Genomic DNA, 253,414 nt, shown 5'->3' on the forward strand with positions numbered 1-253,414 from the left:
TTATAGGGGGGGATTTTAATGCCCGAAATACTATCTGGGGTTATTCCTCCTCGAACCGCCGGGGCCGGCTCTTAGAGCAAACCCTCGAATTCGGGCACTTGCAACTCCGCAATGAACATGGAGTCCCCACCCGTATTGGCCTCCACCATTCCCAGGGCGATACAGCACCCGACTTGACCATCACCACCCCCGGAGCAGTGAAGACATGGCGCACATTGGACAGTACCTGGGGAAGTGATCACTACCCGATACTGCTTCAAATTAACGGCAAGAAATTAACGGCTACTGAAACAACCACCAGTACCGCTGAAGTTGACCGCCTGGATACGCACATGTTTCAACTTCTTCGCAAGGCTGAACGCCTTACGAAGCGTTATAGAACACAGGGCAAACGTCACCACCATTTGATGCAGTTGAAACATCATTACCGTGTTATTCGGGAATATCAAATTACGCTTCAAAGTGAGAATTGGCACAATTTCTGTCAAGAACTTGGCCACGAGACCGGACTCGCTCACCTATGGCGAATTTTTCGCGGTATGAGTGGTCGTGCGAAGACCCGCCTCCCCATACTGGACGAGATGTGTCTTCAAATGGACTACCGTCAAGTAGAAGACACCCTTATCCACACATTTTTTCCGCATGCTGTGGATGATCCTTCTACTCTCCTGGCTCTTCCTGTCATCGACATCGACCACTCACTTCAAGAACTTGATTCCCCTTTTACCATGGGAGAATTACAGATCGCCATTTCGCAGGGAAGACCAAAGTCGGCGCCGGGCCATGATTTTGTCAAGTGGCAAGACCTCCGCAATCTCCCCCCGCAAGGCCTAGAAGTTCTACTGCAATTGGTGAACAAGCTATGGGACTCAGGGGAGGTCCCTGACTCCCTCCGGGTCACCATCATCCACCCTATTCCCAAACCCGGCAAGGATTCTCGCAATCCCCAAAACCTCCGTCCTATTTCACTAACGCCCGTCATCTGTAAGGTTATTGAACGACTTATCAATAATAGGATTGTTTATCATCTCGAGCGTACAGGCTGGTTTCATCCTGCACTCACAGGTTTTCGTCCTCACATTGGCACTCATGATTACTTGTGGCTGCTCAGACGTGTCATTAATAGGACATCCCGCAAGGAATTGCCTGACTATGTCCTTGCACTAGATATCCATAAAGCCTTTGACAACGTTAGTCAACCAGGCATTCTACAAGAACTCGCACTTGCCTTTCCGAGTCAGAAGGCTCAAGCCTGGGTTCGGAACTTCCTGCAGCACCGCCCGATTCGTCTCAACCCCCAGAAACATCAGCCTACCACTTACTATCTTGATAGGGGTGTCCCTCAGGGATCAATCTTGGGGCCCCTACTTTTTAATCTTGCGATGAATCGCGTGGCTCGTACTCTGGAGCAAGACACTGCCGCCCGGTTTGCTTTCTACGCGGACGATGTCGTGATATGGACCGAGGCCAGCGATTTCCCTTCCAAAGAGCCCATGCAGAGTGAACTGCAAGCTGCAATCTTCAGCCTGGAGAACAGCTTGTCCCGCTTCCAGCTCCAGTTATCCACTGCCAAAACGCAACTGCTCAGTGTCGACGGTAAACGTGCAACGAATAAGGACCAGACCATCTCTCTTCAAGTAGGAGACACTCTAATAGAGTCTCACAATGGCACTATTCGTCTGCTGGGTCTTCCCGTTAGCAGTTGCAACAGCCCGAAACAATGGGTAGCCCAACTTAGGAAGACCTGGCGCCCTACTTTACACCTGGTCACCCGGTTGTCCGGTAAATATGGTGGGGCACACCAACACGCTTGTACTATGCTCGCTCGCGCAGTGGCACTTGGACGATTATGCTACGGCTTCCCAGTGTATGATCTACGTCCGTCCCATGTTAATGACCTTCACAAGCTAAATCGCCATCTTCTCCGTGCGGTTAGTGGCCTTCCTAACTTCACGCGAGTCGACATTCTGCATCAAGTGGTCCCCCTTCCACCCCTCCATACCCTTATAGAGGAAACAAAGCTGCGATTTCAGAATCATGTGGAGCATTCTCCTCAGGGACGAGTGCTTACTGAATGGGATCAACTAAAAAGTAATTTTAACCAAATGAACTTTCCACCGCCTATTCCTCCGTGGGAGCGACCTTCGATTGGCATCCCGCGTCGCAGACCAATTAGGAGAACTCATCAAACTGCCCGAGAGCAGTATGTTCGAACCCTCGTCAACGACAAGGCCGACGATGAGGCAGACATTTACACGGACGCTGCGGTTGACGGAAGAACGGCGGCCATAGCCTGGACCTCTACAGATATCCCCCAAATAAATGGATCCCGTCACGTCTCCAATACATACGGGCTTGTGGAAGAAGTGGAACTCCTGGGAATTTTGGGAGCAATCCGGCACATTGACGAACATTCTTCCACCCTCTCCATTAAGAAGTTCAGAATAATCACGGACTCCCACGTCGCACTTCGGGAGCTGAACCGTGCGTTCGCGCCTAATAGCACGGCGACCCGAATTCTGACTTCGGTACGCGACCTACAACAAGAAGGCTTCACGATTCGCATCGCCTGGACACCGGGACACACCATGAGTGCACATGGCAACTTTTCGGCACACGCTGCTGCCAGGGAGCGACTTCAAGCACCTCCCGCGGTTCCCAACGCACCAACTCCCCCCCTTTAGTCGGATTGGCAACTTCGGCTTCGGTATCTAAAGAAACTAAGCAGACAACGCTTGCAAGATGCGACACCGGACGGAGTCCTCGCCCTTCTAAAGCCTCTTTCACGCTCGGGGGAAATATTCGCAAACAAAGTCTACGCCAATGCGGCCTACACCCCTCACGTCATTTACAAATGGACAGCCCCTGCAGGGTCCGAGCTCCACCACTGCCCACACTGTGGTTGTGATGGCACACCAAATTTATTTCATTTAATCTGGCTATGTCCCGCCTTCGACAGAGGCCGTGAGCAGCTTTTAGCCATTGGCCCGGTACCTACATCCGAATCCGAACACATACGCCGGGTGCGGGAAGATCCACCAACCCTTGAATTGATTACTGAATGCGCTCTTGAGAATGGTCTCTTTAAAATGGTGTAGCAGCTTGTCCGACTCCCCTGGAGTGCACCAAGCACGCTCCATCTGCCCGGTATCTGTGCGAAAACTGAGAAGAAAACAAGCTAGTGAACTGTGAACCACATATGAACAGCGAACATGCGCATTAATATGCAGAGAAAGAGAACTGTGTGAACAGGGAGCACCGCTGAACTGCTCTTTCCCCTACCTTTTGACCTCTCTCCCCCCAGGGCATCTGGCCTCCTTACCTCAATAAAGCCATTCTCTCTCTCTCTCTCTTTCAAGCTGTTACGTAACATTTCGCCACTTTTACGCAGGCTTAAGTTGCCAGTGTATGACGTGATCGTTCCCGCCAACTGTTTAAATTACGTCACGCCTTTTCAGCCAATCACAGAGAGGGCGAGTATTACAAGCAGTATTGTTGTTGAATAGCAAAGACAGGCCTGCGTTGTCATGTCCGGTTCATTTAGTGTAGTTTTTCATTATCGGCCAAGAATTATGCACTTTCAGTAAAGAGAAACAAGGCTAACTATAGAACGGGTGTCCGTAAACGTCATAAAACGTCAAAATGGCGAAGGCACAGACAACCGCTTTGTCAACCGGAAGCACGTGACCAAAATTGAAAGCCAATCAGAAAAGACGTCCGGCAAATTCCCAGATTTCCCGGGAACTTGTGCAGTAGAGAATAGGGCCCCAAATATTAAGTGGGAGTGGATCCATCTAGAACTTGCACCCATCTTCAAGTGGCATTTCCAGGAGATCTGCACCTGTAATGACCCGAAGGGTTATTTGGGTTAAAATGCAATAGCCTTTACAGCTGGGCAGTTGGTATACATTCATAATGAAAGAACATCGCAAACTTGACAAGACGAAGAAAAGAACACAACACAAACACTCACTAACAACTGGAGCCTTATTAAAGAGCTCTTTTTCTTGTTGCCTTGGCAAAACTACCCATCTTATGAAATAGCTAGAGTTGCTCAAAACTACAAAGCTCCATGCTGAGGACATCGTTATGTAAATTCATAATCTACATGCAGTAACAAACTGTTGGAAAGAGTCACTAAACATCAGACAAAATAAGATATGAAATATAACCATATTAACCATAGCACTTGAAGAAAGGCCTCGCATTTTTACAAGGGAATCATACTTTTGTCTGTGCAGGCGTGGTTGCCGTCTTTACAAAGAATATTTTAATGAATGTGTTTTAGTTATTGTATTTTCATACGGTTGTTCCCACTGAAAGCAGACTTCATTTAACTGGTGTCATACGCAGGGGAGTCCTGGTTGTCAGCTCAATGTACACTGCCTAAAAGAAAAACAGTAGTGCTGATAAGTCATAGCATATAGGTAGCCAGATGGAACCACACTTTTCGAACAGCCAGGAACCGATGAGGGTGCAGCACCCATTTTTACACCTGCCCCTGTCTCTGCGTAACTTGGCCAGCCCATCCTGTAACCAAATTCGTCACAATTTCTGTATCATCACAAAAACAACAATCAAACAGCCTGCATACTGGCTCCTACATACCACCATTCTGTAAAGTCGCTTTACTGCACTTCACTAGGATCACGCGAAACTACAATTTGCCCTGCAATGCCACGCGAATAAATAAACGACTGATTTGTGCAAATGAGAATAATGAGCCCACTTAACATGGTGAAAATGGCCCACTGTCTCAAAATTACTACCACCAAATCTACCCACTTAAGGAAAAAAATTACAAAATGAAGAGTCTTGTACGTAGGAAAACTTTTCATTATGCCGTAGGGCAATCTCTCGCAAAAAAAGAGGCTTTTGCTGGAAAAAACTGAGTTTTGAAATTTAAGACAGCATTTAGTGGACTACTTTTCTGCAGCACACACCTTGTGTATAACAGGATATATTCCTACAAGAGCAATATTCTAAACACCATTCCGAAGATATGCAGCGAGAAAAATGAGCATTTCCCGATGGCTGAAACAAAATGATAGTACCCAATGCTCAATGTCGACCAATGTATGCTCAATGTCGACCTAATAGACAGCATATCAGCCATTGTCTTGTTTAGGCGTTAAGTTAGTCCGTTCGACTGAGGCTGATACGCCGTAGTCTTCACGCGATCCGTGTTGCTGTCGCATAGGACCCTTGCATGAGCTCCGCAGTGAATGCTGTTCCGCGGTCCGCCATTAGTACTTCAGGGGCTCCATGTCGCAGCATAACTTGATGGATAAAGAACTTAGGGACTTCTTGCGCAGTCCCCCTCGGAAGAGTGGCGGTCTCTGTGTCGCGGGTCATGGAGTCGGTCGCAACGACAATCCACTTGTGCTCGGATCGTGAGGTAGGGAACGGGCCCAGAAGTTCCATTCTGATGTGCTAGAAGCGCCTCGATGGGACTGCGATGGGTTTCAGAAGTCCGGCGGGTCTCATCGGCGGCATTTTTCGTCGCCGGCAGTCGCGGCAGCTCCGCACGTAGTGGGAGACATGGGATCTAAGGTGGATCGAATAGTACTTCGCTTTGATTTTTCCAATAGTGTGTGCTCTGCCGAGATATCCGGAAGATGGGTCGTCGTGACACGCTTCCATAATTTCGCCCCGAAGGTCTGCGGGGATGGCAAGAAGATAAGTTGTTCTCGTTCCTGCATTGAAATTATTCTTCGAAAGGAAGGAGGTTTTGAGGTTGGAAGCAGGTTAGCTACGTTTGAAGGCCCTTGGCACGCTGCCGTCACGTCCTTCGAGGTAGTCGATTAACTCAGTGTCGGCACGCTGCTGTGCAGCTGGGTCGCTCTTCGCCACGACTCCGAAGAGTGCGCCGTCTTCATCAAAGTCTTGCGGTGGTGGGTGGTTGGTGGGTCGTCGCGATACAGGCAGTTTCCGTCGGAGTGTTTCTTACCGGATTAATAGATTATTGTAACGCCGAATTCTTGGAGCTGCAAGCTCCATCTACCTAAACGACCAGAGGGGTTCTTCAAATTGGCGAGTCAACAGAAGGCATGGTGGTCTGTCACAACCTTGAACGGTGTGCTGTACACGTGTGGCCGTAATTTTGAAAGCACCCATATAATGGCAACACACTTTCTCAGAGGCTGGGTAGTTTTTCTCTACCTTCTACAGACCACGGATAACATAAGTGATTACTTTTTTGCAGCTGGTTTGCCTTTGGGCGAGGACGGAACTCAAGCCTATATTACCGGCGTCCGCGTCTTTCTGTTTCGGCGTTTTCATCGAAATGGGCGAGCGCAAGCAGGCTCTGCAGGCGTCGTTGCAGCTCGCAGATTTCTTCCTCTTCGAAAAGGGTGTGGTTGGGCTAGTTGGTTCATCATATTTATACTTAAAACTGCGCATACGGACGGGACAAGGAAGACAAGAGACAGGACGGGCGCAGACTTCCTCTCGGGCGTTTCCTCAGTGTATAGGGTGCTATACTTTTTTCAAGAACGTCAATGCCTCTGCAATGCGTGTGAAGTTTGCAACGAAGCGCCGGTACGCGCCACAGTACAAGGAACCTTCGCACGCCCTTCTTGTTTTCGGTCTTGGGAAGTTCGCTATATGGCTGAAGATTTTGCCGGATCAGACAGGAATACCGTGGCGTTGACGACCTTGCCGAAGAATTAAGTTCCTACTACTCGAAGCGGCACTTTTCAGCCTTCAGAGTTAACCCCGACGTACGAAGGGCCTCGAGTACAGACTCCAACCTTGCAAGGTGTTCGTCAAAAGTCCGAGCGAATACCACTATGTCGTTGAAATGTACGAGGCAGGTGTGACATTTCAGGGCAACTATAGCCCTCTGAAACGTTGCTGGTGCCGTGTACAGCCCAAACGGCATCACGTTTAACTCGTATAGGCCGTCCAGGTTATGGATGCAGGCTTCTCTCGGTCTCTCTCGTCCACTTCAATTTGCTAGTACCCTGTCTTAAGATCCATAGAAGAGACGTCCTTCGGGCGGCAGAGGTTGGGAAGGGCGTCGCCAATTTATGGCAGGCGGTACACGTCCTTTTTGGGGATTTTGTTCAGTCACCGGTACTCAACGCAGAACCTTAATGTGTCGTCTTTTTTCTTCACGAGTACGACTGGAGAAGCCTGCGGGCTTGTCGATGGCTGTATAATGTCGTCGCTTAGCATGTCTTCGACTTGTGTCCGGATGGCTTCCCGCTCGCGTGAAGACACGCGGTACGGTGACTGTCGGGTAGGACGGGCTTCATCTTCAGTTATAATTCGGTGCTTCGCTAGGGGTGTCTGACGTAATTTTGAGTTCGACGAAAAACACTCGCTGTAGCGATGCAGCAAATCCAATAATTTGTCCCGGTTTTCTTGCGACAGCGCCGAGCTCACGTCAAAAGGATGCGGCAGCTTGAAAGCATCTGCGCGTGCGCGTTCAAATATGGTGACCGCGATCACTTGACTTGTTTCTTGCGTTTCTTCGAGGAACGCAATTGCAGCGCGCTTGTTTAGATGCCGGTATTCCTCGGTGAAGTTAGTGACCAAAACGTGGGATTTGCATTGCTTAAAGCGCGCGATGCCTCTTGCGATGGAGACACCACGGTCGAGAAGCAAAATTTGGTCACTCTCTACAATTGCGTCGATGTCAGAAGCAGAATCCTCACTGTAGACGGTGCGGCGAATCGGCCAGCGCCACCGTACTTTCCCGCACCACTCCTCGGCTGTGCGGCGAAGCCACTGCGTGCGCCTTTCAGCAGTCAGGCGCCACTGATGTCGGAGACTCATCATTCAAGTTTCGACAAGCCGGGCCAGACGCCTCGCGTCAACGCGCTTCAAACTCCGGCGGTTGCCAGCGGCGCGCCGAGATTTGTTCAAGGACACAGAGGCCCCGCGATCTCAGCGGAGTCCTCCTCTCTCCCCTCTCTCGGACTCAACGTGCGCCGAGGCTATCGACTGCTTACGAACTCTGGAAAGAGCGTTGTGTGTGTCTGTGATTCTCGTGGCGTGCGCAAAATGTAGAGGGAAGGCTGTTTGGACCGTTATCGCTTTTGGGTATAAATAGAGCTGCTCAAGCGGCGAGCGCTATAATTTATTCCTGTTTGAGCAGCGAATCAATGCTGTCACTCTGCTCGAGCTCTGTATTGTAACCTCGCCCTTCGGGGCATTGTTCTTTGGCTTCGGCTCACCTCTCGCTATGAAGTAAACAGTTACCCTACGGCTTCTGGACTTCTTCACGGCTGCAACAGCGGCTGGCCGCTCGCATCATACACGCTACCTCTCGTATGTTGGAGGCCACGGAGCTCGGATCGGGTGCCCCCACTCGGTCGCAACAACGGTGATCATCAAGCTTGTGCGGGGTGGCAGGGTGACGTGATCGTCGGCGATCCTTACAGCAGCATTGTGTTCGGGGTTCGGCTGCGGCGTCGTGGAGTGATCGGAGCAAAAAGTTATCAACTTGGTCTGCAGATAAATTATTGCGCCGTTGTCCGTCAAAAAGTCCATTCCGAGAATTACGTCACGGGAGCAGTCAGGCAAAATGACGAACGCAGCCGGGTACGTGGCACCGTCTATAGTGACGCGCGATGTGCACGTTCCACTTGGCGTTACGAGATCGCCTCCGGCTGTGCGTATGTGCGGACCGTCCCATGTTGTCGGAACTTTCTCCAGCTGAGGCGCGAATGACCCGCTCATTACCGTGTAGTCGGCTCCCGTGTCAATGAGGGCGACTGCGTCAAAGTCGTCGATTGGCATCTGGGCGTCGGAGGACGCTTTCTTCGAGTTTCGGGTTCGTCGGGGTGTCGTATTGGCGTGTTGGCGGGCACTACGCGTCGTCATTGTTGTCGTCTTCTCAGCCGAAGGCTCTGTCATTTCGGGTACGTGTCGCGTCGTGTCGGTGTCGTCGTGTTCGGGAGTCACGTCAGGTTTGGATCTGGTCGTCCGGCTGAGGGCGTGTCGTGAATCACGGTCTTGGGTTAATCGTTGCGTAGTTGGCGGGTTTTCGTTTTTCCGACGTTGTGCAACTTCAACTCAAGAAATTGCCGCTTTTAGTTTCCCCTGCGTGGGCTGGGGGATCTCCTACGCGTGAAGGCTGCGTTTGTCCGACGAATGGGGGATCGGTGTGGGAAGCTGACGACGAACGGTTGAAGCGCGCTGGACTTCGGTTGGTGTTGGACAGGTATTCTTCGATTTTATTAAGGCTCTGGCCGGGTTTTCAAAAGAAAGCAAAGCATACACATCTCTTGAAACGCTGATAACACAGCCGGGTGCCAACGGATAGTAAAAACAAAACAGAAGTATACAAACAGAATGCATGGTACCGGGCAATATGGGTGAAACATGTTCAAACTAATCAGTATGGTAGTTGTACTGGGAAACAAGAAAACATTGGAAATATTTGAGGCAAAAAATATATATGTAACGAATATTAAAAGTTTTTTATATGAACGTGGATGCGGCTGTGAATTTTGCATTAGCAAAGAAAAACGCTGTAAACTTCAGGGCGCCGGCGGCGCCGGCTCGTGCGCGATGAAAAGCAAGCACAAAAAGAACGGAGCTCCCGCTGGCGCAGTTTCAGGCAAGCGGCGCGCAAGCACTGCGAAGACGGGAAATATGAAATGCGTTGGGCAAATTTTAGTTCAGTTGATCAGGAGAGGAGTGAGGCAGGGCGAAGAAGACCGTAATGGGTGGCAGCAGTCAGTGGATAACGGTGCCACAGACCATTATGGCGAATCACTGCTCTGCACTTCCGACAGCTTTCACGTTGAGTGGAACGGCTTTCATTTTTCTAGAGTGATAGGTTGGTTGCTTACAAAGGTAGCGAGGGGGGAGATGACTCAAGTATCTTTGGCGAGAGAACAAAGACGCACTAGAAGCCATATTCTGCTGCTGCTCCTGCCGCACATTGGTGAAGAAGAAGCAGCCGATGGTGACGAATTTATTCTGCCCTGTTTCCAGTTAGTGAAGACGCACTCCTCCTCAACTTGGAGGGAAAATAGTAGCAATGATGGATGTCACAATAGCAATGGTGGCTATTACGATTCGACGTTTTGAAATTCCGAAGAACAATCCAGCGATGACAACCGTAAAAATGATTCTCCTGGACTTCACCATACTTGGAAATACCGGCGCAAGAACGCCACCAAGGCAACCGTTTGCCCGAAATGACTGCAAACGGACCATGCAGAAAACGACAACGCTGGTGGAAGTATAAGCGCAAAGACGAGTGCAACGTCGATCCCCTAGGCGCCCACCGTCTTTTCTTTCGCCTCGTGGGGAGGTTGCTGAAACTTTATTCACTGGAGGAAAAAGAAGTAAAGTGCAAATGTGAGTAGAACAGGACGATGAGGAACGAGGTACGACGATCTGAGGTGTTCTGTGTTTATTCTAATGTAAATACAGTTCTTTTCCCCTTACCGAAGGCGTTGTAGTCGCGACTCGTTAATTTCAAAGCTGGAACGTGAACGATTTATTTTTCAGTTCTCAAAATATTTAGACTTCCGGAATTGCGAAGGTATCTTTCCTTTCAGGCATCTGCGAATCCGATTTTTTTTTTTTAATTGGCTGCGTATTTGCTCACTTCCCTGCAAATGTAGCCAACAGACAGTAGCCTTCCGTCTCATCGGCCTCGAAAATTCGTTCTTCTCCCCCCACCATACTGAAATTTTTTCCAACTTTTGTGTTTTTCCTTCCGCAAAAACCACGGGCGATTTTTTCCCATTACAATTCAATTTTTGCGCCTTGTATTCCTCGAGCGTCATCTATTGAAGCATTTCGCTGCAGTTGAACTTTGAACGCCGCCACAAGGTCCAGGCTCGCCGCATTCTTTCTTGGTATTTTTTGGCTGAAGTATTGTTTTCAGCGTGTACTTTTTTCGCTACCGTAAATGCTAAGCAAATATTTATTTTTAATATGAAGAACCATGCGAACACCACTTGTTCATTGATGTTTTGCCTCAAGTATGCTTAATGTTTTCTTTTCGGTGAACAGCGTTGACAACTCTTAAATGTGTTTCCAGATTTAAGGGTTTGGAAAAGTTTTGCCCGCATAAACCTCTCGTTTAAAGGAGCCATGAAGACAAAATACAAGTTGGGTTTATTAGAAAGACTGCTTAGTCCCGATAACAATGATACCAATATCATCGCAATCTTCGAACAAATAACGGAGATATGAAAGAAAACGTGTGAAGCAGTCGCGACCCCCTAGCCAATTTCCCGCAACTTTTCTATGACGTCACGGAACCTTGTTTGTGCGATTGGCGGCCGCCTAACTGACCTGTCGCGATGACACATGACTGGACGTCTGTAATGGGGCCTCTAGTTCCATTTGACCGCATCCCTTGAATGCTAACGTAAAGTTAACGCACTGAAAATTATGTTTTATTGTTGGCCCGTGTGACGTCATTCTTGCTCATAACACGTCACTGTGGCGCAAAATTTGAAAGTTTTTAAATACTTCTTGCTTTTTTTCGTTAAAAAAATCTTTTGGGGCTGTAATGGAGCGGAGTGAGATACTGAATCCTAGTTCTTTCAAATTACACAAAGTTGTCTTTTCTCTTCATGGCCCCTTTAAGCGCGTTTGTCCGGAGGGCTAAGGAATTCAGGGGCGCAATGCCCGAACTGGACGGCAGAAGAAGAGGCATATTAGAACGGGAAATAACACGTGATGGAGTGCAAAGTGCAACAAAGAGCTTGAATCCGGTCAAATTCCCTGGCCCCAATGGGAAGCGCTGCTTTTGTAAGACGTTTGTTAGCCTGCTAGCACCTAGTAGCCGCTCTGTTTAATGAAGCCTTCGAACTCAAAGCTTTCCCGCCTTCATACAGCTACGCTGAGGTCATGGTAATCCTGAAAACAGAAAACACAGAAAAACTCAAACAAGTCACATCATATCGCCCGATATCCTTGACAAAAGTTGATTACAAGATATTCATGAACGTTTTAGCACATAGAGGAATTGATAGGCTCACAGGATAATTGGCAATAGAGAAGTACCTGCACGTCCACGTGAATACCTTGAGAAACAACCGAACTACCGGCCGGCCGCCGACTGACACCCAAAGGAACGAGAGAGAAAAGTGGAAAAGGCGGTTAGGCTGGCTAGGTTACTGCTCATTGAGCTACAGCTTTGTGTTGGCGCTGGCAATTGCCACTCAAAATGCTGACGATGATAGCTACTATACATGGCGGAACACACACAGCAAAGGGGGTTTCTCTTTCACGCGAGAGTTGTGACGCTGTTACTTTACCCGCATTCGTAACGCTGATGTTCCTCTTTTATAAATGTGTAAATAAATTAAGTACGTTATTCTGAAATATGCGCTATACTGAAATTCGTAGTTCTGAAATATTTTTGCATTGAAGATATAAGCAATATGGCGGGGATTTGGAAAATGTTCGTAAATTTGAGAAATTCGTATAATGCGCTGTTTGTAGTAACAAGATTTGGCTCTATCAAAGGGGCTCCCCAACACAATTTTTACACTTACCGTTAGCTACTGCTGTTTGCAGATGGTATATCCAATGGGAAAGTTTTAATGACTGACTTGCTTCGCCGTGTACGCAAGTACTTACAATAAACCTCTTTTAGAGCGATGTCACCGGGAAAAGAAACTGGCTTTTGTTATAAGCGGTACTACGTCCAAGCCGATATACTTTTTTCTCCCTGCTTTATTTACCGTTGCTGACAAGTTGGCTCTGAAGCTTTATCCTTGTCCTTGGACGAGTTCGGCCCTTTAAGCCGTGTTCTTGTTAATTGAACGAATATATATATCCGAAGACGTACTAAGACTAGAATGGGGAAATAGATGAAATACTTGAGCACCTGTGAAGCTCTCTTCCCCACATCCCAACATCCAAGTTCTCCCAGCTTCGCTTACACAGCCTCCTATCCACAAAACGTTTCATACCTCATTTACGCTGTGTGCCTACTCGAGGTGGCGTGTGTCCGCATTGCACAATAGCCGTGGTTTATCGCGTTTTTCGTTCGTTTAACTATTTATTCACTGCCGTGTTTTATGTATTTCAGCATTTGTTTAATTTGAGTATTTGCTGCCAGTAGCTAGTCATTTTAAAGTGGAGGGTTGGACTGTTTTTAACTTTACCCGGAATGCGTAAAAGCGTCCCACCTACCTCGTGCCCCGCCCGAGCTGTAGAAGAAGAAGAGGAAGCGGCTACATCATTGAATTTGGGCGACCATGGAACCGGAAAAGCTTGAGACTACTCTAACGCGTGAAATCCGTACAACGCGGAGCTCCATAGCGCATCCGAAAGATAAAGGACCCTCGGTGAGTGATGTGAGAGCCGTTGTGCTAGTTGAGTATTGAGTTAGTGATAAGCCGGTTTCTTGAAATGGCCCTGTGTCAACACAGCGAATAAGAGGAGGGACTGACAGACTGGAGGAATAATAATTTTGAGTTATTGAATGGGGCTAACTCGCTCAATTTTGCTTGAGGGTCGCTGTCACTGGGCTTCGTTGGCCTGGTGCGGTACGAGCACGGACAAGCCGCTCGACGTCCGCCGAGGACCGGGTGAGGTGGCACAGGGTCGAAGAGAGGTCTAGACGTTTACCATGCTGAGGCGGCGAAGGCGCGAGCTCAAACGAAGGTGTCGGCGTTCAACGTGGTCAATGTACAGTGGCAGAGGGAGGCTCAATCAAAGGGCTGGACGTTTTCGGCGGCGTCGCTGCGGATTCTCGGGACAAACAAAACAAGGGGCCGGACGTTGGCTGGGCGTGCAGGGGCGGTTGGCGGACGCAACATTTCCGCGATTCCTACACTACGGGCTTCCAAATCCTGAGCCTCCTGATTCCCTCTTTGAGAACTTTTCGTCCGCTGGCCCCCGATTGCTCTCCCCTTTCCTCCCGTCGGCCTCCTTTTAAATGCCGAGCATTTCAGTAACTCACGATGTCACCCGCGTTGACGTCCGTAGTCCGCACCGCACCCCTCCCAACTATATAAAAAAAAATACTTACCGGCGCCAGGTTTCGATCCCTCGACCCTGCGGGCGGAACGCAATGTATAAGGTGCTCTACTGACTGCGCCACAAAGCCGACACAGAATGGGACGTTACGAACGCGCCTTATATCGTTGACTCATTCAAATTACTGCTCACGGGCACTCTCTCGTCAGCAGTTGCCACAAGTGCAACAACATTAACGTAACGCAAACTACTTAACGTCGTGCGCCCACGGAAATGCACTGCATTTGATCATGCCCCTCGCGAGGGGGATGTTTCACTGCGTCTTCTCTCGGTTGCGGGACCCGTGGCGCCATCTTCTGGAGGCGCGGGACAACTCGTAGCACTTTCTTTGAAAAAGCGCCTCCAAAGCGCGGCAAAAATGAAATAGGGATGACGCGCTTTTTTAACACTTTCCCCTCTATGTGCTGCGGCCCGTCCCTCGCCTCAGCCGGTGACCGGTGTGTCTCGTCTCTGGCGCCACTGGCATCAGCTATTCGTATCCTCCTCATACGCTACGACGGCCAGCATCTTGTATCCTGTGAAATTTGATCGGCTCTCATCGAGCGGACCACTCAGGCACTGCAGGATGTGAGTCGGCGACTTTTCGACGCTGGCATCTTTTCGCGGCGGCACTATATGGGCATCGCTAGGCCCCGTGTCACGATGCCAGTATTGCGCAGTGAGCAGTTCCCGATGTCAGCCACCGACAGGAACCCCGCGCACCACCATGTGCCAGGAGAATCTGGAACTGCAGAAAAAGCAAATCAGGTGGAATTTTGTAACGGCACTTGTAGAAAACGGGCTGTATTACGAAAACATTTTACTCAACAGGTCTGCTGTGGTAATACATGGGCATAGAACCGCGTCAATTGGAACTATAGTTTCTTTTTTACAACTCAAGCTCATCAGGATTACGCGAATCTCAATACGACCGTAAATATTTGCTTCGGACAATCGTTGATTCATCTCCAAAAATGGTAGCGTTTGTATTTGCTTTATGGCTATAACCTTCATCGAAATTTCTCTGAGTCAACGAAAAGGTACTTACCTCAGCTGATTTTTGGTAATCCCAATTAAAGTTTATACGATATACAGACATCTGCTTTTCGTTGTCTATAGCGGCTTCAAGCTTCCGAAGCTTTAATGTGAGGTAAACTCATAAGCCGGAGATTAGCATTGGTCTGCCTGGGAGGTTCTGGACATTACTTTGTAGTTAATTGCAAAGAAATGTCTGTCCCATGCAAGCTTACCAACATATTGCCCTTTAGAGGATCAAAAATTGTCCATGTTTTTTTTGGGGGGGTTGGCCGAATAAAATTGGGCATTACGCATGGAAAGAAGGAAAAACGCTAGATTGCCTTTTTTATTTAGTAGCATGTATGAATTATACACCCATCATTGCTGGCATCTTTGCAGTCAATATAACTGTTCGGCTATATATTGACAAATGCGGAATTGTACATGAATACGCATGTGTTTAGGTGTACATTTGTTACACGCGCGGTATCGGGCCCCATAAATGGCTTAGCGGATCTTGATATCTTTTTGGTTTTAATGCATGCCGCTGCAAAAGCCAGTTTAAAACTTGGATGACTTCTCGGTGACTGTTAAAGGAGTAGGGACACGAAATTTCAAAGCTGGGGTAACTATGTAAAGTGCTTCCTTTTTATCAGGAGATATCTCCCAGCAAGTTCCAACAGTAGCCGTTAAGTACAACATACTTTAAATCCATTTTAATCTCTTCCCGCACGACAAAGGCTAGAGCGGGCCAGCATGACATCTGCTACTTGCCCCAAACTGCCGACGTTGGGGCTCTCGTGACGTAGCCGACGCGCTGCTGTAATTGGCGTGCGCTGCTACACCGTGTGTACACGCCATCGTTTTGGGGCTGATTTAACCGGGCGCGCGGATATGAAGACCGCGGCCATTCTGTGCGAGCGCGAGCACTCGCTTGCGCGCGCGTCCAGACTCCAGACCGGCAGCGGTCCTTCAAGAATGGTGACGTCAGGTGCTACCTTCTGTCATGGCGGCCGCTCGGCGTTGGTTTTGTCGAAACCGAAACTGACACAAATAAACGACGTCGTAAATGATTGTTTACGCTGAAATCGACCGTCTAATGTGCCATTCTATAATTAGTGGGCTAATAGGCACCCATAGCAGCGAAAAAAACGTAACACGAAAATTTCGTGTCAGTACTGTTACGAAGAGAGTAAAAATTAATTTTACGCCTGCCGCATCCTGTGCTAAGGATTCACGTGATAGCCTAGCCAATACCAGTTATGCTTGCTGTTACGCCGCCCAACTTTTGGAGCAAACGTATCGCTCCCTATACGCTGATTTTAGAGTTCTTGGAAAAACTCTAAGCAGGTGCCGGTTGTATCGTGAAAAAAGATCACATCAGTCTTTACAAAAACACTTGGTTGAAAGACACAAATTTTACTCTTTGGTAATGGCTGTATGCTTTCTCTTTCGAAATACAAAGAACTAAATTGTGCTCGAGAAATGTCACTGGAAAACTGTCCACAGACTGCATCGAAGCGCACCGGAGAAACTCGGTATTTGTGGCACATATTAGATTGCCATAACCGCGGTTAGATGATTCAGTTTTCTTACTGACGATTGTTGCATTTAACTGCATGAAATTTTAACAATCAGAAAAGCAAAATCTCCCAGATTGCAAAGATCACCAAATAGTTTAAAGGCATTCAAATTGATCGGTGGTACTATTTATTCTGAGGGGCATAAGGAAAGTGAGTGAATAAAAATGACTTTACGCACGTGTAATTATGCTCGCGCCTTCTTAAAGTGTTCTGGCCAAAGAAAAACCATGACACGTTTTTAGGTCCTTTTAGATGCCTGCCAGATTGTTTCATTTTCTCTCACAATGACTTCACTTTGTCGTCCCCAGTAAGTAGGTCTTTCGGGGGAAATAGATCAAATAGTTAAATGTTGCTTTTATATCACGCGAATCACACGACGGCAAAAAAGGCCATCGTTGTGAGTGCTACGGCGTACATTAAGTTTTAATAATTTGCGCTAACACCATTCATTGCGTTATGAATTATTCCGGGGCTCTTTAACTAACCACATTGTTACAGGGTTGTTTAATATTGTGGACAGCTTTAGCGTTTCGGTGTAAAGATAATGAATTTTAATTGCACTTCTTTTCTATATCTCGGAAATTGCGATTGCACTTTTTTGAACCACCGCTGAAAGTTCGGTTTCCAGCTTCAGGTTTGACCACGAATCCATGTATCAGTTAGGAAGCAAGTATTATGCATGGCATTTTACGTTTCATAACAAAAACAATTACCTGGATCACTACTGGTCACTCACAGGCAAGTGAGCATCTCAAGTTGTAAGCAGTATTACTTGGAAATCGTGGTGTGTTTCAAGTATTTTCACTATAATGAGGTGTTGAATTAGCGGAGACAGCCACTAGCGTGCACTTGGTACGCCGTTCCAGTCATACGTCATCTTCGACTTCAGTGCTAGGCACTTACGACTACCTTGTGGCAACCACGTGGCAACTCAGTATCTTTGCTGTCTGCGAATACGGTCGACTCTGATCGCGACACAGTCTGCTCGGCACAAGGCCCTGTGCTTTCTTTTTGCCAGTACCGCAAAGGCCACTGCTAGGTCTTCGAACGCGTGCTGGGAACGTTTATCAGCTACCTATCCCGGAAGTGGCGAGGTTGGAGCCGGGTTAATATTGTGGTTTACAACCATAAACTGCTGGGTAATTTTTTGACGCACGGTGCAGCGAAGCCTAACACTTACACATAGGACCTCACGCCGAGGTGTCAACAAAAGGGCAAAAACCCCAGACTTGCAGGAACCCGTACGGGGACCATTGTGGTAGCGGTTCTTCTGGTATTTTTGTGACCCTGAGAATGAAACGCGAGCAGCTTAGCATGCTGGGCCCGGAAATGGTGTCGCTAACGTAAACGGAAGACCGGGGTGGCAATACCCAGTAGTGGGGTGTCCATGGGGAAGATGGGTTACCGGCCGTATGGGTAGGATGAGGGATATGCGGCAAACACGACACATGGAGAGAAAGCACCTGGTGCTCAGAAACTGCTCCTGGGGCCTGAATCACGAAAAGCAGACTACGTTTAGAAAATGTGTATCCCGATTGAGCTTTCGTTGCACGTGGAGAATAAAAGTTTCTATTAGCTCCAGCTATGCTACGCACGGCTAGGATAATCAATGGCGGAGCCTCTCCCGGCCGCGTATTCCCAAAGCATATCCGGTAAGAGACCACACCGACCACGCCCCTCCAAACAGCGACGTCACAATGTGACGTCACTTCCTCTTCCTGCGCGACTTCATGCAACGTATTTTTTTTTTTTTTTCTCGTTTCGGCTGGCGGCCGGTGGTTTCGCTCCGTGCGCGAGGCTGGGCCTGCGGCTCTGGGGAGCTGACGCGCATGTGGTAGAAATTAAAGGCCCAAACACATGCAGCGTACTTTCGGCGTTTTCTCGCGTGGCAACGCGAGCTGAAGCGCGAGCAACGCCGTTGTCTACGCTCGCCAGATATCAGCGTCGACGATGCGCGAGAAAGCAGCGGAAAGCGGGCAGCAGTGGTCGGGTTTCACGCCCTTCTCGTGCTTTGGGGTCATTCCTTTCAGCAGAAGATCATCAATTTCTTTTTAACTTGCGGTTATTGGCTGCCTTGAGACAAAGTGCGAGCTATTTCTGTTCGAAAGCGCTCATTCATTTGTGGCTTGTTTGGCTTTCATCGGGGAGATCGGGTATTTGCGATATCTTTTTTTTTACTTTAATAAGGGAGCTCTGGCTACGTCGCTTGTGGTATTATAATGATGGGTCTTGGCTGCAAGATTGGTGCGTGATGACCAAGCCTTATCAACACCAGAATACCAGCGGCGCATGCCATTCCATTCGTTGCTACCGTGGCTTGCGTAGAGGAGGCCGAGGTATTGCGATAGCTCTTCTTGACCCAAATAAGGAGGCTGTGGTTACATCGCTTGTAGTAATAGCATAACTGTCCTTGCGGCCGGCGTCTGTGTAACTACGCGCGGCCGTAGGTATATGTAAGAATCTAAATATTACCGCACGCTTACCTGGGTCAAGTTATTTGACACAATTTGTGGCGTTAGTTGAAGCTGTCACCTTCTGTGCCATTACTGAGCGGGGACGAGAGTATCGCCGCTTTCGTTCGATCGCGCTTGGAAGCCTCGATCGCGCTTGAGAAACCAGGATTGAGTTTGTTCGAGCGGGATACGGCTCGATCGCGATTGAAACTGCCCTCTAGCAGCGTACGATCCAAATTGAGCTCGATCCGGATCGACTCAATCGCGATTGAAAGTGCCCGTGTGACAGGGGTATAACCGCATGAGACCGGCGAAGTCACGCGCCAGCCGCCACGTCGGTGCGCTGATAGACACGTTTGTATTAAACATGCCATTTATGAGCAGTTATTGTCGATTGCTGTACTGCAGTTATCAAGACCCTAGCCTTATAAAAAAATATTTGAGGACAAATGTTGACATCCTGCGAAATGTATTTCAAGTCATTACCCTCAAATCTGAACCAAATAAGATGGGATGATGAACGAAGACGCGCTTAGCACAACTTTGCTTGCTACTTGATTTAACCTTGATGTTATATACGGACTGCACCTTTATAAATTCAAAGTGTGAGCAAAGCAAATTTCGGGGCTTCCTTGATACTGAGGTTACCGTCGAACGTCACTTGCAGGTTAAACGGCAAGGTACTCTGGCCCCCTTTGTTTGCCTTGAAAAAAAAAACCGTTGAAACCCACACTGCAAAAAAAAAAAAACTGGTTTTGCCAAGATGCGAACCATGAACTTTAAAAACAAAACTCCAGCACCCAAAGGCCCAACCGCTCGACCACGCCAGAAGACGAGAAGGGACCAAAGAATTTGGTACCCTAACAGAGGCTGCCAACGAATATTGTTGAGGGATTTGCTTTTGTTGTATTCGAGAGATTTGAGTCGTGTTAACGCTTGTTTCTTACGCACCCATCTTGGATCCGAGGACAGTTATGCTATTACTACAAGCGATGTAACCACTGCCTCCTTATTTGAGTCAAGAAAAGCTATCGCAAAACCTCGGTCTCCCTATCCGCAAGCCACGGCAGCAACGAATGGAATGGCATGCGCCGCTAGCATTCTGGCATTGATAAGGCTGGGTCGTTACGCACCAATCTTGCAACCAAGCCCCATCATGCTAATACTACAAGCGACGTAGCCAGAGCTCCCTTATGTAACTCAAAAAAAGTTATCGCAAATAACTGATCTCCCCGATGAAAGCCAAACAAGTCACAAATGAATGAGCGCTTTAGAATAGAAATAGCTTGCAATTTGTCTCAATGCAGCCAATAACCGCAAATTAAAAAGAAATTTATTATCTTCTGCTGAAAGGAATGACCCCAAAGTAGGAGATGGACGTGAAAACTCTCAATGCAGCCAATAACCGCAAATTAAAAAGAAATTTATTATTTTCTGCTGAAAGGAATGACCCCGAAGTAGATGGACGTGAAACCCGACCGCTGCTGCCCGCTTTCCGCTGCTTTCTCGCGCTGCTTCGACGCCGATATCTGGCTAGCGTAGACATCGGCGTTGCTCGCGCGTCAGCTCACGTCGCCACGCGAGAAAACGTCGGAAGTACGCTGCATGTGGTTGGGCCTTTAACTTCTACCAAATGTGCGTCAGCTCCCCAGAGCCGCAGGCCCAGCCAGCTTCGCGCACGGAGCGAAACCATCGGCCGCCGCCCGAAACGAGGAAAAAGAAAAAGAAAAAAAAAAACACGTCGCATGAAGGCGCGCACGAAAAGGAAGTGACGTCACGCTGTGACGTCGCTGTTTGGAAGGGGGCGGGAGGCGTGATCGGTGTGGCCCCTTACGGGATATGCTTTGGAATACACCTCCCGGCCGCACCAGCAACGAAGAGGTAGTGCCGACAAGCTTGGCTACGGAAACAGCCAAAGCACTGCTCGCTTATTTGGTGAGGACTTAGTGAAGTTTGTTGTGAGTGTCCACCTATAAAAAAACGCCTCATTTTCACATTGGCTCCCAGTGACTGGAATCTACGTCACAGCGTAGAGAAGAAAACAACTTATGGCATGTTTGGAAAATATTCAGCGTTGGCAAACATGATACACGAAGGCAGTTTTGTATGCTTGAATGCCGCATCGGCTATTTCCGTCTACGTCTAGCGAAGCTGTCTATGTCTCACTTTTGGCAGTGTCCAAAAAAAAAAAAAAAAATACGAACGGCAGCAAAGCCAACTTTACGCAAAGGGTTCCCACAAAGGGACATGATGATGATGAAGACAATGAAGCGCGAAGCTTTCCCTATAAAACGCACGAAAGAAAAGCCAAGTATACACAAAACGCACTCCAGGGAAGGTAGCATTACACAGTGGGTTTCCACAACGGGCACTAATAAACGTGATAATAATATAAAATAACAAAAGGCGAGGCTCTTCCCTATGCAAAATCAAAATCCTAACTTTCATCAGCGAAAGTCCAAACTAACAACAACGCTCATTGTTGTCAACAACACAAGAGCTGTTGCCAAGTCAGTACATTCAGATCACCCAACCTCAAACTAATACTAAATGACAACATCGGATTCGGTTAGCTCAGTGTTGTTGTAGATTTGAACTTCATCTGATTGGAACTTTGCATTTGCATCGGAGAAAGCGGCTCGTTCCTACATCGTTATTTCAAAAAGCGGAACACTGATGAAAACACGGGACACTGGAGTTAGCGCAAACTCACACTATGGCTTGTAGAAAGGACAATTTAACATGGACGAGAAGCGTCTGACTTTCTCGTACAAGTTAAATTTTCCTTTATACAAGCCGTAGTGTGAGTTTGCGTTGACTCGAGTGGTCCGTGTTTTCGTCAGTGTCTTCGCGAGCACCCCACATTTAATTCCGAAGTAATTACACCACCCGTTCCGCGGGTGCTTATAGAACATAGGCTTTCCCTCGCTGCTTGAAAACTCGACTACTTTGTTTTTGTATCCTATAGCTGCACTTGAGGGGCCTTCATCCTGTGGTAGACACAACGAAGATGACGATGATGATGATGATGGTGATAATGACAGTTGCGCTGCTTGGAAGCTCTGCTACCATTTTATTTCGCCTAAAGTGGTTCTCAGTTCAAGAGTTTCAGCATGGAACCAGAATTTAATACGGCGCATTCTATGCGCATGCTTTTTTTTTATGGTAGCAGCAAGGTTGTGACAACTGGGTTACCTTTTCTGCGTCTTTCCCTCCTCAGGGCCCCGGAGAACAGAAGTCTCACGTGTCACGCTCACGGGGGAAAAAGAAAGCCAAGTCACACGGGTCCACAAAAGAACCAGAAGTAGGCAGCACTTCTTATTACTTTAAATATTTTGATTTCGTATAAAAAAACTGATCCTTGCTTGTCTGTCCCATGGACATAGGAGTTGGTGTGGTATTAGGGTCATTTTAAACTATGGTTTTTGCGGATAGAGCCTACATCAATGCGGACCTTCTATGTAAGGGAAGTGCTACCGAGAGACAGAAACTGAGGGAAAAGATAGGATCGGTGAAACGGAGACCTAACCTATTCTGGACAGATATGGACAAGGAAAGGTCACAATAGAAGTGTCAGAATTCTAAGTCAGGTATTTGTGCTGCGGTATACGCGTGTGCATTGTTGCTTTTAAAATGGAGAGCACGTGACTTATCCACGTGATACTCCAGCTACAGAGTCTAGAATTCAAGACACCGTACTCCCGTCCTGTATTTCAAGAAATCCCGATTGACAAGCGCCCACCCCTGCGTATCTGATAAGTCACTAAGGTCTAATTACCAGCCACCTGTTACCCCTCGGACACTTATTCGCTATTGAGCAGGCTTGCCACAAACATTAATTTCTAGTTGGGTCAGAGACGGACAGAATAAATTCTCACTTTTGAGTAGTCCAAGAATTCCATCGTCTTAAGAACCACCCGGAACTATGGGGGGAGCGTTCTTTTACTTTTGCATAATTCCAGGAAGCACAACCTATCGAAGACAGAATAATGACTTCACTGGCTCAGCCTCTATTGTGTACGAGTCAGAGCTGTTGCCAACGGCACACAAGGGGATTACTGCTGTGCGCCTAACTAAAGGAACGAAGGAAGGGAAGGGAGGAAGGCGGAAATGAAGAAAAGAAAGAGAGAAAGAAAGAAAGGAAGGCAGAAAGAAAGAAATAGAGGAAGGAAGGAAGGAAGGAAGGAAGGAAGGAAGGAAGGAAGGAAGGAAGGAAGGAAGGCAGGCATACCTGCAGGGTATGAGGCGCGCCTTAGTGGTGGGCTCCGGATTAATTTTGACCACCTAGGGACCTTTAACGTGCGCCGAAATCTCGTACTCACGGGAGTTTGTGCTTTTCGCCTCCGTCAGAATAAATGGCCGCCGCGGCCGGGAATAGAACCGGCGTCATCGTGCTCAGCACCGTACTGAGCCACCGCGGTGGGTAAAGGGACGAATAAAGAAAGGTTGGAAAGCAAGAAAAAAGGAAGAAACGAAGGAAGAAAGGGGGAAAAGGAGCGGTGAACTAGTGGGAGGAATAGAGTGGAAAAAATATTGAAAGGACGAAAAGACGAAAGACAGAGACCAAGATGAAATATTTCTAGAACTTACGTTTGCAATCTCACACTTTTTTTCCCTTACTTTTTCAGGGACCTAGCGAGTCACACGTCCCACCAAGTGCACCAACTATGCAAGTCCAAGACGTAAAGCACCGCATTGACTTGTATTCGCCGTACTCAATGGCCAAGGTAAGGACAGAATTGAAGTGGGTGTATATGAAAACAGCCTCGGCACGCCCTTAATTTGTGTTCATGCCGAAAAATCTTCAAGAGTCCTTTGATTTGCTACCATCTTCCTTTGATATTTTCAGTCAAAGTCTATGCCCGTAACGGAGCTTTCTCAGCATCCACAACCTGTACAAACGGCGGAAGTGAGTTCGGACAAAGACACCGCTATGCCACCAATAATGCAGAAGGTAAGAAGCACCAATTTTGATACCTTTCATTCAAACCTTAAGACGCACATAGGCATCTTAATTCCGTACTGGAAACATTTTATGCAAAGGAAAGATGACAGAAAAAACTGCTGGTTTCGTCGTCTTCTTGTGTGTCCCTATGCTTCCTTTCAGAAGAGAAGATCTTATAGTAGTTGTGAGCGGTTTTCTATCAAGCAGACCTCATACGTTAGTGTCATTTGCCGTACATTTTGCTGTTAATGGACCGGTACCAAATTACTTTCAAGCTTGTGTCCCTCAGGCTAGAGAAACACTGTGATAATAACATGTAAACGCGACCAGGAGTACAATTGTCTCTTGCCACCAGGAGTACGATTTCTCCAACGTGCAAATTAGAGGTGTTCACCATGTACAGACAATTTGAATGGAACATATGTCCTTGAATAGAACCCTCAAACTAGGTGCCCGCAGGTGCAACGTGTACCCTATGACGTGTACTTTGTCGAACAGGTGGCGTGATTCTTTTTTCCCACAGTAACAGCCGAGTACGTAAAGCGTTTTACCCTCGAGTGCTAACTAACGGTCATAGCCGACTCACATGTAGCCCGAAGCGTATTGGAGTACTGTTATGCCGACTTTCTGACGGTAGCCATGGTACAAATAGACCTGGCGAAATCTTCGGTCGTGTATATCATGTAATACTGTTTGAAATACTGCAGCTTGTTAACTTAGGGTCGTTAATTAAAGAACAGGTAAAATACGCGTTTAGTTCTCAGTTAGGCAAGGGTGTCCACTGAGCCCGTTACTCTTTGCCCTTGATATAGAACGTTTGTGGGCAAAGATAATTGCAAGTACTAGTAGCATGCGTGGTTTTTGCCTACATGCATGGGAAGTAAAGGTGTTTGCCTACGCGGACGACGTGGTCTTTTTCTGTTCAGAGCAAGAAAGTGCGAGTAAGACGCTATGCATGACTCAACGCTTTTGTGATGTAACGGGCAGGCAATTAGACGTCAACAAAACTGACGGGCTGTGGCACTGTGAATCGGCCGAGGCACCTGCTGTTTACGAAAATGCCCAGTGGTTCACAACGCCGTCAAAGTATTTGTGGGTACCGTTGGATCGGTATCGCGAAGGTACGGCGTCCGTGGGTGATAGGGGCCATGCAATGCGTGCGCAGACAAAACAAATGGGGCGGTAAGTAACTGTATTTTTACGCGTGCCACTGTACGCAACCTGTGACTAGTGGCCAGGGTTTGGCATATAATGCAGGTTTTATCGTGTTCCCGGATGAATATGCAAAAGTTGCATCGCCTGTTTGAAGTTTTCGTTTGCCAATCGGCTTTCGAGCGAACAAGCCGCAGCAATTTGTTCTGCAGGCTGGTGAATGGTGGTATCGCGTTGCCACACCTTTTTGGGAAACAGCTTGTATCAAGGTTTTTCTTTTTAGGGGACCGGACAGACCCTTTCGTTTGGACCTGTTTGCAAATGTCACTAGCGACGGCTATGCCAATTTTTGTTGTTTTATCTGTTTACGAAGCAAGGCACAGTGACAACGGTTTTCTGAGGGAAGTAGTCGCGTCACTCCGTTTCCTCACGGAACGGTGTTCAATGGAATACCTGTCCAATGTTTCCCGTAAGCGTCTTTCTAGAGATCTAATTGAATCACTGTTTCCCGAGCCAATATACCGATCCAGATACCGGAAGAGCACCTGCCGCGTCGTTTCAAAGAGGGTTAAAAAAATGACAGTGCGAGGGGCTGCAAAAAAAGTTTTTCTCCACACTGACTGACATGGGAAGTTTTTCTCTTCCGGTACTGGCATGGGAAGAGCGAAGGGGGCTGTTTTTGCCGTAGGGATCAGACTGCTTTGTTGCGGGAAAAAAAGCGAAAGTGTGGAGCACGTTTCCCTGGATTGCTGGGACGCTGTCTTTTTCTGCGACGTCCTTCAAAGAACTATCAAAAAGGATTAACCATTAACAGCCGAAGTTAGCTTTCGGTGAACACGGACGCTATTCCATACGACCTGCTCTTTCTTTTAGGTTTGCACGCAATATGGCATAGCAGATGGACGGTCGTCACAATTCTGTTTACGCGCGGTCTGTAAATAGTTATTTTATTGAATACGTCTATTGTCTTCCAGAAGTGGTGAATAATGATGACTGTGATCACGAAGTTTTGTGGTTAAATGAGCTTAGTGTAATGGAAGTGCGCCAAAATGTCAGTGCCAGCTCAAAGTGTAGAGGAGATTTATTGACTTCAACCTCACAGATCGATCTTGTAATGTGCGTTGTTGCCAAAAAATGCAATAAAAACGGTCGTAGCCGATTAGGTAAGACGACTGACTCTAACTCCGTTGAGCTACCGGGCACAGGTCAGAATCCAGCCGGTGCCCGTCATTGCTTTTCTTAATATTGTTATACTTAGTTTTATGAAACGCCTGAATCAACGAATTGTTGAGAAGCTTCGCTGTTTCAAGAGTAAGTGAAATAGGACAAAGCAATGGCTCGATGAAACAAAAAAAGTTAAGGAATGCCGACAAAGAACTCGACTTGTAAATTTACTTTTGAAGTGGACGAAAATCTTTAGGAGAAGTGGGCAATCAGCAATAGCACACATAGTATTTCGAATGATGATTGATTGCTGGTAAATGACTCACATGAACCCAGTGGAAAACGTGGTCCAACCGTGTGCAATGGGTGGCCCTCCGTTGGAACTCTGATCAGCCGAAAAAATCGATCACTGGTCCACGAACTGCCACTCGAAGAGCAGTACACTAGTAAGCAGGCGTACACTAGTACACTAGTGAGCAGGCGTACGCCTAATGGCCGTGTAGGGGACAGCTATTTCTGGCGAATACAAGAAAGCCATTTGTATTTACATTAGTTATGTTCTAGAGGGGAAATATGTAACTTCCGCTGCTTCACTGAAAGCGCGACCAACAGTGTTTAAAGAGTGGTGGTGACGTCATTGGCTCCTCCCCGCGGGCAACGCAATAAAGGTTGGGCCAACCTCCGACGAAGTATAGACGGTTCGACCTAAAACAAAATAGAATATACATGGAAGTAACGCAGCAGTAAGAGAAAAAAAAAAGAAAGGAGAGGAAAAGAGAACGAAAACGAAAGCAGCAAGTGAACCGGAGGGAAAATCAAAGAAAAGACGGCGCATTTTTCATTGCTTATGACAACTTCACAATTCTTTGCTGTCTGCTTTCATAGCCTTCTAATGAGGTGGAAGCTATGCTCGCAACACGTGCCGTACCGAAAGAAGGCGCGAAGCCAGGCGAATACTTCCCTTCGACGTCCTCGTCCAGCACGGTAAGGGCAACAATGTATTTCTAAATATACCCCTCCAGACATCTTTATTTGCAGTCCTCTTATAGAATAATGGTCACAATACAGTCGATGTGCCACCAGCTCTTCCTATTCACGATTCCAGTTGCCGTCTAGCACCGCACCGACACTTGTTTTGCCAGTAGCAGCCGTAGAAATTGCGGCCGAGAAGCCGATCAAAGACACCTGTATGACGAAAACCATACAAAGGGTAAGTAGCACGAACCTCTGTGCATTATGCTCGATTGATTAGAATTCATCTTGGTATACAAGTTCTGTAAAAAATGTTAACATGCGAAAGAAACTTGATAGGGACGGACGTTCTGCTTTGAAGATGTGTGTGCCACCAATCTTCTTTTTTCTGCGAGAAAACTTGTAACTAAGTCGCCAAGGGAAGTCACCTGTTTTTCATCTCGTGGACATTTTATATTTTGTATATTTTTTGACAGATCCATCAGAAGTACAGTCTGGTTTATTATGAGCAGTGGATTCACGTTTCTAGATAACATAACAGGAGCCTCTGGACATACTTAATCACTCCCGCTCTTGGTGCAATGTTCTTGAAGGCAGAAGATTTGCCGCCATTCGTTTTAATTAGTATTCGAAGTCACCGTTTCAGTTCGGAGCGGCGTTCTAGTCGCCCTTTCTGGATCGGCAAACTGCGGACGGGAAGTCGGACAAATACACTACCTTGCCCACCAAATTCAACGCAGGAAAAAGCCGAAGTTTTCGTAGAATACTTCCAAATTCTGAATGCGCAAAAGTGTGCTCTTTGATCAAAATATTTTGATGCAAGAGTTTGATGGCAAAGGAAAATCTACAACCGGTGTCGTGTTTTACAGAGCACATATTCCTCTCTCGCTCAAAACAGATATTGTAAAAATTCTGCTGAAAGACCACTGCTGCTGGACGCAGGTTTCTTATCAAGCGAAGATCAATGTGTTGTGCCTACTTAGTTCGGCTGAGCTACCCAAAGTTCATTCCATTTGTATTGTCCTTATCTGATGTGCGTTCGAAGAAGCTTATTATGTGGAATCGAAAACGCCCTCTAACTGAGGTGTAAACGAGATTTGCTGTGACATTCCCGTACTGTGTGTTTGATTGATTGATTGATTGATTGATTGATTGATTGACTGATTTATTTATTTATTTATTTATTTATTTACTTATTTACTGATTGATTGATTGATTGATTGATTGATTGATTGATTGATTGATTGATTGATTGATTGATTGATTGATTGATTGATTGATTGTGGGGTGTAACGCGCCCACGCTACACAGACGATTAGGCGCGCAGTAGCACAGAGCTCCGGATTAATTTTGACCACCTGAGAATCTTTAACATACGCCAAAATCTCGAGCACACGGGCGTTTTCGCTTTTCGCCTCCATCAGAAAAGCGGTCGCACTGGCAGGGAATCGAACCCGCGTCCTTGCGCTCAAAAACACAATGCCATAGCTTCCCGTACTGTGGACACAAATATCTGAAACGTGTAATTCACGTCTGTAAATCAATTACAACTTGTGTTTTAAACGCACTCTAACCGTGTATCCTAGAGTTATCTTTATTCTGCAATCAGCTACTAACTCAACGCTTACATTGCACACAACCCTCTCAGCCATGTGCGTATACACGTCTTTACCGTTTGCCCAACAATCGTCACAGGTTGGGAGCTGCCGCCATATTCTTTTAATGCGTAACATTCTTTGCCGAGTACCCCCACAGCCAGGACCGTGTAACGCCCTGCATTTCCACAAAAATGCAGATATCGCGTAAGTTTCACCGGTAATCGCTGTAATAGCGTGAACGGAGATAATTGGTCAGACGAAATTTTCAAAAACTAAAAAAATAATAAAAATATCAAATAATTAGGGAAAATGGCGAACCGTGTAACTCCCTGCATTTCCGCAATAATAAATATTTCGCTAATGTTCCAAATGTAATCGTTAAAACAACGTATATGAAGATAATTGGCCAGACGAAATTCTGAAAAACTAAAAAACAAAAGTAATATAAGAAAATGCGCAAAATGGCGAAACGCGTAACGCCCTGCATCTTCACAATAATGCAGATTTCGCGAAAGTTCCAAATGTGATTGTTGTAGTAGCGTAAATTGAGATAATTGGTCAGGCGAAATTTTGAAAATTCAAAAATAAAAATGAAAAAAAAACGATGGAAAATGGCAAAACGTATAACGCATGACATTTCCACAATATTGAACATATCGCGAAAGTTTCACCTGTGGTCGTTACAATAACGTAAATGCAGATAACTGTTCGATCAAAATTTTGAAGAACTAGAAAAATAAGAAAAAAATAAAATATCTACAGGCAATGGTCATCGTGTAACACGCTGCATTTCCACAATATAGCAAATTTTGCGAAATTTCTAAATGTAATTGTTGTAATAACGTAACTGGAGAGAACTGGTCGAACGAAATTTTGAAAAACTAAAATATAAAAAAATGACAAAAATACCGAAATTGGCAGAACGTATAACGCACGGAATTTACAAACTAATTCAGATTTCGCGAAAGTTCTACCTGTTATCGTTATAATAGCGTATATGGAGATAATTGGTAGTACAATATACTAAAAAACTAAAAAACACATGGAATATTATCACAAAAAATGAGGAACCATGTACGGCCTGCATTTCCACAATAATGCAGATTTCCCGAAACTTCCAAATGTGATCGCTATAATAACGTAAATGGAGATAATTGCTGGTAAGAGATTATGAAAAACTAAAAAATCAGAAAAATATTAAAACATACACGAAATTGCGAAATATATAATGCATGGTATTTCCACAATAATGCACATTTCGCGAAAGTTTCACATGTAATCGTTGTCATAACGTAAACGGAGATAATTGGTCGGAAAAAATTTCGAATAACTAAAAAATGAGAAAAATATTAAAAAATTGCGGAAAATAAGGAAACGTATGGCTCATGGCATTTCCACAATAACGCAAATTTCGCAAAAGTTTCACCTGTAATCGTTATAATAACCCAAATGAAGATAATTGGTAGAACCAAATTAAAAAAAAACTAAAAATATAAAAGAATATTAAAAAGTTACGGAAAATGGCAAAACGTATAACGCATAGCATTTCCACAATGCAGATTTCGCAAAAGTTCCATCTGTAGTCGTTATATTAGCGTAAATGGCGTTGATTGTTCGAAAGAAATTTCTAAAAAATAACTTTCCGATTTCCAAAACAGTAATATTTCTCGTTTCCAAAACAATCAAAATCAGAAAGATATGAAATCATAACGGAAAATGGCGAACCGTGTAATGCCCTGCATTTCAACAATAATGGAGATTTCTGCAAGGTTTCACATGTAGCCGTTATAATAGCGTAAATGAAAATAATTCGTCGAAAGAAATTTTGAGAAACTAAAAATTAGGAAAAATATTAAGCAGTTACGGAAAATGGCAAACCGCATAACGCCCTGCATTTCCACAACAATGATTATTTCGTGAATGGTCCCCTTCTAATCGTTATAACTCAAATGGAAATAACTGGTCGGACAGGATTTAGAAAAAGTAAAAAAAATTGGGTGTAAAAAAAACTTAACTCAAGACAAGCGGCATAAGAATGCTGCGCATTAGTAGATATGTAATTGTCTGAATTTATGCCGATTTTCGGAGGCGGTGTGTTCTGAAATTGCTGCACTCCATGGTTGCTTTCGTAACTTACTCGGAACTTTTTAAAAGTCCCGGGTGGTTAAATTGCCACAGGGCCCTGCTCCGCTAGGCGGTACTCATTAAGCGCAAGTTCGAGGGTATCTGTGACGTTGTATCACGTGACTGTCAGTTTTATTCTCGCGCTGTTTATTCAGCTGGTTGACAGCTTTAATTTCTACCCTCGGTTTCCATGAGACGCCTTTTGCTGTAGCCATTGTCAGAGTGAGGCCCGTTTTAGTAAGGACTTGTCTTGGAAAGAGATTAAACGGTTCAATGACAGGAAAACTTATTACATTGCGTTATAGGATCGGGGAAATAGCACTGAGAACGTCCGTCGCGTTGCGCGGCAGTGGGGCCACTCCCTGCGCACGAAGTTCACCCTCATAAGCGAGAGTCCGAAATCCGAGCCACACGCACACAACACGTATAAACGCTGGCGCCGGCTCGGGGCCGCGTTATGGTACGTATAAACACTGGCGGCGTCTCGGGGAGGCGGTTGGCGCAATTTAAGGTCTCACCACGAGGCGCCGTGTTCTTGCAAACGTTTCTGCGCTTGCTCCTGGCGTAAGTTGTGGCGGTGTCGTATACGCTGCAGGGTATACGCTTTCCGCTCGTGCTTCTTTTCTTTTCGTTCGTCGGCCCCCAGCGAACTCTTCGTAGCCCCTGACAGCATTATGCCCTAACTCTCAGCTTCAATCGGTCGCTTTTTTTCTTTTACTTCCCAAGCGACTACAGGACTCAACTACAAAATTTACCAAGGGTCTTAACGTTACCACGTTACTGAAATTTCTTGTCAGAGGACTTTATGAAATATTTTTGAGCTGTATTAAACGCCAAAATATGCCTGAGGGGGAAGCTCAAAGTCAATCTACAATTTACACCAAACATCGTCTACAAGATAGACATACTCGCTTCCGTATAAAGTGTACAGTTAACAAACACTTTGTGACAGCAAGACGTTTATGAAGAACGCTGACATACCAATCTACTTTTTTGGGGAACTATTTTTGCAGAGGGCATCGACACACAAGAGCAGCGAAGCGGTATTACTGGCTTCTCGTGCGAGCATGCTGCGGTCCAAGAGCCTGAAGGAGGTAAGACAAACTTTCGCAGGAGTTTGCACGTAAAGTCGCACTGCATAACTTGTTGCTGCGTCCAGCTCAAGCGTGTTATGTCGCAAGAGTCACTATAGTACACTTTGACAATATAAAATAAAAGTACTTAAATAACTAGAAGTGTCTTGTCAGGAAAAACGAATTTTCTTTGGTCGTTTCTCGGTCATATGCAGGAAGCAACAAAAATACCCGAACTAAGTTTAAAGAAATTTATTGGTCAGCTTTTGCGAATATCGCGTTCGAATAGCGGCTTTTAAATGCAGAGCATTTCAGTAACTCACGATGTCACCCGCGTTGGCGTCCGTAGTCCGCATCGCTCCCCCTATATAAAAAAATAATACTTACCGGCTCCAGGTTTCGAACCAACGACTCTGCGGGCGGAACACAAGGCCACAGGTCGGCCACAAGCCGTCGGCCACAGGTGCGCCCTCTCCCCCGCGTCCTCCTCGCCTTCTCTCCGGTCGCAACGCCCTCTCTCGCCGCGTTCGGTTCGGGCGCACAACAGGTGGGGACGTGCGCAACACCCTCTCTCGCCGCGTTGGGTTCGCGCTGATCAACAGTCGGTTCACGCGCAAGAACAGGTGGGGGCGCTTGCATCGCGCTCTCTCGCCGCGGTCGGTTCGCGCTTAAACCACATATGTCGTTCGCGCGTGCTCCGGTTGCTAACATCTGTGGCGTGATCGTGACGTCAACATCACGCGTTCGTGTGGTGGCGCGATTTTGGCGCTATAACACTCTCTCGCGGGGGGCATTGGATTTGATTCGATTGGATTGGCTTGGATTGGATTGGATTGGATTGGTTTGGATTTGGATTGGATTTGATTAAAGTGGATTGTGTTGGATTGTGTTGCGTCATAGCCGCGCCACGTTGTGTCATAGCTGCTCCACGCTGCGTCATAGCCGCGGCAGGGGGTTCACGGCACGTTTCACGTTTCACCAGCGACTTCATCGACAATGTCTACGCTGGAAGACAACAATTACAACAACAACCAATACGTAATCCATACGACTTGCAGGCGCGCCGCCCGCGGAAATGCTCTGCATTTGATCGTGCCCCTCGCGAGGGGGATGTTTTTGTAACTTCAATCCACCAAGCGGTTAGGATAGACACAGAAAAATATTTCGCAAGTTCAGATGGGACCTGTAGCTGGGCTAAAATGTCCTCAGAGTCCCCATTCCCAAAATATAGTTCTTATATATAGTGGTACCTCACATTAGCTGTCACAGTTAGTATTAAGGTTACCTTAGTAGTGCCAGTGCTGACATTAAATTATATCCACTCCGCTATCTTCCTGTCCCTTAATGTTACACCCGTCTTCTAGCGTTCTATTTTAAAATAAAAAACTGCTTTTAGCTAAAATAAAACAAAATGGTACATTTTTAGAGTGCATCGTGCATACCATTTCCCCCTCCCCCCTTACTTCTCGGAAAACTCCTACGCGACCCCGTGTTTATCAACTACTAGAAAAGTACACCGTAACGATATTTTAAAATACGTACTTTCCAGAAGTCTGGTAACACTAATAACAAAGTAAATATAACAGTTTAAAATAACACGTAACATTCAGAAAATCCATATCTACTCCGCTTAACTGGAATCATGTTCGCTAACCCGGCTAGTGTGTGCGAAATTGTTAAGGAAAGTGTTTTACGGGATTACGGGATTAACACATTTAAAACATGAGCGAGATTGCTACACACGTCTCGGTTCAATAGAAGCTGAGGAAACAATGCTCAACGGGAGATTTTTCTGTACACCATTCTGAATAAAAACTTTACAACCCTTCCTAAAGAAGGTTGAAAGAAGCACGAAGGCTTTCCAACATAAAAACTGCGTCAAAATTGCGTGAAACCTTCGAGAAAAGTGCTTCCAATCGACCGTCAAGCCTTCAAAGACGCGAATCGCCAACAAAGAACAAACCAAGAACAAACAAAGAACAAATTGTTCCATGCCACAATGCTTCGCGTAAAAAGTAAGCGCATCTGCGAACGATTGAAAGTCATACCGATACGTGATTTATGAAATTCAGATGTACTGTTGCCCTCCTTCTTCATTATTGATGGGTTTATATTAATGTCTAAAATTGTTCCTTTTTGCGATTTTTATGGAACCGTTTTCACGCACACCGCCGTGTGTCAAGATATCTTATCAAAGCTTTTCGGGTGACCGACCGGTATATGGGGAAATGCATTAGTTTATTTGCACGACGCGATATTGGCCCACTAAGAAGGCTTTCTATTTAAAAAAGATTCTGGCACATCTGGAGCATTCTTCGACTGATATCCAGTAAGAGTTCCCTAGCCCATCGTTCTGGTTATAACAAACATGTTCCTTTTATAAAGAAACGTTGTACTGGGCGGGCAACTTGCTGCAAAACATGTTTTTTCTGTTAGCTGTTCGTATTATCAAGGACATTTTCTAGGCCAGCCGAGTCTTTGATCTGAACATCAGCGGTATATTGCATTCCGACATGTGATAGGACACCCGCGCGTGATGCATGACATTGTGCCCACTAGTGGATAGTGCATAATACAGCGGTTATGGAATCACTGTTCTAAGCGGTTACCCATGGGGAAGAGATGTGCAAAAGCAAACACAGTATCAACAATTCAAAGACAATACATATCAGAAGTATCGGACTGGTCGATGAGTACATTGTACGTAGAGCTGTGGGGCTGATTACTTTAGGGATACGTAGTTTTAAAATGACATACGAAGAAATTCTCTTATAAGCAACGTGTACGAGACTGAATTTCAATGCTGCGAATCGAAGGAAGTCGTATAAAAATTGAACTAGCTCCAGCATGAAAGTTGTAATGAAAACGCAGATGCGCAACATGTATAAAATACCTAAAGAACGTTCATCAAGGGGCGTACAGATTGGCAACCACGAGCATTTATGGAGCGATGAGCTCAAGATGCTTCTTGTGAAACAAATCAGAGCAGAACATACAAACTTCAATTCCTTCTCTATCCTCAAATGTTATATACAGATACATGGTCGCAAAAGAAGAGCCCCCAAGATAACCTAACATGAAAAAAGTAACTGGCAGGACGGTTCACCAAATCAAGAAGCCGATCAATAAAAATGATCTGAAAAAACGGGTCGAAGAAAAGAAATGTAATCAGAATGTTTGTTGGTGCAAGAATTAATATTTATGCACTAAATACCGAAAACACCATCTGTCAATATTCATATGAATATAAAAGATGTACAGCATGTACATACTCTGCTTATTATACGAAATTTTGCTCTTAGTAAACAAGTAACTGAAGCAAAATGGTTTGCTGTATAGGGCCAGTTGGTACGCTTTACTACGAAGAAAAACAGCGCAAAAGACAGGACAAAGTAAAGAACCGCGAACCACATGCGCTGACGAACATCTGAGCGCTTTATTGCAGCAGGAACATAGGTATAGGATAAGATATAGGAAAGGAAAAAGAACAAAAACAGATATCCCAATGAAATACGATAGCCCGTGACAGAAAACGTAATCCTTCACGTGGATTTACGGCGTTAGATGTTCACGAGATGTACACTATTTCTTTCTCCAGAAGTGTAACCTACGGCTCACTTACAGACGCGGTTCCTTTCTTTTTAATTTCAAAGGCTTCAAAGATTTCCTTCTCCCTCTGTCCAGGATACCGTGCGAGGATCGCGCAGTCATAGAAGAGTAGAGAGCAGCCACAGAAAATGAAATGGGTCGCAAAGGGGCTACTTGCCGACGACCTTACATTGTACGCATGCTCCCTCAGGCGATCATTAAGGCAGCCGCTTGTCTGCCTGATGTACAGCCATGAACAAAAGTTTACGGACCACGAAAGTGGTATTTTTAGGCTATTTCTCTTCCGGTACCAGCCAGACTAACTACCGCGTGCATGCGAGATGTCGTACAGGTAAGCGGTAACCACACGCACGGGCTTGCGCGCTCGATTCCACGCGCTCAGGCGCCCGTGCGCCGTCTCGCGACGGCCAAAGACCGGGAGCGAGGCGAAGCGCGTCGCGTTCCCGAAGGTCTGGCCATCGCCTCCTCTATTTTTACAATGCCAAACGCATCGCGCGCTTCCCAATGGGAGTGACTGGTACGCCTGCAGTGCCTAGATTTCGCAAGGTGGGGCACCGAGCTGAACCGGGATCACGCAACCGTAACTAATTTCGAGAGTGGCTTGTGCCTGGTTGCCAAGGCAACCTATGTTTGAGATCACCGGAGGGGGCGCCCCCGCCAGCATCATGATGATGAATAAATCTTTATTTGCCAAGCTGGTGCAGATGTTAGGGCACCCGCCCGGTGGGGGGCTTCCCTATTCCGGGATACCCTGAGCTCGGCTGGCGGTCGAGGCCCTCTTCACCAGTTCACGCTGGATCCCAAGGTCCTGGCTCGTCAGGCGGTTCACCCACTGCTTGTAGGAGGGGGAGGTTATTGGAGCAAGGCCTGGGGTCTTCTGGCACTCACAAATCTGGTGGTACAGTGTACCGGGCGTTGGGCAGAAATTGCAGGTAGACGGGTATTGGGTGGGGTAAATCGCATAGAGTAGGGTTCTGTGGTGGTACGTATTCGTCTGTAGTCTTCGAAAGGTGGTGGCTTCTGCTCTTGTTAACTGGGAATGCGGAGTCGGGAAGGTTCTTCGGCCTTGACGGTAGTAAGTGGGAATGTCAGCATACCTGACAAGCGGTTCTGTTTTGGGGGCCGCAAGCGGTGTTTGTCCCTCTATGGTAATGGCCCGGTGTATAAGCGCGCGGGTAGCGGCGTGAGCCGCCTCATTACCTTCGAGAGATTCGTGTCCAGGTATCCAGATGAGCCGCGTTTCAGGTATGCTTGCAGCGGAGCACGTTTCGCCAACGCTGCCACTTTCCACCACGCGTCGTGCCGGGATGAACCGGTCACGTGACTAAAGCACTGGGAAGGCTACAGATTGGGGGAGAGTGGCCGGAGTAGACGGAGAGGACTTGGTGGGCCGGTCCGGGCTGATGTGTGGCATTGTAAAAATACAGGAGGCTATGGAATACAGGAGGCGATGGTCCGGCATGGCCAGATATTTGGCGCGCTCCCCTGCGCGCCTACCGGCCGGGACCAATCAGAGCCGCCGCTGGACGTGCTTCCATTTCCCGAGCCGGGCTTGCGGCGGCAGTGGCGGCGGTGGGTGAATCCGCCGGTGGCCTTAGCCAACATCGACGTTGCCGCTGCCCGTCCCCTCGTGATGAATCGGCGTAGTTGCTTCGTTAGCCGCAAAGGTTTTTTGGGTGCTTGCGCTTCCTTCGTGTCACGCCAGCAAAATACGCTATCGGTGAATAATAACGCACACACTCAAACTTCGTCTGCCCGTAAGCCGGAGGCAAACATGGATCTCCGCCGTCGTGTGTGCCCAGCGAAGCGGCGATGCAGCTGTGTTTTTGTTCTAATCTGGCAGTAAAGGTAATGTTTCTCTGCTGTAAGATGAAAATCCGACCTTTATGTGTGTTGCGATGACAGTGTAACAGTGTTGCGCGCTGTACGGTTGGGCCATGTCGACAAAGCGGCCCCGTAAGCGCAGGTCAGCGCACGCTCGCGCGCCTTCGTCGCCTCCGTGTGGGTGCTTGCCCTAACCGTCTTCACACGGTTGGGCGCGTCGACACGAGAAGGCGTGTGGAACCGAGTGCGCGGGCGCCTGGGTGTGGTTACCGCTTTACTGAAGTAATGAAAAATACCGCGCATAGTACCTCGGGCTGCCGTGCGGCAGAGAAATAACCCGAAATTGCTGCTTTCATGGTCCGTAAGCTTTTGCTCTTGGGTGTACGTATGGCCACACGGCGACAATGGAATTTTGTAAACGACTTTTTCTACACAGTCGACATAGCGTGTTGTATGCTTTCTTAGGCGTGCGCTCACCTTCAGAGCTTCAGCGTTCACACGCTTGCACAATCGGCTCAGCTTTTTAGATGCAGAGAACACGAGCCGTACGCCCACCTAAATGAAAATCTTCTTGGGGGCATGGCAGCACCGTGGACGTAGGGAATGACCGCTGTTTTCTGCTCTCCTGCTGAGGGATTTTTTCCGGAGGTCTTGAGGAAAGTTCACGCATAAACCTCGACGTCAAAGCGCGCATGAGGTCGTTCGCGTACGCGGCAGACTTCAGGCGGTGGACCTGGGAATTTAAACTATGTTGCACTAGATGGGTACACGACCTGTTCAGAGCACTACTGGGAACTCCCATGGTAACTCACCTCTTGACGGGCTCGCTGTGCGTGAACTGAAGGGTAAAAGGCCCTTTTGGGACCTCGGCGCGTATTCCCTGCACGTGTGGTCATTCCTCAAAAAACAACACAGGGTCCAGGAACCTTAGCTGGCCATCGGAGGGTGATTCCGTGTTCAATGCGAAAGCATCAACGAGTGACTCGGACGTTAAGAAAATTTCCTCAGCTCCTTCGTTGATCGTCTTGTTGTCGGCCTCGAACAACACCAGGAAGTCGTCAATGAATCGAAAAGTCTTGACGACGCCATGCTCGACAACGTAGGAGCTGAGGAAATTTTCGCAACGTTCGAGTCGCACTTCTATGCTTTCGTATTCATGCGCGATGCAATTACCCTCCATAGGCCAGCTAAGGTTCCTGGACCTTGCGTTGTTTTTGAGGAATGACCACTCCTGCTGAAAATGTGTGCCTAGGTACCAAAAGGGACTTTTACACTTCAGTTCTGCGCACAGCAACCTCGTCAAGAGGGGAGTGGCCGTGGGAGTTTTTAGGAGTGCTCTCAACAGGTCCTGGCCCCTTCGTGTGCAACATACTTTTAATGCCCAGGTCCACCGCCTGAAGTCTGCCACCTTTCGAGCGACCTCACGTACTCTTTCGCGTCGATGTGATGCATGAACTTTCTTGACGACCCCCGGAAAAGTTACCTCAGCAGGAGAGACAAAATACAGGGGTCATTCCCTACGTACACGGTGTTAGCCATGCCCTCAAGAAGATTGTCAATAACGCGGGTGTACGGCTTGTATTCTTTGCCCCTGAAAAACTGCGCTGATTGTTCAAGCGTGTCAAAGCTGAAGCTCAGAAGGTTTGCGTACAGCTAAGAAAGCATAGGACACGCTATTCTCACCTGAACGTATACCCTTGGACGTGGCTAGGTTGCGTGCAGTCGGGTAGGTGCTTCCCGGATTTTGGCAGTTTTAAGTTACGTCTAATGTTCCCCCGAAACACCTTAACACACATATATTTTCAGATACTTGTGTTGCTTTTCGTCCACAGAGTTTGTGTTTCTTCGGCATTGAGACCACGTTGCAGCAAAGGGAAATATGGTGTTCCTAGCCGTAGGACGAGGATTCGTTCTTAAGGATTTCTCGAGGAGGTCAACGTGGTAGTCGTGCTCACAAAGAGCACATCACGTGAGTTCGGGTGCATCTTGGTCAGTGCGTCGTTCTCCTCCAGACCACCGAGTCCGGCTGTACAAGTGACGTCGTTAACTTTACGCTTTATGGATGGAAATATGGTACCGAAGCGCGTAGGTATTTTGCCTGCAAAAAAACAGTATAATGTTCTTTGACAGTCTCTAATGATATTACACTTCTCTTAAATAATTCCGCAATTCTGATTTCCAGAAGTATGGCTCCAACTTCCACTTCTTGGTTCCTGTATGTTGGGGGGTTATGCAGTCACAAAGATTGCCAAAGTAGTCAACTACGGCAACTTGGGCGTCGTGTTTTTTTTCTTCCCGTCGTCGGTGTATAGTGTAGTCTCATGATATTGGAACTTTACCCGAATGAACTTAATCCTTCCATATCGCCTGTTCTTATGTAGAATTGGATTCATATTGCTCGCAGGGGAGAGTTTTACGCTTGATTGCTGGATCGGTGCCATGCCTATCATGGCGTGCATTAGTTTCTTTTCAAAATGGGGGGGGGGGGGGGGGCTGCCTGTCTTCTGTATGATGGCCCCTCCCCATTTTTAGATGCGACGCATCTCTTGCTCTGAGGCATGTCCCTCCTGCGTCGTCGTCGCGCCGTCCGTCCGCATCCCTCCTTTATTCTTCTCTCCCACAGCTGTGTGCAACACTCTCACTCCGGCTCATTATCATACCACAGCTGGCGCGCTTGTTTGGACGCGCTTCGCTGCGTAACGCTGCATTAACAACTGCTCTGGCGCGCGCAAGTGCGCGCATGCGCGACTCTCCTCCATTGTCTCCTCTCCTTCAAGCGCTGTGAAAATAAAGCGGGTATCGCGCTGCGGCGGTTCAGTCAAGCGCTCGCTCTCGCACTTGACGTGACCTTTCTTGACTACTTCGTGCTTGACTTGATTCTTCCAATGAAGACGTGATGGAAGCGACGGTCCTTCAGTGAGTGGTGTTGCACAACAATTACGCCTATCGTCCCGCGTATAGGTACACCCGCATTTGATGGAAATGCATCATATGCGTTCGCAACACGTTTCACGCGATTTAGAGAATTAACCGAACGGAAACACCAATTGAACCCCCCGATGCGTCGCATCACACCAGGGTTCCCTCGCGGGAAGATGGGCGTAATTTTTTTCCCAGCTGCATTCATGGTGCTACGAGAGGGGTTCTTCCGACTTCTTGAAATGCATTAGGAATAAACGAGTTAAGGCCATATTACTAGTCATTAAAACCAACACCACTTTTAGGACGACTGCAGGGTAAAGGCCTCTCCAATTGATCTTCACCCGCCCTTGTCCCGCGCTTCCCGAGTCTATCGTTTCTCCGAATATTGTTATTTCATCCCTGCATCGAGTTATTGGCCTTCCCTTTCTTTTAGACCAGTCTGTGCATGTCTGTTCTCTTACCCTGCCGGTCCACTCGTTGTGTGTCTCACGGTGAGATTGCGACGTTGAGTACTCCTCATATGCTGTTCTGATGATGATTGTCTTTCAAAGCAAAACATTCTAGATCTACCAGCCAACGGTTCTTTCGTGGCGTGCGGGACAACAAACTCCCAAAGCGGCGGAGGCGGTGGTAGGTGGAGGGGCTGGGGGGGGGGGGGGGGAGGGTTTCACTTTTGGGGCACAGTGCAGACGCGCGGCGAAATTTACCCAGCGTTCCCCGCGCGGAAGTGCCTGCTCGGCGGCGTCGGCGTCGGCAGCACAGCTTTCTCGTATCCTTTAGCAACGGTTGTTTTGGGCCTGTTTTGGCGCAGCTTTGCGTCCATTGCGCGCTGCCTTCGCATGGCTTGATTAACGTATGCGACCGCACCTCCAAGGTAACCCGCACCCGATGGAATTAAGTGGTCGCACGGTTAACATACGGTAAGGATTGGTTTGCAGGGCGGGAAAATCTTTGTGCTTGCTGCCTCAGTCGGAGCTTCTGGGTAGCAGCGGTGGCGTATTTCCGTGGACGCCTGATGAGCACGGCTGATTGCGGGCGGCTAGGAGCCACGGCGGAATCGAAAATGAGCCTAATAATCTATCGCACTAAGAGTAGTTTACGAAATCCCATTGTCGCCATGTGGCCGTACGTACATGGGGCAGACAGGGCGCTGCCTTAATGATCGCCTGAGGGAGCATGCCCACAATGAAAGGTCGTCGGCAAGTAGCACCTTGGCAACACACTGCGTTTCGTGAGGCTGCGCTATACTCTTCCACGACTGCGCGATCCTCGCACGGTATCCTAGGCAGAGAGAGCAGTAAATCTTTGAAGCCTTTGAAATTAAATTGAAAGGAAACGCGTGTGTAAATGAGCCGTAGGTTGCACTTTTGGAGAAGGAAATAGTGTACTTCCCGTGAACATCTAACGCCGCAAATCCACGTGGAGGATTACGTTTTTGTCACGGGCTAACGTATTTCATTGAGATATCTGTTCTTGTTTTTTTTGTTTGTTTTATTGTTATATCTTATCATATATATGTTCCTGATGCAATAAAGAGCTCAGTTGTTCGTCAGAGCATGTGGTTGTGGGTCTTTACTGTGTCCTGTCTTTTGCGCTGTTTTTCTTCGTAGAAGTGAAGCAAGAATAGAATGCACTTTTTATACGAAATAAAGACAGGCTTCATTGTGAGAGATGCCACTGGAAAAGTAAGTTTTTGTTGGCTGTCCTTTATCCCGAAGTTTCTTAGAAGTTTGAAAGGTACTACTACAATCTACATTGTAATTAAAGAGTCTGCAAATTACAACTTTACTAAGATAACCTGTTACTAACCAAGAGGAGTGATTCCGGCAATAGAACAAAAATATACTGAACGCTTTCGGCTGAATAATGCACTTTTTTCCAACAAACAAGTCAAGAAAGAACCACGTTCTCTCACAGCAACTGCACCCGCACAATAAAACTAAGCTTTTTTGTTCTTTTCTCCCGCAAGAAAACCATAAAGTAATGCCCCCAACAAGAATTTTTTGAAAAGCTCTTCAGCCGCTGTGCGCAAAAGCACCGTTCTTCTTGTTGTATTTGTCCAAGTAAAAAAGACACCGCCATTGTAAAGAGTGAGTTAAGGAAATAAACAGGGGGGATACAATTGGATTTAAATTTTTCTACATAGTAGTGGCCCAGTGCTCTCAAAGTCAGCCATTTCCACCCTTGGAGCAAAAGTTGTTGCAGTTGTCCATTTCTTTATGGCTATGGTGTGTGCAGATTTTTACGAGCGGAAGAACTTATTTTTAGATCCCCGGTTATTTCCCTCAACGAATACCGCGGGTAGGTGATCTCGACTGCACAAGCAATTAGTGCGCAGCACTTAAGCACCCTCTCCTGTGGTTTCACGGCGCCGTCGTCACCTTGGTCTAACCCAGTGAACGAAGGGGACACCGAAGACAAACGAATAAAATAAGCAGGAAGTGGAAGAGCAACGTGTGGTGAAAGTGTGAGGGGAGGATGGGGCTCCGAGACGGCGCCAGACATTCTCTCTGGCGGCGCCACGCTGCGAGATAGCCGAGAGAACGATGAGGCCATCTCGACGAGCAGTAATGCAGAAGATGAAAGCATGACGAAAGGCACGAGACATGGTTACCCGCGGCGACGCGCTACAAGCCAACCCCAGAATATAGCGCGCGCCTTGCGTTCGCCAATGCGGAGATCACTTCGTAAGAAGCAGCAGCTATTGGCGCTGAGCGCGACCTTGGGTGGCGCTGCGGAGCGCGTCTCCGTGAAGTCGGCTTTGGGATTCTCGCATTTGTGGTCTGCTTCACTCCGGCTCGCTCTGCCTGCTGTTTCTTTACGCTCGGTTGGCTTTTGATGCTTGTCCACACTAGATTTGGCATGATTGTTACGTTTCACCATAATAAAGTACTTAAAATCGCATGCACTAGCTCAATGTGTGATTTAAAGTATTGTTTTTGAGAAACATTGGCGGCGTCGCCCCATTTCTTGCGACGCCGGTCCTGTGCGGAGTGTGAAGAGTCGGAGCTAGGCGTCAGCTTCGGTTTTCAGCGATCTTTCGAACAAAGGGAACAGCCAGCTGCTAATAACGGGCGACAGCAAAAATGAAAGATCAATACAAATTCCGGTCCTTCGGGGATATGGGCTCCAGTGGAAGGCATTGCACTTTCCGGTAATCGTATGTAACGTAAACTATATTTTTCCACCTTCTCGAACGCTCGAAAGTACTGTATCAGATCACTTTACGTTGTCATGCATTGAAAGTATGCCGACATGCAATATGGGCCTTAAAAATTGTAGGTTGGGTTTCATATAACATCTGTGTGTTTGGGCACATGCTGGTTTTATACCAGCTTCTAACCAGTATTAAGCCGTATTCAACAAAAATAGTCACGTGTACGGTAAAAATAAAGTAACACTATGTTCAGATACGGAGGGATATTCTGGTACTTTACCCACAACCATATCTTCCAATAATCAGATATTCGTTATGGTCAAACTGTACTCAAGGGGAAGATGAGCGCAAGGAGGAGGAAACTTTATATAAAACTAAAACCGAGTAGGCCAGGATTTCTTCTTTACGTCTGGAACGGTTGGAAAACAATAAAAAGCTGCGTTGACATATTCATCGGCTTCGATTCTTGTTATAGTGGGAACCGATTACTATGACTTGCGTTCGTAAGCGAGTATGTCGAGTGTTAAACACCGTAATCATGTCATAACTGTTCAGGTTGAGAGTCAGTTCGTTATGATAACGATGGTTACGATAAAAATTCGGAGCACAAAAGCCACCTTCGGGTACTCTGGACAACGTTGTCTGCGCCGTTTCGCGGTGGCGTAGTACAAACCTTGTCATTGCATTTGCATGTGAATAAACAACGCACGCTGCGGATATGCCCCTTCTTGAAAGCAGCCATAACGAAAGCCAATTTGTGAAGACGGTAATTAATCATTTACAGCCTGAACAAAGTATCACAACGACCTGTGTGCGCCTTCCAAACATCCCCAAACCTCCTAATTAGGTTTTTGTGACAGTGCACAAAACTTAATGCTTTGGGCACAGAAAAAAAAGCATTCAGCTGGTGCAAGTCAATAGCAAGAAAAGAAATAGACGACAGCTGCTCTATCTCCTGCTGGCGATGCGTGTGTAGGGGCCCGCTACCTGGTGTGTCGCATGAGACTGTTGATTCTTCATCAGAGCACCTTAAATCTATTTCAGGGAAGCCTACTCATTTTGAATACTCATCGAGGAGCTCGGAGCACAGGACATTGCAAATGAGCTAGAAAGGACGAGTTACAGACGATCATCTGACTGATCCTCTGAAGAAAGGTGTACCCTCTCTCCTCGTATGTTGCAAAGTTCTGGGATACCGCTTAAAATTATTCAGAAGGGTCAGAAGCAGGCAAGAATTACTGAAAAACTGGAAATACGCTTTTTAATGTATTAAAGCATCAAAGCGTGCGATTGCTAGCACAGGCACTGCTTTCCCTCACAAGCGGAGTGCAGCAGACGACAGCGGCGCGAGTCCCGATGCTGACCCTGTCGATACCCTGTCCAAAGTATTATAGCTGCATATATATATATATATATATATATAGGGACAGAATGTGAGACCGTTTGATAGCAGTTTAAGTTCCGGTTCTAGGTGCGGTACGTCCGATAGGTTGACAACGTTGGATCCTGGATGCGCCGAACTTTCAGATCTGGTTTGACTCACAGGACGAGGCAAGATTGCATAAGTTCATTTCGGATTTCAATGTGGTCCATCCTTCCATATCTTCCATATCTCAAGGACATCGGTAAACTTTCTCGACGTCACCATTCAGGTAGAGGGCACGACCACGATCACAGCACTATATAGAAAACCCACAGATCGGCAGCAGTACCTACACTTTGAAAGTGACTATCCACGTCATTGTAAGGTGAGCATTCTCTATTCCCAGGCCCACAGATACCGCAGAATTTGCTCTAACATCGCCGATTTTGACCACAACTCCCATCAACTCAAAGATTCCCTCATTCGTCAAAAGTACCCAGCAGCAGTGGTCGATGACTTCATCAACAGAGCTCGTAACGTAAATCGCGAGGATGGACAGAATCCCAGGAATGAAGGAAGCCAGACAGATCTTGTCCTCACCCACTCATCTGCGTTGCCTAACCTTGATAATATGCTTTCGAGACATTTTAATGTACTGCAACAAAGTATCTGGCTGTCTTCAATATTCCAAAAGCCCCTCCCTCCCCCCTCCCCCCTCCCCCGGAGTGGTTTATCGCCGCGGAAAAACCCTGAAGGATATGTTAGTCAGAGCCAAGACGAGTACCATTGAGAGCACTGAACGGGGATGCCAGCCATGCAAGAAAACGCGTTGTAAGGTCTGTTCACACATGACAACCACCGCTACTGCTGAAGCCAGCGCCTCAGATTACGCATTCCAAATAAATGCGCGTCTAAACTGTGACAGCCATAATTTCGTCTACATGCTTCACTGTGACATCTGTGGCATGCAGTACATCGGACAAACAGAAACCGCCTTCCGTAAACGCTTTAACAACCACCGTTCTCATGCTAAAACACAGCCGAACTTGCCCATTTCAAGACATATCAGCCTCCCAGGACATTTATTCGACCAAATTAAAGCCACTTTGCAAGAGACTGGTTTTCACACTAAACGGGACCGCGAACAAAAAGAATGGTATCTCATTTATAAGTTCAAAACGCTGACTCACGGTATCAACGAGAGCGCTGGCAGCATGTCGTGCCTCCGGAGGACCACGGACGTTGATTGACAACAGGACGTGGATGCACATTGTTTCACCCCCCTTCCCCCATCATGTAAAGTTTGTTGTTTTTTTTTTTCTCTTGTTTTAGGAAAACCCACCGTTAGTTCAGACAACGGGCGCATACCGAACGGGAGCGCCGCCCAAAAAAGCCGCCTAAGCCTCGCACTGGACGTGCTGCGCGAAAAATGCTGTCCACGTTGGGACAATTTAGAAGAGAGGGAGGTGACGTTGAATGGCAGTACTAGTCTGGCTGTACCTTGAGATTGTCGCGTTCTGTTAAGTCATAGCGGTGGCGTAATTCAGTGGTTTTCTGTCTCGGCCCTCCATTCAACTTCACGCATGCCGCGCCGTATGTGTGCCGTTACATTGCTCTACGCTCCGCCGAGGACGGACGGGGCACTCGTTGCCTTCTCCGAACTCACCGCGCTCCCGTGTAACATGATCCCTGTCTTTCGCGCGGTCTGACCGCTCTGCGGCTCGCCGCTGGCTGCCGCTAGTGTCTTTGTCGCCGTGTCGCGGACGTTCAAAGGGCAAACGAAGTAGAATGATCACCGGTTTCTTGGTAAAAGCAATGCCTCACGAAACAAGTGCCGGGCCGAGACCGCGTCCTTAGTTACTACACCACCTGCCCGCTCTTCCCATCTGTGTACATGCGTTGTCTGTATTTTGTTTGTCAGTTTCCTTGTCATCACAGCCGCAGCGGTTCGACACAAAACTTTGCTCACGCTCCCGCGCCCCCCCCCCCCCCCCCCCCCCGTACCGTTTTCTCCCTAAAACCACCGCCTTTCCTGTTTTTTATATTTTTTCCCCTAGTTTTTACCCTCTCCTTCTCAGCACCAAGCCCCGCAAGTGTCGTGTTGTTACCGGATTTGTTACTTTTTCTGGCGTATTCCCCTCCTTGACGAGAAAGAGGAAGCGAGCAATCCCTTGCGTGCAGTGTGCATAAGGGTTCTGTGTGCAGATTGTCCCCGAAGAAGGAAGTTCCACTTCCGAAACTGTTGGACTAATTTATAATAAACACGTTAACCGCAAAGTTCCTGATATCTTTTATAGTAAAAAGTGGACACGCGGTAATAAAAAAACAAAAAACGTTTGCTTACGTATCAGCGAAGAGACTTGCGCAGATCAGAGTAAGGTTTCCCTCACAATACTACACACAAAGATGCATATAGTGGAGTATAAAAACGTCATTTGATGAAGTATGTGGCAAAATTCGAAAATTCTAGGCAAATATTGCAACGCTGAGATTGTAACTCGCGCTTGCTATGAGCAGACACACGCATCTTAACCCCTGAACCGGGCCGGAAGACCCTTTCGCCACAATAGTCAAGTATGCGCACCACTTTGCCCCCGGTACAATCGCGGGAACATCGGGGAGAATATTTTCCGAGAAACAAGACCAGGAGTAAGAGAACACTGGCAATTCAGTACAAATGTGTTGATGAAATTGATAACGGACTGATACCACAGGAGTACAGTAGTTGCAATTTTTTGTGAGGCTACGTCGGGCTGCAGTTGACAAAATGGTCTGCTTCTTTTGCTATTAATGATCTTAATGGCTACGGTAATGGTTTGTAGAAATTTTGATAAAATACCTGAAAAGCATTTCGTAGCCTGCAAAGGGACAGAATTCGGGTTCGCAGCTGTACTGTCGGGCAACTGATGACCTTAGCGACTGTGCACGGAGGCCATTGCACAGCGTCTGCGAAGTGTTGCCGGCGGCCCCTTCCAAAAAGTGAAGTGTACTTTGTCATCCTTATCAATGAAAAGAAGGGACTGGGACACAAGCCGGGAAGCTTGACGACGTCCTATCTGTGTCCCTACTGCCTTTTCTTTCAGCAGGAAACACAGTAGGGCCATAAATATTTCTTTATATTTTGCATGGACGGTTGTCGGAAACGTGTATAGCACCTTGATGCTTATCCGGAATAGTTAGTACTAAAATTTATTTCAGACTCCAATTGACTGCGAGAGCCTGGGCATGCTGCTGACAACGCGACCTACACAACTACGCTCAGAGTCCATGACAGTGCGGATTGCAGACGTTCCCAAGCGCGTGCTAACGCTGGCGGGAATCGGATGCGCATCGCTGATCCTGCTGGTCGCGGTCCTGGTGTTCGTGGTCGTCAGCGGGCCTGGGTACCTTGTGTGCGTAACCGCCGCCTGCAAGTTATACAGCAGTCTCCTAGCCAAAGCATTGGCTCCATCAGGAAACCCCTGCAACGACTTCCACCATTATGTTTGCGCAACCTGGGAAGCTAACAACAAAATGTCGCTTCACAAATATGTTTTAAGCGGGTAAGTGCCAGTTTCCAGCCATTAATGGAGCTCATGCTCTAGGTCGAAATCCTTTGCAAACATTGTACAGTTGATGTCTATTGTAATAGGATGCAGAAAATGAGGTAAGAAAAGAACACCCATTTGTCGCCTCGTTTCGCGGCGCTTTCTTGTTCTTGCACCGTTGATTTTGCATGCTGATAGAGCGTTCCTAAGGTTTCCTAAGCTTAGGCAAGTTTAGATTTAAGCTCGACCTAAGGGTAGGTAATCTTTGGCCTAAACCTAATCTTGCCCAAGCCTCAATGCACGTGAGGGGAGCATGTATACTTCCTTCACTCGAAGTGTAAGTACCCCGGATAGGGAGTAAACGGCTTGTCCTGTATCGCGCTCCGTATACGGAGTATTATTTACTCCACCACGATGGAGTATTTTGTAACCTCCCCTAGGCGAGAGTTTTTTCAGACATTTGGCGGGGTATTTTTTGTTCTCCATTGCGCCCATCAGGAGGAGAGTTCTTGGGTCCTTTAAGAGAATTTCGTGCTGTCCATTACACCGCTGAAGAGAGGAGTTTTTTCTGGCATTTAGCAGAGTATTTCATGTCATTCAGAACCCCCCTGAAGAAGTACGTGTTTATGCATCTGGCGGAGCATTTCACGTTACCTAAAGCTCCGCCACGAATAAGAGTGCTTTCGAGTATCTTGTGAAGAATTCTGTTTTTAAGAACCTAGCAGAGCAGTGCCTTACCGAGACTTGCAAAGAACAAGACACACATTTATTTCATTGTCTCTAGGGGCCCGTCAACCTGACTGCAAAACAAAGTTTTTGCGTTCTAAAATACATCACCTGATACTCAACATAGATGCAACACAAAGCAATGCGATAATAGAGTCTAAGTCACATTGAGAAATGGATCGCATCAAACTGAAATCGAACACCAATCAGTTGAACACACATGAAACATGGTAGAAAATACATGCGGCTACCAGCCACGCGGTGGCCCAGTGTGGTTGTAGTACTGAGCCCGAGCCTGCTGGTTCGATCCCGGCCACAGCGGGCGTCCTTCTGATGAACGCGGAATACAGGACTTCTCGTGTGTCCATGTTTTAGACCAGTAAAAGAACCCCCGACGATCAAAACTTCTCCATTATGGCGCACCTCGTAGTCACGGTAGCGTGGGCTCATGAAACCCCCGATATATTTTATACAGTTAAACCTATATGTAACGAACCACTAAGTAGGAATTTTTTGGATTTAACGGAGTTTTTCTATTCCACACTGCAACCCCATTAAAGCCCATGTGTTTGCGACCTCCGTCTAACAAAGGCGTTCCAGCGGATAACCTTGATGTAACGAACCTGCTAAGCTGATCAGTCATCGTATTTTCCACTTATGCTGAAAAATTGGCCGGAGAAATGCGCTAGTTTACCGAATACTAGCACTACTTAAAGAAGCCGGCAGTGACGAAAACGTACAGGTTTGCCAAGAACAAAATTCGCCATCGTGATGGTGAACGGAATGGCTAGCGCCATCCCACGTCTAACGTAGCAACCAGTTGATGTATTGCTTGTACAACGTGACACCAGGTGGCAAGAGTAAGGAGTGGGAATGTCCGATATGAAACTCCGAAGGTAACATTTTGTTCTCACGGACAACCAGATTTTTTTTCTTCTTTATCTAGCTCTATGGGGAGCGCAAGTGAGCTGAAACTGTAATTAAGGCTCTGGACTGATTGGTGTTCCTTGATCATGGATTTAACGCAGTCAAAGCCTAACGCTTCTGTTTAAATTCTTATATCGTCGGCATAAATTGCAAGCCGGCCCGCTGTGTCCTCTCGCGATCACGCTACTCCTATAATGCCGGAATTAAATAAAATCGGCCGGGGGATAGACCCCCGGAGCACGCTCTTAAAGTAATCGGTTCTTTGAGTCCATCCCGGTGGGGCTAAAACCTATATTCATAACTAACAACCCTTAAAAGTATCCTGTAGGTGCAGGGGTTTCAACAGGAATCGAATCAAGGGAGGGTGTCTCAATGACTTGGGAGAGGGGGCGGGGGCGGCAAGGCAGGCGGGAGGCTAGATCAACTGCACAAACTGCTTCTTTTATACAAATAGTTATATAATAGACGTCTACTAACCAAATGCTCATCCCCGTGACGTACGTTTTTTTTTTTTTTTAAATTGCCTTTGGTTGTATCACTTGTTTTGCACTTGCGGTGATTAGCGTTGTTTGCATTAAAAAAAATTCTCCATTTATATTTTAGCGCCTCGAACGACATCCCTTCCTTTTTTCTTTTCACATGGTGTCCACTGCATCTAAACCTTCCTGTGAGGCTTCATATTATGGGCGCAGCCCCTTCGGGGATGGGGCTGTTGGCGTCTCCTGTCGTCATCGTAATCGTCGTCTCGTGTAGTCCCGGTACTAAAACACCGGGAAACTCGTTTCCGCCTCGCGCTATAAAGGAACGCGTAATAAGAAAACACGGGGCACTCGTTTACGCCTCGCGCTGGAGCGCTTCATAACGCGTACTAAAAAAATACCGGGATACTCGTTTACGCCTTGCGTTAGAGTGCTTCGTGCTTCAAAGACAAGAGACGTTTACAGCAAAGCGGTATATCTCTACCCCCAAACGGTTTCACCTCCGTTAGCAAAAACGCCAAGACGCCAAGAACACGCTTACACGCTGCATGCTTGTCCCTTCACAGGTTTCACGTTAGTGGAGATGGCCCGGGATTTTTTTCGGAGAAATTTGGTCCCTGGTTCGAAGTAAAGCCCCTTAGATTAAAGTAGGCAGGTGCAATTTTCTCGTTCTGTCTTGCTTTAGATGGTAACGCGGTGTTTCACTCCTCCTCTTATTTGGGCTTGATCAAACTTCCCACACGTTTAATACAAGAATTGACATTTGAAAAATTTAGAGATTCAAGGGGGGGTGTCCAGGAAGACTAGGGGGAGGGGGAACTACACACCCCCAGGAGGTGTGTAGGGAAATCACTGTTTAGGTGCATGTTTCAATACGCTAATTTGTCCCTTGGCCTCTCCGTGAGCTCCCCGCGTACATCTAGAGACGATAACTCAGAATAAGGTCCCTGAAATTACTAAGGTAGCGCCATCTTTAGATCTCGCCGCCTTTCGCCCTCGCTCCTTTCCTCCTTCGTTTTTTGCCATTTTCTTTTTCGCCGGAGAACGCCGCGCGCCATTGGCCAACGGCCAGTGACGTAGTACCTCGTCCCCGCGTTGTTTGTTTTTAGATGCAGAGCATCTCATTCACTCGCCTTGTCCCTCCGTCGTCGTCGTCGTAGTCGTCGGCGGCGTTGTCCGCCCCTCCCCCATTCTCCTCGCCGCGCCAGCTGCGCTCTCCGCCGCTCACCCCCTCTCCTCTCCGATAGCGAACACTCTCTCGCGAGGGGTATTGGATTGAATTCGATTGGATTGGCTTGGCTTGGCTTGGCTTGGCTTCGCTTGGCTTGGCTTGGCCTGGCTTGGCTTGGATTGGATTTCGATTGGATTGGATTGGATTAAAGTGGATTGTGTTGGATTGTGTTGCGTCATAGCCGCGGCAGACGCGCTGGGGCCGGTGCATGTCCAGTACTCTCTCTTCGCGGTTTCCTCTCCTTCGGGCGCGCTGCGCATATAACCGGTGTGCCGTTCTCCGGCGAAGCAACATCAACGCTTGGCTCAAACACCTAGAGTCCACGCCGCTTTACAAGTACGCCAACGTCGTCATCGACTGGGACCGGCTTACGCAGTCCCCTCAACGTTACGCGCGCTATTCGCCGCGAGCTCGACATGTAGGTGGCGACAGCGTCGAGCTGCTAGTGTGGATGCTCCGCTGAGCGGCCCCGTAAGAATGCACACTGTGGGCGCGCTTCGTGCTTTTTCTCGCCGTATGTGCGCACGAAAAGTGCAAACAAGAGTGGTATGCTGTAGTTCGGTTCCTCAACGTTCAATGTATAGCATGGAAGCGGCCGTCAGTCTTCATTACTACGCCAAAAAAAGCGACGACTCATCGGGAATCTCAGAATGGCCGTAATTCTGACAATGAACTTGTACGCTGTGGCTGGTAGCAAGCTTGATCTTTCCAGACTATGGCTTTGAGCCTTCAATAAAAGCATAAATAGAAACAAATCAAGAAGCCTCGATCTCTGATATTCAGTTAACAACGGCAATCTCAATCGCTTTCACTCGTAGCATGACGCATTCTTGCATTTGTGGGATGCCCTGAAATGGTAACACTACTTAACTGCCCCGAAATTCTTTCTAAGAGCTTACGATATTTTTTGTGTGTTCAAAAGGCAACATAAAATTACTGAATTTTGATCAGCGCAGAGATATAACGGGTCCTTTAAATGAAATTTTAGCGAATCTGAAGGAAGGTTTGATGAATAACGGTTTCAGATCACTTATTTACGGCTTTCGTCGCAAGTGACCTTGCGAATTGAATTGTCAACGCACGCAGTACAATCAACATCTCATGTTTAGCTAGGTTTTCGCAAAGTGACACGCAGGTTTACAGAGAGCAAACCAAGCTCCCGGGGCCTCACAGTGAGCACACATTTTCTGTTACGGCTGCTCTGCTCTGATGACGATTTGCGTTCCTTTTAAAACCTAACAGGTGCCTGCAACAGCGAGATGTGTTTGCAATCTTGCGTTTAAGGTAGCTTACGAACCCTAAGATGGCAATAAATGAAGTTGCGCTGCTGCAGATGTAGTAAAACATTTCCTTTTTATTTCCCGTTGCGAATCAGCGCAACGGGTTCCCGGGAACTACTGTGTTATGTTGTAAACTGAATATCGCCTTTGTCTTGGCATTTAATTCTTGAGGATTGGTTAAAAAAGAAATTCTGTGCATTTCTTGTTTTTTGCGGGAAGAGGGGGGGGAGTCCCGCCATCGTTGCAAGAGCAGCGAGAAGAGAACGGATGCAACGCGAAAAGCCAAACTATGGTTATCAGTATTACTTACAATCGAAACTACACTAGGCGTCGTGTTCTGTAGCGGTCACAAAGCAGTACTTTTAAACGTATTTTCAAAACTGACTAACCGCCCTTTGGTCCGAGATTGTCCAGGAATTGTGGCTCGCCTTTTTCAAAATTGTATTGAAAGCAAGCATTGTGGGAAAAAATTAAAAAAAAAACAGCGAGTCATGGCACACACCCCTCACACCTGTGGGCAACAACGTGCATTATACTACGCGTTTTCTTCTCTTTCTTTAAACTTAGGTCCATCTTAAGAGGTTAAGACGTGACCACATTAGGCATTTGGTTATGCTGAGTGAGACAAATTTCTGGACAAGGTGATTCATGTCGGATTTGAAAATGATATATATGAAAATGACACACGAAATGCCACATGATAGACGCAAACCCAGAACTGCTTAATTTTACCGAAAAATCCCCCCTAAATACTCTTGCGTATCCATAGAAACGTATTTTAAATAATACGTAAAATTAGCAACTCGATACAGTTGAATAAATGTTTATTCCTCCTCCTCTGTATAAAAACGACTGTCCAAAATGGTATTTATTTTAGAAACGGTACGGGAAGGACACGATCACACAGGCACTTGCGGGTGTAAAATACGTGTCCGGTAACGTATGGGCGATAGCGCACGGGTCGTGTGCAGTGTAAATATTTTTGTTTGTTTCTTCTTTCTATAAGGACACAGCGCAATTTTACAAGGGTGTGGAATTTGCACGCGTATGCACAGGTCTTGTCGCTTCTTATTCGTTTCGTGTACTAAAATTTCATCCTTTAAATAATCACCACGCCACCTTCAAACAGCACCCTTCGACGTTCCCGAAACGGCAGACTACTGCACTCAACAATACGAAAAGTGCAATGTGTGGAAGCAATGTGTATAACACGTTTCACACTCAAGCGGTGACCACGGCGAAGACGTTTCGTGGAATTAAACCAGCGCATTAACCCTCAACGGCCGCTGATTATTGCGTTTCTAGAGGAAATGCGCAAGCAGAGGTAACTATGTCATTGCTTACTGCCAAACAAGTGCACATATCCGTTATTTGTCGTGTGCAGCACGCGTCTTGCGCCGCACGCAACGTGAAAAAGCAGACGACGCGAGAGCGCCATCCACACTAGGAGCGGTTCGTCCCGCCGCCGCCAGGGGCTGACTGTGTTCGCGCTCGGGGCGAATAAAACGCGGTCCCTTCGCCGCTCCGCCTATGCGTCGCATCTACACAGGGGTTCCCGCGAGGGGAGGTGGGAGTTTTTTTGCTTCTTTCGCCGCCCCTGTCCATTTAAATTCGCCATTTTAGGCTTAGCTGTCTCGTAGCAGGCCTTATCTCCATTCGATTCAGAAGGGGTGCACGGCAACGTTGCAGAGGAAGTTCTGTGGTGCCGGTGCATGTGCAGCAGCGTGGTTCCGCGGTGCCGTGCATCACGGTTGCACCGTCAGTAGCGCCCCTGCGTGTTTACAATCGAGCGAGCTGCAGGCATAGCCGTCTGCTAATCATCCTCGCCTGTCGTCCTCTACGACTGGATGTTTACGGCCATCTGGGTTGCGCCGTACGCATCAGCGGCGACGCAAAGTTTGTCCCACGCATCTTCGAGCTCAACGGACATTTTCACGCGGTCGCCGCAACTGCCGGTAGCCGCCTACCAACCCGCAACGCCCGAACGCTCACGGCACCGAATCGCTGCACCTCCTCCGTAGCAGGTGCAGCGGTTCTCTGTACCGCGGTGGCACCCCTGCAGCACCATAAGCAATCGAGCGACGCGGTGCACGGCACCATTCCTGCAGCGGCGAATCGAGCGCTTTGGTGCAGCGCACCGTGCAACGGCGCAGGCGTTGCAGGGAATCGCGTCTGAATCGAATGGAGCTCTTATCGAAGCCGCCAGCGTATAACAACCGATAACAACCGAAGAGTCAGCTGCTCGTTTCAAACAAGTGTTGCGTCGGCGTCACTTTATGTAGCTTCGCGATGCCGAGTTGTTGTGCCTTCGGCTGCTCGAACAAGGTCAGTGCAGTCACGGCCAGCTCGGCTGTAGAAAGCTGTAATTTATTCAAGCCCACACATGAATCAAAGTTAGCTGTACAGCATGAAAAGGCTTCAAAATTGCGCTTGTTAGCGCGCTTCTGGCCTTGGAATACGGTAGTTATTATAGAATTGGGCGCTACAGCTAATTTTAAGCTGAGCGCATTCTTTAACTGCGCGTTCTTTGTTCCAGCCTTTTCCACATATGCCCGACAGGGCCTTACTCGAAGTAATTGTGAACGCCAATCGCACGAACATTGCTATGCCACGGACGCACTGCCAAAAAAAGTACGGCCGTCATGGGCGAGGCCAACGAGAAGACGCGAGAACTTTGACCCTAATAGAAGCCTATAACGACGTGAAAGTGACATATATTTTGCAACAGCGTCAAAGCACCGTAAAGTGCACGGAATAAAGGTGACATGAATGTCAGCAGCTAACGCGGGGCGCATACTGAGCGCTGCCTAATGATCTACAACTAACGCAAAAAACGCGAACGCAACAAAGCCAGCGCAGCGCTCGAACTGTGGCGAACCAAGGTCACCGCGAACCATGCGCAAGCCCTCTGTGCAGCGCTTGCACGACCACAACTTAATCACGCAAATGCAAGAACGGAATTACTGTAACAGAGCAATTTGAAACATCCACGTTCGATCCTTTCGCTTTCACGAACTATCATGAGCATGCCGCACCCGTAAACAAACACCGCGCTGTCCGTATGCGCCAGCGGCATCCATTACGCAAATATCCCCTTCCACACAAAAATATACAACAAAACAGCCTCACTTAGGGCGTGTTGGTAATATGGGCCTCTAGAAATACTATGTAACAGAGCAGTTTTAAACGTCCACGTTCGATCCTTTTGCGTTCACGAACTATCCTGAGCATGCCGCACACGTAAACAAACACCGCGCTGTCCGTATGCGCCCGCGGCATCCACCCCGCAAATATCCCCTTCTATACAAAAATATACAACATAACAATCTCACTTAATGCGTGTTGGTAAAACGGGGCTCTAGAAATACTATTAATGCTACCCAAGAGCGATTGCTGCGCGAAAACAATAGCAAACTGGACGAAAAACTGCAGCGAGCGGCCCGAAGCATTGCGAGGGCGTCTGCTCTGAGGAGGCCAACAAAAATGGCGGCCCCGCCGCGGAGTTAAAGGGACCGCGGCGCCGCGGGTGAGGGGAGAGAAAAAAGAGGAGGGCAGCGGAGAAGGAGGGAGCAGTTGGCGCTACCTTAGTTATTTTAGGGATCTTAACTCAGAAAAGATTGGAGCGCCCTCTTCCCCTCCAGTTTTAAACCATTAATCCCTGCCCCTACCAAGCCACTTTTCGCGATATAGAATACAGAAACGTATGACTACAATGCCGTAACACATACAAAAAAACTCCCACCTCCCCTCGCGGGAACCCCTGTGTAGATGCGACGCATAGGCGGAGCGGCGAAGGGATCGCGTTTTATTCGCCCCGAGCGCGAACACAGTCGGCCCCTGGCGGCGGCGGGACGAACCGCTCCTAGTGTGGATGGCGCTCTCGCGTCGTCTGCTTTTTCACGTTGCGTGCGGTGTAAGACGCGTGCTGCACACGACACATAACGGATATGTGCACTTGTTTGGCAGTAAGCAATGACATAGTTACCTCTGCTTGCGCACTTCCTCTAGACACGCAATAATCAGCGGCCGTTGAGGATTAATGCGCTGGTTTAATTCCACGAAACGTCTTCGCCGTGGTCACCGCTTGAGTGTGAAACGTGTTATAAACATTGCTTCCACACATTGCACTTTTCGTATTGTTGAGTGCAGTAGTCTGCCGTTTCGGGAACGTCGAAGGGTGCTTTTTGAAGGTGGCGGGGTGATTATTTAAAGGATAAAATTTTAGTAGCGAAACGGGTAAGAAGCGACAAGACCTGTGCATACGCGTGCAAATTCCACACCCTTGTAAAATTGCGCTGTGCCCTTATAGAAAGAAGAAACAAACAAAAATGTTTACACTGCACACGACCCGTGCGCTATCGCCCATACATTACCGGACACGTATTTTACACCCGCAAGTGCCTGTGTGATCGTGCCCTTCCGGTACCTTTTCTTAAATAAATACTATTTTGGACAGTCGTTGTTTATACTGAGGAGGAGGAATAAACATTTATTCAACTGTATCGAGTTGCTAATTTTACGTATTATTTAAAATACGTTTCTATGGATACGCAAGAGTATTTAGGGAGGATTTTTCGGTAAAATTAAGCAGTTGTGGGTTTGCGTCTGTCATGTGGCATTTCATGTGTCATTTTCCTATATATCATTTTCAAATCTGACATGAATCACCTTGTCCAGAAACGTGTCTCACTCAGCATAACCAAATGCCTAATGTGGTCACGTCTTAACCTCTTAAGATGGACCTAAGTTTAAAGAAAGAGAAGAAAACGCGTAGTATAATGCACGTTGTTGCCCACAGGTGTGAGGGGTGTGTGCCATGACTCGCTGTTTTTTTTAATTTTTTTCCCATAATGCTTGCTTTCAATACAATTCTGAAAAAGGCGAGCCACAATGCCTGGACAATCTCGGAGTTTTGAAAATACGTTTAAAGTACTGCTTTTTGACCGCTACAGAACACGACGCCTAGTGTAGTTTCGATTGTAAGTAATACTGATAACCATAGTTTGGCTTTTCGCGTTGCATCCGTTCTCTTCTCGCTGCTCTTGCAACGATGGCAGGATTCTCCCCCCCCCCCCCCTCTTCCCGAAAAAAAAAAAAGAAATGCACAGAATTTCTTTTTAAACCAATCCTCAAGAATTAAATGCCAAGACAAAGGCGATATTCAGTTTACAACATAACACAGTAGTTCCCGGGAACCCGTTGCGCTGATTCGCAACGGGAAATAAAAAGGAAATGTTTTACTACATCTCCAACAGCGCAACTTCATTTATTGCCATCTTTAGGGTTCGTAAGTGACCTTAAACGCAAGAATGCAAACACATCTCGCTGTTGCAGGCACCTGTTAGGTGTTAAAAGGAACGCAAATCGTCAACAGAGCAGAGCAGCCGTAAAAGAAAATTTGTGCTCATTGTGAGGTCCCGGGAGCTTGGTTTGCTCTCTGTAAACCTGCTTGTCACTTTGCGAAAACCTAGCTAAACATGAGATGTTGATTGTACTGCGTGGGTTGACAATTCAATTCGCAAGTTCACTTGCGACGAAAGCCGTAAATAAGTGATCTGAAACCGTTATTCATCAAACCTTCCTTCAGATTCGCTAAAATTTCATTTAAAGGACCCGTTAGAGCGATTACATTTATATCTCTGCGCTGATCAAAATTCAGTAATTTTATGTTGCCTTTTGAACACACAAAAAATATCGTAAGCTCTTAGAAAGAATTTCGGGGCAGTTAAGTAGTGTTACCATTTCAGGGCATCCCACAAATGCAAGAATGCGTCATGCTACGAGTGAAAGCGATTGAGATTGCCGTTGTTAACTGAATATCAGAGATCGAGGCTTCTTGATTTGTTTCTATTTATGCTTTTATTGAAGGCTCAAAGCCATAGTCTGGAAAGATCAAGCTTGCTACCAGCCACAGCGTACAAGTTCATTGTCACAATTACGGCCATTCTGAGATTCCCGATGAGTCGTCGCTTTTTTTGGCGTAGTAATGAAGACTGACTGCCGCTTCCATGCTATACATTGAACGTTGAGGAACCGAACTACAGCATACCACTCTTGTTTGCACTTTTCGTGCGCACATACGGCGAGAAAAAAGCACCAAGCGCGCCCACAGTGTGCATTCTTACGGGCCGCTCAGCGGAGCATCCACACCAGCAGCGCGACGCTGTCGCCACCTACATGTCGAGCTCGCGGCGAATACGTAACGTTGAGGGGACTGCGTAAGCCGGTCCCAGTCGATGACGACGTTGGCGTACTTGTAAAGCGGCGTGGACTCTAGGTGTTTGAGCCAAGCGTGGATGTTGCTTCGCCGGAGAACGGCACACCGGTTATATGCGCAGCGCGCCCGAAGGAGAGGAAACCGCAGAAGAGATAGTACTGCACATGCGCCGGCCCCAGCGCGTCTGCCGTGGCTATGACGCAACGTGCCGCGGCTATGACGCAACACAATACAACACAATCCACTTTAATCCAATTCAATCCAATCCAAATCGAAGCCAAGCCAAGCCAAACCAATCTAATCCAAGCCAATACAATCGAATTCAATGCAATGCCCCTCGCGAGAGAGTGTTCGCTATCGGAGAGGAGAGGGGGTGAGCGGCGGAGAGCGCAGCTGGCGCGGCGAGGAGAATGGGGGAGGGGCGGACAACGCCGACGACGACGACGACGACGACGACGCCGGAGGGACAAGGCGAGTGAATGAGATGCTCTGCATCTAAAATTGAAATCCACCTAAGAGTGCGGACGCGAAACTTTGAGAGTTCGGAAGCGAACCCATGCCTGGGTATCGGAGAAATAGCACGCCGTGAGGAAAATGACGACGCTGCGTACCGCACCGGATAGGGCGAGCGTTTATCGTCATGTGGGCGTGTAGGGTTAATGGGCATAAACAGCAAACGAAGGCACCTCAAAAGCAACACCTAAAGGAATGGAAGTACCTTTTCCCTGAGCCCAAAAATCGTCATACGCCGATCTAGCTCTCCCTAAATCGGAAATTGCACCCGTGTGAACGCTGCTATGGTGCACCTGGAATAACTCGTAGCTTAATTGCTTTAGAGCGCGGGACTTCGTTTGGCGCAAATACGCGAGTAACGTGTGATTGAGGTTCCATGAAAATATGTCTGCCTCTTCGAAAGGTATAGATACGGAAACTGCCGAAAAAAGTTAGCAAAAAAGAAAATCTGTGCTCAGTGCAAACCTAATATCACTGGTTATATGGTGTGGTTTTTAATAATAATGAATACGAATGTAACCAATTATAACAATAATGTTTTAAAGCATCTGATCTGAATTTTCACTGAGCTAGTTGTAGCATATTGCGCTTCATGGGATTTTGTTGTTCTTCGCTATCAGATTAAGTATGTTGCTGCAAGAAAAAAGACATAACTGTTTGTGTTTTGTTGTTTTCCTCGATCGCAGATTTCTCCATAAAGTGTCCAGTATGGCTTCGAACCCCGTATTTTATAAAGACCGACAAAGCGCCGTGCAAAAAGCCGCAGTGTTTTACCAGTCTTGTTTCGCTGTGCTAAAGGACGACCTCAACCATCTTCGAGTGGTAAAGAATTCGCTTTTGGAGTTCGGCGTTTTCTGGCCGGAGCTCAACAACCAGTCGAACGCATTGGAAATATTGTTTTCTGTTGCCTCAGCTTGGAACTGGGGAAGTCCCGTGCACTTCTTTCTGAATAGGCCTGGAGTTCTCGAAGCTAAGCCCGCAGTACTTTTTGGTGTTACAATGAAGAAGACTGAAGCCATGCTCCAGGAGGCATCGGAGAATAAGACTTACTACCAGAGGTTCTTCGAGAAACTCGCCGAGGATTTTTCAAGACCAGGAGCTAAGGTAGGAAATTGCAAATTCTGGTGAAAACGAAAGTATCCAGAAAAAGCAGAAAAAGTGGGAACACAGGTATCCCTACTTTTAACAGAAAACTAGAGATATATTAGCGGTCGTACCTTATTCAAAATATTTGCGGCGGTATGAAATTTGAGTACACGTGTTTAGGGCATCTTCCACACGCAGACACACACACCCTCAGGAATCTTTATTCCGTACGACCGTAGCTACTGAGCAAATGACAGGGAGTCACCCCTTTTGTGGGAATGGACTTCTCATACACGACACAAGAACGCGGCAACTACTGTTTATTGCACCCTTTTCTTCTAAATAGAAACTAGATCGTCATCGACCTCAATATTTTGCTACTACCCTTAATAAGTACCCCTTTGCTGTCGCAATACCGACGGGATGTTGAGTCTCCAACCCAGGATTAATTCGCACTCGCGAGTGTCGTACGCTACTATTAGGTTCGTCATGATAAGATGTAGTAGATGGCACCGCGTAAGAAAGGCCGTATTTAGCTCAATTTTGTTTTCGCGAGCGCAGTCAGTTGATTACAGTTTCCGCCGACAACATCTAATATCAGGAAGGCTGAAGGTTATCCTGAGGAATAACCCCAAAAGGAGCACAAACATCTTCGTACTTTTTAACCGCCAAAGGAAGCTGCAAAAAGTTTAAACATAAAAGACAGAATGTATGTTTAGGAAAAAACCACCAGAAGGCGTAATGATAAGGTAATATAATTAGCTTCACATAAAAACAATCACTTGCAATTTTTCAGCGCCAGGAATTTCTAGTACGCCGTATATTCTTTTCGTAGCAAAGATATTTTGTACGAGAGGGATTTTTAATATACACTAACTATGATGAAATACTGCAAATTTGACGGCACGAGCGAGGCCCTCGTGGTGTGCTCTTATCTCGTTCTGTTTATTTTGCGCTATTCCATCCTAATTTCGTACGAGTTCTGAAGGCGACGTAATCGCAGTTATTTTCTAACCGACCATACAGTAAAAGCTCGCGGCGAAAATCGGGTGCACACGGTATCGTCGTTTTTATAAAATTAGTTTGCAAGGAAATGGCGCGTCATTTGTTCGTTCTACCACGAAAAGTTTATTTTCCCAGCATTTCCCAAATCCACACTTTAGTTTGACAGTAACCAATTTTCTTTGCCATTTTACTGATATGGCTTACGAGCACAGGGATGATTTTACATACATAAATTATTAGCTTAATATGTATATACGCTCGTATATGGAAATCGTTTAAACATCAGCCAACAGTCTAACACTTTGTGCCCATTTCTGAAGGATTGCTACCCAAAGACAGAAAAGCTGAAAACAACAAAACATTTATTTAAAAGGAAGCCATTCCCAATGGTCGATCAACTCACTATTTCTCTTTAATATTGTTTGTTGTGGCCTAAATAACTCCCTAACCCTGCCTATTTAAATACTTGTCTTAATCCTTTTTTTTTCATTTCACAGGCCACATCTTACCAAGAGCACCGAAATATTGAGTCTAGGGTGCTGCAACGTTTAGAAAAGATATATTGGATGAAGAATTTTACTACAGCGACAAACACCAGCGTTGAAGAAGTCATAACACTGTCGAACTACTCGATAAGAAGGAGCGATTGGGACAAGAAGCTGAGTGCACACTTTAACGTCACGCCTGGAGGCTTCGATGCATACTCCTTCACGATATACAACACCGAGTTTTTTGGTGCTTTTTTTCAGATGCTATCGAGCGATGAAGAGACTGCTATAGCCTACTACGTCGGATGGTGTATTGTCCAGGTAGTGTCTCAACTAGCAACTAAAGAACTGATTCAGTACTCGTACACTAATCATTACGAAGCGATTATCGGCCACGAAGACCTCTGTTCTACAATGACCTTGAACTACTTTGGCCTTCCTTTCTACGCAGGCTACATGAGCGGTTATATACGCCCTCTAACCATTAGCCGCGCTCATAAGATATTCAAAAACGCCAAGGCCACATTTGGCACAGCCCTCGAAAGGTCGGATTTCAAGAAGTTTTTCGCACCACTCTCAGGGCTGAGCATAGGCAGCGAAACGAGTATAGTGGAGTTAGTAAGAAAACGTAACGAATATGTGCTTAACAGCATGTACATGAGGTTTCCCGACATGAAACAAAGCATCTGGAGCAACATCCCCGAAGCGACGCATGCAAGACGAATAACTGAGTTAAACGAAACATTGCTAGATTACATCGACGTGGACCTCCAGGCCGTCTACAGACTAAGGAAGCAGCACGTTCAGCTTCTGCCTATTGCGTTCGAGGCACCTTTTTACGATGACGACACCATTGCCGCAGCAAACTACGGCGCCCTTGGCAGCGAGATGGCGTCTGGTTTGGCCACGCTCATCATCACAATTATGAATATGTCTGCGAATGACACGTTCGCGAAGCTGGGAAGCAATTCATCGTGCTTCGCGACTTCACAGCTAACTTCAACGGCCGCAAGCCATCCTTTGTCTGAAAAGAACAATTTGGAACTGCTTGTGCGCTCTACTGCTTTGCGGATGACATACTATGCCTATTTTGCTGGGGATAGAGATTGGAGAGATTACCGGTTGAGCGGCTACACTCAGCTGACGGATAAGAAACTGCTGTTTATTTTCTGGTGTATTCTGCAGTGCGGAAAGCCGGATGCTAAGTTCAAGTGCAATGGTCCAGTAGAAGCCTTCAAGAGCTTTGGAACCGCGTTTGGTTGTTCCCCTGGAGATCCAATGCACAGTGGACGTGATTGTGTCGCGCTTATTTAAGAAGAAACTTTTATCAGCGCAATCTTCGCTATTAAACGGAATATTACTTTATTAGCTAAAAGCTCCTAAATAGACATGGGCATTTCCAAAGCGACATGAAATTTCAAAAAATGCCATTTTTGTACACGGAGAAAACTTTTGAAAGTGCGAAAAATATTTTGTGGGCAGTTCGTGATTTGGGCATGTTGATTTGGTATTTCAGGGAGTTACGTTACTTGTGGTTAGCTAGTCTGCATTTTTTAGTCGCCTTGTTACATATCCATTGCAAGTATTACTGCTGACATAAAATATCTTTTTATAGATAACACACGTGCAAAGTTATTGGCCACTAAGACATGTGCGAAGTTTGGCTTGTCATCTTAGTCCCAGAATGGGTTGGCACTGCTTGTTACGCCATCGCCCATAATGCATGCTCTCCACGACAAATACCGACGTAAAACGCGTTCACTCAAATCGCCTACACTAAGTATCAACAAAAACCCGCCGCGGTGGCTCAGCGGCTAAGACGTTGTGCTGCTGAACAGGAGGTCGCGGATTCGATTCCCTGCCGCAGTGGCCGCTTTTCTGATGGAGACGAAAAGTTGAAAGGCCCGTGTGTTCGAGATTTCGGCGCATATTAAAGATCCTCAGGTGGCCAAAATTAATCCGGAGACCTCCACTACGGCGCGCCTCATCCCCTGTGTTGCGTCGGCGCATTAAAGCCTACAATCAATCAAGGATCAACAAAAATCCTCACAAAGGTACTGAACTTTTCCATGATGTATTGCGTGGGTACCAGGTTTACTGAACACAGTCCTAACCGCATGGCGTATCACGCATGACAGCAAACTTTAAATAAACCAACATAAAGATCACCGCAGTACGCAGTGAAATAACATTATTGGAGCACGGCCAGGTCCCGAAGAAAGGTTCGATGTCCCGAAAGCAGGAACACCGAACAAATATTTCAAGAACACCTCTTTTGCCTTACCTTTCAACCAAATTGTCCGTTCTGTTCCTTGCTGCACTCACCATTAGAGTCTACTAGACGGTTTCTTACATTGTGCTTGCTTGTTACTTGTCAGTTGAGGTCCCCCAGATGCTGAGTACGCTGCAAGAACTTCAGCCTGTGTGCCCGCGGCAATTAACTGACTTTTGCTGTGCCATACATAAGATATACCGTGCGGTAAGGTATCAAAGAGTGCGTGTGGAAGATGTTGGCATAAGCGATTACGTCAATTGATTGAGCACATTCTTGTATGAGTCAAAGGTTCAAAGAACAATTTACACTCTCACCCCTCTCCCCAGATATCTTTTCTGTTTATTGCAGCCCTTCGATTAATTAATGATGTCGTCCTAGGATTTTCTCATCATATAAAAATACCAATGGTCTCAGCCACTCAAGGGAGGACCAAGCAACACAACGGCACAAACGGCACAACACGGTCGTTGTCTTCTGTAGAAATAATTTGTGGGATGGCCTTTAGAAGAAGTTGGAAGGGCTTCTCTACATGCTAGACCTAAACCTGAGGACACAGAACTGAAGTTTTTGTCCGACATCCTGCATGAGACACGAAAAAACTCCGTGCCGCGAAATTGTACAAAAATATCAAACGGCATATTTTTGAAAAACCGTTGACGTCAACATTATCGCCTGCATGTGAACTCGTTTCGCACTCTCTACAAACAATAAAGCCGAAAGTGACATTACACATGAAATAGACAAATCGACAATAGAAGACAAAATAATTGCGCTTTATTTTGCGGAAATTGGTGCCACAGTGGTAGTGTTTAATGTTAAGTTTCGAAAACACTGAAGGAAAGTTGTCTCGGCGTTTGCGTTATTTGTGAACGACAGCAGTATCGTTTACACTTTCCATTATAATGTTGAGGAGCAGCATCACGAGATGTATGTTTTCGAAACGTCGTGCGTTACGCTGAACGGGAAGTGATGACTGAACGGGAATCAAGAGAGTCGGTCTAATTGTTTTGACTCAAGCTATGTCAACTTGACTAGAAGTGCGTATTGAACTTGCGGAACAAACATAGGAAAACGGGAAATAAAAGAATACTGTGCCATAGAAAGAAGACTTTTCTCAGCTTTTGAAGACCCGTTCTTGAATTTTTTAACCTAGGACAGTGTGCATGCAAATGTGCTGACAGTTTGGAATAAAAAGCTAATATTTTGCCTCTCGGCAGCCCCACAGGAAGTGAGGGTGCGTTGTTGTATGTAGCTAGCGAGGGCATCGGTCAAGTGCTTTTAGATGCGAAGCATCTCTTGCTCGGGGGGACGTCCCGCGTCCGTGCCCCGTCCGCAGCGCCTCTGATGATGATTGTGGCAGGATGCCCCTAGGGATTGGTCATCCAAAGAATACATCACGAGATAGCTTCGCGTTCAACCACCATCGTCATCTTCCCGTAGGGGAACCGCTGAAGAAGAAGAAGGAGAAGAAGACAAAGCTGAGAAGAGGAGGGCGTGTACGTTGCTCTCAGCCGGTGCACGAACGCCAACAACCTTTACCTCACCAATGCTGACGGAGACTACCGATTCTACCACAGAGACGACAACATCGTTAAGAACACGATGGACGAGTTTCGGCGCCTCGAGAACCACCGCCTACTCACTGTCACACAACAGTACTTGCGTGCTTTGCCACCGGTGTGGACCCGGACGCGGAATTCCCTCTGGCACTACTAAACACCAGATCACTCAACATAACGGCAACACAATGAAACCACACGGAACCCCCATGATGCTTTGCATCCTCATGAGGGTTCCCCACGGGAAGATGATGTAATTTTTTTGGTGAGAGTAAGGCGAAGCGTGAGGAGGAGGAAGATGAGCGGACCAGGCTTCGATCCTGGAACCCACCCCAGCGTCATCGGGGCCTTCCGACACATTAGGCTTTTCGATACAAGTTCCAGGCTGTGATCCTGGTGGGGGACCCCGCGGCAACGCACCGTCGACGGCTCCGCACACGAGTTTCAGCTGGGCTGCCAGGCTTCAACGCTGCGGCTGCGCACCCGTGGCACCTGCCGACGTCACCAGGGGCTACGCACCCTGGGCTCTTGGCAGCTCAGGTTGGGCTCACTATGACGGTTTAAGTCAGGACTCACCGGACCAACTACACGCGAAACGCACTGCTATTTCGTGAGACATGGGCGGGAGTAGGGGGTCATAAATATCATCTGTGCTGATTAAATCTTTTCTGTGCGCCCTACCCCTTGGGTGGATTGATGTGACAATATCGCACAATGTATGCATTAATGCAGGCGTGAGTACGCTTAATAAATGTTCGTCTGGAATACGAAAAAAAAATCGCCTGGAATACGAAGCGCGAAAAGCACCGTCAAAGACTGGCGATGGACTAATGGCGCCACCTTCCATTTGCCGTGGGAGACACACGATCGTACTACCCAAATCCACTGCCAGGTAGCGCCAGTGGTTCCACAGCGGTGAGGTCAGTGTTGCGTTTTTTTTCCACGGGCAGTGGCCGAAGTGTTTCATTTATTATCGCAAAAATCATGCATCCGTGTACTTTTAAAGACGATAGCCTTTCTTGGGCTACTTAAACCCAGAAATTTTGGTCTGTCTGTATGTCTGTATGTCTGTTTGTATGTCTGTATGTCTGTCTGTCTGTCTGTGACTCGATTCAGCCATCCGGCCAAAGCAAAACAATACCAGTGCAATAGTATTATATAGTCACAGCTAAATCTACCCGTATATGTCCGGTGTAATGTTCATACTTGTCAACATTGTTGAATAAGAACAAGACGTTACGCAAATATGAGACAACAAATGAATACAGAAGTGATATTTGCAGTGTTTCTTTATAAAAAAAAAGGGCCCATCTCCCCGCGAGGGGGACTCGAGTAAATGCGCCGCATAGGGGGTGGGTGTATTGCGTTAACGTTTAGTGTTTGGGGAGTTGGTGGTAGTGAATGCGTTGTATCAGCAGCTTCTTGACGTAGTTTGAATGAGTCAAGGATATAAGGCGCGTTCGTAGCCTTCCATTCTGTGTCGGCTTTGTGGCGCAGTGGGTAGAGCACCTTGTACCTTGCGTTCCGCCCGCAGAGTCGTGGGATCGAAACCAGGCGCCGGTAAGTATTATTTTTTTATATAGTGTAGGGGGAGGGGTGCGGACCTGTTGTTGAGAGCGAGGAGGGTAGCGTGATGCGGGAGAGGAGGAGTGGGGGAGAGGGCGCACCTGGAACGGCTGTTGCGGACGCCGAGGCACGCCAACGCCGACAACGCCGGGTGACATCGCGAGTTAAAGAAATGCTCTGCATTTAAAAATCAAACATGCTTGACTTTTGCGAAGTTAAATACTTCATCAACTGCAGAAAAAGAATTTACTCCACCGTCGCCTGCTGTCGCCCGCGCCACTATAGCTTCTGGCGCCATTTTAAGAAATCAACCGGCAACAGTAACGCAAGGTTCCACTAGATAGGTTCCAAGTTCTGCTTGCAACGCACGTGGAGTAGGGAAACGCGGTTCTACAAACGTTGAAGTAGGGCGCCTCGATTAACGCGCGTCTTCGCCGTACGGCAGCGTTCGCATCGAGACACCTGGTTTGGAGCAGTGGAACGCGGGAAATTTAAAATGATTTAAGCAAACCTTTGGCGTCTTTACCTTGGGAGGAGCGCGACGCAAGAGGAACAACATGAGAGGTGAGCGGGAAAGCAAAGGGAGGCATTTACTTCGCAAAAGCCGATAAAGACTATCGTCTTTTGACGGCATTTTCAAGGAAAGGAGCAGATACGCGGCCAATTTTTTTTATAAAGGAACATTCCAAATGTCACTTATGTATTGATGTTTTGCTTCAGATATGCGTAATGGCTCGTTTTCGCTCGACAATGTCGAACAATATGAACATTGAAACATGGATTTAAGTTTAGAAATGACTGCGGCTACATAAATGCGTTCAATACCTGCATTAATTTTGGCCGGGTGGCTGACAGAGGCAACGCCGCCTGTATTAACATTGCCTGACGCGTCGCGCGCTTTTCAATAGGAGGGGTAGGAACGCTGAGTTCAGGCACTGATCCGCTATGTGGCACGTGCCGGCGGACATCTCGCTTACGTCACTGCTCGCGAGTCGCGAACGCTGCACCCACTTCTACGACGTGTGTCTGTCAGATTGCCTGTTGGGCTTCAAGGGTCGTTTCGCTTATATCTTAGCCACGACGGGGCGCTAGTTCTGTGGCGCACTGGGGATCTCGTTCAACGTGTCGCTCGCTTCATATTTGCTGCATTTTTCCAAAGATAAAGACGGAGGCGGACTGAAATAGTGTAAGAACATACTGATTGTCGGGTAGACATATAGCTAACAGAAAAAGGATATTTTCAGATGGGGCAGCCATTATTTTACTGATATTTTTCTTTCTGGAGTATTTAGATAAGAAAAAATTGCGTGCACGTTTTTTGTTCAGGGGCTCACTTCTACGATTACTTTCCAATAATGTCACGTGCTTGTAAACTTCAGAAAATTATAGGAAACAAAAGGATAAGCAGCTGGGATCCCGCCACGCTGTCCTGGCGCTTCTACAGTACGTCCTCAATTTTAGAAGTGCGTACCGATGCGGAGTGCGAACAGCGGGGTCAAAACAATACCTAAATGCGGAGGGGATAGAGGTGGGATGCCCCACTCAGAAAATTTCAGGGCCTGTGATCCGAGTAGACAAGCGCGCAAAGCCGGCATCAGCCTGCGGCAGCGCAAGGTATTTTCCTTCGTGACAAAGGAAGTTTTATCAGTGACAGACCAAGACAGATAGGCATGGTGAAAAACAAGAAGGCGTAGGAGCGCCGCCTCGGGAACGCTAAACAAACTTTCCACTATTTTGCATAGTTTCCGAGAAGCGGCGCTGGCTGGCGGACACGAAAGCACGCTGGAAGGCTACGGAGCGGGGAAGGGTAGGAGAGAGCAACAGGAGAGTGGCTGTTTGGCCATTTTTCGCTCACGCGTTAGGCATTGTTTATACAGGCGGCGTTGACAGAGGGACAGAAAGGCAGCCCAAGAAAGACTGCTGTGTTTAAAAGACTCAGATTTGGAAGTGGTGCTGATACTATTGGCCGCGAGGCCCACCACTGAAGAGGCCGGCGCTGCGGTCGTTTTGACGTCACTTGTGGGATCACCGTTCCTATCTTGCTGCATAGTTGGCTTGAAGCGCGTGACACTTCGCTTAGGAAGCGCGTTCTAAAAGTATTTTCGTGTTAATTTCCTTCGTTTGAAGTTAATTCGCAGTGCGTCAAGCGCAGTTCGACCTAACCGTGACTGTATAACCGTATCAACTGTGCTAGATTATCCGCAAACACCATGAGCGTGGTGGTGTATTACGCATTCGACCGAAGCATAAGCAGTGGTTTGTTTCCCCGATCAACAATGTGAACTACGACGATCGCCGAGTGAAGTTTCTAGATTTCCCTTGTTAGAAATGTATAAAGCAGGAAATCGTGAAGCGTTAACTGCTCGCAGAAGCACACGCACCCGGCGTGCCTGCTCGCACAGCCGACGGTGCGGCTCGAACCGACGCAGGTCGCGGCAGCAACAACTTGTCGCCGCTTTTTAAAATCGCACAAGTCGTTGAAAAGAAGTTCCAGATTGGTGAAAGTGGATGTTAGTGTGATGAAAAATTCTGATAGGTAGTGTCATCAGCTGTGGTTTTCAAAGCGATGCTCAAATATCTGCCGCGATTTACGCCGACCGGCCACGGAGGTCGGTCCCGGCAGCGCCGGCCCGTTCACGCACGGTGCGGCGAGCGGCCGAATTGATGGCTATGCTTGCGCACACGAATCGGCCGAGGCCGTGCAGGTATCTTTATCGTCGATCGCTTCAACGGAAATCACCGCGCTTACAGAGTTCCCAGCGTGGTGAAACGTTCTGTTAGGGACTGTCACTCGCAACTCTAACGGCGATGAAATATCTGCTGCGACGCCAAGCCTAAAGTTCCCAACATCCGATTACGTGCATCCGAAGCCGGCTGCGAGCTGTTGGCGAAGGCCCTCCCGTCGCGCACGCGCGTGTCGCGTTTGGCTTCCTCTAACTTCTTGGGGACCCCCAACGCTCGGTTCTCCTATTCTAAATATCCCCATTACCCGAAATCATTAACGACGTGTTTCTCCTCGTACCCAGCCTCGCCTTCTGTGAGCAGTCGTGAGTTTCGAAATTGATGCTTGAGAAATGCCGGCTTACTGTAAACATACAAAACACGGTGCAATTATAAATTGCCACGACGAACACCTAATGAAAACTAAATACAGCCTTGTCCGAACCCGCTCGAAGGCGTTAAAAACTCGCGTTCATACCGTTCATACATTGCGGACAAGTCGCGAAAAGTAAACATCAGCCGTGCAGAGTACAGGCTACGGCAGTGATCGTTAATCAAATCCGGGCATGACTATAAAAACATCTCAGGGAAATAGGCACTGATGAAGCCAAACTGCAGACAATAACAATACTTTTAAGCATGTGCGGCGAAGCAATCTGATCAGCGTTCTCGAGTCATTCATTTACCAGGCAATACGAGCAGTTCGCGCGGTGAGATAATAAGTGAGCGACGCGTTTCCGTCGCTGTTACAAGGTGTTTGCTTGCACACACATGTCCCGTCGCAAGTATTTCATAATGAATTTAATTGCAGCGTACTTTTCTCGGCATCAGTTGCATCGTCCTTGGCGTTAGCTGGCTGCGTATGTAAAAGCTGTGGGTCGCGATGGTAGCAACTACCTAAACCCGGTGGTGTCGCCGGGAACAAGCGAGTCGCTGATTGCTTGCCCGAATTATTTGGTTTACAGACAACTTCTTGGTAATTTGCATCACATCCACAAGGAGCGGGCGAGACGGTGGCCACAAGAAAAAAACACGCTTCCGCATACGCACGGGAAATCTGTTGTAGCAGACGACAACACGATTCGGCGTCCCACAAGTGACGTCACTCGTAGGTGGCGCCACGGTATGTCCTCGAGGTCAATAACAAGGCAAAACGCGCACCAGCAACGTGCGACCTGTTCCGGCGACAACAGGAGCTCTTCCGCAATGCTGGAAGCTTCTCCGCAATCCTCACAATCCTCTCAGGAACATAGGGGAACCAACATATTTGAGCCATTTTTTACGTACGGATGGCGTTCATTCCTAAGATGGCGGATAAAAAAAAACACATCGGAGAACATTTCGTATTTTTCTCTAATCAACCGGAAAAGAGCGCTGCTCATCGAATTACGCTCGTCCCTAGCCCCTGGTGGCCGATTGCTGAAGTATGCGTAAGCCGGAAAGCTTGGGTTGAAACATACCCTTAACAGCAAAGTACAGAAAGGGCTCGCGCGAGCCTAGAACACGCAGTTGGAGACACAAGCCCAACTGTAACGAAAGGTCCCAACAGATGACGCGCTGGCAGTGTAAACGAGGGAAAATTGAATTAAATACAGCAAGGTTCATTGCGTTTATTATAGGAGGACCGAGATAGGATGGGAACAGCGTGAGAGGCGGGCGGGTACCTTGGGGATGCACCTACGTCGCAGGGGCGGCAGAAGATTCAGTCGGCGATATGTGCGGTTCAGAGTGACCAGACACGCGGCCAATCTTTTTAATGTAAAATTTGGGTATGCCAAAATTTACACCGAAGATAAACGGTGATGCCCACTATTGTTTTGAATGTGAACATCTTCGACAGAACTCTGTCTGGTTGGGTTAAACTTAAGAGGCAAATACACCAACCAAGGGCGTTTATTCAAAGCGGTCCCAACGTTTCGGAACCAACTCGGCTCTTTGATCAGGAGTGACTATGGGGGCAGACGGCGGAGACAAGACAGGGGTTGTTGACCGGCGGCGTCAGTACAGAGGAATTTCCTTGGTTGCAGCCCGGCTGAGGGTGACAGCGTTTGACGCGTCGTATGAAGTTGCTCGTGTATCCATTTTTCTTCAGGTCAGCGATTACGGCTTTTTCTTCTTTCTTCCGGTCCTCTTCTGTTGAGCATATAGTTCTGGCTCTAAGTAAGAGAGCTGAGACCACAGATGATTTGTGGGAATTTGGGTGGCAGGAATCGAATTGCAGGTAGCGGCCGGTGTGGGTGGGTTTCCTGTATACTGTGAAATTTAGTCCGTCTGGCTGTCTTTTTATCAAAACGTCGAGGAATGGTAAGGTGCTGTTCGTTTATTCAAATACACTATTGTTTTGTACTGCCGCAACGATGGGATGGGTTAGGCTATTCTACGCCACACACAAAAAAACTAATAAAATAGTTCACGTTTTATCAAAATCTCCAAGAATTCATTATTGCTAACTTGTACATTAGGGACTATGCGCCATTCGTAGTGCCGTGGCGATAGCTGTCCATGATCTCTATCATTTTGTCGTACACTTGGCTCCTGGCAGTAGTTCCGACAGAGAAATCCAGGTGGGAGAAGAGTGGGTCCGGCACCTGCAAGCGTACGCATTTGTATTAACGGGGGTGAGAGATGAAAAGGAATATTTTTTAAGGAACCACAATGGGTTAAGCTGAAAATATCGGTCGGTGCATCGTCCAGGCCTCTAGACTTGTTAACTCCTCTTCTGGGCCTACCGGTCAGGTTTCTATAGGCACATTGCAATGCAGTTTGAGGAGCAGGTGGCGCCTTCTGGCGGCTGAATTTACTAGCTTGAAGGCGTTCGCTCGCGCATGCCCGCGTTCGCTGCTGCTGCGTGAGCGTGGACTATGTGGGAATTTGATCCGGGTTTTTTATTTCGCCGTGAAGTTTCTGCAGCTGGCGGTTCGATGGCGTCATCGCAATCATGCTGCGACCCCACAGACGCAAAGAAAAAATCTGGGCTCTGATATTGTTGCCTCAAATGCCACAGTCGGGAGGGCACGCCAGGCCCGAAGTTTTTTACAGCTTCCCGTCGCAGCCGTGGGAGAAAACCTAAAGACAAGTGGATTGTCGCAGTGCGGCGACTAAAGTAAGTGAACTCTGTTAGTTGGGGAAATCGCGGCACGTTACGAAAGCCATTAAGGAAGCGTCAGTCTGCATTTAGTACAAGGCGGTCGCCTTGACGTCGTAGCTTACCGTTTGTTTAATGTCTGGTGGTTTGTAGTTTAATACCTTCTAATCTAATTGACAAATTTCATACTTTGCATTCTTTTCGACTTTGTGTGCTTGTACTTGTGGCTTGTATATTTATTCGAGAACAATGACCCAACCACTCGTGACGTGCTTAGCAAATGTGCTTGTTCGTCGGGAGCCATCCTCTGTTTCTACATTGTGCACGGTTGGGTGTCTGCAGTCGAGATATGGACAGGGCCCGGCGCTGTCGCTCGCCTTTTCTTATTCGTGACCAACTTCGCTGTTCATTCATGCTGATTGAAAATAATTGAAATATTAGTGAATAGCGCGTGGTACATCATAAAAAATGACGAAAACATCTGCAACGTTCAAGCAAAGAATAAAAATGTATACGCGCAGTGTGTTTCGTTTTTAGCCCCATTTATTGTATGACACAGCTTGATATTACTGCACTTTGACGTCATTCCTTATTCTTCAATTGTTTCAGTTTGCAGGATTCTTCAACCTAGCAGCCCGGTCGGGGATCAAGTGTGTACTCCAGTCATCTTGCAAATGTCATTCAAATAAAACGCATGCAACTGCGGCTAAGCGCTTGCTATGCTCTATCGACTCACGCTGCCGTATCAACAAGTGCACTTGCGGGAAGTTCAATTTTTTGGGGCCTCACCGTCAGCTGCGAAATGAATTCTAGCGAAAAGATAGCTGAGGCACACGCTCCCCTCCCGAAATGTCAGCCGTTGGGTGCGGCGACTTCGCAGAGATTCTCCCCAAGCGAGCAGGCCCCTTTAGCCGAGCGCCAGGCCGGGGTGCCGCTTGCACCCATTAACCGGTGGGTGCCCCGCGGTAGTGGCGTGGGCCGCATACCACCACCTCCCGTGCCGTAGGCGGACGCTCTAGCCACTGGGCCACGGTGAAACGAAATAAAAAAGCGCGTGAAGTTTATACAAACGTTTAACGCCAGCAATACGCTGGTAATGTTTTTCTCGAGCTTTGAACTGCAAGCTGGGAACTCATGTTTTTTTGGTTGCTTATTTTCAGACCAATGTAGTACACGCGTGTGCTCTGCTGGGAACGACATGTTTCGGTGGCTTCAGTTTCTTACACTTCCCAGATCCCGTAAACATGCTTGCTTTCGAACAAGCGGTGTTCTTCCTACTGTATTTATCCCTTACTTAAACCGGCAAGGCAAGCCTCGCGACATAGCGGCTCGCAGTTTTTCACCGTATGCTGCTTGGCTATGACGGTAAATCCAGGTGTAACGTTTGCTGCACACGTAGCAGAAAGATGTCGCGGCAAAATCTATCACCGCGCGCCGTTAAAAACGCTAAAATCACGGATCCCCGCATCGGAGAGCCTGCGTGTTTGGCGCCACGCCGTTGGCGGCGCGAATGTCACCTCGATGGAGGCGCCGCCCGACGATTGCAGGGTGCCTATAGGCCCCTCCGTCGGTACTGACTATAGCTGCCGCCCATGGCACAAACTGATTGACGGTGTTGTCTGCTGAGGGCCACATGCGGTGGCCACCCCTGCTGGGGTGGTAAAGGCTAGAGGGCCTTCCACACTTATTGCAGTTTTCATAGTATCGTTGTGCACACATTATAGCTGCCGGTTTCTTGCTAGGGAATATTGCTTGAATGTTCGGGCTTAGAAACCCGATTAGCTTTTGTCCGGGCTGGGGTAGTTTATTCGTAGATCTTGCGGAGTTATCAACCGTTCTCTGAAACCATATGGGAGGGGTTGAAAGAAGCCAGAATATCTTGCTGTGTGGTTGGTGAGATCGTGTGCAAATATTGGTCCGCCATCTTGTTAGCCTCCAGTCCTCCCTGTCCTGGGCTTCAGGAGATAAGATGGGGTTGACTGGCGTGCGTCGGCTCGATATCTTTAAGCCGCTTGTGGAAGCGCCTATTCATGATGTTCTAGGTGCCTTTGTTAAATTCGGTGAATATTCAGTAAAAGATCGTTAATTCAAACTCGGTTAATTAGAGCTTCCCGTTGATTCGAGCTCACGCCCCCGTCCCGGAACAGCCCTGTATATTTCAATGGGGGAAAACTCCCGATAATTCAAACGCGTCTATGATCCTCTGGTTTCCACCACTCCTGGAAGAAGAAGAAGTCGGCCCGGCCCAGAGTGATGACAGTGTGTTGCATATCAAACCAAACCAAATTTTCTAGAGGTTCAAAACAGAGAAACAGAAAAGAACAGCGTGGCGCGCGCGCTGCGCTCCTGCAACAGCTTATTTCGCGTCTACAGAGCGCCGCCGCACCGGCGCATGCCATGATTATTTACGAAACATTATTTACGAAACCGCCTGCCACACACGTCTAGTAGTGCATAATTCGCGATAATGAGTCCAGAGGTGGCTTCTTTGCGTTCTACCCGCGCAATGGGGCGTGATTTCCATTCAGTCTAGCGCCCGCATGTTAATTTGAACTCCGCTTAATTCGAAAAATTTCATGGTCCCCTACGAGTTCGAATTAACGAGCTTTTGCTGTATAATGGCTTTGTTTGCAGTATTCGCCCCATCTTATGGCTAGGTCAGGGCGTCAGTATCTGCCTCTTCTGGTCTAGTATTTTTGAGCGCGAGAATGCCTTGAGGCTCGCGACAAGTGCCTCGCCGAAAACTAAAATAGATGCGGTGTTGTTGTCGTAGAAGACGGCGTCCGTGTAGACCATGTTAGCGTCCTTCGCCACTCATTATTTCAGCGGGGGGAAGGTGGTGGTGCTGAAGCAGCGTGAGAGTACACTGGGAAGCGCGTGCTGTTAAGTTGGCGAATTTAGAAGTTGGAAAGAACTCGACACCGCGTTGTATGCACGGTGAATTTTCACAAGCCGCTCTAGAGTGCGAAATAGCCTAATCTAATCTCATGAAGTCCCAACAAACAATTTATTTTGCTCCTCATTGAGTGCGACTTGCGGGTATGACCAAAGCGTTTAACACGATAGAAGACGTCACCTGGTAATCGAGTGCGACATTGGGAAGTCTTCGGACAAGCGTCTTGATATCGTCAGGGTGGGCCAACCAGTCGTTCAGGCTCCAGAAAACAGCCACCGGAGCCATCACGCGTGACAAATTGTATTCGGGGGGCTTGTCCTGTTCAGAAGTTTGACAAAAAAATATCTGTTCAGACGTCCTTTTATTGCAGCACGCGTTAGAACACAAAGTTTTGAGCTGTGTCATAGACGTGCCCGAACATTCTGAAATTACCTCGATACAACACAAGGTATACATCTTCCTTAACTAATTGCGTTGCCTTTCCGACGTAGTAGGTGTGCTGGTTCTCAATTATTATTGTTTGAGAAAATGTCTCCGGCAGGAGAAAAAATTACGACTGGAAGGCACACGGGTAAGGATGGCGGCGATATTTAAACGGTAAATGTCACGGAAGAGATTCGATCTAGCCCGCAACATACGTTTTTCTTCAATTTGATTTGACATAGTTTTTTTCGTGTCATCTTTGATCTCACACATGCGTTCAGTTTCAGGGTACATGTCAACTAACAACGCAGGGCATGGTGTGCTTAATCAAAGTGTATTCGCTGGGTCTTAATGGTAGATTTTACCAAACATACCTGTCCATAAAGAAGCCTGTTTTTTGATGGTCCATTGTCAAACTTCTGGAACCGTTGCTGCAGGATTATCTGATAGAAAAACAAGGAGAATGAAGGCTGTTACGACTTCCTCTTCCTCACCCCTTGCAGCAGGCGACGCTGATCATCATCACTTCATTCTGTTATTTACGATCTGTCGCATGCACTCGTGGATGCGCCGGCTGGCCCACTTGTTTACAGATGCAGATTTTGTTTGCAGATGCAAAGCATAGGGCGTTTGTCCCCTGTCCACGATATTTTTACTCCTGTTGCCACGGTGTTGTTTTCTGGGAATTTTTATTTCAGTTTTCGTTTTTTGGAAGAGATGTACGTGATGCATACTTTTGATTTCGTAATTTCACTTTCAAAACTTCAACACTTCCACACTTCATGATGCTACGTCTCATGTTTGGACATTTTTTTTCTCTTTATGTTTCCCCCTAAACACCTATTTTAATTTCGTTCTTTAAATGTGTTCTTTAATTACTTTATAATTTCTCTCCGTGAGCGCCCCGTTTCTGGCCAATCCCCGTGAGTGGGTATGAGCTACACCTTCTTGCACCACCACTACCACCACTTTGATAAAATCTTTATTTTTTCCAATTTTGTATTTTTTGGTTGCGCAAAATTTCGTACAACTAGCTATCTCTGTTTACCCTAGAGTAACAAATTAATGTGTTACTTTGGCCAATCAACCACGTGTGGGCCAATTCTGGGCGTTACAGGCTCCCGGTTCTGGGAGTACTCGGCAAAGAATGCTAGATATTAAGACTTCTCGTGGGCTGAAATAATCTGTAGACTGCCTTGCGCAATATCCAAGGAAAATATGCGGCCCGTACTATTTCAATTTCTTGTTGCTTGTGCGGTTTACACATCGCACGCATATATGGTGTGTTTTACCCCTAGGCGCCATCTTGCCACGCGACATGCGGGAAGCCCCAGTTATGTTTCCTCATACTGGTTATATTATTTCGTGCTCATTTAGAATACTGCACCAGTTTTCTTTCCGTCAAGTAAACCGATATTAAGAGAGTAGTATAGGTCACTGAAAAGTTTTGAAATTTGTGTTTAATGGTTGTTACGGGCTGTTAAACACTTCAACTGTAAAATACACTGTTTCTCTGTTAAAATTAAGTGTGTTCTGTTACATACGTAATTCAACAAATGACGTTTTACTGAAGTATACGAGAAGCTCTAAGGTATCTATAATTTCTTAAAAACAATCTAAAATCTCTATTTTTTAACGTTCTATTGGTACGGACAGACAACCTTTGCAGCCGTTAGCAAGCAAATCATAAAGCATCTAAAATAAGGTGTTGCTCCGTGAGCTTGCTGTGTTTTGAAGAGATAGAAACATTCCTTCCATTATGCCAACATAAATTGTACACTTTTCTCGAATTGTGCTGTGTTCTCTCTACGGTTTCTATTCAAAAGCTGTCGGGGGTGTGTAACAAGGACATGAATAGCTGAAGTGGATGAAGTCAGAGCCTCCTTTTTATTTATTGTGGGAAGAGTGAACGCCGTGTTTCGGTGCAGTCTCACGTGGCAATGACCCCACCGAAGGACTCTGTCTGCAGTGTCGCGTGCCTGCAACGACCGCACATTTGGTCTGGCACTGTCACTGTTACACCCTACTCCGTGATCGCACGCTCCATACGCTCCCCGAGGCCATTCTCCCGACGTCTTACTTCGACTGGGTGCTGCCTTTAACGCGGGACATCACCACGCTCCCTTTGTTATGGACCTCTCTCGCCACGTTTGTTTATGCCGACGAGGGTCCAAGGGGCGTGTTGGGTAACTTCCGCTGACTTCCGCCGACTCACTTTAATTATGTGTTTTCAATATTTCGCGGTAGGTATATATCTAGAATAGGAGGTAGTATCCGGGAAAGAACAAATACCTATCCATACAATTTTCCTGGATTCAAAGATAATTCGATTGAGAACATTGTAAAAGAATTGCTGAAAGAGTGACAGCTGAATGCCAAGAACCCTCCTCCAACGTGACAAGCACCAACACCAAAAAGCAATGTGACAAGATCGTATTTAACTTTGCAACAAATAATAGCGCTAACGAAAAGACGCGTTGCAACAAACCTGAGCAAAATGAACCAGGTTTTTCATTGAAGTTCCCGCAGGCAAATGGCTCAGAAGCACTGGAAGTCGGGTCTGAAAAATACATTCTTCGTTAGATTCCTTACAAGCCTCACGAGCTTCGTGACGGTGTCATTCATTTCATCTTAAAATAAATTAAGCGCAACTTGCTGCCAGGCAGTACTCGAAACCATATGTGGCTGAAATCGCCGGTACCTTCCCGTTTGCTTGTGACGCCATTCCAGCGGCTACTCATATTCTTCCCAAGTCCATCCAAGCAAACTACGTGCTCTTCACTCAGCCTGCAGCGCGTCCTAACAACCGCAGCATGCACAGCAACGCACGACGCACGAACATCGCGTAGCAAATGATGGTGTCGACAGCAGAGCCACGCTTCTGTAATCTAAATAATTCAAAATTTCGCGGTAATTTCCTCACGTATAATACTTCCTAGAAACTGCGGCGTCCTCATAAACACTTGACGTGCTACTGTCACCTCAAATTCTGTGCATACACAAAAAATCTCCATTCTATTGAACAGTGCGTAACACGCTCGCTTGACGATGAAGGGGCCCATAGTTTTAAACCCTCCTCGGAAGCAGGTATTTAACAGCTGTCAGCCACCTGGAACGAGACCACGTACGTACGTGCCGACAAAAATGTGGCGCCAGCATACCCCAAGAAATTTCAAGGGTAAAATATGATGCATACATTCCACAAGAAGCACTTTCTTTTTTATTGCTGCCGTGGACCTGTTTTACCAATAATGTAAATCAGAGTCGCATTCCGGCATAACGCTCTCGCCGCAAAGCGCTCGACGCAGAGGAATTAGGTGAACTCCAGTATTATCAATACTCGTAACTAATAATGCCTGAGTACTGCCCGAGGAACGATAGCTGTATCGTTGGGGTCTAGAGGCTATGCCGCACTAAGAACTGTTACATCTAGCTCCATTCGAAATTTCAAGGTCAAGAAATCATCAAAACTCCTCGATCACACTTCTTTGCACCGCAAGTGACGAGGTACGCCCTGTGCTGCCTTGGTCAAGGTGAGGTCATTTAAACGCCGGTAGTACCGAGTCCGTAGGGTAATAATTTGCTTACATTAACGGACGCACAAGTTGACACAGATATAGAAACGAGGTGAGGGGACTTTGTGTTAACAGGCATCTGAGTTTCAGGAGGGGCCTTGGTATAAGATACTCGCTTCATCCACCACAAGTGAAACTGGCATGGCGGCCTAGATGTACGGATCTATGGAAGATGACAACAGCCATTTTTCCCTAATAGAAAGCTAGCGTTGCAACTTTTCTTATGAAATTTGTGACAAAAAACTGGAGGAAGTTCACACTAACGAGTAGGACTTTAAAGTAGCGAAGCTGCACGCAGCGTTCACGACCATCACGACGGTTGAAGTCGAGGATTGCAGCCGATTTGCTACGTCTTCGCGCGCCCAACTACCTTTGATGCTATAACAGCGAAGAAGAAGCAATACGAACGAACGGAATGCGTACACGTAAACTAGTTGCCCGCAGGTGCAATGTGTGCCTTTCACGTGCTCTGTGTCGAGCAGATGGCATGATTCGTCTCCTCACAGTCCCAGCCGAGTGAGTAGGCAGTTTAACTCTCGGCAACTAATAAAACAGCAAATTTGAGGGGGGGGGGAGGGGGAGGGTACAAAAATGGGGAAAGTCACGATATTCTCAAATGAAGCATTTCAGTTGCAACGAAAAAATTGCACTTCAAGTCTCTATGCATGTGAAGCGTACTGCTCTTGTAAGCAGGTGACTAAGGACGTACAGCTACTGAAGCTTCGAAAGTCCAGGACGGTTGAGAAACATAGAGTCGCCGCTCTGGAGACTTGATAAGGTGACTCGAAGGACGCGTTTAATGACGACGCAACCTCGCCGAGAGGCCGTTGCGAAAAGCGATGGTCAAGAAGGCGCGAGGATGAAAGATGAAGAAGATGGTGTGGTGCTCGCGTGCGCCACACTGATGATGAGTTGCTAGGTGGGATTGGCAAGTCGACTAACAGTTACGAGAGAACGATGAGGTCACTTGCACGCTCCACAAAATGCCCAGAATGTATTGTCACAGTATCAGCTGCTCCGGAGCACTTGACACGTTTGTCTGTCCTCCTCAGTAGCCTTACCTGATTGAACGTGCGCCCGCTCATCCCGGCAATCGTAAAAATGGTGCCTTCGCAGAAAACCCTGGTTAGTTTTGCGTTGCATATGGTCCTGGCCAACGACTTCAGGAGGTCGTTGCTTGACATAAAGTCGTAGAGTCCAAAGATGGCGAAAAGTTGCTGCAAGAAGTACAGCATGTTCGTTACAACGCCCACAAAAGGGGTTTTTCAGTCTTAAAAGATCGGTTTACGGTTGAATGGGGACTTCAGGTGCGAAACAAGAGACAAGTAATGGTCTCATTTGGGCGCAATTTCGACCACGTGGTGCTACTGCGGCAAGAACACCATAAGGCTTGTTCGTCAAAGTGAGCGAAGTGTCTCAATTCAGAAAAAAAAAGGTAGACCTTTCAAGTGGAGTTGGATGCATCAACTTCGAAATACGCACGTCTTTAAACAACACTTTGTGGAGTGTATATCAACACGACGCTTACATAAATTTATGTTACACCATAGGTAAGTTGATGTGATTTTCGGCAATTTGAACTTCAGTCAAAGGAGACCAGCACTCGTTCTCCCTAGAGCTCAGTGCGCACGTCCAGCGCTCATCGAGTGTTAATTAGAAAACACTAACCCCTAACAGTCCACTGAACAAAGAAGCTGGTCCCAGGCGTCAGGTGTCTGTAGCAGTGAGTAGTCTTCTGAAGCGTGCACATTGGCTCGGGCATGTAGACATGCCCGCTTAGGTGTATTGTCGAACGCTTACCTTAGAGATTTTTTGTTTCGCGCTAGATTTCGTGCTAGCCAGATTTACCCTTCAAACAGGAGTTACCTACTGTTTCTGTGGCTTTTGGGATATGACATTACCTCAAAACTGTCATGTATATTTTTTGTCGTGAATGTTAGTACAAGGAAAACTGGAAGAGAATGGTTAGAAGAATATGCATGCTTCAGTTATCTGGCCAGCAAAGGATTGTTCGTGGTATTACAAAAGCAAAAAAAAAAAAGGTATAGATGCTTTTTCTTTCAATTTGAGCCAAATATTTCCGACAGTGCAGTTCAAGCTGGAGGATCGCGCTACCCCAGTTTGGTGGCTCCACGAGAGTAAATAGTGCGTATGTTGTCTTACGCTGTTGCTGAAACACGTTTCCTTCACGGCGATTGCACTTCTTGCTCACGCCATTGGGAAATTTTGTGCTCAAAGACGTCCGACACGAATGTAGGTGCTTTACCATCAGCCCCAGAACAAACACAGGAAACGGCTCGTTCCTTATATAACGTCAATCTGACCTCAAAGCTTGGCCACTATCAAGCGAGCGCCTCGGGTTGGTGAGCAGTGACAGCGTATAATTGCCCATTCCTCTATTCCTCTAAAGGGAGGGGTGCGGAGTTGGGGTTAGGGGAAAAGAGTAAGGGCACGTGCCATCAGAAAATGATACAAAGAAATGCTGCCTATATCAATGTTCACTGGGTGTTTGTGCCTACAGCGTCGACGGCACCGAGCAGCGTCTGGGCTTTGTTCTACTGCGCAACTTTCTGCACGCTGTTAGGCAAAAACCGAGCTATCGCTCGACAAACTTGCTTACAGCTCGTTCAACAGCGGCAAATTTATACCTAAATAGGGTGTTACCTTTATGTCATGCACTAAAAAGCTTTACTGGTCATCCCTCTTTACGGAGTGGAATGGCTATTGTGTCATACGCCCATCGTCTCGTGCGAACAAAGCAACAAGCGCGTAGTTAAAACAGGCTGGCCATCCAGTGTCGCCGCAGGAAGCATTAATTTGTCAGGGCGGAACTGCACGGCCTGTCCGCCGCTGCTCGCGTGGAATCCATGCATTTTCTCCTTATAGTACACGTTTTCTATCCGATAATTTCCACGATGGTAATTCTTATGGATGGCACATTTTTGCTTCAACAGGGCTGCGTAGGACAATATATGCAGGGTACGTAAATATTTAAGGGGGAATAAGCGAAGGATATACATTTAAAACTCACCTTAAAGCCATTCGCCAAGGGGGCTAACATACGAATTGGTGATATAATATGTGTAATGTTCGTAACTGGTCCCAGTGCACAGAAGAGCCTAATCTGGAAGACACGCAAAAAATGTTCATTAGAGATGATGTTTACAGCTCGTGAGAATTTCCACTGCTTGTCACCAAAAAATGAGTGCTCCCCGGATTGCCTGACCTGTTGGCACCGCCTCACTTCTCTGGAACAACAACAGGTCAATAGGCCCACCATTATTGTGGCTAGAAAGAAACAAAAGACAGCAACAAAAGGAACGGACATAGCCGGATTGTCAAGGGGTTGCAGTTTTTATTGTATTCCCGCGTCTAAAAGGGGTTCAGCGTCTGAGGCGTGAATTGATAGAATTGATCACAAACGATAAACTCTTGAAGAAGCGGCAAATATCCTGTCCTTTCTGTCAGTTTTCCATTGATCATGAGGACATCAAAGAAGGGAAGTGCTAGCGTCCTCGTTCCACGACCCAAAGACTTTGTATAAAGGTAAGATGAAGCGTGTGTTTGCCGCAGGCATGAAACTGAGCCACGTTCTCGGACGGTGCCATTCAGGAATCGGTGCACACCAGGGCAGAAGATTCTCGAGCCTGTTGTACATGATCATACTCTTCCCATCCGCACCTGTACCTTCCAAGTACATAGACTTCCGTACGCGTGCTCTATTTATTTTATTGTTGTAGGATTTTGTGCGCGTGCGGGCGCTGCATTCAGTTTTATTGCGAGTTTGAATAGCCTTCTAAGCTCGTCGCCATGCTTGCACTTAGAAAAATGCACTGTACTTTAAAAATTCACCTCCCGCGACCGCAACCTCTAGGACACAAATCTGAAAAGGCGAAACTTGTGGAAGTGGCGTCAGATTCGGTTGCACGGTGGACTGGATATGGTTTTCGAACAACGCTCTAATGGTGAGCTATATGACACGTGGTTGCGCCAGCGGGGAATGTGTCCATGCAAACATCAAGCGAAAACTTCATGACCTTAGACGTAGACAGATGAAAAGCTTTGCGCATTGAATATGGGTGATGGTATCGTCACTGAGCTCACTTACGTGAATCTTTATGTGCGTAGCTGTGCGCGCATATTTAAACTGCAGAGTGGTCTGAATTACCAATGTAGACCGAAAAATGCGTTCAATGTGCTTTCGATGGGTGGCACCAACAAAAGCATTTCCAGAGAGGGACCAGCTAGGCGGTGTTCCAGGAGTGAACGACCGTACCCACTTTTAAACTGATAGGTTTCTACCCCGGGGAGTGGCGGTCATAGCAATAACAAGTTTTAATGAAGTATGAAAGAGAAGAGGAGAATTTAAAACTGAAGAAGAGGGCGTTTTGTTACATTGGCGAATGATTGTAAAGTTTCCACTGAAAGCGGCGGATTCGCACTGACGTGGTGTTTTCATGAAGTCTAGAGGTGGATGCGGATTGTTTAGAACAGTTTATAAATTATTACGAGACATGGAGAGGGCACAAGCTATAATCGCTTACAAATATCGGTGACACGCATGGTACGCACGCGTGTTACGCGTAAATGGGCATGAATTCCTTCACTTGCCTTTTTCGAATAGTCAGGCCTCTCCGAGAGGAGTCCGAACAATGCCATGCTTCCTTGCGAATGGCCCACGTAGAAGAGATTCTCTTGCTTGGTCATGTTAAGAACGTAGTCGATCATGGAAGGCACATCCCTTGAAGCGATTTCGTCAAGGCTTGCAAAACACAAAAGGAAACGACGTTAACATTGCTTCTCTCCAGGTTACGCTACACAAAACCCAAGCGCTAGATTATTTTCTGGTGGGTTATTGCACAGTTTCTCAACGATCGCACAACGAAGCATTAAAGCGTAAGTGTGGTATCCATTAGTATTGTTATTTCGTTTTTATAGGGAGACAATAAATGGCCCACTGATTAAAAATGTTACTCCGCACCAAACCTTTCTATTAAAAATGCCTAAGCGTGACTCCGATTGGGAAATATTGTGTGGGTAAGTATGTGGCTGTGGGGCATCTGCGGGCTTTGAAGAAACCGTAGAACTAAGACTTGAAGAAGCGTAAACAAGGAGAGAGCAGGACAACACACACGCTGGGAGTAGCAACAGTATAATGAATAAAGTTTCGAATGAAATACAATGTCAGGGCATCCGCCGTAGAAATTGAAAAAGACCAGCTGATGACGCATTTTAATATTGGGTCTTTTTCAAATATTCGGCTTCTTTACCTGATACTATTAGTGAGGACCCACTCACGCACTCACCGCAATTTCGCGTTTGATAAACTTCAATAAGAAAAAAAGTTACTTTGTGGCTCCTCTACTAATAATTTCAGTTTTTTTCAAAAACCTCGGCAACGGGCAGGCAAGTTTACCCCTACACCTGACGTGGCAGATATTTCATGTTCTTTGAAACGAATATTCAGACAGCGTCCCGTCTGCCCTACATACACTTTATAACACTTCAGTGGTACACGGTAGATAACATTTGTCGTGCACTTCGCGAATTCTCTGGCCTGGTGGGTTGTGCATCTGTTCTTTGGTTTTCAGTTTTCAGTTTTGGGCCAAAGGCTTACCAGCTTACACGGTACCGAGAACACTACGTGTACCCCATGACTGGAGGCCACTTATTAAGCTGGCAAGCCTTTGTCCCAAAATTGAAAAGCGGAAACCAAAGAACATGTGCAGAACCGGGCATACTACAAAATTCGCGACGTGCACGACAAATGTTATCTACCGCATACCGCTGAAGTGCTATAAAGTGTATATATGGTAGACAGGATGCTGTCTGAATATTCGTTTCATAGAACATGAAACTTTGGCCACGTCAGGAGGAGGGGCAAACTTGTCTGCCCGTTGCCGAGGTTGTGGATGTACCCCCCTCTTTGAGAATACTGAGCGGGCCCTCACTGACGTTATCAGGCGAAAAAGCCGAATACTTGAAAAAGAGCCGATGTTGAACTGCGTCATCAGCTTGCATTTTTACTTTAGTTTTTACGGCGCATGCTCTGACCTTGTTTTTTTCTCAGAAATGTTATTCATTAAAGTGTTGCTAGTTCCGGCGTGGGTGTTGTCCTGCTCTCTCCTCGTGTACGCGTCTTCAAGGCTGGATTCCACCGTTTATTCAAAGTATGTGCCAACAGGCCCAGCACCAAACACATCTACGGGCGGCAGTTATCTTCGCTAGCCAGCCCCCTTGTGGGTATGTAGCATTGAAGATTAATGTCTTAATTCCACAGGCCAATGAGGAGGGGTGAATTGGGCGTAAGCATAGCAGGGCAGCTATCGTAGTTATTGGCCGATTGACTTGAATGAGTATGCGATAATTGTGGGTAAATACGCAGCCGAACAGAACTTCTGAATATGCCGCGAGCTTGTGATGCCGGATACTATTGCCAATTCCCGATTCGCTTGAGTTGGTGCGCTTTTTGGTTTATATTAAGCCTTAGCGTCAGGCGACCTAAAGGAGCCATGAAGAGAAAACACAAGTTTGGTTCATTCGAAAGATTGCCTCGTTAGAACCATAACGACACCACTTATAACGCAAACTTCGCTCAAATAAGCTACATAATTAGGAAAAAAGGAAATGACCATGCGACCCACCAGCTAATTTTCCGCAACAGAACCTATGATGTCACTCGAGAATGCTCTGCGATTGGCGGAGGCCGGCAAAAGCAAACGCATGTTAGGCAGGGCTTACAGTTTGCATAGCGAGCTAAATGCCCGTGAACCATACTGCACATTCTTTTTATGACAAAGAACGGTGGGGTAAACGGTTGAAGTTCCGAACGAACACGCAAGCGTGTGCGCCAATGCATACGAAACTACCGCCGGCCGAGCTCGACATCTCGCCGTCGCGCAGACGAATTTTCGGGTTCGAGGCTCTTAGGGGCCAACGAACCGTCCCAGCACGCACAGCTTCGACCTTATCGAAATCCCTTCACAGGAGGTTGGCCGTCATATCGCCAACCAGCAAAGGTAAAAATAGATACGAGGGGAATAAGGAACAGCAAGCAGCGACGAGATAGTGACAGTCGTCGCAGTTTCGGAATGGTGTCGGCTTGCTGCTATTGTTAGCAGCTCGTTTCCAGTTTACAACCACTGAAAACTTCAGTTTGTTCGAGTACTTTACAATGAAATTTCGTTGCTACGTTTTGAAATGCCCATGTAGTACGGGCAAATCGTCGAGGGAGTGCAACATCCCCGGTGAGGAGATCTCCATTCGTGTGCTGCCCAACGACGAACCTCGGCGAAGCAAGTGGCTACGTTTTGTGAACTTTCCAAACGGAGGAGGAAGAGAGCTAAAGGAAGTACGAGTGTGCTCGCTTCATTTCCGAGGAAGTGATTACGGCAGGGACCCTTTACTTTAGCTCACTCCTGGGACATGCTGGCGCTCGTCGCCGACTTCGTCAAATCGCCGTAAAAGCGCTCTGACTTTGGGGGAAAAAATGCAGTAAACACCGCGCATTGACGCTCGTATCTTTCTGGTCGAAGCAGAGAGCTCGCGCGAACGGAACGGCTTTCCATACACGACACCGGCCAACTGGCATAAGCGATACTGCTACTGAAATTGAACTATTATTAACCGTAATAAAAATACGGCACATACGTACCAGTCTGTATTCGTCGGTCGCGACGGGGCTGACGAGGCAGCGGTGCCGACGGCAAGGCGTTCGTCTGTTGTGGCTATCGCGGAATGGTCGCTTTCCCGTCCACCGCGTATCCCACAACTCTTGCCGCTCGTGCACTTAGAAGCATTGAGCGTTTAAGTTGTGTGAGGTTGTTAAATGCAAGCCCGAGCTCCTCGGCGAGAGTTTTGTTCTCCGGATCAGGCGATTCCATGACTATGGCTGCGGGTGCACTAGGTTTTACTAGTATTTTTAAAATGGCCGCCGTCTCGGTCGACTCCCGCGTGTGGGTGCTATATGGAGTCGACATACTAAGTACCTGTTTCATGGAACGGCTCGTATGACGCCATGGTTCACGTCACGGAATGTGCAATTTTAGCGGGAGATTTAAAATTTTGGCCTAAATTGCCTTATTTGTAAGTGAATAAAGCATCATTTGCTTCCGGGAAAGCGCTTGGGGTACTATGAAACACCTAATCTTTCGAATAAAACAAACTTTTGTTTTCTCTTCATGGCTCCTTTAACGTTGAGTCCAACGACGCGCCAACCAACGTCGACTCATTGTACGTCAAGCTGCGGGTTCTGGTTGACGACCTAATACTTCAAAACGTAGCATTATGCTAGGCCAAGCCATTGCCTACCTAATGGAGACGTCAGGCCGCAGCATACCCCATTTGCAGCCACATACCACCGTTCGCTGTCACATGACGCGCCGCAGCGAATAAAAAAACGTACCTCCGTTCGCAGTGAATGGGGCCTCCAGCCGGACACGTACGCGCGCTCGCATTAAAAGGAAACTCTTCCTTTGTGTTTATGGTTAGACGCAACAAATTGAACTTTTGACGGCAGGTACCCTGAGTAAACTAGAATTTTTAGACCGCGTAACTGGCCACAGGAATAAGGGTAGCCGTTTTTTCGCCAAATAAGTTAGCGCGAAAGGTGCGCACGCAATGAAATACTGTCGCGTCCGGTGTAAGGAGTAACGGATAAACTACCCTTTGCTGCGCCGCATTCCATAGGCCTTCTATGAAACAAAACAAAAAAGCACCACAAGGGTACGCCCCAGCGTCGTGGAAAAGAAAAAAAAGTAGGTAAACAAGCAGCTGATTATAACGTCTCTCTTATAGCCCTGTAAAAACTGGAGACACCTCGTCATCCAAAATCGATATTGCGCTTTACTTAGCTTCATGACCCTCTGAATTATCGACATCACTGCTCAACTTGCTTTACCATTACGTTTTGATGAGAATACACGCGCTGAATAAGTAAATTGTAGAAGGGTAGCGAAAGGTATCACAAAACTGGTATCCGCAGGCCTTTATTCAGGCTTGTTCTCATTCGACGCCACGGGGTCATTTGCGCCGTTATCTTTTTTCTGAACAACGTGTTCGAATGAGAGTTGAAACGCTTTTCCTTTTATAACCTCCTGGGGCCGGTGAACGTTTTTATTGGTCCATCTTTCTCATTGCATGAATACTGCTTTACGCTTAGAAAAGGACATGTTCTTTTTTAGATCTAAAAAAAGAGTCGGCCGCGTGATAGTTTTGTCGATATTAGCAGTGTAAGCCTGTTACCGTAATAACTATGTGGACAAAGAGGCACTTCCAATTTACCTGAAATCCCAGAACATCCTGCTCCTCCTAGATAACTTCAAGTGAGTTGTATAGGTGTTCCCACGGACGTTTCCCATCCAGACATCATATCCAGTATCAGCCAATATGTACCCTGTAATAGATGTTTCCGCAATTAATTTAGCAATGCCAACCTAAATGTATAAGCATGTAATAATAGCTGGTATGATATTTGTGTTCTTGAAATACTTTTCTTCCTTGCCTAGCCAACTAGCGAAAATGCAGCTTTGTTGTTTTGCTAACTAAATTAGTTGTAAAAATAAAAAAAAAACATCTATATAATTGGTAAGATAAAAATGCATCTAAAGAAAAAGACAGGAGAAAAAGGCATCAATACAAATAATTTAAATCGGCCGTTACAAGCATACCGGGTTGGAGTGAAGCAGATATTTACAAAATTGGGTCATGTATCTCGAGATGTCATTGGAGGTACGCAATGATGTCTTTCAAAAATAGAATCCCTTTACTTGGAGCCTTTAAAACACCAGTTATACATCTGGCAACCGCAACGCGTCATGTTCTTGGCTTCATTTGGTTTGGTTGCTTCACCAGCACTGGCACATTTAGCGCAGAGGAGAATTGTGCTCCCTGCCATTTGAAACTTTTGTACATTCAACGTGGTTTCATTTTTTCGTGTGTCTCGGGCTGTTTCGGCTTCTTTTGTATTCCGTATACAAGAAAATGTTGGATGCAGTCGCTTCCGAGCACCCTGTTTGCTTCTCCTTTATCTCCACTTCACACATTAGCCTACGGAGGGACTCGGAAGAAAGCGATAATTTTTAGCACGAATTAACCTTTAATTACTCTAATAATTCCACTCTGCAACAACGAATGTTGTTTTAACTAAAGATAAAACAACAAACATCGACAACATTTTTAAATACTTGTTCAAGTACGCCAGTAGTGTCGCCGTTTATCATCATCAACCTGTCTACGCCCACTGCAGGGCAAAGGCCTTTCCCTTGGATCTATAATTATCCTGGTACTGTGCTAACCGCCACCAATTTATCCCCTCAAACTTCTCGATCTACTCTGCACATATACCTTTCTGTCGCCCCCTGGCGCGCCTCCCTTATCTGGGGGTCCACTCTGTTACACTTAGTAACCAACCGTTACCTTGCCTTCGCATTGCATGCCCTGCCCACCCCATTTCGTCTTCTTAATTTCTACTAATATGCCGTTAACGCGCGTTCGATCCCTGACCCACTCCGCTCTCTTGTCCCTTAATGTTAAACCTATCATCTTCCGTTTCATTGCACGCTGAGTCGTCCTCAATTTAAGTTGAACCCTTTTAGAGAGCCTCCAAGTTTCTGCCCCGTAGGTGAGTACCGGTAAGATGCAGCTGTCATACACTTTCTTCAGGAACAATGTTAGGCCGCCATTCGTCATCTGAGAATGCCTCACGAATGCACTCCACCCCATTGTTATCCTTCTAATTATCTCTGCCTCATGTCTGCTTCTGTCGCCATTCATACGGTACCGAAAATAGAACAATCAGTACGGTAACTCAGGGCTGGCATCTGTGTAATGCAATGGCGCTAGATACCACTACCATATCCTAATGATTGTTATTGGCAGAAAATGTTAACAACAGCCGGAAATCGCAGGAACTCGACTCTGCGGCATCCAAGAAAAAGAGAAAGAAAGTGGCCGGCGAGCCGCGACTCTCTATCTTTTTTCTATGTTGTTTCATGTCTTTGATATATGCAATGACTTTGCCATAAATGCATTATGGCGTGGCAGTGTCTTTGATACTAACTTTTGCTGCGCTAAGTGATCACTTGTGCCTCAGAAGGATCAGGTTACAATAACAAATATTTGCTGTCGATTTTGGCAAGTACTACAGTTAAATGGCAAGTTGCGACGCACCCAAACTTTGGTGGGGCATGTTGATGACATAGTCAGTGGAAGAGGCGAGCAGAGAGTGCAGGAGGAAGACGACTGGCCTTGGGTTCGTGTTATGGTGTGTGCGGCCGTATGGTATGCGTATGACCTTGAGGAGGTAGCTGTCCTTCGTCACCACTCTGTGCACCTGCACTGGGTACCCCTTGGCGGCGATGATCTCGGTCTGCAATGTAGCCAGAGAAACAACAAAGCGCACCAGATTAATTTGCCTAAACATTTTTAGCACAGCTTTTACTTTCTTTCCAACCTTTGTGGTATCTACGACAATTGCGGCATACTCGGCGTTTGCGGCGTAAACAATATATGTAAATATTGAAGGTTTAGAATACCTGCACCTTAACGCAAAGCTACGATTTGCTTTTGCGGAGGAGTAGGGGCAGTAAAAATAAAGGGAATAATTTTGAATAAAGCCGGAAACAACCAGCAGATGATTTATCACCGTAATAGGCTTATTCAATATTTGTTTGAATTGTAGGTACTTTCTCTTGCGCCATAAAATGCCAGAAATTATCATAGAAAACCATATTCATGTAAGAAAATATATTTTTGCGGGAAGAAGAAGAACAGAGATCTCGGCACAACCTCCGGGGGAAGAAGGAGAGATAGCTGTGCGGGTTCTCTCATGGCCTACGTCGTGTACATAGTCTAAATACATAGGTTTCATCTTCTATGGTTCTGCGCTTCGTCTGGTCTACTGAACATCGCTCAAAGGCTCTTGGATCGCGTCGGCCCGCCTTAGTCCCGGCGAGTCATGGACGCATCATTGCCGAGCACCGTCTCCCCAGGCTATGACCTTCCGAGACCAACCGACGTGACCTGCCTTGATCTGAACAGATGACGACTCGGTTTCCCTGCGGAGATCTCCGACGCGTCTACGACACCTTTGGACGCTGCTTCCAAACCTTCACCACCTCTACCAGTGCCACGGTGCAACAACTGATGAGGGCCAGTACAACAGAAAAGAGGATCTATTTGAATACCTGGCAGCAGTAACACACAAACAACATGCGCTCACGAAGGGGCACGTCCTCGTTTCTTTCCCGACTTAGGCGGGGATGATTATGCTTGTCATCTCTATGACGATGATGAGGATGATATAGAGTGACGCCACAACGGCGCGCACCCGCTCCAGACTATTGGCGTGGCCAACAGAGAACGCTGCGTCGGCGCCGCCTTCGCTCCGGCGCGGAGTACACACGTAACAATGTTTATAATTAACAACAAGAGCTGCAATAGCTTCTCTGGTGGCACCCCTTCCTACCTTCACCGTATCATAGGTGCATATGGTTGTGTACCACCCTTTAACTCTAGCCTCTAGGAGGAGGAATAAATTTGTCTCAAAAACAGCCAGCCCTGGGGAAGAGTCCTCATTCCAGGTCCCCTTTAGTCCGTCCGGCTTCTTGGGCTCTCTGCACCAGCCAGAGCTGGTCGTCAGGGTCCGAGCTGGACAGTGCTCTCTCCCAGTGCTCAGGGGAGGGGAAAGGCAGGGGGGGATCGGTGGGGGTTCTTATCACAGCCCCACATGATATGGCAGAGGGTTCCCAGAGCCTCGCAGAAGCGGCATTGCGAGGAGTACAGGGGGGGGGGGGCCAGAATGTGAGCTCTAGTGGGGTGGGGAAAAGTGTTTGTAAGGATGCCTCGGAGGTGGCGCTCTTTTTATTTAGTGAGGCTTTTTTGCGCAGGGGGATAGAGTGTTCGTTCCAGACGGTAATGCTGGGTGATTTCGTGGAACGACAGGAGGGGGCAGACCTGCCACTGCTTGCCGAACTTCTTACTTGCCCGGTGGGTCAACTCTCGGGCACGCTGATGGACAGCTTCGTTGCCAGACACGGCGGAGTGGGCTGGAGCCCAAATAATCCTCACGGGATGTCGAGGAGGACGCTGAAGAATTGTTCTGGCAGGTCGTGATATGCAACCGCTGGGGAAGGTTCTACATGCTTCCTAAGAACATGCCACCGCTCGTACCAAACGGGAAGACAAATATTTCCACTTGTTCTGAGTGGAGATGCACATGAACATAAAAATGCTCATTCACACGCAAAGCCACAACAACACTCGACCCATAGGAGATTTAACCAAATATAACAACACAACTACAAAGGCTGCTCCTCCTCTGTAACCTACATGAGGCTACATAGGCTGTCGTTCACTTTTAATAAAGCAAATGGGCGGATGGTGGGCCATCGACATAAATCACAACATCGCCACTCACATAATTCACTGCCTTTGCAGCAATACCTATAGTGCAAAAAAGATATACTAAAGCTTTTTAGGGATTGCGAGCGCCTCCGCCTCCTCTAATTAAATTACACCAGTATTGTCCAATCGTATGCGACAAGGGACACCTGTATTACAGGTCGGCTAACGAGGCGCTGAGAGTTTACCGGGGAATTTCCAGTGGAACCAAAACGTTACAGAGCGTCTCCCTCGCACACTCCATCTTCAGTACATACCATGTTCCTGCACGCGTCCATGTCTATCTTCCCCATACAGTTTTCACGTCTGGCATTGCTAGTTGCAGATGTACGTGGTAGCTGGTAAGAGACGAAGATGGTCAAGAAGCAGCTGTTCAATGCAGTTGTCCACATCATGGTTTTCCAGTAATACTGAAATACTGGTCCACCTTCTGAAAATAAAAACGTTTTCGTTTGCGGCCACATGTCCTCACGCACACATCTCCTGTTAAAACGAATTTAAATCTATTTTTTATGGTAGTGAAGCACGCGTTAGTTGTATTTATGGCCACAAGTCCAGTCAACCGAACATTCCCATATCCACTTTGCTTTTGTGGAACAGTGCGAGGAAGGCTTAGTTTCTTCCATGTGCCACGTATCACGCCTATTTCCTATTAAGGGATAAAGCAAGGCCTATTATACTGCGAGGAATACGTAAATCTATTCGATGTTTAAAGTTACGCGTGGTAATCGCATCACTAAAAAGATTCATTTTCTAAGCTTTTTATTTTTTTTCGCTGTGGCGCAAATGACCATGCTTCTTACCCGGTGGGACGATATCTAAGCTATAATTTTAATTACATGCTTGCACAAGAAAACAAATCACAATTTGAGTGTACGGGGCATGCAAATGTCTTGACTTCGTCACCATAACTGAATGTTAAATTGATTGATTTGATTGATTGTAGGGTTTAACGCTCCAACGCAACGCAGGGGATGAGGCGCGCCGTAGTGGAGGGCTCCGGGTTAATTTTGACCACCTGGGGATCTTTAACGTGCACCGAAATCTCGTACACACGGCCGTTTTCGCTTTTCGCCTGCATCAGAAAAGCGGCCGCCGCGGCCGGGAAGCGAACCCGCGACCTCGTGCTCAGCAGCGCAACGCCTTAGCCACTGACTGAATGTTAAATTGGTGTTACTGGAAATAAGTCAAACCGCCAGAAGCGTATGTCATCGGCAAAACGCGAAATTGATGTTTTGTTGGGATTTCTTTATATTAGTGGAATAATTGCCTATTTATTTCCCCCCTAAACGCATGCTTAACGTAAAAACGAACATGCTAGCGCCCTGTCGTAATCTCTCCACAGCGCCGACGCTAAAATTGCATTTTTTCTTTAAAGTGACAATCTCAGCCTTTTGATTACGTTTTCCGATGACAGTACGTGTAACCGGCCATATTGTGCGTATTATTAGAGTAAACACAGCAACAAATCTGAAATGAATTTTCCTCGATGTTTTAACCGCCAAAACAAGGGGAAAAGAGAAACATGGTGTCAATAGGCTTCTTAATTAAAGAGATTAAGGCAATAAGCAAGCACCGGATGGGTGCTGAAAATTTCAGGGTTAAAAAGCAGGCAGCATATAATTAGAATAACAATCACAAGCATAAATTTGTACTTCGGTTGGATTCGATTGGAAAACGGTTTTTTATTATCGCCTCAAGTGCGACCGTAGGCGGTGGTGGGTGGACACCTTACCCCAGTAGTCCACGCTGTGCTGCGGCGCCCCGGGCGCGCGTCACAAGGAACTCCAGGTACAATTTAACACCTTCCACATTTTTCGTCAGCCCTGTACAAATATTACCTTAATTTCTACGTAAATGCAAACTTTCCTTGAAATAGGAACCCCGGTAACCCCACATTTGATGTCTCCCCTGGCTGCTTTTAGGTAACACATGAGCCTAAAGTTTTTCATAAAAAAATCACATTTGACCAGGCAATAACTAAGAACCGATTTGATACACAGTAAAACACTTACAATCACCAAAACTCACTTCCTCTCCGCTCTCGGAACAAATTTCGTAGAATTCGTAGCAAGAATACAAAGGTAGCGCACTAAACACAAGTCAGCTGGACCGCGTGGACAAATAACGAGAAAAAACTCTCCAGATTCATTTTAGGACATTCCTCTGGGCAGGATGCTAGCTTAATGGGGATATTTCCCCTGGAGATACAGGTGACGGGTTTCGCCTACTCCGGCGTGTTTTCAGCGAAGAGAAAGCAATAAAACTGTAACCTTCTTACAAATCCTTTGACAGAAGAGATAACAACTTGTCCAGGAGGAATTCAAGGTATTGCTTTCAAAAAGCTGTCTAAATGTATCATACATCGACCTCCTATCCATGGCGCGTGCAAAAAAAATCCCTTTTCTTTCCCCTACCACAGGAGCAAATGCAATGGTAGGGCTGATAATATTGTGCGTAGTACTCTATAGTAGTATGGGTGCGAGAGATTCTTGACTGCTTTCTCTCTTGTGCAAACGGCGTGGAATGCGTCTTCTTTGCGATGGCGTCATTGCTGCTGTATCTACACATTTTACCGCTCCTAACTTTTAAGGCAACGCGTCGCTCGTCTAGATTGCAAAACATGAAAGCGTTTCTAACTGCCCGAGGACAACAGGCGTAACGAGTTGGTAACGCATTGTTTGACTAGCGAGTTTCCGCATTTAACCGCATGTGATAATTAAACAGGGACAGAAGTTACTTTGTGCCAGAAAAATGATAGTTACACACTTCATTGTTAAATATGGCCGTCGCTTTTTCTGAGCAGATTTGAAGTTCAAAGAGGCATGGGGAATAAAATATACAACTTCCGTTATTTTTACACAAGAGACGAATGCTGAATACACATCCTACGAGGACTTTTTGGTAATAACAAACTTGACACATTATTTATTGTCTTAGCGTTTGTAATATAACTATTTTGTTACCAGACACTAAATCAAACTCCAGCTGTTTCGTCATCGAATATACAACCACCCCTGAGGGAGGTTGAAATTATAGTAGCGGGCCCTTTGGGAATGACGTTGAAATTGGCAAACAAAAGCTATCTGTGTGAAAGTGCTGCGGTTTGTAAATAGCCGGTGGTTTGTTCCTCCCACTGCCCTTTGCACTGCCCGTCTCAAAAACACCTCCACGAATGTTATCAAGTATGTTGCAGCTGAAGTATGGAATGTGGGAAAATGCTCGTTTTATCTCTGCTGCCGCGTCAGTGTTATCTGTGATATTTATGACTGCTAATAGAAAAAAATGCTACAATAAATCATGCATAGAAGCGTTTCCTTCAGTTTCCGTTGGCTTCACACTGCCTTTTGTGGCCCCCTTGGGAATGACGTTGAAATTGGCAAACAAAAGCTATCTGTGTGAAAGTGCTGCGGTTTGTAAATAGCCGGTGGTTTGTTCCTCCCACTGCCCTTTGCACTGCCCGTCTCAAAAACACCTCCACGAATGTTATCAAGTATGTTGCAGCTGAAGTATGGAATGTGGGAAAATGCTCGTTTTATCTCTGCTGCCGCGTCAGTGTTATCTGTGATATTTATGACTGCTAACAGAAAAAAATGCTACAATAAATCATGCATAGAAACGTTTCCTTCAGTTTCCGTTGGCTTCACACTGCCTTTTGTGGCCCCTTTGGGAATGACCATTCTTCCACCAGTCCCAATATTCTGAAGTTGCGGGTATTTTCTCTACATAATTAATCTCATTCAAGACTATCAATACTCCTATTATACTAACTGCATATTTAAAAACTAAAGAATTGACAACTTTTGATGCATATTGTGTCTGTTTTAGAATATGGCTTGAATACCTGCTAGCTTAGGAAGGAAAGAATAGGGTTTTAAAAACTTTATCAACTAGAGATTTTATTGCATTTCAAGGAGTATGCTGAATATGTAGCAAATCACGTAAACTTTTCCACATCTTTGTGTCGCACCCGAAGCCCAAGACAGATACCAGTAGAGCGAGTTATTTTTTTTAATATAAAGGGCAAATGTTTCTTAAATTGAATTGGTTCAATTTCTCAACTCGAACAGTTTGAAAGCTATTGCAAACTTAATATTGATTGTATTATTTCTTACACCTTTTTCATATAGTGCCAGTATCGTTTTACTAAAATTATATGCGATGAAAAGGTCGTGCATTTTACGAAAGGTTGTATTAGTTCTGCGATAAAATATATAAACCTCCGAACATTTTCTCCTACTCAATAATGGGAAACAGAAAGGTGTCATATTCATGAACATATCCGGGCAGCTAGACAAAGTACATGACGAGGTGATGCTGTGGATGTAAAAGAAATGCTTCTTTTACATTTTATTATGCTTAGAATATGCTTCTTGTCAAATAAATTTCTGCGTATCTATGACATACAAATGTTTTGGTTTTAATGAAGAAATGTTTGACAGGTGAGATGCTGATTGTTCGCGTTTTAAGGCATCTGCTGTTGACCCCTTTTCCTTCCACGCAAATACGTAATATTACGCGTTCAAATGATTTACTCCTATTCCGATGGGCGTATTATATCAAAAGTACCACAAGTAGCACATCTGATGAAAATTTAAAATAGTGTTAGTCCGGCCTAATAGAGATTCTAATTTTGAAGACTACGCCCATAGCTATAGAAACAAAAATTGGTTCAAAGTCTGTTTTGCAGCCACAACTTTTTATTCCCGCTGCAACTCAGCCCAAATATCTCAGGACATTATTCTTTAATAAAACCCGCTCGTCTGAAAACCAATTTTCCCATGGTATACCAAACGCGAACAATTTTTGTAAACGTCAGCTTTTATCAAAGTTGTTGTCCGCTTTCTAGGTTACTGGTTCAATTGTAATAAACTGTTACGGCTAACAATATCAAGAAATTCATTGACAGGACAGTTCTAATCGGCGTGCAGAAGCGCTACGTTCCCATGAATATTACAGACGACGCTAACAGAGAAAATACAGCGGAATGTCGACTGTTGACTTCTAAACGTCCGGGGTTAAGAGGAGGGGGCTAAGAGTTCCAAGAGTGACTGAATGGAGAACAATAATGTTTGTCGCCGTACGTGTAGATCAGCCGTTTCTGGACAGGAGCCTCATTGCGTACTCGTAAACAGGACACTGAAAAATCACTTGGCCGTTTCACTAGTGGCACAGCAAATCCGAGGCACTACAAACCCGAAATATATGGATATGCAAAAGGTCTTCCTTCGAAAAAAATATTTGTTTTCGAAATATTCTTTCATAGAAAATGCACCAACAAAATCTACTTGTACCAACTGTCCAGCTAGCGCTGGCTGTACTTAAACGGTGCACTCTTAAACGCTTAGCCTAAGCTGAAAAGCTTCACAACAAAACGACCATCTTACCATACAGGCAGTTAGAAATTTGGAAATCTGGCAACAAAAGTAGTCAAGAAACGTAGCGTCAAGAGTACGAACCTTTGAAGCGCGCTGACAACGAACACCTGCTGGATCCACCAGCCTGACTGCCTAGTGTCTGTTAAGATTATTGCGCTATCGTCACCACCAAGTCAAAATGATGACACTGAGAAAACTGATAGATATGGTAGCAGCCACTGCTCGTGCCCGTTTGGAAGCGAATGTGAGGCCAAATGAAAATGGGTGCCTCTCATTCCTCTGCCTCGACTTTTATCGGGCGACCACCCAGAATTATCGCATTCTTCCTTTTCGTTGTGACGAAACCTCGACGAAACGTACGGGATTCCACAGAAGCGGGCAGTGCAGTGTTGAACGCAGCTGTACCCGTCGGTCATTGTGTCCTGGTGACGTTTCAGCTAACAAGGTCTGTGAACGCTCATTGCATTGCCTAGAGCGCCTGTGAAGGAAGACTAGCCCACACGGTCCGTTGCCCCCGTTGCGCAGTGACTGCTCAAATGATCACGCTGCCATTTTCAGCGGAGCGAGACGAAGACGTCCAGCCGAGGCTTTCCTCGAATGATAGCTGTGCACACAATCTTTGCCTCACCCCCCACGTTATATCTATCTATCTATCTATCTATCTATCTATCTATCTATCTATCTATCTATCTATCTATCTATCTATCTATCTATCTATATATATATATATATATATATATATATATATATATATATATATATATATATATATATATATATATATATATATATATATATATATATATATATATATATATATATATATATATATATATATATATATATATATATATATATATATATATATATATATATAAATATATATATATATATATATATATATATATATATATATAAATAAATAAATATATATATATATATATATATATATATATATATATATATATATATATATATATATATTGTCACGAAGCCAGGGACGATGCAGTTGTTTTGGAAAAGAAACAAGTTTATTGGAGCGAACTTGTGCTTTCCTATCAACTCAAAAGAAAAGAGAGGCGGCGAAACAGCGGTCAACGAAGCGTCGTGCGTCGGCGAACGTCGCAGAATCGAATACCCCGGCGTCTGCTCTGCCGGCTTTTATCTTTCGGCGCGCGTGGTTCTCGAACCATCGATTCGCATCGAAAACATTGTAGATCCAAGAAGATAATTCCGGGCTGTTCATGTTAGATCAGAATGCTCTCCCTATCAGAACAGATAACACATGCGGCACAGAAAGAAAGAATGGAACACGCGCTTCCCTTGGCACAGAGATAACACAGACCGGCGCAGCCGGGCGGTAAAAGCAAAACAGAAATAAACAAATTCAATGCATGGTTCGCGGCATTACCCCCCCCCCCCCACCCTCTAAGAGTGCATCGACCCGATGCTAACATAAGTGACAGTCCGAACACATAAAAATAAAAGTTCGTCATCGTCTGTAGAAAGGATTTAAGCGAACTATGTGGATGACTTCGGGCCGCGTGTGTCGTCGTGATACGCCGGAGTAACCATCGGGGATCGCTTCGTAGGTAAGTTGGCCAACACGTCGTAGAATCTTGTAGGGTACGAAATACCGTCGCAGAAGTTTCTCACTCAGTCCACATCGTCGGATGGGAGTCCAAACCCACACACGATCCCCTGGGTGGTACTCGGCGGCTCGGCGTCGGAGGTTGTAGCGGCCGGCATCTACCAGGTGCTGGTCCGTTATACGAACTCGAGCGAGCTGGTCCGTTATAGGAACTAGAGGGGCTCGTCGAAAATAAGACAGAAATAAGAGTTGGCAGTCAAGAAAACCTCGGAAAGCAAAGGGGAGGATGTGGTAGGTCATTGAAACAGATAAAGTATTTGGAAAGAAAGTGGAGGAAAAATACCCGCCAGGGGGGATCTGAACCCACGACCTCCAGAATACCGCAGAATACCGGTGGCACTATACCACAAACTCTTACTTCTCTCTCTCTCTCTCTCTCTCTCTCTCTTTCTCTATATATATATATATATATATATATATATATTGTTACGTGGTGGCAGGACTCGGACTAAGGACGTGAATCATGAGATGGGCGAACGATCTATTTACAGTATTACATATTACATGATGTCGGCCCAGGAGACAGAACCAGCGCTGGCTGCCCGCCTACCCAGCTTCTTCCTCAACCGTTTGATCAAAGCATCACGTTTCGTTTTTCTCATTGTCGTTGTCTTCTTGTAACATAGCCCCGCCGTCGAGGGAGACCATCCCGGTCGAGGCCTTCGTAGGCGAGTGAGTGTATTGAGTGCGAACGATGCAATGATGATACACCGTGAAGAGTCAACCGATGTTGCCACCACGGATGAGCATGACAAGTTTGGTGGACACCAGCCCCGGAACAGCCTTGCCCGCCGACGTTATGGTGCAACATCCAAAGCCCTTGGGAAGACGCGCCGGCGAACGGGGCAGGGGGCGGCATCGTCGTCTTGTCTGGTCGCGGCTTCTCACGTCTCGGCTGATTACGGCTCGTCATAGGCTGGGGGCACGGGCTGGGGAACCGATGTTGTGATGGCTCACCGGGGCTGGGGCATGCCGACGTGGTCCAAGAGCCTGGAGAAGATCGCTTCAGGAGCCAAGACGGCGCAATGCTTGGGGGCCAGGATGAAGATGATCGCGGCAACAGTTCATTGCTACATTGGTGCTCATTCATTTCCCCTGTTGTTACATAGAGCGTGATAGCGTTCAATTGTCTGGAGGGGAAAGTGCGCCAGCGTGTACGAAGTTGATGGTACGTAAAAGAAAAAAAATGCCTTAATTGCAGCGATGTGCAATACCAACAACGGAGGGTCGAACCTTTGCGGCATGAACCGGTAACCGCTATTTCTTTTTTTCGGTTCACTTCCGGTTCGACACCGTGATATGTATGCATGTATATATATATATATATATATATATATATATATATATATATATATATATATATATATATATATATATATATATATATATATATATATATATATATATATATATATATATATATATATATATACTTGGTTTGTTTTTGCCAATGGGCCATTTCATGTCTTTATCTCCGAAGCGGTAAGGACAAAGCCACTGTATACATTTCCCTCCTTTCTTCACTGCGCGTTCCGCTTGGATCAAGCCGCATATTATTGGCGTTTGAGTGTGTGCGTGTGTGTGCAGCTGCAGTTGGAACCTCACAGAGCCTACCGTTAAGTTTGTTAGCAGTCGCGATCATTAGGAGTCGCAATCATGATGAAACAGCGTTTCGTAGAGACGGTCCAATTCGGAAATAATTATTATTAAGTATAAATTTTGCGTTTTCATTATGGCTAAAGCGGGAGGCGTTGAAATGTGGTGAGTTGGGTTTAGTCGGATTTACCCAGAAACACAAAACGTAGCACGGAGAAGGATCACGTTGTAGTACAACATGCATTATCGTTTGACGCGGATATGGTCTGCGACTTCGACAATCACATTCACTGCAGACATCATAAAAGTTGCTTGCTCTTGCTGTAGGCTGTGTAACGTTGTAAACCGGGAATAGAAACATTGGAAATAAAAAAATCGAATGGTTACACGTCAATAATTAGAAGGTCCGCTATCATGGTGTGTACCATGTATGCTGCTGTGAGGGTATAACAGGCACGCTACTAAGATGGACGTATTATTGTCCGTCTTTATGTAGTAGCAACTAGCAACCGATGATTATCTCATATAATTTTGGTCAGCGCATCAATTCACTATACAATGAAGTGGACCGCCCTGTGCAGCCAAACTATGTACACCTGCTTTCTCTTTCGCGTGACAAGACTTTTTCGAACAGAGGGAGCAAACGATGACATTACGGTAATGGCGAGCTTCTGAAATACTACGCATACAGGGAACAATTCCTTCGGCCCAAAAGGGTTCATATAACTGCTTTGATTTTGTCAGTATCCCACATCTTTTGGGAGTTGTTGCATCTCGAGAAGGCAGTCACAGTAACTTCTTTGCGTCGTCCAACAATGAAACTGTGATGACTTTTTGGCTTTTATTCTTTGCATTTACATCAGCCGCTCAACGAGGAGAAATGGGTACTTGTCGCCTCAGCAAAAACATTTCGGATGAGCTTAGGAAGCCCGATGACCGACTTGAACGATGATCCACGGGATGGCTGTCTAAAGGTCACTTTTCCTTGGGCAGCGCTCAGATCCGTCAGTTTGTTTTTAACACTGTGTCGGCGGACATCGAATGACGTTTCCTGGCATCCGACGTTTTCGAGAAACCTTGGTTTAACGTGACTGACGCTGAACTCTCTTTGTTGTTAAGGTGGAACTGAGAATTATTCGAAAATTTTTTGTGTTCCATCCTGGTAATGCACCATTCACGCATTGTAAAAGATGTAAGATTGAGCCGAATATCCCGAAATGCATTCACCTATAGAGCTTAGGCAGCCTGCTAACGTAGCAATTTAACCCAATCCCCATAAATATTTATTAGTGGGAAGCAATTCTTATGCTCTTCGGTACAATGGCAGAATAATAACATATTTAGAGCTCTGAAAGAAGGTAGAAAAATGTGCTTAATCACAGTCGGTGTGCCGCAATGTTGTGATGAGCATACCGGAGCAGTATTTATTCAGCTGAAAGAACCTACGTGAACCATTTCAGAATGGTGGTAAATGTAACCCCACACTTTAATTAGGTGGTCTCCTGATTTCTGTGCAACGTGATTGAAGAGAAGTTGCCAAAACCAAAAACGTTTGACGCTGCTCGGAGCATGGTCGACACTGAGTCGCTTCGAGTATCAGCCGCGGACTCACCGTGGCCTCCCAGAAAACCAACCGAGCTTTGGTTTTCATGTGTATTCCTTTGGCCAAAACAACGGTCCCACTACCCCCGGGCTATGCGCGGTTAGTTCGGGACTGTAATTGAGGAGCCTTACTAGTATTTCATTTAAAGAGGTCTTCAACCCCTCTACTCCGGCACTATAACGTACACAGGGTTCGTCACAGCCCACTTCGAGTAATATGCTCCCGCGGGAGTTTTGTATATTGAAAGTATATGATTGCAAAATGATTGAATCTTTCATTCATCAATAAAGCCGCGGTCCGGCACCTGTAGCAGCGAAACAGCGCACAACATGACAGACTGTGCAAAGAGAAGAAAATAAACTAATTCTGGTAAAAATATAATCCGTGAAATATACGCCTGAATGGAAATCGAACTTATCACCCATGTAACGTGTGTCCAGAACACAGCCCTGATACCCCTACCGCTCCCTGGCTTTAGCTGACTAAACCAATGTGCTCTGGTCTTCAACTTCGGAAACGACGACAACCGGTACACACCACTCGTACAAAGGGTTTGACGTTGCTTAGCACGTCGTTATTGTCAGAAATAAAGTAACCATAAGTTAAGCCTTAATATAGCCATAACAACTCACCCACTTTGTCGGCATGCTCTCTTGTGACAGCCACCATCAGAGGAGGAGGAAGAATAAACGTCTCTATGAAGATGCTAACCTCGAGGAGAGACCTCATTCCAGGGCACCCTGAAACTGTCCGGATCCTCGGGCTCTCTTCGCCAGCCAAACATATCGTCAGGATCTTGCGACCGTTTCACTCATTCCAGTTTGTCTGCTATGTTAGCATACCCACCGACAATGCTCGCATTCTCACGCACTGGGTGGGAAAGTGGCGATAACAGCTGTCGTCGGAAGCGCACTGCCTTCCAACGACTTCTGAACTGCCTTATCACCGAAGGGAGGACTCCCCGGTAAAGCGAAGTGCAAGCAAGATACACGCATATTTTAAAAACTTCCACTATGTGTAAAAACAAGCAGTGCGGCAAGCGAGATTTTTTTAAAGATTAGAGTCCTGTAAGCGTGTGTCAGTGCGTGAGCGGGCTAATTACCTTAAGGAGTCGAAGACGACGGAAGCCACTGACGCAAGGACGATCGGTCACCTCACCGGAAATGCATGAAAAAGCCCGTAGCAGGAATCTCTTCTCCGCTACGTGGGAACGCGGCCATGACGCATAAACACGCAGAATAATTCAAAATAAACTTAGGGAAGCGGTTACAAGCTTTGCAGCCCAGGTGCGCCGACGGGCGCCAGCTACGTGAGCAGCGCCGAGGCGCCAGTCTAGAGGCCGCTGCGCTCTTACTGGCGTGAGTGAGCGTCAACGCTACGTCGGACTATAAAGTGGGCAGGGCTATTTCAAATTCGATGCGTTTCCTCCATCGCTCCGCTCTTCGCTCGATGCACATGAACGTGGCTGGCGAAGGACGAGAGGCGAGTCCCGAGTTGCAATTCTGGGAGGCACTGAGCGTGCTTATACAACGGCGGTTGCATTTGAGCGTTCGTCCTGCTGAGGCGTTTTGATGGTAAACATGACGTAAGGGAAAGATGAGGGGGTGTTGACTGCGGCAACGGTGGTTGTTTCCTTACTATAGATGTGAGAAACATGCACGCTCCCGTGAGTCAGTATTTTGGCACCCACCGCGGTGGCTCAGCGGCTAAGGCGTTGTGCTGCTGAGCACGAGGACGCGGGTTCGATTCACGGCTGCGGTGGCCATTTTTGTGATGGAGGCGAAAAGCAAAAACGCCCGTGTGTACGAGGTTTCGGCGCACATTAAAGGTCCTCAGGTGGCTAAAATTAATCTGGAGCCCTCCAACACGACGCGCCTCATCTCCGTTGCATCGGCGCGTTAAAACCTCACACTCACTCCCTCAGTATTTTGGGGCACGTAAACCATACCCTGATGTTATAAACCTTTGCGCCCGCACGTGTCATATACCACGCGTAGCTTGGATGCATAAAAGCTCAACCCGGGTTTTATTTCCCGGCAGTCTCCTGTAAACAGATGCGCTGTGGATACCACTGACCCGCCTTACGGAAAATAAAGCGGGGATAAAGGAGCGACAACTGCAATTGAACGGCGTTTTTGAATTTCAACGGATTTCGAGGATAGCTATTCTATTATGATCTTTGTTACACACTAGCTTACAACGAATGCTTTCTGGATAGCAAGGCCGCTGGGCTGTTTCAACCTGATCTTGAGCAAGCGATGACGCAAACACCTCATCGGTACATCAAATCAGCGGCAAGGGATTTTTTTTTTGTTTTTGAGAAGGGTAAGCTTGTCGTGGTCTCGTTAGTGTCTGAAACCTTGCAGTACATATCCTCCAATGATGCTGTCATAGTACCGCGTAGACTATAGGAATGCTACTATATTACGCACGGGCACGCACCAGAGAGTACAGAAGACACGGCTGAGGTACTTGTGCAGGAGTCGGTTTACGTCCCCGCTCTTGCGACACCATACGAGCCACGCTTGGTCGGCCATTCCCAAAGCTGATAAAAAAAGAGCCAAGAAACGTGTCATGGGCAATTTAGCAAGAGTGCGCGCCCGACTAATGGTGCTACTTTGGTTGCATTCCTTTCCGCGCACGTTCAATTAATGAGATCCCAATCCCTTCTTGCATGTTATTGCTTGAATGTTCTGTGGGAGAACGTTTCCCGAACCCGCCTGTGTCAATACAGATGGTTGTTCCACCAGCGTTTAAATGGGAATAATAGGGATGCCTTATGTCAACGGTCATTCGTGATGCAACTGCCCGGAGGGATTCCTGCCGTGTGAAGGAAATGACCTATTTTCGAAGCCCTAGGGTGTAAAAAATTACAAAAAAATGTCCTCGTATCTGCTCCTTTCTTCGCAAATGTTGAGAAAAGACGATAGCCTTTGTCGACATTTGCCAAGTAAATGCTTCCCTTCGCTTTCCCGCTCACCTCTCATGTTGTCCTTCTTGCGTCGCACTCCTCCCGTGGTAAACAGGCTAAAGGTTTGCTCAAGTCACTTTCAAATTACCGCGTTCCACTGCTCCAGGCTGGGTACCTCGATGCCAGCGCTGCCGTACGGCGGAGACGCGTGAATCGAGGCGTCTACTTCAACTTTTATAGAACCGCGTTGCCCTAGTCCACGCACTTTCCAAGCAGAACGTGAAACCTATCTAGTGGAAGCTTTCGTAACTGTTGCCGTTTGAATTCTTAAAATGCCGCGAGAAGCTGTAGTGGAGCGGGCGACAGCAGGCAACGCTGTGATTTTTTTACGGAGTAGATGTAGTATTTCCTTTCACAAAACTCAATCATCTATGAATAGTTTTATAAAGAAACGTTGTAAATATCCCTTGTGTATTAATTTTCTGTCTTATATTTGCGCAATGTCTTGTACTTGTTCAACAATCTTGACAAGTATGAACGTATAAACCGAATTTAGACGTTTAGATTTCGCTGTGAGTATATAAGACTATGGCACAGACTTCATTTCACTTTCACCGGGTGGCTCAATCGAGTCACAGACAGACAGACAGACAAACGGACATACAAACAGACCAAAATTTCTGAAATAAAGTATCCAAAGAAAGACCTCCAATGCATCATCCGCAAGGCAGTCAAGCTGGCCATGGGTCTTCCTCGCCACACCTCTATTGACAAGCTTCTTAACACCGGGACATACAATACCTTCGAGGAGCTGGTTGAAGCCCAGCGTGTTAGCCAACTCCACCGTGTGGCCTCTACTCCGACGGGTCGGTGCATCCTAACGAAACTGGGCATCTCGTTTGCTACGCAGCACAGAGATAAGGTCAGTTTGAGTGACTCTCTCCGATCCCGCTACAGTGTGGCCCCGGTCCCACGGAACATGAACCCTCCCTCCCACCAAGAACGCCGCCTTGCACGGGCCAAGGCCTTACACAAGGCCCATGCTTCGCACCCCTCTACCCTGTACGTTGACGCACCGGAATATCCCGACCGTGCCGCCTGCGTCGACTCCCGAGGAGACTGTGCTGCTTCGTGGTCGGTCTCTACGCCTCACCCTGAAGTTGGTAAAGAAGTCGCCCTTGCCCTGGCCCTTACAACTACACCGGCCACCACAATAATCTCCGACTCGCAGACGGCTCTTGGGAACTTTGCTACGGGTCGTGTATCCCCATCACCACACGCATCCTCCAGACAGCACCGAATACGCCTGCACATTGCCCACGCATGATATCGACACCAGCCCGTTCGTCCCTTCGAGGTAACAGCTGGCTAACTAGGTAGCGCGAGATTTCCACTGCCGGGATGCCTCGGATGCTGCCTCTCCACCTCGGGCGGCAAGGCGGGAAGGAGTGATCACCTGGTTACGTATTGGGACAAAACACAGCACTACCGCCTTAGTCGGATACACTTCCCCGGCCCCGCTCCAACTTTAAAACGCAGCCAGTCTGTTCAGGGGTGTCGACTGCAGACGAACACTTTCCCGCATCCCGTGTTGTGCCACCTCCCCTTACCGATTACTCCGATTTTTTTTATTTCCCATATGCACTTAGTATTCTGATTGATCCAACCGTCACACTGTGATAGGACAGATTACCTCACCCACACTTAACGGGACGTAAGCATTTTATTTAACAGTCGAGTTTTAATTTAACCGTATGTTATTCTACAACCTTATTCTCGAACTTTGACTTCTGCTCCTATCTCCCCCCAAAAAAGCAATTTCAACAGCGAAGCAGTTGAGCAAATCGTTTGCGTATGTTCACAGCTAAAATACCAAGAAAATGCCGAGTGCTCGTGCATGGGCGCGCCTCGAGCGCACGATTCTCGAGCTAGGCATACCCATCTATGGATATTGGCCATGATTGGCCAAAAAAAAAAGGAAAACTCCAACGATCCCCGCGTGTTTCGAGCGCACGTTCCTCAAGCCAAGCATACCCACTGAGCGACATTGGTAAATACTGGCCAAAGAAACTCTAGCGTTCGCCGCATGCCTATAGAGCGCACTGTCGTCAATCCAAGCATATCACCATAGGGAGATTAGCCAACATTGGCCACAAAATCAAAATCCAGCGTTCACCGTATCGTGGCAACATTTGCTCGGAACGAGAAAGACATGTCATAGCGCACGACCGTCGTTCGTTCCTCCTCGCATCGTCGCGTGCATGCGCTCTGTACCGTAGAAGAGCCGCGACCTGAATGTCAAAGCTTCTGCAGGGGATCATTGACTCCACATGGCCTGCCACTGATAGTTGGCACAGCCGACGGGGAAGAGGGCGCGCTTCGAGAGGCTCGTCGTGCAAAGTATCCGCTAGAGGCGACAAGTCCGCCTTGCAAGGTGGCGTATGAAAACGTCGACCAAAACGACGAGGTCACTCTGACCTTTTGCTCAACATAAGGTCACTGAAATGCCGTGCCGCCTACGTCAACCCCGACAACAGAAAAATACTAAAACTCAACCTTGTGTCCGTCAGTGATCACCTACAACAGCTTCGCCATTCAAATCTTGCGCGTGAGTGACAGCTTCCCGGATTTTTTTTAGAGTTCAACTTCCGTGCCTTATTTTTTATTTTTATTGTGCATGCTCAGCTGTAAGTTCTCATTTTAATAAGTGGTTGGATACATGTGTATCCCCGGAAAAAGTCAGAGGTGACCGCATATGTGGGTACGTATGCAGTGGCAACATTGAAGCAATTCGGGAGATCCAATCAGCCTGTCCTAGACGAAGCTGAATAAGGTAGGTGGTGTCTACAGAATGTGCAATGTATTCCTACAGTTTGTTTGTTTGCGACCAGGGTGTCGAACCGGAACTTTTTCGGGTTCGGTTCGGGTTCGGGTTCAAGCCTTTCGGGTTCGGTTCGGGTTCAGTTCCAGCGCACCATTCCGTTCCGGTTCGAACCGGTTCGAACCGGTTCAGGCGGGTTCGAACGGGTTCAGAGAAAAAAAAAGCAAGCGTGTTTTTTTCTGTTAATTTTTTTGTGCTCGGTTTTCGTTTCCTTGTCAGGTTTCCTTGTCAAAAACGAAGCCATAATGTAGGTTTTTTTGTGCAAATGTTTTGTTTTGGCCAAAAATAAGCAACCCTGCAACACTTTTTTCAACTTCGTTCGAAATCTTGAATGCTTGCAGAAAGTAGTCAACCAACACATCCAGTACTTAGATCAGGGAGTCGGAAAGTCCCTCAGACAAAAAGTACTGCTTTGTACCCATCAGATAACTTACAAACTTGCTTGAAATATTTTTCTCTCTTCCCCAGTCTTGGCGTTCTTTTACCGCTGGAATGACGTCATTACAGCGATGTAGCGGCTATATGCCAGCTTACCTTAAGTTGCGACATTAAAATGAAACCACAACAGCGAAGTAGAAACGGAAGGCGTATCTGCTGGGACGAGCAAATCCCTCACTGCTCCTCTGTGCTGGCAATAGCTATAACTTTTGCAGTGCTTCCAGATGCGAAGATAAGAGTGAGAGCGTTGATCTAAAGTGTTGAAGAGTTCTTTTAACTGTAAAATGTACTGCAAAATGTTTTCTATAGTAGGTCCACGATTACAACATCAACTGAAGCGAAATGAAAAATTAGCTCGGACACATAAGACTGCGTATTTGTCTGAATTTGTAAGCCCTGCTTTTTATGGCCGCAAGTTTATTTTTATTGATTTAGTTTCTTTCATTTTGATAATTTAATTTAATTTATTCTTGGATCATAACACTGCAGTTTTATACCCCGCAGTTGTTTTCTTGAGGAAGAAAATGACGGACGATTACGACACTCGCTAATGCGAAATTTGAGTGCAGCGCGAACTGTAGTCTTCTCGGCGACGGCGCATAGATGCTGTGCCTCAGGAAGTGATCGCGTCATCAGCTAATGCACGACGGCGCGCGGCATACTCTGTCGTTATCTCGTAAGGGGTCTCCACTGTGAAGCACGTCTCGCACGGTCACGGAATTACGCCCTCCCCACCCACTTTCGTCATACTTGCAACCTCCGTTTTCCTGCCAGCTCTATCTTCGGTGGCGTCTTCGTTCTCTCGGTTACAATGAGTCCAACGCTGAGGGACTACGCGAAACCACAGGAGCGGGTGCTTAAGGGCTGCGCTCTAACGCATGGCTCTACGTAGCCGCTGTGAAGCCATGTGATCCACTCCCTTCGCCGACAAGTGACGGGCCGCACATCGTCTCCAAATAATGCGTCCTCGCCACAGTCTTCTGGAAGGCAAACAGGTAGCCTCCTGACCAGTGGGCAGCACACGGGTGCCTCCGACGCCTTCCCCTCGGTGCATCTTCGCCAGAATTTTCTGGTAATGGGCAGCCTCCCTGCAGACTGCCTATTGCCCCGTCATACTAAGCAGACGACCCGTCCGTCCACAATCGTTTTAATGCGTACCATTCTTTGCCCCCAGCAAGGACCGTGTAGCCCCTTTCATTTCAACAAAAATACCGATTTCGCGGGAGTTCCACCTGTAATCGCTATAATAGGGTAAATAGAGATAACTGGTCGCACAAAATTTCTTAAAAACTAAAAAATAAAAAAAAGTAATCACCGAAACTGGTAAACCCTGTGACACCCTGCATTTCCACAATAATGAGGATTTCGGGAAATTTCTACCTGTAATCGTTATCATCATCATCATCATTTATTAAACCCTTAAGGACCCCAGAGGGGTATTGCATAAGGGGGGGGGGGCAGAGTCATCAGTAGTGCATATGTGGTACAAGAAAGATACGGTTGGGTACATGGTTCATTAGACAATTTATACAACAACGAATCTAATTAGAGAATTTAACAACAACCAAAATAATAAGAAACTAAAAAAGGCAGCAGCGGCAAGTCTTGGGAATTATATGAAATTAAAGTCTAAGGTGAGAAAACAATAATTCTTTGAATTTCGTGTGATTGCGTTCACGGACAACAGAGTGTGGCAGCTTGTTCCATTCCCCGATGGCACGTGGTAGGGTAAATGGAGATAATTAGTCGAACAAAATTTATAAAAGTAAAAAATAAAAAAATATAAAATAATTGCGGAAACTGGCAAACCGTGCAACACCCTGCATTTCCACAATAAGGCAGATTTCGCGAGTTACAAATGTAATCGTTATAATAGCGCAAATGGAAATAATTGGTCGAAAGAAATTTTGAAAAACTATAAAATAAGAAAAATAATAAGCAATTCAGGAAAATGGGAAACCGTATAACTGCCTGCATTTCCACAATAATGGAGATTTCGTGAATATTCCATTTGTAATTATAGCAGCGTCAATTGAGATAACTGGTCGGACAGGATTTATAAAAACCAAAAAATTGGCTGTAGAAACTCACACTGAGGACAAGCGGCATAGAAATGCTACGCATTAGTGATAATTGTTTGAATTTCTGCAGAAATTTTTTAGTATCCTGGAGTGCCGCCATGGCACAGTATTTTGCGTCTCCGCCGCCTCTCCCCTCCGCCCGGGCTTCTCGTGGCGGGCCGCCCCTCGTCCCGAAATCCCGCATCCTCGCAGGAATCGCCTGCCTGGCAGGCAGCCAGGCAGGCAGGTAGTTTACTGGCGAGCGGAAAGTCTTTTTGGCGCGCAGGAGAGCCTGAGCGCCCAACATCTTTTTTGGTTCCACCAAATGTCTAGACACGCACGCGCACATGCACCCCTGTTTTCGCACAATGAGGCAAATAATTTTGCATTGAAATGAATTGATTGGTCTGCTACGCTTTTTATGTACCCCTTGTTTCAACGGCGCTTTAGCTTTAACACGAAATCATTAGCACTGCTAGAAGTCGAAAACAGCCTCGCGTCGGCGTCAACCTCCGACTGTCAAGCGTGGCTGGTGGCGTTTAAAGCGATTTCCTTCTGCTCATCTTTCATATGCTAATGTACCAGTTAGAAAGAAAGAACGGCTTTAATGACTCATTGGATGCCGTGTACAGGACGACATTGGATAGGGAACCACCGGAGATAGGAACTTGCTAAATGGCACTTCAGCGACGAAAGATAATAGCTGAATGAAGTCACAAGCAGCAGTAATTATCCTTCGCAGAGAGAGGGAAAATGAACGTTAAATAAATCGAGGAAAAGTTTCAGAGAGGCGTCCTCATTCAAGGGGTAGAGTCGACAGTCGTTTCCTTCAAGAGAAAATGATCTTCCAGGCCGGAGCTGGCCAAGGCTTTCTCCCAAATCTCTATGGAAACGTGGAGGTTGGGTGGATCTAGGGTGGACTTGTCGCAGCCGCCTACTGTGTGTATGAGGTTCCCAGGCTCCCCACAGAAGCGGCGAAATGGAGAGAATTAGGTCCCGTCAAAGAGGTGAAGACTGGTGATGTGTGGGAAGGTGTTAATCCGCAGTGCACGGAATAATCTTTCCTGGTTATTCGCTAGTGATTAGTGCGGGAAGGAATACGTTCTACGGGAGAGCCTATAGTGCTAATTAATTTCCTGGTAATTGTACAGGATGCATACGCTCGGGCTCGGCTTCATCAGCGCTGGCTAAGCGGGTGAAATGTCCAGCCACGAGGTTGGTGATCTTGTCTGCCGGCGATACCAGTATGAGCTGGTGCCCATACAATCCTGGCTGGTCTCGTTGGTGGTCTCTGCTTGTTCATTCGAAGTGTTGTAACATGCAATAGACTGTTGGCAAAGTTGTGCCACGCCTGATAAGAGTCTGTTATTAGACTTTTGGCGGCCCTTTGGCTAAGCGCACGTGCTATCGCCTCTTCCTCAGCTTGGAAGGGGCTGTGTTCGGGGGTTGAGATGCTACACCTGTGGAAGGCTGCAGAATGGTAGCACGAAGAACGAGAAGGTATCGGAGAATGCTATCGGGTGTCTTTCGCATCAAACCAGTTGATCGTTCCTTTTTTTTTCTTTCAGTTTAGTTGCTTCCTAGTCTTACCTGATATATATACACATTTTGAGAACCTTTTGGTGAATATAAGACATGCATTAGGCAATTAGTTTTTAACTTCATTGCGATATCTAAATCTTACGCGAGAAATAACATAAGAGCGCAATACGTGCATAAAAAAGGCCTTTTATAGCATTCAGGTGGTCGACACATAACTTTCCGGCTATTTTGTGCGTAACTAAATTTCCTGATTGGTCGAGAAAGAGAACGCTGCAAAATTTACAAATGCCAAGGACCCCAAATCTATCGTGTTTGGTACAACCCTCCAATCCGCCTTAACTGACCCGCTAATTCCTCTAATCCATATTATTCAACACCACAGTCCCACTAATTTACATTAGTTCATTCACTCATCTCACTAAACCACCCTAGTCTACCCGCTAATCCGCGTTAATCGACTTAAATCCATGCATCGAAATGCTATCGCATTAACTTTAAAAGTGAAAATGAGAAGGCCCCGATTTTTTTTTTTCAATTCTCATGTTTTCCTAGGGTAGTAACCAAAGGACACAACGGCACTATACAAGAAAAAGTGATGGTGACGTAGAGAACTGTGAGTGTTTGTGTCTCAGTGTTGTTTTTTTTTTAGTGCCCACTCAAACTAAAATAAGTGGAATATACGGATTTGTTGTTGATGGTGTCCCTGAAGGCCTTCACAAGCGGACACGGATGCATTCGAATTCGCAACATGAAAACTTCACACGATTTTAAACACACTGCAGATAGAAACCATAAAGAATACCCCATGATATGTTGCCACGGAATATGCGTTCTAACTTAAGTTATTGTAAATGCAAAAAGATAATTTGGGGAGATGGGCAATACCTAAAGCAAACTAACAGTGTATACGGACTTTACATTAAATTTAGGGTAATAATAAGATGAGAACCTTATGGGCCTTGGGAACTGCAGACTATGGAAAATATTGCGTGGTGCCGACTGACGAATGGTAAAAATATCTTCGGATGCAAGGTAGGGTACCGAGATGGAAAACTAGAAATCACAATTTTGAGGCCCCGGAACCTGTTCGGAACGGTTCCTTCAATTCGTTCCGGTTCGGGTTCAGTTCCAAAATGGCGGAAAAAATACGGTTCCGGTTCAGTTCCGGTTCCGGGCAAAAATTCGGGTTCGGTTCCGGTTTTCGGTTCGGTTCCGGTTCCGGTTCGACACCCTGTTTGCGACAGGTAAACGCCACCATAGCCCAACAGTCACTGGAGGGGCATTGACGTAAATTTAGAAATCGACGCCAAGAGGAGGAGGAGCAGGAGCAGGAGGAGTCAAGAGGTTTATGAAGCGTTTTAATGACATACTGTGCTACCAGTGCATTGTTCTTGGTTTCTTTGTTCATTTTTGGGAGCACGCCGTGATGACTAATAAAGTGGCGGATTCCACGCTAAAGTGGGAACCGACGTAACGGGAAGCATTTTAAAGCGAAGCTTCTATGCCTCGCGGATGGCGATGTAGTTACACCTGAACGCGCTGCAGGAAAGGCAATCATACACACTGGGAGGGCACAATTTGTTGAGCATGATGGGTGGCGATGGTGATGGCTAAACGAGAAACAAACGCTTCCCGTGTTGGAACCTAGCCTGGGTCTCACGCGCTATGACGCCGACGTCCATCCGAGGTCATCATCATCTCATTCGGGTCGCCCAGAATTTCCTTTGGGTTCGTTGGGTGAGCGTTGGATTAGGTCTTTGGCTGAGTTTAAGAGGTCTTTAGCTTTGGACTTTGGCCGTTCGGATTTTGTACTCGGGAGTGTGGATTTTGGGCTTTAATTTTACTCAGGGGGCGGGAGAGAAAGCTTCGCGTTTTAACCGTGTTTCTCTGAAAGGGGTACTGACAAAACTTTGAAGGCGAGACAACTTCGGAGATAGATTGGCGGGAACACACATACATCGTCTGCAAAATATCAGCGGCAAATACAGCATAGAACACATTTAAAATCAGTTTTAAAGTGTGCAAAACGCAACCGAGCAGCCAGCGGAGGACCTCGCGCAATCGAAATTCCCTGGATATTTTGTAAATAAACAACGTCCAAACACGTCACGAGTTTGTGGTTGCCGCTTCCGCACTGCCGGCGTTTTCCGCCGCCTCGCAACTCCAATCGGAGGTCGGAGCTTATGCTCTCGAGCAACAAAAGACCCGATCGTTGGCGGCGGAGGCGCCGTGATTTCGCCGGCTCCTCGGGCAGCTAACCGCGATCTAGGTTCTACAGCGATTCCAGGCGCTCTATTTTTATTGATTTTTATTGCACTGGGCGCGACAACGTGCCGGGGACATGAAAAGCGCACTGAGCGCGCCGCACGGTCGCTCGCAGGCGGCGGCCACCGCCCCGAAGTGGCGCAGGCTGACGCAGGTAGCTCGAGGGATAGCTTGTTACCGCTGCACGAAATGGGGCCCAAGTTCCAAACATGGCAGCACATATGAGAAAGGAGTTAATTAGGCGATGGCGGGTTACATTAAAAATCGTCATCTGACCGCTTACGAGAGCGGCAATCGAATATCCTCCGCAGTGCTAAGCCGAACACATCTGTAGGCGGACTCCCGAGTACCTTTCGCGCACCGCTCACGCGACGCCGGCGGGGCCTAGTCCCGAAGACGTTGTGAACGTGGGTGGGATGTGGAGGCTCTGCGCATCCCGACCTCCCACTCCCTGCTGGCCATAAATAAAGTCTTTCTCTCTCTCTCTCTAGGCGGACCTGTAGGCAGACCAGCCGGCTGCTCCCAGCGCTCGTCTTCACACCCAGTCTCGAGCGTCGCGCGTCGTCCTCTAGCCACGGCAGCAATCTGCACTCGCAGCGCCTGCGTCATGTCCACGGTCGCTTTTAATTAAGCGGCTCACGAGGGGGCACTCGCAAAAACTGCCGGCGACACGGATTCGACAGTGCTACGGCAGCTCTTCTCTGTGATATCCGTCCGATGGTCACGTGGTCACCTTTGTTTACACAAAATCTCCCGTTTCGCGGAACCCGCTGAAACCGAAACTGCGGCTGGCCGCATTGAAAACGCCTCTAATTAAACAACCGTCGCACGCTGAAGCAAATGGGGTTTCCACGCGTTATAAGTAGGTCATTACTCATTAGCTACTTATCGCAAAAAAAAAAAAAACAAGATGGAACATTTTTGTGTCAGTACCGCTTTAGGAATGGGGTTTTTATTTTTTCGCGGCATACCTTTGTTGAAATGAACTGGCGTGTCACCTTTCTTCGCGTTATTGTGCTTACTATTGCTGCTGATTACTCAGAATGGTTAGCTGCGACGAGTGCTTCGAAAAATACGAGACTTAAGGAGAAACGTGGATACATTCAATCTCTCTGGTACAGCCATATCAGCTTCAAGCGCAGAGAGCTTGATACATACAGCAACTGGGGTTTGGCACGCGGCCCCCTCCTCCCCCTCAAGTCGTTGCCCCAGCCGACCACTCGGGCGCGGGCCAAGGCATCGCGCGTTGTCTCGTGCCTCCTCCCCCCCCCCCCCCCGCCCTCCACACACACGCACTCCACGTTTGTCTCTTACCAGGCTTCGTGGGCGCGCTAAGCGAAGGCTAGCTATCGTTGTAAGATCAAACCCACTGTCGTACGATGTCGCAAAGCTGCTGTACCACCAGAAGGCCGCAGCAGTACCCTCCAAACCTGGCTGAAGAGCCAAAGAAAGTTTCGCTTTAATGAAGTGCACTCATTCAATCCTGCTTTGTGCTTTAATTTTCTTCCCACAAAAGAAAAGAAACAAAAGGATAGTTATACACTTTAACAGGACATGTTAACCCTTTGCGGTACGTTGTCGCCCCCCCCTCCCCCGCTTCCGGAAACGCTACAGAAAAAAGCTACAGGAAACGCAAGTTTATTGCTTCTTCCACATCACAGTCGGAGCACCTCTTTTGATCTCAGGTGCGAGCAATTGCGAGAAGGTTCAGTTCACGTCCTCCTTGTTCTATTCTTCCGCCCTAAGTGGCCTGAGGCGGTAGCGCGCCATGAGCCTCATCATGGGTTCGTAGACTTGCCTCCTGGCGCCCACTCCTAGGGTGAAGTCAAGGTGCGTGAATTTCCGATCCGGGACCTGCAGCATGGGATGGCAGACACACAATGTAATCTCGATAGTGTGGACCAAGATCAGGAAGCGCAGCATGCACGCGAATCTCGGGAGAACCAATGCACGGCGGGGGTTGTGGGACGACAGCAGTGGGACGTCGCCTTTCGCTTCACGCCGTACCGCTCGCGTGGATCCGCGGCCATGCAGCGCTGACCCTCCTGGAGACCGCCGGAAAGCAGCCTGAACGTACAGTGAAGTTCACTCTACTGAATGTATACCACACATGTTTGTTGTTCCAAGGCCTTCGCTGGAGAGCGGCCGCTGTTACTTCCCGAGTGGGAAGCAAACGAAGTTAGTCGGTTTGTGTTTGGTGTCATGACTGCGTTATTCGTGCTAGGAAAGGTCGTCGTATCCATGGCGGCACAGCTCGGACACTCCTGATCTACTGTGACTGGTCGGTTCGACACCCGCTCAGCACTTCGACAGCTGGTATCGCTAAAGGTCAGCTGATAAGTGCCAAGGTCCCTTGGTTAAGCCCCATAGCTTGCTGCGAAGCCTGCGGGCGAGGTAGGGGGCTGGATTTTCCCATTAATCTCTGCACGCATCCTACCGGCCTATGCCGTGCGGGCGCATTCTTACTGCAGATGGACGTCTGGCCAAGTGGAAGCAGATGGTTGCCCCCGTTTAGATGGCCAGGGCAGTGTTATTTTCTACCGTTGTTTTCGACATGATAAACGCCTGTGATATTTTAGCGAGCTCTTCTCTTGTAGTGATCGACGTACACGCAGCGAGAGGCCACCCTTGCTAGTGGGCCTTTTTCCTGCTACCTATTCTATGCTTTAGTAAGGGTAAGAACAGCAAGGTGGCATTTTCACTGCTCTGTCCGCACAGCACGGGGATCTTTTATCTTTGTGTTCACACGAAAAGGATTTCAATGTTAATAATGCGCCTTAGTAACTCCAAAGCAACACGACGATATGCAGCCGCTTTCAGAAAGGCAGTAACTTTTACTTAAAGGTCAGTGGAGGTAGTCGTGGTACACGTTGCACTGGCTTCTATAGTCGTGCCATCCCCAAATACATTCATTTGCAGTTCATGCTTTATGATAAACCAGCATGGTGCAGCGAGGGAATATTGTAACCCTGCCACAGACGTGGCAAGATGTGCGGATAGGTAATGTGAAGGGTAGGCCCAGTACAGTAATGTGTACTGGGTTCCTTTGCGGGTTATATTTTTGCACAATTCAATGGGTGGTTTGCTAATACGCATGTGAGTGTTTAAAAATAAGAAGGCTAAAGAAAGGTCTCTGCACATACTAGTGGAAAAAGTACTCAGCGCCGGGAGGAATACACGCGAAAAGGGAAACCTAAGTACTGGCTTTATTTAACCCAATAAGCTCTGCTTAAGTTGAGTTTGCTTAGCGGTTTGATTGATTTATGGAGATTGAAGCATGCAGAAAGAAACGTAGAATAGACGCAAGACTGGCAAGTGAGGCAATGAAACTTGTGGCGCCCAAGAGTAACGTGTAATATCCACGCGATGCGAACGTGTCAAATCAGAATTGGCGCATGACATTCTGCATTATCTCTTAAACCGAGTTCCTTACCGTTCAGGGTAACGGAAGGGCATGAAAACAGGAACGAATAGGGCGGGCATAGTGCAAGCAGAAGAGTTAGACACCCGTGCCCTTAAAAAGACATACGTGCCAGATATACCCAAAAGCAATTCCATGGTTCAGCTTCCCCAAAATGCTCTTAAAGACTACTGCATACGTCCAAAAAAGAAAGTTCACCAACGTACAACAACGTGCATACAGTTGCCTCAACAATATGATCGGCTCTGTGCACTGCGCAAAGCAGAACGGCATAACTGCATTACGAAATGCAACAGCGCAGAACAAAATTTCAGTCAAATCCGACTCACGGCATCCCCATACGCTGAAATCCCATTGTAGGTTCCCTCGATTGGTCTATGATGTCGTGTGCGGTCACGCTGAATCACGGGATTGTTTTGCAGTGTGCATAAACTTATAAAATAACTCCACGTGAGTGAATAACCTGACACTAAAAGTGTATGAAGGGAGGAGTAAATAGTAGAAAGAAAAGAGCCGAAAAAATGAAATAACGAATTCCACATAAATTCGTCCTTCACAAAAAGAAGTTCAAGTCGTCTTTGTCCACACAATAGCCTAAATTAGCTAGAAAAAACTATATGAGTAACAGCGTAAAAACTTGGGCAAAAATTTCTTGAATTTAGGGAGACGGCTGTGAGCTTTCCGTTGAGTAAAATACAATAGATTTTCATCGCAGCATCAAGCAGCCCTCTAGTTGCGGGGGACACATTACACTGCGTTGGCTTGTCTTCAGCGATTGGACCACCAACCTGTCCTCCATGCCTTTACGTTCTGAAGCTACCAAATTCGTTACAATCATCCTGCAATTTCTTTAGCAAGGGGGCAATGTTTTCGGGCTACCTGGATACAGCCTGCACAATTTGTTGCCTTCAGGCAAAATAAGTTACCATTCCTTCCCAACAAAACTAGAGAGAAGGGCGAGAGCTAAAAGTGCGCCCAACCTTCGCTGAAAGTGCGTCCAATCGATCGTCAAACTTTCAACGAAGTAAATGACAAATGAAGCATGAGCCCATCCGACTATTTTTCCGGCACTAATGAAACGCATCTATGAAAGAAGGCAATGTACACCACACCTATACGTGGTTTATAAGATAAAGGCATTCTATTGTACTCCTCTTCATGATCGATGCACGTATTGTCTTATCCACAACCGCTCTCTTTTTGTGATTTTCAAGTACCGGTTTTGACACAATAGACACCCGGTTTCCCGGACCCGCCGTGTCTCCAAAGATCTTATCAGAGCTTTTCGGTCGACAAACCAGTATATGGGAAGTGCATTAGTTTTTTTTACAGAACTCCATCAGTCCCAGTAAAAACTCTTGCCCTTTAAGAACTGCAGATTCTGGATTATCTGCTCTTGTACAGGACCAATAACCATATTCTCTCAATGAGTCCCTCAATGCATATTTATAATGAGGCCATTTATACAAATACGATGCCGGCTTAACTAACGAACCCTTAGTGACCAACTCTTACTCGCGTATTATTAAATAGAACTAATTATGGTCGCAATAAAGAGATCTGAATGGCAAGTACCCGCCAATATTTAAAAATTAGCACTTGTAGGCAATGCCAATTATTACAAATATATGCCAGTTTTTTACGAGTAAATGACACTAAGGGTGTAACAAATGTTAATAGGTTAAGACGATTTGCACGGGTAGCTGCGAAAATGCGCTGGTTTACAATAAGAAAAGCTCACCCGGTATTTGAGCACTATGTTGGGTAGCCTCCAGATGAGCAGTCTGATGTCCTTCAGATTGCAGAACCAGTCGTTCAAGCTGTAGAACAGGGCGACTGGAGCCACAACACGCGACAAATCGTACTCGGGGGGTCGTCTCTGGAAGAAAAAGAACAGAAAATATGCAGTCTTGTACTACCCGCTTTTACTAGAAAAATGTACGCGAGATCGCTGCGTTGATCAGCTTCACATTAAGATGGATAAGTTCATTACAGAACTACAGCACAGGAACACCTTGCCCAGTCAACAGTCCTGCGCGAAAGTTCACCACTGGTGCACACATTCGTTATTATTCGTGTAGTGCTTTCTAGGGGCATCTTATAACATGAGACGACGACAGGTTGGTGTGCCTGCCTTGCAAGGGTTGCAGGAAAACATGTACATGTCAATTAATTGGTTACTTGCGGGAAAGTCATTTTGGCCTTGGAGAGAGGGTGGAGAGGCGGTGAAGAAATCTACTGCGCATGTTCAAGTTCTCGTAAGCTTTGGCGTGCACTCGGGCTGATATATTATGCGAGCATTCAGCAAAGGATGCACAACAGTTGCCGTGCAACAAAGGCTTGTTAGTTGTGCAGGACTTCCCTGCGTGAGACTTTGCGGCACACCTCGTCACTCGCTCGTCGCACAAACGCCCCTCCTCGCCACAAGAGGCGAGCCTGCGAACGCAGTGACATATACACATAATTCCGCATTTCAAGCTAAGCACAGTCTGTTCTTGGTATTCTGCGAGAAGTACTTTTGTGCAGCGTTTTAGACCTCTTAAATGTCAGAGGTACCCCTTCTATCAGCAACCTGTCAGTTGCGGCACAAGAAGAACAAAACACGATTAGGAGTAGTAACCACGACAATCCAGTGTTGCTGGTTAAAAGAAGGCATCCTAGCTGCTGACAATTTGCTACGATTAGGGAACTCTACGTTTGCATTTCGCTCGCATCCAGCCGGCAATATAGAAATCAACTTTACAAAAAAGCTAACGGATTAAGGCTTTAGCCAACTAGCAGAACCTCGATTACCGGGATAACCCGCCGCGGTGGCTCAGTGGCTAAGGTGATGTGCTCCACTGGTCGGTCGCAATTAATTGCCGCTGAAGCCGACACGAGCCACCTTCTATGGACCTGACCTGCCCTTCAAACCTCTCGCCTGCAACACCTCCGGGGCACAGGGCTCCATCCTGGGAGACCCCCTGATCTACAGCGGTGGATATGGGGGCCTCAGTACCGGTCTCTGTTGACGTTTCTGCGTGAAACCAATGTAATGTTGTATATATGACTGTTATGCCGTAAGGCAAACTCTCGCAAAAAAAAAAAAAATTAATTGCCGCGATAACCCTATCACTTTACGGCAACCACAGCATTTAATAGGCACCCTACCCCTGCAGTACGCAAATATAGGGGGAGGGAGGAGGGCATTTGAGAAATTTTACTATGAATAAATGGGTAAAAGGTACCGGGTCCCCACCGGCCAACTTCTGGTAGCAACAACAGCAGCTCGTTTGTGTAAGGCCTCTTGTATGACCAGGTCTGAGTGTCCCAGTGCCACCTCCCACTGCTCGTTGCTCCTCGGGGAAATGCTACTGATGACATTCCCTCACGGAATGCGAAAGTGATGGATACTTATCACAAATAGTAGATATAGGAGAGGAGAATTCGGATGAATGAAAATGGTAGAGAAGGGGTCTGGTCGGAAAGGCTCTTGTTGAGGCAATCTCCATGCTCGTACTTTATGCCGTGGAAAAGGTGTATGGGCTGGGGGTAATGAACGCGCGAAAGACGCTAGTGCCCTGTGATGTTGATCTTCCATCACTGACGTCTTATTTATTTAGAAGGAGAGTTACCTGCTACAAAAAGATTGGAGATAGAAGTCGATGCCTCGCGGTCTTGCAAAATTTCTCATAACAGACATTTCTTTAGGCAAGTAATGTAGAAGATTCCGTTCAGATGTGGGCACCAGTACGTCGGTCAAACGAGTAGATGCGGAAATGTAAGGATCAGACAAGAGATGTCCAGCCTTAATGGTCGCCCATACACGCATCTGGCTCCGCATAGTGCGCAGTGCACAACAAAAAAACTGTGAGCTTTTGTTTGACCTAATGACGACGGAGTTTCACCACCAAGACAGGACTACTAGAGAGATAGTGGAAGCCTGGCAGATGTCGAAAGTAAAGGGAACGTGCATAAGTAAACCGTCAGTAGCCCTGTCCGATAAGGAAATTAATATGTTAGACGACATGAGATAATGCAAAGTTTAAAAAGTTCTTTTTTCTTGTGTTTGTGTGTATGACGTGATTTGATCATGCGGGTGTTGTCAAAGAGGGTATATATGGGCTGTGTGATGAATAAAAATTGAGTTGTTAGTCTGCGCTGGTCTTCGAGTCTTTCGTTCAGCCCTCGCTTTTTTGTGTGCTCAAGTTAGTCATCAGTTGTCACCAAGTAGCCCGCGTTTCAGTATTATTGGTTGTTAATGAAGTTTGAAGTCTACCCTTCTGTGGAATTCTAGAAATCAGAACACAAACACTCCGAAAACCTCGCGTTGCTACGCTGCAAGCCATGCGTACTTCTGCAGTTAGTGAAACAATGGTTGCACGCATCTAGGAGGGAAACAAATTAAACTAGAAATTATAAATATTTCCCTCCTCTAACCTATGCAGTCTCATTTGCCCACTTATAGCTTTCGACGTGCCAGCGTAGGCTAGACGGTAGAACGCTGGCTGCACACTTACTCTCCCCAGATTACTTTAGAATTGCCCCAATTGTAACACAGAGTTCCCTCGCCTCCCATTTGGTTGGCAGTTTCTAACAGGAGGAAAAATGCGCGATATCCTAATAAATGATAGCGGGACGGTAACACGTCATTCTACACTGGTTCTCATGTGTGACTGCTGACCAGGGCGTTTGGCCCACACAAACTCTTTGTCTTGACGAAGATGACATCTCTTGTCGGAGCTTGTGTTTTGTGCGGCTTTTTACAAACTTCTGAAGTGCCCCAGCTGTCCAGGAGGACTTAATGATAACTCCGCGAGGTGCTGTTAACTGTCCCCTTGTTATGTATATTTGGCTATAGGTATTAAAAATCCACCATCTCCACGTCGGTGTCAGGAGTCAAGACGTGTAGTTATCCAGGGCCGCCGAGTGGAAAAGCGTTATGGAGCGTAACGTTTCCAGTGGTTCAAATTGACAGAAGCAGCCATGCAGGTACACATTATACATTTTCTTTCACGGCCACTTGTTCAGCTCTCTACTCTAACTGGAAATCACCATGCAAAATTTTCTTCATATTATGTCTCGCATGCGGCCCGCTGGGTAGTTTTGTGCGGCCCCCAGCATGTGGTCAGGACCCCCACCTTCAATACTTCAATATCTGAAGCCGACATGCCAGTTTGACCTCAAATGGGGTTAATACTAGGACAGAGAATTCATTTCTTCAAGTTGGCAAGGTTAATCACCGGCACACTCGTCCATATTATTATTTATTCTCAGATATTATTCTCAATTCACTGAATTCTTTCTCTTTTCCTGCAAAGCCCCCCTTCGTCCTCCCCCAACCGATTGGCCATTCGGCACTCCGCCGTGCCGGTTTCATGCAACTCGGCCCTCCACCTTGAAAGATTGCTGACCCCTGCTCTAAGGCATAGGAAACTTGCTTTCAAGCATGTCAGTAAATTACTGTGCCACTGCAAGCTCATTACACACCCCTGAGAAACCTTAGAGTAATGCGCAAACCCACCCTCAAGCAAAAACGCCTATGAAGTTGTACGTTGTAAACATGCACCGCAATAAACGTAGCAAAATCTTACCTGCCCGTAAATTATCCAGTTCTTTCGAGGGCCGTAGTCAAACTTTTGAAACCGTTTCTGCTGGATTAGCTGTTAGAGGAGAACGCACGGAGTAGTAGTTAGCACTCAATATATACGCTCGTATTTACATGATGCACGTGGCAGCAAGCTAAGTCTAATTTAAGTTTCAAGTTTCAGGTTTATTCACTTCTTTCCGTCAGTGGAAAGTGAAGCAAGAGCTAAATGCTACGGCTATAGGACTTACGTACCGCTATCGTCGGTTCATTTGAAATACTTGGGAACATGTGAACCCTGCCTTGTTTTCAAGTAAGTTTCAGTCAACATGCTTTAGTTTCCTTGCTTGATTTGTTTTTATTATTCATGCCCCATATTATGAGGATGAGGTGTAGCTATACGTTCGCTTGTTCACTGACAGTATTCAGGTTAGTGTAAGGCAGTGTTCCCAACTTCTTATTTAATGCATAACCACTGCTAAAACCCAGCGGCTGTGCAACAATTCGCTATTCTCAGTGTCCTATGGCCTGTATACCTGATTTTTCAAGGTAAACAGGACTTGTCTCATCAGACGACATACCCTAGCGCAAGCAGCAGTTGGCATGAGCAATGTTTATTTCCCATAAAATGCCGTGTTACACGTTGCTGACCACTAGATGAATATTCGCATTGTATTGTTGGCAGCGTCATTATATATGCGGCAAACAATTCGACAAACGCGACTTCACCAAATCACACTTATCACTACAAATCTATTACCCAGTGCAAGTAAACTTTTAAGGAACTGGTATGCTCCAACTGTGGTGTGAAGTAGTATTCCGCAAAAAAAAAAAATATGACTGCAGTGGTGAAGGTGGTGCATACGTCACCTGAGCAAAGTGAACCATGTTCTTGACAGAGGTTCCCGCAGGCAAGTGACTTATAATCACCGGCATTCTGGTCTGCAACAAAAAGGGCTTATATCACTTCATCCGATATGCTACGTAACAAGCTGCAAATATTAACAAATATAATGTGTGTTTTGGTGCTGTTCCACACGTATTTCAACGAAAAGCAAAGGCAAAGAACGCTGTTACTGCAAGCAACCTAATCGTATAAAGCGTTACACATCCACACACGCTTCCAACGTCGCGTTACTAATTGTGTGTATCGATGGATATCTTGTATTTAATCGTTGCGGCATCGACCCAGGTTCCCATCAAAACATACCTGCTTGAACACCTGCTCTCAGATTTACCGTCTATTTCATGCGTCCGCTTTATATAAAATACACCGTCCATGATTTTTATCACATGATTTTCAACTCCACCGATTAAAACATTTTTAGATGCGGAGCATCTCATTCTCGGGGCTGTGTCCCTCCCTCTCTTGCTTTCCTCCGTCCACACTCAACTGCGCATGCCCGTCTCTTCAGCCCCTTCAGCGTTTGGGCTGACGTCAGCGCAGTCCACTATAAAAAGAAATAGTTAGGCGGCGCCCTGTTTTGATCCCACGACTCTCTTGCCGCAACGGGAGGTACGTTTCGCTCTTCCCACTGCGCTACAAACCGAGACGGGAGCATGTGCTACGAACGCGCCTTATGTCCTTCACGCATTGAAACTACGCCAAGAAGCTACTCATACAACGAAGGCACGCGAAGCTGAACGTCAACGCAAACGACTAACTGAGTACTAATGGGAAGTTCAGTCGACCACATGGCTGCTTCGCATACGTCTCAGGGTTCCCCTACGGGAAGATGGTGTAATTTTTTTTATCCCCATTGGGTTTCATCACATCAATAAATAAATGACACACTAGTGGAACACGAGATCCTCCTACCTGTCTGGGGGTGAGTATTTCAGCCATTCAGGCATTCATTTCAGCAGGGTAAGTTAAGCCGAACGTGGGATAGCCTAAATGGCTTGCCGCGTTTATTCGAAAATTGAGTAGCGCTACGGTTCGGGAGGGCAGATAAAGAGAGAGAAAACCTTATTTTGAATGGCCTTGATTTAGGGAGGTGCGACGTGCAATAGCCACAGCTTTCCGGTCAATTTGGAAGCTCGTTCTATCGGGTTTTTCTGTGTTTGAAGGTCTAAGCTTTCCTGTGCTCGCCTGTGGGTATAATGGAGAATGATTCATTCAGGAAAATTTATTCGAGGTGAGTGACGGTGTCTTGTACATCTCATGCAGGGAAACTGGTTGAATGATTGAGTGGAGGTAAATTACATTCAGACTGGCACGACCGGTCAGTGCGTACGTCTGCATAATGTCTACAGTTGCTCCTGAGCATTAGTAAATACCGATTGTGGAGGCAAGTATAATCGAAGAGTAAAGCGCTAATGCACATGCATATAGTGGCAGCTCAACAGGCGGTCATGGATGACTTGGCTTCATGAAGAGGCACAAGGCTAGATACTGCTCAGATAGTAAGCTCTTGAACTGCTTTGTCGACCGCCTCATTGTCCCACAGACCTGTGTCCAGATCAGCTCCACTTGGTAAGCGGGAGGGTTTTAAAGGAGAATTTTGAGCACGAATTGAGGATTGGTTCTTTTCAAAGTTTTGGGTGGCAGTTGCTGAATCAGAAAGGGCAATCGCCGCAGTCGGACGATGTGATAAATGCAGCGTAGTATGGTGGAGAAATTTACGAAGAGGACGTCCAAAAACCTGACCTGTTTCTTACATCGTGCCGAGAACTCTGGCCAAGCAAAACTGGAAGAATTACAAAACAGTTTCTGGGGTATTTTGTGCATCTCTAAATAAACATTCGGAGTGCATACTTATAGAAATGTGGGTAAACCTGCAGGGTGTCTCAGGAATTTGAATTCGACAATTGAAACACATCAAAGAAAATGATTGCGACAAGTAGCGGTGTGATTCTTGTTAAATGGAATTATAACTCCTATATGTTATCAAAAACGGCGCTGCTTCCCGAGAAAATACAACCAAAGGAGCTTTGTTGTTTAAACCTTGTGCATATTGACTGCCTACACTCGAAATTGAACATTTACATTAACTTGTTTAAACGCAAAGTGATCTAAAGCTACAGAACCCAACGATAAAAATTTAATTAAATCATACGATCTTTTATGAAACGAGAACTCGAGCAAACAAAGGGCTTTCAAAAATGCGAGGACCCCGCCACCACCTTTGCCGCGTTGAGAGTTTGTTGTCCCGCACGCCCCTTAAGAAGCGTTGTCTGGTAGAGGTAGAAAGCTTTGCTTTAATAGAATACGAAAGAAATATAGAATAGGAGATGGCAAAGTAATTAAATTAGACAATACCTGGATTCTCCCACACCCGAAGGCTGGTACATGCAAAACATTGCCTTGAACACCATGGACAATCTATTAAAGATTACGGAACTACGCACACGCGTTGTGGGGTCCAAAAGGGAAGATACGTGTCTGTTTCTTGAAAGCGCAGCCGGCAACAGTGGCACCCATGATACGCGCCTATCCATGACATCATGTCCAGTACTGTGTGGAGGAGGCCAAAAGGCTATATACAAAAATTGGCAGATATGAAATGCCAAAGTTTAAAAGTGTATGTATGTTTAATAGTGCCCCTACCTCCTGCCCCGAGCGACGGATATCTTGGTAGATTACATAATAACCTTGTTTGGTTACCATATGCGAACTAAGCCCGTGCGCCAAAAGAAACCGTTCCTATCCGATCATACACAGCCGCCATAAACAAAAAGAACAAGGTAACAAGGAAAGGAATGATGCTCAAGTACTCTTTAACTTCAATTTCCACACATGACCGAAATCGTCGGTGGTCCGGAAAGGTGTTGAGTCGATTTCCGCAGGTATCAGGTTACCAATTAACATATACACTCCGGTTATAACTCTAGATTCCCACCAGCATACGTCTGGATTGTCAGTTTTGTCGCCGCTTGACGTCGAAGCATAGGGAGCTTTGGATCCTACACTCTAAATTTATTTACACCCTTTTTGTATACAACAAACACCCTTACAGCCTATCAAAAAACTGAGAATAACACCTTTGTAAGGGTGTATTTAACGATACACCACCCCTTCTAAAGAGTGTATTTTGCAAGGCTTTAAGGGATTTAAAAATGGCAAAGTACCCTGGAGGGTGTTTTTCTTTGTTTTTCCGGGTAGGGTGTACGGGTGTTAGTCAGAAACAGTGATTTACACCCTTAAGGGTGTAAATTATTTCAAAGTGTAGGTAACATTTCACTTACCACGTTGATGCTGCGTTCCGTCAGCCCCGTGAGACGAAATATGGTGTCTCCGCACATCGCTCTAGTCGCCCTGCGCTTGCATGTTGTTACAGCTACGTTCTTCATAAAGTCGTTGGTTTGCAGGAAGTCGTAGTGACCGAATGTGGCAAACATCCTCTGTGGGGACACGCAATGTAACGCAGTTATGGCGCATGTCCGCTACACTCTGTATCCTCTTTCAAAATTTGCCGGTTTCATTCGCTACGTCTCATCAGATGAAATCGCTAAAAACCGTAATTAGATACCATTAATAGGGTACAAACTTGAACTGCCGATGGGGCACACACTATAGGTTTTGCCAACAGTTCAAGCGGCCGCAAGTCATCACTCAAAAAGGCGAGCTTCAAATAGTACAGGTCGCTTTAAACACACTTAAAATAGGCACGCAATTTCATTCATTTCTTAAGGACTGCACCTGCGGCAAACGTTTGGCAAGGAATAGTTTAATGCCTAATTCTGTTCCAGATAAATATTGTGCGTACCAAACTGGTTTTTAAGAAAACACGTAAAAGAAAACGCTTTCAAGAGTGTGAACGCCTATGATCTGCACATGAGCGAAAATTGATATATTTAAGCGTACGAGGTTGTGGTTACCGAATAGCTCAGACCTTTCTGGAATCTTCGAGTGAAGCGAATCCTGGAAACACAGGTTCGTTATATTTAAATTAGTGAGAAAAATTGCGCAGCTTGCACGAACAGTGCGAGGCTGGCGAAACAGCAGAGCTGGCTGCCTTTCTGTCTTTGTCGAAGACCCGGTTGTTGCACTTCGCACGGATTTCCGAGCTTGCGCAGCAAGGTCTCCATGACTGGCAGGCCCGAATCTTTTTGTCCGCAGGCCTTCAGATCTCTGCAGAGCTCACCGCATTAGCACGAACTTGAACCGACCGCAACAGGGTTTGCAAACTCGAAGTTTGTAGCGCAAGCTGCTCCATACATCAGGCGTGAGCGTAAATGTATCGGCGAAATGAAGAACACGCGAAACACCCCGCCACAAGGTTTCCCGAAGGCCGAGAAGCCTCGTGGGCCGAGTGTTCTTGAAGGTGGAGTTGGACGATTCCGGGCGCTCGTCACGAGGTGCAGCCTCATGTTCCCCCGGAATTTTAGCTTTCCTTTTTGCGTGCCCTCCACGTGGCGCCAGCCGATGCGCACACCTGCACGACGCCAGGCGCTCCTCACAAGACGCATGCACGCATGCGATCGGTATTTTATTCGCTAATATTTTTAAGTGCGAAAGCACTTCTTAAGCGAGCCTGAAGCGTCCGCCGCCGTCCGCATAGCAGCAGCTGCGGGTGCGCGCGCTCCTCGTCTTCCTTGGCAACGGGGGGAGATAGGCGCGCACTGCCTGGCCGCTGACATGGCACATACTCACGTGGGGATTGGCCAGGAATCTCCTCGTCTTCCTTGGCAACGGGGGGAGATGGGCGCGCGCTGCCTTGCCGCTGACATGGCACATACCCACGTGGGGGATTGGCCATGAATCGGGCGTGAAAAGGGCTAATGCACCCGCTTAAAGGAGTACCGACACGAAATTTCAAAGCTGAGATCCGCTCTAGCAATCAAGTACAACGACAACACAAGTAGGTGTCTGTGAATAAATGCATCTTTCTTTCTTTGTAGTTGTGTGTGTGTGTGATCTCTCTTTCGCGAACATTACCGAACCGCGCAAATTCAACTCGTGCATTCGCACTTTCGCATTCTTCCCCTCGGGGAAATGCTGGAGAATTTTTTTCTTTTCTTTTTTGCGATCCCCTCGCATGGCGCAAGCCCACGCGCAAGCCTGGACGACGCCGGGCGCCCCTCACGAGACGCAGGCTTACGTTCGCTCGGTATTGGTATTTTTTTCTGTTTGCGGATGGCGCAGCCAAGAGCTTAAACAGCTCTGCTTTTAAAACTACCCCATGCACGGGAATTGCACCTGTGACCTCGTTTTCACTAGCGCGATGACTTGCGTGATTCCAGACATATCGCACAGCCAACGTTACAAAAATGCAGTGCCACAGGCATTGGTACTGTCCGTAGCAAAATAACGAAAATTTGAAAAAACGAAACGCAAGCGCAGCGACGAAAATGACACGCTACAAAGCAAGTATGACTTGTCGCCAGGAACACTTGTGTGAAACACTCGATAGCAGACCGAGCATTCCACTCCTATGTCTTCCCCGCTTCTCCTGTGAATGGCGAAAACCCCTTGGTTAAGCCGCCATTTAGTGTATTGTGATGGGGTACTTGGTGAGAAAGAAGGTCTCCAAGAGGTCTCAATTATCGGTAGCCCTCGACTACGGTGCGCCTCAGTGACTCGGCACTGGCAATTCAAAGCAGAGAGTGGGGTGAAGGGGTGCATCCGCCCTTCTAAGCTCCTTTCAAACGAGCCTTTTCTTAGCTTACATTGCTCCCCCTTCACCCCTCACCCCACGTACTTGAAATTAGCCTCTATTTCTTTGATCAATCGGGGCCGTCCTTTTAGTTGAGGTGTAACTTTCGTATTTAAAACAAAATTTCATGCTTTGAGCGCATGGCCACTGTATTGTCGTTTTGTATGTCAATGTCGGCATAGAAAGCGATATGAGACCTATTTAATATTATTACGGAGCAGCGTTTTTGGTGAAGTAGCAGTTATGAAGCAGCAGCTCCGTGTGGTGTATGTGGAACAGGTAGGAGAAAGATGAAGAGGACGATCGGTGTGCCACTTCGCATAAATTGACGCTCAGTAAGCTACTCTCCCTTCGATGCCATGCCTCATCCGCGTTTGTGCGTAGTGTCAACACAGCTAGTGTTACCCCTTTTACATCTTTTTCACTACCATGTGCCATTTCATGCTTTGAATACAGCGGTTTCGCGTTACCGAGCTGTGCACACAAGGAGGTTCGCAAGAAGTATGATGGCCCTGGTGAGCACATACGGGGCTCAGGTGCGTTAATGGAAGTCACGAATGGTTGTAAATTATGTTGGTGGAAACATTGGGCCCACGCGAAAAATTATGACAAAGAGCTGCTTTTATGGTGTACCACTAACTTTAAGAATTGAAGGTTAGAAATTTGTAGCGTTATAATTAGGCGCAGGGTAAAAATGAGGGCCCCTTATACTTATACTATAAGAAGTTATACTAATAAAACAGGATGTTACTTGACATAAATGGGTTTTTGCGGTTAGTAAGAATAAACAAACTGAAAATTAAATATGTACAATTACTGCAAAACAGTGTTCAGGTTGTGCTTTTTAAAAATATTCGTGTGATAAAACATATCATTGTTAGTGGCTCGCCCCATGGCCTGTTCAAACTCACGTCGATATCATTCGCCAATGGGGCGAGTAGCCGGGCGGGCGACGTAATATAAGTCACAGTAGTCACTGGTCCTAGCGCACAAAAGAGCCGGATCTGAAAAAAAATAGGCAGTGGACAGCAAGATACCATTCTTATCGACGAAACAAAAATGGTCATTTCACAGATAGATCTATCTTCAGAAATGCCAATAAATTTGCCATGTTCCTCAATCTGAAGGAAAGTATTTCCGGTTTTGCCATGTCCATATACTGCACCGGTAAATAGCAAACAAGCCTGTTCATACATCATCCTGAAGTATTTATATCGACGTGCGGGGCAAACAGACATATAAGAACCTTGTAAACTAGAGCAGTGCTGAGAAAACTCACAAGAAACATGTCCACGTCCATTACAAACAGGCCACACACAATCAAGTAATTGATGCTAGCCATCATGACCGGGCTGAGAATGACATGCAGATGTGAAGGCATCGGAAGATGTCTCCTACAGCTCGCCAGTGCCTGAAACATCCTAAGCGTCCTTCTTCGGCGCTCTAAACTATCTTACATAAACCACTGCCTCATTCGCTTTACAAAAATTCAGCCTACATAAAAAATTCGCGACGGCGAACACCAGGATAATGTCTTTGGGCATTCACCCAACACACGACAGTCAAAGAGCTGCCGTAATGTCCAATGCACTGCAATGCTGGCATGGACTCAGGCTTCACTTAATTACCCACCATACTGCTCTCTTCCGCCGCACAAGTTAAGTAACGCCAACCTGCCCTCCCCATTCTCTTTTCTCTGAGTCGCCGAAGCCGATGTGCCATCACGTCTTGTTGACACCGTTTGCGCAGCCGACTCCACGGCCGCGCTATCGCGGCCCGCTGGTGCACTGATTGGATGGAGTTGCGTTGTTATTTTGGTTCGCAAGTTATCTCTAAGGCCCCTTCCATAGCGCTTTCAGCATCCGCGCAGTGAACATGATCAAGCACTTGCATCTCTTCTTCGTCTTGTCAACTCTATAAAAACGGAAGTGTCGCCGTGATATGCTTGACTGTGATGTGCTGCGCCCCCCCCCCCCCCCCCCCCCTTTGCTGCTCCAGCCGCTTTATCGTGGCGCACTGGTAAATGCATGGATATTTTTATTTCTGCAAGAATATGCCAAACCTGCAAGAAAATTAGTTTCCCGCTCTGTATAACTAGAGAAGCTGGGCGCAGTCGAAAGAGTGCACGAAACAAAACACGTCTGGTTGTAATTTCCGATTGAGCATGATTTCTAGCCAATTAGCTGAATAAGAGACTGAAGGACTCCAGCTTTTTTTCTAGCGGACAAACACGCGGCCTGTGTAACACCAACCCAAATTGCTCGGCCCCGAAGGACAGCAGACAGGTTGCATTGAACCGTGAGATGTTCAGGCTTAGACTTCCCACTGGAACAACGGGTGTCGTTGGTGAGGGTAAAAAACCTAGCTATGTGTCCACACCCCCCCCCCCCCTCCCTAACCTTCCAGGCCCACACATGTGCGCGTAATGGCGAAGCGGGGATGCGCGAGGGCTCAGTCATGACTGACGCCGGTGAAAATGTCGCTTCGGAAGTCCTTCAAGCTGAACAAGAATTGGAGGCCTACGTCGCCGCTCCAAGCGGGCAACAACTTGCTCTTTGCAGGCAGGGATCCTCAACTACTCGACGAAGTGCAACTATATGCACTCAATAAGCTACATAAAGCCTGTATTAAGGGATACTTGGTGGAACTTGAGGCGGAAACGGTGGCGGTTCCACGTTTTGAGGCAGTGGCTTTCCGCGGTATTCGCGCTCATTCTAGCATCTGAGCGCGCCGACGCTCCTTCAATAGCGCTCTTGTTTCCTCAAGCCAACAACACCTGTCCATCCCATAGCGAGTTAAAGGGACCCTGCAACACTTTCGATAAACGCTTTCACTCTTTCCTAAGCGTCTGCAAGCACTGCGAAAGCTACCGTTATCGCCAGCACGGAGAGGCACTGCGTGATTTGCTCTCCCACCAGATACGCCTTTCGCTCCTGCTTTGTTTTTGTGGCTTTATTTTTAAAGTTGCTTTCGAAAAGTCTTCATTGCTGCAACTGAAGGAAAACCGGCCAACAGCCGCGTAATTGAAGCAGTGACGTAACTCGGGCCGTCGAAGAACGTCAAGACCGGGAAACAGAGGAAAATCTTTTGGCCGAGTTTACAAACTATCTGATGGGCGTGAAGCAGTAAATTTCGGCTGAGGTACTTCCCGACCCCCTAATCTAAGTACTGGGTGTGTTATCTGACTACGTTCTGCGAGCATTTAGTATTTCAAAAATGTTGAAAAAAGTGTTGCAGGGTCCCTTTAAAAGTGCAATGTCTGATGACGGCTCCAGCGCCGTTACAGCCGATTAGGCAACTTATGAAAGCCGCATCGCTGATGATGTGGGGTATTAAACTTGTGAAAGAGGGGTCGGCGGTTGGGAGGAGGAGCCGAGATGCGTATGAAAACCCATACAAGGCACACACAAATACCAAGACGTGGTTTAACGCCCGGATGCATGCTTTCATCCCCATACAAGGTCTGCCCCCCGCTCTGTGCTCGCCTTTCTGTTGTAACGAGGTTTAGACGCCAGCAGTGCGAAAAGTATCATTGTGCCCTGTGAATGTCCAACATAGAATAGCTTTGTTTTGAGGCTCCTCCGGAGCACGAAGTCGATCATTGTGGGCAGATCGATGGCAGCCATTTGGTCGAAGCTGCAAAAAACAAAACGCAGATGTTAAAATTCATGAAGTGTTTAAAGGGAAGAAGCGAAAACATTTCTGCTGCTCAGGGCAGTGTCCTCCCTTATTATCGACATTTGCATCGCTACTGCTGCAGATGGAAATAATAAAAATAGCTCAGCTAAATTTGTGGGGCAGGTACATAACCCCGCAGGTGTCATTCGGTGTAGAATGCCACCAACGCAGCCCCTTACGAACCATTTCTGCACGTCGTAGTGTGACCTGAGTAGGATATCACGGTTTGTTTACCCTCTAATATCCGAAATAAGATGTTTGAAAGGTTTGCTAGGGCTGGTGGGAAGTGCTTAGATCCACTGTCTTTATGCACCAACGTCCTCATTCAAAGCCCTATATTCATTCTGCCGAGCGAAAAGGGTGGTCACCAAGTAAACACCTTTGGTTTTTTCTTGGAAATCGGAAGGGGGTGGAAAGGATTTCAATAGCCAGTTGGTTTAAGCTATGCGTACGATTTGAAACTCTTTAAGGTACACAATAATTATACTGCAACCAATCATTGTTGGGCCCCTCAAAGTTGTATTCTTGTTAGTAGCGATCAGACTTAAAAATGCTGTCAAAAAGGAAGCGGAACGATAGCACGAAACCTTCATACCTTATAAATGGGGATGCTTGCATCAATGCGGAAGAATTTTTCGAAAAGTATAAAATATATACGTGATCGCCCACACTGACGTTTTTACAACGCAATCATCCATAAAAGACGTTAAGAGTGTTGCAAAGTCAGTACACCTTTATTTTGGTATTCCACCTACCTTTTATTCATTCTCTGGGTCGATAAAAGTGTGGTAGCACGGTGAACACATTCCGTTTTGGTAGGGTGTTGGAAGGGTGTGGAACTAGTTTTTAGTAGGTAATAATAATGCAACCAATCATGTCAAATACAATTAAAGCAATTTTCTTACTCTGCATTGCGATTGAACCCGTTTGCTTTAATAAACGTTTGCTCTCTCTCTCTCTCTCTCTCTCTCTCTCTCTCTCTCTCTCTCTCTCTCTCTCTCTCTCTCTCTCTCTCTATCTCTTTCTCTGCCTCTCTTACTCTGCATTGCGATTGAACAGTTTTGGCAAATCTGAACGCCGGGATTTATATACCTACCAAGATTAGCTGTACAATATTTCATTTTTGCCATGAGTCTACGGGCAAATTATTCTCCTGTGCTGGCTATAAAAGAAAAAAATACACGCCACCTCCACTGACGAATGCACTAAGGATGCAGTGTATAAGTGTATTCAAAGATTTTAAGTGTCTCCCTTGCCACACGGCGCGCTGATTGGCCGCCGGAGAAGCGCTGGTGGCAGGTGCAATCGCGCACTTGCTTAGGCGGTGGCTTTAAACCGGATTTAAGCAAATTCATTGCCCCATCTGCCCCAGTTTGGGGTAGCGGCAGGAGTCAACGCGAGCGCAGTGCAATGCCCGTTCCTCGCCATGGGTAAATTAGTTTAAATCATCAGTTTATTTTGCACTCGTTTTATTGATTTTATCCATCATACAGTTGTTTTTGAACCACCATTTAACAAATTGATTTGCCGTTAAGACAGGAAACGGCGACACTCCGAGCCCCTAATGTGCGTCGCTCCTAAAATACATAAGGTAATTAGGTATATATGCGCTTTCTTCATATATTGCGGAGACTCGTTTGCTAACTTCATATAGGTGGTATTCACTGGCGTGGCATGCATGCGGGCAAGCGTGTGTGTTCGCCGTCACTGGTTACGTCTGGCTCCACGAGATGGCGGTACTTATTCGTGCTAAGCACACGACATGTGTGCGATGTTCCAAACTATGCCCCACCGAACGCAAAGTAATGCCTCTACGCGGAATACTGTTCCGAGCTGCACCCTATGACCTACCTACCGCCAGACACAGTTGAATTGGTCGCATGACTAGGTAGAGCGGTAAAAATTTCGGAGCCTGCGTACGCGAGCAACTACGTCGAGACGGACCAAGTCGCGCGCGTATGCTAGTGAAATCAGATCGTCCCTTTAAGGTCTGTGACCTGGTCAAGGACAACAACAGCAATATTGTTGCCGGAAGTTTGATCGTGCGGAAGCCAAACTCAAGTGATGTGTTCAAAGGGCGCTTGCGATTCGCCAGCTCTTGTGTCGACTGCTTAGAACAAGCACAGCACATCTCGAGAGACGGCCTCGCATGCATTAGCTGCTACGCTACCATCGCATCTAAATCGGAGTACGCAGGAAACATTTATTCAAATTCATCATTTGTTTTTCCCTCAACTACGCATTAAAGGGTACTTGTATCGACACACGTAGTCTCAGGCAACTGCACCGTCGGCCTCGTGCGCGTTGTGTCGCTTTCGTTTGCAGCCGGTGGTTAATTTTCCGGGGATGCGAAGTTCTCGATGACGGGAAGAGCGCCACCAGGCAATGTGAGTGAGACTAATAGTATATGTGTTGACACCACCGCCACGAACCACGTTCAAACGGGGTAGATGACTCACGCCGATTTTCTTCGTGGGAGAGGGGGGAGTGGGGAGGCGCTGGTGCACTGACACAAGCCACGGCATGCTGGGCCGCATCGGCATAGAAATGGCGGTTCCCAGTGTTGCCAAGCGAAGAAACCGACCGCTCAACTTTTCGGTGAATACCATATAAAAGTTAGGGTGGGGCAGCTGCACGTGCTTACATCCTTATTGGTGTGTAACGGTGTAAAACCCTTTGTTGTGTAAGCCACAGGCATCTTACCGCTAGCAAGGAATGCCACCAGAACCTATGTCCTTCTCCTCCGCGTGCACATGTTCTAGTCACGTGGTATAACGTTCACTTGTCACGAGGCGCACACCAAGCTAACTCTCGTTCCAGTGTGGTCGGGGACCGGGTTAGCGCACTTGGTTTCGCTTTAGCGACGCGCGTTCAAATCCCCCACAAACCCTAATGGGTTTTTGATTTATTTTTTTGTTGTCTCTTACAGCGGCGGCCATTTTGGCACCATACGCGCTGACTAGATGATAACGACGACGACGGCCACTTTTCGCGTTTCATGAGGCATGCAGGGCTTCCGCCTTCACTCCTTGTCCGGACTTAACCGACCAGCCAGCCACAATCTCAGCACCAATAGAGACCGCCAGCGATACCATCCGCGCAGGTCAGCCAGCAGTAAACACCGTTGCCCTGCCCAAGCAGCAGAAAGCTGATCGGCTATTGCCCCATGACCAACAGCGGCATGCAATGACTTCGGCCCACTCCATTCGCAACGCGCAAACAGCACTTGCACCCGTGCAAGATTATGTCACCAAATTCAAGTTTTTGACAGTGTAAATGCACATCTTGGGAAACAAATAAACGCGCACAACCACAAACCACAGAGCTCTCCTCTACAACTTAGAAAGCCTCGCCCCGGCACCTTCCCCACATTGCGGGACTTCGGACCCCTTGAAAGTATTTTCTGATATGTCCCAAACGATTTACGGTTGCTCTGGCGAAGGAAAATATAATAGGAAGCCACGGAAATAGTAAAGCGCGAAAAACGCAGTGAGGCCAAACATCACGCACCCAAGTACCCACTGAGCAAATTAGCCGCCGACGAAGGCAGAGAACACCACAGTTATGTGCACATAGGTGGACTTCTTCCTCCCACTGACAGTATTTCAATAGGATTGCGGTGAGTTGCGATAACGCAAGGAGTATTTTGTGGTCATTTCCGTGAAACTGCGACAACGTCGCGCGAAATTGTGGCGTTGGAAAATTCTGACGAAAGGTGAAACTGGGGTCACATTGCAGGATCTCACGCAGCGCCTAAGCGCGGCAGTTATTCATTAGACATACAGACAGACACACAGACCGACAAGCAGACAGACAGACAGACAGACAGACAGACAGACAGACAGACAGACAGACAGACAGACAGACAGACAGACAGACAGACAGACAGACATATTTTCGTGTTCAGGTAGCTAAAAAAGGCTCCTCTTTAAAATAGCCGCATAAGTGTTGGCGAATACACATATATGTACTGCTCTGCTCAGCGTCTTAGTGATTATATTTTTTGTAACTTGCGCGAAATGTAAAACGTCGGGGTGAGAATGGTATACCACTAATGAGATGAAGCGCACCTGAAATCCCAGAACCTTTTACTTCTTCTTGGGAACAGGATGTGTCTGGAGTAGGTGTTGCCCCGAACATTTCCCATCCAGACATCATACCCAGCATCCGCCAGGATGAAAGCTGAAAAAAAAATGCTTTGAATGTAACTTCAGTGTCACGCTTTACACCTCTGTCACTTCATTTCTTATTGTAACTCCTTGCCTAGACCGCTCAGTGTGTACAGCAAACGCGGCTCCCAATGATAACGTTACTGAGAATTATTTGGGAAATAGCCGCGGCAAATGTTGTTTCTGGTGGGACCATACACACCAGAGCAACAAAGCTCTGGATAGCGTGCACCACTCCCGTGAGGTTCACGCGCGGCTTGTGAGATTTACCGAACAATGTTATCATCAATTTATAGAAGCCTCAAACGTACTAATATGGGTTTCCTGATACCTATATCTCTTTTTCGAACTGCATACGATCAATCTGAGATAGTTTGATAGATTGGCTCCATGAACCCAAATTATTCAATTTTCACCGAACAGGAGCGTAATCTTGTTCTTTTCGGATATATTTAAGGTTAGTACTTCAGTGGGATGCGTTTGTTTACTGTGTGAAAATTCTCTACCGACGCCACCGTAACACTACAACCTTAACAGAAATGCAGAGCGTGTCCAATGTCAATAAAAAAAGACGCCGAGGAAAAATTAGAACAAAGAAACAACCCATGAACAGGTCTAGATAAATTACATTAAGAACCTTGATATATCGGCTTACACGGTCGTCATGCCTTCTTTAAACCTTCGGCCAAAAATCTCAGACCACCTTTTGCAATGTTTGAATTTCTCCCTTAGTCGATTTCCTTGTGTATAGCTAGTAATAGCGATGTAGGCCGTAGACTTAAGTTTTATCTGTTCTGGAATTGCTGTTCATTTGGATGTTGTATGAGTTTACAAACGGGCTTTCTCACGATTTCAGTTTACCAGTAGAGTGACTGGCCCGTGAGCACCCCTGAGAAACCAGTGCGGAACGAAGCCTTTCGGATTAAAACCATAGTTGATCCACCTTTTCAAATACGTCAAAAACTTCTAAAACAAAGACTCAGAACAATGCACAACACTTAGAAGAACCTCCTACCCTGATGCGTTGCAAAGCTGCCCAGGTGGATGCCAAACAAAAGAATCTTGAGAAATATTTGAGGCCTTGCGCGCCAGCATAAAACCTGATGAATGTATGGTCACTCTTAGGATGCCCTTTCATGCAAATGAAAACCTGTGTATTAAGCGGCGTTGAATTTTTTCCCGTGACAACTGCGGTTTTGTATCTTTTTTTTTAGATTCTCAACCAAGTTTGTGTGTTGCTGTTATGCATTTTTTTTATTAACTTCTCAGTTGACTAATTTCTTAGCGCTTGTCCGGTATGTGTTGTTTAATTGTGTTCCCGCTCCATTTTGCTTGTTATGCTGCCAAATTTTATCACTGAACATGCCACGCTTCCGCATTAAAAAAGGTTCTATAGCTTTGATATATCAATGTTTTCCTGCCTATTTTGCCCCTGAAAAAATGTATTTCTAGTGATGCATTTATGCATATTTGGAAATCATCTCTACGAACTGTCGGCGTAAAGCTCATTTTTGTCAAGCCGGCTTTCCCATAACTGGTGTTGCCGTGAAACCTGCCAAAAGAATATATAATCTTTTTGTTATTTCGCTATATCAGATCTCAGCAACACTAAAATCAAACTCAGCAGTGCAACACTCAGGGACACTGCGCAGAGCGACTTGTAACTGGGTGACATAACTCAACGAGAATTGATGCTCACGCATACTCACACAATAACAAAAAGCCTAGGTGGAGCCGTAATTTTTTTAATATTTCCAACTGCGACCTCAAAAATTACTGCACGTTTCTTGTCTTTTATTTGAAACAACTCTGATTCATGTCGTCATTTTTATAACTAGAAAACAGCTTCCTTACTGTTATAATTACGAGTAAATATATTTTATCATGTTTAAATCGTAATTTTCCGACGATTTTTTCGCTTGTAAGCTCATTAACGTTCGAGTTGACACTGTAAGTTTCTTTTTCAGTCTGCAACAAATTCTAGTTTTAGTCACACTTTTCGTTCTTTAAATGAAACACGTCTGGACTGTTACTTATTAATACTATACTTGAGGCATAGTTGTTTTCTAAACGCCCCGAGAATAATATTGTTGCTCTCATGGTTCATCCCTTGTAGCTTGTAGGTAAGCTAAGTTGTTTTAGCTGATATTTTACTTATTTGATGAATCAGTTTGACGTAAATGGCCATTTCTGAGTCCTTGTAGCAGCGTACCAAGGCTCTGGTGGGACATGTTGATCACCCAGTCAGCGGAAGAGCAAAGGAGTCCATGCTGGAGGAAAACCACTGGTCTCCGTCCAGCTCCCCGTCCTTCGCGGCCGTGCGGAATGCGGTGCATCTTGAGAATGTAACCATCTTTGGTCACAACACTGTACTCCTGCGCTGGGTATCCCTTGGAAGTGATCAGCTGTCTCTGCAATGGCAAACCGAGAGGTAGGTAGGTAGGTAGGTAGATTGATTGATTGATTGATTGATTGATTGATTGATTGATTGATTGATTGATTGATTGATTGATTGATTGATTGATTGATTGATTGATTGATTGATTGATTGATTGATTGATTGATTTAACGCGCCGACACAAAGCAGGTGATGAGGCGCGCCGTAGTGGAGGGTTCCGGATTAACTTCAACCACCTAAGGATCTTTAACGTGCCCCCAAACCTCGTACACACGCGCGTTCTTGCTTCACGCCTCCATCAGAAAAAGCGGCCACCACAGCCGCGAATCGCACCCGCGTCCTCGTGCTCAGCATCAACGCCTTAGCCTCTGAGCCACCGCGGCGGGTAAACAGAGAGGTGGAAGCTGAAAGATAGCTTTCACAACGGCCTCACGCACGCTTGCTACTTTTTATCACGTGTTATCGGAAGCACTCCCTCCGTGACTGCTCAGCGACTAAGGCGGTGTTGCGATGTTGGCCATCATGGCGCTTCTTCGCTTCCCGATGACGGTAGAGTTTTGTGTGGAAGTGATAGAAAAACCATCACACGTTCCAGATATAGGCACACGTTGAAGGGCCTCATAAACTGTAAATGAATTTGCACCAATTACCGGCGGCCTCTTAAACAGAATTCAAGTAAACAACATATCCAGATGCCTCCTTGTTAACAAACTAAATAGATAGTGCACCAGCAGTTATGAACAAGGTCAAAACTATTTTCGGGGTGTCAGTGCGCTACTGCCAGTTCTGCCTCGGGCCCCTGTGCAGGGGAAGATCTTTTCACGGCTTCCATAAGGTTTTATTGTCGACATCTCATTTCTGCAGCTGCTGGTAGTTCGTATTGATCTTCCGCACGATACAATTTGCACAGTTCATCGCCATCGTTGTCATGACTACCTTCTTTTTAACGCTAATGGCGTGGCGATGAATGGCATCACGATACGCCGCGCGTCCCGTTGCTTTACTGGACCAGTCTGTTTACGTTCTAGTCTGTCTGTCAGATGTGCTTACCGTGTTCCTGCAGACATCCGGGTCGTCTTTCCATGTACATTTCTTAGGACGAGCGCGCACAGCCAGAACTGAGAACAGCAGAGGCAGCAGCAGGGCCCCGCAGCGTTCAAGCCACACGTGCCTCATTTGCGTCCTTGTGTCCACCACGATGGCTTCTTTGTGGTCCTTAAAGGCGAAATCCACTGAACTTTCACCTCAGCCAGGTTTATTTGGAACGTGCAGTACGTACCCCCAAATCAATTGTAACATGAGTGGAAGCACCCTGAAACGCCTTGTTAAACAGCCAAAAGACTTTACAATAGCTTTGTCGCAAACGTCGATTCACCTGCCGGCGTATCACGTAAGCTGTCTCGAAGCGCACGCGACGTCCCAGCCGTCCGTCAGTTTTGTCTGCTGGCCAACCACGCAGCTGGAGAACCGGTTGTGCAACCCTTCTAGAGGGTCTTGGTTGGGCTCCGCAGTGAACGCTTGTGAATGCGCGCATAGAGCTTGTGCGCAAGGTTCCTCCAGAGCTGCTGGCTGTTCGGCCGCTCGCTCGCCGGCTGCGACGTGACTTCAGCCTTGCCGTAACGACCACGCTCTCCTCGATTTCGGCTTCAAAATCGACGAGTTTTTCTGAAAGCTTAAGGCGTCCGTGCGCGCAGTTTAAGCTGCAATATTTTGCATTTTCCAGTATTTTTAGGCAGACTACATGAAAATAGGGTTGTCAAGAAGCCGAAATTTTACGTGCAGTTGGCATGCTAGGAAGAGCAGCCCACTCAACACCTAATTGGGGAGGAAAACATATCCTTCCCGTTTCGTAAACTCTACTATGCTGACACCATGGTGATATTCTCACTCACGCACATGGTAATAAACATTGCCGTCTTAATTAAAATAGGGGATTTGGAGGCTGAATTCGTATTTACCGCAGGCATTACAATTGGGACATTTGAAGGAGTTTTTTACCCAATGATTAGGGGCATGAATTCAGCATTCACATTCTTCACTACACCATAAAGTGAATGCCTTGAATGTCCAGTACGTATAGGACATATTGAGCTGCGAAGTGTGTCTGCAAAACAACTTCATTCTTACCTTTGAAAATATTAATAAAATAGGCTGGCAAAAACACACCGCCCCAGAAACCGCGGGAAAGTTCGAAACTGCAGGACACTTTAGATTTGGCAGGTTTCTGCGAACTCCGCAGAGCGAGAAGGTGCGATCACAGAAACAGTTCCATCGAATATCTTTTCATTGCCAATTATTCTTCGGGTACTTGCCATATTTTGTGCTATCTGCACATCTAACCTCTTACGCCACGCGTTAGATCAATTACTCTCCCGTAAGAAGAACAGCGTAAGCAGTATCAGAGTGCACAGGCAAACAATTTGGGAGTTAGACCTTATCCTCCGCAAAGATCTTTCTCTGAAAACTATGAATAAGATTTTTGCTTATTGCAATATAAACCACTATGATCTTAAATACATGTTCCAGACAGCCATATAAATGATTTTTTTTTTTGCTTTGCTGGAGCAAGAATGAGGTCTACGTAAAATAGCAGTATATTCTACAGCAGACGTACCTAATAAGCCGTTGACCCGATTATCTATAGGCAGCCATCAAGAGAGGTTGTCTTGTGAATTATGTCTTCGGGTGAATGTCCTAAGGCTGCGCAACTGCTACACTCAGAAGCCCTCTCTAAACAATAGGGACATTTCGAAGCAACATAAATCCATTTTAAATTCCAAGATTGATGGACATTTCTCCGTTCTTCGCCGAGGAGAGGCGAGGCTTGTGACGTTTCGTGAGCAATTCACGTGAAATGTGTTAAATTCGCAACGTTTTATATCCTTCCTCTTAGATTCGCATCGAAACTGCCCCATGTGTGTCCAATGCCAGACCATGTGTTGTAGGGAGTTACGTTCACGGAATTGTGTTGCTCCCAAACACAGATTCTTTGTAAAAACATCGGTTGTATAACAAGGCTTCATCTGTTGAACATAGTTTTGTTTCAGGCAGATGAGCGATATTTCAGGGTCGAGCCATTGCAGCGACACAGGAAAAAGGTGGTTTCTGTGAGATGACAAAAATAGGGCAATGAGACGCGAATAAATCAGTTTATTCCTATTTCAAAGAAAAGCGATGCACCCCATCCCGCTTACTCAATGGCAGCAAGAAAGCTGCAAGGTGCAGCTGGGGCCCCCGTAGCAATTTATACGCCAAAAATGAGCCCAGCTTCACTGACGTGATGTCGCGAACGCTGGTTTTAAGAGCGAAGCTCCCTGGCGTGCCCTGATCGCAAGGCTAAGCATCGTGGAACTTCTCAAAGCGAGCAGATCGACTCCAATTTCGCACCAATTCATACTTGCCAGGTTCTACTGCTCGCGCTATCCACCGTGACGTTTTGTTACTTTCGAAATTGGAACACAGCCGCTAGGGGACGCCGCAAATGCTTTTTGTATTTACGGGTAAAATCAGAGATTTGTGTGTCAAACCAGAGATTCAGAGTTAGAACTAAATCAATGGGCGATAGGTCGATTGGCATTAGGAGCACACAGTGAAACAACAAATGAGGCAGTGCAGGAAAACATGGTGTGGGCATCCTTTAAAGTGAGAGAAGCACAGAGAAAATATGTTTTGAAAAACAACTTAGAAATATTGATGACCAGAGATGGGCGGCCAAAGTGTTCTTTTCCTGCACACAGTGCATGCAGGAAAAGAACCAGAAGGCTCAGGACACAGTTATGAAACCTGGATTTGCAGGGAAACGACCAAGGCAATAAAAAATGAAGTGCAAGAATCAGAGACAACGACCTGGAAAAAGAGGATGGACTCGAAGAAGTCCTTACTTATCTACAGGATCGGGAAGCAGGAGATAACAAGTGAAAAATTCTTCGATAATACCAAAGGGAGTGCATTGCTTTTTAAAGCCCGGGTGGGTTGCTTGCGGACAAAAACGCTTATCTGCGAGCCGGTACAGGAAGAACTGTGTGTTGGCTACGGCAGGGAGCTAGAAACCACGCGACATAACGGAGCGCAAAAGTATCCGTCTAGTCCTCAGTGATGGAGCCATCCAGCTTCCGGACGCCCTTGTCCTTAAAGGAGTACTGACACCAAATTTTGATACCTAAAAAATGATATAATTGGCTTCAGTAGTTTGTGCAGATGCCTCACAGAAATTTTTGCAGCGATCTGAGGCCGGAATCACATCTAAAATCGATTTTGATTGTCCAGGCCGCGAGCTTCCACAAATCGGCAGCACTAGCGCAATCGCTTTCGGCGTGACGAAACATTGGCCTACGTATCTGGCCGGTTCAGGGTGACGTCATATAGTCGTTTTCAGAACCGGAAACGATATCCTGCGCTGCTGTTGTCGGTGGTATTCGTTTGGGCAGGAGACGTGGGCGTAGCTGTGTGAGCAATGCTTGTAAACGTTGCGTGTTCGACATCTTTGCTCTTCAGTTCGTTGCCGGCGCATGGTGTTCGACACTGGTGCCGAAAACGGCGCGGTGCGCGTGGGCACCGCGGCGACGCGGCGGTGCGCGTCGCCGAGCTCGCCCAAGTTGTGCTATGGCAAGCTCGCGGTATGCGAAGTACTGCTCGTGGAAGCCTGCCCGAGCAAATCGACGACGACGCCAAGATGCATTATTTTCCACGCGACGACATGCAGCGCTAAATGTGGACTTCGTGGAGTTCGTGCACGCCGGCGGCCTCTAGAACTGTCGCCCAAGCCCGCGGGCTCGGGGTTGTACGGGTCACCTTGGGTGTTGGGAACTTAGTATCGTGGCGACTATTTGATCGCTGGTATCTGTACAACTGCGAATGACCATCCCTTACACAACTTTTCACCACACTATCATCCCCTTTTTCGCATATGAAGCTTTATTTTGGCAATAATTTCCGTTTCTGCGATCGGTGACCAAGACATCTGCCGCGGCCTGTTTTGATTCTAGCGCGCAGGTGGCGCCATCTTTCGGCTGCTCGCCGCACCGTGGTGCCGACAGTGCTGGGTCGGAGCGCCGAACCTCCGCTGCTGGTCAGCGTAGGCTTCCCATCGCGGCAAATATCTGAACGCTACTTTTAAATTCAGCCCTGATAACAACTCCTAGCACAATTTTCAACACACTAACATCTAGTTTCTCGCATGTAGAGCTTCTTTTTCGTGATCAGATTGATTAGAAGAGTGGCGACAAGCTGTTGCTATCACCGTCTGCGCCGGTTCGAGCCGCAGTGATATTAAAAAACGGACGACGGCAAAGACATCGCCGGCCTAATCGCCTGGCCAAATAAAGTTGTTCTGTCTGTCGGGTGGCAGTGACTCATCAGAGTCTGAAGATTCGGACGACATGTCGACTGCGCGGGCGAGTCGCGGACCATGTACAATCGTAGCAGACGATGCGGCGAACGCATGGAGGAAAGAAAAACGTCCCTGACGTCACGGGTGAGACCGTGACGTAAGGCTGCCAGCTTGCAGGCTGGCCTTCGAACGGCCATTTTCCCGCGCGGCGACCAAATTTGAAATTGGTTGCAATAAACGTGCTATAATTAATTCTGTGTTGGCGGCTGACGGCTTTCGGTTCGATTTTAGTAATTACTGGGCCAATAGGTATTCTTTACAGCATAAAAACTGAAAGCGAGAAATTTCGTGTCAGTACTCCTTTAAGGTTAGCGGAAAAGTGAATTGGACAGCAGTAGACGTTAGTAAAAGAAGGCTAGAATGTTGGTGGGAAAAGAGCAGAGAACAATATCGGAAGACATGTGAACAAAGAAGTCAGGCTACCACAAAAATTTCGCAAAAGTATTTTTATTTTGATATTATTATTTTTTTATTTATTTTGTTCGTAATTTTTTCCGATGTGATTGTACAGTGGCGTTGCGACTAAGGCCGCTGTGCAACACCACCCCGTTACAAAGGTGAAGCCACTAAGCATCATGATTATCATAGTATTTGACGTGGAAACATTTTTAGGGGCGAAGCTTCTAAAGCCATGGGTCTGTCCATCCCTTGTGTCTCGTGGTACGCGACCGCCGCATGCTTTCGGAGATGTCGCAAAGTGGGCCACGTTGCACGCGCAAGAACCGGCTGCAACCGGCAGCGCAAACTCGGCACCGGGAGCGCGAGCTTGTCTGTGTTCGCCAACGGAGGCGCGAGCGCACGTGCACTGCGAGGGGGAGATCACGCAAGAGATCACGCCACGAACGCAGGCAGTCGTTCTCGGAGATCGAACGAGACGCAAGGACCTTTGCTCGTTTCCTCTCGTCTTGTTCGGGCACAAGTTCGCCCTAAATAAAAGTTCTTTCTCTACCGTTGTGTCCCATCCTACGTGACAAATTGTGGTGGAGGTGCGGGGTAGTCCTCGATGGCGCGGGGTCTTTCACCAGGTCTGGGCCTGGGAGCATTGACTCCGAAAATAAAAGTTGATTTGTACAATGTACGCACACAGTCTTACGTCTTTCTTAATGATGTAATGGGCGAACTTTCACGGGAGAGTAACGGTTACCGATGATCTCCCCCTCTCGAGCTTCGCCCCACTTATCATCATTCATTCCGTGGATATGGCGTGATTTTTTTTCAAGTCGTGTGTTTTGTGCTATAGTAAAAATTAGGCAGCCGTGTATTTTTAATTAAAAGCAATGCAATATACCTCTCACGTATTCATGTCGTTCCTCCAGTATGCCTAATGTGATGTTTTTGCTACAAATTAATGATGCCAAGTGCCAACACTTCCTCGAACTGAGGAGTTCAAAAATGATTTATCTATATTAACGTCTCTTTAGGGAATTCTTTTATTTTGCGGAACGTGTGCTAGGCGCTTCCTGTCCCTCTCGCTGGCTCTGTCCTGTCCACATCGCTGCTCCCGCGTTACCACGCATCGTCCGATGAAAGCCTCGACTAAGAGCAGCTTGGCTGCAAAAACAAATGAAAAGAGGTTCCTCGGAAAGTTTCTCGGGAGGTGTGACTCGACGTATATAATTATGGTGCATATTTTACCTAGGTCTGTAGAAATTCACCTGACACCAAAATTAAAAGAAACGCAGTTTTGCGTACCGGGGTCAAAAGGCTGTTGTCTCTCGTAGACATTCGGCGCGAGGCAAACATACAAGCGTTCAGGTTTTGTCCAATTAAACGCCGCTTCCTCCTCCTTCAAATCTTGTGCTTTGAGCAACGTCCGGAAGCTTTGGTGAAGTCTACTTTTTTCGTGTTTTGCTATTAAATTTGGGCGGTGATTTTTAAGAGCTGCTGCGTACTGTAGACTGTTGAGCGGAATTATTTGGTTGAAAGTATTTAGAATTGCAGTGCCACGCAGGAGAGAGTGGCTCCCTGGTTCCCCCTGCGCCGATGGGGGAAGCCAGCACGTCGCGTGCTTGATCTACTCCCCGCTTTACACGCTTCTCTCCGCATGCCCAACATTTGCTAGCCGCACGGTCTTTTTCCAGCGCTTGCCGCAGGGCATACGTGAGCGCGCATGGTCAGCTGATAATGACTAGAGGGGATCAAATGAACATATGAGAACGCTCGCTACCGGATGTAGTCCAGAAGGGAAACCACACCATGTAAAGTGGCGCGTTGTCTACGCAGAGGCCCGTCGCCGCAAGATGTCGCGTCTTCGTCACACGCTAGGCAAACGAACAACACAGTAGGGAGTGTTTGTCAGCCACATCGCTGCAGTGGCAGACTGGCCCACCCGGGTTTAAAAAATTACCGTGGCAGCCCGACGTAAAAGCGCCGGGAAATTTCTGTTCCCGTCATGCTTAGCCATTCTCTCTGGCGAGAGCGGTTGCGCTCAAAAGGTTCGGAGCACCTGCTACTTAAAGGGACACTGAAGTGAATTTGTCAAGCTCCCGTTTTTGCTTGCACTGCGTAAACTGGCTCAAATTAGCCCACTTTTCATCGTTTATCCGGTTGACAAATCGGTAATTATTTTACACAGCGTGAAAGAAGAAAAACGACTATGCGCGGTTTGCGGCGGCCGCACCAACTAAAGCTGTGACGTTGGGAGGAGGGAGCACCGTGATTGGACCATGCCCGAGGTTAGCAATGCAAACAAGTTTCGGTTTCGGTTTCGGTTCTGTAAAACACAACCGATGGCGTTGTTGGATGGGCATTCTCAATATCTCATTAATCATCGTACCGCGCTTCTGCCATGTTGTCGGCTGTAAAATGCGTAAGATAAGCCTCCCAGGACGGCTTGGAATCGTAGCATTCACTAGCCGAGGCCTACGCAGTGCATGGACGCCCTCCGCGTCCCCGCAGACGCTCAAATGCCATGCGCTTTTCCCCCATATTTGGAGCTTGCCTCACTCATTCCTGTATCGTAAAAAGCGTGTTCGCACCAGGCCAAGGGTCTGCTGATTCTGGCCTGTGCCCACTGCCCGCAAGCAGTCGGTGCTTATGGCAACAGCACGCCAACGAGAACTCGCTAGCGCGCCAGTGCCAGCCTGCGCCCGTTCTGTGAACTAGTTCGTGGAGCAATGAACGTTGCGGCCCAAGAAAAGGTGAACTCGGTATAGAAAACATCGGCGGAAAACGAAAAAGTTAACTTATAAAAAAAAAGCACGCACCCGCGGGGATTCCAACTTGCGACTTGCAAAACACTTGGCATGACATACCCAGCGCTCTAGACCACTCGGCTACGGGGCGGGCTCTGCTGACATTGGTAATATAAGGTATATAGTTTACATTTTTATTTAGTGTTGGCATTTCAAGCAGCTTATGTGACTATTTGTTGTTTTGCGCTCGTGCAGTAAGCATCACCCAAGTTTCCAGAATATATCACGTCTAGCAATTGCATTTCTTTGACGGAAAAGCGTTCGCAGATGCGTAGTCGTGCTGCTGACCACTGTGCTTGTTCGCCCAGCGCAAAAAAGTGCTTCCCGCACCCTAGTTTTACGCTCTACGGTAAAAATATCAGTTGATTTTATTTCCTTAGTACCTATATTGACTTCGCTGACTCTTCTCCCGCCTTCAAGAGGCCTTATATTTTCCTACTGGCGTACCAGTCAGCGAAGCGTCGCATGTGCGCTTGTGCAGCGCTTTGTGTGAAGCGACCTTGACTTGGAGCTAGATACAGTGTACAAACTAACCAAGTAAAGAAAGGCACATTCTTCCATTCACAAACGTGTCCTGGCTTCGTTTCAACTGAGCGAACGAATTGCGACGACCCGTCGGCGGCCGGCGGACGAAACGCTGGGCCGACTGACTCTGCCTGAAGGCCGGGGAGCCGTGCAGTAGCGCAGCCAATTGCGAGCTCGGCTCCTCCCGACGTCACACGAAAACGCCACAGAAAATGGGCGAGCGTAAAGAGAGGAGGACAGCATTTTCGAATTAATTTTTCTACTAAATAAAATCGCGTAAACGCGCCCAGAGTGGTCGAAACATGGCCTGGGGACTCCGGACTACAATTTGCGCTAGTAACCCCGCAATGTTTACATATCCCTTCAGTGTCCCTTTAAAGGGAAGCTGAAACGCTTTCCAAAAAAAAAAATGAGTTAGAGGCACGTTTATATAGTTTCTTGCGCGCTAACTCCGAATATCACATTGAATTTTTTCGTAAATCAGACCAACCGGCATTTATCTTGCAAAACGCGCGTTCCCGTTTGAAAGACGCGCGCTCTTCGTCTGTGACGCCTCTAATTGGTTGCGCCCGTCATGACGTCAAAGGAGGACACCCTTCGGCCGCACGGTTTGTCGGAAGCATTGGAAAGATCGCACAGAAGCGGCGCTTGCCTGTTCGGCAATTTAGCTTGCAGTGTAAAGGCCAACTGCACTCAAATTTCACCTGGACCAAATTTATTTTTAATGTGTAGTAAATACCCCACATCAGCTGGGGCACGAGTGGCAACCCCTAGAGTTCCTAGAGGAACTCTAGCAGCCCCGTGAAACGCCTGCACCTGCCGACGGATCGCGTAAACAGCCATGACGCGCCTGTGACGTTCCAGCCGACGGGGGCATTAGAGCACTGCACGGGCCTAATTTTAAGGCCAGAGCCCGTCCCGAGCCCGCTTCGCGAAGCCCGAGCCCGACCCGGGCCGTAACACCTAGCCCGAGCCCGGTCCGGGCCCGGACATTCATAAGTGAGCCTGGCCCGAGCCCGGCCCGGGGCCCGCCATCTCAAGCCCAGGCCCGGCCTGGCCCGGTGATTTATTTTTTGGTCTAGGGAGGGCCCGCGCGTGTGTGACCAGGCCCGGTCTTTGACGCTGAAGAAAGTTTGTTTATTATATTCCGAGCGATCAGACGGAGCATCTAGTCTGTACAAGCAGCTTTCAGCGTCTGCAGTTCACGCCACATCGGCGTAATAATACCTCGTATTCTTAGACGAGAGACACCATCACCTTTGATTACCAGACTCTTGGCAACTTCACGTGGTTGTCTCGGCCACAAGTTGGTATTGCTGAAATTTTTTGATCCGCAATTGAATCAACGAGTGTGTACGCGCGTTAAAATACTTCCCCTGCAGTGGTTGTTAAGCGGTGGTGTTTCTCTGGCATGCGTGTTTGATTCCCGGCCACGGCAGCCGCATTTTGATTGGTGCGACATCTAAAACACACGTGTACATATATAGACATAGGTGCACAGCTGCAGGTTATCTGAATTAATTCCTTCCTCTCTTGGGCATTCCTTGTAATCGTATCTTTGGTATGTTATACACCAAAATATAAAATCTTGACGCAGTACAAGAAATGTCATTAAAATTGCAGTATAGTGGCCATCAGACCCAGCAAAACACGTTTTTAAAACAATGCGTACAACTAACAGCAAGAAGCGCGCAAAAATAAACCAAAAATAAACCAAGAATATTCATTTTTAAGCTCTTTTCTACACTTCACGTGGGACCTATTAAAGGGACACTGAAGTGAATTTGTCAAGCTCCCGTTTTTGCTTGCACTGCGTAGACTGGCTCAAATTAGCACACTTTTCATCGTTTATCAGGTTGACAAATCGGTAATTATTTTACAAAGCGCGAAAGAAGAAAAACTACCATGCGCGGTTTGCGGCGGCCGTACCAACTAAGGCTGTGACGTTGGGAGGAGGGGCGCCGTGATTGGACGATGCCCAAGGTTAGCAATCAAACAAGTTTCTGTTTCGGTTCTGTAAAACATAACCAATGGCGTTGTTGGATGGGCATTCTCAATTTCTCAGTAATCATCGTACCGCGCTTCTGCCATGTTGTCGGCTGTAAAATGCACAAGATAAGCCTCCCAGGACGGCTTGTAGTCGTAGCATTCACTAGCCGAGACCTACGCAGTGCATGAACGCCCTCCGCGCACCCGCAGACGCCCAAATGTCGTGCGCTTTTCCCCCATATTTGGAGCTTGCCTCTCTCATGCCTGTATCGTAAAAAGCGTGTTCGCACCAGGCCAAGGGTCTGTTCATTCTGGCATGTGCCCACTGCCTGCAAGCAGTCGGTGCTTATGGCAACAGCACGCCAACGAGAACTCGCTAGCGCGCCAGTGCCAGCCTGCGCGCGTTTTGTGAACTAGTTCGTGTAGCCATGAACGTTGCGGCCCAAAAAAAGGTGAACTCAATATAGAAAACATCGGCGGAAAACAAAAAAGTTAACTCACAAAAAAAAAAAAAAAAAAAAAACACGTACCCGCGGGGATTCGAACTCGTGACTTGCAAAACACTTCCGGTGACATACCCAGCGCCTCAGACAACCAAGCCACGGAGCGGGATGCGAAGGGGTGGCTAATATAGGATATATATTGTATAACCGGTTTACACTTTTATTTAGTTTTGGCATTTCAAGCAGCTTAGGTGACTATTTGTTGTACTGCGCTCGTGCAGTAAGCGTCGCCCGAGTTTCCACAGTAGCTCACGTCTAGCAATTGCATTTCGTAGACGGAAAAGCGTTCGCAGATGCGTGGTCGTGCTGCTGACCGCTGTGCTTGTTCGCCCAGCGCAAAAAAGTGCTTCCCGCGCCCTAGTTTTATGCTGTACGGTAAAAATATCAGTTGATTTTATTTCCTTAGTACCTATATTGACTTCGCTGACTCTTCTCCCGCCTTCAAGAGGCCTTATATTTTCCTACTGGCGTACCAGTCAGCGAAGCGTCGCATGTGCGCTTGTGCAGCGCTTGTGTGAAGCGACCTTGACTTGGAGCTAGATACAGTGTACAAACAAACCAAGTAAAGAAAGGCACATTCTTCCATTCACAAACGTGTCCTGGCTTCGTTTCAACTAAGCGAACGAATTGCGACCAACCAATTTTTTTTAACCTCCTGGACTGCGACGACCCGCCGGCGGCCGGCGGACGAAACGCTGGGCCGACTGACTCTGTTGGCCGGGGAGCCGTGCAGTAGCGCCGCAGCCAATTGCCAGCTCATCCCCTCCTGACGTCACACGAAAACGCCACAGAAAATGGGCGAGCGTAAAGAGAGGAGGACAGCATTTTCGAATTAGTTTTTCTACTAAATAAAATCGCGTAAACGCGCCTAGAGTGGTCGAAACATGGCCTGGGGACTCCTGACTACAATTTGCGCTAGTAATCCCGCAATGTTTACATATCACTTCAGTGTCCCTTTAAGGTAGCAGCGTAGCCTGCCGAGGAGCCCGGCGACCACTCGGGATCTGGAATTGGAATTTACCATCAGGTGTGGTTGGCGGTGAGCAGTAAAGAGGAACATCGCGGGGTAAGAGAACGCATCAAAATTGACGTGTGCTTTGGCTGAGAGGCTAAAATGACACCAAAGAGGTTCTGGAAGCCTTTTTACAACAAACCGAGTGTTGTTCATAAAAATTTCATTTATTTTTATGAGCCAGTAGCCAAACGAAAAAATACGCTCATGCAATCAGTTTTTTCATAAGATTCACGTCTTAAGTTACTTCTTCCAAAAGCCCAAGAAGTGATTGCTATTATCGTTCAATGAAGATTTTAACGTGATTCTGTTGTTTTCGCCATTTCACAGTCAGCACCTGTTTCATTCCAAGCCGATAAATTGTAAGAATGCTTCAGTTGATGTCATTGTCGTCGTAATCCGCCTTGGGTCTCTTGCGGCGGTAGCGCTCCATAAACCGTAGCATGGGTTCGTAGACTTCACTCCTCGCGGTCACTGCTAGGGTGAAGTCGAGGTGGGTGAATTTTGGATCTCGAACCTGCATCGTGGGCGGGTAAACAGATTTTGTGAACGTGCAAAATATTTACTATGAGAAAATTTCACAAGCTTTATAATACACTCAAAACTCGCCAGGTATAGGATTCTGAAATTACGCAAGCTGTAATCGACGAAGATGAGGAAGCAGCGACGACAACTACGAGATTGACCTTTTTTCTCTACTCGCCTATAGGAGCGTCGGAGCCCCGGGTGGGCTTTCCCAGCTCTCCCATTCTCCTTTACTAAGGACTGGGACGCGTATTTCCAAACGCTTTCATGCGAAGCAACCCCCCCCCCCCCCTCTTCCCCACCCTCACGGGACATGTGTGATACGTGGGGAGGCGATCCCTTTTGCTCTTCACGGACGCGCTATGTATCAGAGGCGCTGATGTTGCCCCTTCCTTAGTGGGCTGAGGCGGTCGAGTGTAACCTCGCGCGCCTCACTCCTTTCCGTACGAGGGGACTAGGCAGGCACGTAAGCGGTCTGCGGGGAGACGGCGGTGATTGACCGGCACGGAAAGAGGTACGTACAATTGAAGTTGAACTCAGTGTTATAGACAAGGGTGTCGCGCACTGTACGTCCCGCATTTTGGTCACACCTGGCCTTGGGAGTTCCTGCAGACCCGCGAGGTCACGGCGCCTACTTCGTTTATTTGCGGATGCCATGATTGCGTCATTCCCTGATCGTGCACGCGGCTCGTTGTCTTGGGTGTACCGTGTTAGGGCAGCCTTGGTCTTCTCCGTTTTTTGTTGGATTGACCCGCGTCTACGCTTTCATGGCTGGCGCCGTTACAGGTCAGCAGACGACTGCCGAAGCCACCTGGTCCAGCCACGTGGCTTGCCGCGTAGCGCCACTCTGATCCACGTGCTCACCACCATAGAGTTTCTTACAATATACACTAGAGAGGAATCTGGCGCTAGCGTCTATGCGGCTCACATCAAGGCCGTTTGTGTCGTCATGGACCGCCACTATACATTGCGATTGCCTTAGTTTCATCATTGGCTTGTATTGAAACGTTTCAGTGACCGCAAATTTAAACAAAGTGCAACGAAAACGCAAAGGATTGTGTGCAAATATGTAAGTTGAAAATAAAAACAAGCTGTTTTAAAACTAAGGAAAAGGAAGTAAAGCGCATTTTTGCCGGAACAGTTGTGCCTGGTATACCGCGGGCCAGGGTTGTAGTTACGAACAAAGTTAATAGTTTGGGGGAGGGGAACTCATTAACGACTCTGATTTTATTAATTTTACCATTATTGCAAATAATAAGTTGCTTGAAGAGTTTGGAAAGTTTTTTGAGCGTGTCTATTACAACGTTGCCTTCGTGGTGAATCGGTGCACCGAGCGCCAACTAGTTTAACAAGAAAAAAGAAAACGTTGCGTTAAACAGTGGTGCACGATGACAAGATAGGACGCATACAAGCGCCCGTATCTGTCGTATTCCCGTGGTCGTATGTTGTCTTCGTCGAAGTACGTTTGGTTTCTTCTTTTCGTCGGCTACAAATTTCTCGGCGGCATATTATCCGCTCAGTCATGCGTCCTTTGACTGCGGCATGAGCAACGTTAGATGCGATCACGCACTGCCTGCTGTTTCACCGAACACGGCTATCACCGAGCAGGGAGGATTTCGGCTTCCTTGTAGCTCGTAAACGTGTTAATGCATAGTGAAGAAAGGAAATCCCCAAAACCGCTCAAGAAGCCAATTGTCATGCGAAGCCCAAGCCAAAAAGGGGGGTCTTCCCATGAAACCCCACCACGACATCTCTTACGAGGCACAATTTCCTCTCTAGTATACTAAGAAACTCTATGCTCACCACACCGCGCTTCGTGTAAGCTTATGCAAGCGCGAGTGTAATTACCGTACCCGCAGCGAAATAAGACCATGTTGTTAGGTTGTAAACCCGTAGTTGGCCTGTCCCTGCAGCCGATTCCGTACGACGGTAAGAGCAAGAGCAGATGGATTTCAAGCTCGCTTTTCTGTCCATACAATTAAGTGGACGAAGTTTCAACTGTTAAGTCCCTCGACAAGCGTACAAGTGCACGCGGTAGTCAAAATCTTTGCAGACACACTTACTTGCGCTTGGTCCAAAAAGGCACACTTTATTGTCTGGTCCATCGAGGTACTCCTGATACACGTTGCACTGGTTTTTATATTGACGCCTGCCCAAATGATTTATTTTACAGCTGCAGCCTTATGACGAGCCGAGATAGCGCTTTGAGAGCTAGTTTTGCAGCTACAAGTTTGACAATAGGGGCGGATATGTTGCAGTTCGTGTAGCTATTTACGTTTTGTTTTCCTTCAATTTACCGTTTATACGGAGTAACGGCGCGAACGATACGACACAAGAAGAGAAGAGGGCGCAAAGACGGCGCTTCTTGCATCGTGCTGTTCGTGTTGTTTGCGCTGTTACAAGGCATAATGTAACAACTTGCCCAGTCGCCCGTTTTAGTTTCGATCACAGAAACGCATGCCCGAATTCCCCGTATATTTTTTGTGACATGACGAAGGCGATACGCGACATCTCCCCACAGTTTTTCCTTAAACAACCAAAAGCTAGTTTTCGGCATAGCTCCATCATCGCACAAGGGCCATGCGCACAGTACATAGAGCGCACCTTTCTCGCTTATCTGGAGTCAACATTCTGTTCCCGCTCAGCCTGTATACAACTAAGGCAGGGCCATCGACTAAGCATGGTTTTCATGCTGTTTTAAATAAGAGCTTCTTCGGCCTTTTATGGCGAATAAACCAAAGGCCCAACAAAAAACCGACATCCGACGGCCTCGGTAACAGCAATACGGCTCCTAGCCTGCGTGCATTTTAACCGTCTCATAACGGGATGCGTACCGTAGTACACGCTTAAACTCGGCAGTAGCAAAATGTAGCCGCCCGCAACAGTACACGGACGATGAAGGAAGGGAGCGGAAGGACGCAGCTCTGCACGGAGGATTGAAGATTGAGGAGATGCCCTGACGTCGTTTTTCAGGAAGCCCCTACCACCATGCCAGAATGTTTACGGAGCCAATAAGCTCTTTCTCCTCCTCTGCTGCGCTTCGGCTTCTGTGCCGCTACTTCCGTTCAAAGAGCAGTTGATACGACGCGCCGCGCCACGCGAATGCCGAAGGAACGTGCTGACGCCTCTAAATATGTTGGAAATCAGCAGTCCTCGCGTCCTACAGCGCTAATTTGTTCGCATTCATAGCTCTGCTTAGAACACCTTAATAAAACTGTCCATGACATATCGCCGAATTTAGCCAGTGTAGCTGTAAAAAGTTGGGGAGCACTATCTGTGGACATCTTTAAAATGACGTAACTTGCTCAATCCTTTTTTCAATTTATTTGCAGAAAGGATTGAGGGGCTAGGGACCCCTACTGAGTTTTGTTTTCCTGGTGCAGTCATGCAAGTCAACCGACTGGCGGTGAAATCCACCAGAGTCGTCGACTCTCCAAATACGCGACGGCAGGAACGAGTATCGGTGCATGCGAAGGAGACAGGTGGAAGCATGCGAGAGCATACGGCGGAAGCAAAACGCCAAGCAAACTGTCTGAATCGCCATTAGTAACTTCAGTAGTTACTGCCACTGATGTTCCGTATTCGATAGAAAAATTCCCATTTCTAGGTTCAGAAATTCCCTATTTTCAGCAATTTTCCCCGCAGGTTTCTCACAAATCCCCTACATATTTCCTGGCATTCTCTTTTTGCAGCTAATACACCTCTACGTGGATTTCTGTTCGGTTTTGGGCGTCAGACTAGTGCCACTTATGTCTACGTTACGTAGCCTTCCGGGTGCAGACGCCGTTCGTGAATCGGAGTTTCGGCGGGCAATAAATGGTAACTACTTAAACCGTCCCGCAACATTAACTATACATTTCTTGTTTTGTACCAAACAGCACCCTTATTTTGTATTTTAAGGCTCTAAGCTAAAACTTGCTGTACGAAGAACGCGACATTGTTGGGTAATTGAGGTAATTTTCGCTTAGCCCGGGACTGCTGGCGCCATCTCTTGTTGACAGCACGCGGGATAAGGCGCACCCGAAATACTTTTTTGTATATTGTACAGGAATACATGTAAACAGGCTTGAGCCCTTCAGCCTCCGCCGCTTCACGATTTACTTGCTCTTTCTTATTGAATACTCTTTTTTTTTATTCTCCCTCTTGCTTCATGAATGGGATTGGAAGCGGTCTTGAATGCTTATGGCTCTCAACACCGCTTTGGATATTTGAACACAAATCCGACGAAGCTTTAAGAGAACTGAAAAAAAGTAACAAATAATGTGAGGTTTGGTGTACTTACATTATTGTTTTTTTCGTTTTTTTTCTAGCGACTCCTAAAATTACATCCATCTAATAATGATTTCCTTTTTCCCTTTTCGTCAAAATTACTGCAGAAAATTCCCCGAAAAAGGGAAAATTCCCCGCACGGAACATCACCGGTTACTGCACGCGCTCGAACTCAGCTCTACTTATACAAAAATGACGTCGTCGTTGTTGGGATAACGCCTTTATTTAGAAAAACGTAGAGAAAAGCAACAATAACATATCTTGTAAATGTTATGTTCACTAATAACTATGAGTGATTAGGGCACTAATAAATTGCTAAGCAAGAAGAACTATTATATTACGTTACCATTACGTTACTTAAAGGTAATGAAGTACTCCTGAGGATTCATAAACAATTCCAGTTATCTCACATTTATATCCGTTTATTAGCACTAAAATGTTTTTACCGCACATGTGGGTAGTTATGAGCAAATAATATTTACTAATAATTAATTTACATAAAATCCCAATACATATAAATACTCATAGCAACAGTGAAAATTGACAACTTGGACATATATTTTAATAGTAGCGATGACCTCACCTGGTATTTTAACACAATATTGGGAAGTCTCTTCATAAGCCAGCCGACGTCCTTCATATTGCAGAACCAGTCGTCGAGGCTGAAGAACAGAGCGACCGGAGCTCCAACACGCGAGACGTCGTACACCGGAGGGGTTTCCTGATACGAGAGATTACACAGAAAAATCAGTCTTGTTAGACTCTCTTTAAAGTATTGTTAATCGCTAACCGTGAATGTGTGTAGGGGAGATCGCTGCATTGATCTTATTTATAACTGGAAACATAGAAATATTCACCTAAAGCAGTATAACCAGTCTGAAAACCGGCTATACCACTCGAAGAAGGCCCTGAACGGTATTATTTTCACTTAAACTGCGGTGCGAATCATTCCGTCGAGCGATAGCACGTCTGTCTCTTTATAACCGGATCCTTTATTCTTTGCCCACAAATAATCCGTTATAACTCTGTCACAAGGGCATTTTAAATGGTGATTGACTAAATCCGGATCGAGCTCAATCCGGATGGGGTGCTCTTATACCGCTAGTTTCAATCCCGATCGAGCCCGATCCCGCTAGAACTCAATCCCGGTTCCCCAAACGCGATTCAGTTTTCCCAGCGCAGCGAAATTTGCGTTGCTCAGCGGCGGTGATACTTTCGTCGACGCTGAGTAATGTCTGACAAGGTGAAAATTTCAATAACGCCATAGATTGTATCAAATAACTTGACTAAATAAGCGTGCGATAACAGTTATATAGTTACGTTCATCTACGACGGCGCAAAGTTTCCGGACCCCGCTAACGAAATACATTTTTCAAGCCATCTCACGTAGGTAAGTGCAGCCGTTGTAACAACTTGATCGTGATTAAAATGTGCCGTGTATTAATGGCGATGCGTCGTGAGCACTAACAAATTCAATCGCCCTGCGCTTCAATCCGTATTGAACGTGCCCGTGTGATGGGTATCAGTCATACCCGCTCCCCGAGCCGCGCGCCGCAGTCATTGTAATGAGGCTTCCTCCCGCTACGGGAGCGAGAAGGGGAACCTCCCGCCACTAACGTTAGGCCGCCAATTTCTTTGCCTGGACCTATGAATTTTCGCGGCGCCGACGCTGCCACTCTCCAACGAGCGCCCGTTTGCGTCCGAGCTGACGAAAGAGAACCAAAGCTCTGCTGCTTCTGCTGATTTAATACTGGGGGGAACTGGGTTTATCCTTTCGTTTACATCGTTGCTATTCGATCTTCCATCCCTCATAAAATGCCCCCAAACGTGCCCTTGAGCTATCTATCAGTAAATAATAGATAATAATAAAGTGGACCAATAGTGCAGTCATTCTATACCCTCCGCGCAAAGCTTCCAGAGCACAGTTTCTCCCCTAAGATCTGCCTGGATCCAGTATAGGGCGAACAGTGAACCTGATGCAGGGCATTATTTTCTGGTTGGTGGCAGATGAGAGCTTTTCGGCGACGAAGAAAAACGTGAGCGTGCGGTTAACAAGAACGCGGCAGAGGCTCCAGGTTCAGGAAAGGTTGGACCCCCCTTCCACGGTGATGTAAGTACCCGTAAAAGGCCGCACTAGAACAATGTTCGCTAAATAAAGTCTCCCGCAAAGTGTCAGTGTTTCTAATGCGACATATATGCTGCTCCTTCTCACATTTGCTGGCTGCTCGACACATTACTCTCTCGTCTAACAGCTTCTCTTTCGCCTTGCCGGAACAATACCTCAGAATAAAACAAGATATACAGTCATTTCGAACTGAGCGCAGCTTGTTTGTTGTAGTTGTGCAACCAATGTGTATGTCTAATGTTTTGTGTATCTGGAACGTCAAAGGTTCCCCTACTGTTTGTCTCTTTTAATCTGCAGGTGGTAGTACCACGCCTTGAGAAAATGTGAAATTAAAATGTGACCGAGCAAAAGACGACTTCCTAGCAGCTAGAAATGTGCTCTATTTTGGGCAATATACATTCGTACCATGCTATCCTTGCAATGACAACATAATTTGTAATCGAAAAGAAGCGCGGTGATGAATGTCAACGAGGGCAGCCTGAGTTGCGTAGACAATGGTCATCGGAAGCAACATCGCATGTTTGGCTTAGATATATATGTTTCCGGCATTGTTACTTTCACTTAAAGTGGGCGCTCTGGAAAAGAGACGAATAGACGGCGGCCATACGGCGAAGTGGAAGGTGATGTCTGGTATTGTATTTTTCACCTGAATGCGTGCACCGACGATGCATTGAAAGTATGCAGCCATTACTAACTGGCACAATGACTCTGCTATTTCACTTTCGGCAGCCTTATCTCTCGCATGAGTAATCGAGCCCTCTAGAATGCGGAGATGGGGTAGTGCTGGAGGCGCCGATGCCCTTTCCAGAAGTAGAGAAGCCAGTTAGACACAGGTTCATCGTGGGAAGGAGGGTAGTCGTGAGCCAGCTAGAATTCGTGTACTTTTAGCGATGTTAATATAATTCTGATTTCCTACCTCCCCATACCTTACGGACCAAGCATGCTTGGGAACCCGTGGCTGCTCGAAAGATAGCAAAACAAAATTGCCTGGTGCAAACGTTTAGTTCTTTTTCTTGCCTATGTGCTTTTTTTCGCCTCTTTTAAAACTTTTGATGTGTCAAATCTATTGCGCTGTACCAGAACGCGGACTGAGCATTCACCCTGCCTATGGTCCTTTTACATTTGGATTCAGTGTAAGACGGACTTTTCCCACGAGACAATAACATGGGGAGGGAGCGTTGTAGCATCTAGAATATTCCGTGGTATCTCCGGAAAGAGTGCGATGGTAACAACATGTAATTACCAAGCTGCCCCTCTTCCGTGTCACCTGACAATTACGTTCCACCTACACCCACTCTCTGGTGTGACGAGGCCGATATCCCTCGTGTGCAACAGTGTCGGGTGAGTTTTTTTGAATATTTTTACATCTCCTTAGTGTGGAGGCTTACTTCATTAATACCACCGTCGAGAACGGTCTCCTTTCAGATCTATTTCTTGCTTTTTTCAGCCCAGCAAATTTAGCACCCCTATCCCCTGGCTGTTATGTCTCCCAGTCATGAAAAGCCGCCGACTAAGACGGCCTTGTTCTTTGTGACATTTACGGGGATTCCATAAAAAGCAGTCCGAGTTGTCCGTAGCCTTACTGTCCTCCCCTGCGTAACATGTTCCTCATTAAACTTCATCACAGTACCATGAGGCATGAGAGTACTTTCTTTGCTGCATTACAATCGATAATTGTGACTTTGCAAATTTGTTACACATCATGAGCACACTATTACTGTGCACATTTAACGTCAAAAATGGCTATGGAACGACAACTATAGAACGGTCCCTAAAACATTTCGTAAAGGCGATTTCTTTTCGCCAGATTTCATCGCTTCGGTACGGCGGCAGGAGAGCAAAGAATATCCCGAATTAAGATAACTTCGGCTCTCACCACAGGCATTCACCAGGGACGGCTGTCATAATGAACTTAATTTGTCATTTGTAGGCTTGTCAGACTCCCCTAGACAGCTCCTACAAGCGTGGCTCCACTTATGATGATAACGCCGCAGCCATTGCAAAGGTTGCCGCCGATTAGTGTTCCCTTAGCTGAAAAACATTGTTTTCGCGCAAGAATGAAGGCGTTTCCACCCACACAACGGCACTGTTGAAGCCTTTTTAAACAAATTCAAACCTTCTTTGGAACGGCCGCACGCGCGTAGATGACCTTTATGTAAAAAAAGAATTCTCGACGTAAAGCCACCGCCGATGAAGTCTGCAAATGTTTAAATTACCAGAAATGCTCGAAAATAACGAATTCTAGCTGAACCTGCAGGTACGGTTGTAGTGTGGCTTCTTTATATACGTTGAAGTCAGCATAGCTAGGAATCAGGTCTAGACAACCGTAAATTCGCGGCACTGGCCGGCATTATATGTACTCATCGGCACAATTGGTATTGGTTAGTACGACCGCTACATTCTATGCGAGTAGTCGCAGGTACCACTTAGAGTGAAGCGAAGCTGGCGAAGTTCGGTATTCAATTTAGCACAACCTGACGGAGCGCGCCGTCCCCACACAGGAATTTGTCGGCACGGTGGCTTCAATTGTAGCCGGCTGTGATGGGCAGGTTGTCATCTATAATGCCGATCATGCTGCTATGTAGCTGAACTGGCAACAGGCAGCAACGGTTCCAGGCGAGCGGAAAGCGGGCAAGTGGTTCCAGTGGACAGATCTCGTAATGGGAATTTCATTATCAATTACAGGCCAATTTTGGTAACGTCAACCCCACGCAAACTTCACAAGCGCATAATTTATGATAGCATGGCTAAATTCGCGTAGTCTAATTTCTACGTTACTAAGCATCGGCGTGGTTTTCCAAAGCGCCATTTAGGCTAGTGTTTACCAATGACCTATTGTCTGTCTCGGGTCCCTAATTCGTAATTGATTGCATTTTCATTGACTTTGCCAAGGCGTATCCCGTTGTGCATCATCACCTGCTTCTTTTCAAGCACAGTAAGCTTAATTTTCACAGTAACATCATCAAGTTGAATGAATATTTCTCACTAAAGTGTACTCGTTATGTTTGCGCCAGCGGCCACGACTCTGACCCTTGCCTTGTTACATCCCGTGCTAGGCCCCGCTAATTCTGAATATATATAATAGTTTTACTGTTAACTCTTTATGACATTGTTCGCAGGTAATTTTATGATTTATTCAGAAATCTGTAACCCATATGACATCACGCGTCTTCAAAAGGGCCATCGTAGCATTTCGACATGCTGCAAAAGATGGCGTATGAAAGTAATTACAATAAATGTAGACAAATGTAAGTTCATGAGTCTTTCGCGAGCAATTACCCCGCCAACCTCCCACTTATTACCTCAATGGCTCACATGTACTGAATCTCGTGCGTATAAATATCTGGGGTTCTATTACCAACAAACAGTTCCTGGAAACGCTTGTTAAAAAATTGTGGCCTTGCCATACGCACGCTTGGCTTTCTTAGCTGCAAATTTATTTCTTGGACCGACATCGTTTAAACCAATATCATATAAAACACTCGTGCGACCGAAAATCAAGTATGCCTCATCCATCTGGGGGCTGCGGTAATAACTTACCTACCTCAACACCCCAAAATAAAACCTGGATGCTTGACTTATACATTCAAAACCTGCGCGTTCGGCCCGTGCAATAGAAATAAAATGACGGTTAAATCTTGGTTATATCTCTACCTTACTTATTGTTTCAAGTTTTCGTACATTTCCCAAAATTATAGCAGAAACCACATATGAGGGCAGGCCCATCTGGCTGTCAGAAAACCCCACCACAAACACGGTCGCGCTATGGGAGGCAGCTATGGCCAGCTCAGACTATGGGAGCAGAAGAGTCTGGAGCCCTAAAAGGAGGGCACGACCCCTAGGTCAATCGCGACACCTCCTTTTTTTTCTCCTAACTAATGTTTTTTTTTCTCTCTCTCACACACAAACCTAATTCTTAAAGAAGCACTTTTTGCTAATCCCACTCATGTATCTCCTTGCGTCGACCACAACTTCGAAGTTGGTGCGCTATTATGCAGACCTAAACAGTACCATGACTGTTTCGTTCTAAAAACCAGCGTGCACTGGAAGGGCCTTCCAGTTTCCAGCGTCTGCGTTACCGAGCTTGCCCCCTTCAAGCAGGCAATAATAATTTAGTTCATTTATTGTACATTTTTGGAACCTTTGTATGGTCTCGACATGTTTAATTGCTTGATTACTGCTGTCCTCTGTAATACATGGACGGCATCGGGAGTAAATAAGTAAAATAAACTGAGAGGAATACGGGTCATGAAGTCAAACCTCTGCGACATGTTCACCGTATGAAAACAATAAAACTGTCGTGAGATCTTACCTGCCCGTAATACCTCCGGTTTTTTCGTCGGCCGTAGTCGAATCTTTGAAAGTGTTTCTCATAAATGATCTGTCAAAGACAAGTCAAGAACAGATGGCTAGTGCTCCAGAGACAAGATTGCCATTCATAATAATAACGCCCGACAAGTCAACTAAAAAAATTCACAGCATATCCACGGGGTGAATGATGATGAGTGGGCGAAGCTCCTGAGGGGAAATCATCGGTAAAACCGTGACTCTTCAGTGAAAGTTCGCCCACTACATCTGTGTCCGAACGTAACGTCTAGAAAGCCCCGCTTAAACCGCGCGTCGGCACCTTGGGGCTGAGCTCGCCTGATGCGTTTTGCAGACGCCTCACGAGCTCTCACTGCATAGGGGTCTGCCTGCCGATACGCGCGCTTTCTCGCCGTTTCCCGTTCTCTGACGTTTTGGAGATCCTCTTCGCGCCGCAGCCGTGCCGCTTCGCGTACGGCAGGGTCCTCGCGCCGTTGCCGTGACGCTTGGGCCTCTGGTTCTCGAACGCTGGGATCTTGGCGGCGTCGTCGCGCAGCCAGACGACACGCTTCGGCCTCCGCTCTCGTACGGCAGGATCTTGGCGGCGGCGTCGCGCAGCTTCACGGAGCGCTTCTGCCTCGCGGGCTCGCACATCTGCAGCCTTATCCATTGGGCGACTCCGAGCGCGCGCCAACAGCGAACGGATTTTATTACAACGCTCCCCGCCATCTAGTAAACAATCCAAGAACTAAACTAGAGGTAGCCACGCCATCTAGTAAACAATCCAAGCGCATCTTTTCATCATATACAAATACCGCCATCTAGTAAACAATCCAAGAACTAAACTAGAGGTAGCCATGCCATCTAGTAAACAATCCAAGAACTAAACTAGAGGTGGCTACATACATACGTCGATGATGGACAGACCCACGCCTTAAGGAGCTTCGCCCCTAAAATATTCACGCATTTCCACGAAGTGGATCATGACGAGTGGGCGAAGCACTGGGGATTGTTGTTACCGTAAATCACCCGTGGCATTGCCCACTCGCGCATGTAAATGAGTGACAACGCGTGGGTACAGATATACAATTGCAATCCAATCCAATCCAATTCAATTAATTCCAATCCATTCCAAATCCAAATCCAATCCAATCCAATGCATGCAGTGTGTAAGTACACTCAAAGATTGTAAGTCTCTATCTTGCCAGACGGCGCGCGCTGATTGCCTGCCCCATCTGCCCCAGTTTGGGGTAGTCGCAAGGGTCAACGCGAGCACAGTGAAATGCACGTGCCTCGCTTTGGGGGTTCGTCCTCTGTGATCAACGAGACCGCTGCACCAGTTAAGTATGCCTTTTGTGGCTTCGACCGAACTCCCGACCAGGTCAGGCCTACCGTCGAGAGCAGGTGGGTACCTGATTGTAACACAAATTATACCTCGTCTACAAACAGCTTCTGCTTGTGCTTGACAATTGCTCAAGAGGAAAGGGAGCGTTCGACAAATTTTTAACTAATGTTAGCTTATTTTGAACTGGTTTCATCCATTGTATACTTTTCTTTTAGTACGCGTTGCGTTCTAGCGCGAGGTGTTGGAAAATCAGTTCCCGGGTGTTTTAGTACCGGGAATACAGGAGGCGACAACAGGAGACGCCGACAGCCCGAGCCGGTGCTTCGTGCCTAAAAATGCAAAAAAACACGCAGAAAAAAGGTGTGTTAGTCACCTGACCAAAGTGGGCCATGTTCTTCACAGAGGTTCCCGCAGGGAAATGACTGATAATCACCGGCAGTCGTGTCTGTAATAATAAAAAACTTATATTGCATCATCACATTTGCTAGGAACCATCCTACGAAAAGAACTCATATTACTCGTAAGTAAAGTATCATTACTGTTACAGCGGACACGCGTTTGAACAGAAAAAATACGCCCCGTTCCACTTCACATCCAGGTCCATCCCCCCCCAACGTCGCGCTATTGTCGAATGGCCTCACTGCCTTCGTTTATTTCTCAGGTGGACGAACGAACGCAAGCACCTGCCAAAATGTAAATGATACGCTTGCTCATGAAATTTCCATTCATTTTATGCTCTCGCAACAAGTAATTTCCACACCTGCGTCGTTTCCCCTTCACCATTTTGAGACTAGCAAGTAAAACGTCACCAGTCGCTGCGATCTATGCACTTTATTTTTGATCGGATCGATAAACAATTGAGTTCAAGACAGGAAGCATTTATGGGTGATATTGAAACAAGACACTGGGCCAGGCCGTTTTCCCAGCCAGAGGTGGTCTACTCCTGCTCCGATCCAGTACTTCTTTCCGTCATTATGGCTAGCAAAACAAAGTGTCCAAATGAAAGTGATGTTTCATGCTTGACTCAACAAATATTTTCGTAACAACAGCGCGGTAGATAAGGTAGAAAAACACTGAGAGCAAAAAAAACTTTCCAATTTTTTATACTGAAGAGAACTACGCGTACGTATGAAGGGCAAAATTAGTTAGCCTTTTTGGGATATTTGGCTATTTCAATAGACACCTTCATACGTACGTAAGGAGATGTACGTAAACATACGCAAGGCGCGTGAAGTAAATACATGGGCCTAGAACTAAAACAATTCACAAAGGCCATGGAAGTGACGTGTAGCGCTATGTAAATTGTTGAACTGATCAGCCTTTTGCCTGAACCTACACGCATTATCGAAAGTTATACTGACGCTTCACTTCGTGAACGTGGCTTAGGCGTAAGGCTTCCAGGCACGCTAACCTTGTCCTTTTAAGTGCAGAGCACTTTAGGGACTCGCCTTGTAGTCGTAGCTCGCTCGATGGGCCCAAGTAGAGCGACACAGTGTTCTGTCGTAGTGCCTGTCGTCGCGGCGTAATCGAGAGGCTTTGAAAGCCAAGCGGTTTATATAGTCATATGTATTCGAAACACGTGAACCGCTGGCGCTTGTCATACATCTCTCCGCTGTTTTTCGCAAAGAAAACTGTAGGTACTTGTGAGGCAAGATATACGTAACCGGTAGCGCCCGCGTTCATTTAGTTAGGTACGCTCGTTGAGTTGGTTTTTACGATAGTAAGCGAAAAAAAAAGTGGCAGTGCAACGCCGGCACGTCCGGAAGGAAAAGCAAGCACAACAAGAACGAAACTCCTCCTGGCACAGTTTCAGGCAGGGGGCGCGCGAGTACTAGGAAGGAGGAAAATTTGAATTGCATTGCGTGGTAGCAGTAAGCGGATAGCGGCTTACAGCCCATTATGGCGAATGACTGCTCTGCACTTCCGACAGAGTGGAACGGCTTTAATTTTTCCGGTATTGCACAGCTCGAACCAATCGCTTGCACTAGTGTTCCGCCTACCAGTGGGATTCACGTGATCAGCAGCTAGCTGTACACATGTCTACAATGTTACTTCTAATCCTTGCAGAATTCCCAAATGACGCTAGGCTAGTTCGGGATAACGCCTTCTGATCACCCTATGCTTCATCGGATTCAACATGTGATTAGTGCGCTTGCTCGTAACGGTACGTCTGTACGTTTTGTGTGGATACCAGGACACACGGCTCAGGGTATACCGGCAACCAGGCTGTCCATGAGGCAGTGCAGGAGAGTCGCCAAGTAACTCCTCCACTGGGTAACGGGCCGGCCCTGCTCCCCCGCTCTCTTTCAGGCAGCACGTCGATCACGCTCGTTAGGCTAGGCACGACCGCCTTGCCACTGCCACTCCCGTAGGTTTCCTGCCTAACGCCCCTTACCAACTTCTGCCGAAGTTTTAACCAAAGAGCGCACGCGAACACTGCATTGACCATCCACATCACACCTAAATGACATCCAACTGGTGATCCTCCGCCCCTCATCCCATATTGAAATGCCGTTAGACTAGCAAGTTGGACACACCTTAGTTGGCACAGCTCTGCTATCAAATCCTTCCGCCTCATTCAGCTGAACGTCCTATCCAGTCCAAACGATACATCTACGGTTTTTTGTGGTTTTTTGTGGAGCGGCCAGGTGCCGCTTCCGGCACCTGGGCGCTCCACAAAAAACTTTTTACCTCGCTCGTAGTTAGCCTACAGATCATTGTGTACTGACGCTTCTTGTTCAATCATTCATTTAACCAAAGCTTTCACGTTTTGGAAAGTGAAAATACCATTTTGTCCCTTGACAGGGCAGAAGTCGATATTAAAACACCGTGATGGCCAACCTAACCCGTCAACAGTCTACTTCCGCCAACTAGCAGCTTACCAAAGAAAATGGAGTCATACTTCTCTAGATCCAAGCTAACAGCTTCCCCAACAACACTCTCTGGGACAAAATATTCCTCACCCAATACCTCAGTGCATCTTTTGCCACACATCAAGAGCGCTATACCACATATCCGGGACAGCCATGCCCAAGTTACACAGACTTCACTCCTAATTTCAACCATACTCTTCACATTAAACGATGACACTGACCAGCTCCGACCCTTGCTCCCAGCTTCGGTCGAAGAACAGGGAGCGGATGGCCGGCTATAACCATGGAGTCCTGTACTGGAACACGCCCCACTGGAGCGGGTTGACAACATTCAGTCAAGGTATGGGGAAAGGTAAAGTTTATTTTCTATGGCCATCAAAGCATGCCCAGTACTTCTGGGCTTTTTCGAACACCGAAAAGTGTAATCTCGTGAGGTTACTAAAAACGAACCTGTCCTGTGTGCAAAGTGAGAAAGGGTGAGAAAACGTTTTATTACAGGCGCAGCGCAGTGTGGGTGGTTGAGCCGCGGAAGAGCGGCTCTTAGGATCCGAGCTTTGTTGACCAAGGGACGGCGCGTCCGACGCGGGGGGAGACCGCCAGAAGTCGAGGGGAGGAGAGCGGGGGACATGGCGTGGTAGTACCATGTGGCGTGGGGTGCACCTTCGTAGCCCCGCAGTGCGTGCATGCGAGGTTGGGAAACAAAGACGTTGAGATGGGGGTGAGAATGGCCCTAGTAGAAAAGCCAAGTTTGTCGATTGGTCTTCAGAGTGTAGATTATGAGGGTACTAGGGGTGAAGTGGAAAGTGCGTTGCATGACATCGTGTGATGGAGGGTGATGCCACGGAAGGTCATTAGTGGCTCCAGGCAAGCAGGGGTTGGGAATACGAGAGGAGGCTGTGTTGAGGGGTACAGTGTGTTAGGCTAAAGCCGCCTCGTGTGCCTCCTTCGCGCAGTCAAAGCCCATATAGCTAGGAGTTTATGAAGAGATGGGGTGCTAAGGATAGGGAGCGGAAGCAGAGAATTTAGAGGGCGAGGGGCGAAAGGATTCCTCTGCGGAAATTTGGAACAACTGTTTGTGAATCAGTTGGTATGTGTGTACGAATGGAGTAGGGGTTGATGGCCTGGGCGATTTCTGAACTCTGTAGGCTTTCCATTATGCAACAACAAATAAACAGACAAAGAAAGCCTGAGAGTGAGCTTTATATTTGCTTTCGCCTTAAATGGCCACCAGTGAACGAATCTCGGTTCCTGTGCTTCGTACCAGGGTTGCGCAAGATGCTGCGTTCGGTTACGCAGGGATCTGAGATAACGAAGTTACGTAACATTAAATTTCCACTTCTGGCGTCACTCTGCATGCTCAAAACTCACGGTGCCATGGCAGACATTCGTTCCATCGCTGTATATGTCGAAAGACGCGGGTCTTGACCTGAAGACTGTTTTCGGTCTTTGTCAGCCTCAAATCAGTAAGCACGGGCTACCGACGGTCTTTTGGTGTTTCTGCAGGTTTAGACTAAGTGTTGTAACAAACTTTATGACGAGGCTTGTGTATGTGACCACAAATATGTGGTTATCATGGTACCTTGTTTATTTATTAGGTGCGGAGTACCTTAGGACCACAGAATGTCCGTCTGCGTCCGTGCGCATAGCATTTATCATCGCAAAAAATCACACAGGCATCGGCAGGGTTCGAGCGTGTGTCAGGTAGTCCAGACAGAGTTAATGTCAGTCGTCTTACCCATTGGGCTACGACCGTGAGTTAGTACCCAAGAGTAAAACGGCTTACTCCCTCGCCTGTAACGGTGCGGAGTGCCTTAGCACCTCCCACTGTCCGTCCGGGTTCATCCGTGCGCACACCACCCCCAACCGAAAATCAAGCAAACTTCGATCTGAGCCGTGAGTTGCAGTTTTATTAGGAAACAATCAAGGTGCAACTCACGGCTCAAATCGAATGACGCTCGGGGCGCAAATCGGATGTCACTCGGGGCGCAACGTGGGTGTCATTTCGTGTCCCTGCACTCCGCACCCTGGCCATCATCCACGCAATGGAGATGCTGCCACTATTTTAAATTTCAAATATTTTGAAAATTATAGTTTCTTTTTTACGTAAGCACCACAAAGAAAGCGCAGTGGTTGGGTTAATATCTCCTTTACTATAAAAAGTGATCTCCCTCTGTCTATGCTTTATAAGAGTGCAATTGTTGGCTTATTCGCCGTTGGCGTTTAAAACCGGGAGCTTTAGTTCGCGCAAAAGGTTTGCCTTACCATGTTAAGATTCCGTTTTGTCAGCCCCGTGATCACGAAAAGGGTGTCCACGCATATTGCTTGAGTCCCTCGGTTCTTGCACGTTGTTTCAGCCAGGTGCTTCATAAAGGGGCTGGTTTGCAGGAAGTCGTAGTGTCCTATCGTTTCGAAAAATGTCTGTGAAGACACATGGTATACCACAGTTACGGCACACGTACGGTAAACGTTTTATGCTACTTTACATACGGGTCATCACATCTTCAAAAACTATACAAAAGGCTCGCCGGATAGGGCACACAAAATTTACAGCTATCCGGAAGCGCTGCCAGCTGCCACGTGTCATATCTTCGCATTTTAAGGAGTAGAGATTGATTTTTAAGCATTCCTCAATTGCAGTGAAATTTAATTCCATGCTCGACTGCAGTTAAATTGAGGTAGTAAATAGTCCATTACAGGATTATTATCTAGATAAAGCTCGTGAAAGTTCGTGATCATTTTCCACGGGCGCAAAATGCGCATGAAGTATTTTGTTCTTTGTGAGCGGAAATAATAATCAGCTATTAGTGTCCAAGTCAGGAAAGCCTGCAAGCACATTTAGAAAACGGCCGTGTACACAGGCCTGATTACGTCTATTCTGATGGCACGATGGCTTACAGTTAAACTTAGAAAAACCAGCGGAAGAAGTTCAATATTTCTACTGTTCAAATTGCGCAAATAGTACAAATCAAAGCCCCTATAGTAAGTCACTAAACGTCTCAGAAGTTAGACCTTGTAAAATGAATGTTACTTGACATAAAACGCTGCTTACAACGATACACTGACCCACATTGTGTACTAAAAATAAGCATGGCACCCTCTTTGTATTCAGGTTCCACAGGTAAAAATGGTCACTTAACAACATACGTTATTGTTAGTGACATGCCCCGTCTGAACTCACCTCGAGGTCATTCGCAAATGGGGCAAATAGACGCACAGGGGATGTGGTATATGTCAGAGTAGCCACTGGTGCCAGTGCACAAAAGAGTATGATCTGAAAAAAGTGAGAGAAGACAGACGCTACGCGGTTTACCGAAACAGTTTACGCCTTGAGCAACGCGTTTTATCTATGACGCTGCCACAAGTTGCATCGCTTTCCGTGTTGTAAAGGGAAGTGCTTCCGCCTCTGCCTTATGTATACACTGGACTAGACCAGCAGCAAGTAAACCTGGTCGTACGAACCCATTCCGAATTGTTTATGTCGGTGTCTGTAACGAACACAGACATCTCAGATCCCTGTTACCACCAAAAACACTTGTGAGGGGACTCCGAGAAAACAGGTCCGCCTTTCCAAGATGACCACACACAAGTTATGCAGGCTAACGCTGATGAGTAGAGGCCGGATTTTTAGTGATTAAAAAGCACCTTATATATAGACGCCAGTATGCAGGTAAAACAACGTGTTAGGCCTACAACGTGGTAAATATAGGCGCGAAAATTGTTTTATATCAACGCAAATAATGTCGAAAGGAGACGTGCGCGACCTCTATCTACGTATTGAACAAGAGTGCAAAGCTGGGAGAGTCGGTAAGGATCCATGATTAAAACAGCGCAAGGGACGGGACGAGAAAAGCTGACAAGGCTGACAAGGACGGGCGCTCTATCTACTACAGGGAAACCAAAAATGTTGCTGTGTACGATGGCACAAAGGTGCCAACAGTTTAACGTAGCCGTTTCATTGTACCATAAAACTGCTGAACTATTAGAGATCAATTGGCCAAGTTCAGAAAGCGCACTGTTTCCATCCACGTCAATGGCCACTTTCGCTTGTTCGAGCGTCGCATACAGTAAAAGATGCACGAAAAGGAATACTTGAAACATAAGAATACTGGTTAAAAAAGCCCTAGTTTATGACTGCGTGTCCCAATTTAATTACGACACGACAAAAACCGACACAGATGATAGACTCAAGAGGGATGAAATTTATCAAGAAATTAACGTGACGTCTGTTAGGGGCACCTCTGGCAATTGTTTACGAAAGTCGTCTCAGCGCTGTCAAATAGACTTCCACACATTTGCAAAGAATTTTTCACAGGGTGTTTAGCAGCCGAAAAGAATTTAGATGGAAAAACGTGTTTTAGAACCCGTCGGCAGTGTGAATTTTAAGGCGTATGAAAATGCAGCTGCGCAGTGATTTTTGGCCGTGGCTATCAAATTCAAATATAGAAATGATCTCATAGGAAAGGTTCATTCCATGCTCAACGATTGCATTTAAATATAAGTATTTCCGTATGCTTCAAGGAACAATGAACTTGTAGGGAACATGTAAAAGAATCGACGGACGCCTCGAACTCGCCGGTATGTGCAACATCCGGAGCGCCCTTCCATGGGCTGCAACCCACATCCCACCCTTCTCGAGTATCTTCCTGGCCTTAACCGATATTCAGCTCCCCTTGCAGATGAGAGTGCAACATTGCATGATTACCGGCATGGCCTTGGACATAACTGTGGTTGAGCTTTACACAGCCGAGGCACACATGACAAAACAAAGATGAAGATGTTCTGCTGAACTTTAGAAACAGAGTTTTCTCCGCGGGGAATTACCAGCACAAGTTACCGAATAGAGCACCCGAAACTTAGTCGGTAATCTGCGGTCGAATTCACTGAATTAGGTCGTAAAAATCATGGCTCTGTGAAATTACACGGCTAACTCGAACGACATGTTCATCTGGTTTCGCCCAAGCCTTATGTCTTAATACGGGGCACTGCTTGATATTTACCCGGCACCCCCCTTTCCCCAATCTGCGAAGTTTGCCACAACGTATTCCACATATTATAGGCTTGTGATCTGCACCCGCGTTCACACGCACCCAGCGTTGACCCCTGTAATCCTGGGATGCGAGGCTGGCTAACCCCAGCGCAGCGACCCAGCTCTTGCTAGCGCTAAGTGCCGAGAAAGCCTTGGCCACAGCTCCCATAAAGGGCAGCCTTCGCAGAGAGGGCTTATAAAAATAAAGTTTAATTACTTCCTTCGGACGTCAGTAAAACTCGAACTTACCCTGATACGATTGAACTGAAAGCCCTGCTTCCAATGTTGTGTCCTTGTGAATTTTAGGGACCAGCGCTCAGAAATTGCAAATACAGTATACTGGCGATAATTCAAACTTGTGCGCCTCGCAGGATTTTGTTTGAGTTATCAGAAGTTCGAATTACCAGAAGTCCTGATAAATTTGGCTCGAAAAACAAACCGACTTGAGTTATAATGAAACATTCACATACATTTAATAATGCAACATGCACATAGAATACTGCAGTGCCATTCAGACTCTGAAATAAGAATCACAAATGCCTGAATGCTTTGTCTTCGCATGAGTGCTCAAAACAAACTTGTCCGAGCGAATCTGGTGCACGCGGTCTCGCTTCGACGGATGTATGCACATAGTCGGCTTTGTTTTTGACCTTTACTGATGATATAAGGATGCAAATCTGCAACTAGAAGTGGCAAGTGAAGCAGTTAGTTTCTGGGAAGGACAAGGCGAAAATTCGAATTAACCGTATTTACGCAATGGAGCAGTTTGAGTTAAGCGTTTTCAAAATGCATTGAGAAGACAGCGGGCCAACCAAAATTTGAACTTTGTTTGAATTAACCGAAATTTTGAATTGACCAAGTTTAAATTTCGCGAATTTACTGTAGATGAGTGTAGCACTATCACTCATATTCACTAACGTTATTGTCGAAGTATATTTGTTTGCCGTGTGTGCCGCTCCCCGTTGAAAAAGTTTGGTTTTCGGAGAAACGCAACCTACGCTCCGGCAAAAATGCACTAACCCTGCAAAAAACAACACCAAGTACGTGAACACTAAATATTATTGAGCCTTTCTGTTCTGTGAAGGGAGTTAACTAGTAGCCCTTTAATGGCGACAAGACCATGGTGCAACACTTTAACACACCGACACTCTAAATTATGACAATCCCTCCTCGCGTTTTCACCGTACATCCGAAGTGCTGAACTACACGCACAACCTTGTTTCCGATGATTTTGGATGAATTGAGATCAAACCGATGCCGACCGCACACACGGAAGCTGGATCCAAAGTTGCGGTCGGGAACATCTATCCGAAATCTCATTATGGTTCCGGCGAAGTCTTCCCTGCTGGTGCTGTCCGAAGCGGCGTCGCCATCGTTATGCCCTCTATTGCGCTCGGCGTCACGGACCCACTATTCCTTTGGCGCCGCCGGATCGTCGCGACGTTGACGCTTGCGCTCGGGGTACCGGGCCCGTTGTTCTTCCCGTACCACCGGAGAGGCCCGACTTCTACGGTCGCACTCGACGGCGCGCGCACGCTCTTCTTGGGGGGCTGGAGTTTCACTATATAGCTACCGCTGGAAGCCACAGTTGCATGACATAATTACATGCACCGCCCTGGTTACAACGCACACGGATCTAGAGTTGTGCGACTACCCAAGATGGCGGATATATGTCACACAACTCAAGCTCCCTATAGGATGGAGCTATATAGGGAAACTCTGCGGGCGCTTACAATAGGCGGACCGGGCGCTCTCTCGTTCTCTTACCGTTGCGAATGCAACGCTGCGGCGATGGTCTAATACTCGTCACTGCTCGCGGCTTTGTTTCTCTTACGCGTGCTGTTCCTAAGGTGTACAAACCACACGTGGCCATCACTTGTTGACGTCGGTGTTAAAATGGGATTTTATCTCCGTATCGGACAGGCACTGTGTAACGGACACGTATTTCGTAAAAAAAAAAAAAAACGCGATAAGTGGCGCATTTTTCCTCGAGAGACCCCGACGTTCATTTTCTCCTTGTGGCTTGGCGCCCCGGTACTCTGTTTCTTTCGCGTCTTCCATGCCTATGGAGGTTTTGTGCTAGACATTCGCCCTTGCCATAGGCAGTTTCATTCTAAAGGAGAAAGACGTGTTTCAGCGCCCAGATGCATCCTTTGCACTGAATAAAAAACATGCTTCCAACTCTGCGCTCACCTTCTCTTTGTATTGAGGTTTAGTGGAAAGCAGTGCGAAAAGTATCATTGTGCCCTGGGAGTGTCCAACATAGAAGAGCTTTGATTGGGAGGTTTTGCGGAGCACGAAGTTGACCATCGCGGGTAGGTCGATGGCTGCCATATCCTCGAAGCTGAAAAAAAGAAACAGCGGTTACAACCCAGGAAGACCAAAAGCTAAGAGAAATACATGTTTTAGCAGCTCATACCCTTTTCCTTCAGGGTTATTGGCCTCTTAATCAGCTCAAATTTAATCAAAGAGAATTTACTCCGATTTTTACTTCAAGAAAACTATTTTGAAGGATATATTTTCATTTTTAGTTGAGGAGTAACAATAACTGTAGGTAACCACGCTTGCGAAATCTGCACTAAGGTTGGGGCAGTCGTTGCGTCAGAAAGTTGCGCTTTAATAACTAATTTGTGGGTTGTTACTATAGCGTCGATTTATGCAGCGTGAATCATGACGCTTTAGTTTTCCCAGGCAACGTAACTAAATATATCGTTCCAAACACCGTCATGCTAATTCTGAGACGTGTATGATAAATACGGACACTTTATTAACATGCAATATTTTTTTCACTTCTCCTTGCTGTTTTTTCTCCTGATGGCTGTTAATATCGACGTTAGTTCATGTATTGAATAATTTTTTTTGCAATTTCAATTTCTTTAGGACATAAATACACACATCTAGTTATGTCCACGAGTCGTGGCAAAAGGCGACTCGTACGTCTCCTGACGAGGCCGCCGCCTCGAGAGTACACATCGGACAGCAGTGTAAACCAAATGTAAACGGATATAGCAGGCTCATCTTATTAGGTTATTTAGAAACCGGGACTCAATAACTCGGGCACATGATCAAAACAAAGCTGCCCCACAATACCTCTTCATATGTATAGTAGAGAATGAATAAATTTTCGCTTTCACTGAAAATCACGCATTTCGCAACTTTCTCAGCTTCCGTTCCATGGCCAGCGAAGCCTTAGTTGCTCAGAATTAAAATATGAAGCTTGGACTTCTCTCCGCCGTATGCCTGCATTTTTTCGGGACGGTAAAGAGCAGTCATAAGCTTCCAAGAGCAAACATCACCAACTTTATTACAGCATCGTCACCTTATTGAAAGGTTGTTATTGGCTGTCATTATTGCCGAAAAGATTGGAAGCCAATCAGAAAGAAAGGTTCGTCTTAACGCCATTGTGGTATGTTGTATGGCGGTGTCCAGGCACATTCGTGTGTCAAGCATAGAACCCGTATGACGCTTGTAGAAAAATTTCTCGGTGAGGTCCTGCCTGCTGGGTGTACGTGTAGAACATACTTGAGCATTTGGTCTGCAGTGAAACCTGCGGCCGCCGCGCCTCGGTAGCGTAGCCGATAGCGCCAACAATCTCTGACTTCCGTCTCTAGCTGTTGCAAGTGTACGTACACATATGCACTATTATGAGCAGGGGCGGTAGACGGTGGCGTTCATCCGCATGCACCTTTATGGCTGCGCCTGTATACAAGCGCAGCCGTAAAGGTACATGAAGGTAATCATGAAGGTATACCGCAAGGCAAAACATTTCAACGAAACTAGAACTGAAAGGGAACGTTCCGCCTGTTTGAGGCATCTTTTTTTATAATGTTTGCTAGCTGAGGTTTGTCTTTTAGAAAGCACGTGACCCGCAAAGTTCCCGCATACATTTTTTTACGTTTACATGCCTAGCTTCATTATGGGATTTTAGCATACCGCTACTGTGTTTACATTACTGTCTACCGTATTTGCGGGAGTCGACTACGCATGTGCGAGAAGTTACCGCAAACGGTAACTTACCGGCACAGGCTTGATCGTCACCTGGGAGCTTCGTGAACAGAAGAAGTGTGCCCTCGCGCCTTGATTAGAGCAACTGCAGTGCTCTCGGTGCTTGATTATTGGTGCAGCAGATAAAAATGATCTTAGTTGATGTTGTTTGTTAGTTTTTCTGGTTCAATGATGCTGAGGAGTACAACAAACAACTATTCATCTCGGATTGGTGAGGAAAATGGCCACCCCTACTCATGCCAATCCTCGCCAACCTCAAATAGTTGAGATATGTTTCGGAGCTCGCAAAGCGTTTTTACGCATGCGCAATTGTGCTGGGCAAGCTAACCTAGCCTATTGAGTAATTACTACAATATATCTCACTCATTTTATACCGCAATATTTATAATGTGCATAAATTCTAGTTTACCTTGATTCCACTCTACTCAGTAGATAGCGCCACCAGCATAATGTTTTCTTTTTTAAGCGCCAGAGGTGGTGCTTGGAGTATTCTCAAAACAACTAATAATGTTATTGTGAACGCCTAATGCAAAAAATTAAACATTCGGGCGACTTTAAAAAAAAGCAAATAACTGTGCGCAACAAAACTTTTATTCAATTGTTTTGAGACTAATTTCCTCGACGCCGCTACCTGCACTGTGCCGGCCGGAATACGTAAACGGAAAACGGTGTGCTAAGACGTGCCCTACCGTTTCCGGCGGTAAATAGTAACTCCGGCTTCCGGTAGCACGGGAAACGGCAACACCAACATGTCAACGATATGCTAAAACTTTGTATTGTTTGTTTCTGAAAAACGCTTCGACGAACTCGGCCAATTTCGTTTCACCATGCAATCGCGGTTCGTGATGTCACAACAAATATTAGAGAGATTTAGCGTTTCGTTACCGTATTTGCGTTACCGTTTACAGTGTTACCGAAAGCTGAAGTTTCCTTTTGCCTGTGAAAGCGGTAACACAGTTTTTAGCACACAGTTGGCGATTTGCGTATTCCGGTCTCCGTGGGGCAGGTAGGGATATCTAGTGAGTTAGGGCCGCATTCTGAGTCCCTCCTCCACTTCATTTGCTCCCTCCATTTGGCTGAGGCCAGGATTCAGCAATACGTATGCGTAGCGAAATCGATTTCAAGGATTTCCACCACTGGAGGCTCGAGTAAAGGAAGGACTCAGAATACCAGTGTGAGTCTCAGAGCAAACCACACAATTTTGTTGCTGATATCTATTTGCTTTCGTTTAAAGTAGCTTGAAGGTTTTACCTTTTGGATAAAGCGTTCACAACAGCATCAGTTGTTTTGAGAATACTGTAGCCGTAACTGGTAGAGCTTTAAAACCGAAAACATTTCATTGGCGCCATCTACTGAGTAGAGTTGAAACCAAGGTATACTAGAATTTACGCCCGCGCTAAAAAATTCGGCAAGAAAATAGGAAAATATGTTGTAGTAATTACTCAGCAATCTACGCTATCTCGTCCAACAAAATTGTGGTGACGCAGAAGCACTTTGCGAGCTCAGAAACTTATCTGAAGTTATTTGAGCCGGGCGAGGCAGCACAAGTAGGGGTGGCCATTTTGCTCGCTCATCTGAGAAAGGAAGTCCTTTGTCGTGCTCCTGAGCACCAATTACAAAAAAAAATTGACCACATCTTTCCGCGGGGGGAAACCATGGGGTGATGCGACGCATCTGGGCGGTGCTTGTTACGGTTGCGCCGACCATCGCGGTAGCAGACCTGTTAGTCTCCATTCAAATCATCGGAGGTCATCGGATGTCATCGGAGCGGCGGCGGTGGAGCGACTGAGCGGACCGGCGCAGTTATCGCGTTTATATGTACCGCGCGTTAACGGTGAGGGGAATGAGAGAGAGTAGCGCATGCGCATGTGTTAACCGAGCGCTAACGCGCGCTGACGCACAGCTGGCATTGTGAGGGGAGCGAGCGCTAACGCAAGATGGCGCTGCGGTGAGAGCGGCGTTACCACGCAGCTGGCGTGGCGAGGAGAATTGGGGAGAGGCGTGCGGATGGACGCCGGAAGCATGCATGGAGGGACAAGGCGAGTTAAAGAGATGCGTCGCATCTAAAAAATGTAACAAAGAACATCAACTAAGAATAATTTCATCGGATGAACCAAGCGGTAAGCACCGAGCGCACTAAATGTGCTGTTATTAAAAGGCGAGTGTACCCTTCGTCTCTTCAGGCAGCTCGCTGGTGACGATCAAGCCTGTGCCGGTAAGTTGCCGTTCGCGCCAACTTCTCGCGCATGCGTAGTCGACGCCCGCACGCGCGGCAGACGGTAACGTAAACACGTTAATGGTATGCCAAAACTTTCTATTACAGTGCGGGAGAGTGTCGGGGGCTTCGACACCTGTTTTCACAATTCTTTTTAGATGCGAAGCATCTCTTGCTCTCGGCTCTGTCGTCCGTCGTCCGTCCATCCACACCTCTCCCCCTACACTATAAAAAAAGAAATAGTTAGCGGCACCCAGTTTCGATCCCACGACTCTCTGGCCGCAAGGGGAGGTACGTGGCGCTTTTCCACTGCGCTACAAAACCGAGACAGGAGCAAGTGCTACGAACGCGCCTTACGTCCTTGACTCATTCAAACTACGTCAAGAAGCTACTCATACAATGAACGCATGTGAAGCTGAACGTCAACGGAAACGACGAACTGAAAACTTAAGAGGAGGATGTTGAATTTCCCGTGTTAAAGCTGTGGCGGGAAGCGCCACGTGCCTTGCAGCTCAACCAGAGAAGAGGACGAAGGGGGCGGGCAGCGGGGTAGGAGCATGAGCAGGCTATAAAGAAAGACGAGAATCAGGAGGTGTTCGATCAGGTAACGCCGGTGTCGGTCTCTTCGCTGTCTCTACATTTCTCTGTCTCTACATGGAGGTTCACACTACGTTCCCATTCATGCGCCGATAAATGAAACATAACGGCAACACAATGAAACCTACACGGAACCCCTATGATGCTTCGCATCCCCCTCATGTTTCCCCACGGGAAGATGGAGTAATTTGTTTTAATTTTCTGTGTTATTACGGAAGTGATGCTGCTGCGGGTGGTATATTTATTTCCGGCATTCTAATGTACGATAAACGCCAACTCACCGTTATAGTTTTAAAGCGAAGCTTTAGCGTTATCACGAACGTCTGTGTGCGCGAAAACGGGCGAAGTGAAACAAAAAAGCTCTTCCCATAGCGGGAATCGAACCCGGGTCCTTGCGTTAGGAAGCCGGCGTCTATTCGGTTGCTCCACTGCGAAATGACCAAAGCGGTTTGAATTTGGAGAGGGGTGCGCGGACGTGAAAAAGTACACAGAAGAGTCCTGCACCCGATCGTTTCAAGACGAAAACGATCCGTCACGAGAAAGCTTCGCGTTCAATCATCGCCGTTGTTAGGTGGAGAGGTGCCTAATTTTATTCTTCCTCTAAACCCAAATAAAAGTTATTCGTCTTACACCCTTTGAACCCCTCTCGGCCACGCGGTGGCACTTAGGTAACGCCCTGTACATGGTGTTCGGAGAAGTAATGGTTTGAGGATGAAGTGCATGTTTTTATCACATCGCTTACAGCACGAAGACTCACTCTCTATTTCTTTGGGAACTCTACCGGCATATACTGCTATCCACATGTTCATATACTGTGATATCTACTACCGCTGCTTGAGATAGGCTATGCTTACACGCTCTACCAAGTACTGAAGAAGCATTGCTTATGCGATGGTACATTTTATTCGGACTTCTATTTATATTACTCCTAGTAACGCATCACGTGCAAATGATATGTGAGCTCACAGGATGAGGGAGGCGGGTGAAGGAAGTCGGGAAGAAGTTCAGGGAGGGTCTGGAAGGCGGAAAGGGAGTGTGGGCGCAGTGAATGCATTTCGTGACACTATATGACGGCCCAACCGGAATAGCACTGATAGCGCAGACTTCCACAGCACTGGACCGCGCGATAGCCTTAAGGATATTTTGGTCGCCGCTATGCATCAAAGGTCCTGAATTTCTTCTGCTCCGTTTTGGATGACTAACAGCTTAACAGGTGAACTAAGTAACAACTTACTCCATAGCATAACAATTATAATAGAAACGCACGTGAAATCCCAGAATTTTTTGCTCTTTCTTGAGAACCAGATGTGGCTGGAATAGGTGTTGCCGCGGATATTTCCCATCCAGACATCATACCCAGCGTCAGCTAGGATGAATCCTGCAAAAAAATAATTACGCATTGACTTTGTCACGCGGAACTCATACATTTTTATATTCAAGTTCTCATAATATTCAGACTTACCAGTTTACAACAGCTCTAGCAACTTGTCACTAAATTTTTTATGTCTGTCAACGTAGCTTCGGCGGACACAGCTTCTCGCCAAACCAAAGACCTCAGAGCCGCGAAGCTCTGTATCCCGATTTGCGCAGTTGCTATGGAGCACGTGACATTTTTGAACAGTAGTTTCTTTTCTGGTCGACAAGTTAGTGAAAACGTATTTTTAACTGTTGATATTAAAAGCCACTGGAGCCTCAAACGTATATTTTGATGATTCCTGGGGCTTGTTTTCCTTCCATTAGCTGCATTCCACACTGTAAATGCTCCCTGGAGTACAGAGGGCTCCTTCAATTCCCGTTATATTGGTTATATGCAACAGTCTCACAGAAGCGGTAATCATGTTCCTTTCGGATGTACTGAAAATTTCCAGTTTAGGAGTATATACTTATTTGGTGCCCTTCAAAGAAATAAACGTTCTCGTTCTCTGCAGATCCCTGATGCCCCACGACCTTTAAGCACCAAAATGAAAATGGAAAGTACAGCGAAAGAAATATTTTATGGAAATAGAACAAAAGACGAACCGGTCAAGTTTGAAAAGAAATTGCATTAAAGTAACTATATCTGCGGACAGTCCCCTCTTGTAGATTTAAAACCTTTGGCAAGAATTGAAAGTGCGTTTCTTTTGTACTATTTAACCCAACTTTTAACGGAGGGTATTCGTTGGTTTGATTTTTAGGGGGTAGCTTAAAGTAGAGATGAAGGACTTGGGATTGAGTGTTGTTTTATTCTGTAACCTTTGGAACAATCAGAAAGCTCTGATTTGAAATGTTCTCGACAGGAGTTGCTTCTGCTCGGAAGACTATAAAAACTTTATTTCATTGTTTTTCTGTTGCTATGTTCCTTCTCACATAACGCAGAGAGTTTTGTGATTTCACTTTTTACGTTCACGGCACATCTGGTGAAGGCTAAAAGGCGATTATGCGCCTTTTGGCTGTGTCTCTTTTCTCAAGGGGCATTCTTTGATTAGGCTATAAGGGGACCATGACGACAACGCACAGGGTTGGTTCAATGAAAAACTGCTCTCTTCCGATAAGGATATTACCAATTTTACAGCAAGATTCAAACAAATATTAACTTGAATCCTAGTGTATGCGGTAAACCCAACAATAACTATGTTTTTAGTGTTTCCCTCTATTGCGTCACTGTTCCTTCTATTGTGTCACTGCTGACGTCGCGTAGCGCTATATTTGCGAGTTTCTCAGCATTTTGTGCGTTTTTGTCCGCTTAAGAAACGTCTTTCGTTGCTAGGGTAGACGTTTGTGAGTTACCAAGAGCTAGTTCTTTGAAATTGTACGACGTTGTGTTTTGTTTCCAGGAGCTCTCTAAGAAGGACACTGCAAAACAAAAGGACTGAAGCGGCTGTGGCTTTCGCTCTTTTAAAGCAAATTGCGTTACGTTTGGCTATTGGTCCTATAGGCGTTTTAAGTTTTATTTGGCAGCTGGCATTACTTCAAAGTGGCATTCATTCCTTGTTAATTAACGCTTTTCGGGAGTCGTACAACTCTGTTTGCAGAAATGAACCGTGACTCGTTTTAACGCATCTACATGAAAACAAATCACTCATAATTGCAGCGCCCATAACAGTTGCTATCACCCATGAAAAACGAAATGAGCGAATGACGTTCCAGAAACACTGTTCGTATATTGGACCCAATGTTCACTTCGCTTGCAGGCGTAAACGCATTTTTCAGTGCACAAAGTTCAATTAAAATCGTCTGAACACCAAAAAGAGCGTTGACTGTCGGTGTTAAGCACCAACCCTAAAACAACTTGAATGGCGTTAAGCCGTCTCAGTAAATATATAACTATGCCAAATTTTAACTAGCTGTGTATATTTGGCATTCCTTGGGTTGCGAATTTAGAATGGCTTCTTTGCTAGCTGCTGCGCGTTCTGAAACATGACGGTTATGGTCTGTGTTTGCAAGTAACAAGGCGAGCGCATTGACTTTAACTTCTCGTATGAACACAATGCGGGGCAAGTATTGGCTTAGAACAATCATTATTAAAAAATTTTCGAAAGTTTCGTGCTCACTATTGTTCTAACCTATCAGCCGGAAACTAAATTTCATCATTTTTGAACGCGTATTCAGCCCTTTGACATGCTAAATTCTGTTAAGTACGTACAGATCGACTTCTGCAATTAATTCTCATCACGTGCTTAATTTTACCCAGGGTCATTAAGGGCTGCTGGCTCTCCCCTATATGCTGGCTAATAAATATGTTTCTTGTGTATGTTTTATTGTATTCCTCTTTGCATTGCACCATGCCCTCCTGCTTGGACCGAAGTGTGGGACGCAGTATGTATTAAATAAATAAATAAATAAATAAATAAATAAATAAATAAATAAATAAATAAATAAATAAATAAATAAATAAATAAATAAATAAATAAATAAATAAATAAATAAATAAATAAATAATTCAATTGGTGGCGTGTGGGCCTAACTAAGTTCTGTGCTGACAAGATTTATTTGAAACACGACAAATCAAATCTCCTCACGGTGAATACATTGCTCGTGCAGTGGGGCTCTGCTTCGTCTGTCTTGCGGGATACGCCAACGTAACTTGCTTTACAAGTTCTTTTTAGCCTTCAGAACCGTGCAATCGCCAGACATCATGCAATTGGTTCATGAATAGGTCTCGCAATGCTCGTAGTTTCACTCGTAATAGCTGCACGTTGTTGCATTAATTTAGAGTAAATACATTTCGGAATAATTAGCTGTCATTCTACGCCGATTTTCGCGCTCAAACATATTTACCAACATTTTCCCGTTACGAGTGTTGTGCTCATTGTGCGCGCATGAGGGTACTTCTTGGAACTTCTTCTGTTAAGTAATAGAAGCAGCTCCGCCATGTTTGTCATTCTTAATTTAGCAATCTCAAGGCATAGTTGTGGCCTAAACGTCCCTCAATGATGTTGATGTTATAGTTAGGATTACAACTGTTGGGATTACAAAGCGGTTGTAGTTGATAGTTTAGTTTTCGAATTAGGGAGTTGGTAGCGGATTGGCGATTTCTGATTCCTTGTGGCAGCGCACCGAGGCTTTGGTCGGGCATGTTGACCAACCAGTCCACGGAAGAGCTCAGCAGTCCATGTTGGAGGAAAACCACTGGTCTCGGCCCATTGCCCCTTCCTCGGCGGCCATGGGGAATGCGCTGTACTTTGAGAAGGTAGCCATCTTTGGTCACAACACGGTACTCTTCCGCTGGGTAGCCCTTGGACGTGATCAGCTGTTTCTGCAAGAGTGAGACAGAAAGAAGGTGAATGATAGTTTTATAGGGGAATAATGGTTTTATAGATTGCGGACTACAGCATACAGACTGGACATTTTCCATCGAAAGTGTTAGCCGGCCGTTTGCCGGGATTTTTGTTGCGTCCGTGTGCAGAGAGGATATGAAGGCGAAAAGAATTAGCGCTAAATAGCCTCGCATGTAGCCAAAAAGCCAGAAAATAAAAAAAATGGCGAATCTTCAGCGCAGGCGGGAAGTGACCTAATGCGATTCTTTCATCATGGCATACCCGAGTTGAACTTTAAAAACTGTCGTGTGGTATTTCTAGAGAGGATCTTTCGCTGTTTCCGTTGTGTTAAAGGACCCATGAAGAGAAAATACAACTTCGTTTAATTTGAAAGAACTACGATTCAGTATCTCACTCAGCTCCATTACAGCCACAAAAGATGCTTTTTTTAACAAAAAAAGGCAAGAAGTGTTTAAAAACTTTCAAATTTTGCGCCACAGTGACGTGTTATGAGCAAGAATGACGTCACACGGGCCAACAATAAAACATAATTTTCAGTGCGTTAACTGCACGTTAGCATTCAAGTGATGCCGTCAAATGGAACTAGAGGCCCCATTACAGACGTCCAGTCATGTGTTGTCGCGCCAGGTCAGTTAGGCGGCCGCCAATCGCACAAACAAGGTTCTGTGACGTCACAGAAAAGTTGCGGGAAAGTGGCTAGGGGGTCGCGACTGCTTCACACGTTTTCTTTAATATCTCCGTTATTCGTTCGAAGATTGCGATGATATTGGTATCATTGTTATCGGGACTAAGCAGTCTTTCTAATAAACCCAACTTGTATTTTGTCTTCATGGCTCCTTTAAGGAGGGTTTGCTGACGCTGGTGCTGCTGCTGCTGCTGCTGCAGCACCCGCCGACCAGACGCAGCAGGTTTAGCATGAAGTATAGGATGTGGAGGTGGTGGGACTAGAACAAGCAGCTCGGCACGTTACAAATTCCCTGGTTATTTACTTCCATAAGTCAGGGTAGCTTTTGAATTTTTTCAGTGAAGCTGTTTATGACCATTGTTTTGTAAATTTTTTATGTCCGTCAACAAATCTGGAGTCTCAAAAATGTTTTGTGGCAAGGCCGACTTTGTCGGGAATTCTTAGAAGAAAATTTCCGGCACTTTCGTGTTATCAAAACTGTCAAAAACAGTTGCATGATATTTAGCCCCTAAGTGGAATTCTATGAATGCTCGGAGTATTTCACTTGTCAATTAGGTAGTTCACAGGGAGGTTGTAAAGGTTACAAAATTCCCGTCTGCTGTTAGATCATTGGCATCTACGGTAGTGTAGTATTGTGAGGGAAAAAGGCAGTAGGGCCTTTTTGTCGAAACTTCCTGAACAAAATTGAACTACGTTGGCCGCTAAGACGACTCATACATCACATCGAGTTACATTTACTTGTAGCAAATGCTTAGTTAAATTGCAGACTTAAGGAATCTCCGCCTTCTCAATAGATGGTCTTCTTGTGGAAGGTAACAGACTGCGCCATACTTGCCTGCTGGTACAAAATTCTAGTCCTTCCAACCTTCAATACATAATCGCAAATACAAAGTCATCACGATTATCGGATGATGTCAAAAACAAATAAGTTCCCTATCTCTAACCATGCGGGCGATGTGTACAATTTTGCTGGTCATCTTTCTTCACAGTGGGAAATGGCTCCCAAGTTTTTTTTATGGCCAATTACCTCAGGAACCGTGTGTTCATATATTCCTCGCCATGTCGCGGGTTCGCTTCCAAACTGCGGCGGAGGTTTTTTATTCCCTTCAACGCAAGAAATAAAAGCGATGCAAACAAACGCTCCAATACTGGGCCATTCAGTCTACGTGGTTCCATTTCTGTCAGGTATCCTTACCGGCGTCCTGCAGATGTCCGGGTCGTCTTTGGGTGTGCACCTTTTACCCCGAGCATCCACAGCCTGAACAGAGAGCAGCAGCAGCAACGCTCCGAAACGTTTTATGAGCAGGCGCCTTGTCTGTGTCCTGGTGCCCAACATGGTACCTTTGTAGGCCGTGAGGTAGGACACCCTTGACGCACCAAACTGGGGCTGCAAATGAACCCTAGACATGTCGAAACTCTACCCATAGCGTGCCACTTGAGTGTCTGCTGTTGTTTGCTTTGACGGGCGGGCTTGAGACGAATGTTTTTATTGACTTTGGAATAATGCATTTATCTTGGAAACTAAACCGTATTTCCTGTCACACGGTGACCGGAGCGCTCTAATGAAATTGTTCGCCAAAATATCAAGGCAGCCAACCAAATCGGTTTATTCATGCACTAAATCAATTGGTTCCCTCGGGGGTATGGGTGTAACTTTGTTACCTTGGTGAGCAAAATAACGCCTTGCTTCCTTGTCCCCTTTGAAAAATTAAAAGGACACAAAATCACTCCTTACGATGCAGTGAATACGAAACAGTGTACGACTGGCGAGAGAATATGAATGTATTTTAGGCCCCGCAATGGCGCCGTGGAACTCTGTTGTTTTCTGCGCCGCTTGGCTGGGAGGTGGCACTCAGCACTGTGCGTACGGAAGTTGTCCTTTCAAATCCATAACAAGCATGGCGCAAATAAGCGTAGGAAGAATTAAAAATACACGAAGTAAGCAGGATACTGTGATACTAAAGTCTCATTTGTGGGTGCATCTTCCTTGTGCTCCCTATTTTGCCATGACGAACAGTATCACCAAGAAACCACAGCTATCTTAATCTTCCTCTCTTTACGCACTCTTTTTTTTCTCGTTTTAAATGCATAGCATTTTAGTAACTCACAATGTCACGCGGCGTTCGGCCTAGTCCGCAGCCAGGCCACTACACTATAAAAGAAACAACAGTTTCCGGCGCCCGGATTCGAACCCATGACGGCGCGGGCGGAACGGCAAGTGCCGGGCGCACTACCGATTGAGCCACGCAACCAACACGGATTTCGATGCACCGATAGCGCCTTATATCCTTCACTCATTTATGGTTTGTTTCGAAAGCGCCATAAGTTGTCACGCGCCTCCGCAAGATGGCGACACAGGTTCCGCGATCGAGACTATGATCGAGAGACCCGCCATAAGTTGTCACGCGCCTCCGCAAGATGGCGACACAGGTCCCGCGATCGAGACTATGATCGAGAGACCAGCAGCGCTGGTCGCGTCTCGTGCTGCCGGGACGCCCCGCTGTAGCCCACCGCAAATTTGATGACGTGCAGCGTGTAACAAGAAAACCAACAACCAATACGTAATCCATACGACTTGCCGGCGCACCCCCTCGGAAATGCTGTGCATTTGATCGTGCCCCTCGCGAGGGGGATGTTTCAGCGGCATAGATTCCTCCGGTTCGTGGGGGCGGAACAGAGACCGCCGCAGGAAAATGGAGTTTTTTAAATGCATAGCATTTTAGTAACTCACAATGTCACGCGGCGTTCGGCCTAGTCCGCAGCCAGGCCACTACACTATAAAAGAAACAACAGTTTCCGGCGCCCGGATTCGAACCCATGACGGCGCGGGCGGAACGGCAAGTGCCGGGCGCACTACCGATTGAGCCACGCAACCAACACGGATTTCGATGCACCGATAGCGCCTTATATCCTTCACTCATTTATGGTTTGTTTCGAAAGCGCCATAAGTTGTCACGCGCCTCCGCAAGATGGCGACACAGGTTCCGCGATCGAGACTATGATCGAGAGACCCGCCATAAGTTGTCACGCGCCTCCGCAAGATGGCGACACAGGTCCCGCGATCGAGACTATGATCGAGAGACCAGCAGCGCTGGTCGCGTCTCGTGCTGCCGGGACGCCCCGCTGTAGCCCACCGCAAATTTGATGACGTGCAGCGTGTAACAAGAAAACCAACAACCAATACGTAATCCATACGACTTGCCGGCGCACCCCCTCGGAAATGCTGTGCATTTGATCGTGCCCCTCGCGAGGGGGATGTTTCAGCGGCATAGATTCCTCCGGTTCGTGGGGGCGGAACAGAGACCGCCGCAGGAAAATGGAGTTTTTGTTCTTTAGCGCGGCGAGCGATCCCGCCTCCCTCGCAGGCGACGACCGCGCTGTATTATATAAGCGTGCGAAAGGATCCTGCTGAACGAAAAAAGACGAGCGCCTCATCGGGGGTGCTGATAATCACCGTTTAGAGTAGAGGAAAGGCCCCAGCATTTCATTTTGAGCCGATATCTTGGACACGCAACTGTGAACTTTCCTGTACTTATGCTCTTTTAATGTTTCTAGCGTATGGGATCAACTGGAAGCCCGCCATCGATTGAGAGTGTCACTGTGGCTCAGTGAGCAGGCTTTCTTTCCCTAAGCGTAGCTAACCTGGCTATCTAGAGAAGGGTAGATGTGCCACGCCGTAACAATAAAGGATGTTTAAATATGCATCGCCCTGTCGCGGGGTGTCGACTTGGGCTATTTTGGAACTGGTGTAATCTAAAGAGCAGCAAGCAAGACAGGCTCTCTATGTTCTCCGGGAGTTTTCTCAGTGCGTCCGCTCTTTCGCTGGGTGGATTTCCTGTGTTATCTTTCCGACTCCCACTCCCAGCCTGCTTTTTTTATTACTACAACTGAAAACGTAAACTAATCTCCCTTTTGTATTACTACAACTTAAAACGTAAGCTAATCTCCCTGAAATTATCAGCGTTCTCACAATCATCGTCATCATCTTCTTCTTGTGCATTGTTCTATCCCTTACTTTGACTGACAACATTGGCCAATCGTCCTGCTAATTCATATATATGCTCAACATCAGGTAGCCGTAACCTTGATATTGATGTTGTTCAAGGCAACTTCAGACTCCTTGCACGTAAAGCTGCAGGTGCCGGTTGAAGATGTTAGAGCTCAATGCCTACAGTTAAGGCAGAAGTCGGGTGGGTACGTACCCGACACACACCCTTTTTCTGTCTCATTAAACGTTTCATCTACCTACCGCTCCAGATTCATTCATTTTTTTAGCGGGGGAGGAAAAGCATAGAGCAGATTCTAAAAGGCCTCTTCTGTTCCTTACGAATAGTTTTATTACGCTTCGCGTAATAAAATTCTCACAGCTAAATTCTTTTAAATCTTAGAAATCCTGTGGTTCCAGGAGAAATATCCACCTCAGGCGTAAACAAGACGTGCTATCAGTAAGATATTCATATGACTCCCTACAATTTATTCGTAATGGAATTTTAACCTAAGTGTATTAGACTTAGGCGCTAACATTGATTTTATCCTCCAGACATAGCATTAAGAACCGGCTATGCTGGCGAAGTGGCTAAAGGGTGCGCTGCTATCTCCTGCTCCATTCTAACAGCCGAAGTCTACACTTCTCACCTAGGCAAACGCGTCCATGTATACGAGTTTTGTGTCCCCGCTTAAGACTGCCATGGTATCAAAAAATTGTGTAACTCTCAAAAAGTACTGTCATTGCCAGTTACAGCTTAGGAATGTCAAAGTAGTAATTTAAATGAAAGCTTTCTCGCAGACAACCAAGCATACTGGAGGTTTCAACGTAGCTGAATTTATTTGCGTCGTGAATGTTATTATGTGGAATAATTTTGTTGTTCTATGCTGCGCATGAAATATTTGCCTAGCACGAGAATGAATAGCAGCTGTCCCTGGCAACATGATCACCTCTGACAGCCATATGGGCAAGTGTATTTTGTTTCGACTGGACAAAAGGTATTTACAAAACAGCACTTATAGCTAGACATTTGAGAAATGTCTACACATTGTACACCTACCTGATATGTGAAGCAGTAGATCTAACAACAGCACCTAGATGCTAAGGAACATTGTCCTTCAAGTTGTTCATCCGGGTGAGCGCCCTTATGCAGCCCATCTGGAACACCCCAAGCTTTTCTAAACAATAGGACAATGCCGAGGCCGGGTTAGGCTATGTTCCCAATGCAACATTTATGACGAGCGCTCCTTTGCTAGCACAGACGCGACGAAGCTTCTGAACCCTGTAAGAAGCAGGCGTAAAACATGTGGTATTGGCGAAGGTTTTGATCCTTTGTCTTACATTTGCGTCACATCTGCCACGTTTTGGCATTGTTGACTCATGTATGGCGTCAGTTACATCCAAGGAAGTGTTATCTGCTGAGCAAGGATTAATTGTACGCATGTATTATATTAGTATTTAAATTGGGAGATGTGAAAGATGAGTGCCATTATAAGGCCCTGGTATTGCAACAACGTGAATAACTGGTTGATTTTCCTGCACAATGACCCTAATTAGGAAATCAAAGGCACGCAACTAAGCAAATATGTAATTTTTATATAAAAAGTATGTCCAACCCTACTTCCCCAATGACAGATAGTCAAGCTGCAACAAAAATCCATGAATTGTGCTGGAATCAGTAAACAAAACAAATTCGCATACGCTCATTCACAAAAAGACATTTCCTGTGAAGGAACGTTAGCTTCAAGTTAATGTAGTCGTTATGGTGTGAATAGGACGAGTTTATTTAGAGAAGCTTCAACTCCGGGCGAAACATTTCAGATCAGAGTGAGTGAGGGCGATTGAGCAAAAGGAGTACAATTAAATAGAAAAACTACCGTAGCTGGGTCACTGACCATTGCTGTTACCAAAACATTACTAATCACCCACCGCTCATCCAGTTGTGACGTACCTATAGGGACGCCCAGGTCATTCGTGGGTCACGTGACTTGTGGGTGGATCGCGTGACCAGTGAATGCAGAGGGAGCTGGATAGTGAGAGGGGAAGGGCGGAGATGAAGTTTGATATCTTCCATGTACACGCTCTGCGTATAACACAATTGTTTCTGCAACGATATACTGTGCAGCGGGAATCGAAAACTGCTACAGTTGTTCGACATCAGCGAAGCGACGACAAATGCAGCCACAAAACCCAGCCGGCGTGCATGACTATATTCCGCTCATTCAAGAGATGAGAAACAGCGTACATTGAAGAGCGCGTTGACGGGGCAGTTTCAATGGCTGGTACGCATGTAATCCATCAAAGTCATACACTCTACGAACAAAGGGAGTACGCAGACATTCTCTTGACAGAGTCGATAGCTCGTCACAGAATTGACATTTTTCTGACCCATTCGAAAAGACTCCATGGGATATTTTTTTATGCAGGGTCCCGCCACTTATCACACCCAAAATCGAGAGAGTATAAGTATGATGTAATCCAATGAATGTAATCATTGCAATTCCAAATCTGCCAACAAACCAACAAACTAAGTTCAGATTACTATTTTAAAACTCTGCCGAAGTGAGTCCCCAGACTTCTTTTCTAGTCACAAGGCTTCATTCGAGCAAGAGCCTAAAGGGCGTTTTCGTGGCGCCATTACGTGGATCCCGTACTCCTGTATAATGCTAGAGATTGATGAGAACCTCGACTGTAGCACCTGTATTTTGTGTGCGATCCAGAACAAGGAATTGTTAAAGCTAATCTAAATTCCTCCGCTGCTGTGGGTCTCAGTCGACGACGTGTCGCCTCTCCTCCCTTTTTTTTTTTTTCGACCACTCGCTTCTTTCTGCTACTCCGCGCCACATCACGATACACTCAGAGACGAACGGATGTTCGTACTCATCGGGTTAATTGCGCTTCGCAGTGACAAAGCCTTCGTTAACTAACTAAAGCTGTCGTTCGTGAATTGCTCTCTCAGCGAATCTCTGAGCTCAGCTGTTTCAACGCATGCATGTCCAAGCCCTCAGTGTTTGCTATAAGTACCCCTAAGGCAGTTCCCCCGCTTCGGACCCTGAATAGTTGGGCGTTTTAAAAAACTGGCGCCGTTTTCTGAGGGCAAATATTGATGAACTGGCACAATTTGGTTTGGCCTGAGCTTTTAAAACTGCTTGCAGTCTTTGGATCTGCTACATCGCTGTCAGCAGCTGTAGACTGGTAAAAACGGACGCATGTGGTAGAGACACACGACTCCCCTACCCTTTACGCGCAGGGTGTGTCTCAGCCCTCTCTAAAAGTCGTGTTGCCGGTGTCTGTGTTACAAACGGAGACACATGACTCAGACATACGCATAGCAAATCCACAAAAAAACCATGTGCCTAAAGAAAATGCCACCACCTGTTTAGTAGCATATAGGAGAGCACTGAGGTTTTATGGCTCAGTAAGCAGGCTGGGTTGTTTGATAACAGGCAAATTATGGTGATAGAAAGAGGGTACCGAGTTACGATAGAAGGTAAACAGTAGAAAAGAATTACCCGTTCCAAAAAATAAATAAGACCAGTGGTTGTATAATAATATTTTTTCACACGCTATCGTGTGGATACTTCTCTTGATAAAGTGAAGATGACGTGTCAGTGTCGTCTAGACACAAAGACCATGATTAATGTCCTGAAAGCGCTGGAATGAGCATCTATCTTAAAATAAGAGAGAATCATCACACTTCTTAGAGGCAATCTAGCCTGCTATGTTAATCTGGTATATTCATCATTGGGAATAACGAGAAGGGGCGAATGCGACTGCAGCACCCAGTGACCAATAGCTATTAACCCGGTCAACTTTTTCCCGCAATCTTACTCTAGTCTTTACTCGCACATCTCTGGTAAGTATCGGAAACTGATACCGCCCATTGTTCCGCTGCTCGTGCACGGTAAGAAATTCATAGCAGCTGATGACGATCATTTCGACGCTGATGGGAATTCTGTGAGGTGCAGTCTTCGGCAACTTATTTTACGCCATGACAGAAGTTCCTGGGTCACAAAGTATCCAAAGCAGAAGTTAACATTCAACTGGAACCGAAATATTTCTTAAGAGTGAGAACAAAAGGGGCTTTCGGCAGCTCCCGTAAGCAAATATTTCAGTATCACTGGGGCTGTAATAAGGATCAAGTTCGATTTCTTTGGGGCCTGGTACCTCTTTGTGTGGCGTATAAGCTTCGACAAGTCCTTATCTAAGTACGATGGAATGTTGAGTCACGGATAAATAAAAGGCGATCACAAAAATACGAACCGGAAAATAAGCAGCGCGATTTCTGTCCATGTAGGTCAAATAAACGTGTGGCTTAATTACGGTCACAACGTTGGTAAATGTGGCTTTTCAAATATACCAGTAGCGTGCCGTTATTTGACGTCCACGAACCACGAAATTTTGCGGGTTCTTGTTCACATTTTTGTGTTCGAATTTCATTTGTCCAAGATTTTACTCTGTGGGCCGAGTCAGTAAAAAAAATCACGCCATATCCACGGAATGAATGATAAGTGGGGCGAAGCTCGAGAGGGGGAGATCATCGGTAACCGTAACTCTCCCGTGAAAGTTCGCCCATTACATCATTAAAAAAGACGTAAGACTGTGTGCGTACATTGTACAAATCAACTTTTATTTTCGGAGTCAATGCTCCCAGGCCCAGACCTGGTGAAAGACCCCGCTCCATCAAGGACTACCCCGCACCTCCACCACAATTTGTCACGTAGGATGGGACACAACGGTAGAGAAAGAACTTTTATTTAGGGCGAACTTGTGCCCGAACAAGACGAGAGGAAACGAGCAAAGGTCCTTGCGTCTCGTTCGATCTCCGAGAACGACTGCCTGCGATCGTGGCGTGATCTCTTGCGTGATCTCCCCCTCGCAGTGCACGTGCGCTCGCGCCTCCGTTGGCGAACCCAGAAAAGCTCGCGCTCCCGGTGCCGAGTTTGCGCTGCCGATTGCAGCCGGTTCTTGCGCGTGCAACGCGGCCCACGTTGCGACATCTCCGAAAGCATGCGGCGGTCACGTACCACGAGACACAAGGGATGGACAGACCCATGACTTAAGGAGCTTCGCCCCTAAAAATTCACGCACTGCGACCTGCTGACAAATTGCAAGCTGCACATGCCAGCCGAAATGCAGTGCTGTAGCCATAGTGTGCGCGACAAACCCGCGTTTACTTCTCTACAAGATGGGGCCGCTGGACCGGGGGACGCATAATGCGCGGCAAGACAGCCCGCCCGCCGTGGACAAGGTGCAGCGTTATGAAGGCAGCAGTTTTCGATGTCACATAATTACTGTTACGTTCTCAATTGTTTTAATAAATACCCCATCTGCGCATACAAAACCAAATTGCCGATTTTACCCTGCAGCAACACATTAAGAAACAGGCTGTAAGCTGAATTAGCTTGTAAATTGCGTTGTCCCTTTAGGGCCCAGCCCATGCAAACGTGTGGGTCAACAAATTCGTTTACTACGTTCCACCTATTTCGGCTTCGGTGTCACAGCCCTGGGTAGTCAGTGAGGATGTTTCCGAGACTTTATTGGTTTCGGTAGTGCACTCATTTTGCCACAAGGCGGCGAGAAGTCGCAAATTAAAAACGGCGCCCCAGCCGGCGCGATCATGCTAGCCGCCTTCAAAGTATTTCTTTTCGCTATTCTCGCATTTTCTGGATAGCAAGCGTAAACACGAATTGCATGACTTGAAAAAACACGATCGTTTAAGAAATACACCCGTTCCCTTCGTGTGCGTTCCGTCACCACGCTTCGAAAATGCAACCACATATTTGTGTGGGCTGGGCTTTCGTCCTGACGAAAATTTTGCTGGGCGGTACAGGGTGGCGGGCTCGTGCACCGCTGCGCTAGCGATAAATAATTTTTAAGTGCGAATGCACTTTATAAGCGACCCCAAACCTTCCACCGCCGGCGGCGGCGTCCGCAGTCCTCCTCTCTCTATATAAAAAAAAACAGCATGCGGCGCCAGGTTTCGCTCCGAGGACTTTGCGGCCGCAGCGCGACGCTCTACCGACTAAGCCACGGACGCGACGTTGATATCAGTGTTAGTAACGCGCCTTATATCTTTAACGCATTCAAACTACGTCGTCAGCGGCGTGCGTTGGCGACTCAGCGGCGTTATAGCGGCTTGATAACTGCGTGGTGTACACGTGATACTACAAACGCGATGGAAGAGATGGAAGAGAAGGCGGCGAGGCGGTGGGCTGCGGGGGCCGAGCGCAAGCGCCGCAAGCGGGCCGACAACCGTGCATTCGCACTTTCACATTCTCCCCCTCGGGGAAATGCGGGGGAATTTTTTCTTGCATTCTTGGTGTCTCATTTATTCGCGGTTTTGTTGTGGCTCGTTGGTGATTTTTTCTTGCACCTTAAGCTTGAACTAGTTCCATAATTACTTGTGGTAATAATAATATATTTATAATTAATAATTATAATCAAAGCTTTATTATTATTTACAATCACAAATTCTGTTAGTATAACTACTCCTGCAAACAATATAACACTTATAACTAATACGTGAAAATTCAGTTTTTCTGAGCCTGATGCCGTTTTTATGGTATTCTTTCTACCTGCAGATCATACGAATAGAAGACCACACATGTGTGGGTTTGGTTTTTGCGTGATATACTCTGAGCTTTCAATTTTCGCTTGTCGAAGCATCATTAGGAAGGGGTAAATACACAATATTTAATTACATGTGGCCATTTTTTCTAGTTTTTTTTTTTTGCAGGGCAGGAAAGGGTTATGTACTGAGTTTTCATTTCCACTAAAAAATTCGTGGTTTAACTGCCGGGCAATAAATCCAGAATAGCTTTAAAATTTATCATGAAACTAGATCTACTGAATGGCAGTTGCAGAAGTGGACGAGGACTTTTAGCACGACCGGTGTCCACGGTGAACCCTCTGCCGCATCTCTGTTACATGCGTAAATCATTTTCTAATATTAACTATATGCCACTTGCATATTAATATTAACTATATGCCATCTAACTATATGCCACTTGCGACATCTGCCGAACTCTATTTTTCATTTGTTATTCAATAGTTATACGATCCTTCGAACTTCTAGGAACATTTTCAGAAAGTGTAAGAGTAATTTGAGGAATTTAAGAGCGTTTCCAGGAATTCTGAATACACTCTCGTAAATTTTGACGGCGCCGGTACTGTTCATTCTTTCCTTTCAAACGTCCTGCAAGTCACTTGCCAGTTTTCAGGAAGATATCCATGCATCAAACGTCTTATCTCTCGCAAAAAATACAAATATTGGATGGCGACTGCCTGTCATTACTCTTTATAGAGTCAGCTTACGACACGTTGTCCCCCGTTATACCAGTTATGTATACAACAGAAAACGAGTGTCTGACTATTCCACCCTTCTGTTTCCCTTTTGTACTGACATCGATTTGTCCTGCCACAGTGCGGTGACCTTCGATATGCGACTAAGTTAGTGGTTACACACGGGCACATAGGAAATATGTTTTCCGGAGAGCACGTCGTTCAGCGCATCCATTGACTTCATAAGCCGTCTTTAAAGCAGCCGTGAAGAAAAAATACAACTTAGTACCATTTGGATGGACTAGCCTTCGTAATTCGCTCAGCTTAATTGCCCCCCGAAAGAGGTTTCTTTAACGGAAAAAGAAGTTTACAACTTGAAAATTTCGCCCTGCGGTGTCGTAATATGGGCAGTTGTCGCGGATTATGGGACAGCATTAAGAACTTAGTGATCAGTTTGTGAACTGCTGGTTCGAAACATTCACATTACTTGGCATACCTGCGAACACTCCCTCTTTGTCAGCCGTTAGCATCTTAAGGTCGTGCTTCTCCAGACAAAAGAAGATGCGTTTAAAATATGGTGCATTCGGTGTGGGGTTGCAGAGGGAAACCACGTCCACTCCTTCAGAAACACGCCTTTCACTAGCACTGTCAAGAGTTCTCCTAGACAGCTTCCGTACCAGGGTATCTTCCAGCAACTTCACCTCTAATTCAAATTTTTAGCCATTGTTAGCAGTCCACCTAGTGTGTTCCGCAACCTCACGTATCCACAGCCGCAGACCCGTTGCTGAAAACCGGAGCGTTCACAGGCAGAGACGATCGGAGAAGCAGGACGTGTCTTAGCCACTGGAACTCAACTCTCTGGTCGACCATGTTAGAGCACTCCCCCGATCTCGTGAACTAAAAAATAACTAATAAACAAAATACTATTGAGAAAACTGCGCGTGCCAAACTTTATTTCTCATACACAAAATCAACGTTCATATCTTGTAACGCAAGTAGGATCCGAGCCTTGTCAACCTATGGGTTCTTTCAGCGCCGTGACCAGCCATGAGCTTCATCATGGCGTTGTAGACAAGGTCCTTCGCGTGAACTCCGAAGGTGAAGTCTATGTGACTGAACATGGGGTCCGGCACCTGCAAAGCAAAAGCAGTGCAGGAAAACAAAGGATGTGTTTGGAAACTGAGCGCACGTTGCCAGGAAAAAATTGCTGAGGAGTGGACCAACAGTGGCAATTTATAAAAGCGGATTAAAACGTAGCGCAGACAACAGGCACAAGTTCCAGATTTTCTGCTGCCGGATTGTTTCACAAGACGTAAACCGGTACTCACATTGGCATTATGGTTTCCTTAGATCTTCAAAAAAATTCAGCGCACTTTCACTCTGTGAAGAAGGATGACCAATGCAGCTGTCTTTGCGGCTAATTGTCAAATTGGTCTTTGCGGGGAATGCGGCTGTGTATTTGCGGCTAATTGTCATAATTGGTCTTTGTGGCTAATATTCATATAATTTTTTCTACAGAGTTCTGGTTAAACAAACGTAAAAGCCATTTCTGTAGCCACACTTTCCCCGTAGAAGACCTTGTATGGACTGTAGGCAGTAATCCTGTAAGTGTAAGACTTGCAACTTAAATGTGAACTAAGTACGATACGTAAGCAAAACTCAAAGTAATGGTAGAGTCGTCTTAGCGGCTAACTCTTATATAATTTGTTTCAGGATACTTTCAATAACACCAGAGTTAGACCCGTTTGCTGTAATCATACTAGCCCCAACAGATGGTCATGCTTCACTGTGCAACACATAATGAGGGAAAGCGAGCTTACAAAGACCAATGATACACCGATCCCCTAAAGTCGGCTTCACGTATAAATTGAAATGCATTGCTCGGAAGACTGTTTTCAGGGGATATACCGTAATTACCCGATTCTAACGCGACCCCGATTCTAACGCACACCTGATTTTCCTGACAAAAAACCGAAAAAACTTGCACCTCCGATTGTAACGCGCACGGAACTGTGTGAGCAAGAAAAACGAATGCGAGAGAAACGGGCGATTTATTTCCCGAAGTAATCTCACTCATCTCACTCCTCGTCGCTCTCCGCTGACCACAACATCTCGTCCTTGGTGCCGTCAAGCACGTTCGCGATGCCACACTTCTGAACTAACGTTCAACCATGGTCGATGGGATCGTGGCCCACGCCTCGCACGCCCATCCCGCGAGCTTCTCCAGAGGCACCCCCTTCAGCCGACCGCTCGATTTGAACGCGTGAGAGCCGCTGCTGCCATTGCTGTTATCAAGCGCGCAGTGGAACGATTTGACGATTTGTGTGAACGCCGACAGAAAAGCCTAGGGCCTAAGCTTCCTGCGTCCGAAAAAAAATTCCCTCGCACTTTCCCGAGGGGGAGAGTGTGTAAGTGCGAATGCACGGTTGTTGATTGCGCGATTACGGTGGATATCGTGATCTTAATGAGTAGTCGAGAGATTACACACACGCACACAACTGTAATGTTCGCGAAAGAGAGATCACACACACACACACACAACTACAAAGAAAGAAAGATGCATTTATTCACAGACACCTATTTGTGTTGTCGTTGTACCTGATTGCTAGAGCGGATCTCAGCTTTGAAATTTCGTGTCAGTACTCCTTTAAGCGGGTGCATTAGCCCTTCTCATACCCGATTCCTGGCCAATCCCCCACGTGGGTATGTGCCATGCACAGACACCTATTTGTGTTGTCGTTGTACTTGATTGCTAGAGCGGATCTCAGCTTTGAAATTTCGTGTCAGTACTCCTTTGGCCAATCCCCCACGTGGGTATGTGCCATGTCAGCGGCCTGGCAGCGCGCGCCCATCTCCCCCCGTTGCCAAGGAAGACGAGGAGATTCCTGGCCAATCCCCCACGTGGGTATGTGCCATGTCAGCGGCCAGGCAGCGCGCGCCCATCTCCCCCCGTTGCCAAGGAAGACGAGGAGCGCGCGCACCCGCAGCTGTTGCTATGCGGACGGCGGCGGTATGCGGACGGCGGCGGACGCTTCAGGCTCGCTTAAGAAGTGCATTCGCACTTAAAATCGTTGCTATAGGCACTATATCGTTGATAAAAGCTTTAGCGCCATCTTGACATGGCGATGGCGATGGGTGGGACGAAATTTCCGCTGTTTCGGTTTCGGTTTCGTATCCGATTCTAACGCGCATGCGATTTTTCGACCTATTTTTTCGGAAAAAAAGTGCGCGTTAGAATCGGGTAAGTACGGTATAAGCCGTCTTATATGAAATTGTGAAGGCCCTGGGGCGGTTGCTAGTTTTTCTGATTTTTTTTTTTTCATAAGCTGAAGGTGTGGTAAAACGATTTATGATCCCGGGCATTTGAGCACTACGCTCATTCGAGATTATTGTCTACATCATTCTGTTGTCGTAGACAATTATCATCCGGATTCTAGCCATAGACAGCTGCCCTCTTAAAATGATCGGCTTCGGTGAAATGCGGGCTGACCCTCTCGGTGGCACTTTAGAGGGCCCTTGCTGACGTTCAGTAAAGCGACGCTGCCACCACGATTCACTGCGCACCTCTACGCTTAGAGACTAAGATTTCAGGTGCAGCTGATTGAGTGCAGGTCGAATCCAAGGTTATACAGGGTGTGTTAGCTATCACTCACCAAGATGATAAAAAAGAGCGACGGCGTTACTCGAACAAAACCTAGCGCGTAATGTTTCGACTACAGCGCAGTAGCGGCCTGTAATTTTTTTCCTTCGTGATATTTAATAGTTAGTTATGATTAATTAGGCAACCCGAGAAATACTGCCATAATCAGTGAAGTGTCAATGAGACACTTATATGTACCCACGAGAGGAATCTAACTGCGGTGCGGTACTACGGAGAGGAATAGTAACTGCGTACTCACTCATACTGACTTATAAAGAATACTTGGGAAGCATAAAAAATACCACATGACGGCGCTCTTGCGCGCATATCATAATCGAGTGCCCTCGCAGGAACCACTTTTCCGGTCACTCGTCCGAAAAGACAGGGCATCACCTTGATAAGGGAATGCATTGAAGGAGCAGCAACAGCAAGTTTCGCGGGGTGCGTGTGAGAGATAAGGCACAAACTCGGTCGCGATTTCTTCTTTCTTTCTTTTCTTTATTTCATCCTGGCTCACTCACACGCAGCCTGTTCGAGGCCATTGCTTTACGATGCCCGCGGGAGTCCCGTGACGGGGTATTTGTAGTATTTCACAGGGTTTTTAATCAGTCACAATAAATTGGTGCGCAATTAGTTCCTCGCTGAAAATGATTGTGGGGTTTAACGTGCCGACGCTACCCAGGCGATGAGGCGCGCCGTAGTGGAGGGCTCCGGATTAATTTTGACCACCTGGGGATCTTCAATGTCCGCCGAAATGTCTGACACACGGGCATTTTTAATTTTCGCCTCCATCAGAAAAGTGGTCGCCGCGGACAGCAATCCAACCCGCGTCCGCGTGCTCAGCAGCACGCCTCCGCCTTTCAGCCACCGCGGCGGGTCTCGTCGCCTAAAATACCGCTGTTTCAGTCCTCTCATAGGTACCTATAAGTGTCTCATTGACACTTCAATGATTATGGCAGTACTTCTCGAGTTCGATAATTAATTAAAATTAAGTATCTAATTATCATTATGGAGAAAATTATTGGCCGCTACTCCACTTTACTGGAAACATTATGCGCTACATTTGGTTCGAGTAACGCCATTGCTGTTTTTTTTAATCTTGGTGCATGACAGCTGAGACAGCTGAGAAATTTTCACCTGGTTTCTGAATCTGAATCTAGAAAAATGACTTAATCTTGCGGTGCTTAATTTTCTCAAGCACAACCCTTCTGCACCTCCCCCACCCAGTACGAGCTCCATCACCGAACAGAATTCTCTGTACAGCCCTAGCCACCTTATCCCACATAAGGAGGACGTGACTCCAAAATTATCAACCCCGAATCACCATGGCTAAGCAGTGGAGTGTAGCACTGGCATCCCCCGACTGGGAGTTACAGACCCTCAGATTGCAAGGAGCACCTCGGTTGTCGCTGGGCTAACCAACGACCGGGAACTTCTCACACCGAAGACACATTCAGTTTAATAAAATTTATTCCCTCCATGTTGAGACGTAGGGTCGTATAAATGCTACTAATTTTCCAAAAAGCGACACCGTTTGCATCGTCCATCTTGTACTGTACGTGCGTGTGCGCTTTTTCATTTAACGCCTCCTCTATATGTTGTCCGGATTTACCCGGAGATACTAGGTTGACAGCATGAGTAAATGATATTTTATCTTCCACGCGTGTATCGTAGACCGAGCGCGTTAGATGTTTCGCCAGCGAAAAACCAGTCTTATAGGCGAAGCCGAGCGGAGCGTAAGAATTCCGAGTCCAACAAAGAGAAGCGCGCGCCTTGGTTGCTAGGCAACGTCTGTACATGCTCAAAGCGGCTCACCTTCTTAGCGAAAGAATACCGAGTCAGCAAGCCCACCGGAACCAAGCGTTACAGTTATTAGGCGGCTCACGCGAAACCAATTTTTCCCACCTTAAATATTTTGCCTCATATATATTTTTTTTCAGCAAAATTTAACCAGGGTGACCTACCGTGCTCGGGCCCAGGAAATCTTTATTAATAGCCTAACAGCCACTGCTCTACTATGCTCTATAAACACGTGGTTTTCCAGAAATAACAAGGTTTTACTACCAAAAGCCGAAACAAACCATGGTCGATTTACGGCTTACTTAATGCGTATGTCAATATGGAATCGCCTCCCTAGCCATCTAAAATCCGCTCGCACGCCAGCACAGTTCAGTCGAAGGGTGAAGCAATATTTCATTATACACTCTTATTACAGACGGATTGATAACTTCCCAGGAGTCCTCAAATCTAATATGATTTCTTAGTTCGTGAGTGATTCGTCATTACTTTATTATACTTCTTTGTACGCAGCTTGTTTCGCCAGTTTTGAGTTGACAGTTACCCACTGAATTACGCTCTTGGTGTGTTGATTGTATTGTTCGAACTTTCATGCGATGTATTACTTTTGTACACTCTCCAAACTAATTTGTCTATGAGGAGTTTTTTTCGTATTAATCAGGTTACTTTAATCACTAATGTCTAATATTCACTGCTTTTCCTATGTAACTGTGTTTGATATTTTTATCATGGGAGGTCCCCCGGACAGTTCTTGTAGCTTCGGGACCTCCTCATGTATTGCGTTTGAACAATAAAGAATAAACAATAGCTTGTGGTTTCACCCCGTGAAATTGGCTTCGTAGATAGGATGGCTTTTAACGCCAAAGGGGTATGTGTAACATTGCGATGTGTTCACGCTGAAACACGGGGAATTACCGTAACAATTCAGCCGCACCCCCTCTCCACCCCCCCCCCCCTCAAATAGATCCTTGCGCGGGTGTGAAAACTGTGCTCGTATATTAAACCAAGCATAACTGGACTGTGCTCATCCTACACGAGCGCTAGCACTGGCACTCACCACGTGAAGTGATGCTATTTTTTTTCTTTCACGTTTGTGTAAGCAACATAAGTGTGAGGCCAGGAAAGCCTCTTATACGCAAACATTTTTAGTACTGAAAACGGCAGGCGAAAGACTAATTTGGAAGGTTTAATTCTCAACCTAAAAACCTGTACGTCTGCATTCGTGCCACTCCCTCTTGCAACAAATGACACACTTACTAGCAAGAGACCAGTAACGTTCTCTAGTTTTATTGCGGTAAGGAACATTAAGATAAAATATGGACACTGCACACGTGCGAACCTCCAAGTAGTTGTTAATACGCCATAAACAATGTGGACGTGTCAATTGAGGATTACGTTTTTTGCTTTTCGGTATTATAAGCACATTTCAGAGTAGTAACGACAGAAATACAGTGCTGCACACGCCCGGGGCGTACGTCTCAATCAATACAAGACGCAATGTTCAATGGGATGTCCGCCTGGAAACATAGAAAATGAATCGAGCTAGTAACAAGGACACACCTTGTAGTTAAGCGTGAGGGTCGGCAGTCTTTCGCTGAGTTGGCTAACATCTTTCGGGTCTGCGAACCAGTCATTCTGGCTCCAGAATAGACCAACAGGGGCCGTCACCCGGGAAACGTTGTACTCGGGAGGGGTTTCCTGAAAGAACATATCAAAAAGGGAAGCATTATTCTCCCTCTCTCGTTATTTCAGGGTCACAAATGAAGTGTGTTTTGTTGTTATTCTCTCCTTGATGAACGAGACGAAGACCCTGGGTAACTACCGTGAGGTATTAAGGAAGCTTCTGAACATATTAAACACCTTTATTTTTCTAATATTTCACTGCTTACTAGGGGACGCAGCAATAATGATACATTTTATCTTCCTCAATCGTAAGCATACAACTACAGGAGAACATTACTGAATGAATGAACTCCATATGTTCCAATGTGACTACAAGCATCTCACCCTTCTGCTGGTGATTGTACAGCAACGTGAACCTAAAGTAACCTAAATTACCTAAACAGACGACTAGTGGCTGGATAAATGTATGTTTTAACTGCGATATTACGCTTTTACTAGCTGTCTCACCATTTTTTACGAGAAACGGTATTCTGTCTGTTTAGAAATACATTATTAAATCTGTTATTTTCCTCTGCAGCTGCCCTCAATGAAGATACTACGGGCAGCACTTGCACTTCCTTAAATGGGTATGTGTCGTACGCGTCGCAAGACAAAGACGATGTATTTGCGTAGTTCTGGGACAATTCACCTAAAGTGGGTATGTACGACGTGCTCACGAGAATGGTGTTTGCACTGTGTGCGCGGGAATATGTTAACTACGTCCTAATGGCGTTGAATATAATCACATTTTATAATAATGTTAGCGTAATTTATTTTCAACCTTGCCAATGCATACGTCGTTCATAAGCTTTTCGTGAAACTAAACCTTTGTAGTCGTGCTAGTGACAATAACTACCTGTTTGAAAATTCCACAAGAAATGTTATTGTTGCGCTACAGGCGATAGGTGAAAATTAAAAACACCACTTACTTTGCAGTTTACTTGTCTGAATACGTTAACTTCGTTAAAATTGTAGTATAAGTTTTACGTGGTAAAAGAAGAAGGTTCGATACCAAAATAGTGCTCTTTATAACAGAAGTCCTGCATCCCTCTAACATTCCTCCTAATAACGGCGGAGAGCTAACGCTCAGTATATTAATGCTGAGCACTCACTATATACTGCGGAATCGGGAATAAATACTCACAGCAACAAACAAGGAAACCAAACACAGAAAAGGCTTTCTGGCTGTGCTAGTGACAATAGAGATAGTGTGATTTTACTTACACTTTCCATCGGTATATACGCACACTCTTGCATACTTGCCACCTTCCAAATCTTTTGCTGTCCAATTAAACTGTTCACAATGCCTTTTCATATTCGAAAAATATAATTGGTGTGAACGCGTATTGTATGTTGCGGTAAGGTTTTCCTGTTCAACACACCAAATTTACGATCAAGGGTCAATGAGGTAGCCTACCTGTCCGTAAACTTCGATGTTCTTTGCACGGCCATAGTCGTATTTCTGGAAGCGCTTCTCTCGGACCAACTGTTTGGAGAAAGAGAACGTACCCGCACGAATGCGAGAAATAAGGGTACACACGTATACTCTAACAGGTCTCAATGAACACCCCAGAAGCTGAGATTATCAACGTGGCCTGCTGCGTCCAATGCATCAGGCAAACTTGCTGCATGTACCTTTATCTGTGGGCGTATAATGACCGCGACTAGCACAAAATATGCTTGTCACTAGGATGTTTTAAATTAGGTCGGTTGCACCAACTATTTGTTTATGTATTCGGTTTATATGCTGGTCACTAAAAAGATTATCGTTACACAAATTTCACCTAGTATTTTTTATGTATTCTGCATTCCGTTAGAGCAATGTGTTGCGCATGGGGAAATGAAGCTCGTTCTTCGTTTCTGGATAACGTTGCTGTTTTGCTATTCAAGAGAAACAAAGTTTTAAACTTTAAGCCTTTAAGCGCTGAATACAGCGCGGTGCGTTTTAACGCATGACTCGCTGGTGAAATACGAGTGCTGACAAGACGGCTCTTAGAAAAATCGCCGATGACGCGGGCTGGAGAAATTGAACATTGGCGCAGTCAGATGGTGAATGCTACATGAAAAAAAACTCCCCCCACCTCCCCGAAGGGGATCGTGCGGAAATGCGAATGCATTGGGTGCACCGATGTGTGCGCTGCGGCAAGCAGTAACGGAGAGAGGCGTGCGCTCCAGTGCATTTATATACATTTTCCGAGCGCAGCGAGCGGAGAGAGGGTACGCGGAGAGGAGAAAGAGACCCGCGCAACACGCCCGCCCCGCGCGCGAGCCCTCTCTCCCGCCGAGCTCCGCGATGCGAGCGCCCTCACACGCCCGAGCGCGCTCCTCCTCTCCACTCACTCTCCGCTACTCCGCCCGAGCTCCGCGATGCGAGCGCCCTCACACGCCCGAACACGCTCCTCCTCTTTCCTTGCCCTCCGCTACTCCCGCCCGAGCTACCACCCGCTAAGAAATGCATTCGCATTTAAAAAGACTAGCGGCGCGGGTCTGCCGCGCCGAGACGACGACGACGACGACGAAGGCAGAACTACGAGGCGCGCGCTCACGTGCGCTCGCGCTGGAGGAATGCAGGCGCACGCCGACGGAGCACGACAACCCCCGACTAAGAAATGCATTCGCATTTAAAACAGTGCTAAGAACAAGACGAAACGACGAGGAAAACGCCCGTGTTTATCTTTTCCCTCATCCTTTCATCCTGTTCCAGCACTGTTCCAGCAACATGAACCAACCACACCGGATTCAAACTTTAGTAAGTGAAGGAGTTGTATCCTCCAATATCATTCAACGGGCTCCACTAGGAACATCGTGTTGGATTTTTTGCCATAAAAACATATGTTACCGATCTGATAACTTCAATCAATATTTTTCTTCGGCGCAGCCTTCAACAGAACTTGTTCACATGTAGGCCTAGCTGCATTACGTCTTGAGCACTTCTAAGCAGTTGTTCTTAAAAAGTTATTTTGAAATTATTTGTGAAATAGCAAACTACCGGGTAAGTTAAGCACATTTTTCCTAGCCGCTCACAGCATGTGTGTAAAAGCGGTCTGTAACGGTAGCTCCATATACAAGTTATGGAGGTAATGCACACAGCCGGTAGGACTTGGCAGACGTTTAAGGAAAGGAAAACCGCGCAATTCACAAAAATGCTTGGTAAGTATAAGTAATAAATCCAGGTAATTGTTGTTTCTGTATGCAGAACTGAAACATGAATTGAACGCCAGATAATTTTTATGCCATACGGAAGTTTTGACCATTTAAAACGTTGTGCAGTTTCCGGATACATCGCAAGCACGTGTTTCCCATTGGCGTTTTATACCGTAACACGCGGAATTTGATAATCGGCTCGTATCGGCGATGTATAAGGTCAGTCCAAATGTGTCATTGATGAGATCAAACATCATTCTGGTACGAGTAACAATATTTTGACCGCTTGGCCTCATGTCACGTAAAGCTAACCAGTGTATTAGGTGGCGGATTCAGAAATGACTAATTTTAGCCTGCAGTGTAGAAACATGGCCCAGTGCGCTTGCTTTGGCGTTGCCACGCGGGTAATTCTCCACACAGGGCGAGCTGGCCTAAGGGGCATAGTTTGGCTTAACCACAGACTTTTGTTCCAAGATCCCGCAAGAGATTGGACGTAACTATCAATAAATACTTTTCGTATTCTCCGAAGCAACGCAAGCGCAGATGTTCTGAACAACATTTGTGAAGAGCTACGCACTATCAATTTTCTAACGCCTTAAAGGAGCCATGAAGAGAAACCACAAGTTTGGTTCATTCAAAAGATTGCCTCGTTAGAATCATACTGACACCACTTTTAACGTAAACTTCGCTCAAATAAGCTACATAATTAGGAAAAACGGGAATGGTCATGGGACCCACCAGCTCATTTCCCGCAACAGAACCTATGTCGTCACATGAGCTAAGCTCTGCGATTGGCGGAGGCTGGCAGAAGCAGACGCAAATTAGGTAGAACTTACAAACGAGACGAACGAGCGATTTGCGCTTAAATGTAGGGCACATTCTTTACAAAGCAATAAGAATGATGGGACAAACAGTGGAAGCTACGAAAGCACATGTAAACATAGAAGTACTGATGCGTTCTGCAGTTCGTACTGCGCACAGCATGCTTGGTGTTTTGCTGCACAGCACTACGGGGCTTGGGGTTGTCTCAGACGACACTGGACGATTGACGCAAGCAACGGTGTCTTACGTGACCCCATTTGTCGAGCGAGCACTGTTTCAGGGAACGAATATTTTCTCCTAGAACAAAAACAAGCCAGGTTTAAATGCGGGCAAAAACAAACCAAACGCTTGCCACGGTATGGTGGCGCCATCTAGGTTACGGAACGTAAAGAAACGCGGGAACAAACCAACACCGCTGTATAGGGTGGAGACAACCTTTGAACGGTCCCGTGCCGCTGCAATTGGGCCAACGGGCTCAACGCGTTATTCTTTTCGTTTCCCACGAGACATAGCAACGCGAAACAGACAATATGATTCAAACTTCTTCAGTAAACCGCGTTGCGGCGATAATTTTAGCGCGGTTTTGACACAATGACTTGCTTCGGCGGCGAGCGAGCAACCGAAAATCGCGGCGCCAGCGTATACATGTCTCTACCCTGTACGGCGGATGCGTGAATGAAGGTACTCTAGGCTGCAGAGCGGTCGGTTCCAGTGATGTCACTTGGGGCCACGAAAACGCACGATTGAGCGGGAAAATCGAAATTTTAACCTAAGTTGTTTAATTTCTCAGTGAATAAAGCACCGTTTGTATCCGGACAAGCGCTGGGGGCACTATAAAACACGAAATCTTTCGAATAAAACCAACTTGCATTTTCTCTTCATGGCTCCTTTAAGGCGGGTATAAGGCGCGGCATGGGGCCAAACTAGGCAGCAAGAAGCCCGTGACGGAGAGAACAGTCGGTAGATAAATGTTCCTATTCAGTCCAAAGCTAACTTTCCAGTCGGACACTTCGTAACTGTACCTAAATGTACCTAACAAATCACTGGTTTGCAAGATGAAGCACCCATAGACACATACGCACGCCTCGGGCGTTCACGCATACATCGTAATGCGAGCATGAACTAATGCCGCTAACATCACTTAGATTGGTCAAGCCGAAAGTGTTTATACAGGTTATTATAAAAATGACGTAGCATGCCAGTGTTTGGCACGTCACCTGTGCAAAGTGAATCATGTTCTTGACCGATGTTCCCGCAGGAGTATGGCTGACAAACACGGGCAGTCTTGTCTGCAAAAAAGAAATGCATGACGTTTCGTCAGCTTTACCCTAAACCCATTCCCTGTCGTCATGAGCTGAGCAAGTATGAAGCTTCTTAAATCCACTACACAGCTGAAAAATGTATAAAAGCAAAATGTTCATCGCTCAGACACGAATGTTCAGCAATATTTAATAAGTGCGTCATAATGGCGCATTTGTTATTTGTTTGCAAATAAGCTACTGGGAGAACAAAGCTTGTAGAAGATAAAAAAAAACATACATTAAAAAAAGAAAGGAAACTGACTTTGTAGTCGATGCTAGTATGTTTCTACCGCAAGAACAATGCTCTTTTAAAAACGCTAAAATGCGCGGGCTTTACGTAGCACTTTTGACAGTGCGCAACGTTTTCAGGAAAAGAGTGGCTTCACTAGAATAGGTGCAGTGACGGCTCCCGCAGGAATAGTTCAAAGTCCGTTTTCAGAAATCAAGGACTACGTAATTATGACCTCGCCTTGGCAAGGCGATGCGTCACGTGCAGCCGGTCTTTATTTTTGTAATAGCCAGGGTAGCCTACATGCGCAGTTATACGACTCCTCATTCAAGGTCTCTCAATAAATGCTGTTTTCTCACAGCGTTATGTCTTAGGCCGGGCTTAGTAGCTTTGTTGGGTGCCGAATCGTGCGTTGTCAACGTAACCTTTCTCGAACACCGGTGGTTAAACGGGCAGAGCAGGGGGACCTTATGCAGCGATTACCAAAGAGACAAACCATCATTAGTTTGTTCGCTTCTCGTCACAATATTACGACAAATGCCCAAGAGCGTTTCTAGGGATCCAAAAGACTTGTCTGAAGCAGCAGTGCAAAATTATATTATTATGACGCAGCGAACAAGGCATAGACTATTTATTCATGGGTGACCGCAGAATCCAAGTGAAAGGGTGAGAGGAGGAGGAATAACTGTACCCGGTGCACGTGAAAAAGAAAAAAAAACTAATGTGCTTGAAAATATGAAAAAAAAAACACGGAATGACGAAAAATGTCACAAAATTTTTAAACAAAACGAACCTTCATTGTGCTAATGCATGCAATGATCTCAAAGATGGAACTAAACTTCATTTCAGCATCGATTGAAGACCCAGAATGGTGAAGCTGTCTCCCACCGCCCGGACATGTGCACTCCCCTCCCTCTCCTCCAAACTCCAGTGCACTTATTTGTCCTTTAAGATATCGATAGAGCGCCTTTTCGCGTCTCGTAACGCAAACAGTACCATGTTCAGTTCGTGTGTGTCCGGGCCGTCGATGAGGAAGATGACGTCCTCGCAAAGCATCCGGGAGACATGGTACTTGCACATTGTGTCCGCCAGGAAGCTAATGAACCAGTTGTTCGGCAGGAAGTCGTACTCGCCGAACATATCGAACAGGATCTGCACGAACACATCACGCATCAGTCATCCACTTATTGCTGTTTTCTTGACCCTGATTGTATTCAGCGGTATCTGAAAATTATTCGCTCGAATAGGGGGATACCTGCCCAAGTGGAAATCTGCGCCAAGGATTATGAGCGAATCGTTCGAGCAGTCGTTCGAGCAGTATATCCAGGTTCAAGTAAATCCTTAGGAACATGAGAAAAAAAAATGTCGAACCTTTCCAAAAACAAACCAGGCTACTCTAGATCTGAAAATTTTTCAGAAAACTTGGAAAGGTAAAATACTTGCAAAAACTTCAAAACCAAGTAATAAAAACAAGGATAGTCAAGGAACGCACCTGTACATCTTTTGCGATCGGAGCAAGAAGACGGACTGGTGACTTCATGTAAGTCACGTTGGTGACAGGTCCAAGAGCAGAAAAAAGCTGGATCTAAAACAGAACATTGTTGGCACTTATAACGTAAAATTTATTAGAAACGTTACTTTTGCAGGTAAGAAATCCTTAAAAGCTCCAATATCTTGAAATATCTTAATGCTCTATAAATTACACCCATCAACTAAATAAATGCGTCAAGCTCAAAACTGAGACATAACTGACATTTCTCACTGTTTGCTGTCCGTTTTTTATTGTGACGTTCTAGTCAATTAGTTAAACAATAAATATTGAAAACATAGATATCAATGAAGAACAAACCAAACCGTTTACCAAAAATTACACGTAAGTTACTTATGTTGTAACTTTTATTATACTATACATAAAGTAATTTTTATAAAATCGTTACTAATCTCCAAGCTATAATGTCCACTGCTGCTTGGTGGAATCAAATAGGCAATTGCAAATTATTGGTACAAGAAAAGGTTAGCCGTATATTTAACATTAAGTATAGAAAAAGAATGCGACGTACAACGTTTGCTTCATGCATGTTAGGATGTAACCTGTAGGACCTTTGATTTATCGCGTTAGGCTGGGGCAGGGAGAACTGGCTGTAGAATATAACCGTGCGAATTTCACGCTCCATGGTTACCTTTCTTCGTATTTACACAGGCTACATGCTGCAACTCCCTGGCCTCTTGCATGCGCAGATATCAGAGGACGTCGCCTAGCGGCGCATCACATTGAGCTCCGCTTATTTGAGCACTGTCATTTATTGCGCGCTTGGAACGGCGATCAGTTGCGAATTGACAAGACCACCCCTCTCTGCCTATTACCCCTCTGTGGCTGCTATTCCAGCTTTTGGGTGACGGTGTTACTGAACGTGGAAGACACACAGGATTGACAGCTGTTGCACCAAAAAATTACGAATTGAAAAAGAGCTGCAACTTGGTATGCACGTGACAATGAATCAGACAGCGTAAGCAATAATTCCCATTAATGAATTTTGACGTCCTTCACAGGGGTATTCCCATAGGATACCTTGAGCAGTAAATACAGGGTCACGGGAGAACTTACATGCCCTGTTGACGCCTTCAAGAAACGGCGGTAACTGCAACATGCAGTAAAGCGAGGCGAACTGTAAGTGTTGATTACGATCGGTGATAACTTTTTGAGACGTCAGCACAATGCGTGAAACAACATCTTCCATTAGCAAAAACCCGGGCCGTCACAAGAAATGCACATTACCAGCTTCGAAATTTCAATCGGTGCTTTCCAATAGCAGGGCTATTTCAGGTTTTAGTTCAACCGTATACAGGTGGCATAAAAAAATACCAAAAAAGAACTAGCGCACGTGCGCCTCGTTAGAACCTTCAGGGCGTCGGCCAGTTCGACCTTTGAGAACACTCCACCCAGCGTTCGCGGCGTGATATTTCGTGTCCTGTTCTTCTCGCCAGTTCACACGCGTTCGCGCCTAAAGTAGGGAGCACAGGTCACGAAGCGATTTGGCGCGTGTTATGCTCGTGTATAGCTCGTGCAAATGCGGTCCACGTAGGGAGGGATGTAAAAGTCCGAAATCTTTTTAAAACCATAACGGCCAGCATGAAAGCCATGGGATACTTTCAGCGACAAGTCCGGAAATCCATGTGAGGTGCAACAGCCGGGTCTACGACGAAGAGGGGCCGCCAGCTCTGCTCTTTCTCAAGCCTTGCACAACTAGTGCAAACTGCGACAATTTCTTTTTTTTTTTGCAAATGCTTTGAGGGCTGCCTTGAGGGCCTTGAGGGTTCTCAAGGCAGCCCTCAAGGCCCTTGAGCAGGGCTGCCTTCAGGGCTGACTGCACGTTTTGTAGGCTGACGAAAGGCATAAAATAATCAATTTATGAGTGAAACTTAAGCGCAAACGGACACAGGGACGAGAACCCGCCGCGGTAGCTCAGTGGCTAAGGTGTTGCGCTGCTGAGCACAAGGTCGCGGGCTCGATTCCCGGCCACGGCGGCCGTTTTTCTGATGGAGGCGAAAAGCAAAAATGCCCGTGTGTTCGAGATTTCGGCGCACGTTAAAGATCCCCAGTTGGTCAAAATTAATCCGGAGCCATCCACTACGGCACGCCTCATCGCCTGCGTTGCGTCGGCGCGTTAAACCCTACAATCAATCAAATCACAGGGACGAGAAAGTGAAACGACACCAGCGCTTATCAATTTGTTACTCGAACCTCGCTTCGACGTTGATAAAAGTAGTTTAATGTTTGCACACAACAGTTTTTTTACAGAACAGGGCCGAAGTAAGAGAGCTCGTCTGCAATAATCCTGTGTCAGTTCGGATGGTGTGCTCCTTGTCTCTAAACATGTAGATATTAAGCTGTAAATTACGAACTGAGATCTGTTTTAACTTACAAGGGCCTGAAGGGAAGACCAAGCAATAAAATAAGAAATTTATTTCCTCTACAGAAAACTAGACCGTAGTCTTGGTGCCTCGAAAGATCTTCTGCGTGTTTCGCCTGTTTTTAATTCGGTGACAGTGAGCTAAGGACACATAACTAGACGCTTATAGAAATGAAAAAGTATTGAAGTTTCAAATGAGTATTCTGCGTCCACCCCAGCTTCTGCGAAATTACGCTGTCATAGATGCTTTTATAGCATTTCTCAAAACAAAGGGCAGTATTTTAATAGTGACTGGTTTGGGGCCCGACTCTAGCGATAAGACTTCCGTGTCTGACCGCTCTCGCCCCATGAGTTTTGTAATGGTCCGAGGCTGTTCACTTGGGACCAATCCTTTTATTTTGCTCGTCAACCTTCTCTTCTTCCCCTGCCCCCTAGTCCTGCCTTCGTCGTCTTCGGCTCTCCACACTCTCCGGGGCCCTGTTTTCGTCCTCCCTCTGTGTGTCGGGAACCACGTTGCTGATGGCCGCGACTTCCATAGTCCCGTTACCCGTCATGTACCACTTGGTTTTCAAAACACCATTGGTAAATGCTGTATTTATGACTTCGAAGGGCCCGATAGGTGTGGTTTTTACGTTGGCACATCCTTTTCGCACCAAGACCAAATCGCCTGGAGAAATATCTGGAACAGTCGTGTTGTGACGCCTGTCGAAGAAACGTTTCATTGTCTCCCTATACTTCATTTCACCCTCAACTGTCCTTTTAGTTTCTTGAAGTTTAAGCCTTGTCGTCAGACCAAGGATCTCGTCAGCGGGTAGGTGTGATGGCTTACCAAAGGCTGCGTACTGAGGGCTGCACTCAAGCGCACTTCTGTGCGACCGGTTGTGATGCGTGACCGCCGCCTCCAGACACCACTTCCAACTTCCGGGAAAGATAGGGTAGAAGTGGATGTACTGTTTAACATCTCTTATAGCCCGTTCTGCAAGACCATTAGCCACCGGGTGATATGGGGCTGCAAACTTTAGTGTGATGCCTCTGCTATCCGCCAGCGTGTCATTGCTCGGCTCCTAAAAGCAGGTTCATTGACAGACACAACGTTTTTTACACCATTAAACATCTCTCTTCAAAGGCGCTATTACAGTATTTGCGTCCTCCTTTCCTGGTTTGGCAGCCACTCTCCTTGAACATTCATCGATACACAATAAGAAAGACTGTTTCCTTCTTACCCCTTCACCCTTCTTTTTGAGGTCCACAAAATCGACATGTACTGCCTCAAATGGTATTTTTGAATAGGCCGACAAAGTCATAGCATCCATTTTCTGTTTGTATTTGGCCTTGTCGATTTGGCATGAGTGACAAGAGCGGACGTATGCGCTCACAGATCTTTTCATTTGTGGCGGCGTGAACCTCTTCCTGATCTTGTAATAGGTTCGCCAGAAGCCGTCGTGACCTCCTGACTCTGGAATGTCGTGGTAGAGCTCCAGAATTTTTCTGACCAGTGTAGGTAGAACGTGAAACAGTCAATCTACACAGTGTACTTATTCTCTTCCTTCCACAACCTCCGAGCAATCAGTGCATTTACTTCTTCACCAGTCTTACAGGTTAAGTCAATAGGAAGACGGGAAAGCGCATCAGCATCTGAAAGCAACTGCCCGGATCGGTGCAATACGTTGAAATCGAACTGCTGCAATTCGCCGATCCTACGAGATACTGGTCCTTTAGCTTGACGGTCATGCAGGAGATATGTAAGGGCCTGGTGGTCAGTAAAAAGCTTAAACTTCTTGCCCTCAAGGTACGATCGAAAGTACCTCACCGCTAGCACAGCAGCCAGAGCCTCTTTCTCTGTTGTAGAGTAGTTCGCTTCAGGCTTGTTGAACGTATACGAGCAGTATCCAACCACGTGTAGTTTTCGATCGCTTGTAGCCGAATGTGCTCGTTTGTATAAAACGGCACCTGCACCATAGTGAGAAGCATCCGTGGTGAGCTCAAAAGAAAGTGTGAAGTCTGGCAGCGTGAGCACGGGGTCAGAATAAATGGCTCACACTAAGTCGTGGTACGCTTTTTCGCACTTTTCTCTCCACTAAAAAGCCGTACCCTTATGAAGCAGGCTTGTTAGTGGCTTGGCACGACCAGCGAAACACGCAATAAAGCTCCCAAAGTGTCCTGTCTGACCGAGAAAAACTCGCAGTGCGTGTATGTTTTCAGGTCCTTTCATACTCCGTACCCGTTCTACGGACTCCTCTTTCGTGCTTCCAGTGAATCTATCCAGAACGCGCCCGAGAAATGTGATTTTCGGTTTAAAGAACTCACTTTTTTTTAAATCGACCTTCAGCTTGCCTGCACTCATGGCGGTCAAGACAGCGGTCAAATGTCCCGCATGTGGGGTATCATCGTTGGAGTACACTATAATGTCATTAACATAAACATTGCAAAATAGGCCCAGAAATGGTTTCAACACACCATTCATCATCTTCTGAAACCAGGCTTGGCTGTTCTTCCACCCGAAAGGTAGTCAGTTGTATTCGTACACGTCGAAGGGTGGGACAAAAGAGGTGCACTGTTTGTACTCCTCCTCGAGAGGAATCTTCCAAAATCTCTTGCACAAGTCTATGCGTGAGAAGGCGTGGCAGCCTCCCGTCTCTTCAATGCTGTTGTGGATTCGTGGCATCGGCAATAGGAAAAGGTCAGTTTGTTGGTATATAATCCTGTAATCTTTGCAAAAATGCAATGAGCCACCTTCTTTCCACGCTAATATAATGGGGGAAGCAAAGTTGGAGACTGACGGGCGTATTATTTCAGTTCAACGCAGACATTTGGGCTAGTTGGTGATACGACTTCGACATGGTAAAAAGCGCACTAGACGGGGACACATAAAAAGACAGTGACACGGGACGAGCGCTCGTCCCGGGTCACTGTCTTTTCTTGTGTCCCCGTCTAGTGCTCTTTTTACCATGTCGAAGTCGTATTATTTCAGCTTCCAGCATGTTCTGAAATCCTTTCTTTAGCCAAAGCCTTCTTTCACGGGGCATATTGTAAGGCTTTCGTCTAATGGGCGTTACACCAGGAAGCTTGAAAGAAAGAGAATTTTGTTGTAGCTGGCGGGTAAGTACCGACGCAAACAAGCTCTGGAAACTTGAGGCGAACGTCGCCCTCACATCGAACAAGTCAGTCTGTTGTGCTCAGGGAGCCGCAGGCCCCCCCGTCAACGCGCACATTATCATTCCAGTATAGCTTTATTGTAAGCCTTTTCATATCAAGTCTTGGGAGTAGAAATTGGTATTCCCAACCATTCACAACTAAGGCATCGATCTCTCTGCTTTGAACTACCTTCTTACGTCACCTTGGCTTGTATCCACTCATCATAAACTTGTCTCCTTCCATCAAAGCCCTGTATTTGTACTCGTCTCCCTTTAAAAATAACTTTTTCAGACACGAGTGCCTTGTTTATAACGGATACGGATGCACCACTATAGACTAGAGTTGTGATATCGGTGCCGTTAACTCCCCAAGTAATCAAAAGAAGATTTAATGTGGTGAAGTAAACAGTCTCAATTTTTGTCGTCGGGTGGGACTGATCACCCTAATTTATTAGTTTTTTTTTCTGGGTTGCGTCAGCGCCACTATGTACTTCGACTTGACGGGAATCATCCGAGGTTATATTGTCACTCCAGGCGGACGCAAGTTTTATGGCACCATGTCCTCGGTACGAATTTCTTTGTGTACCCGACGACAATTCGGAAGTTCCAGACCTCTGTCACGCTTGCCCGGTTTCGAAATTGAAACTTCGCGTGGCCTGAATTCGCCGAGGAGCATATATGCACAAGCCTTAAAAACACTCCAAAAGTTCTTCTATTGTCTTTGGGGGCTTATGCTGCACCTTCTTCTAAAGATCCTTACGCAACCGGTGTATAATCATTGGCCCAGATGAAGACTCTGGGAGATTAGAATCAGCCATTTGGAGTAGGCTCCTTTACTCGTAATATACTCCAAGGGTTTGCCCGATCGGTATTCATAGAGAATTGCATGGTCCCGCCTTTCCACAGGGTATTCTTTGAAGGCTGCGAGAAAGCTTGCCTTCCAGCTGTCCCAGCTGTCGGACGCGTGCGTGGAGAAGTGCAGCTCATACCACTTTTTTGAAAGTCCCGTCCAGAGCCACCGCATGTTTTCCACTTGGTCGATAGCTCTGTGCCAGGAGTTCTTCTCGGATGCATATTCATAGAAACCAATCTAATCCTCAGGACTTGAACTATCTCCGTCAAACGGATCCGGCTTCACCATTTCTATCCGCTGTCTTTGTTGAGCTTAGACCATAGCGATGAGGGTCTCCGTGAGCTGTGGTTGCCTCTCTGCCTGCCAATGTGGCTTTTGCAGAATCATAAGAAGGCCTGGGTCCATGGTGGTAACGTTAACGCACGGTGTCGTCTTCGTGTTCCCTGACGCCGTCATGGTTGGCTCCATCAAGTATTCCTGGAACTCCGACAGCTTCACCGTGAGCTTGAGAGAAGACTGGGTAGCCAGGTCCTCGGTTGTCTGGCTGGACTTCTTAGCAACCCAGTCACACAGTTGTGGTGTTGTGATACACTCGGGAAGTCGTACGGCACTTCGTCAGCGACATGGCATGACGAGAAGTAAAACTCGCCTCGTGAGTTCCGCGTGGCATGCAGAGTAATCCACATAGTGTCCGTCTCTGGAATCCTGTCGAGTACGCCATTGTAATGATCCGAGGCTGTTCACTTGGGAACCATCCTTTTATTCTGTTCCTCAACAATCTCTTCTGCCCCTGCCCCCAAGTCCTGCCTTTGTCGTCTTCGGCTCTCCACGAGTTTCGCGACAGACGCCAGAAGCGCGAAGAATATGTTGTGGTGGTGGTTTAACTGGTTTATTGAGAGGAGAGGTTGGAAGCGGAACTGCTCCCGGCCACTCCATTTCACCAATACAGGGTCATTAAAAGGGCGCGCTTGCCGCTGGGAGGTTGCCCATTGTAATGTTTTGTGCGTTTTCGAAATCATCATAAAAGATCTATAAATGGATATGGGTGTTCTGTTTTTGCATAGTTTCATCGCAATCGCCATAATTTAGAGAACGCCCAAGAGGCTGCTAATTATCACAGAGGGGGTTACGTTAGCGCGGGGGGTTATGTTACTGAGTGTCTTTAGCACAGATGAAAGGCGGACACTGAACACACCCTTGTGGACATGCGCTGTGTTTTAGCCAAGAAGAATAACACGCAGGGCACGTGGGTACGTTTGCGGAGGAATCATTACAAGACGTAGACGGTGCTTATGCCTTGGTCAGCATTGGCGCTCTCTTGTAATTACGGCTTTTGAATATACCTTTAGTTTAACATTTCCTACGTAACAATATTTCTCTGCTATTAAATATTCTTGCTTATTTGATCATGCACCCTGTACGACATTTATGTTGTAGCTTTCGTTAGAGATTCCAGACTGTGATAATTAGGTACTTCAATAGGAAAGAGAATAATACTACAACAGCATTTTTATTTTCCGTCCAAGTCTTAAAAATCGGACTTGCACGGCTAGCGTCTTTTCTCACCTTCTTGTTGTACTCGGGTTTGTCAGAGAGCAGTCCAAAGAGTATTAGCGTTCCTTGAGAGTGCCCCACGTAGTACAGCTTGGTCTGTTGAGTCGTGTTCAGAACGTAGTCGATCATCGCTGTCAAGTCGTAGGCAATCATTTGGTCGAAGCTGCCGCAGGTGGAGTGAATAAACAAATTCAACGATTTGTCGCTAATGTTTTGTTAGTGCTATGTTTTGTTATCATGAATTATGACTGTGTCGATTTCGCGGGTTCACAAGCGGTTCAAACGCCACCCATTGGGGACGGATAAAAACCGGGGAGGAATGATTAAATTTGTTAGCAGTGTACTTTCCAATATGCCAGCGGGCAAAAGGATCCCGTGAATCTGTGGGTCTCAAGCAGGGGTGACTATGAACAGCTCAACTTGAAGCTATTCCCAGCACGAACTTACTCCTGATAAAGAAATTATCTTTGTGGAATTTCATCATCGTCATCATCCCATTTAGGCCTGTTACAAGACGAAGGCCTATGCTCTAAAATCTGGACCATGCTTTTGTAGGGCGTCAAATCTGAACCTCAGATCTGTTTGTAGTCTTAAAAGCAGCATAACTTATTGTAAAAGTGGTAAATTATTTCGTCCGCTGTAATAATAAAGCTTAAATGTCACCATATTCCTGATGCTGTTAGCTGGATGGCAAAATTTTGTGAAGTTGGTGAAATATAACAAGAATGCGGAACTTGCCTGAAGTCCCAAAATTCTTTGTCCTTTCTGGTGTACTTTACATGGCTGGAATATGTGTTGCCACGGACATTCCCAAGCCAGACGTCATACCCAGCATCGGCCAAGATGTATGCTGTAAAGAATTGCTCCAATTATTCTGTGCTACCGAACAAAAGTCTCGGAGTTACTACATTAATGTAAACAGAAATGACGACTTGGGGACTCCAGAATTTTGAAATAGTTCTCATCAAACGAACTCTGACCGTAATCCTTCATCACCAAGGTAATCAACCGTTCTTGTCAGCGCTCCACGGTATGCTACGAAGCTTATCAAGCTCGGTGTCTGCACTCCGCCGGATTCTTCGATTCGGTGATTGTTATCTTTATGCCTGGGGCTACTTCTGTTGCCTCTTTTCTGCAACTGAACATGTGCAACAAGAATACTAGACGAAATGGCGCCTGTCACATGAGAAAAGAAAAGGGCGGCCTGTTTTGATCGCGGTACCGGATCTGTGCTTAGAACTCAGGAACCTTGAAGGAGCCATGAAGACAAAATTCAAGTTTGTTTTATTCGAACGATTTCGTGTTTGGTAGTGTCCCCAGCGCTTATCCCGGACACAAACGGTTTTATTCACTGAAAATTATTCAATTTACGTTAAAATTTTGATTTTCCCGCTAAATCGTGTCTTTTCGTTGCCTGCAATTACATCACAGGAACCAACCACTCTGTAGCCGATTGGAAAGCCTTGTTTACCATTAGTGAACCTAGGTGGCCCCACCATACCGTGGCAAGCCGTTTTCTGCATCTGGTTTGTTTTGAACCTGGCTTGTTTTTGTTCAGGGAGAAAATAATTGTTTCGTAAAACAGAGTGCTCGCTCGACGAATATGGTCACGTAAGACAGCGTTGGTTGCGTCAATCGGCAAGTGTCGTCTAAAATTACCCCAAAGCCCCTCAGTCCTGTGCAGCTAAACCAAGCATAGTTCGCGCAGTACCAGCAGCAGTACGCATCGGTACTTCTATGTTTACGTGTGCTTTCGTAACTTCCACTGTCGGTCCCACCATTCTTACTGCTTTAAAACGAACGTGGCCTAAATTTAAGCGCGAATATCCCGTTCGGCAAGCTTATAATCTCTAATTTGCGTTTGCTTTTTCCGGCCTCCGCCAATCAGGGAGCTGGCTGGTATAACATCATAGGTTCTGTTGCGGGAAATGAGCGAGTGGGTCGCATGGCCTTTCCCTTTTTTTTAATTATACAGCTTATTTGAGCGAAGTTTACGTTAGAAGTGGTGTCAGTGTGATTTTAACGAGGTAACCTTTTGAATGAACCAAAGTTGCATTTTCTCTTCATGGCTCCTTTAAAAGATCCCAGCCCTGACAATGAGGCATATTCTGCAATAATTTAGATACACCGTCTGCAGTCACATAAGCTTGTAAGCAGCGATTACTTTACGACCTACGGTCAACTAAAATTCTGTCAAAGACACCACAACAAATTTTAGTACGAATTGGGAACCCGCCGGAAGAACCGAAGGAACTTGGAATAGCTCAAGCAAACTGCCCCTCAGCTAACAGCATGGACTTAGACGTCATTAGCTGCGCCTGCCTATTCACACGCTTCAGCAGTGCTCGACTTGTATAGAAGGAATGCTATCGAAGTTACCGTGGTATTGCAAACTAGCAGCGAAATAGTACAAAAATCTTGCTAAAGTTAAAAAGCCTTAGTTCAAAGCCCTGGCCTAGATGTAATTTTGTTTCTATATAGGCTTCTCACTACATTTTGAAGAAAAGGGCGAGGTCGGGTCATCACGAATTGGGAAGCCCAAATTACATGCTACTGGTTGGACTAGCGAAGATTCGAGGGCGAAGGCAAGTTCGTTTTTCACCTAGGCTCTCCCTCAGCCATGCCTACATCAATGGAATGCGTTAAATTTCCGTTGGAATGATGCAGTTAATGTTTACTCCCAGTCTGTTCACTTTTGTTGAGACTGCTTATCATTCTTCTTGGCGTATTGCGAACATCAACCGACTCCGCAAACATTGATTACGCCAGCTGTATTCAAACACAAAATGAACCATGAGTTCTTACCCAGGCTTTGAGGAGGGAAGTTAATGACCCAGTCTGATGCTGAGCTCAGCAGTCCATGCTGTAGAAAAACGGCTTGCTTGGGACCCTTTTTAGTAGATTTGTGGCCGTCTGGTATGCGCTGGACGTTGAGAACAAAGCCGTCTTCGGTGACTACCAAGTGCTCTTCCACGGGGTACCCTTTGTCCCTGATGATTTCCGACTGCAATGACAGCCAAGGAGAAAAGCGAGAAAATGATAATGCAGTAATGGCCAGTAGTGAGATTGAGAAAGTAGTAGATAATTCAGTATACGGTAACACAAGCCCCGGACAAGGCTGGTAGTTTTCAACATTCCTCATAGTAAAAATTGAATACTACTATTGATGCAACTGCCGGCCTAGTTCTGGCCCCTCAGAGGGAATTATAAATGGTCTGTACCTTTCGCACAATGGTCCCCACGTATCTACCCATGACTAGTTTATCCAAACTGGCCATATCTCAAAACATCAGCTGCAAAACTTTCGAACAAATGGTGGGCTCAGAGGTGGTCGATTTACCCTATAGAGTAGTGTAGTAGTTATATCGCTATAAACGATATTATGTAAATTTACCCGATGCATAAGTACGAACAGCGGTGTTGCAGACAATTCTGCAATCAAACGCACGCAACGGAATGCTACAAGTGCATCTTCTGGCAACAAGCCCTTTTTACGTAAAAGAATATATATTCTCTTACTTCCATTGAAACTGCTGCTGAAACGGTCGCCATATGGGCACTATGCCGTACAAGCACTATTAACTCACTCATTTACACACCTGGGCTTCAAAAATCCTTCGCTTGGATACTTACAACATTCCGGCAAGCATCAGGGTCGATGGGATCCGTGTCTTGAAATCCCTCGATGTGGCAGCCGTCGCTCGCTAGGGACAGAACCACCAGGGCAAACAAGCATGCAAGCATCGGGAACGTGGACGACGGCACGAACGACGCCATGACGGCTCTCACCGCAACCTGAAGCTCGGCGCTCTACCGCAGAGCTGCACGCCGTGACTTATCTGAAAGCAACGTGATGGGTTACGCTGCCTTAAGTGCTGTCAAACAATACAAGCTGAAATTCACTCTCCCACGTAAGTTATCAGAGGACAGGGTTCAGTACACTTCAGATCGTGTCGGGAAAAAGAGATATGAGTATTGATTGAAAACTGCGGTAAAATTCCGGGCTCCCGCGTCAGATATCAGAGGAAAAGGTTCAGAAAACTTTATCGTGTCGTGAAAATGAGATATGAGAATTGATTGACAATTGCGATAAAAATACCGGGCTCCCGCGTAAGCAATCAGAGGACTTTATCGTGTCGTGAAAAAGAGACATGAGCATTTATTGAAAATTGCGGTAAAAATTCCTGGCTCCCGCGTAAGCTATCAGAGGAAAAGGTTCAGTAAACTTTACATGTCGTGAAAAAGAGATATGAGAATTGATTGAAAATATGGGTAAACATACCGGGCTCAAGCGTAAGTTATCAGAGGAAAGGGTTCCGTACTTTCCAGATCTTGTCGTGAAAAAGAGATATGAGAACTTATAGAAAAGTGCGGTGAAAATAGCGGGCTCCAGCGTAAACTTCAGATCGGGTCGTGAAAAACACACATAAGAATTGATTGAAAAGTGTGGTAAAACTACCACGTAAACCCCTTTTCTAGCTGAAAAAAATTTCCTTATAGATAAACGTAGTCTGCGGCGGAGGCTATTGGTCTACAGAGCTGCGAATTCCATAATGGCGTCACAGAAGTATTGGAATTGTCAAGTGCAGCAAAATGCGCATTGACGGTGGTGATGGCTTGTTCGTTTGATGAAAATGTACTCCCGACGACACCAATTTTAAAAATTGCGAACGAGAATAAATTAGACGCGCCCATATCCGAAAAGCAATATGGGTTGGTGAGGCGCGAGAATAACTCGTTGAAAGCGAGATTTTCGCAATTTAGGCATTGCGATGGTCGATTTATGGGAACCTGCTTTATTTCCTGAAAGGCCACGTTTTTGTGTGCGATTCTGGCCAGTTTTGTTTTTCGTTTCTTCTGTAGTCAAATTGCATCGCACAATACTCACTGTCTGCTATTTTTTTTCGGCACGCAGTGTATGGGTAAAGATTATTCCTTCGCTGTCCCAATAAACCATGTTCATAACCTAGCTAGCCGACAAACTGGCCTATGCTTTCACTCCCACGGTCCACTGTCCACTTCATGGCTGCTGCTTCGACTCTGGATTGCATTCGTGAACCAATTCATCGCCCCTGTGACGAATCACCGCAAACGTCCGGCGGATTGGGAATAAGCATTCAGAGACACTACATGGAGACGTCCTTTGGCACACGCTATTGGCTCCCAGTAAACAATCACGGCACTTATCACGCACGTAACTTTGTTAAATGAGGTGTCAACAGTATCCGCAGTTTCCCGCACCGTTGTTCGGCAGTCACGCTAGAATATCGTTTGTTTTTGTTTTTTCCTTCCGGTGGGGTAGTGACCTCAACCGGATGGTCGTACAACAACATTTGTTTACGGCTACGTTGGGTTTTAGTCTTTTTCTTCACTTTCCGTTCTTCCTTGTCATTGGATTCCAGGCGGCAAATTCGCATCCGTACTGGGAATCTTGGAATCTGCGACACGAGACTTGTAGCAAATTGCTTGGATGGGCAGACTCTTAAAAAGGGTGGTGCATTTACTAACAGAACACTAACCGGTCACTTGACACAGCATCCACTTGGTACTTAGTGCTTTTAATAACTGAGCGGGCATAACTTAGTACAAAGCTACACGTGACAATGCGGATCGGCTCAGCGCGCAGCACTACATAGAGACACATTCAACACGCACATATCCCACTTTGACAATAAATAAATTGTGGAAGAGAACCGACGGGACTCACGGGGAGAGCGAATACAACTTAGTTAACTTAGAAATACATCTGCTCATCTTGCTTTTTTTTGCCAGCAGCGGAAAGTCGTCTGAGAAAGTCGGTGGGCTTCTCGAAGAAATTAGATATTGTACCGATAATCTAGGAATTATGCATTTTAATTGGAGCATATACAAGTCAGCGTGTGGATTTGCAAAACCTTTTTGAGGGGTACTCAAGTGAATTTGTCAAACTCCTGTTTTTTCTTCCAGTGCGTAGACTGGCTCAGATAAACGCACTTGTCATCGTTTATCCGTGTGATAAGGCGGCATTTATTTTATAAAGCCTCAAAGGAAGAACACTACCTCGCGTGGTTTGCGGCGGGCGCACCAAATAACAGCAGTTACGTCAATACAAGGTGCTACGTGATTGGATGATGTCCAAGATTAGAATTCAAACCAGCTTCGTTTTCGGTTCTGTGAAACAACATGCTTGGCATCGGACGTTATCGTAGGATGGGAATTCTTTATATCTCAGTAATCGGCATACCGCGATTCTGCCATGTTGTCGGCTGTAAAATGCGTCAGATAATCCTACCAGCACCGCTTGGAATCGTGACTAGCCGAGTCGTACGCAGTAGATGAACGCTCTCAACGTCACTGCAGACGCTCAAATGCGATGCGCTTTCCCCCCATCTTTGAAGCTTGCCTGGCTCATGCCTCTATCGTAAGAGGCGTGTTTGCACCAGGCCAAGGTTCGACTGATTTGGGATTGTGCCGGCAAGCAGTCGGTGCTTATGGCAACACCACACCAACAAGAAGTAGGCAGCGCGTCAGTAGAGAGTTTTAGCTGACCGTTTTTCACGGTCCGCTCCGCTTCGATAGCAAGCGGGAGCGCCATTGCGCGTGCGTGGCGCGTTTGGCCGCGAACGGCATTGGCTCCGGTCGCGCTGACCCTGCCGCCGATACCGGAGCGTACCGTCGAACACGGTTAGCTAAAACTCTCTAGTGTCAGTCTACGCGCATTCTTCGCACTCGCTCGCGGAGCAATCAACATTACAGCGCAGTAGTGGTGGATGCGGTATAGAAAACATTGCCCAAAAAAAAGAACAAATCAACTTCAAACAATAAACATGCACTATCGGGGATTCGATCTTCATCATCATCATCATCAGCCTGCTCAGGTCCACTTCAGGACAAAGGCCTGTCCCATTGACCTCCAACCACTCCTGTCCTGCACTACTCGAGTCCACAGTTTACCCGCGAAGTTCCGTATTTCATCCCTCCATCGGGCTATTGGCCTTCCCCTTTATTGTATACCCATTTGTTGGTATGTATTCGTTTACCCTAACTGACCACCGGTTGTCGGTTCGTCTCACTACATGACAACCTCAAGTCCATTTCTTATTCTGTACTTAAACTATGATATCTTCAACTCTAGTTTGTTCTCTGATCTAGGTAGCTTGTTTCTTTCCCCCGAGTGTTATCCTAACTTTGCGCTCTTTGCCCTTAATCGGCCTTGCGCCATTAAACTCCAAACATCATCATCATCGTTATTCCTAACTTTAGTCTTTCCATGGCCCGTTGAGGCAAAATAAGTTTTCTTTGGAGTTGTTTGGTAAAACTCGAAATTTCATCTCCATATTTCATCCCTGGCCGTATGCACTGGTTGTAGATTTTTCTTTTGAGTGACAGAGCTAGCTTACTTTTCATAATTTGGGAGTGCTTGTGAAGGGCTCCTCAGCCCACAACTATTCTGCACCGGAATTCTCTCTCGTGGTTGGGGTCAGCGCTAATCATCTGTACGAGGTAGTTACATTCTTTTACTTCTAGCGTCTCGTTACCGAAGCTGAAGAGGACGCTTTTAACATGCTTATTAGTCATTAATTTAGATTTATTCATATTTCTTTTAGCCCCTAGGCCGTGCTTTCTAACTGCGGTTCCTCAAGCATTGTTTGCATGTTTTCTGCAGTCTTACTCAGCAAAAGTATGTCGTCCGCAAACCTCAAATGGCTCAAGTATTCCTTGTTTATCCTTTGTCCTATGTTTGCCACGTCAAGCTTATACTAAATACCCCCTCCAGACATGCTCATTGATTGTGGGGTTTAACGCGCCGACGCAACACAGGCGATGAGGCACGCCGTAGTGGAGGGCTCAGGGTTAATTTTGAACAGCTGGGGATGCCTCCAGACATGCTGTGAATAGTTTTGGAGAGATGGTATGTTCTTGTCTTACTCACTTTCGGATCGGAAATTTATCGCTCTGCTTGTGGAGGGTTGTTATCCTGCCCGTGCATTCCTTGTATATGTCTTCTAGAAGTCTTATGTACGCTTTCTCTATTCCTTGGTCGTTTAGTGCTTCTAAAACGGCTGCGATGAGTACGGAATTCCGCGCTTTCTGGTAATCTTTAAATGCCATGCGAAGGGTTTTAGTTTACTCTGCGCATCTTTTTATCACTGGGTTGACGACATGGATGCGACCCATGGTTGCATACCCTTTCCTCAACCCAGCCTGTTCTCTGCGGGAGGGGAATCCTGGCTATGACCTATGCGGCTAACTACAACTTTGGTAAACAGCTTGTAAACAACTCAGAGTTGGCTGATGAGTCTGTAATTCTTGGGGTCCTTGGGATCTCACTTCTGATGAATCAGTTTATTGCCGGCGTTTTTCTAACCTATAAGCACTCTTTGAGTCTTCAATCATTCCGAAAAGAGTACAGCAAGCTTTTCCTGTACAATATATCCTCCCTCCTTCAAGAGATCTAGGGTTATGCAGTCGTCACCTGCGGATTTTTCCATTTTCATGCCTTTGAGTTCATTTCCAACTTCCTCTTTAGTTACTTGTGGGATATCGCAAGTTGAGCCTGTATTCTCCGTAGTTTCCCCTGGTCTAACGTTGCTGGCATTCAGCGTGGTGTAGAATCGTTCTGATACTTAATTTATCTCGTCAGAGTTGTGCGTAATGTTTCCCCGTCTGAGTGCGTACATCCTGTATTTGCCGATGGCTAAATTTCTCTTGTTTGCTTTCAAACTTCCCCCTATTGGTAGCGTTTCCTCTATCACTGTCATGCTCTATGCAGTGTCATGCACGAATATCTTTTTGTTTAATTCTCCTAATCAGTTTTGACAGCTTGGCTAATTCAATCTGATCAACCATACTTGGCACTTTCATGTCCTTAGTTTTGGCAATTAGTTCTTTAACTATTTTAGTTAGTTTTCCAGATTGTTGTTTACCTGTTGCTTCTCCCACAGTTGCTGTTACTCATTGAGTGCCGATGTTAGGTTGTCGTTTAGCCTGTCTACATTGACCTAGTTCTGCTCGTTCAAAAGCCAGGAGAGTTATTTTGAACTCCTGCGATATGGCTCTGACTCATTCTGTGCGGGGATTCTTAGTTCTCACGAGTTTCGTTTTTTTTTCTTGTGAGAATCAGCCTTAGCTCGGGTCTAACCATCCTATGATAGCTGCTCCGAATCTTACTAGCACCTCTACGTCTTGCGCGATACCCAGGTAGTCACATAAATTTACTTTCATGTTTGGTTGTACCATCGGGAGCTTTCTATGTCCATTTTCTATTCTTAATTTTCAGATCGATGTCTTCACTAGTCTCCGGTTATTCCTCTCTGAAAATCCCTCCAGTGTAGCTCCTCGACTGTTGCGATTGTCTATTCCGAAGTTTCCCACTGCCCTGTCTCCCAATTGCTTCTTACCTATGTTTGCCTTAAAGTTTCCCATCATAATCGTGAACTGCGTTGTTGCCTTCTTTCTTACTGATTCGACGTTCTCGTATAAGCTATCTGCGGCTTCATCATCATAGCTGGTTGTTGGTGCATAGGCCTGCATTATCTTTAACAGGACTCGAACTTGCGACTAGCAACATAGTACACCTAGTGCTCGAGACCGCTCGGCCATAGGCCAGCACGCACAGGGGCAGAACTTAAAGTATATGGTGTATAGCCAGTTTACATTTTTTAGTTTTACCATTTCAAGCAGGTTAGTTGACTATTTCTTGTATAGCGCTCGTGCAGTAAGCGTCCCCCAATATTCCCCCAATATCTCATGTCTACGACTGCATCGCTAAGACGGAGAAGAGTTCGCAGATGTGTGGTTGTGCTGCCGACCGCTGTGCTAATTCACCAAGCGCAAAAACGTCTTCTTGCACCCTGGGTTTACGCTGTGCGATAAACTTTTCGGTTGATTTTAATTCTTGAGTGTGAATATTAACTTCGGGGACTCTTCTCTCGCCTTCAATTGGCCATAGCTTTTTCTACTATTCTACTAGCGTACAGTCAGCGAAGCATCGCATGTGGGCTTGTGTGGAACGACTTGGACTAAGAGCTTGATACAGTCTACAAAATAACAAACTAGAGGCCCATCCTTCCTGTTACAAACGTGCCGTGACTTAGTTTAAACTGAGCAAATGAATTGCGACGACCGGGCGGCCGCCGGCCGACTAAACGCTGGCCTGACTGAATCTGTCGGAGGGTCTGCGAGCCATGCAGTAGCGCAGTCAAGCCAAGCCATCTTGTTTTGGGGTCTTCTGAAACGTCATAGGAAATCGGCAAGGAGAATGCAGAGAGGAGGACAGCATTTTCCAATTAAGTTTGTACTGAATAAAATCGCGTCAAGGCAATGAGAGTGGTCGAAACGTGGCTTAGAGACTGTAGCCTACCATTTGCGCTCGTAATCGCGCAATATTAACAATCATTTCAGTGTCCCCAAAATCATTAAATGCTGTAGTTTTTATGTTCAATGAGTCATGTAATTTTGTTACCATCAATGAATGTTAGTATGAAACAAGCAGCAGTTACTAAGTGCATGGTCTAAATCTGAAAGATAAGTAAAGATAGCAGTTAGGGTCCATACTTTGTGCAAGACCTACTTACCAATCTGCGGGGTAGTAAAGTTCGTAAGGAGTTACAAAGTACAGCCAGTTACTACCTTTTTACTAGCCCCTTTTTAGGAGTGCAGACTGACAACACTCTGTGCTCCACCATCCCCAGAATCAGTTTACTTTGCGGCTGAGGTCATCTAACAACGTATGGATAGAGGTAGTTAGCACTCCATTATAACTCCGTTAGGCGCAAGAAAGAAAACACGGGATGTGGGAGACAAAAACCACCGCTACTTACAACTGAATTTTAACACCAAAATTGGGACATAAAAATAAAGAACACGCTCAAATGACTGTATAAATTTATGACGTCACTGCGCAGCCCACCACGCACCCCGTCATACACGAATGTGTGCTAAATGCTCATCCAAGAAGGCCAGCTCTTTCAATCTCAAAGACAGGGACGTCGTACCTACACAGTCACCGACCCGCTGCGTTTCCGCGGCCTCAACAATCTCTTGCGTGCGCCGATCAGCGTCTCGAAATATGACGGTGCACGCATCGTACAGGGGCTCGCAGTCGTCGTACTCTTGGCAATAAATAGCCAAACTGCCATCTTTGTCCTTCTGTACTTTGTTACAATGTTCCCGTAAGCGAGTGTTGAGGTACCGCCCTGTCTGGCCTACGTATGCTTTTTTGCAAGAAAGGTGCAACTTGTAAACCACCCCTCCCGTGCTACGCACGTACGGATTCGGTGCTTACTGAGGCATTTGTTTTTTCCTTTCCTTACGGGGCACGTTTGGCTGCAGAGTCTATATATTTTTTCAGGGGCTGACATGACAACTTTGAGGCCGGCCCTTCCACCAATCATTTTAATGTTGTGCGGTATGCGATATGACGGCTACATTTTTGTCCTTCTGGGTCACCTCTTGTGGATCTGGCCGCGCCTTTTCTGCCTTCTTACGAATCGAATTGGCCACAGCTACAATCATACTCTAAGGGTTTCCTGCTAATGTAAGATCGACTTGAGCGTCAAAACTGGAGTTTAAGAGGTGTTCTCCAGGTGTGCAGCTTCCCCGACCGCGTATCAGCCTAATTTCAACATGGTCCTCTAGTACGTGCCTTTTCGGATGATACACTCGCAGAAAGTCTCGCAGTCAATTACAAAGCTTGAGCGTCCGGTGGGATCTTATGGGCTGATGCCTCGCTTTAACGCGCCCCAAGCACCTCGGCGCTCGGCACAGCTTCAAGGTGCGGATACAGTTCTCTGGAGCTTCGAAACCCTGCAACTTCTGCACTGCGGCGTAGCATACACTCGGCTGCGGATTTAACTTTTTTTTTTCGGGACTGAAAAATTGTTCATGTTGGGAGAAGAATACGTCCACAATCCTAAGAAGTTGCTTTCGGTTTAGGTCAATACTGGAAAAGCTGTTGGCGGACTGTCTCTTCTTCCATTTCCAGCTGTGCTTTCGCCGCCTTGCCGCTATCAGGACAGCCAAGCGCCGACAAGGTGACGCAGACGACACCCGAACACTGCGCCCAGCTTCCAGAAATATTTCATGCACTTCTGTCTTGCTGCGATTGTCCTAAAGATGATGGCGCACAACCTTGAATGTCGGCGTCGAGCGGTGTGCTTAGTTCGGTTTTGTTCGGTTTAGTTCTCTTAAGTATTGTGGAACTCCCGATCCTGGCGAGCGCATTTTCTTGATAGGGGCAGCTCGCAATACGGCTGTGCTGCTTCTAAGCCCATCTGGGTGCTTCTTGGCACTGAGCATAATTGTACAACAAGGTTTCTTCTGGTTTTCAAATTTCAGTTCGATTGGATGACAGGGATTCACACATGGCTGCAACCTCTTCAGCTACTTGGGTGTTCAGACCTGGTCGTGTCTTGAGTTCCCGTATAATGACTCGCCCTTCATGAAGTCTGAAACGAAGATGTTATCAAAACCATAGTCCATAGGCTCTATGTTTTCGTTCACGTCCTTCATTTTACGTGTTCTGTCGTCTACTTAAACGGGAACCGCTTAGTCATCCTTGTCTGCGGCAGATGTTGCCTCGTGTTCTGCGCGCTTGTCTTTCGTTGGGACGCTCGATGCTACCTCGCAGCTAACTCCCACGTTGTCACCATCAGGAACGTTCGGGTGGGTGTGTTCCGTCTTCTCGACACGGATCCGAAACCCCTTGCGCCCATGTGGCTCACTGTTGAAAGTTGAAACCTGCAGTTTCAGCCGGACAACTTCCGAGGTTGGTTGGCGTGAGCCGCGGGGAAAAGCGTCGGCTGGATAGGTTGCTGGGCCAACGCCGTTGTACACGATGGTCAATGGTCGAAGGTAGTTTGGCTTGCCTGCAGTGCCTTTGGTAGTTGCTGTCCTACAGGCCGCCTTCCTAGAGTTCAAGGCCTAGCGCAGGTGGTTGGGCGCACACATGCTTCCTCGATACGCCAAGCCGTCAAAATATTCCTGCTCAACTTCATCAGGGTCTCGAAGCTGGATGATATTCTTTTCTGTCTCGTACAGTGCCGCGTCAAATTGCCCTCGTGCAGATCAATTTCTCTTGAAGTACGTGCAGATGCGGCGAGGCGACATCCAGAAGGTCCGTTCCTGCCTTGACCAGTCCGGTCAAGGCAGGAATGGTAGGTCATCTTTAGGTCGGTCATCTTTAGGTGGCCAGAGCCAGCCATGTTGACCTCCGGCTGGTGTTTGGCTTAGCAGACAAACTATCGGTCAGAACCACGGGCGTCTTGGTACCTCATGCCGGTGGGGGCATCGGGGGTCTCTTTCGTCACGCGCGGTCGATCCCGCCTCTCAAGGCACCAAAATGTAACGTAAGAACGACGAGAGCGAGACCAGAGCAATGGCTCAATGAGGATGATAACAATGAGGATGATAACAAAACTCAATGAGGATGATAACAATTGGCGCCTAGCCAGCGGAGACTCCACAAACTGATTCTAGAAATGGAGATTCTACGCCAACCAAATGTTACTAAAATAAGCTCCGACAAATCGAATCTCCACTAGTTTCCCGATTCTTTTGCATAATAAAAATTGTGCACTGTTTTGTGCCGTTTTATTTTCGAAAGCACATGCATTTCAGCGTGTTCTCGTTGGAAGTGCAAAAACCAATGATGATCCGTGGAAATTACGGCCAAAACACGTGCTAATGAACTTGGTGTCCCTTTATATCTACCCGAATGCGTTGTGTTCTCAGGAATGTTTGAGACTTCTGGGATCTGCACCTGTGGAGTCACTCACGACCATTCGCCAAAGAATTATCTTTAGATAGATGCACACCATCATCTTTCTCGGCGGACCTGACGTCTTTGTGCGCTCTACGCCTCCACTGAACGATCATGACATTGACGAGCTGCTTGCCGCCGTGTGAGCATGGCAGACGAGGGCGATATTGAAACGCAGGACCGCAGAGTTACAGCATGCACACATTTTGTTGCTGCTGTTGTTCCTTCGAGTAGGGCACATGACCAATCAGGGGATCGGGTAGCCATCATTGGTTGGAGAAAAAAAGTTATTTAATTGGGGCGCACCGTAAATGATAATTTAAAGGGGTTGGAAATCACTTGGATTGCCTGAAAAAAAAAAGAAAAATTCGAGGCAAGAGTAAATGATTCCAATTAAAATAAGCTCCAATTGTTATGGAGTTCAATATTGTGAAAAATGTGAGCAAGTAGCCGAGGCAACACCTAACATTAAAGGCACCATGCACTCTCGACACAAACCAACGACAGTCCGCGCACCCCAACGCGCTGGCCTATTCGAGAAGAAGGGGAGCTCGGAAAGGCGTCCCCACCCATGCAGCTGCGCAGTTACTATAGGTTCTGAAAAAGCGCATGTGCATAAATAATAGAGCAAGAGAACATGCGTACAGGTTCGTTAAACAGTCCCGCCAGACAATCTTCCAGCGCCCACGGGGCATGTGAACTTCGTGGGTGGTAATTAGTGAAAGCGGCGATTTCTAAAAACACGCACACACGGGAATTTAGAATGCTTTGCACGTTTTACGCATTTTTTTTTGTCTTACATAGTTCCAATTATAAAGCAAAGGAAACGCAACTGCGCTGGTGCCCGGTCAATCCACCTGACAGAGTTTAATTGTCTGAACGAACAATAAAAAGAAAAAAAAATATAATAACAGTGGTCGTGTGTTTCAATCAACCTTCCCTTCAGTGTCATTTTTCTTGTCCAGTGCTTTGTGTTTATTCGGGGCTTTTGTTTTGCACTAATGGCCGTTTGTTCTGAAGTAATGAACAATTTCTAATTACCAGTGGAGAGAAACAGTTCATTACAAATGTTAATATGTCGTTCCAGCGATTAAAAACGTGACACCGCCAGCTTTGAAGCATTATTCCGTCACCACACGGCCGTGCTTACGTCAATTAACATTGCATAAGATGTCCACGCAGCTGGACAGACGACATAGAGCACTTGAGCTGCGCCGACGGCATGCAATTTCGTTGTTTCGAAGATTTACTTATTCCCGCGATTTTGTAAGTGTTCTTCCATTACCGTTAGGCCGTCTGCATTTGTACCCAATAAAACGGTTTAGCGGGTTTACAAAATGTTTCCGTACTTGTGTTCTGTCCTTGTTTCCGGAACGCTATGAAATTTTCTTACGGTGCGTTTCTCGCTTAATACGGAGCACGTATGCGGACTCTATGGTTGGAACTCCCACATTTACTGTTCATTCAAGCCATCCACTATTCCAAGGGGACAGCTTAGCGGTTCCGAGATTACATCTCAGCGGCCGCGGTGTTTCATCTTATGCGTTGCCTAAGTGTCCTTTTTTTTTTTTTTATCTATACCGAATAACAGTATAACCGGGAACTAAGGCAGAAAACAGGAGCTCTCATTTTGTATGTCTATTTTCTGTTGCTTACTTTGTGCTAGATTTTCCAATGAGTTTTTTTTAGTCCATGCACACATACGAACGGACGGCTGTGCGTAGTTAACGATGTCGTTCTCAACTGCCACTGTGAATTCGGTGGATTAGCTCTGGTTCTGTAAATCATAAAACGTTCTCCTCTTGCCCGGGTTGCTTCAAAGGTACCGGTATGCAGCAGGATGGCGCAATCGGCGCAGCACGCTTTTGGCCCTATCGGCGCAGCAATCCCGTCACTACTAGTATTTGTTCGTTTATTTTTCTTTTCACCTTCAACAGCCTCTACTGCCTTGAAGCGATAGAGATTGCATAAAGTGCAAATATCATTTAATAAGTGATCCTGCCGCTCGGCATCAACAACGCAAACGAAACTTCTCTTGTGCCTACAGGTGGGCAATGCAGGAAGCTGCGTGGCTGGAAGGGTGCGAAGGCGGTGGTGCGCGGCGTGTACTCGCATTGACGTCAATCGCGTACGCCGTCAGCCGCGCAGGGGCCACCACTTCCTCCACTTTTTCCCCCAGCCGCACAGCGCCGGACGGACTGTGTGCATAGCTTGCGGCAGAAACTAACTGCGTAATAATCACGGCCCTCGCTTGAGCAAAGGTACGAGTTTAATTAATGCGGTGACCGTAATCACGATGCTTCGCCGCTCAGTGCGGGATTACATCAGGTGTAGCGAGAAATGTGAGCGAGAAGGGGGTGCTGTTGCTATTTTTTATTTGCGTTCACGTATTTCTATACGAGCGGGAACTTCGTGCTGTAACATGCAAGACCCGCGGAAGACGTTCTTATTTGTTTTTGCTTTGACACAAGCCAGAAGCAGGGATGGTGAAGCACTTTTGGCGGAAAGAGTGACACATGGAAAGCAGGTATTAGCGTTGAGGTTCATATTGAGGTGAAATTTTTAAAAGGTTCAATTACTAGGAAAAGCTTGACTACACTAGATGCACAGTTTCATGATTGGAGAGAACTGGAAGCATCCTTTCGCGGTGCACGGGCGTGGGGCGGCTCCCCAGCACAAAAGTCACGCACCGTGCCAGAGAGTCGAAATTCGAACCACATACACAAATGCCAACAAACGTCCACATGGAAACTTGAGGCGCCTGGGGATGACAGCTGGCGGTGATTTACGAGCACACAATTACTTTCTCCGCTTTCTGCCGAGCTGTTGTGGTGGTTTCGTGTGCTTCGGGGTGTCCCCTCCGCTGGCTGCCGGCGCACTCTTTTTGTTTTCGTTCCGCGCCACGAAGAAATTCTAAGAAGACGCCTAGGTGGCGGAATCCGGCTTGGGGAGTCAGGGGTAGGGCTGCTTTTGTTTTATATCGGAGGATAGCTTCATCACAGGCCGTTATGTATATTAGGCTAAGCTGTTTTCTGTTGTGGCATTTCCTAAGATACCATCAAAATGATTTGTTGTGTTTTAACAGTGAATCTGTTTAGGAAATCGAAATTTGTCGTGTCCGCAGTTAAAACTATCAACAAATTGCTGAGCGCACGCCCTCGATCGCGTGCCTGGAGGCAACGGTCCGACAGTTAACATATTCTAGAAAATGCCTAGCGCTGGTGTGTGCGTGCCTCGCGACGACCGCCGAGCGTCCCCTGCGCATGCGTGGCAGGCCAAGCATACCAACCTAACAAGATTGGCCAAGATAAGCGAAAAAAGAATGCCAGCGTTCACCGTAATCGTGGCAACACTTCTCGAAACGAGATAGCCGCATATTAGCGTACGCCCCTCCAAGGTGATGTTCAATGATTGTCACTTCCAAAAAATGAAGGAAGCTCACACTTATAGCATAAATGATGGAGTAAAGGTCGTTGCCACAGCGAAGAAGAAGCAAATCGGCTGCAATAGTAGACACAAACCTTCGTGATGGCCGTGGAGGTTGTGTACAGCTTCGCGACCTTCAACTCTTCCGCGTTAGTGGGGGCTTCCTTCATTTTTTCTGTATTTTTTTAAAGGCTTCATCACCCATTTACAATGAACGGCTAAACACAAATGTTTGCGCTGTCTACATGTTCCATTGAGATTATGCGACAGTGCCTGTATTAACTGCTGCGTTTGAATTATGATCTACGCCTGTGTTAACGATTTATACCTCCAGAACTGCTTCGGATTATAGATGTCATAAGGGTGCAGATATTGTCAATCACACTTAACCACATGTCTTCATTTTAAGCCACCACCTCCGATTTCTCTCTTTGTCCAAGGTGAAGGAGTGATGGACCCGCCAACGCAAATATTTGAACCGACCAGCCGATCAAATTGAGCAACCGCTTTATAATGGCAAACTGGGCTCAAAACTGCACTCGTGCTATATGTCTAAGTAAAGATGCGACAAAACACTTTGAGAATATCCATTACGACTGCAGAATAAATTAAAGGGGCCATGAAAACGGTGCACATGTTTGGTATACTGTATCTGCGCGATTCTAACGTACACCTTTTTTTGCTAAAAAATTGCCTTCAGATTTGGGTGTGCGGTACAAGCGGGCTCAAACCCAAAATCGGGCAAAAACAGAAACGCTATCAACATCAACTCCTCCCCAAATCCAACTCAATTCAATCCAAAACAATCTTCCAGCATCAACTGTGTTAATTTTGGCACACCCATATTACTCAACAGTGGACTAACAGTTTGCTGAACCTTAGCCAGCTGTTTCACATATTTCTGCAGTTGCACTTAGTACCCCGTTTCAGCCGTTATAGCTACAGGGACGTACCACTATGAGTCGTCCTTCCAGGGCAAGGTGATTTTACTTCCCGACGACGAAAGTAACCGAATGACATCACGCACACTGGACGTCGCGGAGGCAAGAGTGCGCAATTGCCGTACTGATGGGAGAGCCATTTTTTTATGCAAAGCTTCATTAGCCCTGACTACGGACGTTTTCGTGAACTTGAAGTCTCCCTGGCGATATTTATAAAGAAGCAGCGAATGACACAATTGCCTATCATGGCTGAAATCTAGAACGTCAAGGCGCTTGAAATAGCAAACGCTTTGAATGTTCCCTATTTCCACACTTAAATCCAGCAAGAGCTGGATTAGCGAGTTTATAAAGTACAAGAGATTTTGGCTGCCGCCGTTGCTGCCACCGTCCAATAAAATGTCTTCTATCAGGTACGTGCCCGGTGTCATGTGTTTTTACATCTGCGCGGTAGAATTGGCGTCAAACTATTTTTTTTCCGATTTTTCTCACTCAATTTGCCGGCGCGTTACTGCCGCAGGCTTGTTAGAGTGGTGCAAATACGCTATTAGAAAGACGGCCTTGTCCTGGTAACAACAATACCTATTTCAACGCGAACTTCAAAACGTTATCGATATAACAATTAAAATAGGTAAATTAGTGTGTATTCCCAAGCCAATTTCCGGTGACGTCTCTGTGAAGTGACAAAATATTTTTTCTGCGTTTGGCGGCTGCCTACCAATGCACCGCGAAGAAACGGGACTAGGCGATGGTAGTGGGGCTGGTAGGTTTTCCGTGTTAGAAAACCAACTAGCCCGATTCCTTACCTTACTGTTGGGTTTGTTCGGTGGTATTACCTGAATGCTAGTGTGCTGTTAGCAAACCGATGACTATGTTTTCTGTGGTGGTCTCTTATGCGTCACTGCTACCCACATTCGCGGCAGCAACGCGAAATCAACATTTTTATATAGTTCTTGCGCTTTCTTTATTAAAACCTCATCTTATCTGCCTGGGACGGAGCTGAGTGAGCTACGAAAGGCTAGTTCTTTAAGTGCACAAAGTTCTATTTTGTCGTCATGGCACGTGAATAGGTTACTGACATCCTAAATTCCCTTACGATATCGTATCCGTTTACCCTTTCAGGGTGGCTGTCCACAGCAGAGATTACGGGCATAAATGAAGCTTCTAGCGGTTGTCGGGAGTGAGTTGTTGCTCCCTCGGGACCGGGACGCTATGACAGGCGCGTCGCGATAATTACGCATGTGAAAGCCGACCGCGACGGCAACAGATGACGCACACGCACGCGTGGGCCTTTTGCGCGGCATCATATTTTCTGGGCTGAGGTCGCGCGTGCTCGAGAGAACGGTGAGGGAGCGCGTTTGCGCGCGTCAGAACCTAGACTGAAGATGCCTGAGGAGATAACGGTCTCTAAAAGTAGTGGGACGATGTCTTTAGGCTGGCTGCGAAATAACACCAGCGCTTGGTAGGTGCTTGCCTCGGGCATTTCCACAATTGACGTTTTAGTATGGATAATAAAGGTAGCAGGATGATTTTCTAAAGCGGAAGCTTTCTTAGCGGTATGGAGCTCGGTCAAAATGCTAATGCCTTTCCCCATAGAACTATTGGTCCACCGGAAAGCTCTGATAAGATTTCTGGAGACACACGGAGCGCGTGTGTGAAACCGGGATTGCATTGTGTCCAGACGGCTACTTGAAAGTCGCGAAAAAGGAACGGTTCGAGATAAGACAGTACGCGCAATGATCATGAAGAACGAGTATTATAGTATACCGTTGCCTGATCAATAACGTATTTGTATACATTTAAATCGCTCGTAGGTGGATGCATTTACTTATTGCATAAAACGTCGTCCCACGGCTTTGTTGTTCGTTGGCGATTTGGGTCTTTGAAGCTTTGACGATCGATTAGACGCACTTTCAGCGAAAATCGAACGCACTTCTGGCTTTCGCGCTTCTCTCAACCTTCTTTAAAAATGGATGGTAAATCTTTGGTTGGCTGCGAAATAACCTCCGCGTATGCTAAGTGCATCCCTAGTTCATCTCCACAATTGACTTTTAAATACGGGCACTAAAAGTAGAAGGACGATTTCTTTGGGTTGCCAACGACTAAGTAACAGTGTAGGATAAGGGCTTACCTTGCGCATTTCCACAAATTACGTTTCAAACTTGTGTAGAGCGCGGATAGAGGTTGACGGCTTTAACAGTGAAATCCCTGAGGAAAATGTATAACAATCTTAGTTTGCGCAAACATTGTGCGAAAACGAGCAAAGCAGACCTCTGTGGATGTAGGAGCTTCCTGAGTGTGGAATCCGGAAGAAAATTAACTCTACAATTGGAAGTGAAGCCAACCATTCCTTACATGCATATGCACTCTCAGGGCGACTGCGCCCTACTCCTTGGCATGCCTTTCTAAAACGTAGAGAGAAATCACAGGAAGGACAGAGTGCGAAACTCGGCCAGTTGATGCTTACATGTGTACTAAAGGTAACAGCGCGAACGTAGCACACACGACATGAACGCTGCCGCTGTCCCCTTATCTCGTTAGGCTACCGCGCTTTCCTCGTTCATTCGTGAAAATCTATAGGGCGCGTGCCAGGAAAACAAAATGAGGGGATAGATAACGTCGGTGCCCAGAAAGATCGCAGCACTATTTGCGTACGAACGGCTGCGGTGAAATCACATGCTGAAATTATGAATTACGGTATATGAGGCTGAAATAGACACGTAAAGCGACGTTTAATTCATTCGACCGTGTTAAAACTTTCTATAGGAGATAGCGGCTTGTTTTTTTGTAGATACGTCCAAGGTTTGCTTTATCTCAAAACAGCCACGATCACAGCCACACTCTATATTGCTTTTTTCAGGAAAATCTAAAGAACAGGTATGATTATAGAGCTACTTGCCTTTTGGTGTTATTCTTCTCTACACTGAGTACCAATGTAATTAGAAGAGCAGCAACCCAAGGTTGTTGAGCAAAGTTTCCGCGGTTACTACCCCACGTTGCTTTACACCTACTACCGAACCTCGGCAAGGCCTGCGTTTAATAGAAGCTTAGCCTAACGTAAAGTAGCTGGTGTTTGTTTTGAAGTAACTAACTGGAATGTTGAAATTAGTACCCTTTTTCCATCACATACGTATCGCGGCACGAATATGCCCCACCGACCAGGTAACTGCATCTAATGTGGGCACATCAACACAATCCACCTAATCTGCACACACGCCTTTCTTTTCTTTTGATTACTTTCGCAGGGGAAGTGGATAGTGAAATGGCCGACATGCTTACCAAGTTGCCTCGTGACGATGTGTATTCCAGAGATTTCGCAACAGTCCCTCGCGCAGCGTCCGCAAAAACGCGAGTCCCGCGCGAGAACAAGGCTCGTCTGCTTTCACTATGCCGGAATCGGTGTCGCAGTCCAGCGCGACAGCCCACAGCTAGGAACGCATATCAGCTCCCTGGGCGCTCGCCTAGAAGCGGACCTCTCCTCATCAGTGCCGCGACGCGAACGAAAGTGAGAGATATTTGACGTCTACTCAACGCTCTTCTGCGTTATCTCTCCTCCGGTGACCGGCTTTCGAAATGCGCGCACAAAACACATGCAAACGTCGAAGTCTCTCTGGGCGCGAACACACCTCCCTGTCGTGAATCTGTTTGTGTATTTATCTCTCCGTCAGTGCGCAGCCGAGCTCCGTTCGCAGCTAGCAAAAGCTGTCAAGGTCGACAGCTTGCCGTTCGCGGACGACGCCGGCCAGTCCCGTTTCGCAAAATCGGCAGTCGTGCTAGAGGCACTGCATATCCGTCGACTACGATCGACAACCTTCGAGCCTATGGTTCTTCTGTTTTTTACGTTGCCTGTGCACTAGGCGATGTCTTTGAGTTCAGACTCATCAAAGCTGTGGCCTTAATTGATGCTGCGTAGGGAGGAACCGTTCAGGTAGAGGCTGTGAGAGCGCAGTTACTGACCCCCATACTTACGGTTTTTGAAATACCAGAGGCCTTGAGCGGTTCGTATTCGCGACGTCAGCGCTAGTAGCAAAGCGTCATCAGAATTCAACTTCCCCTCGCTTGCACTATCCGCCAACAATACGGTGTGTTAAGTTCTCCCTAAGTGAAGTTGCACTTCTATTTATGTATTTAGTAGATACTGGAGTCCCAAAACAAAGCATGTGGGCTATGAATTACACAAAAGAGTGAGTACATCCAAAACAAAGTTTTGAGAAACCATCGGGAAGTAGCACATATTTGCGAAACCGGTATCAAATCTAACAGAAGCTAGAAAAAAATTAAAGAAGAGAAAAAATTACAAGGCAAGAAAAGCAGGCACTAGTGACAGTAGCAGCGCTGAAAATGCTAACACACTGCAATACCACGAAGTTTATCAAAATCGGAGACATCACGTGCCGAAAACACATCTGGGGGCAACTTATTCCTTGAAGTGATCGATTGAGCACAACGATTTTTAAGGGGTTTTGGTCGATAATGCATAAAGTTTAAGGTCGTAACTTCTTATGTCGTTCAATTAGAATTCTCCCATCAAGTATGTGACTTATTTTTCCTTTCTTCTTAAATTCCACCAGAACATTCAGTCTTTAGTACAAAAGTGCTGCACACATAACGAGAAATTAGCATACGTGCACACTACTGCACTTCGCTCAGGGAAAGGTACTTAGCGTTTCCTCTGCGGTGAAGAACAGTTTCGACCGATAAGTTCCTGCTTCCTTTTTTTCAATCTGAATACTACAATAGAGTTTTAGGCTTCAGACTAACTCTTGCAGTAGACAAACCACATGCGCAAATTACCGATAGCGCCGTTAATCTATTGGCCCATCGCAGCCAAACACTACGATTTTGTCTACGACCGCCATCTTGTAAACGAAGTGCAGATGGGCGTTGCTAGGATGAGCCTCCCGGTGTGTACTTCAGTGGCACAAAGATTTAATAGGTTGATGTAACAAGGCGAAAATATGTTATACTGCGGCAGTATACGGCTGCCGCCGCGTTCATGCGGTTGGCCGAGGAACGGACACTGCACAGTGCCCCACAATCTATTTCGTTTTTTGAAGCATCCCACGGAACCGCAGTTTCTTTCGACGTATCTTAAACATTTGTTTTTTTTTTTTGTTACGTAACACGTTTTTAATGAATATATATATACGTGAAGTAGCAAGTGAAGAAAACCGGAAAATTTAGCATGAGTTCCAGTTAACTACAAAGCGGGATTTAGAATCGGGAGTGCGGCAACTGCCGCCGCAGCAGTCACGGTGCTTGTGGCCTGTGGCTTGCCGAATTTTACGCAGGTTGCGTAGCGGTCACCCATGTGTCCCCCGCCCCAAATTTAAGCTAAATATGAGTTCGCACATAGTCTGAGAACTTCAAAATCCACAACAAAACTAAGGATTAGTAGTGTTGTCATTTTTGGACGTCATTTGAAGCGAAGTAAAAACGTATGTCGCCAAAACTTCCCTGACGAATATTTTTCGCGCAATTTCTTAAACATTTTTTTTTTCGCGTACGCTCACGGAAAGGAAGGGGTGGGCGCGCGCATGATGAACGACGTCGATCGCTATTGCAAAGTGCTCATGGAAAGAGCGGCTAGTTTCCTCTCTATAAATGTCACACAGCAGGATTTCACGCGGGGTCGGTGATGACTACTCGAAATATCGTATGATTCCCCTTTCGGCGCAGTTTGATGCAATGGCGGAAACAAACGTGCGCCTTAACAGGGCGTGGAAAGCCGACCAATTTCGCATTATGTGTTGTCCCAAGGTCCATCGCGACGGCACACTTTTCCGCGTTGCCACACCCTGCCCCTGGGGATTCATGGCGAGGAACAGTTTAGAGTTGCTAATGTTGTGTCGCTTATTTCCGCTGTGTACAAACACAGCGCCCACCAAGTGCTATATCGGACTTCTATGGTGGAAAAGGTTACGCCATCTGCTAGAAACTTTTGGCTAAGAGTCGTATATCGTATATGCAGCGCGAGAACTCAGGCCCCTGTGTGTCATGAGTCATGACTCATGATTTGCCAGCACCACCTTAAATGTGAGGGTGCCGTCGGGGATTTCACTGTAGCGGCAAATTGTGAAAACAGTAAAATTTAATTATACGGTCGTGGATTTGTTAGTTAGCCACGCTTTAGTAATTAAACATACCCTGTACATCGACTAGATCCTCAAATTTTCTCGAAGAATTTTTCACTGTCCCGGTGGAGTTATTGTTTCTTTCGCAACGTTTAATTGCTGATTTTATTTATATCTTGGCATTTGAGCACCAGAAAAAGTGGATAACATTTAAATATTTCATTATGGCATTGGCACGAGAAATCCCGACTGTCTTCTTGAAAGCAACAACAATACAAAATTGGCGCTGCTTGTGCTAGTGGTGCAAGGCTGGAGAAACAGCCGAGCTGGCGGCCCCTCTCCCCTCATCGGAGGCCCGGATGTTGCACCTCACAGATTTTCACATTTGCCGCTGAAAGTTATCCATGACTGGCAGGCCCGCATCGTTTTGTCCTCAGCCTTCCACATCTCTCCCAAAGCGAACCGCGTTACACGAACTGGAAACCGCGGCAATCGGCTTCGTGAAATCGGCGTTTGTAACGCGAACTCGGCGTCCGTTGGCGATAAACTTTATTGGCACAAAAAGACACCCTAAAGTCCGGGATTCTGAAAGACAAAAATATCTATACAGATGGGAGGACCTGGCGACCGTGAGCCACCAAAGCTCGCCACCAGGCAGCTCGGTCCGCTCCCTCCGGCGGCGCGAGCCAGTCTTATAGAGAAGCAGGAGGAGGTGAAATGGATTTAATAATATGACTTGAGAGTAATGGTTCCGAACCAGAACAGTTCCAAAGGATATGCGGCGTATTGGGAAAGACAGAACCCTTACAGTAGCGTGCAGGGCTGCGACGGCCTTCAAATCGATGTAGTATGTGTGGGATTGAAAGACTCCTCTTGCGCTTGCCGGATAAGACAAGCATGTGCCCGGGGTAACAGCTGAGAGGGAAACGGAAGAGTCTCCCTATTTCTGACTAACTGTTGCGGTCTGGCGACGAAGTAGACGGGCTTGTCACGCCTGCGTGGGAGGGTGTAGAGTGGTTGGCCAGGGCGTCTCTGAGTCTCCCGGTTTGGACGGAGCATGGGAGAGCTGATGGGCCAGCTTGTTGTCCGGGACGCATGCGTGACCAGGATCCCAGGCTAGCACGTAGCTAGTACGACTGTGTTTGGCCACATGAGTATGAAGTGTAGTACGCATCATATTGATGGGAAGCAACTGCTCCTGGAACAAGTGCAAATCATCCTGACTGTCGCTGAGGAACACGTGTTAAGCTGGAGTGGCTGTATAAGGATGAGATTGCGTCGGTGATTGCCAGGGCCTCGAGAGACAGGGCGGAAGAAACGCGCGAATATATTTTCTGCAAGGGCGGGTGGGCAGTAGGACCCCCCGTGCGTGTTTGGAGAAGAAGGAGGCATCTGTGTGTGTCACCGTTACTAGATGACCATAGCAGTAGCGAAGAGAGCATACTCGAGCTCGACGACGTCCTGAATGTGAGGTAGTGGATGCGTTGGTTGGAAGCGTCTGGTATCCCCACTTCAGGCACGAACGCGCGTGAACTGGTGAGAGAACAGCACACGAGAGATCACGTCATGAAGGCTGGGCAGAGTGCTCTCGAAATTAGAGCTGGCCGATGCCGGGCGCGCCTCACGACGCGCACGCTCACGGGGTGTAGATGTTTTTGCTTGGTATTTTTGTGAGCTCCTCACGTGGCGCAAACCAACGCGGAAGCCTCGCCGACGCCGGGCACTCCTCGCAAGGCGCACGCTCACGTGAGCTGGGCATTTTTTTCTCGTAACGCTCGACGGCTGAACTAAAAGCTTAAACAGCTCTGCTGTATAAAATGTTTCACAAGGTTGCGTGGAACATTATAGCAGCCCCGAAAAGACACCGCCATTATTCGGTTGGCGGTGAAAGCTTCGCCATAGTAGTCTATAAAAACTAAACTAAAAAGACACTAAATGCCCGGCTGGCTGGTTGCCTGGCTGGATGGCTCATCAATGCCCAGCCAAAACTGCTGGGTCGACAAACTTTAAATTTCGGGAATACACTCTTAGCATATAGTGGGGCTCACCAAGGCTACATTTATGGAAAAATACAACGAAGGGGGTAAAACGGGCTAAAGTGTGTTTTCGCGAATTCGTAATTATGTAGGAGGCCCGTTGAAATGTTTTCTTTTCTAAAATGGAACCACCACCAAACTTTAAAACCTTTTTCGGTGATTCGCCCTAACCATCACCTAAGGGGAGAATGTAGGTTTGGGTAAATTGCCTGTTTTTGTGGATTTCTCGATATATCTTCCACCCGTTGATATAGCGAACGGTTTTTTTTTTTTTTTTTTTGTAAACGTTTGCGTACAGACGCGTAAAAAGTAAATTTAAAGATTTCGTCCAGAAAAGTCGTTAAAACGGTGAACTGAGCTTTCTGCAATTACTCATTTAAGTAAGTGAAAAGGCCTGGGGTTTTTGGGTGAGTGAAAACGGAAGAGGTGATGATAACTCCCAGGCCAACTGCTTCCCTTAGATACCTAAGCTTTCAGTAGTATATTCGTACTAGGGAACACAAGTTTAATGCGGCTGGATTTGTTCTTGAAAATCACGTTCCAAATGAAGAAAATAGGGCCAAAGTGTATTTTTTTTTAATTTCTCGTTATCTTATCAGCCAGATATAAAAGTAGGTTCTGCTAATACGCGGCGTTGTTTCTTATATACGCGAATCTCTGAAAATTGTTTGAAAGGGGTTTCCCTAACTTAACTCCCTAACCTATTAAGTGTGTTTTCAGGCTTAACAAGAAACACAAAGCTAAAGCTTATGTTCAATTAGCATGCCAAGGAGCGTGATTTATGTAGGTAGCGAAATCGTAAGAACAGGAAGCGATTACGGCTATCTGGGGCAAGTCGAATGTGCTCATCCAAACTATGAACAGGAAATTACGCTCAGAATAAGCATGCATGGGCCATGTTTGGTAATAATTCTGGTACAGTCGAACCTCGTTATACCGAACGCTGATAGAGCGAATTATTGGATATAGCGAAATAAATACGTAGTTTGTTTAGTCACCCTTCATTTCAATGACACATGTTCTTTTTATAACGAAACCGAAACCTCGAGACCCGCGCGATATCGGCTATAACGAAGAAATATTTCGTTGCCGTGAGGCTCAAAACTGGAGAGCTAGCATAATTAAAGTGAAATTTTAAAAAGTGGTACAAAACAACCATTTTTTAGTAGCTGAAGGCCCCTTATTGCGTGGGCAATGGGAAAAACTCCATTCCGCTCAGACTGTGAAAAGCCACCGCGCCAAGGCCACATCCTCCTTAAAGTAAATAAAAGGGCCGGCCTGTTTTACCGAACGAACTTTTAAAGACGATAGTCTTTCTTGGGCTACTTAAACCCAGAAATTTTGGTCTGTCTGTATGTCTGTATGTCTGTCCGTCTGTCTGTCTGTGACCCGATTCAGCCACCCGCCCAAAGGAAAACAATGCCTGCGCAATAGTCTTATATAGTCACAGCTAAATCTACCCGTCTATGTCCGGTGGAATGTTCATACTTGTCAACATTGTTGAGGAAGAACAAGACATTACGCAAATATGCGACAACAAATCAATACAGAAGTGATATTTGCAGTGTTCCTTTATCAAAAATCAAACATGCTTGACTTCTGCGAAATTAAATACTTCATCAACTTCAGAAAAAGAATTCACTCCGCCGTCGCCTGCTGTCGCCCGCGCCACTATAGCTTCTGGCGCCATTTTAAGAAATCAACCGGCAACAGTTACGCAAGGTTCCACTAGATAGGTTCCACGTTCTGCTCGCAACGCACGTGGAGTAGGGAAACGCGGTTCTATAAACGTTGAAGTAGGGCGCCTCGATTCACGCTCGTCTTCGCCGTACGGCAGCGTTCGCATCGAGACACCCGGTTTGAAGCAGTGGAACGCGGGAAATTTAAAATGATTTAAGCAAGCCTTTGGCGTCTTTACCTTGGGAGGAGCGCGACGCAAGAGGAGCAACATGACAGGTGAGCGGGAAAGCGAAGGGAGGCATTTACTTCGCAAAAGCCGATAAAGACTATCGTCTTTTGACAGCATTTGCAACGAAAGGAGCAGATACGCGGCCAATTTTTTTTTTTTTTGTAATTTCACATTCTCACGTTCCAGTCTGTTTGGTATGAAATGCCACAAGGAGAAAGATATGGGCTACCTCGTTTATAGTGGGTTCGACGCCTATAACAATGCGTTTTTTATGTAGGACTGTTGCGCGAGCTAGACTGCCGATTTATTTTAGCCGATTTATACCTCTGCGGTTTCAGCGAATATCGGATATAGCGAACTAATTTAATGCCCCGATATTATTTCTTTATAACGAGGTTCGACTATATCGCGAATAGTAGGCATTCTCTGTAACACAGAAAGCTGGTATACAACCAATGCCTTCTTCGGGTAATTACGTATGCAGCAGGAACTTGGGGTCTCGTTAAGCGACCTGAAAGGAAACAGAGATCGATCCAACGGGCTACAAAAAGAATGCCAGCGGTCATGCTTCAGGATAAGGAAACAGCTGCGTGGTTTAGCAAACAGACTCGTGTGGAAGACATTCTAGTTCATATTAAGCGAAGGAAATGGGCACGGGCTGCTCACGTCATGCGTATGCAGGACAACAGGTGGACCACCCGTTTAACAGAGTGCCTGCCAATAGACCGTAAGCGCAATAGGGGTTGGCCGTGGACTCGATGGAGGGATGAGCTACGAAGATTTGGGGAAAAAGGGCGGACTCAGCTAGCATTCGATACACGTCACTGGAAATCCTTCGGAGATGTATTCGCCCTATAGTAGACACAACCAGGCTAATGATGATGCTGAACACAACTCCCTTGGGAAGAATATGAATTCGGCGTGATTACGTGTTTTTATGGTTTCTTCATTTTGTGTTCAGCCGTTGATTCATCCACTAGGTGTTTGCTTAACATTTTGCTTATAGAAATCCCCCCTAAAATTTCAGTAGTTTGCCCTAGCAATACCATAGAAGGGCGAACAGAATTTTCGAAATTACACCTTTATGATGTCCACCAAATGGCCAAGGTGGGGCATCAAGGCCCAGTCCTAAGTACTGTGCCTACGGACTTCAAATTTTAGAATCTCATTCGTAGACATGAGTACATTTGGGTGCACAAGGCGGAGCAGCTCAGTAGAGCTGCACAATGACACCCGTGCGGTAGTGTAAAGAATTTCGAGAACGCCTAAGCTTCGCCTTTGAGCGTGGAGCTTGATACCGTTATCACGACCCGATAACATCGCATTCTCATCCGCTTGTCCTGCTCTTCAGTCCCATGCACACTGCATCCGCTAGCAGTGAAAACTTTCCGCTCCTGCCCGCATACCATCTTTTGGTGGTGGTGGTGGTGGTAAGACGCATTTATTTTATGTACAAGGGATACAAAGACACCATGTTTAGTATGAATTTTAGCATCTAGGGCAGATGTATTAGGTAATGTCAGTTGGGGAAACACAGTATGATGCATCCAGTGAGGTACGGAACTAAAGGAAATGGTGCAGGAGGAGCGCTAACGATACCGGTGGTCTCAGTGGGCGCCGCAAGGTGGCTACGTGATGACTGCTCGTTGATTTTGGTAAGATGACACGTCATCATCTGCTACAAAGGGGATACCACTAGCCATAATCATCATCCCTCTGATATTTTTGCTCATGGTCAACGACACCGACGACGCCGGCTTTTCTGCGACACCGGGCCTTAGAGCTACGTGCTAAAAGGTTGAAGTGTTTCTAGAATTCATGAAATACAACAGATGTCGGTAGAAGGGGTGAATGTGTGTTTTGAAGGTTTGGAAAGCGTGTTATTGACTGCGTGGACTGCACCTCCTCATCATCCGGTTATCGAACTCTGCATCGGGAGGTTGAAATATCACGTCGGACGGTTCCTCGGCAAGCGCGCTTGAACGCTGATTAGGATCTCAAAGTGAAACCCCAAGTTCCGTCGTTGATTTTATCTGCCCGGGCGTATGCTTGAAGCAGTAGGCTCACGTTTCAAACAGCAGACTACAATGTGGGCGCTTACTGTTTGCTGCTTACGTGGGAAATTACTGTTCAAGGGCATTTTGTACGAGGGAATTGGGTCAATTTAAACTCGTTTTTTTTCCTCAAGAGAAAACATGTTTGTTTCTCTAGACATGTCAAGGGCTTTTAGTTCCTCTGCATTATAAATATGAGCGCGTCGTTTGAAGAGCTGTTTCGTAAGTGATTTGAGAGCGGTCGTAGGCTCGGTGTACTATTATGAGCAATATGAAAGGGAACATAGGAACGTGTAAAAAACACCCTCAGACCCAGCTCTGAGTGATACGGAGCGGCCGCCGTCGGAAACAAAGTGAGAAGGGGAACGCTCTTCTAACAACTCTTCCCATTCCCGCCGTGCGTCTTATCGGCTGCCGGACGATACCATATTATCGGCGCAAATGACGTAAGCTGCCGCTTTGTAGAAATGGCAGCGGGGTGGGAGTGCCAACAGTTAGTGGAAAAGCGCCCTCCTTTCCCCCTTTGTTTTTCACAGCGCCATCCGCGTATCGCTTCGAGTATGTTTCAAGGCTGTTTGCAATGCGGTCTTGTGTTCCCTTTCATATTGTGTTCCCTTTCATATTGTGTTCCCTTTCATTCCCTGTCACGATACATTGCGCATTGAAGAATGGAATTCGTGGCTTTTATACATGTTGCGCCCCCCGCCGGCCAGCAACATATGTACATTGAGTAAAGAGGAATTGGCTCCTACTGGTACCACCTGAAAATAACTGGACAGAAGGAAAAAGAAGGAAATGAAGAAAACGGAGAAGAAAAAAAGAAGGTTTAAAGGTAACAAACCAAAGAGAAGACAGAAGGGTGAAAATGAAAAAAAAAAAAAAAAAGACAGGAAGGAGTGTCTAACGAAAATGTAAATAAAGACAAAACAAGGGACGAAAAAGGGTTTAATGCGGAAAGAGGAATTCGTGTTCAAGACGAACTTACCGTCGTGAAGTCCCCAAACCCTGGGGGGAGGGGGGCGATTTATTGTTGTCGCCACTCAGATTTGCGCAAGTGCAGTTTCAACTCGTTTGATTAAAATGCATTTTTCGTGTATACTGGAGGATACTAGCTTATCATGGGAAGAGGGGAGAAAAACTATGTCTCCCCCTCCAGGCTGGGCTAAAAAAGACCCCCTGCGGTGACAAGTTTGGTTTTGTGCTCCCCTGACCAATAAGAGTAAGGGTACCGCCAACTCGCAGCAGGAATAGGTTACGACACTTCTGGTCCAACACCGGTATGGAAAGACCATTGTTCGTCGGGTGAGAATTTTGATTTGGGCCCCCGCTGCGTTAGGCGCCTGTTCACAGTACCGGTATCAAACTTCGGCTTCACTTACGCAGGAATACTCTTCAATGTTCTGGGTGAGTTTCTTTTGTCAGGCTTTCAGCACGAGATTAAAAATAACGTTGTGGCGTGCGCTGTTTCTGCCTTACGCAGTGAGGGACGTAGATAATGGAAGAATAGACAGGCGCCAAACGCGGCGGTGGGTCACATAAATATCCTCTTCACACGTTATACGATGTTCCTTCCACACCAGTTCTGGACATGAATTCTCGTATTTTATTCTAACTGCACGTCTGTCTCCAGGACGCGCAGCATGTACTGATAGCTGCGCATTCTATTGTTTGCATTTGAATATGTAAGGATGGTACACGCAAAACCAACTTGACAAAATGGTGGCGTGATAACGAAGTCGAGCATGGGTGTTTAGGGTTGCCGTAGTTGAAAGCCTTAGTATGGAGCTTAGTCATAAACTACAAAGGCTGGCCCTGCTGGGCTCAGTTTTGAAGCTAAGCCGTCTCGGTTACAAAATCGGTTTCGGGTAACACAGTCTGTTTACTCAAGAAAACGCCGAGGTTTCTCCAAGCAGCGACTCTCATGCTGCGGAGGCTTCGTGAACCGTTTTTTCTGCCACTAAAATATTCTACCCTAGAAAATATCCTTGCTTCTTCAACTATAAGTGCTTCTACTTGCAATTCTACAAAAGACAACAAAATTTCATGTTGCGCCACTTAACCGGCTCACACGAGCTTTATAATACATTGGAAGCTTATGATGGCGACGAGTCGACTCTCGTTATTGTGTACCTGCTCGGCAATAAATTCCAGCACCTTTTTGCACCGTAAGAATATTTGATAGTCATACCAAATTTTATCAAGCCATGTTTTTCCCACTCGAAACAGACATTCACTTTCTAATTGACCAAATCAGTAAACTTCACGTGGATATTCTCCTTAGTTCATAAATGCAAATGTGTATTTGTTCAAGAGAAGCCCCAGGCAACAATCTAGGGGTATCCGCAAGGTATTTCATGCGCGCAACCATACACACCGAGTTCATATAAATTTTCGCAGGTACAAAACGATCCCTTACTGCGTCGTGGGTACGTCACAGAGGAATACTTACATGGAATCCTTCAAGAAGCCCTCCGATGTTCTTCGTCTGGTATCCCCGTTATTCGGATAAACTTTGCGCTTTGGAACGTTACCGTTCAAC

General features: G+C 46.5%; 5 protein-coding genes across 5 annotated transcripts; 1 reads left to right on the forward strand and 4 right to left on the reverse strand.

The window, feature by feature from the left end:
- Positions 1 to 1,382: 1,382 nt before the first annotated feature.
- Positions 1,383 to 60,934, forward strand: LOC144146350 (uncharacterized). The gene is made up of 7 exons (XM_077678305.1): positions 1,383 to 1,637; positions 23,632 to 23,730; positions 27,150 to 27,248; positions 27,370 to 27,474; positions 31,972 to 32,052; positions 48,105 to 48,448; positions 60,760 to 60,934. The coding sequence occupies exons 1-7, from the start codon at positions 1,383 to 1,385 to the stop codon at positions 60,932 to 60,934; spliced, it is 1,158 nt and encodes a 385-aa protein (XP_077534431.1).
- An 11,973-nt stretch (positions 60,935 to 72,907) lies between these two features.
- On the reverse strand, positions 72,908 to 99,524 carry LOC144145944 (lysosomal acid lipase/cholesteryl ester hydrolase-like). The gene is made up of 11 exons (XM_077677813.1): positions 99,346 to 99,524; positions 94,144 to 94,316; positions 91,655 to 91,853; positions 89,768 to 89,879; positions 85,097 to 85,247; positions 83,517 to 83,609; positions 81,547 to 81,702; positions 79,399 to 79,470; positions 77,285 to 77,353; positions 76,668 to 76,805; positions 72,908 to 73,094 (listed from the first exon to the last, which is right to left on the reverse strand). Exons 2-11 carry the CDS (start codon positions 94,279 to 94,281, stop codon positions 72,972 to 72,974), a joined length of 1,251 nt encoding a protein of 416 aa, XP_077533939.1. The 5' UTR covers positions 94,282 to 94,316; positions 99,346 to 99,524; the 3' UTR covers positions 72,908 to 72,971.
- Positions 99,525 to 117,844: 18,320 nt separating this feature from the next.
- LOC144146351 (gastric triacylglycerol lipase-like) lies at positions 117,845 to 143,437 on the reverse strand. Its single transcript, XM_077678307.1, has 10 exons — positions 143,093 to 143,437; positions 141,857 to 142,055; positions 139,546 to 139,657; positions 135,253 to 135,433; positions 132,709 to 132,918; positions 129,387 to 129,542; positions 126,069 to 126,140; positions 125,206 to 125,274; positions 121,374 to 121,511; positions 117,845 to 118,065 (listed from the first exon to the last, which is right to left on the reverse strand). The coding sequence occupies exons 1-10, from the start codon at positions 143,216 to 143,218 to the stop codon at positions 117,940 to 117,942; spliced, it is 1,389 nt and encodes a 462-aa protein (XP_077534433.1). The 5' UTR covers positions 143,219 to 143,437; the 3' UTR covers positions 117,845 to 117,939.
- An 11,564-nt stretch (positions 143,438 to 155,001) lies between these two features.
- On the reverse strand, positions 155,002 to 192,662 carry LOC144144475 (gastric triacylglycerol lipase-like). The gene is made up of 10 exons (XM_077675934.1): positions 192,427 to 192,662; positions 188,577 to 188,768; positions 186,476 to 186,674; positions 183,206 to 183,317; positions 177,316 to 177,466; positions 173,275 to 173,367; positions 172,359 to 172,514; positions 167,597 to 167,668; positions 160,032 to 160,169; positions 155,002 to 155,171 (listed from the first exon to the last, which is right to left on the reverse strand). Exons 2-10 carry the CDS (start codon positions 188,715 to 188,717, stop codon positions 155,028 to 155,030), a joined length of 1,206 nt encoding a protein of 401 aa, XP_077532060.1. The 5' UTR covers positions 188,718 to 188,768; positions 192,427 to 192,662; the 3' UTR covers positions 155,002 to 155,027.
- Positions 192,663 to 199,571: 6,909 nt separating this feature from the next.
- On the reverse strand, positions 199,572 to 242,454 carry LOC144145945 (gastric triacylglycerol lipase-like). The gene is made up of 11 exons (XM_077677814.1): positions 242,082 to 242,454; positions 224,331 to 224,536; positions 223,503 to 223,701; positions 221,436 to 221,547; positions 220,710 to 220,860; positions 212,738 to 212,830; positions 212,242 to 212,397; positions 210,933 to 211,004; positions 207,167 to 207,235; positions 205,648 to 205,785; positions 199,572 to 199,783 (listed from the first exon to the last, which is right to left on the reverse strand). Exons 2-11 carry the CDS (start codon positions 224,472 to 224,474, stop codon positions 199,628 to 199,630), a joined length of 1,290 nt encoding a protein of 429 aa, XP_077533940.1. The 5' UTR covers positions 224,475 to 224,536; positions 242,082 to 242,454; the 3' UTR covers positions 199,572 to 199,627.
- Between the last annotated feature and the right edge of the window lie 10,960 nt (positions 242,455 to 253,414).

This window comes from Haemaphysalis longicornis, unplaced genomic scaffold (genome assembly GCF_048455015.1).
Source record: "Haemaphysalis longicornis isolate Haplotype H1 unplaced genomic scaffold, Haemaphysalis longicornis Haplotype H1 scaffold_7, whole genome shotgun sequence".
Taxonomy (NCBI): Eukaryota; Metazoa; Arthropoda; class Arachnida; order Ixodida; family Ixodidae; genus Haemaphysalis; species Haemaphysalis longicornis.

Excerpts from the sequence above, each read along its gene's own strand:
- LOC144146350 (XM_077678305.1), top strand. The coding sequence starts at position 1,383 with ATGAATCGCGTGGCTCGTACTCTGGAGCAAGACACTGCCGCCCGGTTT. Across the intron at positions 27,249-27,369 it reads CGACGTCCTCGTCCAGCACG|TTGCCGTCTAGCACCGCACC; the intron begins GTAAGGGCAACA and ends TCACGATTCCAG. Across the intron at positions 27,475-31,971 it reads TGACGAAAACCATACAAAGG|AGGGCATCGACACACAAGAG; the intron begins GTAAGTAGCACG and ends CTATTTTTGCAG.
- LOC144145944 (XM_077677813.1), bottom strand. The coding sequence starts at position 94,281 with ATGATGTGGACAACTGCATTGAACAGCTGCTTCTTGACCATCTTCGTC. Across the intron at positions 81,703-83,516 it reads CCTTGGCGAATGGCTTTAAG|CAACTTTTCGCCATCTTTGG; the intron begins GTGAGTTTTAAA and ends TACTTCTTGCAG. Across the intron at positions 76,806-77,284 it reads ACAGGCTTCTTTATGGACAG|GACAAGCCCCCCGAATACAA; the intron begins GTATGTTTGGTA and ends ACTTCTGAACAG.
- LOC144146351 (XM_077678307.1), bottom strand. The coding sequence starts at position 143,218 with ATGAGGCACGTGTGGCTTGAACGCTGCGGGGCCCTGCTGCTGCCTCTG. Across the intron at positions 132,919-135,252 it reads AGCGGGGGGCAGACCTTGTA|ATTGAGGAACATGGCAAATT; the intron begins TGGGGATGAAAG and ends ACTTTCCTTCAG. Across the intron at positions 121,512-125,205 it reads ACTGGATAATTTACGGGCAG|AGACGACCCCCCGAGTACGA; the intron begins GTAAGATTTTGC and ends TTTTTCTTCCAG.
- LOC144144475 (XM_077675934.1), bottom strand. The coding sequence starts at position 188,717 with ATGTTGGGCACCAGGACACAGACAAGGCGCCTGCTCATAAAACGTTTC. Across the intron at positions 186,675-188,576 it reads CGGACATCTGCAGGACGCCG|AAACAGCTGATCACGTCCAA; the intron begins GTAAGGATACCT and ends TCACTCTTGCAG. Across the intron at positions 173,368-177,315 it reads AACCTCAATACAAAGAGAAG|ATCATACTCTTTTGTGCACT; the intron begins GTGAGCGCAGAG and ends CACTTTTTTCAG.
- LOC144145945 (XM_077677814.1), bottom strand. The coding sequence starts at position 224,474 with ATGGCGTCGTTCGTGCCGTCGTCCACGTTCCCGATGCTTGCATGCTTG. Across the intron at positions 220,861-221,435 it reads AAAGAATTTTGGGACTTCAG|CTTCGACCAAATGATTGCCT; the intron begins GCAAGTTCCGCA and ends CACCTGCGGCAG. Across the intron at positions 212,398-212,737 it reads CGATCGCAAAAGATGTACAG|ATCCTGTTCGATATGTTCGG; the intron begins GTGCGTTCCTTG and ends GTGTTCGTGCAG.